Below are 284020 nucleotides of genomic sequence, written 5' to 3'. Positions count from 1 at the left end.
CTTCCAAGGGATCTCAAGTAATGGGAATGATGCCATTGTGTTGGATTATATATGTTTTTCATTATATTACAGATGTAGGATCTTAATTTGTGCCAGTTTGCTACAGCAGGAAAATAATCCTGCAGCAACAGGGAATAAATTGACATTTTTGTAGGGGTTGATACATTTTGCGTAAGGGAAAATCAAGTGACATTTCTAAGTGGAAGTTACAAACTTTAAAAAACCTTTTTAAACCTCAAATACACTACGAGTTTAAAATTTCCTGTTAAGATTTCCAATTTCCAATTAACATCCTACATCTGTGTACTTCTCTGACCATAATGTTTTCTATAATCGTGCTACCAATAGTATAATACTGTAGCCGGTTAGTTTCACACCCTAGAATTCTCCAACCAGGGACTTTTTTTAGAACCAAAGTCACACATTTCCCACTTCAGCGAGTATTGCCTTCACAAAAACCTGAGTGGCCTTCTTTCGTAGAGGACTGTACACATTTCTAGGTTGTATTGTAACCATCACATTTTCCCCCTAAGCCACTGTGCCTGAACCACTTGATACCTGATCAACCCCTGTCAAAATCTTTCAGTTAAGTTTATTTGTATGTTTTTGCAACATTTCAATTCTCTGTCTATATCACTGTAGTGTATATTATGATTTTAGCATGGCGATCCTTTTGTATTGATACTCTTCTTAGTTTTTTTGTTTTTGAAAGAAAATCAAAAATATACGAAATAAAAGATGCGTTGTCTTTTAGTGGTTTTAGTATGCTAAAGTTTGAAGAAGACTTAAGATGAATTCACATCAACTCAAATCTTACTGAATGAGGACATGATAAGAATACCCTAGACCAGTGCATGCCTATAGCCTATAGCACAGGCCCTTTCCAGCTAGCACGTAACGTTCTGAGAACTATATCTTTCTTCGAGGTTGGTGAGAGAGTGGTTGTCCTATGGTTATTTTGAATACAACCTTCCCACAACATTCTGGGAACCATATGTTTCTTCGGTGGAAATTTCAGTTAGAAGTGTTATTATGTCTTAGTGAAACATGTTCTCAGAACGTTATTTAATTACCTTCAAATAACCAATAATTTCCGTTCTCAGAACCACCCTGCAACCAAAAAATGAACATTCCCAGAACAGGCAGAATTTTCACTTACGGTCTCAGAAAATTTTAAAAACGTTCAATTTTGCCGGTCAGGAAACGTATCACTTCGTTCCCAGAACCAATGGGAAACCAAAAACATACGTCCCCACAACATCCAAGGAACCAAATGTGCTAGCTGGGTTAATACCAGACAGATTGCTCAAGAGTGACTTCAAAATTGCATGTCTATCCATGTCCTCAGGATGTCGGGAAATGCCTTTAAAACCGGCTACTAGGGGCAACAGTGAGCACTATTGCCATCAAGTAGGCTTGGGTTTTGCCAATAATCCCATGACTCTGGATCAGAAGGTTGAGTGTTCACTCCATGTTTTTTGGTTTTAGACCTATCCCAAACGTTAACCCTTAACCTTACAAATTTGACATTTGGAGCAACTTCAAAATGTGATGTTTTGAGAAACGCAATGATACTGAGCAGGAGGACTCTGAAGGAGTCAACCCAGAGTGTCAAAGACACTTCGAAATTTGACGTTTGGAGAAACACGGATAAACATCCAATTCTGCAGTGAGACTGTGAGAGCTTGTTGCTTAATACATAGTACAAGTGTGTGTCTAGCCCTGTCTGCTTATTTTATGTCAGACATCACAAACCAAATTCTTATTCCGTTAACAATAAGGTTAAGTATCTCTATCCTCTTGAGCGTGTGTGTCTATACATGAGTGTACTGTATGCGTGAGTCTGTGTGTATGTGCACATGTGTGCCTGTCTGTCTGTTTAGCCAGTTTATTGGATGAACCCTCTTGCCTCGTCCTTATCCTTACCCTTTTGTTCCAGCATGCGAGCTGCTTCTAGTGCGGACACAACTTATATAGCAGGCAGCACACGTACCTATGTGGAGTGTTTGTGCATCCTTCACTGGGTACCGAAGAGGAGACAGAGAGGGGGAGAGGGAGCGAGAGAGGGAGATGGAGAGAAAGGGAAGAGAGAGGAATAAAAGAGAAGAGAAAGGCAGCAAGAGAGGGTTTGTGAATCCGGTGGGTACCAGAGATGAGAGAGACAGAAGGAAAGAGAGAGCGAGAGACATAGAAGTGGGAGAGAGAGAGAGGCTGAATGCACACTCGGCTACATCTGAAATCTAACACAGCCATCCTCCTGTGACCCGTGATCGAGACAAGAGAAAGAGGGGAGGAGAGAGAAAAGGGTAAGAGATGCATAGGGCAAGCATAGGATCCTACTAGAGAGAATAGCGTAAGGCGTACAGACGGACAGAGGAGGAGGAGCAGGAGCAGGCAAGACGTGGAGCCCGCTACTGCCTCACCTGAATGGTAAGTGTGTCCTTCTAATTATATTTGTCTTGCAGTGCAATCAATATGACAGCTAATGAGGGAACGAGTGTGTGTGGATGTAGGATGTTTGTGAATCATAGAACATTTCATGAGAAACAAAACACGCTTAGAGAGAGTATTGAGTCGTCACAATGATACGCATATAATGACGAGATGGTCAAGTCTCATGTCTAACAATGGGATTCGCTGTCCTCAGAGAGGAAGAGGCAGGAGAGACGAAGTGATACCATGTGGGACCATTCTAGCCAATGAGAAGGAAGATAGTGTGAAAAACAGGCACAACGCCATATAAAATAGTTTTTCTAAAAGTTGCCGGTATGCCACGTGTGTGTACTTATATTAGTACATTCGTAACAACCTAAACATCACAAAACTTATATTCAATCAAATAAGCCTCACATAGCAAATAAGCCATTACAGTTTCTGGGGACCAAATTCGACATTCTCTCATTGACCTCCATACAAAAACGACTCGCTTGGTGAGAAATTTCTTTTTTTTTAAACTCCACCTTCTGGAGGAGACCGATTGTGGACTGAGTTACCCTTTTCGCTTCACCTCTTCCTCTCTGGTCCTCACCTTTCAATTCAAACCTTAATCGCATTTCTAATAGTTTCACCTGATTATTATTCTGAAGGTTGCTATGCCAACTTATGCCATCTTATGTAAAATGTGTCCTGCTGCTCAGTGTCTTAGGCTGCATTTACACAGACAACATTTACACAGACAGCCCAACTCTGATCTTTTGGCAGAATATCCGAATGGGGTTGCCTGTTTAAACACAGCCTTAGACACAGGTGTCATCAGGGGCCGCATTTGCTCATTTGTAAGTGATCATCTTTGGGTAGCCATGAAGGTGAGCATGTCAAAAGAATGAGAGAGGAAAATGATATAAATTACTTTTAAAAGTTTGGAACTTTCTATGATTCAAAATGGTAAATTACAGTGCCTTGCAAAAGTATTCATCCTCCTTGGCGTTTTTCCTATATTGTGGCATTACAACCTGTAATTTAAATAGATTTTTATTTGGATTTCATGTAATGGACATACACAAAATAGTCCAAATTGGTGAAGTGAAATGAGAAAAAATAACTAATTTAAAAACGGAAAAGTGGTGCGTAGATGTGTATTCACCCCCTTTGCTATGAAATCCCTAAATAAGATCTGGTGCGACCAATTACCTTCAGAAGTCACATAATTTGTTAAATAAAGTCCACCTGTGTGCAATCTCAGTGTCACATGATCTGTCACATGATCTCAGAACAGATACACCTGTTCTGAAAGGCCCCAGAATCTGCAACACCACTAAGCAAGGGGCACCACCAAGCAAGTGGCATCATGAAGACCAAGGAGCTCTCCAAACAGGTCAGGGACAAAGTTGTGAAGTACAGATCAGTGTTGGGTTATAAAAAATATCTGAAACTTTGAACATCCCATCCATTATTAAAAAAAATTAAGAATATGGCACCACAACAAACCTGCCAAGGGAGGGCCGCACACCAAAACTCACAGACCAGGCAAGGAGGGCATTATTCAGAGAGGCAACAAAGAGACCAAAGATAACCCTGAAGGAGCTGCAAAGCTCCACAGTGGAGATTGGAGTATCTGTCCATAGGACCACTTTAAGCCGTACACTCCACAGAGCTGGGCTTTACGGAAGAGTGGCCAGAAAAAAGCCATTGCTTAAAGAAGATAATAGCCAAACACGTTTGGTGTTCACCAAAAGGCATGTGGGAGACTCCCCAAACATATGGAAGAAGGGATTCTGGTCAAATGAGACAAAAATTCTGCTTTTTGGCCATCAAGGAAAACACTATGTCTGGCGCAAACCCAACACCTCTCATCACTCCGAGAACCCCATCCCCACAGTGAAGCATGGTGGTGGCAGCATCATGCTGTGGAGATGTTTTTCATCGGCAGGTACTGGGAAACTGTTCAGAATTGAAGGAATGATGGATGGCACTAAATACAGGGAAATTCTTGAGGGAAACCTGTTTCAGGCTGCCAGAGATTTGAGACTGGGATGGAGGTTCACCTTCCAGCAGGACAATGCTTTAGCATACTCGAGTGGTTTAAGGGGAAACATTTAAATGTCTTGGAATGGCCTAGTCAAAGCCCAGACCTCAATCCAGTTGAGAGTCTGTGGTATGACTTAAATTTTGCAGTACACCAGCGGAACCCATCCAACTTGAAAGAGCTGGAGCAGTTTTGCCTTGAAGGATGGGCAAAAATCCCAGTGGCTAGATGTGCTAAGCTTATAGAGACATACCCCAAGAGACTTGCAGCTGTAATTGCTGCAAAAGGTGGCTCTACAAAGTATTGACTTTGGGGGGGTGAATAGTTATGCACGCTCAAGTTTTCCGTTTTTTGTCTAATTTCTTGTTTGTTTCACAATAAAAACTATTTTGCATCTTAAAAGTGGTAGGCATGTTGTGTAAATCAAATGATACAAACCCCACAAATAATCCATTTTAATTCCAGGTTGTAAGGCAACAAATTAGGAATAATACTTTCACACGCCACTGTAATAACATTTCTGGTGAATATGTCACAGTTTCCAATACCTGCCAGAATGAAAGTAGGTTAAAGTAATTGTCCCAAGAAATCTCATTTTTAAAAGCTCATTCTGTTAACTCATACCCAAATAAAGTTGCTGATTCGTCCTTTACTTGCAGAAAAAAAGACTGTTTCAAAAAATGCTTGAAATCTGCTTGCAACATGACATTATGTTCTTTGTTTAGAAGCAGTTAGCTAGAACGGTGGCAAACTTAGCTATACCGAACAAAAATATAAATGCAACATGTAAAGTGTCGGTGCCATGTTTCATGAGCTGAACAAAAATAAATAAATGTTTTTTTTCTTATGCACTAAAAGCTTATTTCGCTAAAATTTTTAGCACAAATTTGTTTACATCCCTGTTAGTTAGCATTTCTCCACGTGTAACCACACAAGCCCAGAACCTCCACATCCAGCATCTTCACATGGCTGAGACCAGCCACCTGGACAGCTGATGAAACTGTGGGTTTGCACAATCGAAGAATTTCTGCACAAACTGTCAGAAACTGTCTCTGGGAAGCTTATCTGCGTGCTCGTCGTCCTCACCAGGGTCGTGACCTGACTGCAGTTCAGCGACGTAACCGACTTCAGTGGGAAAATGCTCACCTTTGATGGCCACTGGCATGCTGGAAAAGTGTGCTCTTCACGAATGAATCCCGGTTTCAACTGTACTGGGCAGATGGCAGACGTATGGCGTGGTGTCGGCGAGCGGTTTGCTCATGTCAACGTTGTGAACAGAGTACCCCATGGTGGCAGTGGGGTTATGACATGGGCAGGCATAATTACAACCAATGAACAAAATTGCATTTTATCGATGGCAAATTGAATGCACAGAGATACTGTGATGAGATCCTGAGGCCCATTGTTGTGCCATTCATCTCATGTTTCAGCATGATAATGCAAGGCCCCATGTTGCAAGGATCTGTACACAAATCTTGGAAGCTGAAAATGTCCCAGTTCTTCCATGGCCTGCATACTCACCAGACATGTCACCCATTGAGCATGTTTTGGATGCTCTGGATCGACGTGTACAACAGTGTGTTCCAGTTCCCGCCAATATCCAGCAACTTCGCACAGCCATTGAAGAGGAGTGGTACAACATTCCACAGGCCACAATCAACAGTCTGATCAAGTCCATGCGAAAGAAATGTGTCATTCTGCATGAGGCAGATACTGACTGGTTTTCTGATCCACGCCCCTACCTTTTTTTTTTAGGTATCTGTGACCATCAGATATCTGTATTCCCACTCATGTGATATCTATATATTAGGGCCTAATGAATTTATTTTAATTGACTGATTTCCTTATATGACTCACTAACTCACTCAAATCTTTTTAATTGTTGCATGTTGAGTTTATATTTTTGTTCAGTGTAGCTGGCTAGCCAACAAGAAAGCAAGTCAAGGCAGATCCTCCACACAGCCATCTCGCCATTCCCTTCTATTTCAAATCCTGTGGTTTGTAGCTAGAAGTTGGATGTCAAGATGAAACCTATTTAGCTGTTGATTGCCAAAATAAAGGAAACACTTGAGGAAATGAGGGATACAAAGTATATTGAAAGCAGGTGCTTCCACACAGGTGCGGTTCCTGAGTTAATTTAGAAATTCAAACAAACCATCATGCTTAGGGTCATGTATAAACATGCCCAGTTGCCCATTCTTTTGGATGGCATGGCTAGAAGAGATCTCAGTGACTTTTAAAGAGGGGTCTCACTCACTAGATCTCAATCCAATTGAATACTGAGACAGTGTTTTCCACCACCATCAACAAAACACCAAATTAAATCCCTCCCATAGATTTCCAGACACTTGTCGAATCAATGCAAGGCGCATTGAAGCTGTTCTGGAAAATCGAGTTAATTCATATTGTAATTCATTTTAAAGACCCAGTGCAGTCAAAATTCAGTTTCCCTGTGTTTTGTATCATATTGTACAACAGATGATGATACGAACACTGTAAAAGTCCGATGTTTTTTAACAGTGATATTTCCTGATAGTTGCTCATTGAAAATACAATCTACACAAGACATTCTAATCAGCAGGTTTGCATGGGCAAGAGTTTCGGCTTTTCATTGTGAGATTATCATGCGGTAAATAGACCAATAACAAAGAGATTTCCAAATCTCTCTGCCAATAACAGCTAGTTTCACATTTTCCCCTCCCCACCACTCCCAAACAGTCCTAGCAAAATTCTTGATAGAGACATTTTAGCAAAAAACATTTTATTGGAAATCTATTACTCCATTGTTACCCAGAAATTATTTGATATTGATATAAAAACCGCTGCATTGGGCCTTTAAGTCATATTTCTCAGCTATCTGGAACACGGGACAGCTACTTTAATTGGTCAACAGCGGTCATACTGTATGTGCTGAATTTGTGGTATATCATCCATTATTCAGTGATAATGCCAGGATCAAAAATAAACGACAACGATAAAGCCAGATGCTGTTCGTGAAAATGTCACTGCCCAAGTGCCCATGTTCACTCAGGGCTAGATTCTATCAGATCCGCGCTAGCCGACACCCGCGTAGGGTTGTTTTGGCCATGTCTGAGTTGGAACTAGATTTAGAGCTGTCAAATCCACAAGCAGCTCCTTACGCTAGTTAATCGCGGACACTGCTATTGGATGCAACAAAACCACCGACTTTATACGACAAATCTCATGCAGCCTCATTAGAATTTCATGCAGCTGCGCTACACGTTCAAACACTTAAATGCGTGATGCTCTATTGTTTAAGACAGATAAGACTAATAGGCTATACATCCCCCATCAACTAAACATGAAAACATGCATTAGCCTACACTTTCTATCGCCATTTCAAACTTCTAACGTGGTAGGAATAATAGGGGAGTGTTTTGACACAAGAGCAGCCGCTCACCTATTTGTCTGCTCATACCACAGTTACACCTCCAACCTCACCAAAACATCCACTATGCGGATGAATGCCAATGCGGGTTAACGCTCAATCTGATGGAATCGAAGCCAGTCACAGGCAGGGCTCTAAATTAATATTTTTCATTGGTATCACTGGTGCTCCTAATTTAAAAAAAGTTTGGAGCACTCATAAGAGTTATGAACACCACAGAATATTGAAGTGCCTTTGAACGGGGTATGGTAGTATGTGCCTGTCCAGAACTGCAATTCTGATCGGGGTTTCCACACTCAACAGTTTCCCATGTGCATCAAAAATGGTCCACCACCCAAGGACATCCAGCCAACATGACACAACTGTGGGAAGCATTGGAGTCAACATGGGCCAGCATCCCTGTGGAACGCTTTCGACACCTCAGAGTCCATACTGATGAATTGAGTCTGCTCTGAGGGCAAAAGGGAGTGCAACTCAATATTAGTAATGTTTTGTACACTCAGTGTAGAGCAACACACTTCGGTCAACAGTTGGAATCTGTAACAGAGATGCTGGGAAACGAGAAGCAGGTGTGTTTAGTAATACAAGAAACATGGAACGATACAAATCAAGAGTAGCGTCTAGACATGAAACACAACCAATACTGCCTGGGGAATGGAACTAAGGGAGTGACAGATAATCAGTGAAATGGTGGAGTCCAGGTGTGTCTCATGAGGCGCAGGTGCGTGTAACGATGGTGCCAGTTGTGCGTAATGAAGGTTGTCAGAGCCAATGATTAGTAGACGTGACAGTAACCCCCCCCCCCCCCCCCCACTCCGGCCAGGGGGACGGCCTCGAGGGCAAGGAGCGGGCCGCGAAGGTGGAAATCACGGATGATGTTGGCATCCAGAATGTCCTCCACCGGAACCCAACACCGCTCCTCTGGACTGTGCCCCTCCTAGTCCACCAGGTACTGGAGCCGACCCCCACAACGTCGGGAGTCCTGTAGGGATCTGATGGCATAGGTGGGACCTCCCTCGATGTCCACGGGGTGAGGAGGGGTGTCGTGGGGACAGCCTCAGCCAGGGGACTAGGAACCACTGGCCTGAGAAGGGAGACATGAAAGGAAGGTGAGATACAGTAGTCACTATTGAGTTGTAATCTATTCATCACCTTGTTGACCCTCCGGAGAACCTTGTACTGCCCCACAAACAGGGGGCTCAGTTTCTTGCAGGGCAGGCGGAGTGGGAGGTTCCTGGTAGAGAACCAGACGTGGTCACCAGGATGGAACACGGGAGCCTCCCTGTTGTGGGCATCGCTCCACACTTCTGCGTGTCTTAACCACTCATCCACCGCAGGAGCTTTCGTCGGGCCCGGGGTCCACAGAGCCAGGGCCGGCTGATAACCCAGAACAGACTGGAAGGGAGTCAGCCCGTTGGAGGAGTGACGTAACGAATTCTGGGCATACTCCACCCAGGGAAGGAATCGGGCCCACTTCCCCTGCTGGTCCTGGCAGTGGCTCCTCAGGAACCTTCCCAGCTCCTGGTTCATCCTCTCCACCTGCCCGTTAGACTGAGGCCTATCCCTGGAAGAGAGGCTGACCGTGACCCCGATCAACTCCATGAAGGTTCTCCATACACGTGATGTGAATTGGGGGCCACGCTCGGAGACGAGTCCTCCGGAAGGCCTTAATGCCGGTAGACCTGCTGGAACAGTGCCTCAGTGACCTGAGAGCAGTAGGGAGACCAGAGAGAGGGATAACTACAGGATTTGGAGAATCTAGCCACAACCACCAAAATGGTGGTGAAACCATCAGAGGGGAGATCAGTGACAAAAATCAATGGATAGATGAGACCAGGGATGCTGAGGCACGGGAAGGAGTTTCCCTGCTGGAGCGTGCCGGGGGGGATTTAGTTTGTCACACATAGAACAGGAGTTGACCTAGCGAATAACGTCCTGGGCCAAGGTGGGCCACCAATACTTTTCGGAGAGCTTGAAGAGTACGGGTGATCCCTGGATGACCAGCAACAACAGCTGTGTGCACCCAGGTCAGCAGCCGATCCCTTGTCCCTGTGGGAATGTAGATGCGCTCAGGAGGTCAGGTAGTGGGTGCGTGTTCCCTCTCCAGAGCCTGGTGAATGTCAGGGGCTACGACTCGAGAGGGGATGGGAAGCAGGTCCTCCGGCATTCAGTTGCCCAGGCCGTGATTCTCATCCTCGACTTTGAGATGGTGGGATTATGGTGTCAGAGCCATGGGAGGCCAAGGATGATCTTGTGAGCTGGTGCACTAATGATGAAGGGAATGTTTTCATGATTAATGGACTCCACGGTGAGGGTGAGTGGTGTGGTGGTGTGTGCCGGATCCTAGTGGACAATTATCAAGGGCTGAAACCGGAAACGGAGAGGGGGTATGAGGTGATGTTCAGAGAGGAGGCAAGGGTCTGGTCAATAAAGTTCCCCGCTGCACCAGAATCCACTAGCGCTGTAGAAACAGTACATGAGGGACAGCTAGCTAATGTGAGCGACACTAAAAAGGGTTTGGCAGAAAATGATGAAGATGGGATACTCACACCTGCCCCAGGAGGTGGAAGATCACGAGACCATCCTTCTGCTCTTGTGTATCCCGAGTTGTGACGTACCAGACACTGCTGAAGCTGGTGCCCCCCTTGACCACAATAGGGACAGAGCCCCAGCTGTTTCCGTCTGCGTCGCTCAGCTGCAAGGAGGCGTGTGACCCCTACCTCCATGGGTTCAGGCTCTGATCCAGAGTGGTCACTGAGGGAGGGAGAGAAGCGATGAGGGTATCGACGCTCCTGAAGTAGGTTATCCAGACGGATGGCCATCGCAATGAGTGCATCCAAGGAGAGGTTGTCATCACAACATGCCAGTTCCGTCTGGACCTCCGCTGGCTCATTCCATCCGCTGGATGCTGCTACTGTCCGGAAGGTGAGCGCGTACTCGGCAGCGGTCTGGTCATCCTGCCGTAGTTGGAATAAGTGCTCACCCCCCTCTCTGCCCTCCAGTGGATGATCGAAGATACCTCTGAACAGAGCCAGATGGCCGTAGCCCACTCCAATGCCCGCCCAGCCAGCAGAGAAATAACCGTGGCAAACATGGGAGCTCCCACCATCGAGAGGTCCGTCTGGTGCGTAAAATAGAGGGAGCACTGGAGTAGGAAGCCACAGCATTTAGATGGGGTTCCGTCATTTGTCCGGGAGGTACAAACGGGCATCGCTAACCTGGGCGGGCTGTTGAATGGACTGGTGTCCTGGCTTGCTGGGTTGACTGGTGGTAGAGTATCTTCCGCTAGTTGAAGGTAACACCTCTCGGGTATGTTCGAGACGTTGAAGAACGCAAAGGACCTCCTCCATAGCCGTCCCAGTTGCGCCAGCTGGTCGTGGTGCAGATGAAGTAGATATCCCTTTTCGTCGACCGCCTGGGAGATGTTCTGATTCCCTGCTGCTTCCATTTGTTGAGGCAGTGTTCTGTGACAGAGACGCTCGGGGTCGAGAAGCAGGGGGTGAGTTTAATAATACATGGAACGATACAAACCAAGAGTAGCATCTGGACATGGATCACATAACCAATACTACCTGGGGAATGGGAGTGACAGATATAGGGGAGGTAATCAGTGAAATGGTGGGGTCCAGGTGTGTCTCATGATGAGGCGCAGGTGCGCATAACAATGGTGCTAGGTGTGCGTAATGAACGTTGTCAGAGCCAGTGATTAGTAAACCGGCAACGTCGAACGCCAGAGAGGGGGAGCGGGAGTAGACGTGACAGAATCATAAAAATAGAATGATTATTGGCATGGTTATTGGCTACATTGGCATGTTATTTGTTATTTGGCATGACAACAAATGAAAAAGCCAGGTGGCAGTAATGACAGGGTAGGAACCAAAGTGTTGGTCAATGGTTCCCAGGGGACCCTAATCACAATCGAATAGGTGTTACATTTAAACAAAGATTTTAAAATAGGCTATTTGATTCAGAACATGCCGTTGCACAAACAATGCTGATCTACACCACCACTGGTAGCAACCTGTATTAGATGTAAGGTTTGCTTTGTCCTAGATAATGCATTTAGCTAAATAGCATTTAGCTAGCCAGCCATAATAGCGATTAGCATTATGTTTGGCTCATGTCATATTTTGCAGAGAGAAATACACAGAAATTAATAGTAGCCTATAATAGAGATAATATCTGGATTTATGCTTGCAAGCAACGTGGAAAGCAACATCATTCTTGTTTTGTAAGAATCTGTTGTGCATGAATTGACAGCATGCTGAGAGAATAAACAGCATGGAGGAACTGTGTGCGGTCGTCACTAGTTACCACAGCCACAAAGTCTTAAACCGTGCCTATTTCTACAATTTCTCATCTTAAAATGTCCTTTTGAACCTAAAATGAACCCTAACCTTAACCACAATGCTAACATTATGCCCAACCTTAACCTTAAATTAACACCAAAAAGTGAATTTTTGTTTTCATTATTTTTTTTACGATACAGCCAATTTTGACTTTTGGCTGTGTTAACTAGTGATAACCCGAGGAGAGAGGAGTATGCAATTGAGTAACAATTTTTGAATTAACAATTATTATATAATCTCCCCAGAGCATCAATGTACTCTCATCCACCCAGCATCCAAACCCACAGATCAACAATCTGCCTGGGAGGCTGCAGACAAACTCCCATTGCAATCTCCCCATGTTGTCTGTAATTAGTCTGATCCACATACAGACACACACAGCAGCGTTAGGGGAAATATAAATACACAACAAGGTTATTTCAAAGTAGCGGGAGTGAAAATGCTACAAACACACACATGCGTGAATGCACACCCACGTGCACGTACGCAATCACAAATTCATAAACACACACACTACCAGTGGGAAGGGGCTCAGTAGGACTTCTTCTTCAATAAATAAATCACCAGAAACAGTGAAGAATTAAAGAGACACAGACCGAGCAACACTCTACGCTGCAGCCTAGCAGCATCTGTATCTGCTGTATGGCAGTCATAGAAAAATAATTACCAGTCCAACCATTATGGCATAATTGGCTTGAATGGGAATGTCCCTTCTAGTAATTCTATTTCTATGATGGCAGCCACTTAGATGCTAATATGATAATGTCAAACACAACACAATTAGATGCCTTGTAGCACTTTACACAATGTATCAAATGTCTAATGCATGTGTGGTAATTGCTATTATGTGGCAAATCATGAAGGGAATACTTTTAGATTGCTATTAACTAAGAGGGTAATTATCTTGGGGTGGATAAAAAACTGTCACATATTGTGTTATCGGGCACCAAGTTGAGAAACAAAATCTGAAAATAAGGAGGGACCACATGGACTTGACTAATAAGAAATGCTCATTTTTATTTTCAATTTCAAAACACTTCAATATGGTGTGCCCTACTGACCATGGCCTTGAGGTCTTCGATTAGAACACCTCTTTATAAGTACACGTTTGTCATGCAGCCCTACGCATCATATGATGGTGACTGTATAATATATATACAATATAACCAAGGTATATAACCACAATATAACCAAGGTCACTACTCACTGTTCTTCACTATCCCTACCAAAAAGTATAACACACACACACACACACACACACACACACACACACACACACACACACACACACACACACACACACACACACACACACACACACACACACACACACACACACACACACACACACTTGAAGTCGGAAGTTTACATACACCTTAGCCAAATACATTTAAACTCAGTTTTTCCACAATTCCTGACATTTAATCCTAGTAAAAAATCCCTGTCTTTGGTCAGTTAGGATCACAACTTTATTTTAAGAATGTGAAATGTCAAAATAATAGTAGAGAGAATGATTTATTTCAGCTTTTATTTATTTCTTCACATTCCCAGTGGGTCAGAAGTTTACATACACTCAATTAGTATTTGGTAGCTTTGCCTTTAAATTGTTTAACTTGGGTCAAACATTTCAGGTAGCCTTCCACAAGCTTCCCACAATAAGTTGGGTGAATTATGGCCCATTCCTCCTGACAGAGCTGGTGTATCTGAGTCAGGATTGTAGGCCTCCTTGCTCGCACACGCTTTTTCAGTTCTGCCCACAAATTTTCTATAGGATTGAGGTCAGGGCTTTGTGATGGCCACTCCAATACCTTGACATTGTTGTCCTTAAGCCATTTTGCCACAACTTTGGAAGTATGCTTAGGGTCATTGTCCATTTTTATGGCGGTGTTGGAGTAGTGGCTTCTTCCTTGCTGAGCGGCCTTTCAGGTTATGTCGACATAGGACTCGTTTTACTGTGGATATAGATACTTTTGTACCTGTTTCCTCCAGCATCTTCACAAGGTCCTTTGCTGTTGTTCTGGGATTGATTTGCACTTTTCGCACCAAAGTACGTTCATCTCTAGGAGACAGAACGCATCTCCTTCCTGAGCGGTATGATGGCTGTGTGGTCCCATGGTGTTTATACTTGCGTACTATTGTTTGTACAGATGAATGTGGTACCTTCAGACATTTGGAAATTACTCCCAAGGATGAACCAGACTTGTGGAGGTCTACAAAAAAAAGAGGTCTTGGCTGATTTCTTTTGATTTTCCCATGATGTCAAGCAAGAGGCACTGAGTTTGAAGGTAGGCCTTGAAGTACATCCACAGGTACACCTCTAATTGACTCAAATGATGTAAATTAGCCTATCAGAAGCTTCTAAAGCCATGACATTATTTTCTGGAATTTTCCAAACTGTTTAATTAAGGCACAGTCAACTTAGTGTATGTAAACTTCTGACCCACTGGAATTGAGATACAGTGAAATAATCTGTCTGTAAACAATTGTTGGAAAAATTACTTGTGTCATGCACAAAGTAGATGTCCTAACTGACTTTCCAAAACTAGTGGTTGAAAAACGAGTTTTAATGACTCCAACCTAAGTGTATGTAAACTTCCGACTTCAACTGTATGAATATACATGCACTCACACACACCCATTGACTAATGTATCTTTCAATCCGAGTTTCTAAGTGTAATAAAGCAGCTGTGAGACTGGCCAGGTTAGTGTATCTTAGCAACAGAGGGGCATCAGATTCTCCTAGTCTCCAGCAGACCACTGAAGCCATATGAGCGCGCTCTCTCTCTCTCTCTCTCTCTCTCTCTCTCTCTCTCTCTCTCTCTCTCTCTCTCTCATATCAATTGGAGTTTGTGGTCAGAGGACAGTCGGTCATATTTGCGTCAGTGCAGGTTTTGTACTGGGTGAGGTAATGTCTTATGTCTCCTCTTTCCTCCTTGTAGCTTGACGGTGTCCATACCTCAAGGTGTGACTGACGTCTACTGTCCGTGACTCACCTGGCCACCATCTCAGATCCACCATCCCTTTTCTCTGAACAAGGTCAACCTACACCACAGGTCGACCTTCACAACCACCATCACTTAGAGTCGAACATTACCCAGAAGCCCATCCAGGACTCCATTACCCAGAAATCCCTCCGAAACTACCCAGCAGCAGCATGCAAACCCCGGCCTCCATGGTGATGGGCATCGTGTTCGCCCCTCTGGGCCTGGTGCTGATCTTCATGGCAGCCATCACGCCCCAGTGGAGGGAGGGGCAGACCCAGCTAGTGGGTGTGGCCGGGGCTGAGCCCCACCTCCTCCTGCGCACCGATGGCCTATGGGAGAGCTGCCTACAGGTGGCCCACTCGGAGCTGAAGCAGTGCTGGCCAGTAGAAGGCGCCTACCAGAGCGACCCACAGGTGAGGCTGGCGCAAGGCCTTGTACTCAGCTCCTTGTTCCTGTGTGGTGCCGGCATTGTGCTGGCCAGTGTGGGGGTGAGGTGCTGGACCGACCTGCCTCTGAGAAGCGTGGTGGCGGCGGGAGGCCTGCTAGTGGCGCTGTCAGGCCTGCTGAGTCTAACCGCCCTGGGGGTGTACACACACAACCTGGGAATACTGGGGATGGAGCAGACACCCCCCCACAGACCTCATCATAGGCTGCCACAGCTCACTCTCTACCCGGCCGGGTCGCTCTACTTCGGCTGGGTGGGGGGATGTGTACAGGTGGTTGGGGGGGTGGCGCTACTGCTCAGCTTCAAGATTCGGCCCAGATGTCCCTCCTGTACCTTCTGCTCACAGCTGAAGAACAAGCAGGACACAGAGGTGTATGACGTCAGCTGTTAGTGGAGACTGGGGGAGAGTTACTGTGAGTGAAGATGATAGATTGGATTCACCCTTAACACTACAAAGCCAAGCCGAGCCGAACCGAGCTGTACTGCAATTGCTTGGTATGTTTCCACCATAGTTGCTAGAACAATGCTGGAAAGGACATTGTGAAAAGAAAATATCTAAGCCAACACAGTAAGGTTCAGGTCGACACCAGGGGTAGACTGGGACCAGAAATTGGCACTGGCATTTCTAAAACACTGGCCATTGTTTTCCTCGAGGCCCCCAAACCGGACAATTTTTTCCTTGAAGCCCCCATTATTAGCTAAATAATGATCAATTTGTGCAAAAAAAACAAGCTAGAAAGGGATACTGGTCTAAAAATGTACCCGAAAAGCCAGCTGGCCATTCTGCCCCTGGGTTCAGTGGTGGGAGTCTTTTGTTCGTCTGGCACTAAAGTATAATTGAGGGTGTAATGAAGGATGATGAACTTTAACTTTTGTAAAGGAAGCTGTATGGCACTGTTGTGTTTTACTTGGAGATGCTAACCTTCAAAAAGTATTCATGTTGCCTTTAACTGCAAAAAAGTGTATAACTGTCACAAAGCAATGTTTTGATGTCAGCCTTGCAGGTAGTTGTAGTAGCCTACTACCCATGCCTTTGCCAACTCTTTTCCCTTTGCCTAATACTATTTCTGTTTTTCTCTTTCTTTCCTGATTTTCATTAAGTCATAGTTTCTGTCGGACACAATATTTGAACACACAGTAGACCGTACTACTTCTGTATCAAACTAAATGTATATGATTTAGGGATAATCTTAGATCTAAGGGCATATTTAGGACTTAAGCTTTAGAAGCAATGTTAGTTGTTGACCATTTTTGACAATACCTCAATAAAGAATTAAATCACGAATTGTATAGCATTTTAAGTCAGGCATACATTACAGATGCCAAATCCTATTGATAACTGGGAAGATTTTATCAAGATGTTTATACTGTTTGTAGTGTAGAGATAATATAAGGGGAAAACATAATATTTCGATGTCATTTGGAACTGTATAATAGTTGTCAGTATGTAATGTATTGCTACTATGATTCTACTGTGAATAAAGAGGTTTGTTAACTGTGCAACAAACACTGTCATCGGAGTTTGTAATGATTATTTAGTAAAACTGTAATATTCACAATTCACACTGGCTGAAAAGCCAACAACAACAGTGTCTGTGTGAAGACGGAACTGGCACGCACGCACGCACGCACGCACGCACATATAACAGAATATAATGCACATCATCTCGGAAAGTCAGAACTAAAATCTTGCGTAATTGCATCAGATGCTCGATTAAGTTCTGGGGGCAGACTGCAGACTTGTTAGAACATTTAAGTGGAAGCAGGGCAGTAGCTCCACCCCCTCTCTTTGCAAGGTATGGGCAAGTCTATGGCCCAAATGTCGCCTCCCCTTCTGAAATTCCAAAGCTGCAAACACTTGCGAAATCTTGATTTTTCCAAATGATCGAGAGGGGTCCACCTCATCTCTCAGGCCCCTCATTTCTCAGGCCTCTCTCTATACTGACACCTACTGGAGACCTCATTTCTCAGGCCCCTCACCCTCATCTCCCATGCCCCTCTCCCCTTGTCATCATCCAACATAATTTATAATATTTCAATAATACAAAATATGGTTAAAGTCGTTGTCTCCCAAATATAATGAAATAAACAAGACAATAAAAAAATTGAGATAGTGACACAAACAGCCCTCCACGAACTAAAAGACTTATAAGCATATAAAGCAGGAACTGTAGGATATTATGATTCAGATAGGCAAATCGAAATTAAGTTTAAAAAAAATATGGCTGCTTCTGCGACCCGTAGAACAAGGAAGTAGTCACAAGCCAATAGAAAGAGAAGCATCCAGGAGCTAATTGAAAGAGGGGATTTGTTTTCCCTGGGCAGTTCGTCACTGAGCGCCTGAGAGATGAGGGGGGGGGCTGAGAGATGTGGTCTCCAGTAGGTGGTAGTATACAGAGGGGGCTGAGAGATGAGGTCTCCAGTAGGTGGTAGTATACAGAGGGGGCTGAGAGATGAGGTCTCCAGTAGGTGGTAGTATACAGAGAGGGCTGAGTGTACAGAGTGGGCTGAGAGATGAGGTCTCCAGTAGGTGGTAGTATACAGAGGGGGCTGAGAGATGAGGTCTGCAGCATTGAAATTATTAGTGTTGAAAAACCAGTGCACTCCTGTGGTGGACTTATTGCATCCCACTGAAACAGAATGGGTCATGGGTATTTCATTGAAACTGACTAGTAAACATGTGACAAGACCTTGGAAGAATCTAGCATGTACTTACAATTATAAGCCCTACTTACACTAGGCTACACCTAGATTCCTGGGCCTGTATTCATTAAGCATGCAGTGCAAATCTAGGATCAGTTTACAGTAGACATTTAGACCACAAGGACCTTATCATAGAGCAGCACTCCTACTCTGAGATGCTTTATGTTTACAGGTCCTGCTGTGTAACGGGCCATTTACACTAGGAAGCGCCAATGCACGGTGAAACATCGGAAGCCATTCACTTTCAATGGAAGGAAAGCGAGAGAAGCGGAGTGGGCGGGCCCAGATGCGAGCATGAGCGAGGGAGCTGAACAGGGCGGGACTAAAGTTGGGGAAAAAGGAACTGTATTCAAATCCTCCGCAATATCGCGAGTGACCAATCAAAGCTCACCATAACTTCCAATCCCTACTGGACTGGCTGACAATGGCTGTTGATATGTAGCACTACTTAGCTTGCTTGGTACCCACATGAGGGCGAGGCTAGCATGGCTAGGCGAGTGCCGCTTGTATAGTGTAAATGCTATGTAATCCTCTAAGCACAAGCTGCCTTCAGGGACTAACGATAAAGAAAGCTAATTATAGGCTAACTTTCAACAGGCTGTGAAGTACTGTAGCCTAGTTAATTGAGCCCTATACGGACATCCGGTTTTGAAACCTGCAAAGAGGGTAATTATTAATGAAATATGTTTAAGTGTCTTTAGACACATGGAACGGGTGGGTTTGTAAAGATATGCGCTACCACTTTTGTCTTAATATTTGTGTTCTTGGCCCAGCACAAAGATCCTTTTGCCAATTCAAACAATGAGGAAGAATTGCCAATAAAAACCCAAACACATTGCTCATCAAAATTCATACACACTGGCATTGACATGTACAAGTTTTTGTCGGGGAGGTAACCATCACAGCAGTGGTGTAGTGGTGCCTGGAGAAGTGGGTATACTCTAATTTTGGCAACAATTTTCCAAACGGCCCACCCGGCGAAGGAAAGGCGCCCCATGTTAAACATTCTATAACAAACAGTGACATACACTCTGGATTACCGAAAATTATAAATCCCATATTGGTCTGTCACAGTCAAGCCAACCTAATCTATACTGTGCAAGTTGGCTAATAGTAGGCTATTATTGAAATAGATCAATGAAACTGCCAACTGAGTCCGAAATCCACAGGGTTCTGTTTTTCAAAATTGTTCAGGTTTTCGCTCTCAAAGTTAAACCACATCTGGGAGACCACTTTTGAGGTCTGGGAAAAATCCAATACCTTTACTAGATTTTTTGGGGTAGTTACCCTTTAATTTAACTGTGCAGGCACCTACAGCTGTTGTTTGTGTAGCACACATGAGCATTTACATTAAAAAATATACACTGCTCAAAAAAATAAAGGGAACACTAAAATAACACATCCTAGATCTGAATGAATGAAATATTCTTATTAAATACTTTTTTCTTTACATAGTTGAATGTGCTGACAAAAAAATCACACAAAAATTATCAATGGAAATCAAATTTATCAATCCATGGAGGTCTGGATTTGGAGTCACACTCAAAATTAAAGTGGAAAACCACACTACAGGCTGATCCAACTTTGATGTAATGTCCTTGAAACAAGTCAAAATGAGGCTCAGTAGTGTGTGTGGCCTCCACGTGCCTGTATGACCTCCCTACAACGCCTGGGCATGCTCCTGATGAGGTGGCGGATGGTCTCCTGAGGCATCTCCACCCAGACCTGGACTAAAGCATCCGCCAACTTCTGGACAGTCTGTGGTGCAACGTGGCGTTGGTGGATGGAGCGAGACATGATGTCCCAGATGTGCTCAATTGGATTCAGGTCTGGGGAACGGGCGGGCCAGTCCATAGCATCAATGCCTTCCTCTTGCAGGAACTGCTGACACACTCCAGCCACATGAGGACTAGCAATGTCTTGCATTAGGAGGAACCCAGGGCCAACCGCACCAGCATATGGTCTCACAAGGGGTCTGAGGATCTCATCTCGGTACCTAATGGCAGTCAGGCTACCTCTGGCGAGCACATGGAGGGCTGTGCGGCCCCCCAAAGAAATGCCACCCCACACCATGACTGACCCACCGCCAAACCGGTCATGCTGGAGGATGTTGCAAGCAGCAGAAGGTTCTCCACGGCGTCTCCAGACTCTGTCACGTCTGTCACGTGCTCAGTGTGAACCTGCTTTCATCTGTGAAGAGCACAGGGCGCCAGTGGCGAATTTGCCAATCTTGGTGTTCTCTGGCAAATGCCAAACGTCCTGCACGGTGTTGGGCTGTAAGCACAACCCCCACCTGTGGACGTCGGGCCCTCATACCACCCTCATGGAGTCTGTTTCTGACCGTTTGAGCAGACACATGCACATTTGTGGCCTGCTGGAGGTCATTTTGCAGGGCTCTGGCAGTGCTCCTCCTGCTCAAAGGCGGAGGTAGCGGTCCTGCTGCTGGGTTGTTGCCCTCCTACGGCCTCCTCCACGTCTCCTGATGTACTGGCCTGTCTCCTGGTAGCGCCTCCATGCTCTGGACACTACGCTGACAGACACAGCAAACCTTCTTGCCACAGCTCGCATTGATGTGCCATCCTGGATGAGCTGCACTACCTGAGCCACTTGTGTGGGTTGTAGACTCCGTCTCATGCTACCACTAGAGTGAAAGCACCGCCAGCATTCAAAAGTGACCAAAACATCAGCCAGGAAGCATAGGAACTGAGAAGTGGTCTGTGGTCACCACCTGCATAACCACTCCTTTATTGTCTTGCTAATTGCCTATAATTTCCACCTGTTGTCTATTCAATTTGCACAACAGCATGTGAAATGTATTGTCAATCAGTGTTGCTTCCTAAGTGGACAGTTTGATTTCACAGAAGTGTGATTGACTTGGAGTTACATTGTGTTGTTTAAGTGTTCCCTTTATTTTTTTGAGCAGTGTATATATATTTCGATTTTTCAGCGGGCACCCTCAGCACCCCTACTTCCCGCGGCTATGCACGAGATGGAGTTTGCAAAACAAGTGACCAAAGATTGATGCAAACAATCATGACATCATTCTGCCAGGAAGGCATATGCTACTTTGTAGCTAGTTAATATTTAATTCAGAACGTTTTTGAAAGCCTTTCCATCTACCAGAAGACAGTTAGGTCTATCATTATCATCACTATATTTGTCCTGTTTCTTAGTTGTTTGAAACCTGGATGTTTTACTTCATATTATGAGGCATGTCTTACCTTGCTGCAAAGTAGACTATAGCCAAAATCCCACCATAGAAACACTAAGGCAATTATTTGTAAGACTTCCTCATATGGCTATTCTGTTCTATTGGTTTTCAAATGAACTTTCTTTCATTGTCTTGCAGCCAAATGCATGATCCTAGTCATATTAGCAACCCATAACAGTTGTTGCATCTATTATTTCACCTCTTTCTAAATTTAGAATGGATATTTCCGTCTCTGTCTATGAAACCGCTGAGCATTTTGGCATTTTAGAAACTTTCCTGGGGCCGCGTTTCGGTTTTTGCCCCAACAGCCGATTCTAATAACCAACTCATCATCAAGCTTAGATTATTCGAATCAGCTGTGTAGTGCTAGGGGGAAAACACTAAACATGCCCCCAGGGGGGCACCAGAACAAAGTTGGAAAACCCTGGACTACACCACTGCATGGCAGCGAGTGTCTTGGAGAACTATTTGAGGAGGAAACGTAGGGAACTAAACAATATTCAAACCTGTCAGTGATAAAATCGATCTAACAGCACAGAAATGTATACTGAACAAAAATATACAGTTCATGTAAGGAAATCAGTCAATTTAAATACATTCAATAGGCCCTAATCTATGGATTTCACATGACTGGGCAGGGGCGCAGCCATGGGTGGGCCTGGGTTCGGTCTCCCCCACAAAGGGGCTTTATTACAGACAGAAATACTCCTGTTTCCTCAGCTGTCCGGGTGGCTGGTCTCAGACGATCCCACAGATGAAGAAGCCGTATGTGAAGGTCCTTGCACGTGGTCTGCAGTTGCGAGGCCAGTTGGACGTACTGCCAAATTCTCTAAAACGACGTTGGAGACTTATTGTCCCAGCACAAGGTGCACCTGTGCAATGAACATGTTTAATCAGCTTCTTGATATGCAATTACCGGTCAGGTGGATGGATTATCTTGGCAAAGGATAAAATGCTCACTAACAGGGATGTAAACAAATTTGTGCATAACATTTGAGAGAATTCAGATTTTTGTGTGTATGGAACATTTCTGGGATCTTTTATTTCAGCTCATGAAACAGGGGACCAACACTTTTCATGTTACGTTGATATTCAGTTCAATATATTTACTGATAAATTACATTGTAACATTGTATACAGCAACAACCTATTAACCGCTTGTTTGTTTGAGGTTCATTACCAAAAACAAGTAGGCACCAGTTGATACTAGAGGTAACAATGTTGTTCCCAATTGTGTTGATTTCCAAAGTAATTATCAGAAGGAGCCCTCTTATCATGCAAATTTTAGCTAATACCCTGTATATACAGCCAAGTTACTCATTGTGTATTCATTCCTCATGGTATTACCTTTTCTTTCTTGCTGCATTGTTGGGAAGAGCCCATAAGTAAGCATTCCACTGTTAGTCTACACCTGTGGTTTACAAAGAATGTGACAAATACAAATTTGAGAGTTTTACCACAACCTTGTCAACACTTACCTCATCACTTTTTTCAGCAGTGAATGCAAAACTAAAGTCCCAGACAAATATCAATACAAATTTCATCAATAATTGTAATGTCATTTTATTGACAGTTTCATCATCACATAGGACATCACAACACACACAGCTGGAGCAGACACCCCCCCACAGACCTCATCATAGGCTGCCCCCAGCTTCCTCTGCACCCGGGCCGGGTCGCTCTCCTTGTCTGGGTGGGGGGGGGGGGGGGGGGGTGTACAGGTGCTGGGTGGAACGGCGCTGCTGCTCAGCTTCAAGATTCGGCCCCGAAGTCCCTTCTATACCTCCTGCTCACAGCTGAAGAACAAGCAGGACACAGAGGTGTACGAGTAACTGTGCATGTAGATGGACTGAAGATGGTCTTTGACCCTTTGAAGAACCCTTTTTGGTTACAGGTAGAACTGTTTTTTGAACCCAAAGGGGTTCTACCTGAAACCAAAAAGGGTTCTTTCTCCCTGGAACCAAAATGGGTTCTCCTATGGAGACAGCAAAATAACCCCTTTGGAACCCTTTTGTTCTAAGAGTGTAGGACGATGGCTACTTGAATGACATCATTAAACTTGTGGCAAATTTAAGCGTTCATCATTTGTTCTTTACAGCATTCGCTTGCTCAGTCACCAGTGAGGATCGCTATTGCTCAATCAGAATATATTGAATCAATTTACACTGAGTGTACAAAACATTAGGACATGGACTGATCAGGTGAAAGCTGATCCCTTATTGATGTCATTTGTTAAACACACTTCAGATTAAGGGGAGGAAACAGGGTAAGGAAGGATTTTTAAGCCTCAAGACAATTGAGACATGGATTGTGTATGTGTGCCATTCAGAGGGTGAATGCGCAAAATATTTAAGTGCCTTTGAACAGGGTATGGTAGTAGGCGCCAGGGTTTTCACACCCAACAGTTTCCCAGTGTGTATCAAGAATGGTCCAGCACTCAAAGGACATCCAGCCAACTTGACAACTGTGGGAAGCATGGGAGTCAACACAGGCCAGCTTTCGACACCTTGTAAAGTCCATGCCGAAGAATTGAGGCTGTTCTGAGTGCAAAAAGGGGGTGCAACTCAATAGTAGGAAGGTGTTCCTAATGTTTTGTACCATCAGTGTATTCAAGATGCATTGGACAAACCCAGCTGAAAACAAGCACGTATGCACACACACTTGGGAACACATCTTGGAACAGTCTTCAACGTTAACCTCAGATTAAAATGAATAATTGTCTTTGATCTATAATAACAATTTTCATTACGTGGCAAGATCGGACCTTATTCTGTGCAAAAATACATACAATCTAAGTTTAAAAAACGGCAATACATCTTGTTACATGACATTTAAAATTCTATGTACATAACAGGCATAAAGCACATACCGGTAGATATAATTTACCTGTAAAATCTCCTTTAAAATCTGCAATAATAATGCAATAGTAGAAAACTAAGACAGACCATAATATCCCATGAATACAGTATATATCTATCAATAGTGATACTTGGCAAAATTGTTAGTTTTTTGTTATATGAATACCGAATTCAGGTTTGGATAGACAAAGCCCATCTTTCCTATATCAACAAAAACCAAGCAAAAATCCTGAGGGGCCACACTTTTTACGGAGCACTTTTTACTGACCCAGAAAAACCTCAATAGAACGTATCACAGCTGTAACTAGAGCCATGAGTTTTTCCTGCTTAGGTCATATGGTTGGGAGAAACACCAGGCCCTTATAATAATCACTGATGGAAACTAGAAAAAACCATCATCAGATCAGTCCATTGGTGTCTCATATGTAGAAGTAATTATCTGGGCTAGCTTGACTAGCTACGTCGGCTGTGTTGCTGCTCTGTTGGTCTGCGCTGCTCTCAGCAGTCGATGAGTGTTCCGACTGTGGCTCCACATCCAAGTCACCCACATTCATCACCGGGCTCGACAACAACGGCTCCGCATCGACCAGCATCTCCCCGTCACTGAGGCTCAGTCCACACACACCCCCCGTCTCCACAGCGACCTGCTTCCCGGGCGACGGTTCGGGGGGTGTGTCCTGGTCCTCTTCATGCCCCGCCCTTGCCTTGGCCCGTTGGACAGCCAGTCTCTCGATCACCAGGTGAAGGTCTTCGTTATGTTCTTTCCACTGGCGGTACTTTTGTGACGTCAGACCAGAGTCCTCCAGAACCTTGTTAAGGAGTTGGAGCTCCGCCTCTTTATCCTAGAAGCACATTCAGAACAGATGGTCATTCGCATTTTTTTGGCATCATAATAGTAAATGAAATGTTCATATTAGTACACTATAACTGGGGCCAGGAGTTTTTCGCAGGTGAAGTCACACAGACAGGGCCATTCCTCCTGCTGCTATAACTGTTCCTTTCACAACATTCTAGGTCATGGGGAAAACCACTTGTGGAAAGAGATCTTCTTTCAAAGACAACCCAATTTAGAAATTGCTCAAATTGTATGAAAGAGATTGCGGATATAATACCCATATAGGGCACTTATACAAAAGCGTTCAAATAAGGAGTACACATAAGGAGCAGACATAAGTAGCGATGTAGGTCAAGTCCAGGGGACACTGCTTAGCTGAAGAAGCTCTGAGGGTCGACCCGAACCTTGAGGGTGCTCTGCAGCACGCGGAGTGTGTGGGCCTTCTCGTTAATGACCGGGTTCTTGTTGCGCCGGATGAAGGACTTGCGGAAGTGGTCGTGAGTTGTGAGCTTGTCGCTGCCGATCAGGGACACGCCACCCTCATTCAGCCGATGGAACAGCACTCCCATCTCATCCTCCGGAGCTCCTGGTGGGAGGGGGGATTGGGGGTAGAGAGAGGGGGGGGGGAGAGGGAGAGATGTACAGAGAGAGAGAGAGAGAGAGAGACACACACCTTTTGTCTTTCTTTAATGATACATCCTCATTTCATTAAAACTGCACCACCCCACCCCTCTTTAAAAAACAAACATCCCCCGTGCTGCATACTCACCTTGCCCTCTACCTCACGATACAAAACAAAATCACACATCACTATATCCAAAACCTCACCACTTCCATAACCGTATATCCAACCCATCTTCCCCAGCGATACAGATGGCTTCCCCGACACACTTTTTATCATTTTATAGAACTCATTAAATACTAGTAAAGGGTCTGTTATCCCCCGACCTTTGACCCCGTTCCTCCTTGTTCGCCAAATAGCCAACTTTGCCAGAGCAAACAGAAAATTCAACACACATTTGTCCTTTTCTTTATTCAAACACATGTACCCCATTAGAAACATCCCGACATTGAAATCCACCACCCAACCACTCACACAGACAAACTCCCCCAGGCTCGGAGTGTTAAAGTCCAACAAGTCCTCCATACCCCCTTGCCAGTCCCCAGTCTCTGCCGTCACAAACATTGGTGGCCCCTCCCCCTTTAGCAGCTGCCAGGCCCTCAGCGCCGCAGAGTAAAAATCAGAGAGACCTGCTGTAGTCAGCCTCTCCTGCCGGTCCAACCCTAATCCGCCAGCTGTCCTCAGCAGCGCGCATGGTGGTTCCCTCCAGCCGACATCAGTATGGTACAGAAGTCTCTGTGCCGCCTTTAGTCGGAATGCAGCCACTCTGCTCTCCAGTTCCACCAGTCCCTGTCGTCCTTCGTGGACGGACATGTACAACACTGCCGCCCTCAGCCAGTGATGGCCCAACCAGAGAGAATCCACCAGCTTGCGTTGCAGGTCTGCGGCGGGGGGATTGACGACAGCCAGTTTATGCCACAGGGAGGATGCCGCCAGGTTGTTGATTATCAGCACCCTCCCTCTATATGACACTTGGGACAGGAGCCACCTCCACCTGGCCAGTCTTGACACCACTGCCTGTTGACAGCCCCTCCCAGTTTTTCTTGACCCACCTCTCCGACCCCAGGTACACCCCCAAAATGTTAAAGCCCTTCACAACCCCACACAAAAGAAGTCCAGTCCAATTATCCCCCAGATTTTTTTTATAAAACTCCACTGTGAGTTCATCGACTCCACTGTGAGTCCAGCCGTGCACTGGGGGACAACAACTGGCCTCTGCCAGTTCATGGGACAACAGGGGAATGTCCATTTCATTCCTCTGTGCCAGAGAGAGCTTAGGGAGTTCTGCAAACAAAACCTGAGCACACATACAGGATGACACAGTTCTGCCCTATAGAACTATATAAAACTCCACAGTCCGCTCCCGCATCTCCCACACCACAGAGGTCACCCGCCCATCTGACATCCGCAGACAATGCATACCCTTGGCTTCCCCGCTCTGTCTTTTCAAACCAAAGAAGTAGGAGCTGGGAGCGTCCATCTACTTGAGTATGGAGAAGCTAGCTCTTAACCTCTTGGAAATAGGGGGCGCTGTTTTCACTTTGGGAAAAAATCGTGCCCACATTAAACGGCCTCGTACTCTGTTCTAGATCATACGATATGCATATTATTATTACTATTGGATAGAAAACACTCTGATGTTTCTAAAACTGTTTGAATTATATCTGTGAGTAAAACAGAACTCCTTTGGCAGCAAACTTCCAAACAGGAAGTGAAAATTCTGAAAATGGGGCTCTGTGTAAGGGCTTGCCTATTCAATTGCCTTATATTTATCTGTATGCACTTCATACGCCTTCCACTAGATGTCAACAGGCAGTAGAATGTTGAATGGGGTGTCTAGCTTGATGTGAGACCGAATGAGAGCTTTTGGAGTGACAGGTCCGCCCTATTGGCAGTATTTAGCTGCGCACCAGGGAACACCACATTGTTTTCTGAAATGCATTAGGTATACACGACGAAATGCTCCGTCTTGGACTTTATTGGATAGATATGAGAAAAACATCATAAAGATGGATTTTCAACTGAGTTTGACCAGTTTATTCGACGTTTATTGTGACTTTTGGAATTTTTCGTTCCATGCGCCAAGAGTTGATGGACATGTGCGCGCCACAATGCTAGCCAAAGTTGCTAATTCGACAGAAGAAATGGACATTCTAAAACAAAACAACGATTTATTGAGGAACTAGGTCTCCTTGCACTACATTCTGATGGAAGATCATCAAAGGTAAGAGAATATTTATGATGTTATTTCGTATTTTTGTGGAATATGTTGGCTCCAACACGGCGGAGAATGGCTGGGCGCTGTCTCAGAATATTGCATGCTGTACTTTGTACTAAAGTAATTTTTTAAAATCTAACACAGCGGTTGCATTAAGAACCAGTGTATCTTTCATTTGCTGTACAACATGTATTTTTTAGTAAAGTTTATGATGAGTTTTTTGGTTAGATTACTTGACTGTCCAAAATTTCTCCGGACAATTTGGTGCATTATGGCGCCGTATTCACAATGTAAAACCACGATTTGTAGCTATAAATATGCACATTTTCGAACAAAACATAAATGTATTGTATAACATGATGTTATAAGACTGTCATCTGATGAAGTTGTTCAAAGGTTAGTGATTAATTTTATCTCTATTTGTGGGTTTTGTGAAAGCTATGTTAGCGGTGTAACGGTTTTCTTCCATTGGTGAAGGAGAGGACCAAAATGCAGCGCGGCTAGTGTTCAACATGTTTAATAAACAAAGAGACGATAACGTGAACACTATACAAAATAACAAACGTGAAAACCGAGACAGTCCTATCTGGTGCAGAACACAAAGACAACCACCCACAACCCCCAACACAAAACAAGCCACCTAAATATGATTCCCAATTAGAGACAACACAAAACACCTGCCTCTGATTGAGAACCATATTAGGCCAAACATAGAAACAGACAAACTAGACACACAACATAGAATGCCCACCCAGCTCACGTCCTGACCAACACTAAAACAAGTAAAACACACAAGAACTATGGTCAGAACGTGACAAGCGGTGAATAAATGGCGTTGTGTGTTTGGCTATTGTGGTGAGCTAACATAAATATATGTTGTGTTTTCGCTGTAAAACACTTTTAAAAAATTGGAAATATTGGCTGGATTCACAAGATGTTTATCTTTCATTTGCTGTACAACATGTATTTTTCATAAATGTTTTATGATGAGTATTTATGTATTTCACGTTGCTCTCTGTAATTATTCTGGCTGTTTTGGTGCTATTTGTGACGGTGGCTGCAATGTAAAACCACGATTTATACCTATAAATATGCAAATTTTCGAACAAAACATAAATTTATTGTATAACATGATGTTATAAGACTGTCATCTGATGAAGTTGTTCAAAGGTTAGTGATTAATTTTATCCCTATTTGTGGGTTTTGTGAAAGCTATGTTTGCGGTGAAAACATGGCGTTGTGTGTTTGGCTATTGTGGTGAGCTAACATAAATATATACTGTGTTTTCGCTGTAAAACCTTAACTTTAACCTGGGAAAAAAACTACCCAGGTCCCTACGTAATTCAGCTAAATTAGCCTGAAGGCCTACATTGCCTTGCCCCACCATCTCTACCTCCATCTCACTAATACAACGCTCTAGTTCCCCCCAATACTCTCCTAGCCTCTGAGGATGAGAGAGCTGATTACTGTTGACAGAAAAGCTGAATTTGGACTTTTCCCACATCCCACCATTGACTCAGACTCACTCCTCTTTTCACTGCCGCCCACCGTTCCCGAAAAATCTGGAAACCTAAGCAAAAAGGTGGCATCTTGTAAGAGCTTTACATTAAACTTCCAATAGGATACCTGCCGAGGCCCTGGTGAAATAGACAGCCGAGCCATGGTTATGTGGTGATCCAAAAAACCCACCAGGAGAATGGTAGCGCCCAACAGCCTATTGCTCTGATTCCTGGACATGTAAAAGCGATCTAGTCTGGCTGCACTCACCCTAACCCCAAAGACCTTCACCCATGTATACTGTCTTGTGTTGAGATGTCTAGCTCTCCAAACATCCACTAGGTCAAACTGCTTATTGATGTCCCTTAACACCCCCACTGAGGCTGAAGGAGGCTCCTCCCCATTTCTATCTTTCGTAAATGTTCCAGTCCCCGCCGACCACCAGCATCTCCTCAGGCGCTACCTGCGAGAGTTCCTGTCTAAGATACCCAAACAAACGCCCCCTCTCTCTCCCTGTGTTAGGTACATACACATGAATAAGGACAAAACCCCTTCTGCTTTTACTACAAGCAGTCTACCCCTACACACCTCCATTGGAGGAGCACATTTTAACAGCCAGACCCAGTGCAAAAAGGACTACCACCATTTGTTCCATGGCTCAGTACACTTGCCCCTTTCCACCAGAGCCCCCAATTGATTTAATTCACCACATCACCGTATGTCTCCTGCAGAACCAACACCTGTACTTTTTTTTGTTTTACATATTCACCCAACAGACTCCTCTTTCCCACATCTGTGGTGCCATTTATATTAAGCGAGCCGACCCGAAGAGCCTCCATATGAAGTGGGAGAAAATCCAGGAAAGAGAACGGCCAATAGCAAAGCTCAAAAAGCCCCGATGCCAGAAAAAAACGATTAAATCTCAACAGCATCTAAAGGTAGACCCTTACACACAGTTGTGACCCATTTCCTCAACCTAAAACGTTTCCTGGGTGAGAGGACACCATGCCCCTCATTTTTCATAGCGTGATGTACTGATCTTAGAAACTTTCCCGGATCGCAAAAAAAGCTTCAAGATGAACCTTTTTCCCTTTAGTCTCATTCAGGAACCTTGACAGTTCCTTCACTGTGTACTTTGACCCCTCTGCCTGAATGGCTGTCAACTCCGTACCCATTGAGGATTAGTCTGAAATGAAAGCCTCCTCTTCCTCAGACTCACCTTCCTCCTCCTCATCTCCATCTCCCATCTCGACCACCTGCCCTTTCTCTCTAGTCGGGACCTCCCCCCCAGCACGAGGCAAAGGTTCCTTAGTGCCATCAACCACACCAGGGTCTACACTCCCACCTTTCTTCTCCCCCTTTTTCCTCTTCCGCTTGACACCCTCCTCCACCGCCCCTAGTCGCTTGCACTTCCCCACTATACTCTCCTCATCCACGAGCATAACTTGACTAGGCCCAGTCTCAGCTACACCATCATCCATAACCTGACTAGGCCCAGTCTCAGCTACACCCTCATCCATAACCTGACTAGGCCCAGACTCAGCTACACCACCATCCATAACCTGACTAGGCCCAGACTCAGCTACACCACCATCCATAACCTGACTAGGCCCAGTCTCAGCTATACCACCATCCATAGCATGACTAGACCAAGCCTCAGATACACCACCATCCATAACCTGACTAGGCCCAGTCTCAGCTATACCACCATCCATAGCATGACTAGACCAAGCCTCAGATACACCACCATCCATAACCTGACTAGGCCCAGACTCAGCTACACCACCATCCATAACCTGACTAGGCCCAGTCTCAGCTACACCATCATCCATAACCTGACTAGGCCCAGTCTCAGCTACACCACAATCCATAACCTGACTAGGCCCAGTCTCAGCTACACCACCATCCATAACCTGACTAGGCCCAGACTCAGCTACACCATCATCCATAACCTGACTAGGCCCAGACTCAGCTACACCATCATCCATAACCTGACTAGGCCCAGTCTCAGCTACACCACAATCTATAGCCTGACTAGACCCAGCCTCATCTACAACACACCACAATATGCATCTCAAGGCCCACTACATGTTGACCTCAATTTTCCCCACTGGCGCTTGTACCCTCACCTTGTCTACGGCCTTTATGTGGGCACACAAAGCTCTTATGCCCCCAAATCCCCACACTTAAAGCAACGTAGACTATCTGTGCTGGCAAACCCCGCATAGAGCCCCTCTCCATGCCTCACTTTAAAATTCACATTTAACTGTTGCTAATTTTTTATTCAGAAACATGAACACTTGCCTCCGGAACTAACAACATGCTAAACGGCATCTGCCTGAAAACCTGCCGACAGTACATGAAAACAACTAGCAAACTTACCAAACCCAACTCGGCTCTTTAAGCCGTAATAAACATGATCAGATTCGCAACTACCACCCTAGTCGAAGGAGTGAAATTGGCACCAACACATCCCGTACAAATATTCCACTAGCAATCAGCCTACCCACCAAATGTACTCTTTTCATGAACACAACCACAGCTCTGTTCATTCTGGATGCGGAATGTTTCAATTCAGATCCTACCTGTTCACCGACCGTGAGCAGAACCTCATCCACCTTAACTCCATCCTCAGGAACACACCTGATTCCATGCCGTAACGACCGTGTCTCCGCCGTGCTAGGCCGCGAGGCCATCGCGGCACACCACACCATTCAAAACCCCCAGGAAACTAAAATTCCGTCCTCTTCCTGCCTAACTTTGACAAAACAAAAACAGTGGGTACGCTAAACTAACAGTGCGTTAACCCTCCACCATATTTGATATATATTTTTTTTTAAAGCGATGACCATGGAAAGAATCAAGAAACTAAGTAAGGACAGAGCCCTCCACACCACCTGTCAACTACAAAACACTCCTAGCATTCACTGAGCGAGAGAGAGAGAATATGGTGTTGTTGTAATTCACTTTTGGCATTGTATTTTGTCATGCTTTCGACACCAATACGACTTATTGAGAAGGAGGGGGGGCTGATTAGATATCATGACACAAAGGAGGCAGACAAATAAACACATTATAGAATCCCTGGTGGCACAATTTCAAGACACTGGGGAGAGACAGGCAGACAACAGCCATGATGAAGCTGGCGAAGCCCCCAGAACATTGGGGCCATCTGGCAGAAATTAAAACGTATCCATCAATGGAACCCCCTATAGGCCTATATGACTCACTTATTCCACCTTGTGGTGAAACAGAAGTACTGCGCTCTACCATACAGTACCTGGGCTTCTGCTGCGCCCTGTGGGTGGACCAGGAACATGCATCTTGTCCTTCTTCTCTTTGTCCTTGGCCTTGTCCTTGCCCTTGTCCTTGTCCTTCCTGGACCGAGGCAGTGTGTTGGACAGGGTTTTCTGTTGTCCATCAAACACAACACATTAGATTAGTATGGAACATCACTTGCTTTTTTTTATGAGTGGATGGAGGGAAGGACAGAAAGAGAGGTAGAGAGAGAGAGAGAGAACAAGAGCAGAAACAGAGAACAGGTAAGTGTGGCAGACTAGGGAGAGTTCTGACTTGGACCTCTATTCTACGGCACTACTATAGCCAAGAGTTTTAGTCGGTTAAGAACAAATTGTTATTTTACCGGTACGATGATGGCCTGGCAAGCAACAAGAGACAAGTGCAGCAATAAACAATCAAATTAAAAAAAGAATAGTACAGTGCAGAATAAGGCAGACATCAAAACCCAAAAAGACAGAAACAATGCATGTGTTTGTGTGTGCTTCTCCTCACCGTGTAGATCTTGTTTCTGTGTGGTGAAGGAGAAGACCCCTCATCTTCTGACTCTGTCTCACTGTAACACTCTGTCCACAAAGACACAAATCAACCTTAGCATTATTATTTCCACTTGTCCACACCAGTTGTCCAGACAATTGCGCTTACAACGCCAAGGGGCGTGGGTTCGATTCCCGCTGGGGACACCTTTACGGGAAACAATGTATGCACACACGACTGTTAGTGGTTTTGGATAAAAACTGTCAGCTAAATGGCATACATTATTATGAATATATACGGTGCAGTCGGAAAGTATTCAGACCCCTTGACTATTTCCACATTTTGTTATGTTACTGCCATACTCTAAAATGGATTTGGAAAAAATATAATCGACACACAATACCCCATAATGACAATGCAAAAACAGGTTTTTAGAACATATTTCAAATTTACGTATTAAAAATGAAAAAATTAAATGTCACAGTCTGCAAAGCTGTCAAGGCAAAGGGTGGCTACTTTGAAGAATCTCAAATATAAAATAAATGTAGATTTGTTTAACACTTATTTGGTTACTACATGATTCCATATGTGTTATGTTATAGTGTTGAGGTCTTCACTATTATTCTACAATGTAGAAAATAGTAAAAATAAAGAAAAACCCTTTTGACTGGTACTATGTATATATATTATTTTTGTTTTATCTATGTATTTTTTTTTATATAACAGACAACGATGAGACAACCTATAGGGAGGAGGTCAGAGACCTGGCAGTGTGGTGCCAGAACAACAACCTCTCCCTCAACATTAGCAAGACAAAGGAGCTGATAGTGAACTACAGGGAATTAAGGGCCGAACACACCCCCTTTCACATCAACAGGGCTGTAGTGGAGCGGGTCGAGAGTTCCTTGGTGTCCACATCACCAACAAACTATCATGGTCCAAACACACCAAGAACGTCGTGAAGAGGGCACGACAACACCTTTTCCCCCACAGGAGACTGAAAATATTTGGCATGTGTCCCTAGATCCTCAAACAGTTCTACAGCTGCACCACTGAGAGCATCATGGCCGGTTGCATCACCACCTGGTATGGCAACTGCTCGGCATTCGACCGTAAGGCGCTACAGAGGGTAGTACGTACATCCCAGTACATCACTGGGTCCAAGCTTCCTGCCATCCAGGACCTATATACTAGGCAGTGTCAGAGGACGGCCTAAAGTCATAGACTGTTCTCTCTCTCCTACCGCACGGCAAGCGGTACCAGTTTCACGCTAAGGTCTACACCTGTTATAATCAGCACGTGACAAATAAAATTTGATTTATTATATATATATATATATATATACACACACACACACACACACACACACACACACACACACACACACACACACACACACACACAGTTGAACTCGGAAGTTTACATAAACGAGTTTTAATGACTCCAACCTAAGTGTTTCAACAACTCCACAAATTTCTTGTTAACAAACTATAGTTTTGGCAAGTTGGTTAGGACATCTACTCTGTGCATGACACAAGTACTTTTTCCAACAATTGTTTACAGACAGATTATTTCACTTAAAATGCACTGTATAACAATTCCAGTGGGTCAGAAGTTAACATACGGTAAGTTGACTGTGTCTTTGAACAGCTTGGAAAATTCCAGAAAATGATGTCATGGCTTTAGAAGCTTCTGATTGACTCAAATTACGTCAATTAGCCTATCGGAGGTGTACCTGTGGATGTACTTCAAGGCCGACCTTCATACTCAGTGCCTCTTGCTTGACATCATGGGAAAAGCAAAAGAAATCAGCCAAGACCTCAGATTTTCTTTTTGTAGACCTCTACAAGTCTGGTTCATCATTGGGAGCAATTTCCAAACGCCTGAAGGTACCACGTCCATCTGTACGAACAATAGTACGCAAGTATAATCGCCATGGGACCACGCAGCCGTCATACCACTCAGGAAGGAGCTGCTTTGTCTCCTAGAGATGAACGTACTTTGGTGCGAAAAGTGCATATCAATCCCAGAACAACAGCAAAGGACCTTGTGAAGATGCTGGAGGAAACAGGTACAAAAGTACCAATAGCCACAGTAAAACGAGTCCTATATCGACATAACCTGAAAGGCCGCTCAGCAAGGAAGATGCCACTGCTCCAAAACCGCCATAAAAAAGCCAGACTACGGTTTGCAACTGCACATGGGGACAAAGATCGTACTTTTTGGAGAAATGTCCTCTGATCTGATGAAACAAAAATAAAACTGTTTGGCCATAATGACCATCGTTATGTTTGGAGAAAAAAGGGGGAGGCTTGCAAGCCGAAGAACACCATCGCAACCGTGAAGCATCATGTTGTGGGGGTGCTTTGCTGCAGGAGGGACTGGTGCACCTCACAAAATAGACGGCATCACAAGGAAGGAAAATTATGTGGATATATTGAAGCAACATCTCAAGACATCAGTCAAGAAGTTAAAGCTTGGTCACAAATGGGTCTTCCAAATGGACAATGACCCCAAGCATACTTCCAAAGTTGTGGCAAAATGGCTTAAGGACAACAAAGTCAAGGTAGTGGAGTGGCCATCACAAAGCCCTGACCTCAATCCTATAGAAAATTTGTGGGCAGAACTGAAAAAGCGTTTGCGAGCGAGGCGGCCTACAAACCTGACTCAGTTACACCAGCTCTGTCAGGAGGAATGGGCCAAAATTCACCCAACTTATTGTGGGAAGCTTGTGGAAGGCTACCCGACACGTTTGACCCAAATTAAACAATTTAAAGGCAATGCTACCAAATACTAATTGAGTGTATGTAAACTTCTGACCCACTGGGAATGTGATGAAAGAAATAAAAGCTGAAATAAATCACTCTCAACTATTATTCTGACATTTCACATTCTTAAAATAAAGGTGTGATCCTAACTGACCAAAGACAGGGAATATTTCTAGGATGAAATGTCTGTAACTGTGGAAAAACTGAGTTTAAATGTATTTGGCTTAGGTGTATGTAAACTTCTGACTTCAACTGTATCTAAATCTCTCTTTTTTTTTTTTTTTTTTTAAATACATTTGTTTAGTTACCCAGACACAGATAAGCAAAATCATGCACAATGGAGAATCTCCATTTAAACTAGTCCAGTAGTAGGCTGGGAAACCAGCCTCTAATGTATTTTTTGATTTGGCTACTGTCAGGGACAACTCTAAGATGGAAAATGGTGACAAAATACACATCTTATCATCCAATCAAAATCTCAAGACTTCACGTAAAAGCTTCTCCTACCCTCTTCGCTGTCCGGTGGCCCTTTGTGGAACTTCTTGTGTTTTTGGATGGCTGAAATCAGACAGTTGATCCACCTGCAGAGGAAGAGACAGCATTCACTCCAGGGCTTGTATTCATAAAACTATTAGGAGTACTGATCTAGATGGAAAGGTCAACTGCTTTATTATCTAAATGCTGAGTGTGTGTGGGCGGCAGAGAGAAACAAAATGGTGCAGTTTGAGGCCAAGTGGTGTAGAGTGATGCGGTGCTGGAGATATGGGGGTGTGAGCAGGTGGGTCTAGGCAGGGGTGATGATGTGTATGTTTGAGTGCGTCTGTATGTTGTCGTTTGTACAGTTGAAGTCGGAAGTTTCCATAGACCTTAGCCAAATACATTTGGTACCTTCAGGTGTTTGGAAATTGCTCCCAAGGATGAACCAGACTTTTGGAGGTCTACAATTGTTTTTCTGAGGTCTTGGCTGATTTCCCCATGATGTCAAGCAAAGAGGGACTGAGTTTGAAGGTAGGCCTTGAAATACATCTACAGGTACACCTCCGATTAACTGTAATGATGTCAATTAGCCTATCAGAAGTTTCTAAAGCCATGACATCATTTTCTGGAATTTTCCAAGCTGTTCAAAGACAGTCAACTTACTGTATGTAAACTTCTGACCCACCGGAATTGTGATACAGTGAATTATAAGTGAAATAATCTGCCTGTAAACAATTGTTGGAAAAATTACTTGTGTCATGCAAAGTAGATGTGCTAACCGACTTGCCAAAACTATAGTTTGTTAACAAGAAATGTGTGGAGTGGTTGAAAATTGAGTTTTAATGACTACAACCAAGTGCATGTAAAACTTCCGACTTCAACTGTACGTGGATGTATTGTATTGTAAAAAAAAATGAAGAGGAGCTTTTTAGATCATATTGAATATGAATACACAGACGGGGGGGAAGCTGATCCTAGATCGGCACTCCTACTTTGAGACGCTTTATAAATACGGACCGGGCCATCAAGCAGCTATTAGCACTCATTAGAAACGCGGAGAAAACACTGGAGGGAAGAGTTCCGAAAAAGACCACATGTTGAACGAACGACTGTGAGGCTAAGCAGGCTACTGGGAAAACATCGTTGTTATATATAGTTATGCACTTTGAACTTCCTCCAAGCAACCAACTACCCCACTGTGATCATTTCAGAAAATAAAATTCAGCTTATGCCCACAAGTCTTTATTTTAAACTGGAACAAAAAAAAACGGATGTAATTCTCTGCCTATTTCTGTAGTACTAACAAACCACTAGGTGGCAGTGAAGACTACTGTATATGCTCAGAAGTCAGTACTCATACCTCGCTTTACCTTACCTGCCTGTGATCAAACCATGTGTGGTCTAAGAGATAAAGGCTCTGCTTTAAGCGTGTGTGTGCGTATGTGTGCGCGAGAGAGACAGCACCAGACCGTGGCACAGACAGGGATAACAGCGTAATGTTTCAGAGCAAGACTTAGTGAGTGGGACAGAGGGATTCAATCTATTGTTGATTCTGTCACACAGCAGCGATTACAGGGGAGTGGAAGTGGTATCAAACAACCCATACCATCATAATGTTCCTGTTTGTCCAATAAAACCTAATGTGACGTATAGGACTGTTACGGTGACCGTATTACCACCACACCGGCGGGCACGAGTCATGACAGCAGTCAAATTCCATGTGACCGTTCAGTCATGGTAATTAGGCTTCTCCAAGCTCTGATGGTCATTAGTAGCCTACCAAACTCGCTAACTGCCTGGTACTCAGCACTCCATTGTCCCTCTAATCACTCTGACATCAATGCAAATGTAATCAAAATCATGAGTGCCCATGAGCTAATGTTGCGCAATATTTCTACAGGCTATGCAATTGCATGAGAAAACAAAGTTTAGAATTGGCCTCTATTGAAAATAGGTGGATCCCATCAGCTTTCTACAGGCCAGGCCTACAAAAAAAAAACGTCCTCTCACTGTCAACTGCGTTTATTTTCAGCAAACTTAACATGTGTAAATATTTGTATGAACATAACAAAATTCAACAACTGAGACATAAACTGAACAAGTTCCACAAACATGTGACTAACAGAAATGGAATAATGTGACCCTCAACAAAGGGGGGGGGGTGGGGGTCAAAATCAAAAGTAACAGTCAGTATCTGGTGTGGCCACCAGCTGCATTAAGTACTGCAGTGCATCTCCTCCTCATGCGCTGCACCAGATTTGCCAGTTCTTGCTGTGAGATGTTACCCCACTCTTACAACAAGGCACCTGCAAGTTCCCGGACATTTCTGGGGGGAATGGCCCTAGCCCTCACCCTCCGATCCAACAGGTCCCAGACGTGCTCAATGGGATTGAGATCCGGGCTCTTCGCTGGCCATGGCAGAACACTGACATTCCTGTCTTGCAGGAAATCACGCACAGAACGAGCAGTATGGCTGGTGGCATTGTCATGCTGGAGGGTCATGTCAGGATGAGCCTGCAGGAAGGGTACCACGAGGGAGGAGGAATGCACAGTGTTGAAATTGCCTGCAATGACAACAAGCTCAGTTCAATGATGCTGTGACACACTGCCCCAGACCATGACGGACCCGCCATCTCCAAATCTATCCTGCACCAGAGTACAGGCCTCGGTGTAACGCTCATTCCTTCGACGTTAAATGCGAATCCGACCATCACCCCTGGTGAGACAAAACTGTGACTCGTCAGTGAAGAGCACTTTCAGTGAAGAGCACTCAGTCAAAAAGTGGGTTTGTGGTCATAGGTGGGTTTGTGCCCATAGGCGACGTTGTTGCCAGTGATGTCTTGTTAGGACCTGCCTTACAACAGGCCTACAAGCCCTCAGTCCAGCCTCTCAGCCTATTGCGGACAGTCTGACCACTGACGGAGGGATTGTGCGTTCCTGGCGTAACTCGGGCAGTTGTTGTTGCCATCCTGTACCTGTCCCGCAGGTGTGATGTTTCGGATGTACTGATCCTGTGCAGGTGTTGTTACAAGTGGTCTGCCACTGCGAGGATGATCAGCTGTCCGTCCTGTCTCCCTGTAGCGCTGTCTTAGGCATCTCACAGTATTTCCATTTATTGCCCTGGCCACATCTGCAGTCCTCATGCCTCCTTGCAGCATGCCCAAGGCACATTCACGCAGATGAGCAGGGACCCTGGGCATCTTTCTTTTGGTGTTTTTTAGAGTCAGTAGAAAGGCCTCTTTAGTGTCCTAAGTTTTCATAACTGTGACCTTAATTGCCTACGGTCTGTAAGAGGTTAGTGTCTTAATGACCGTTCCACAGGTGCATGTTCATTAATTGTTTATGGTTCATTGAACAAGCATGGGAAACAGTGTTGAAACCCTTTACAATAAAGATCTGTGAAGTTATTTGGATTTTACAAATTATCTTTGAAAGACAGGGTCCTGAAAAAGGGATGTTTCTTTTTTTGCTGAGTTTATATTTATTTATCAACTTTCCTAATAAGGCTGGGCGATATGGCCAAAATCTCATACCCCGATATAGGTAATTTCATATCCCGATAACATACAGCACATTCTGTAAATTCAATGAATAAATTGTTTATATAAAATGACCACATGTAAAGGCCTATTTCTTATTACATTTTGAATTTTACTCAAATAAAAGGTACTTATTCATATTTGATTATTTCTCCTTTTATTTAGAACCTTTGTGCAAATTTTCAATTAAGCATTTTAACAAAATATAAATGTATGAAATCTTTAAAAGGTAAATAGAAAACACTTCAACTACAGTTGCAAACAAAATAAATATAGGCTTAAAATATAAATATATTTTTGGGTGCTTGCCTGTTTTGCATGTTATTTTGGTATTAATATGTGTCACATATCAATTTGCATAGGGTACCTTGGGTCGAGTGTTAGCACCAACTCAAGAAACCCCCGTTTCTCGACCGTGTAAATTGGGGCCATGTCTTTGCAGATGTAAGTTGTAATGGCAGCTGTTATCTCCTTCCAACTTCGTGATTCTTTGCCATATGGCGTGCCGTGGGCAAAAGCCTCTTGCAACGTCTGAGTCGGGGGTTTGTTTTGAGCACTCGGTTTTACTTTTTTGGGTCTCATCCGTAGACTCCCCGTACTGTTCCACATGATTCTTGCGTAAGTGGAAACTAGATTTGTGGTGTTTGAGCCTGTTGTCGGGACCGGCCTGCGGCATATTTTGCAAAGGGCGGTTTTCTGGTCCGTGTCAGACTTTTCATACCCAAACCACGTCCATGCGGCTGAAGTAGCCCCTATTTTACGTACGAGCTCAGTGTCTCCGTGATCTGTGTCACGTTCTCTCTCCTCCATGTTTGTTTGTGTTGCAAAGAACGCAAAGAGCCGTCCAATTGACGAAACATATTGCCGTAAAGAGTGTGACTTGCGACACAACGAAATAAACGATAGAGCATAATATGAAACAATAGAAAAACGTCTATCGTTACACGATATATATCATCATATCGCCCAGCCCTATTTCCTAATATAAAGCACATTGCTTTGCTTTACAACAGTAGTATAGCCTACCTGGCTGGCATGAAAATTAATAATGGGTAAGCGTCCTCCATTCGCTATTTAAGTACATAGATGACATGTATTTTCTTCCCCATGCCCCTGTACCTAGACAGGTGCATGATAATGGTCCATTCTAAATCAAAACTAATATCACACATACAGTACCAGTCAGAAGTTTGGACACACCTACTCATTCAAGGATTTGTCTTTATTTGTACTATTTTCTACATTATAGAATAATAGTGAAGACATCAAAACTATGAAATAACACATACGGAATCATGTAGTAACCAAAAAAGTGTTAAACAAAATGTTTGGATTCTTCAAAGTAGCCACCCTTTGCCTCGATGACAGCTTTGCACACTCGTGGCATTCTCTCAACCAGCTTCACCTGTATTGCTTTTCCAACAAGCTTGAAGGAGTTCCCACATATGCTGAGTACTTGTTGTGTAAGGGCTATTTCACCAAGGAGAGTGATGGATGACTGCATCAGATGACCTGGCCCCCACAATCACCTGACTTCAACCCAATTGAGATGGTTTGGGATGAGTTGGACCGCGGAGTGAAGGAAAAGCAGCCAACAAGTACTCAGCATATGTGGGAACTCCTTCAAGACTGTTGGAAGGCTCGGGTGTAGCATTTCGCTACACCCGCAATAACATCTGCTGAATATGTGTATGTGAATAATAAAATTATATTTTATTTGAAATAGACAACATTTGCTTCATATCATGTTTCCTTAGAACTGTCTAAAATAAATAATGGATTTAGTTGACTTTTTAAAATGGAGATGTTCCAAAGGTCTGCATCAGTGGCTTGTAGGCTATGCGTGGAAGCCAGGAGATACTAAATGTGTTTATGCTAATTAACAGCCAATTACCGTGTGAAACCTGCAGTTATTTGCTTGACAATCACCGGCTAGCCTTTCTCTTTATCTTTATGGCCTAGTCCCTGATATGTTTGTGCCACGTGACAATGACAGGAATGGAGTTGGAAAGAAAGCACAAACAGATCTGGGACAAGGCTAACGTGACCCATGTCTGATATAATAACCTAAGTAAGAGCCATCACTGACCATGGTTGTAACCTATGTGGCGTACAGCAGGTCAGCCACCAGGGGGAGACTCGTCGAGGCATGGTGACAGACGGAGTATACATCACGAGGCGATGGCTCCCTCTGCTGGACGTGCCAGGTCTCGATGGGCTCTCCGGCCAGGACTAATTGGGACTGATTGTGGTTGGTGAGTAATCAAGGGCTGATTGCTCACCAGCTGGACAGGTCCCATAAAGCTGCCAGAAGAGCAGCACACGGGAGGAGGGACTGGGGGAAGAAAGGTGACTCCCCGTATAGTTGGGGAAGGTTCCAGAGGTAAAAGGAGGGAGTTCCGTTTTTGTTCCCCACAGGATACAGCAAGACCCGGAGCCCAGAAGACGGTATCCCGGAGAGGGTCTCATGGGGGAGACCTTTTCTTTTGGTTTGTTGTTCAACTAAACACCCTTGAAACCGAGCTAATCCTACTCTGTCCGTGTAGGAGTAAACGTTTTGACCAAACCCCCTGGTATGCCACACCTATAAGACTTAACAACCTTGCCTGACCGACCAACCAACATCACCCATTCTTTGCCTAAAAAACGATTGAATTAGAAGACGCCACGCTACATCGTTTCAATGCATTTGAATAATAAGCGTATGCAAATCAAATCCCTGGGACATTTCTATCGTCGTTTCTATGGGGAATCCTCAGTTGTAGGCTTGGAAGGTAGACCGTATATACTGTATACCGGGGTATTTGGAAGTAGCCACGGCATGCTTTTTCAATACCATGAATAGCATTGAAACTATTTCTTTTAAGTTTTAATTTTTTTAATAAATAATGAATATTTGGTGCTACTTTTTAAGTAAATGCCTGCAGTCAACTTGTGCAATACGTTAGGAGATAAAGCATTTCACCGGTCACATTTTTTATTATAAAGCTTACCTGTAGTCCCCAGTCACGTTCACAAGCACACAATTACAAGAGACCGGAGCCTTAAGTCACTCACTGCAGCACGCACCAGGTGATCTAGCTACAGTATGGAATTGACAAGTAAATGTTTGCCAGCTAGATATCTTATACAGTGAGCTCCAAAAGTATTGTGACAGTGACATTTTTGCTCTGTACTCTAGCACTTTGGATTTGAAATGATACAATGATTACGATGTTAAAGTGAAGCTTTAGCCTGTCAGCTTTCATTTTGGGGTATTTTCAACCATATGGTGTGAACCATTTATTGGGACAAATTCACTTATGTTTATTAAAGTAGTAAAAAGTGAAGTATTTGGTCCCATATTCATTGCATGCAATGATTACATCAAGCTTGTGACTCTACAAACTTGTTGGATGCATTTTATGTTTGTTTTGGTTGTGTTTCAGATTATTTTGTGCACAATATTAATGAATGGTAATTAATGTATTGTGTAATTTTGGAGTCACTTTTATTGTAAATAAGAATAGAATATATGTTTCTAAATGCACATTAATGTGGATGCTAGAATAATTACAGATAATCCTCAATGAACCGTGAATAATGTGTGAGAAAGTTACGGACACACAAAAATCATACCCCCCCCCCCCGAAGAATGCTAACCTCCCCTGTTATTGAAATGGTGAGAAGTTAGCATGTCTTCGGGGTATGATATTTGTGCGTCTGTAACACCCGACGTGGATGAAAATACCTTCAAATTAAAGCTGTCAGTCTGTACTTTAACGTCATCGTATCATTTCAAATCCACAGTGCTGGAGTACAGAGCCAAAACAACAAACAAATGTGTCACTGTCCCAATACTTTTAGAGCTCACAGAAATGTCCTAAATGCTCTGCAGTTGTGCATTTGGTTTGCTAACTTAGTAGCTAGTTATCTAGCTAGCTAAGTGGTTAGCTTCTTGCAAAATCAAGCTTCTATTAGTAAGAGCAGAGAATCCCTTCCTGGATCAAGAGCCTTGCTGTCTAATATAAGTTTTGTGCGTGCGGCAAACTGTGAGTAGCATTTTCGAGTTACTTTTATAACTTTATGAGTTGGGAAATAATTTATGTCAGAGACTGTATAAAATGTTTGCATGCGCTCATGAGCATTTAAGCTAGCATTTGCTATGTTTTTTTCCATGTACTTGTTAGCATGGGGGAGGGGGGGGCTGCATCATTCGTGGGCGACGGCGTGTTTACTGTTGCCTTGTTTTTCCTAAAGAATTAATACTCTCGCAAGCAATCGAATACTAGCATCCGTTTCGATATTCGAATTAATCGTGCCCATCCCTAGTGTGTGTGTGTGTGTGTGTGTGTATTAGCACACTGTGTGCGTGTTCATAATCTGTCACACTTACTTGGTCATGTCATTGACGTTCTCGGCGGCGAAGAAGAAAGTCTGGAAGCGCTGGTGGCACATTTGGAAGACACTGGGAGAAGGAGAGCGAGAGGTAGAGAAACAGAGGGAGAGAGCGAGAGAGAGAAAGGAGAGCGACAGAGAGAGCGAGAGAAATTATAATTAAGTTACGGGTCCACAGCCTCAGAGAATCTAGATACTTTTTCTAACCTCTCTGGATTGCAACCAAATCATGATGAGTGTACTATATTACGTATTGGATCGCCCCCTAAAAAATGTTTTACATTACCGTGTTGCTTACCAATAAAATGGTCTGACGGTGATGTGGACATACTCATTATTTTTATTTCAAGATATGAATACCAAGTTCACTACAATACATTTTTATAGAAAATTTGCAAAAATAGACAAGATCTTGCTACCATGGAAAGGAACATACTTGTGGAAAAATCACCCTGATTTAACTCTTTAGTCATATCCCAGTTTACCTATTTGCTTATGGCCTTGCCTACACCTAGCAAAATGTTTTTTCAATTATATGAGCAAAAAAGATTCAATTTTATTTGTAACGGAAAACCAGACAAAATTGAAGGGGCCTATTTATATCATTAATATGAATTTGGAGGGCAGAAATGATTAAATATTAAAACATTAGACCTCTCACTAAAGGCGTCAGTCATACAAAAGTCATACTTAAATCCAAACTGGTTCTCTAGCAAATTAGTAAGAACGTCTCACCCCTTGTTCAAGAATGGTCTTTTCCCTTTATTCAGATTACAACATCTCACTTTCGGTTATTTGAAAATGAAATCATCTCCAAAATATCCCAGTTTTTAAGACAAGACATAAAAAGTTGGTTGTATTTCAGTTTAATTCACCAGAAAAGACAGAACAAATAATACAACAAATATTATGGTTAAACTCAAATATACTAATTGATCAAAATCAAAATAAATAAAAAACATTATTTTGGGAATAATAATAAAATAAAGGTATAATCTTTGTAAATTATATCATAAATAGAACTGGTGGAGTTATTTCACACATGCAGCTAACTATATGGAGCTAACTATATGGAAATGTCTGCTCTACCCAAAATTACAACCAACTAATTGCAGCATCAACACAAAAATCAAGGAAGGGAAGTGGAAGGGGGAAATAGTAAGGAACTTGTCTGTCGGCATTAAAAGACCAAAATCGGTTAAAGAAAATTGTGATAAATAAAAAAGTATACCAGTTTCATTTAAGGACCCCCAAAAAATCGACAGCTGTGTCATATAGATTGCAAAATAGTTGGGATGAGATTTTTGATGTACTGATTCTATGGCACATGGTTTATGAGCCGATACACAAAACAACGTCGGATTCAAAACTTATAATTTTCCAATTTATATTATGATACATAATTCTTGCAACCAATAGAACGGTATATACAGTGCATTCGAAAAGTATTCAGACCCCTTGACTTTTTCCACATTTTGTTATGTTACATCCTTATTCTAAAATGGATTCAATAGTTTTTTCCCTTCATTAATCTACACACAATACCCCATAATGACAAAGTAAAAACAGGTTTAGAATTTTTTGCAAATTTACAAAAAAAGAAAAACAGAAATATCACATTTACATAAGTATTCAGACCCTTTACTCAGTACAGTACTTTGTTGAAGCACCTTTGGCAGTGATTACAGCCTTGAGTTTTCTTGGGTATGACGCTACAAGCTTGGCACACCTGTATTTGGGGAGTTTCTCCCATTCTTCTCTGCAGATTCTCTCAATCTGTCAGGTTGGATGGGGAGCATCGCTGCACAGCTATTTTCAGGTCTCTCGAGAAATGTTAAAATCGGGTTCAAGTCCGGGCTCTGGCTGGGCCACTCAAGGACATAGAGACTTGTCCCGAAGCAATTCCTGCGTTGTCTTGGCTGTCTGCTTAGGGTCATTGTCCTGTTGGAAGGTGAACCTTCGCCACAGTCTGAGTCTGATGCTGCCACTACTATGCTTCACCGTAGGAATGGTGCCAGGTTTCCTCCAGACGTGACGATTGGCATTCAGGCCAAAGAGTTCCATCTTGGTTTCATCAGACCAGAGAATCTTCTTTCACATGGTCTGGGAGAGCTTTAGGTGCCATTTGGCAAACTCCAAGCGGGCTGTCATGTGCCTTTTACTGAGGAGTGTCTTCTGTCTGGCTACTCTACCATAAAGGCCTGATTGGTGTAGTGCTGCAGAGAGGGTTGTTCTTCTGAAAGTTTCTCCCATCTCCACAGAGGAACTCTGGAGCTCTGTCAGCGTGACCATCAGGTTCTGTCTCTGAGCTCTATGGACAATTCCTTCGACCTTTTATCTCTGACATGCACTGTCAACTGTGGGACCTTTTCAAATCATGTCCAATCAATTGAATTTACCATAGGTGGACTACAATCAAGTTGTAGAAACATATCAAGGATGAGCAATGGAAACAGGACACACCTGAGCTCAAATTTCAAGTCTCATAGCAAACGGTCTGAATACTTATGTAAATAAGGTATTTCTGTTTTTTAATACATTTGCAAAAATTTCAAAAAATCTCTTTTCACTTTGTCATTATGGGGTATTGTGTGTAGATTGATGAGGATTAGAATACGGCTGTAACAAAATGTGGAAAAAGAGAAGGGGTCTGACTACTTTCCATATGCACGCTATATGGGAGATACAACCATCCTAGCTCTGCAGATTTTTCTGCGACGAGACAACCATTAGATAATTTGTTTAGGGTTAGGGTTACTGCTGGGTGATTTGAAAAGTTTTAGTCAATTGATCAATAATATAAACATTTTTGCTAAAAGCATTATCTTTAAATTTACTATCTGTAGAAACTACGAGAATAGAAAAAGGTTCAGAACTTTTGTGAAACATCACAGCACATTTGAAAAATATGTGGAAAATAGACATCAAAACTGGATGGTCTTCAGAAATAGATGGGATGGGTTGAGGGTAAGTGAAGGATGGCATAAAAATACATTTTAAAAAGGTAACTATTGTAAAATATATTGTGTCCGTACAATATACATAGTATGTATAACCTGGAAGTAGAAGCCTAAGTACTGTTGTCCATTAGTTTACTCCAATTAGGGGAGGGGTGGTAGGTTTAGGGGAACATAAAGGAAAATATATAAAAAATAAATATGTATAATGCATGTAAATACATGTACAATGTATTTACAAAAAATATAATGGGGGATTGGAAATTATACAGACAATTACATTGATGGAAGCTACAATATATCTGCAATATTAAAGCTGATCTACCCCCCAAAGAAAAATATGAATAAAATAAGTTATGACTACGCTAGCTACCGCTAAGCTAGCTAGCTTACTAGCTACCCCTACAATAAGAGATGGGGGATGTTACTACTTATTCCCACTTTAACAGAATGGTATTAGTAAGAAGGTCTGCTAAATTGATGGTAGATATGGTAGTTGGTAGATATGACATTTCAGTGTTTGCCTCTGACCAACATTTTTAGAGGCCCTACTCTTTGCTGCAGAGACAAAGTGTAGCTGTTTTAAAGCTAATGTGCTGCAATTCTCCAATTTTGCCATGGCTTATGCCATGTTCTTATGCCATGTTCTTATGCTATCTGAGTGACTCAAACATAACAAAATCAATGTGTGCCTCATGACATTTTTGATATTTTAGATTCTCCCGGACTATCTAAGTTTATTTTGGTGATTGTTAGTTTCAAAGATGATCTTTAAAAAAAAAATATGTGGCTCCATTATCTTTACTACATACTTTATATCTGGTTTTAATTGCTTATACACTGAAAAAGTTTTACCATTCAGAAAATTATTTTCAACAAAATAATATTTTTTGGAGTAGCGGCAGCTAAATGAATATAGGGGAAACACTGCACTCTTGGAAACGTATATAGCAGTTCCCTTTTTTGCTGATGTACATTACACTGGGCTTGCATTGCAATCTAATAATATAAGGGTTAAGTCCAAATCTGGTTTAAAATAATATTCAAAATATTTAATTTGCGGCTGTCTGGAGTGTCAGATGGATGGGACTTTCAAATTTAGGATGATTCCATTGCGCCTGATTTCATACACCCAGATGGGACTCCAGTAGGTCAGGTACCATCAAACAGTGAATCCTACATGTTATTTTTATTTAACTAGGCAAGTCAGTTAAGAACAAATTATTATTTACAATGACAGCCTTGGAACAGTGGGTTAACTGCCTGGTTCAGGGGCAGAACGACAGATTTTTACCTCGTCAGCTCGGAGATTCGATCTAGCACCTTTTCGGTTACTGGCCCAACGCTCTAACCACTAGGCTACCTGCCACACCTAAATAACTTGTCTTATCACACTAGACACTCCATCCGACATGAATACTCACTACTTCCTCTTGTGTTCTCCTGCGCCCTCTATGTTGTAGCTGGAGATCTTAACCAGGCCCTCCGCTTTCTCCTCCTGACGATTACAAAGAAAGAAATAGGTTAATCAAACACAACTACTGCAGCCATGATAGCCTGGTTACTCCACAATGAACCCTATGAGTGTTCAGTCCACTTTAACCAGGCTACTGCAATTCCAGTGAGCACAAGATGTTGAAAAAACATATTTTCTAACATATTTTGCGCATGGCAATTTTGATAAGGACTGCCTCCTAAGAGGCAATGCTTATCACAATTACCAGGCATAAAATACATACAGATAATGCCAAATCACATTGCACAGTGTAAACCTGTTGAGCTAGATAAAACAGAACCGTTTGCAACCACAACCAAATGCAATAATACCATCAGTCATAGTGATAAATGCAACTATTTGAGCCATGTTATTATTGGGCCTCCATCACATTATGTGCATAAACCTGCCAATGAGATACAGTGTATAATATGATATAATAGCACATTGTCTATTATCTGCTGTAGCCTGTCCAAGGACTTCAGATGAAAATGAACTTTTATGGCTAACACAAGCACTTTTACTGTACATTGACGTGAGGCGTAGAATGCCGATTCATGTGCATTGTCTCTGTCAACGCAATAAGATGAACGAACTTATACGACTGTGTTCACTTGGGGTATGTTCAGTGAAGTGAAACCTTTCCATAGAAATGTTATGAATAAAGCTGCCACGACTCAACATTTTCTTCATGACAGACAATCCTACCTATTCTACACAATACCATATAATCTACACAATTCTGTATGCACCCTCCTGAACAGTTATCAAGTCCTGGAATATTAAAGCACCTTACATGATTGTGTAGGTTTGTGTATAAGTGTTTTCTTCCCCTGACCCTTTTTGAGGGGGCTCAACTGGGTTAAAACCGGTAACATAGTTCTAACTAATAAAACAGTTAATACATTCAATTAAACAGTTAATAGAACAGTTAATATTTATAACAAATAAAACAAAGGACCTCACCTGCTGACTGGTGTACCAATAGAGAGAGGGGCCCTTGAGGACGAACCAGAAGCGCTGCCACTTCTGGGTCATGAACACACTGCTCTCCTTCCTCTTCTTCCACAGCCAGCCGTCACACTCGGGCCGACTCAGCTCACGGCACGACACACGCCGCCTGCTCATCGCTTTACGCGTGCCTGGGGGGGGGGGGGGGGGGTGTGTGGGGTGGGGTGGGGTTAGATGGGAGAGGGTGTCAAAGTTATGGTAACACAAAGTACCTGCTGCAAAAATAAGTACAGTACATGTAAAGTACTCTAAATAAATAAGGAAAACTGATTTTTAAAACCCAAACTTACCTTTTGTAGACCCCATTTCTTGTTCTTTATCCTCCTAAAATTAAAACAGCAGAGAACTTGTCCTCAATTCAATTCAGTCTAAAAAAACGTAATTGTCTATCCAACTGGTCTTTCCAAAAAGCTCAAATGTAACCCATTAAAACATCACATGTAGAGAGTGACTACAGAAACTAACCTCATCGCCATCATAACCACCACCAAAAAATGGAGTGTGTGTCTCTCTCTCACCATGTGTCCGCCCATCTCAGGACAGGAACTGATGGAACTGATGCTCGCTCTGCCTAGTTCTATTACCCGGGGGGACGGACTTCTGGAGGGTGCAGAGCCCTTTCCGTTCGGCCCGGGGCTGAACCTGGACCCCTCCAAACCCTCGGCTTCTCCTAGGACACACACATGCACACACACACAGGTGAGAACACTTTTTATACAACAACACAGCACAATTATGATCACTACTAACAGCAACAACTAACATTCTGTCCCCAACAGTCTTACTTTAGCTGGAATTTAGTGTCATGTTCAGTAGCAAAAATATTTTGAAACGTTTTCAAAAAGGACAAATTCCTCCCTTTATTGGCTTAATTCTTCAATGTTCTTCCCTGTTTTTCTCTTGTTTTTTTTTACCAACTGGTTTTGGATGCCGAGAGCAACTGAACAGGGCCCTGGTAGGCTATCTACTGAAACATGTTATGGCGATAAGCGGTGTCTTCTGATAACCACTTCAAACTGTACTTATTTCTGATACTTACTTGAACAATAAATAGTGACGCTTGTTCAAATGACAAAAGGAATCAATAAAAGTAACTATTATTACCATTTACTGTAATGCCAGTTCGGCTATTCCTTCTAAAGCATCATATTGGCCTATGTTCTACCAGATCGTCACTGTCTGGCCAAGTTGCAAAGGCGGATGCCCAGGCTAGTTGTTCTACAATTTCTCTTCTGTAAATTGGATATTAAACCTAACCCTAAACGTAACTACACTGCTAATCGTATGCCTAACCTTAAATATAGACCAAAAAGCTACATTTTGTTTTCGTAAATGTTTACAATTTAGCCAACTTTGACCTTTCAGCATCAAGTGGGAACCCTTCTACCATTTATGGTCATGTCTATGGTTCCGACCTGATGACAGGTATGAGATGTCCCCCTGGGATCCCCTGGGACATAAGGTGTATGTCAGGCTGCCGTCCAATCCCCTGTCGCTGGACAGCTCCGACTTCTCCTGGCCCATGGGCTGGATATCCACTGGCCCTTGAACTGCAGCCCTACATACAGGTAGAGGGGTCACACTTTACCACACTCACACTATCCATCCACAACACTATATGTCAGCCCCTGCACACCACACATGGGATGGAGGGGAAGAGGGAGCCCACTTAGTCACACTAACACCAAAGATGGTTTAGAATGAAGATATGTAGAAACGGCTTCTAATAGAAATTCAACATTGCGCATGTAGTTGATGTCATGGCGACTAAGCTCATGCGCAGAAACACATCCTCGGGTGTAATGGTCGAACTGCACATGTGCAGGCCATCGAATCAAAAGGCACTCCTTTCGATATGAAATTGTTCTTGACGAAAATGAAAACGTGTCAGTTTGTCACTTTCACGAGGTTGGCGTAATAACATGTTGAGCTACTTGGCTCGAATCTAGGTTGTGCCTTTAGATTGAGAAAATTAACAACTTAAGAAAGAATGTTTCACTTCTCAAACCCCAATCTGGTCTGCAGTCGGCTTCGCAAGCTTTCCCGGAAGTCATGGGATGTTGGGCCTCTGGGTTTAGAAACTCACACACGCACCGCACCACACGCACACAAAAGAGTGGGAGGGGCCAAAAACTATAGCATTGATATAGAACCCTGAAGCAGGAAATACAAATGCAACACATGATGTTAGGGTATTTTTTCGAGGTGGTGAATATGAACTAATATCAATGCAAGACCATTGTGGAGATTATGAAAGCAACTGACAAACTTTCATTTTAAGGTAAACTTCCCCTTTAATAAAGTGCCATTAAATTTGGATATATAATTTCAACAAAAACTCATCAGTCGTCAGAATTCATCTACACCCCCATAGGAAATCAGTAGCACAGGACACAACATAAATGTATTGCTCTAACGCACCAGGCCTTTGTTGGTTTCCAGTATTCTGTGGGTGGGCAAATATTAAATGGCCAATGACAGTCTATGACACAGTCTATGACACAGTCTATGACACAGTCTATGACACAGTCTATGACACAGTCTATGACACAGTCTATGACACAGTCTATGACACAGTCTATGACACAGTCTATGACACAGTCTATGACAGCCTTAATTGCATTTGCAACATGACCGCAGCCATTGGTCTATTACAGAATCATGCTGCCTGTCGCCGACACGTCAGACAAAAAATATGTTCAAATGGTTGTGTAAAATGGAGTATTTCAGCACCATATATACATACACACAGAAGAAGTACTGAAGCATTCATGTCTGGTGTGTGTGTACTCACCTGAATGACAGGGACCTGACTGAGGTTGCTACTCTCTCAAATAGGGAGTGTTTCTGGTTGCCCTCTTCTTCTTCCTCCTCCTCTTCTTCCTCTTTCTGAAAACCAGCCAGCAGAAAATGTGAACCCCCCCCACCCACTTCAGATGAAGAGATAGGGTGTGAAGTTGTGAACTCTGCTCAGTTCCTTTTAATACGGTGTGTGTGTGCGTGAGCTGAGCCACAGTGCGCCATGTGGACCAAACCCACAGGACAAATGGCAGCTTTTATCATCCACATAAAATCCTAGTCTTCAGCCTCCACTCACACACAAGCAACGCGCCTGCCCCGCCCACCTGAGGATCTGTCTTTTTCAGCCATATATTTCCTGTGTTTGAGGGGTGTAAAATCCACTTCTCATTTACATCTCGCTGGATTAATTGCTTTTATTTTACTCCTGCGACTTTTTCACACTTTACGACCGTGGAAATGTTTGTAATGACCTGTCAAACACACCCCGGTAATGGCTGAAATGGGCTCAATGGAATACACTGTCTTTCCGTTGCATCTATAAGAATGCTAAAGCTTCATCGGGGACTTAGTGCACTGTCGAGACACATCACAAGAAAGATAACTATTTTGATGGGTGTACAGTGTGGATTAGAATTTTTTCAACAATTTAATATAGTTGAAATGTTCATTAATTAGATGCGCTGAAATGAAAGCAACATCCGAAAATGAACTCTCGGATTACAGTGATATTACGTCTGATCTCGCAAACAATGTAAAGTATGTTCCGATAGGTATAATCTAGAGCCAAGCGTGTTGATTTTTAATCCAATGGTATTGTGCTATTGACACATTTGTTAAATTATGCAAGAAAATGTGACAGCACTAATTAATGAGGCAGTCTAGACAGCACAGCTGAGTGCAGGTAGGGTAGAGAGAACAAGTTGTCGGTGGTTACAGCCCTGTTCCACCCCTTTATTTTAATATTCATATATGCAAATACACCATGTGCATTTTATGCAAATTAGGTACATATACCTTTATTTTAACACAATATATTTAAAAAATATATTAAATACCTGATATAGTATGAAAATCTATATAGGAGTGCATTCTAAGATATATATATTTTTTTACATTTGAATACCTGAATTCCATTATTTGTCCATTCCAGTAAATTGTTTTATGTGCTTATAATTATTATTGGATTATAAAAATTCTATGTTTGGAGTATCGCACACACATACACATGCACACAGGCCCTGAGCAAGCGTCAATAAACACGACTGACTGACATGGCTCGCTGTCTCAGTGTTCAGACTACAGCACAGGCTGGCTTTAACACGTTGAGTCATGTCACGAGGGGTGGCGGAGTAGTCAGCTGTGTGTGCATGATAGAAGAGTGTGTATGAGAGGGAAAAAATGTGTGTGTGTGTGTGTGTGCATTTGTCCGTGATTTGTTTTTCTGTATAGACAGAGACAAGACAGTCGGCAGGGTGAGAGCATGAAGGCTTGAAGGTGGGGATAACAAACAGTTAAACCCAAGTGACCAGAGGTTATCCAGAGGGAATCTGCTCTATGAAAGCCTACAGGTCTAAATGGATGTGTTTCCTTGGTTCAGTATGTGCTGGTGCTGGTGGGTGGGTGGGTGTGTGTACATGCCTGAGTGTAAACGTGTGTGTGTGCATCCTCGTGAATGTGTATGTATGTATGTATGTATGTATGTATGTACGCACGCACGCAATGTATGCTTCCCACTGAACTCCAGCAGCCTACCTGTGGCGAGGGGGGCTGTTGGGCTGTCTCTTTGCTTCTCAGTGACACGGGGACCTTCTTGAGGACCAGCGTCACCCCACCGGGGTTCTCCTTCAGTTTCTTCACTAGGTTCTTCCTGCTCCAGCCAACCTGACAATGCAGAGCACCATGGGAGTTGGAGTTCATATACAGTTGTGCTTGGCTAGACCAGACTTGGTTCCAAGTAACACACAAGCACACAAAATACTCACCACAATCTGGTCATTGACTTGGATCACCTCGTCCCCAGCCAGTATCTTCTCACAGAACTCAGCGGGTGACTGAAATACACAAGCCAATAATTAAAACACACAAACTACTATAGATGTATGACAGATGTAACATTATGGCCGGGATTTGACGTCTGACCCTAATTGGTTTAAAAGAGTAATCAAATCAAATATTTTTTGTCACATGCTTCGTAAACAGCAGCGAAATGCTTACTTAGACTTTTAACCTCTGACCCTGAGTGGGCTTGTGTACTAAATCATGCATACTGTACATGCACAAGTGCATGCACTGTGTATGCATTCTAGAGAGAACAGCACATGCACACTGAGTGCTTCAGATAGACTCCAGTAGCAGTAGCCAGGGGAGTCAGTCTATATTCTGATCATGACATCATGGAAAAACACATGTCTATCCAAGGCTGTCCCAGAGAAGAGACCATCCTGTACTAAAGCTTGGTTCCCTCGATCCTTTCCCTGGCAAGCCTTCATCTAACTGGGAGAGTAATAAAATAGCCAAGCCCCCAACCTATTTATTGATTTTATTTAACTAGGCAAGTCAGTTAAGAACAAATTCTTATTTTCAATGACAGCCTAGGAACAGTGGGTTAAACTTCCTTGTTCAGGGGCAGAACGACAGATTTTTCTTTACATTGTCAGCTCGGGGATTCGATCTGGCAACCTTTCGGTTACTAGTCCAACTAGGCTACCTGCCGCACCACCTATCACCTAGGAATGATCAGAATTCTATTTTATATGTGCATTTGTATCATTTAGCAGATGCGCTTATCCAGAGAAACGTACAATTAGCGCATTCAAGTAAGTTCGGAAAAAACAACCGCCTATCACAATCATTGCAGCCATTCCATTCAGGTCTCTGTACATGTACTGTAATAGACACAGCCAAGTCAGGGCGGAGTACATATGTGAACCACCTAAACTGACAGGGAAAAACTCCTGGCCACAAAAAGTGACCTGCTTCAACCAGTCAATATCATCATTAAGCAAGACATTTCACTTCGATATTTCACGAACGACCATTCAAGTTGTCACGCACACGTACGGGGAAATGCTTAACTTGCGAGCCGTTCCACTAATGACCATTAAAGCGGCGTTCTCTTTCACAACACTAAATCCCCAATAATCAACCTAGATAACGTATCGAACGCAGTAGGATTAGTTACAACCACATTGGATCCCAAACGGCACCAGATTCCCTATAGCGGACTACTTTTGACGAGAGCGGTGTGAACAATCCTCCCACTGTAGCAGCTTGTGATAAACATTATGCCTTTATACTGAATAGTGGTATCATTATACTGGCTTACAGCCGATGCCATGAGGTCCATGTATTCTGATGATTCTATCTACCATGGTAATCCACTGATATTTGTGGTTTTAACAGAGTACTTGCACTTGGCAACGGTCCTTCTACAGAATGGCAGACTAATGTTAGCTAGATTAACTAATGGTTATTTAGAAATCTACAGTGCACACAAAGAAACACACACACACACAATGTATAAGGCGGGTACTAAATTACTGACACCCTTGATAAAGATGAGCAAAAATAAATAATTCAAATACTGAGCTATATTGTATGCACCAAGAAAATGGGGGAAATTATATTATACTAATACAATTGCTCAGAGAAAGCGATTTTGTTTAACAGTTAATACTTTTTTCTCAAAAAAGTAGGGGTCAAAACTAATGACACCCCTAAAGATTCCCGTAAATAAATGTTGTCAAAAGTTTAGTATTTGGTCCCATATTCCTAGCACACAATGACTAAATCAAGCTTGTTGGATGTATTTGAAGTTTGTTTTGGTTATGTTTCAGATGATTTTGTCCCCAATAAAAATAATGGTAATGTATTGTGTCATTTTAGAGTACATTTTACTGTAAATAAACTTCTACATTAATGTGGATGCTACCATGATTACAGATACCCCCAAGACATGCTAACCTCATACCATTACCAATTACAGGGGAGGTTAGAATGTCTGCTATTATCTTGGGGGTATCTGTAATCCTGGTAGCATCCACATCAAAACGTAGAAGTGTTTAGAAACATATTCTTATTTCAAATAAAATTGACTCCAAAATGACAATACATTATTTACCAAGTATTTAATATTGGGCAGAAAACATTCTGAAACACAATCAAAATGAACTGCAAATGCATGCAACAAGTTTGTAGTCACAAGCTTGATGTACCGTAGTCATTTTGTGCTACAAATGTGGAACCAAATACTAAACTTATGACCACTTGATTTATAGGAATCTTTGGGTGGTCAACAATTTTGCTAAACAAAATCGCTTTCTCTTAGCAATTGTATTAGCATAAAAGTATATAATTTCCCAATTTTCTTAGCATACAATATAGCTCAGTATTTGAATAATTTTATACAGTCCTTATTGCTCATCTTTTTCAAGGGTATCAGTCATTTCAGACCCGATTGTACACCCTCCCACCCACACAGTACAGCAGACCTTCTAAATGTCAAGGTAATGCAAACCATTAGTCCTATGGGGTTTGTTTAAAGTAAAGTGCATTTATATGACAATGTTTGGTAAGAGCCCATGGCATTGGGCTCTGAAGGACGGGGTTGAGAGGGGGGGAAGAGGAGAATAAAGAGTCTGACCTCTGAGGTGGTGCCGGTGATGTAGTGATTACTGGAGCCAGTGGACGTTATCTCAATGCCCTGGAAGGGAGACAGCATGGTAATGTAAAAAACATTAAAAGAAAGACAGAATGAAAAAAAATGAAGAAAAAAAAACAAGATAGCTAGATAAGGAGAAACTCCCTGTGTTATGTGGCCAGCTAATCTGATGTCAGTACTACAGTTAAATCGCCCATCATCCATCAACCTGCCACAACAACACAATACCTTCTAGTACTGCAGTGCCGATGTCATTCAACGTCTCACACAGCAATCAGACCTCCAATCCTATGTCATTCTACTCTAGCTCTAATGTATGTACAGGTGCACACTGATTCATAGTGATCTGCCTGTATGTCATGTCATGTCTCCCTTGGGGTCCTGTTTGATATTTGCGCAGGTACGCTAAGGGGAGCCGTGTGGATCATGATCATGCACGGCCCAGCCACGATCAACACACATCACATGATTCCTGGGGCTTGCAGACATGCCTCTAATAATGACTTATTGACTGGAGCAGATTTGAAAATAGATCTGAATCTGAAAGGCCACCGCCAGGTCCCTCAGACTCCAGGGTTGTATTCATTAGCGCGTACAACGTAGCAAAACGTTTTGCAATAGAAACGAAGACAAGCGGTTCTTATTGGACATGTTCAGGTAGTCCTTCCCTCTTTCAGTATGTTTTCTTACGTTTAGTGCCTAATGAACATGGCCCAGCTCTTGTTTACTGAAAATGAAGGGAGAGATGATAATGATGGTCAGATGAGACTTGAACAGACCTGGGTATTATTTGGGTCGTTCCACCAAATTAGTAACTTTTGCATAGTGTTTAAGATACGAGTGCGTTGCCCTGTTACGATCAACCCTGTTACTTTATTTGGCACTTACTATCGGATTTGTTTTATTCACCCTCTTGAGATGTGTATGCGTTTGTGCAACAAATGTTAGTGCATCGAATTGCATCAATTCGTTCCTCTAATCCAGGGGTGTCAAACTCATTCCACGGAGGGCCGAGTGTCTGCAGGTTTTTGGTTTTTCCTTTCAATAAAGCCCTAGACAACCAGGTGTGGGGAGTTCCTAACTAATTAGTGATGTTAATTCATCAATCAAGTACAAGGGAGGAGCGAAAACCCGCAGACACTCGGCCCTCCGTGGAATGAGTTTGACACCTGTGCTCTAATCAAACCGAATCGCACCAAATTGTTTAAAACTAAAACGGATCATTCCTGTATCAGATACGTATCAAATCGTCTTGAAAGTGAAAGATGCTGTATTGGGAATTTTCAAACCAATTTCTGTGTTCATGCAAGTGGCTGACTGAACGAATCCTCACTATCAGCAGCTGCAATTTGGCAGTACGCCCAGACCTTGTTTTGAGAGCGAAAGATCTGTTTCAAGGTCTCAGTTTAGAGAGAAGACTCGTGAGGTATTGGTCTGTCACATGTTATGAACCAGTATTGGTCGGTCACATGAATGAAACAAAACGGTAATGATGAATTAATTATGCTAAATCATGCAAATATAACTTGTCTGTGTATAGCCGTATATAAGACAACTGCTGGGACTGCCCCGGCAGAGCTCCTGATAGACGTGTGTACTATGGTGCATTGAGTTGATTGGAACCTCTCTAGCACGCTGACAATAAACAGGATGATTGACTGAGTGTCCCTGTGTAAGAATTTCCACAACAATTTGGCGTCAACAAACAGGATGATTGATTCTGCCTGCTGAGCTTTCCAGTGGGGGTCTGCGAGGAAAACCGGGGGCGCATTTTTTGAAGTCTGAGGGAAATTCCCGCCTGACCAAAAGACGAGACCCGCCCAGAACAGACCCTTACTGTGAGCTGCCCAGGAGGAGACGCATCATCCGCGAACAATTGAGGGACGGCAACTGATTTCAGTAAGTCAATTTATATGAATCTGTATAATATATATTTTAAATCAAGGCCTGTAACGCATAAAAAGGTACACATAGTCTTATAGAGAGAAGACTATTCACTAGTTGTATGAGAAGACTAGAGCAAGGGCGTAACGGTACCATGGAAAGCCCCGCTGAGAGCTGTCTGTAGGCATTTAGAAGACATGTCTTTGTTGTCTGCAGCCACTACAAAATAACAAGGTATTTTTGAATACGGGGTGTTATTTATATGTATAGCAGGTAGCGGCAAGAGAACCGTTGATGATCCATATGGATCACAGCAAGTAATGACAGGAGAGAATCATTGACGATGCACATGGGGTAATGAGGAGATTACCGAGTGTGTTTGGGAATAGTACTAAGTGAAAGTTGTGTGATTGTGAGATATGGAATAAACTGAAATATTGATATTTGGATAACAAGAGCTGATTGAAATTTGGATAATACATGGATTGAAATTTAGCTATTAAGAATTGAGTGATTGAGAGCTGTCAGGGGACTAGCTCCAGTGTGAATATGGAGTGAATGTGAGCTGCGTTTTCCAGTTGTGTGGGAGTTGATCATAACGTTATCTAGGGGTCTGTCCAACACAGCTGTAGGATCTAAAAAGGTAGAGATAACGTCTCAGAAATGTAACATGTAAAATGTCTCTCGTTCGTAACGAGGATAACATGTCTGAGGTTAACATGACTTTAGATTACATGAGGATAACTTGACTCATCAGTGGAGTTATGTATGGAGATATGAAAGAAGATAACTAATTCCGAATATGCTGTTAAATAGAACTAGTGATAAAATATCTAAACCCCTGTATGAATAGAACCCTAGCCTAAAGGAGGAATTTGTGATGTACCACAAAAGTTAACTAGAGTTAAAGTAACATAATATTGAGTATAATAGGTTATTATGATGATCTGAAGAAGAAAGAATAGAAAAATAATATTTTACAACTTGCACATCCACACGTAGACATACGTGTGGATGTGCAAGTTGTAAAATATTATTTTTATAGTGGTGTAAAAAAGTATTGTGAGAAATGTTCAGAGGGGTTCCTTTATGGATCATTTGAGGTATGATAAGGTTAAAGCATTGTGCGGGACTTGATTTACCCCTAATCAACTATAAACGTTTAGAAGATTTCCTCCACCCTGGTAATGCATTTTGAAATAAGCCCATACCCTGTTAAATAGAACCAATGATTTTCTGTATTCACCTACTCAACTGTTTAAAGTGCTAGGTAGAGACTTAGTATGGACAGCATGCCATCTACTGGGAACTGAGACAGTGCTAACCAAGTTAATACATATTGATCCCTCCAAGGCATTACATATGAATCTTAAAATAATAGACATGTAATTAATATTGAAGCAGAAAGTGAATATCCAACATATATTAGTAATAAAATAGACTAACTTTTTGAAGGTATAGTAAAATGAAACAATGCCTTCCAATATGGAGAAAAGTATCATGTTTGTTTTGTTTTGTTTTAAACCTTGCAATAGTGGGAAAAGCAGAATGTTGTTTGAGAGTGCGCCATGTATATACGTAGTAGATTGAGAAGGTCTTCCTATTGGGAAGAAGGGAGTCAAGGTTGAAGTAAACAGATTATGGAGACTAATGAAAGTACCAAAGTGAATGGTAAATGGCTTTCAGATAGCAATCCAATATTTTAGTCATTTGAAGAAGTAAGACAGAGGGATTGAGCATTGCGACTTAAAATTAGAGGCCACTCACTCTTCAAGGCTTGGTCCACTGCTCTCGTGTTTAAGTCATCTGTTGTTTGTGATTTAAGATAAGCTTTTTGCGGAACAGTAAATGGCCTGCTACTCGGGCTCAGAGGCTAAAGATATGCATATTATTAGTAGATTTGGATAGAAAACACTGAAGTTTCTAAAACTGTTTGAATGATGTCTGTGAGTATAACAGAACTCATATGGCAGGCAAAAACCTGAGAAAAAAATCAAAATCCAGATCCAATTAGCCCTCTGACTCCCTGACCTGTAACTCTGCAGTGAGATTGCCAAGATGATCAGGGAGTATAAGCCAATTGGGGGATGGTGGGGGGGGGGGGGGGGGGGGGGGGGGATGGTTTCAGCTGTGTGGTGTTATTCTCTTTTACATTTGTTTTAGGAAGTCTGGATTTCCTGAATCAGATAGTAATAATAATTTGTCATACAGTAAATTAGAAATGCCCTCAACTACTGTTGTTCTGGTCTGTCCTCTCTCGAGTTTATGGCGAAGGTGACCATAGATGGTATTTAGATGCATGGAAGATAATTTGACCAAGAACAATGTGAACCTCAACACACCCTCTAACCGGCTGAAGTAATGGCGACAATGGCATTCAAAATGGTCCTTCACCACTTCTACCGAGCCAGCAACCTGTACACAGCATCCAGTCGAAGCTATCAACTGTCTTTTCTCTCATGCTTTTTCTCTCAGGAGTGCAACATGGGTCCTTGGAGAGAGATCCAGTCCAAACGTCTCTCATGCTGCTGGTGTACTGGTAGGAAAATGGACAAAGACATAATGGACTGTAAAGGATAGTGGCGGCTCAGGTGAGAGACATTATCAAGGGCCATCCACTTTGAACATGTGCCATTAAAAGGACGAACTGAAACCCTTTCTGAAGAAGAACATGAAGAAATGGCAGGAAGGACGAGTGCCCTTGGTCAACAGTGCCCGTAATTGATTTAGGCTTATCCAAAATTGTTTATTTGGGGTATCAGGTTGATTGTGGAGGTCTGCACACTGAAATGTATAGTAATTTAGACTAAGAACGCATTGAGATACCAATCTATCATTACCACAAGTGATGAGAAAAGTTAATGCAAGAAATATAAGATGAATATACTGTATGTCAATGTAAATGCACATTCTGTCAGTATTGGTGTGCCAAGTTGAGGTTCTTAAATGAAAGCAATAGAACCAACGTGAAGCACTAAGGACTGTCATTCTAAATTTGGGTTTGATAATTTATCAATCGTTATAATTATGATTTGGAAAGGTGAGGCTTGGACTAACCATGCCCCAACCTCATTCTTATCAAGGTTGGTGTGAAACTTATAACGTGTTCTCTCTCTTCCCTGTGAAATGTTATTAACATGCTGTAAGGCGATCGGTGCCTCTCTGGCTGATAAGATTTCAGCAGCTATCATGTTTTCTGCTCCTCCAGAGGATGATGAAACTAATGAGCTGCCTACTCTGGATGAGCTCCTATTTCCCCCTGCAGATACGGACGATGAGTAATGATTGAAGGATTTTTTTCATTTTAACAAGTTGAGGGTAAGGTCATCTAAACCCTTAACCTGTTTACATTATGTGGAACACTGAGCTGATAAGCAAGCACCAACCTTTTGAAAGTCTTAGCAGAATTGTTAAACAACTGGGTTTTATATTTTGACTAAGTTGATGTCCCAGGGACAGTTAGTGAAAAAACATGACAATCCAACCCGATTGTGGTAAGAGATATGGAAACAATGGTTAACACAAAGATGTATTCACCTCTGAATCTACAGATCCCTTGAGAATGTAAGTGCATTTGATACTCACTCCCATTAATAGAAATATAACCGTTATTATGATTACAGTATTACCATACTAATTTGATTGTACAACCCAGAATGAAGGGTTTGAAATTATGAATTGTCTGGTTTTTTTGTGTTGAGTTCCCTACCTTGTATAGAATATTTTGATATAGAAGCTAAAATCTAAACTCTTACATTAAAATAAAATGATTATTATCACACAAGTGATAAGAGGACGGAACGTAATGGGAATTTTAATGTTTGTGCTTTTCTTATAACGCATTCCTATGTTCTATTCACGTGCTGTTCAATAAACCAATTTCTGTGTTCATGCATGTGGCTGAATCCTCACTATAAGTACCTGCAATTTGGCAGTACGCCCAGACCTTGTTTTGAGAATGAAAGATATCTCAGTTTGAAGGTCTCAGCTTAGAGAGAAGAAGCCTCGTGAGCTATTGGTTTGTCACATGTTATGAAACAAAATGGTAATGATTAATTAAATATGCTAAATCATGCAAATATAACTTGTCTGTGTATAGCCATATATAAGACAACCTCTGGGACTGCCCCGGCAGAGCTCCTGATTGACATGTGTACTATGGTGCATTGAGTTGGTTGGAACCTCTCCAGCACGCTGACAATAAACAGAATGATTGACTTTGAGTGTCCCTGTGTAAGAAATTCCACAACAATGCACATACCTACTATCTATCTATCTATGGGTAACAGGGTTGGACGTGTTATGCTCAACCCGCTCAGTTTTCCGCCACAAAACACGAGAAAATGACCAAAAAGAGTTCACCTGCTTTAACACTTGATTTGACTATTAGAAGTTAAATGTTTCATTTGAAAAATATATTTAAAAAGGAATAGTTTTCCCCACATTAAAATGAAAGTTTAATTCACGTAACAGGGTTGACCTTGAAATTAGGGACAGGCATTTCATGTGATTATAATCACATGAAATAAATAATAATCTTCAGAAATGACTGGCAAAGCAAAACAATAACGAGGGGCTTACAATGTTGGTGAAAACTTGCCGAAATGTTGGGGTTAAGCGGGTTAAAATCTTCCTAGAAGTCACAGAAGGTGCACAGAGGGACATGTCAAAATGCTGAATTTTTCACTTTAGGAAGTATTTTTTCATGTAGAAAATCTATTTATTGAATTTTCCATGTGGTCTATATTAAAAAGGGCACTTCATTTAAAAAAACTGACATATACAATTCTATATTGGTGTGAAAAGGTACTGATTTGGTGGAACAACCCATATGTTTTTTTTCAGGTGCTTTAGCTGCGCTTAATTGAGCTTGCCTGGCGTGAAGGAACCAATGGAAGTTGCAAAACTGCAGATTTGTCACTCCAGGCAGGCTCAACCAAAAATGAAAAGGACGGGAAAGAATACAGATACTATCTGAACCCAGATCTGGGTGAGAAAGAGACTGTTGGGCAGCTAGAGCAGATCAATCATAGAGCTTCTATATTCGGTGTCTCATGATCAACATTTTTGATTTTTAAAGAAATTCTATATTCATTTTCTATGAGATTCTTCTGACTGTGGATTTAACACAACAGGGTTTTAAAATCACTGCAGTGCAATGTGACATGCACCAGACTGCAGTAAATCCTCTATGCCAGCCAAGTTCTAATACCAATGATCCATTCTAACCAATCACTCTTTGACAGGTCACATCGCACCAACGGTAAACTGACTAGACTTGGGGGAGTATAGGTCCATAATCTTCCTCCAATGGTTAACTAAATGGGGAGAATTAACCGATTTCCACCTTTTCAGTTTACTTGAGCACATGAAACGGGCAAATCGGTAAGATATTGATATTGTTTCTTTACATAACTTGAAATATGTTTTCCTAGGTGCTTGTCCATTGGTTTTCACCATTTTGATGAAAGGTCAACGCTTTAATCCTCATTATAAGTAAGTATAATTTATAAGAATATACATTTCTAACTTAAGCTTTTTTTTTTTTCTTGCAGAGCGGGAAATGAGCCTTCTTCCCCTCATGTAAACTCGAAATATGTCACACTCAGTATGTGTCTTGGGTTGTGCTGTCTCCATGGCAATAACTTTGCACAATGCTATAGCACTACGAAAATGTCAGAGGAAGGAAACTGAAAATGTGAACAGAAAGAGAACCAGGGAATATAAAATAAAAAAAAGTGGGGTGTTGGTGAAACATGACGGAGTGACAATGAAAAACTGAGTCAGAGCGAGAGAAAATGGAACAGCAAAGACAAAAGTGGACACCTACAGTGCCTTCGGAAAGTATTCAGACCCCTTGACTTTTTCCACATTTTGTTACGTTACAGCCTTATTCTAAAAGTGATTAAATCATTTCCCCTCCTCATCAATCTACACACAATACCCCATAACGACAAAGAAAAAACAGTTTAGACATTTTTGCTAAAAAATGAAATATTACATTTACATAAGTATTCAGACCCTATTCTGTACTTTTTGTTGAAGCACCTTTGGCAGCGATTACCGCATTGAGTCTTCTTGGGTATGACGCTACAAGCTTGGCACACCTGTATTTGGGGAGAATCTACCATTCGTCTCGGCAGATCCTCTGAAGCTCTGTCAGGTTGGATGGGGAGTGGTGCTGCACAGCTATTTTCAGGTCTCTCCAGAAATGTTAGATCGGGTTCAAGTCAAGGCTATGCCTGGGCCACTCGAGGACATTCAGAGACTTGTCCCGAAGCCACTCCTGCGTTGTCTTGGCTGTGTGCTTAGGGTCGTTGTCCTGTTGGAAGGTGAACCTTCGCCCCAGTCGGAGGTCCTGAGCAGGTTTTCATCAAGGATTTTGATGTACTTTGCTCTGTTCATCTTTGCCTCGATCCTGACTAGTCTCCCAGTCCCTGCCGCTGAACAACATCCCCACAGCATGATGCTGCCACCACAGGGATGAATGCCAGGTTTCCTCCAGACGTGACGCTTGGCATTAAGGCCAAAGAGTTGGCTTCATCAGACCAGATCATTTTGTTTCTCATGGTCTGAGAGTCTTCAGGTGTCTTTTGGAAAACGGCTTCAGTCTCACCACTCTACCATAAAGGCTTGATTGGTGGAGTGCTGCAGAGATGGTTGTGCTTCTGGAAGGTTCTACCATCTCCACAGAGGAACTCTAGAGTTCTGACAGAGTGACCATCCGGTTCTTGGTCACCTCCCTGACCAAGGCCCTTCTCCCCCAATTGTTCAGTTTGGCCGGGCGGACAGCTCTAGGAAGAATCTTGGTGCTTTGAAACTTCATCCATTTAAGAATTATGGAGGCAAAAAGCCTCCCGGGCGGTGCAGCGGTCTAAGGCACCGCATCGCAGTGCTGCAGCGTCACTAACGCCTAGGGTTCGATGCCAGGCTGTGTTATAACCAGCCATGACCGGGAGTCCCATAGGGTGGTGCACAATTGGCGCAGCGTCATCTGGGTTAGGGAAAGGTTTGGACGGTGGGGCTTTACTTGGCTCATTGCGCTGTAGCGACTCCTTATAGCGGGCCGAGCCGGCAGGCTGACTTCGGTCGTCAGTTGAACGGTGTTTCCTCCGACACATTGGTGCAGCTGGCTTCAGGGTTAAGCGAACATGGCGGGTCATGTTTCGGAGGACGCATGACTCGACCTTCGCCTCTCCCGAGCCCGTTGGGGAGTTGCATCGATGAGACAAGATCGTAATCACAAAATTGGGGAGAAAATATTTAAATATGGAGGCCACTGTGTTCTTGGGGACTTTCAATGCTGCAGAAATATTTTTGGTACCCTTTCCCAGATCTGTGCCTCGACACAATCCTGTCTCGGAGCTCTATGGACAATTCCTTCGACCTCGTGGCTTGGTTTTTGCTCTGACATGCACTGTCAACTGTGGGACCTTTGACAGGTGTGTGCCTTTCCATATAATGTCCAATCAATTGCATTTACCACAGGTGGACTCCAATCAAGTTATGGAAATGTCTCAAGGATGATCAATGGAAACAGGGTGCACCTGAGCTCAATTTAAAGTCTCATAGCAAAGGGACTGGATACTTATGTAAATAAGGTATTTCTGTTTTTAAAAACAAAATGTCACTGTCATTATGGGGTATTGTGTGTAGATTGCTGAGGAAATGTTTTTTAATCCATTTTAGAATAAGGCTGTAATGTAACAAAATGTGGAAAATGTGAAGGGGTCTGAATACTTTCAGAAGGCACTGTATAACACTGGAGGTTGAGTGAGGACTAATTGCATAGAGTGAGTGAGAGTTGGAGGAAAGTGTACAAGAAGTTTGAGGAAATTATCAGAGAGGATGATTAAACAGAAGGGAAATAAGGAGGACAGAGAGTGAGAGAAGTAATAAGTTCGAAATGTAGAGCAGAGAGAGATGGAGACAACATGAGTCATCCCTAAAGGACGACCAGGCTGACCTAAAGGACTTATGTCAGATTAGTAAGATAGAGGTAGAGACAGAAGGTAGAGGCAGGAGGCGCTCAATAGAAGGTGTTCTGATTTTCTCTGTCTCTGAACAACCTGACTAACCAAAAGGTAGAGGGAGACGTGGCAGAGGTAAAGGAAGAAACAGACAGAGCCCAATAACAGTTGATTGGTTAGCCAAAGCCGGTCTCAGATCTGATTGGTTGGTTAACATTTTTGACATTGACAGTGGGCCAGTTACCAGGTGGTCGCCGGGGGAGACAGGCACCAGGTCAACACTCTCCAGCTGGGCAGTGTGGGTAAGGAGCGCCTCTGGACTGCAGTTCAGGATCTCGTCGCACACTGCCTCCAACTGACGACACTGACGGGACAGACAGATGTTGTATATGAAAACTTGTTTCACTTATATTTGATATCGTATATGGGTCTACAATTTGATTAATACAAATCTTATCCAGAGTGACTTACAATTAGTACATTCACCTTACGATAGCTTGATAACAGTCGTTTCAATAAAGTACTTATCAGTAAAGTCAATACTACTTGGATTTTTTTTGTGTGTGTGTGTGGGCGGTGGGGTTCTCCGGGATTTATTTAAGATACTGTTTGAAGAGGTAGGTTTTTAGACATTTCGGAAGGTGGGAAGGGATTCTGCTGTCCTAGCTTCAAGAGGAAGCTGGTTCCACCATTGGGGTGCCAGGACAGAGAAGAGCTTTGACTGGGCTGAGCAGGAGCTGACACCCATAGGGTTTGAGCATAGCCGAGTGCGTGTGTTGCGGTGTAGGGTTTGAGCATAGCCTGAAGGTAGGGAGGAGCAGTTCCCCTTGCTGCTCCATAGGAAAGCACCATAGTCTTGTAGTGGATGTAAGCGGAGGAGCGGGGCGACATGGGAGAATTCGAGAAGGTTGATGACACGAGCCTGGATTAGGACCTGCGCCGCTTCCTGTGTGAGGAAGGGTCATACGCTATGGATGTTGTAGAGCATGAATCACTGCTTTGATTTTTGCAGAGAATGACAGGGTGTTGTCCAGGGTCATGCCAAGTTTCTTTGAACTCTGGGAGGGGGATACCGAGTTGTCAACCGTGATGGAGAGGTCTTACAGCTGGCAGGCCTTACCCGGGAGGAAGAGGAGCTCTGTCTTGTCGAGGTTGAGCTTAAGGTAGTGAGCCGACAACAAAGTCTGCCAGGCACGCAGAGATGCGTGTTGTCAGAAGGGGAGAAGGAGAAAAGTAGTTGAGTGTCATCCGACAGCAATGATAGGAGAGACCTTGCGCAATAAGTGACTTTGTGTATAGATAAACGAGGGCCTAGAACTGAGCCCTGGGGGACACCAGTAGTGAAAGCATGTGGTGCAGGCTCATATCCTCTCCAAGTCATCTGCTCGGAGCGACCTGCCAGGTAGGATGCAATACAAGAGTGTACAGAGCCTGAGACGTCTAGTCTTGAGAAGAGGATGGGATGCTGCTGTGTCAAAAGCAGAGGATACATCTAAAAAAAAAAAAAGCTTGAAATGTAGAGAGATAGAAAGCAGCTTTAGCAGGGCATACAAAGCAAGAGAAGGTAAAGAGGAAGGATGATAGGTACTCAGGAAGTTTAGTTTTCCTCCATTTCCGCTCAGCTGCCCGCAGCCCTATTCTATGAGCTCACAGTGAGTCACTCAGTCACAGAGTAGGAGTGGAGGGCCGAGATGGTCAGGAGCAAAGGGGACAGTGAGAGTCAAAGGATGCGGAAAGGGACAAGAGTAAGGTTGAAGAGGCAGAATTAGGAGACAGGAGAGAAGGATTTAGCAGAAGGAAGAGATGATAGGATAGAAGATGAGAGAGTAATGGGAGAGAGAGAGCGGAGATTGCAATGGTGCATGGCCGTCTGGGTAGGAGCTGAGTTGGTAAGGTTGCTGGAGAGAGGGAAAGTAAAATAAACAAAGTAGTGAGCAGAGACACAGAGGGGGGTTGTAGTGAGATTAGTAGGCAAACAGACTCTAGTAAAGATGAGGTCAAGCACATTGCATGCCTTGTGAGTGGGAGGGGACTGGGAAAAGGAAAAGTAAAAAAAGGTAAGGTGAGGAAAGAAAGATGCAGAAAGAAATTCATCGAAGCCAGGTGTTAGGATGTTGAAGTTACCCAGTACGATGAGTGGTGAGCCATTGTTGGGAAATTAGCTCATCAAGGTGTCAAGCTCATTAAGGAAGAGCAAATGTTGGGTGATAGATGGCAACAATATAAAGCTTGAGTGGACAAGTGACAGTGACAGCATGGAATTCAAATGAGGAGATAGACAGGTTAGAAAGGGGGAAAATATTTAAAAAATCTTGACTTCGGAGAAATTAGTAGCATTGTGCCACCAGCGCGACAATCCAGATGCTCTCGGGCTATTAGGGAACACTTAGTCAGATGACGATAGAGCAGCTGGAGTAACAGTGTTCTTTGGGGTAATCCATGTCTCCTTCAGCGCCAAAAAGTGGAGGGATTTAAGGGCAAAATAGGCTGACATGAACTCAGCCTTCTTGACCGCAGATTGGCAGTTCCAAACGCTGCCTGATACTAGGAATTCCACATGGGTTGTGCGTGCAGGGTAGACTAAATTAGAAGGGTTGACAGCCAAGGGGTGGGGAACATGTGTAAAACCTACAGAAAGAGGAGTGAACAGGGATAGAAAACACACATAGTTGACAAAGCTACAAAAGAGTAAAATGAGAATCTGAAAATAATTAGGTAATATACTCAAGTTAGAGAGTGATGTGCAACCTTCCTCTTTTTCCTTCCTCGAATAACTATGCAGAACAACTCGCCAGAAAAGTCTTTGTTTTGGGTGACGGTCTTAGTTTTGGCGAAGAGACCGCCTCTGACAAGACTGCTGCTGATATGACGAGCTACGCTTACTTATAATATAATTTTCTTTCACCATGTTTCATTCCTATATTTTTATGTATAAAATCAAATGCTTCAAATTCAGTTGCTGTTAACATTATAATTAAAACAATTACAATAAAAATAGTTTTGAGGGGTTGCACTGCACATCTAGTACTATACACACTATATATACCAAAGTATGTGGACACCCCATCAAATTACTGTATTTTACTATTTCAGCCACATCGGTTTCTGGCAGGTGTATGAAATCGAGCACACAGCCATGCAATCTCCATAGACAAACATTGGCAGTAGAATGGCCTTACTGAAGAGCTCAGTGACTTTCAACGTGGCACCGTCATAGGATGCCACCTTTCCAACAAGTCAGTTCATAAAATTCTGCCATGCAAGAGATGACCCGGTCAACTTTAAGTGCTGTTATTGTGAAGTGGAAACGTCTAAGAGCAACAACGGCTGAGCCACGACGTGGTGGGCCACACAAGTTTACAGAACAGGACACCCGAGTGCTGAAGCATGTAAAACATCGTCTTTCCTCAGTTGCAACACTCACTACCGAGTTCCAAACTGCCTCTGGAAGCAACGTCAGCACAAGAACTGCTTGTCGGGAGCTTGATGAAATTGGTTTCCAGGGCCGAGCAGCCGCACACAAGCCTAAGATCACCATGCGCAATGCCAAGCGTTGGCTGGAGTGGTGTAAAGCTCACTGCCATTGGACTCTGGAGCAGTGGAAAAGCGTTTTCTGGAGTGCTGAATCACGCTTCACCATCTGGCAGTCCAAAGGACGAATCTGGGTTTGGCGGATGCCAGGAGAATGCTACTTCCCCAATGCATAGTGCCAACTGTAAAGTTTGGTGGAGGAGGAAAAATTATCTGGGGCTGATTTTAATGGTTAGGGCTTGGCCCCTTAGTTTTAGTGAAGGGAAATCTTAACACAACAGCATACAATGACATTCTAGATGATTCTGTGCTTCCAAATTTGAGGCAACAGTTTGGGGAAGGCTGTTTCCTGTTTCAGCATGACAATTCCCCTCGGCACAAAGCGAGGTCCATAAAGGAATGGTTTGTCGAGATCGATGTAGAAGAACTTGACTGGCCTGCACAGAGGCCTGACCTCAACCCCATCGAACACCTTTGGGATGAATTGGAATGCCAACTGCCGAGCCAGGCCTAATCGCCTAACATCAGTGCCCAACTTCACTAATGCTCATGGCTGAATGAAAGCAAGTCCCCGCAGCAATGTTCCAACATCTAGTGGAAAGCCTTTCCAGAAGAGTGAAAGCTGTTATAGCAGCAAAGGGGGACCAACTCCATATGAATGCCCATGATTTTGGAATGAGATTAAGACGAGCAGGTGTCCACATACTTTTGGTCATGTAGTGTATTTGAGTAGGGAGAGATTTAATCAAAACATCGATACATTGAAGAAACAACAGTTAGAATTCTTTCAATGAACTAATAATTAGGAACAGTTTTTAGAAAAGGCAGTGGCTATGAGTGTACTCACGATGGAGATGATGTCCTTTTCTTTCTCGTAAACTGTTGAATCCTGTCAAAAGAGCACAGTGAAAACAACAAGATCAGGGACAGGCGTAACCCGTACAAATAATATACAAACACCCGCTGAGACCGAAAAACCATTTGCAGAGAGCAGTATAATGTGACAATTGGACGATCTGATGGTTTCATGTCCCACTTTCTCTGATAAAAAAGGCCTGATGCATTCCCAAAGACCAGGAAGTGGACAATCCAAGAGTACTAGAGGCACTACAAAACCCACAAGCCTCTCTGCTAACACTAACTGAGACACATGCCATCCAGGCCACTCACGGTATTTACCTCACTCGTCATTTCATTGACAAACACACCTTTTTAGAGAGGCAGACCAATTGTATTCAAAGTCACTGTTACGCAATGTGGATACCAGGTTATGTCAACATAGAGGAGCGAGTGGGAGGTACATTTTTTCCCTGAGATACAGAGTGTGTGTGTGTGTGTTTAACTGGGTTGCCCTGTGAGGGAGGGTAAATGCTGTGAACTCCTGTAAGCAGTGAATGCTAGGATTAGAGTTAGCGAATTAAAGCTTGTGTGGCGTGAGAGAGAAAGCAAGAGATAAAGGGAGAGAGAAAGAGTTGCTTGAGTTGGATTCATTTACATCAGGTTACCTACATCAGAAGGTAGTCAAATTTCATGACGAGGTCATGAAGAACCACACATCTGGAAAAACATTTATTCATTTCGGATTGTGGCATATAGCTGCATCTACAAAACAAAATCGCCTGGGACATGGACGATCTACATTAGACCGCTTTTGAGCTCTGAACACATCGGTCAAACTTTGGTTTTGGAGCGGAATGTCTCTTTAAAATTAGAAGTGAAAGGCAACACCTTATACCAAATACCTACAATTTGCAATGTATACATGTACCAACCAAGAAAACCCCAACACCCTAGCAATGGGTTAATACCATCGAAGGAGTAGGACTGGACGCATTGTAGCATAGCTCTATGACTGATATTGATTAAACTTCCCCCTAAGAATGCTAATGACAACTTCCTCTATGATACATTTTTCTTCTGTATTTGTGAACCCACAGAACAGGATATGACATCTCTGGGCCTGTGTCCCAATTGGCACCCTAATCCCTACATATCCCTTCATACATAGGAAGTACGGTGCCATTTGGGACGCAAACCCGGGTGAACATCTGCCTGCCCTGAAACTACTCTTAGGTGTGGTGAGAGAAAGCACAAGTGTAAATCTACGCTCACTTCTCAGTGTCACTTCCTCTTTGTGTACTGCATGGATACACGCCAGACCCAAAGCACCACAGCACCCACCACTGTTCATAACAGGCCCCTCCACTTCTCTGTTCAAATTTTCCTCAACATGAGTTCCGCACAAACTGTGGTTGCGTCTTAGCAGAAGAGTGAATATTAAAAGACTCCATTGCTTTTATAATAAATAAAGCCTTCGTGAAACTTGGTCTTCGGCTGTGTGCCGTCTCACACACGTACCGCGCCTTCATTGGAATTTAATGAAAGATTGAGTAGGAACTGTTAGATCCATGGAACAAGTTTCAGAGAAAATATGTGTCTGTGCTCGCAGCAAATCAGACAGTCCCCCCTACTCTAACACAAGGTTAGGCAAAACTACTCAAACATTATTTTCACTTCTCCCATATAGTCATGTCAAATTTATTTATTTTACCAGGTAAGTTGACTGAGAACACTTCCTCATTTAAAGCAACAACTGGGGAATAGTTACAGGGGAGAGGAGGGGGGGGGGGGGGATGAATGAGCCAATTGGAAGCTGGGGATGATTAGGTGGCCATGATGGTATGAGGGAAAGATTTGGAATTTAGCCAGGACACCGGTGCTTCATCTACATGTGTGGTATCGATGTTGTGTGTGCTTCGTAGTTGTCTAGGAAACAGATGTGGTTAGTAAAAAATACTTTTGTTTTTTTTAGGGTATCTGTACTTTTCTTTTTATATTTTTGACAACTTTTACTTCACTACATTCCTAAAGATAATAATGTACTTTTCACTCCGTACATTTTCCCTGACACCCAAAAGTATTTGTTACATTTTGAATGCTCAGCAAGACAGGAAAAATGGTCCAATTCACACACTTATCAAGAGAACATCCCTGGTCCTCTCTACTGCCTCTGATCTGGGGGACTCACTAAACACAAACGCTTTGCTTGTAAATTATGTCTGAGTGTTGGAGTGTTCCCCTGGCTATCTGTAAATGAAAAAACAAGAACATGGTGCCATCTGGTTTGCTTAATATAAGGAATTTGAAATGATTTATTATTTATACTTTTGATACTTAACTATATTTAAAACCAAATACTTTAGAGACTTTTACTCAAGTAGTATTTTACTGGATAACTTTTACTTGAGTCATTGACAATTGGTGGCCTGATGATTCCTTGCTGTCCCCAGTCCACCTGGTCGTGCTGCTACTCCAGTTTCAACTGTTCAGCCTGCGGCTATGGAACCCTGACCTGTTCACCAGACGTGCTACCTTGTCCCGGACCTGCTGATTCCGACTCTCTCTACCGCACCTGCTGTCTCTAACTCTGAATGCTCGGCTATGAAAAGCCAACTGACATTTACTCCTGAGGTGCTGACCTGTTGCACCCTCTAGAACCACTGATTATTTGACCCTGCTGGTCTTCTATGAACATCTTGGCCACGTACTGTTATAATCTCAACCCTTAAAAAAATAAAAAAATCTAAAATCTTTTTCCGAGCCACCATGCTTCTACATCTGCATTGTTTGCCGTTTGTGGTTTTAGGCTGGGTTTCTGTATCACACTGTGACATCAGCTTATGTAAAAAAGGACTTTATAAATACATTTGATTAATTGATTGGAGAAATTGTCTTAAATGCCAACATTTCTCTACATAGCTAAAATGGGGGCCTCTAAAATTTAGCAGGGCCAACGGGCCGACCGCGTCCCCTGCCACGCCCCCTGCCACGTTCACCACCTACAGTGCCTTCAGAAAGTATTCTCACCCCCTGACTTTTCCCACATTTTGTTGTTACAGACTAAATTTTAAATAGATTAAAATGTAGATTTTTTTTGTCACTGGCTTACACACAATACCCCATAATGTCAAACTGGAATGATGTTTTTCGATTCTTTTTATAATTAATACAAAACAAAAAGGCTGAAATGTCTTGAGTCAAAAAGTACTCAATCACTTCGTTGTGGCAACTCTAAGGTCAGAAGTAAAAATGTGCTTAACAAGTCACATAATAAATTGCATGGACTCAATCTGTGTGCAATAATAGTGTTTAACATGATTTTTGAATGACTACCTCATCTCTGTACCCCACACATACAATTATCTGTAAGGTCCCTCAGTCGAGCAGTGAATTTCAAACAGGAAGGTTTTCCAATGCCACACAAAGAAGAGTACCTATTGGTAGCAGACATTGAATATCCCTTTGAACATGGTGAAGTTATTATTTACACTTTGGATGGTGTATCAATACACCCAGTCACTACAAAGATACAGGCGTCCTTCCTAACTCAGTTCCCGGGGATTAAGTATTTCTGGATTTCACCATGATGCCAATGGTGACTTTAAAACAGAGTTGAATGGCTGTGACAGGAGAAAACTAAGGATGGATCAACAACATTGTAGTTACTCCACAATACTAACCTAATTAACAGAGTGAAAAGAAGGAAGCCTGTACATAAATCAAAATATTCCAATAGCATCCTGTTTGCATTAAGGCACTAAAGTAATACTGCAAAAAAAGTGGCAAAGCAATTCACTTTTTGTCCTGAATACAAAGTGTTGTGTTTGGGGCATATCCAATACAACACATTACTGAATACCACTCTCCATATTTTCAAGCATAGTGGTGGCTGCATAATGTTATGGGTGTGCTTGTAATCGTTAAGGACTGGGGAGTTTTTCAGGATAAAAAAAATGAAAAGGAATGGAGCTATGCACAGACGAAATCCTAGAGGAAAACCTGGTTAAGTCTGCTTTCCACCAGACACTGGGAGATTAATTCACCTTTCAGCAGGACAATAACCTAAAACACAAGGCCAAATCTACACTGGAGTTGCTTACCAAGAAAACAGTAAATGTTCCTGAGTAACCCAAGTTACAGTTTTGACTTAAATCTGTACTGAACAAAAATATGAAACGCAACATGGAAGGTGTTGGCCCCATTTTCCATGAGCTGAAATAAAAGATCCCAGAAATATTGCATACACACAAAAAGCTTATTCCTCTGAAATGTTGTGCACAAACTTGTTTACATCCCTGTTAGTGAGCATTTCTCCTTTGCCAAGATAATCCATCCACCTGACAGGTGTGGCATATCAAGAAGCTGATTAAACAGCATGATCATTACACAGGTGCACCTTGTGCTGGGGGTAATAAAAGCCCACTTTAAAATGGGCAGTTTTGTCATACAACACAATGCCACAGATGTCTCAAGTTGAGGGAGTGTGCAATTGGCAGGCGGACTGCAGGAATGTCCAACAGAGCTGTTGCCAGATCGTTTAATGTTAATTTCTCGACCATAACGTCGTTTTAGAGAATTTGGCAGTACATCCAACCGGCCTCACAACCGCAGACCACGTGTAACCACACCAGCCCAGGACGTCCACATCCTAATTTCTTTATTTCAAGTGACTAATTTCCTTCTATGAACTGTAACTCAGTAAAACCTTTAGAATTGTTGCATGTTCTGTTTATATTTTTTGTTCAGTATACATACAAATATATGGCAAGACCTGAAAATGGTTGTCTAGCAATGATCAACAACCAATTTTATAGAGCTTGAAGGATTTTGAAAATAATAAAAATGGGCAAATGTTGCACAATACAGGTGTAGAAAGCTCTTAGAGACTTACCCAGAAAGACTCACAGCTGTAATCACTGTCAATGTTGCTTCTACAAAGTATTGACTCAGGGGTCTGAATACTTACAGCACCAGTCAAAAGTTTGGACACACCTAAGGGTTTTTCTTTATTTTTACTATTTTCTACATTGTAGAATAATAGTGAAGACATCAAAACGATGAAATAACACATATGGAACAATGTACTAACCACAAAAGTGTTAAACAAATCTAAATATATTTTATATTTCAGATTCTTCAAAGTAGCCACCCATTGCCTTGATAACAGCTTTGCACACAAAGAGTACAAATAAAGAAAAACCCTTGAATCAGTAGGTGTCCTAACTTTTGACTGGTACTGTATGAGATTATTCTATTTCATTTTCAATAAATTTGAAAACATAAATTTATAAAAAAAATGGGTATTGTGTGTAGATGGGTAAGACATTTATTTTTTAAATAAATGTTGAATTCAGGCTGTAACACAACACACGTGGAAAAAGTCAAGGGATATGAATACTTTCTGAAGGCACTGTAAGCCCCTTCTTGATCCAGAAAAAAAAAACGGGTATTTGAACCCATGTCTGTTTTCTATGTACCTCTGTTCACTTTGTCACTGTGCCTCTTCGTGTGTATTTTTTCTCTTGACCTTAAATTAGACAGAACGTGTTCCCTGTTAGCAGGGCAGACAGGAACAACCTATTAAAAGACAGAGGGTCATACCTAGGGTGGATCTCATTACACTTCAACACACTAACACCAAACAACCCAGACCTGGGTTCAACAACTATTTGAAATATTTCCAATATATTTAGCGTTTGCTTCAGACTGTCTAAAGTACCAGATGGGTAGGGTTTGCTTTTTTGCGACTATTATATTACTTCCATTGCGCCAGGCAAGCTCAATCAAGCCCAGCTTAAGCATTTTAAATGATTTCAAACCGTATTTGAACCCAGGTCTGCACTGAACCAACCCATGTGAAATATTAGGAGCATATATCTCTTTAAATGATGGTGAAGGGACTACAAAAAGCAAGAGTTCATTTTCTCCTTGCTCTATATTTGATCATTACTTTCGACATTTCCTAACTCAATTACTCCAAATACTAAATACAATAAAACTTCACCTTAATGAACGACAAATGCTAACTTATGATGTAAGGCAAAGGCTCTAGAAAGCTTTGCATTATCGAGAAACAATTAATATTTTAAATTCAAAATGTCTCATTTCCCTTCATTGTATACTGTAGCATGAGTGATCAAAGTGAGGAGTCGTCGTTGACACTGGTGTCGGATTTAGAATCCTTAGGAGTCTATTGACTCATGTACGTCAATCTAAGTAACTTCATAAAAAAATCCCCACTAAAATCCGTCAGTTTAAGGTAGATACACTATATATACACAAAGAAATGTGGACGCTTCAAATTAGTGGATTCGGATATTTCAGCCACACCCGTTGCTGACAGGTATATAAAATCAAGCACCGTGCAATCTCCATAGACAAACATTGGCAGTAGAATGTCCTTACTGAAGAGCTCAGTGACTTTCAACATGGCACCCTCATAGGATGCAACCTTTCAAACAAGTCAGTTAGTAAAATGTCTGCCCTGCTAGAACTTCCCCAGTCAACTGTAAGTGCTGTTATTGTGAAGTGGAAACATCAAGGAGCAACAACGGCTCAGCCGCGAAGTGGTAGGCCACACAAGCTCACAGAACTGGACTGCCATGCGTTGAAGCACGTAGCTGCCTAGATGACAGCTTTGCACACTCTTGGCATTCTCTCCACCAGCTTCACCTGGAATGCTTCCAACAAGCTTGAAGGAGTTCCCACATATGCTGAGCACTTGTTGGCTGCTTTTCCTTCACTCCACGGTCCAACTCATCCCAAAACATCTCAATTAATTGAAATGCATTCCAGGTGACTACCTCATGAAGCTGGTTGAGAGAATGCCAAGAGTGTGCAAAGCAGTCATCAAGGCAAAGGGTGGCTACTTTCAAGAACCTCAAATATAAAATGTATTTTGATTTGTTTAACATTTTTTTGGTTACTACATGATTCCATATATGTTATTTCATAGTTTTGATGTCTTCACTATTACTCTACAATGTAAAACATTTTAAAAAATAAAATAAAAAACCTTGAATGAGTAGGTGTGTCCAAACTTTTGACTGGTACTGTACATATGAGATGAGTAAAGCAGCATGTAAACATTATTAGAGTGACTAGTGTTCCATTATTAAAGTGGACAGTGATTCCATGTCTATGTATATAGGGCAGCAGCCTCTAAGGTGCAGGGTTGAGTAGTCGGGTAGTAGCTGGCTAGTGATGGCAATTTAACAGTCTGATGGCCTTGAGGAAAAACAGCTTCTTTCAGTCTCTCAGTCCCAACTTTGAAGCATCCTATACTGGCGGTCCGTCAGGAAGTAAGACCCAGAGCTCAATGATGAGCTTGGAGGGTACTATGGTGTTATAGTGAATGAACAGCATTCTGACGTAGTTATTCCTCTTGTCCAGATGGGGTAGGGCAGTGTGCAGTGTTATGGCAATTGCATTGTCTGTTAACCTATTGGGGCGGTAAGCAAATTGAAATGGGTCTAGGGTGACAGGTAAGGCGGAGGTGATATGATCCTTGACTGGCCTCTCAAAGCACTTCATGATGACAGAAGAGAGTGCTTCGGGGCGATAGTCATTTAGTTCAGTTCCTTTTGCCTTCTATTGTACAGGAACAATGGTGGCCATCTTGAAGCATGTGGGGACAGCAGACTGGGATAGGAGAGATTGAATATGTCCGTAAACACACCAGCCAGCTGGTCTGCGCATGCTTTTGAGGACACGGCTAGGGATGGTGTCTGGGCCGGCAGCCTTGCGAGGGTTAACATGTTTAAATGTCTTACGGAGGCCACGGAGGAGAGCCCACAGTCCTGTCCGATCGGGTTCAAGTCCGCGCTCTGGCTGGGCCCCTCAAGGACATTCAGAGACTTGTCCCGAAGCCAATCCTGAGTTGTCTTGGTTGTATACTTAGGGTCATTGTCGTGTTGTAAAGTGAACCTTCACCCCAGTCTGAGGTCCTGATCTCTCTGTACCTTGCTCCATTCATCTTTCCCTGGATCCTGACTAGTCTCCCAGTCCCTGCTGCTGAAAAACATCCCCACAGCATGATGTTGCCACCACCATGCTTCACTGTAGGGATGGTGCCTGGTTTCCTCGAGACGTGACGCTTGGCATTCAGGCCGAAGAGTTCAATCTTGGTATCATCAGACCAGAGAATCTTGTTTCTCATGGTCTGAGAGTCCTTTAGGTGCCTTTTGGAAAAATCCAAACGGGCTGTCATGTGCTTTTTACTGAGCCGTGGCTTCCGTCTGGCCACTCTACCATAAAGGCCTGATTGGTGGAGTGCTGCAGAGATGATTGTCCTTCTGGACGGTTCTCCCATCTCCACAGAGGAACTCTAGTCACCTCCCTGACCAAGGCCCTTCTCCCCCGATTGCCAGGCAGACAGCTCTAGGAAGAGTCTTAGTGGTTACAAACATCTTCCATTTAAGAATGATGGAAGCCACTGTGTTCTTGGGGACCTTCAATGCTGCAGACATTTTTTGGTACCCCTTCCCCAGATCTGGGCCTCGACACAATCCTGTCTCAGCACTCTACAGACAATTCCTTTGACCTCATGGCTCGGTTTTTGCTCTGACATGCACTGTCAACTACGGGACCTTACATAGACAGGTTGTGTGCCTTTCCAAATCATGTCCAATCAATTGAATTTACCACAGGTGGACTCCAATCAAGTTGTAGAAACATAAAGGATGATCAATGGAAACAGGATGCACTTGAGCTCAATTTCGAGGGTCTGAATAATTATGTAATTTAAGGTATCCGTTTAAAATTTCTAGAAACCTGTTTTCACTGTCATTATGGGGTATTGCATGTAGATTGATTAAAAAATATATATATAATCAATTTTAGAATAAGGCTGTAACGTAACAAAATGTGGAGGAAGTCATGGGGTCTGAATACTTTCCGAATGCACCGTAGTATGTCGACCAGACCACTAACTAGACCTCCCTGATGTAGAGGGGTCGGGTTGAACGCAGAAGACACATTTCAGTTGAATGCAGTTGTGCAACTGACTAGGTATCCCCCTTTCCCCGTAGTAAGAAGCTCCAAGCTGCATAACATCTTAGAGAAGCCATGCTCAATGTTCTAAAGTACAATAGCCTATATACTGTCAAGCTTCTGTATTATTACTATCGGGCCATTTGGAAACGTATCAGATGTAAAAACTAACAGCTTTGCATTATGTTAGCCATCTCCTTCTCACATACCTCAATACGACTCCTTCAAGCAACTCCTGCTTGATCCTCTTTCCACGTTTAAATTAGCTGAATTCAGAATTTCTGTTCTCTTTCTCTCTCCCCCCCCCCCCACACACACACACACACACACACACACACACACACACACACACACACACACACACACACACACACACACACACACACACACACACACACACACACGCGCGCGCACGCGCGCACTCTGTCCAGTTTGTACCTCTCTCTGTAGCGGACTTTGCTTGCTGTTGCCCTAACCGGTTCCAGTCCGATCTTGTCCTGTACTCTCCAGTCCTACAGAGTTAGAAGAGTACCGAGTGAGCCTGTCCACTGCATTCCTACAGAGCCACTAGTCAGTGGAGCACTATAGGATCACAGCAGCTTACTCCCGGCCCAACAAAATCCTTCAGGGCACCAAAGAAAATACACCCCGTGAGTGGGGAGGGAGGGAGGCGGGCGGACACGCACTTACAGAGAGAGCGATAGAGAGAGAGAGAGCGTGCGCACACACACATAAAACACACACACACACACACACAAAGACACATGAATGCACCACACATGCACAAACCTCTGTTTTCATACATGCCGGAAATGAAAGAGAGTCCATTATTTTCTATGAGGACCCTGAGAGACATGGTTTACATCCCAAATGGCACCCCTATTCCCTACGTAGCAAGGAAACAAGGATGACCCATAGGGCTCTGGTCAAAAGTAGTGCACTATATAGGAATTGGGTGTCTTCTGGGACGACACATGATCTGTCTGGCCCTTGTCACAGATTAACCAGTTCTCTAGAAACAAGCAACGTAATAATCATTGAAAGCATCGTCTCTGAAACAAGGTCACATGAGATTTGACATTTGCGTTTTGTTGCCAAGAGCTAATTTGTTGTACGTAGAGGAGGGGGCTGGGGGGGGGGGGGGGGTGTCCGTGTATTCTGCTGACCTTAGTGCTATCAACTTGATAAATGATGCTTTGAGAGATGGGCAGAGAGGACCAACCCACCTGTGTGGATGTCCTAAGTTATTTTGATTGAGTGTAATAGAAATTCTTATAAACTTCAGACATATACTGTACGCTTTTTCTTTTCCAACGACAAAACCGCCGTACAAAACTGCTGTGAAGGACATCACTCCGTCCTTTCTGTCTTATAACTCTCAGCTACCTTGCCTTGAGACTCGAGTGATTGTACTGACAAATCTGCCTTCTGCAAGCACCCGAGTCTTTTATCCTGTCCCCTAATATCCAGCATCTCTCAATGATACACATATTCCTACTTATGATAGAGGCCTATGACTATAGGTATGACTATAGGTCTATACTAAAAGGTCCTCTGTAGCTCAGTTGGTAGAGTATGGCTCTTGCAACACCAGCATAGTGGGTTTCATTCCCGGTACCACCGGTACCTAGAATGTATGCACGCGTGTACAGTAAGTCGCTTTGGATTTAAGCGTTTGCTAAATTGCCTACATATTTATTATTAGGGGAGAGTGGGGTAAGTAGAGCGATTTCTTTGTACATTTAGCATCCCTCCGTCAAGGGAAATATAATATTCTTTCTAACAATGTCTACAATTGTTAGGTAGCTATAGTCCTACCTAACAATTCCACAACTACTACCTTATACACACACAAGTGTAAAGGGATAAAGAATATGTACATAAAGATATATGAATGAGTGATGGTACAGAACGGCATAGGCAAGATGCAGTAGATGGTATAGAGTACAGTATATACATATGAGATGAGTAATGTAGGGTATATAAACAAAAAGTGGCATAGTTTAAAGTGGCTAGTGATACATGTATTACATAAAGATGGCAAGATGCAGTAGATGATATAGAGTACAGCATATACATATACATATGAGATGAGTAATGTAGGGTATATAAACATAAAGTGGCATAGTTTAAAGTGGCTAGTGATACATGTATTACATAAAGATGGCAAGATGCAGCAGATGATATAGAGTACAGTATATACATATACATTACTCATCTCATATGTATATACTGTACTCTATACCATCTACTGCATCTTGCCTATGCCGTTCTGTACCATCACTCATTCATATATCTTTATGTACATATTCTTTATCCATTTACACTTGTGTGTATAAGGTAGTAGTTGTGGAATTGTTAGGTTAGATTACTTGTTGGTTATTACTGCATTGTCGGAACTAGAAGCACAAGCATTTCGCTACACTCGCATTAACATCTGCTAACCATGTGTATGTGACAAATAAAATTTGATTTGATTACATATATTTGAGCAGGTTGTGCATCCCTGGAAATAATCAGAATTCATGTGATTTTTTTTTAAACATTGCTTTTGTCGGACAAGCTGTCTCTTGGCACAACTTACCCCGGGTATGGGGTAATTAGAGCCGAGGGACAGGGTAAGTTAAGCTGCCTACACATTTCTGTACTGAATGAAATATTCCCATGTCTAATAAACAGTCTTCATTTCCCAAACACAATTCAACACAAATCGCTTTTTTGTCTTTGAATCATTTTAAGCATCTTTTAAACACGGGCTTAACACCTAACCAACACTTTGTACTTTAAAAATGTATTTATGCATTTTGTGTACGGTTTCCTAGAAACAAGGATGGCTCAACTTACCCCTAAGCACACAATAGAAGCGGGCAGTGGTTGCTCACCGGGTCCAAAAACAGGAACCAACCAAACAATGACTTCAGCGTAGAACAATACACCGTCAAAACAATCTGGCGTAATGACGAAGTCTGACAAAGTTTCACTTACTAATTACTTTTAAGTCTCATGTTTGGACAGACTTCAGACAAAAACAACAAGCCAGAATTTGGCTGGACAAAATACCCTTAGAAATCATCAACATCCCTCAAGGGCCTTCATTGTACTAACGCAGAGCCCATCACACACTCACTTCCCACCTTCCTTCCCTTCTGAGGGGTAGTGGGTTCTTACCATAGAAATAGTATGAGTAGACCGTAGATTATATTTCTATGCCGCTTTACTCAGAGAAAGTCCATCATATTCATGATTTGGCGTCAACAACGTGCTAGTATTACCGTTGGAATACAGTGAATGTGCTGAATGAGTGTGCATCGCTGCAACGCTTTTGAGTCCGTTTCAAAGAGCTTTGTATTGATCTGTGAAGAAGAGGTAACGTCTATTGTCATGTCTCTTGTGTTTTGTGCGAACAACTAAAAGAGGACCACAAAAAAAAAGCAAGAGAGCAAACAAAAAGCAAAGCAATTTTCTAACAAGAAAACAAACTTAAAATGATGGAAGACTACGTCTAAATTGACGCAAACTCTGCGCACCACAAACAAGCAGACAAACCAGTTAGCTACTGCAACGCAGTAAAGAAAGAAACAAAGCTACAGGGGTGTAATTACCTACTTTGGCTGGAGACAATCCAGAGTTGCAAATAGGGCTGTAAGTAAGAGCACTACATATAAAACCCTGGGTCCTCTTTCTCTCCCTCTGTCTGTCTGTCTGTCTGTCTGTGTCTCACGACTGCACTGCAGGTCACAGCAGGTGAACTACAGGGATTTACAAGTTGAGTTTCAGTAAACCCTTGAATCAGCTCTCTCCCTCCCCCGTTAGCTAGCTCTCTCTCTCCTCCCCCAGGCACGATCTACGGAAAAATCCAGGGCCGTCTTCCTCACGAGTCACAAGTAACCAGTTTAACCATCCATTAAAAACATTCATCCATCTGCCTCACTCTCACAAAATTTCCCCATCACAAAAATACAAACACAGAATATCAACAACAGCAAACACTCCTTCGGCAGTCAACCTGTGCATCTTCAGGGTGCCTAAACCTAAACTATTCAAAGTATGCTGGAGATAAAGAATGCATGCATGGTCGGCGCTTATACAAGCATTCCACAATAGCAGAGGAGTGAGATTACTGTTGTTGTGCTGTGTTCGGTGGCCGATTAAACTAGCAAACCAAAAAAACACAGTGGTGGTTCCTCTGTGGAAGTTGGCTGCATGTGTTTTAACCCACAAGCAGCTGGCCTGCCTCGTGTACGCTTCCTCTAAAAACAAAAATGTTCTGGTATGTATTGTTTGGTCAAACCAGAATATTTAGGCCACTCATTCAATGTGTACTTTTTCAAAATGTTGTTTATAAGGCCTAGAGTTTTTCCTGGTTAGGTTACTCCTACCTAAAAACAAAGTATTTCTTATTTCATAAAAACAAGTGTTTCTCCTGGTTTCCGTCTGTTTTGTTTGATTCCTATTGGAGCAGTAGACGTACCTTGTGTACTGTGGTCCCCAGCTCTTTACAGTGGGTGATGATGTTCCTACTGGTCGTGTAAGCACTCAGCTGGGCAAACTGGTACCTGGACACAGACAGTGAGCACAAGACGACGGAGATATGTCTCTTTTATGTCTTTTCAACCAAAAACACGTATTTTCAACATAGGGTGGACAAAATGAATGGAGAAAGAGATAAATGAATGAATCTGGAAATCAAAGAAATGGTTCAACTGAATGACGCATTCATGAGGGAGGATAAGCAAATCAGGTACAGTAAAATGATAGGGTTGGAACACAAACCATGGGAAATATCATAGCTACATAACTTTAGGATAGAGGTGGGTAGGAATGAAAGGAAATTGAAAGGAGGCAGAGAGAGAGAGGGGGCTGCAAAGTAAGAGATTAATATCAGCATTCCAAAGACCTCAATTGAGTACCCAACAAGGCGATACGAATACGCTGAGCACTTCCAATATGTGTACACCCAAAGCAAAAAGGCCTAACAACAACTTTAGCCCTCCCAAGTCCCAGCACGAGAAGTAGGATGACTCTCAACGTATCATTATCTCGCGGCCTCTAAAGGCTGTCCAATCCCCTTACCCAAAGGGAGAACCACTGTGCTGTCACCCTAGTAACGGCTGTTACCCAACCCATATCCGTACAAAATCGAAGCCACACTACAAAACGTAGTAGGCAACATGTTGTGCTTCTACGCAAATGTAATACCTTACATGATGGTATGGCATCATAGTGATTGGTTACAGCCTAAGAGCATATATTAACCCTAACCCTTAATATTATACATTGAAGTTATAAACTACTACATACATTACACCCCAAGACTGGGGTGAAACTCAGTCCAGTGCTCAGGCAGCCCAATTCTGATATTTTTTTCCACTAATTGGTGTTTTGACCAATCAGATCAGCTCTTTTGCCAATAATTGGCCAAAATATCAGAATTGGGCTGCCTGTATAAAACACAGCCTAAATCATCACAGAAGTGATATAAAACAGGGTTGTTTAATGTACCTGTTGAGCAGAGAGAAGAGGCCCTTGGCGGAGGTGATGAGCTCCAGCACCACCTGCAGTACGCTAGCCGGCAGCCTGGTGGCAGTCTGCCCGTCGTAGGGGTTCACCCTCCAGCGGACCTGGATGCCCATGGTCAGGGAGTGGACCACAATGCGCAGCTTCTCTGTCAGGCAGCGCAGGCTCTCCCCACCCATACCGTACGTCTGGGGAGGGAGACCGGGAGGGGAACACAGTGTGAGGCTGTTGAGATTGAGACAACCAGGGGCCAAGTTTGCTGGGAGTTCACAGACAGGTGTGTGCCTTTCCAAATCATGTCCAATCAATTGAATTTACCACAGGTGGACACCAGTCAAGTTGTAGAAACTTCTCAAGGATGATCAATGGAAACAAGATGCACCTGAGCTCAATTTCGAGTGTCATCGCAAAGGGTCTGAATACATGTAAATAAGGTGTGTTTTTTATTGTGATTACATTTGCAAAGAATTCAAAAAACCTGTTTTCGCTTTGTAATTATGGGGTACTGTGTGTAGCTTGATATAGATTATTTATTTAATCCATTTTAGAATAGGGCTGTAACGAAACAAAATATGGTAAAAGGGAAGGGGTCTGACTACTTTCCGAATGCACTGCACGCACGCACGCGCTGTTGTGAGGGCAAAAGGGGGTTTGCTTATTTGAGCTGTTCTTGCCATAATATGGACTTGGTCTTTTACAAAATCTTCTGTATACCACCCCTACCTTGTCATGACACAAACTGATTGGCTCAAAAGGAAAGAAATTACACAATTAACAAGGCACACCTGTTAATTGAAATGCATTCCAGGTGACTACCTCATGAAGCTGGTTGAGAGAACGCTTTGCACACTCTTGGCAGTCATCAAGGCAAAGGGCGGCTACTTTGAAGAATATTTTTATTTTAGAATTTGTTTAACACTTTTTTGGTTACTACATGATTCCATATGTTATTTCATAGTTTATGTTTTCACTATTATTCTACAATGTATTTTTTTTTTTTTACACGAATGAGTAGGTACAGTATTATTTCAAACTTTTGTTTAACTATTTTTCTTCAGGATTTTAGGAATTCTCCCACGACCCCATTTTCATATCAGACGCAATAGATAATGTTCGGGAGAGGTGTGTGAGAGAGACCGATTAAGGTAATGAATAACGTTTGTGGCAATCAGCTTTGAAATCAGTATTATTTTGCATTACGGTTTGCATATTATCACAAAGTACCAGTGTAATGAATTGATGATAGCTGTAAGCTAGCAAAAGCTGGAAGCTACCGGCATCTCTTCGCTTTACAGTGTTCTACAAACAGTAATGAACAGTTTAAACATTTCTACATGCCTTGCCGCATTTGTCAAGTGTGTTAACTTCTGTGCAGCATGAGCGAGGAGCTAACATTATGCAGCCCAGACTCCCAACGCAGACTAAAAGTGGAGAGCAAGGAAGCGCGCACAAACACTACATGTTAACATAGTAGCCCTTCATCTCAATATGAGTCCTTTGTAGTTCATAAACTTTACCTCCATTAGGCTAACCATAAGCCATAACAGTATTACAGTAAATACCAGCCAAGAGCTGGTCAGACCTTACCCAGTCACTAAATGCTGGGTCCATTTATTCAGACCACAGGAAAGACCAGGGTCTGTATTCATAATGAGAAGGAATGCTGAACTAGGATGAGTTTGGCCTTTTAGATAATAATGAATAGCGTTACAACGACAGAGGAGACACAATGCTAGATGAGCACTCTTATTCGGAGATGCTTGATACACACAGCCCCTGGGCCTGTGAATCTAGAGTGCTGATCTCGGATCAGTTTTGCCTTTTAGTTAATAATGTACAAGGTCACAGGGGGGACTTGATCCTAGATCAGCACTCCTTCTCGGAGACCACTTCGTGAACTCATGAAGGCCAGAAACCCTGTCAGGTTTCTGTTCTTTCTGCAACAGACTTTTACAAGCGGATAAACAGCTTAGCCGTGACATCGGCGGTTACGCCACTCAAACCCACAGGCCCTGGCACCGTCTGTCAATTAATCCTCCCAGGGGAAACAAAAGCATGCTGGAACTTGGAAGTGGTGCAACAGAGTCCTCTGTTTACATTAGTGTCCTGAGAGTGACTCCCCAGAAAGTATTCGGAGAGAAAAAGCAAGTAATGGAGAAAGGAAGAAGACAGAATGCCAAATTCATTATACCAACATTTGAGGAGCAAGAGAATGAAGGGCATCTTAAAAAGAGAGAGAAGAGGAGGAAGTGAGCGTTTGACAGTGACAACAAACTTTCCCCATACAGTCATTTGCAAGAGAAGTATTAAGCGGTAGCTTCTTTTGTGTTCGGGGAATAATCGCCTTTGATGGCAGGTGAAGCGTGTGTACACAAACACACAGGCTCTCACAGTCTCACGTCAGAATTAGACATTCACGCATGTTTCTCAAACATCACATTTCGAAGTCGTTCCAAACTTCAAATGTCAAAGTACTTAAGGTTAAGTTTAGACATTAACTCTGAATGGTTAAAATAAGGGTTAAGGCTTGGGATAGGCTTCAAACTAAAATATAAAAAAACAACTTTCTATCACTGGATTCGAACATCGAACCGTTGGCACCAGAGGCAGGTGCTTACGCCCATCCTCCATCCCCATACACAACACCATGGCAAAACCGAAAACCTACTTGAAGGTAACAGCGCTTACTGTTGCCCCTAGTGGCCAGCTTCCACATCATCTCCCGACATCCTCAGACATGGACGGACGTTGAATACTGACTTGTATCATGGGTGACCTGGCTGCACATACACATCTCAACACACACACACACACACACACACACACACACACACACACACAGTGCTTGCTTACACACACAGTGCTCACACACACACACACACACAGTGCTCACACACACACACACACACAGTGCTCACACACACACACACACAGTGCTCACACACACACACACAGTGCTCACACACAGTGCTCACACAGTGCTCACACACACACACAGTGCTCACACACACACAGTGCTCACACACACACAGTGCTCACACACACACAGTGCTCACACACACACACACACACACAGTGCTCACACACAGTGCTCACACACAGTGCTCACACTTCACTGCAAGCAAACTGAGAGAATAATGAAAGGATATTAAATCACCAGAGGGAGCATGAACTTAACTCAACTCTCTGATGCAATCTAGAAATAGTTGGTGAATGTCAGCGGAGTACTTGTAAGGTTAAAATAAAACCAGTTGCTTATTTTGTCTGGTACAGGCCCAGAGTTGTGTTTCTGCTGCTGCTACAGCTCTGTTTCTTTTGCCCAAATGAAAATGGTGCCGCACCGCTGTAAATACCCCACTGCATGCCATACGTGGAAGAATGGTGTTCAGTAGGCACGAAGTGTAAGAAAATGGTCCAAAATGGGGGGAGGTACTACCTAAAATTGTCCAATTAAATTGAACATCCATATGAGGCCGTTTGTTAGGTAAAGCCACGGTTGTGTTCATTAAGAGCTTGTTTTCGTTTTCCAGTGTAAAGCGTTCAGCTACGATGTTCCATAATGAATACAACCTATAAGGCTTTACCTAACTAACGGCCTCACATGGATACTTCATGTTCATGATGCGGTTTAGGACCCTTGAAGCAAATACAGTACAGGAGTAGAAAGATGAGCTGTAGAGTGAAGCACTCGGGTGTTGCTCTCCTCCACTCAGCTCAAGGTCTCTCTAGCGCTTCCCATCATATCAAATTTTAATCGTCACATGCTTCATAGACAACAGGTATAGACTAACAGGGAAATGCTTACTTAGGGGTCCTTTTCCAACAATGCAGAGTTAAAGATCAGATTTAAATAGTCGCACAGTGAGTAACGAATAACAATAAAATGGCTATATATAGGGAGTAGAAATTAACAAGGCTACAGTTGAAGTCGGAAGTTTACATACACCTAAGCCAAATACATTTAAACTCAGTTTTTCACAATTCCTGACATTTAATCCTAGTAAAAATTCCCTGTCTTTATTTTAAGAATGTGAAATGTCAGAATAATAGTGGAGAAAATGATTTATTCCAGCTTTTATTTCTTTCATCGCATTCCCAGTGGGTCAGAAGGTTACATACACTCAATTAGTATTTGCTAGCATTGCCTTTAAATTGGTGGTCTGCTTGAAAACATGTAGGTTTACGAGACGCTGCCGCTCTATCCTGCCGATGCAGAGAAAAACCAGTCTAGATTTATTTTAACCGTGTCCTCGTCCAGCCACGACTCTGTAAATCATAGGATATTACAGTTCTTCAGGTCCGTTGATAGGATAGTCTCAAACAGAGTTTGTCTAGTTTGTTCCCCAGTGATTGTACATTTGCCAATAGAACAGAGTGCAGAGGCGGTTTATTCACTCGCCGCCATAGTTTCATCAGGGTTCCCCGCGTCGCCCGCTAAATCGTCGTCTTTTCCTCCTCCGGGTGTTGGGGATTAGGGCCTGTTTCCCAGGTGAGCAGTATGTCAAGGTTAGTGATTTCAACGTACGGAAAAAAAGTAACGATCAGCGCAAAAATGGTCAAGAGCGAGTAAACCGGCCGCTATACATCCCGGCGCCATTCCATATAGCCATACAATGCACACACTGTACCACCAGCCCTAGCCTACTATAGAACCCAAGAAGAATGTATAGTAGTATCCCCTATGGCAAATGGCCTCTCTAGGCTGAATCCTAACTTAAGAAACATCAATGCATGGATGTCAATGGCAGATTGGGAGGGTTCTGGACTTTATTGCCAATCTCCTCCTTCCACAAATAGCCATTACCACCTGGAACGCAGTGGCGCTGTAATGGGAGATTATTTTAGTGCCGGATTAAAATGACATGAAATGCAAAGAATGTCAAAATTATTTGATTATCTCCTGGAATTAGTTTAGATTAAGTTATCAACTCTATGCACATCTCAAGTTAGTCTTGGGCCCTCGATCAATATATAAAAACAATAATATTATACCATTTAGCAGCCGCTTTGACCCAAAGCGACTTAATCACGCATGCATACATTTGATGTTTGGGGTGGTCCTGGGGATCGAAGCCACTGTTGTGGTGTTGCACGCACCATGCTCTACAGTACCAACTAGGCTATAGAGGACCACTATGAGACACCCAGCCCCTAGAGAGCAACAGCCCAGGCCTCACCAGGGAGCAGAGCTTCTCCACGGCCTCGAGGATCAGCTCCTGGTGGCCAATCTTCTGGACGCCCAGACGCTCCAGGTCCTCGGAGGAGAGCTGCAGCAGTTCCAAACCAGTCACCTGCCACTCTGTGAAGGGGCACTGCTGGAGAGGGACATCCAGACCTGGAGAGAGACCACACATGGATAATCATAGCATTTTTCAAGCTTTTATTAACATAAGTGACAAATGTGTACATTTTAGTTTTTGCCCTAGCACTAACACACTTGATTCGACTAATCAACAAATTTTGGTTGGTCCGGACCAAATCTGAACAAGTCTATGTTTCACGAGCTTGGATATCAAAGTAGAGCACATTACAGCTCAGTAGTGTACAGCACAGAACAGTAGAGTGGAGTAAAGTTCCATTTCAGTAAAGTACAGTAGAGTTCAATACATTATACTCAACTCGAGTGTGCTCTACTTTCTGTACTAAACTCTATTCTACTGTACAGCACAGGACTGTACTATACTCGAATCAACTTGTTTAAACTTCACTGTACTCAACTGTGCTTTACTTTGTTTTCTAATGTAGGCCTACTGTACTTTGCTGTCCAAACTTATGAAACAGACATCTATGATTGGTTTCTCAAACAAGGCAAATAATGTGTCAAAAACGAAAAATAAGTGTTTGATATTAGTTGCCAGGGGTCTTTACATCAACATTATTGTTTTGATCCATTTCTAATACACTTTAAGACTTTTTCTGGTTGATGTTTTCTAAGACCCCTTTTCCATCTGTTCGATCAGAAATCAAATGGTTGAAAAATGAATTATATATATGCCTTAGTTTCTCAAAAATATAGACTCTTTGCTTTCATTTGACACCCAAGTTGATATGCTCTGATGAACTTTAAAATGTTGGTGCTCATAGGTCTGTTTACATGGAAATGCCCTAAACTCGTTTATAATATGAGCAAGCAGACCCTCCAATAAAGTGTTACCCATCTCTCTCATCATATATGTCCATATCACAACAGCATTACCGGGGTCATTATCTGTATCCTCATCATCACCGTCAGGGCCAGCCCGGGTCATAAGCGGCCGCTAGGGGCCCTGACGTCCAGGGGGCCCCCATTGATTTTATTAGTCATTCTCACTCAGATATCATATTAACATGGCATATTGCATGACAAAATGTGTACAATTGCAGGAAATTAGCTGTAAAACTGCACATTTTTCTCACCGCCCCATGGAAAAATGAGTAGAATTGCATGAAATCGATTCTAAAATTGCTACATCTTCTTCCCGCCCCATGACAACTTTTTTAGAAGGTCTGCAAACTTGCTTTAAAACTGCAAAAATGTTCTGCGCCCCATGGCAAAATGTGTAGAATTGCAGGAAATTAACTCTCCAAATCAACTTTCCTCTCTGCCGTCAAGAGGGGGGACATTTAAAATGTTTTGCCTGCGAGGTGGGGGCCTCCAAACAACATTTTGCTGAGGGCCACCAAAAGGCTAGGGCCGGAACTGATCACCATTATCGTCATGGCCATCAGCATTGTCATTATTTTCATCACAGAGGAGAGGATGCCTGTTCCACGCATGGTAAAACAGGAACTGTTTACTCCGTCAGTGGCTAATTGGTGTGCTAATGCTAATCAAATGAAAAGACTGTAGGGTCATTAATTTACCATGCAGACAAAGATGTTAAGCCAAAGGCCAAACATGTTTGATATACAAATCACATAACATACACTGGAGGATGAGTTGCTTTCAAATGTCAAAGACTATCTGGAGTGTTTTAAAGATTTCTCTCTGTTCCCTGGTACAACAAAAAGCATATAATCACAATGTTCACATGTTCTACACCAGGGGTCTCGAACAGGTAGATCGCGAGCTACCAGTAGCTTGCAGCCCACCTATGAGCTCACCAATCAATTCTGAAAGTACATACATTTTCTATGTGTTCCATCGAAAACTGTCATTAACATAAAGCTTCCCAGCTACTATCCATTCAAGCCACATTGACAATATCCCACCCCTGGTTAGCGACTATACTATTGGATTAAAAAGCCAAACGTTACACAATATCTGCAAACAAATTTCCAGTTTTATTGCCCGTTTGTCTGTTAAATGCACGCATGTCTATCACTCTGTATGTAGCCAGTTCGCGATACTAATGATAACCGCTCTTGTGGGTAGACAAAGACTTTCCCCAAAAACCTCAATTAAATGTTAACAGTAAAGTACGTTAACCTGACAGATCTATAGCACGATTATTTGCATCAATTAGGTGGCGATTGTTCTGCCATGACATATGCAGCAGTAGGCCCAACATGTTAATCATATATGGAAAAATGCTCTTATGACAAAAAAACATTAGCCTACAAATAAATGAAACTTTGAAGCTGTGTAACTTTACAGGCTTGAACTGTAATAACATAATTGGTGGTAGTTTCTAAGAATGTCAGAAACATTTGAGTAGCCAGTCCGGTTTTCTACTCGCTGCAAATGACAACTCAGCATTTGGTGTAATTTAGACTCGTTTGGCTGCTTTAATAAAACAGCACACTCCAATAGTTATACATAATCAATAACTGATACATGTAGGAAGTTAACTATTGTCGGCCTATTCGCGTTTTGGTCAACTTGTCCTCCTTGTCGACACAGTACAAAACATACGATCACTTTATGAAATGGCCATTATCAACTTCACTTCCTCATTCCAACTACACCGCCCCTTCCAAGCGGATTTGTGTCGGTTTTACTTAAGACTACCTGCGTGCAAACCGAATTAAACGCACCTGGCAAACACAAAAAGCGCCGTTAATAGCCTACCTTTGAGCCAGTCGCTTACTCTCTCCTTGCTCCACGACGTTATAGGCTCCATGCTTGGAGTCCTGGGAACGTTGATTCAGTTATTCCCAATCGAATTCCTCAACGGATTCTACAAGGGATCAGAGGAAGGAACAATTCATCTCGACAACAACGATGATGATGATGGGCACTCCCATTTACAGGTAAATCCCCAGGGAACCAATAGCATGAAGCTGTCTGCCCGTGATTCAGATGCTCATATTTTCTTCACACTCAGTTTGGAGCGGTGGGAGTGGTCGAATTAAATAATATTAGTCTAAAAGAAAAAAAATCCTTCAAACTTTAGACTATAATTTGATGAAGGATTAAACGAAAGCACGGGAACGAGTAGTGAAGGCTGGTCTTTATTTGTCGACTTAATCCTTATTCCTTAATCTTTCCCAAAACAGTGCGTTGCTTTCGGGAATTGGCTTTGTTTGTCAAGAGTGGAGTGAGGAGTTTTTTCTATTTTAGCCTTGGTGCTAAGTGTAATGCAGCAACTCTACTATAACTATACTACTAGCTATTAGGCATGCTCTGTAATATAGTTTACCATTGTTAGGGAGTTGTTTTGTTTAATTATTTATGTACTAACATAGGCTATTTAAGCATTAAGGTACGAGGCGGTGTGGTATATGGTGCCTGGTCACAGCACTTAGCCGTGGTATATTGGTCATATACCACAAACCCCCGAGGTGCCTCATTGCTATTATAAACTGTTTTCCAACGTAATTAGAGCAGTAAAAATAAATGTTTTGTCATAGCCGTGGTATAGGGTCTGATATGCCATGGCTGTCAGCCAATCAGCATTCCGGGCTCGAACCACCCAGTTTATATAATCATGCATAACGTAACTGACACGCTTCAGTTGGGAACATGCACATGATCAACACATCAAAAAATGTACCCATCATATCCAATAATGATAAGTGCGTCTCCTAAATAAATACAACGTCAAATGTAATGAACATTTTCTGTAGAAAATAACTTACTGGTATTATAGACTTTATTATTGGTGCCTGTCAGTTCATAGTTGGACTCAGTTTGAATTGGAATGGTAAGGAAACAGTTGTGAAATGTGTTGGGGAACCATTACAAAACAAGTACTGAATGAACCTCAGAAATCAAAGCTGGATAAAGGCCAAGGCATCAAAGACTTCCCTCTGATATTTGGCACCCCCTGGTGTTTCTTTCAAGTGAGGCATGACGATAGAGGGAGAGAGGTACTAGAGAGAGCCTTCCCCTTTCAAGCCCAATGCCATAACGCCCCTTTGGCATATACAGTAAATGCCAAGGTGTTGTTATATTTGTATTGTATCAAAAAGAGTGGATTAGCATCACACTAATATGTTCACGTTAGGTTACCAATCCATTCATGCTATTTGCCCTCATTGTCTTCCGACGGGTGGTGTCACACCTAGGTGACTATCGTCCCTCAACCGACAGTGCAGAGGGATTTGTCGCACTATTTGATGTAAGACATTGATTTAGCTAATAACATTTCCTTTCATGGCTGCATAGAGGCTACTCAAAGGACAGACTATAGTGATTGCTTCTGCTTGATTTAAGATTGTAACAGAGCACAGACCAGGTCGCCGTGGCCTGCAATGGATTTGGTATTTTATTAGGATCCCCATTAGCTGTTGCAAAAGCAGCAGCTACTCTTCCTGGCGTCTACACAAAACATGAAACATAATACAGAATGACATAATACAGAACATCAATAGACAAGAACAGCTCAAGGACAGAACTACATAAAAAAAAAATTAAAAGGCACACGTAGCCTACATATCAATGCATAGACACAAACTATCTAGGTCAAATAGGGGAGAGACGCTGTGCCGCGATGTGTTGCTTTATCTGTTTTTTGAAACCAGATTTGCTGTTTATTTGAGCAATATGAGATGGAAAGAAGTTCCATGCAATAAGGGTTCTATATAATACTGTACGCTTTCTTGAATTTGTTCTGGATTTGGGGACTGTGAAAAGACCCCTGGTGGCATGTCTGGTGGGATAAGTGTTTGTGTCAGGGCCATGTAAACAATTTGGGATTTTCAACACATTCATGTTTCTTATAAAAATAAGTGATGCAGTCAGTCTCTGCTCAACTCTTAGCCAAGTGAGACTGGCATGCATGGTATTTATATCAGCCCTCTGATTACAATTAAGAGCAAAACGTGCCGCTCTGTTCTGGGCCAGCTTAGGGCTGGGCGATATGGCCAACATATTATATCACGGTATTTAAAAAAAATTGGACGGTATGACGGTATTTGAAGGTATTTTTAGTTGTTGAATAATACAAGTTCTACATGTGCTTTATGAGTAGTGAGTGATCCTAGTGGCAACACATACATTCTAAGTGATGTCTTTCTCCATTCTGATTGTTTTATACCGTTCAATTCAACTTCAACCAAAACACATTTCAGCACTTTTATCATTTCTGCACTTCCTGCACTCAATTGCAGTGGTGGAAAAAGTACCAAATTGTCATACTTGAGTAAAAATAAAGATACGTTAATAGAAAATTACTCAAGTAAAAGTGAGTCACCCAGTAAAATACTACTTGAGTAAAAGTCTAAAAGTATTTGGTTTTAAATATACTTAAGTATCAAAAGTAAATGTAATTGATAAAATGAACTTAAGTATCAAAAGTAAAATAATTTCATGTTTCTTATATTAAGCAAACCAGATGGCACCATTTTTTATTTTTATTTTTTTTAATTTACAGATAGTTAGGGGCACACTCCAACACTTAGACATAATTTACAAACAATGCATTTGTGTTTAGTGAGTCCTCCAGATCAGAGGTAGTAGATGACCAGGGATGTTCTCTTGACAAGTGCGTGTATTGGATTATTTTCCTGTCCTGCTAAGCATTCCAAATGTAATGAGTACTTTTAGGTGTCAGGGAAAATGTATGGAGTAAAAAGTACAGTATTTTCTTTTAGGAATGTTGTTAAAAATAGTATAGTACAGATACCAAAAAAATTACTTAAGTAGTACTTTAAAGTATTTTTACTTAAGTGCTTTACACCTCTGCTCAATTGAGATCATTTCCGCACTGCCACGTTGTCACGTCCTGATCATAGAAAGCTTTTATTTTCTATGGTAGAGTAGGTCAGGGCGTGACTGGGGGGTTGTTCTAGTTTATATTTTCTATGTGGGGTTCTAGGTTCATTTTCTATGTTGGTGATTTGTATGATTCCCAATTAGAGGCAGCTGGTTATCGTTGTCTCTAATTGGGGATCATACTTAAGTAGCATTTTTTCCACCTGTGGGTTATGGGATATTGTTTATGTTTAGTAGCCTGTTAGCACTACATTGTCGTCACGGTTCATTTATTCTTTATTTGTTTTGTCTTTGATAAAGTTTCACTTTATTCTTTATTAAATTATGTGGAACTCAACGTGCGCTGCGCCTTGGTCTGACATTCATTATTACGAACATCGTGACATACTCAGGGCTGCACGATATGGGCAAATCATCTAGGACTTATTTTTAACCAAATGTTGCAATTGCGATTTGACTTGCGAAATAAAGCAAAACTGTTGGAATCATGGAAATAGAATGACTATTCTAATTCTATAGTTAGAATATAATAGTGGGCACTTTGAATACAGTGTTGTTTGAGATGACAACTAATTAAAATGCCAGGGAGGAGTTATTGTGACAGAGTAGGAACTAAATTGTTAAGTGTTTCCTAGGGGACCCTATAATTGCATGTTTTCTCTTAGCTAGTTCATGTAGCTAACATATTCTTGCTTTGCATATTCCTCTTTGATTTAGAAGGTACTGTTGCACAAACAACATGCTGATTTAGATCTACACCATCACTGGTATTATCAGGCTGTATTAGCTAGCTACGTTTGCTCTTACCCAGTACATTTATTAGCTAGCTAGCTATTAGCATTAGCAGCTAACAATTAGCGTCTCACAGGATTTAGGGCAACTTGCAAAGAAAAGACAAACTAGCTGTTTGCTGATGTAAGAAACACAAACTAATAGTGTCATTATAGAACGCTAGTGGATTTATATTAAGAAGCAAAGTGAAAACAGCATTGTTTGTATGGCACCGACAGAGATGGTTGCCTCGCTTCGCGTTCTTAGGAAACTGCAGTATTTTTTTTTTTTTTTATAATTACTTCTTACACTGTTACCCCAGGAAATCTTAAGTCTTATTACATACAGCCGGGAAGAACTATTGGATATAAGAGCAACGTCAACTTACCAACATTACGACCAGGAATACGACTTTACCGAAGCGGGTCCTCTGTTTGGACCACCACCCAGGACAATGGATCGGATCCCAGTAGGCGACCCAAAAAACGGCGCCGCAGACAGAGCGGTCTTCTGGTCAGGCTCCGTAGACGGGCTCACCGCTCCCTAGTATACTACTCGCCAATGTCGTCTCTTGACTACAAGGTAGGCAAAATTCGAGCAAGGGTTGCCTTCCAGAGAGACATCAGAGATTGTAACATTCTCTGCTTCACGGAAACATGGCTCACTCGGGATACGTTATCAGAGTCTGTACAGCCACCCGGTTTCTTCATGCATCGCGCCGACAGAAACAAACGGGGGTGTATGCCTTATGATTAACGAGTCGTGGTGTGATCATAACAACATACAGGAACTCAAGTCCTTTTGTTCACCTGACCTAGAATTCCTTACAGTCAAATGCCGACCGCATTATCTACCAAGAGAACTCTCTTCAATTTATAATCACAGCCGTGTCTTCCCCCCCCCCCCAAGCCAACGCATCGACGGCCCTGAAAGAACTTCATTGGACTATTTAAACTGGAAACCACATATCCTGAGGCTGCATTTATTGTAGCTGGGGATTTTAACAAAGCTAATCAGAAAACAAGGCTCCCTAAATTTTATCAGTATATCGAATGCGTGACCCAGCCTGGTAGCATTCTGGATCATTGCTACTCTAACTTCCGCGACAAAGAAAAAGTCTTCCCTCGCCCTCCTTTAGGCAAATCTGACCACGACTCCATTTTATTGCTCCCAGCCTATAGACAGAAACTAAAATAGGAAACACCCGTGCTCAGGTCTGTTCAACGCTGGTCCAACCAATCTGATTCCACGCTTCAAGATTGCTTCGATCACATGGACTGGGATATGTTTCGGATAGCCTCAGACAACAACATTGAGGTATACGCTGATTCGGTGAGTGAGTTTATTAGCAAGTGCATCGGTGATGTTGTACCCACAGTGACTATTAAAACCTTCCCCAATCAGAAACCGTGGATTGTTGGCAGCATTCGCGCGAAACTGAAACCGCGAACCACTGCTTTTAATCATGGCAAGGCGACCGGAAACATGACCAAATACAAACAGTGTAGCTATTCCCTCCAAGGCAATCAAACAAGCTAAGCATCAGTATAGAGACAAAGTAGAGTCGCAATTCAACGGCTCAGACACGAGAGGTATGTGGCAGGGTTTACAGTCAATCACGGATTACAAAAAGAAAACGAGCCCCGTCGCGGACACCGACGTCTTGCTCCCAGACAAACTAAACAACTTCTTTGCTCGCTTTGAGGACAATACAGTGCCACTGACACGGCCCGCTACCAAAACCTGTGAGCTCTCCTGCACCGCAGCCAATGTGAGTTAAACATTTAAATGTGTTAACCCTTGCCAGGCTGCTGGCCCGAATGGCATTCCTAGCCGCTTCCTCAGAGCATGCGCAGACCAGCTGACTGGTGTGTTTACGGACATATTCAATTAATCCCTATCCCAGTCTGCTGTTCCCACATGCTTCAAGAGGGCCGCATTGTTCCTGTTCCCAAGAAAGCTAAGGTAGCTTTCACGTAGCACTCATTAAGTGCTTTGAGAGACTAGTCAAGGATCATATCACCTCCACCCTACCTGACACCCTAGACCCACTCCAATTTGCTTACCACCCCAATAGGTCCACAGACGACGCAATAGCAATCACACTGCCCTAACCCATCTGGACAAGAGGAATACCTATGTAAGAATGCTGTTCATCGATTACAGCTCAGCATTTAACACCATAGTACCCTCCAAACTCGTCATTAAGCTCGAGACCCTGGGTCTCGACCCCGCCCTGCTGGGTCCTGGACTTTCTAAACAGGCCGCCCCCCAGGTGGTGAGGGTAGGAAACAACATCTCCACCCCGCTGATCCTCAACACTTGGGCCCCACAAGGGTGCGTTCTCAGCCCTCTCTTGTTCTCCCTGTTCACCCATGACTGCGTGGCCATGCACTCCTCCAACTCAATCATCAAGTTTGCAGACGACACTACAGTGGTAGGCTTGATTACCAACAACGACGAGACGGCCTACAGGGAGGAGGTGAGGGCCCTCGGATTGTGGTGTCAGGAAAATAACTTCACACTCAAAGTCAACGAAACAAAGGAGATGATCGTGGACTTCAGGAAACAGCAGAGGGAGCTATCCACATCAACGGGACAGTAGTGGAGAAGGGGGAAAGTTTTAAGTTCCTCGGCGTACACATCACGGACAAACTGAAATGGTCCACCCACACAGACGGCGTGGTGAAGGAGGCGCAACAGCGCCTCTTCAACCTCAGGAGGCTCAAGAAATTTGGCTTGTCACCAAAAGCACTCACAAACTTTTACAGATGCACAATTGAGAGCATCCTGTCGGGCTGTATCCCCGCCTGGTACGGCAACTGCTCCGCCCACAACCGTAAGACTCCAGAGGGTAGTGAGGTCTGCACAACGCATCACCGGCGGCAAACTACCTGCCCTCCAGTGCACCAACACTAGAGGTCGACCGATTAATCGGAATGGCCAATTAGTGCCGATTTCAAGTTTTCATAACATTCGGTAATCGTCATTTTTGGACACCGATTATGGCCGATTAAATTGCACTCCACGAGGAGACTGCGTGGCAGGCTGACTACCTGTTATGCAAGTGCAGCAAGGAGCCAAGGTAAGGTGCTAGCTAGCATTAAACGTATCTTATAAAAAACAATCAATCTTAACATAATCACTAGTTAACTATACATGGTTGATGATATTACTAGTTTATCTAGCTTGTCCTGCGTTGCATATAATCGATGCGGTGCCTGTTAATTTCTCATCGAATCACAGCCTACTTCGCCAAATGGGTGATGATTTAACAAGCGCAGTCGCGAAAAAAGCACTATCGTTGCACCAATGTGTACCTAACCATAAACATCAATGCCTTTCTTAAAATCAATACATAAGTATATATTTCTAAACCTGCATATTTAGTTAATATTGCCTGCTAACATGAATTAACTAGGGAAATTGTGTCACTTCTCTTGCGTTCTGTGCAACAGAGTCAGGGTATATGCAGCAGTATGGGCCACCTGGCTCATTGCGAACTGTGTGAAGACCATTTCTTCCTAACAAAGACAGCCAACTTCGCCAAACGGGGGATGATTTAACAAAAGTGAATTTGCGAAAAAAGCACAATCGTTGCACGACTGTACCTAACCATAAACATCAATGCCTTTCTTAAAATCAATACACAGAAGTATATTTTTCTAAACCTGCATATTTAGTTAAAATAAATTCATGTTAGCAGGCAAACTTAACTAGGCAAATTGTGTCACTTCTCTTGCGTTCATTGCACGCAGAGTCAAGGTATATGCAACAGTTTGGGCCGCCTGGCGAACTAATTTGCCAGAATTGTACATAATTATGACATAACATTGAAGGTTGTGCAATGTAACAGCAATATTTAGACGTATGGATGCCACCCGTTAGATAAAATACGGAACGGTTCCGTATTTCACTGAAAGAATAAACGTCTTGTTTTCGAGATGATAGTTTCCGGATTTGACCATATTAATGACCTAAGGCTCGTATTTCTGTGTGTTATTATATTATAATTAAGTCTATGATTTGATAGCGCAGTCTGCATTCATTCAAACAGCACTTTCTTGCGTTTGCCAGCAGCTCTTCGCAATGCTTCAAGCATTGAGCTGTTTATGACTTCAAGCCTATCAACTCCCAAGATTAGGCTGGTAATACTAAAGTACCTATTAGAACATCCAATAGTCAAAGGTATATGAAATACAAATGGTATAGAGAGAAATAGTCCTATAATAACTACAACCTAAAACTTCTTACCTGGGAATATTGAAGACTCATGTTAAAAGGAACCACCAGCTTTTAAATGTTCTCATGCTCTGAGCAAGGAACTTAAACGTTAGCTTTTTTACATGGCACATAATGCACTTTTACTTTCTTCTCCAACACTTTGTTTTTGCATTATTTAAACCAAATTGAACATGTTTCATTATTTATTTGAGACTAAATTGATTTTATTGATGTATTATATTAAGTTAAAATAAAAGTGTTCATTGTTCATTCAGTATTGTTGTAATTGTCATTATTACAAATATATATATAAAAATCGGCATCGGCTTTTTTTGGTCCTCCAAAAATCGGTATTGGCGTTGAAATATCATAATCGGTCGACCTCTAACCTACACCACCCAATGTCACAGGAAGGCCAAAAAGATCATCAAGGACAACAACCACCATTAAAAAATTAACTAGGTCTTTCCTTGCAGCACTGGACCACACGACTGGACAATAATCAAGATTAGACAAAACTAGAGCCTGCAGAACTTGCTTTTTGGAGTGTGGTGTCAAAAAAGCAAAGCATCTCTTTATTACGGCTAGACCTCTCCCCATCTTTACAACCATTGTATCTATATGTTTTGACCATGACACCTGACAATCTAAGGCAACGCCAAGTAATTTAGTCTCCTCAACTTGTTCAACAGCCACACCATTCATTACCAGATTCAGATGAGGTCTACCACTTAAGGAATGATTTGTACAAAATTCAATGCTCTTAGTTTTAGAGATGTTCAGGACCAGTTTATCACTGGCCACCCATTCCAAAACAGACTGCAACTCTTTGTTAAGGGTTTCAGTGACTTCATTAGCTGTGGTTGCTGATGCGTATATGGTTGAATCATCGGCATACATGGACAGACATGCTTTGTTTAATGCCAGTGGCAGGTCATTGGTAAAAATAGAAGAGAGTAGAGAGCTGCCCTGCGGTACACCACACGTTACATATTTGACATAAGAGAAGCTTCCATTAAAGAAAACCCTCTGAGTTCTATTAGATGGATAGCTCTGAATCCACAATATGGCAGAGGCTGAAAAACCATGGCACATATGTTTTTTCATCAACAGGTTATGGTCAATAATATCAAAGGCTGCACTGAAATCTAACACTACAGATCCCATAATCTTCTTATTATCCATTTCTTTCAACCAATCATCAGTCATTTGTGTTGAGTGGCCTTCTCTATAAGCATGCTGAAAGTCTGTTGTTAATTTGTTTACAGAGAGATGGCATTGTATTTAGTCAAACGCAATTTTTTTCCAACAGTTTGCTAAGAGCTGGCAGCAAGCTTATAGGTCTGCTGTTAGAACCAGTGTGGTGGTTAATTTCTTTTCTATCAAATGAGGAGAGACAAACTTATCACACAAGTCAGAGTTATACTTAAACTAAATCTTTAATCACTTATTAATAAGGGAGCAGGTCAATACAACTCACACATATAAAGTGAATCGATTGAGTGCTCTACGATAATGATGGCTGGTTGACAAATCACGCTCAGATGATTTGTTGAGAGCCCCGAGACAAAAGTAAAGGTATTTTATAGCCAAGATACACCCCTTTCAACCTACATGACGAACAAGGTTAAGATTTGTATGAAAGATACTGTCTGCTGTGAATTATAGGTATCTGCGGTGTCAACAGTTTTCATTGTGTAGAGACTAGTGTCTGGCCCCCCAACTCCATACTGAAGCCATGTCTCCCTGGTACCGTATACAACAGAAACATAAACTCATGCTCTGGAATGCGGTATCCCCAAAGACATCATAGGCCCATCCTCAGTGGAACACACACACAATAGTTACAAGAATCCTATATTCTGTTGCATAAAACAGCCATTTGATGCAATAAAAGTATGAAACCTTAATCTAGCAATTTTCCACAATACCAGTAAAGGCCACTTTACCACTCTTGGGTAGCGGATTTACTTTGGCTTCCCTCCAGGCCTGAGGACAAAGACTTTCCTCTAGGACAAAGACTTTTTTCTCTAGGACAAAGACTGAGGACAAAGACTTTCCTCAGACTAAAAATATGACAGATAGGAGTGGCTATAGAGTCAGCTACCATCCTCAGTAGCTTTCCATCTAAGTTGTTAATGCCAGAAGGTTTGTCATTATTGATCGATAACAATAATTTTCCCACCTCTCCCACACTAACTCACACATATAAAGTGAATCGATTGAGTGCTCTACGATAATGATGGCTGGTTGACAAATGGCTGGTTGACAAATCACAAATTTCACTGAAATTACAAAATTAAAACTTGCAATGCTTTTCTTTCATTATGTTTTTTTATGCATGAATACAATTGCTCACTGTTCGTTGTTGGCATTTCCTGCCTAAGTTTGCCCACTTTGCCAATGAAATAATCATTCAAATAATTGGCAAAATCAAATGGTATTGTGATGAATAAGCTGTCTGATTCAATGAAAGATGGAGTTGAATTTGTCTTTCTGCCCATAATTTTATTTAAATTACTCCAACGTTTTTTCCCCCATTATTCTTCATATCATTGATCTTGGCTTCATAATACAGTTTCTTCTTTTGTTGAGTTTAGTCACATAATTTCTCAATTTGCAGTAAGTAAGCCAGTCAGATGTGCAGACTTATTAGCCACTCCTTTTGCCCCATCTCTTTCAACCATATAGTTTTTCAATTCCGCATCAATCCATGGAGCCTTAACAGTTCTAACAGTCAGTTTCGTAACAGGTGCATGTTCATCAATAATTGGAAGAAGCAATTTCATAAATTCATTAAGTGCAGCGTCTGGATGCTCCTCATTAATCACATCAGACCAACAAATATTTTTAACATCATCCATATAAGAGTCACAGCAAAGTATTTTGTATGATCTCTAATACACTATTTTAGGCCCAGCTGTTGGAATGTGGCTTTCCTGGAATATAGCCTCTATATTGTGATCACTGCATGCAATTTTTTAATTTTTAATTTTACCTTTTATTTAACTAGGCAAGTCAGTTAAAAACAAATTCTTATTTTCAATGACGGCCTAGGAACAGTGGGTTAACTGCCTTGTTCAGGGGCAGAACAACAGATTTTTACCTTGTCAGCTCGGGGATTCGATCTTGCAACCTTTCGGTTATTAGTCCAACTGTCACGACTTCCGCCGAAGTCGGTCCCTCTCCTTGTTCGGGCGGCATTCGGCAGTCGATGTCACCGGCCTTCTAGCCATCGCCGATCCACTTTTCATTTTCCATTTGTTTTGTCTTTGTTTTACACACCTGGTTTCAATTCCCCAATTACATGTTCATTATTTAACCCTCTGTTTTCCCCATGGTCTTTTGTGCGTGATTGTTTTATGTATGTTCGGTCCGTTATTGTGGGCTCGGTATTACGACATGTTATTGGAATATTTGAGTAAAGTTACTTGTGTTACTCATCTTTGCTGTCCTGCGCCTGACTCCTCTGCACCAGCTACACCCAGACCACTACACCATCCCTCTAACCACTAGGCTACCCTGCCGCCAATGGGTACGGATACAGCTTTAGAACAAAGTTCTATAGCATTAGTAAAAAATGTGATCGATTCATGTGGATGATCTTGTTCCTGTAGTGTTTTAAACATCCTGGTAGGTTGATTTAATAACCTGAACCAGAATACAGGTACTGGTTACAGTAAAAAGCTTCCTCTTGAGCGGACAGCTTGATGAAAACTAGTCAATATTCCGGTCCCCAAGAAAGTAGATATGCTATCAGGCATTTCACACACATTATTTAGATTCTGACTTTTAGCACTTGGTGGCCTATAGCAGCACCCCAAAAGAAAAGGCTTCAGATGTGCCAAGTGAACCTGCAACCACAACACTTCAATAATAATTGACATAAGATCATCTCTAAGCATTACAGGGATATGGCTCTGAATATATTCAGCAACACCTCCCCCATAAGCATTTCTGTAATGTTCGTCGTTGGGAGAAAGAGAGGAGGACCAAGGTGCAGCGTGGTAAGTATTCATTATGCCTTTTAATGAAAACGAAACTCGAACAAAACTAATGATAAATGATAATGACACAAAACGAAACAGTCCTGTCTGGTGACATACACAAAGACAGAAAATAAACACAGGTGGAAAAAGGCTACCTAAGTATGATTCTCAATCAGAGACAACTAACGACACCTGCCTCTGATTGAGAATCATACCAGGCCAAACGCAAAAACCAACATAGAAAAACAAACATGGATAACCCACCCAACTCACGCCCTGACCATACTAAAACAAAGAAATAACAAAAAAACTAAGGTCAGAACGTGATAATTTCTGTCTCTTCTATAGATGTTATATCCTTGTATTTGCTACTGATGTATCATCAAAATAATTGTCTAAATGAGTCTCAGAAATGGCTAATATATGAATGTTTTCTGAAGTTAGCAAGTTATTGATTTCATGAACCTTATTTCTAAGGCTACATATATTAATATTGGATATTTTCAGCCCTTTCCTGGGTAGCTTATCATAGATAGACATCATTTTGAAAAGAGCAAACAAAGCAAGAGAAAAAATATATACATTCAGCAGTCCGTTAATCAATTGTTTTGTGTGTGTGTGTGCTGCGTGTTGAAGCTACTGTACCAACCCATAGGCTCGGCTCTCTCATCCCTTCCAGGCTTCTGGGAGGGAGGGTGGACAATGAGCCTGTCATAGCGATGTAAGCAATGTCCCCATGCGCCCTGGCAGCTTTCATGGCTGGGATCAGTTCTTTCCTCTTCTGGCGCACAGCTTCAGGATAGTCCTCGTTGAGGAAGATATATGTTCCTCTCAAGTTCTTGGCTCTTTCCAGAACAGCTACCTTGTCCTTGAACCTCAGGAACTTGACCACTATCGGCCTGGGCCTATCACCTGGGCCGGTGGTGGGTTTTCCAGTCCTGTGGGCTCGCTCCACCTCAATCTTCCTGTGGTCCATCTTCAATTTCTCAGAGATAATTTCCCTCACTTTGTCCTCAGACTCTGTCCATGTCTCGTGGATATTCTGCAATTCCGTCCACAACCATGTTGTTCCGCCTTGATTGTCCCACAAGATTGACAGTCTGATTGATCTTTGTTATCATGGATTCACACACAAAACTGATGTCCTCTCTCAATGACTTACAGATTGCTGTCATCTTGTCGTTCTCCTGTTTCAACTCATCGAGCTCACCCTGGGAGAACTGCAAACTGTTCTTCAGGTCCTGGACCTCTTTGGTCAGGTCGTCCATTCTTTAGAATAGAATCCACGAGTATTTGGACAAAACACTTGAAGCTATTTGTTCGTTTAAAAGATCTTTCACATGTGATAGAGAGACACCACTGTCCTCAACGGTACTCCCGCCGGCTTGGGTCTTTGTCATGGTAGCTAGCAACGTAGGTTACGCTGTTACTCCTCACAGTTCCAGACAGGGCAGGTCACGGGGAAAATTGAAAACAACAACATCTAGACAGCCACAAACCCAGGACAATCTGCGCTCCCAGCCACAATGGCTAACCGCGTCGCGGGCTGCGTTCAAGAAAACCCCGCTAGCTTGATATGCAGCTAGGCTAGCTGCGACGCCAAATAGCTCCTCAGACCCGTCCTGGGTCGGCAGGATCACTGGAAAGAGACAAGCAGTCGCAGCAACCGATGCGAACTGCGTTGCGGGATCCAAACTAAGAAGCTAGCTAGCTACCAAGAACTTTCAAGATGCTCTAGTCTAGTTGGAGCTTTGGTCATTCAGACCTGGGTATTATTTGTCCTTCTGCCCAATTTGCAATACCTATGATGTAAGTCACATATGTCAGAGTCAAGGCCCGCGGGCCACATCCGGCCCGCGAGAAGGTTTTTTACGGCCCCTGGGATGATCTTGATTTATTATTAGAACCGGCCCGCAGACCGCAGCAAGCCGGCAGCCCGCAGATCTTTTACACGCACCAATACTACATTTCCCACAATGCAACGGTGACGCACCGAGCAGTAGGCTGCTTCATTTCAATATTTATTGGCACAGCAGTCGTCAGCATCACAGTAAAATTAACTTTCAGATACCCATCAAAAATGGCAAAACGGAAGGTGGACACTGAGAACCGGGGGTTTCAAACAAGGTGGGAGTCGGAGTATATGTTCACGGAGGTAGCTGGAAAACCTGTGTGTCTTCTGTGTGGAGAAAGTGTGGCGGTACTGAAAGAGTATAATCTGAGACGACATTATGAAACGAAACACGCGGACAAAAACAAGAATATGGACATGGAACAAAGGCTACAAAAGGCTAGATTTTTGCACTTTATTTTATTGTATTTCAATCCAATTATATTTTAAAAATATTTCAGTTGAGTGGATGATAGAAAATTGCTATTATTGTTTTTTTCTTTGAAGTAAATTTAGCCCACTTTTGCTAAAATAGAAAATATAGGCTACTGATGGTGCCTTGAATACCGGTTTCTTTCATTTAATGTTCATGTTATGGGGATTTTTATATAAAGGAAATTTGTCTTTTGTGTCTGTTGAAAATTAAAGATTACTGACAGAGCCATAAGAAAATATTGCTTTATTTATCTGATCATATTGGAATATATTTGTTAGGTTTTCAGTAGGTTCAATTAGGTTCACTAGACTATATGCGTCATTTAAAAAATTTTCAATGAACATTCGAACAGTCCGGCCCTCGGCTTGTAGCTAAATTTTTTATTTGGCCCTCCGTCCATTTGACTTTGACACCCCTGATGTAAGTCATATTTTTGCACACAGAAGGGCAACCTTGTATAACTGTTTTGTTGCGAAAGAATAATGTTGTCCATCATGTTGTTACACAACATATATTGGCCTGGGTTTGTCTGCAACCATCATTGGCACACAGGAGGTTATCATCCGCTTATGATAGATAAATGCATGCAGGCACTATTCATTTACTATTATTGATTTGGAAATGTCATCAGGCACCAGCACAGTTCAGCATCCAATAAAAATTGATTGGCTCATGTAATGCTGCTACAAACCCTCTTCTTTCTGCTAGTACATGTACAATGAGCTCCAAAAGTATTGGGAGAGTGGCACACAAATATCATACCCCCAAGACATGCTAACCTTTCACCATTACAATAACAGGCGAGGTCTGGATTTTTGGGGGGGGGGTTGATATTTGTGCGTCTAACTTTCTCACTCATCATTATTCACGATTCATTCAGGATTGCCTGTAATCATGGTCGCATCCACATGAATTTAAAAGTGTTTAGAAATATATTCTTATTTACAATAAAAGTGACTCCAAAATTACACAATACATTATTTACCATTCATTTCTATTGGGCACAAAATAATCTGAAAGACAAACAAAACAAACAGCAAATGCATCCAACAAAGTTGTAGTCACAAGCTTGATGTAGTCATTGAGTGCTATAAATATGGGTTCTGTGATTTCTAAACAGTTCCCCCGATATGGATGAAAATACCCTCACATGAATGCTGCCAGTTTGCACTTTAACCTCGTAGTCATATCATTTAAAATCCAAAGTACTGGAGTACAGTGGCAAAACAATACTTTTGGAGCTCACTGTACGTCTCAATCCAATTGGACCGCCCATTACCGAGCGTATGACACAACATCAAATCTCAACACGCTGCTTCTGCTGCAAAGCACAGCAAGCGCTACAGTCCAGCCACAGGCCTCAGTGGAAGTTAATGGCAATATTCTCTTGCTGAAAGTCAATGACAGAGAACACCGTCAAAGGAAAAACATTGCTTATCACCATGCTTCCCTCACTCTCTCCACTCTCCCTTTTAATGACATTTCCCAATTCAACATCACTCATTCAATCTCTGCTTCACTATACCTTAATAAACAAATCATTAACTGTATTGGTGTTTACATTCATGGTTTTTAGCATTGATTGGCATCCAGCCATAGGGAATTATTCATAATTAGTGCTCTGCTCCTCTGCCACAGAGTCCATTGGTGGTTGGCTGATTGCACTTTCTTCACCATTGAGCAGCTCATGAATTTTTTTTTTTCTCTGCTGAAACCCTCTTAAATGTAATCTACATAATCCCCAAAAGTAATTATTTATCATGAGAGTGCCATAAACAATAACTAGTAATGCTACTTACTGCAAGACAGATTAAAATCTCACCTTTCTGGTAAAAATAGAGATGCATTTCTGAGATGTAGTCACTTTTGAGGACAAGCTCAAGTACACAGTACAAATATGAAATATTTGATGATGTATTTCCTATTCAACAAAACTATGAATAAGGCTTGAAATTACTTTTTTTTTCTCAATATTTTTTCTCAATACTTATTTTCCACCATAAATTCATTAAAAATCCTACAATGTGATTTTCTGGATTTTTTTTCTCATTTTGTCTGTCATAGTTGAAGTGTACCTATGATGAAAATTACAGGGCTCTCTCATCTTTTTAAGTGGGAGAACTTGCACAATTGGTGGCTGACTAAATACTTTTTTGCCCCACTGTAGATACCAAGAAATGCGTAGGGGCTGACCAATTGGAGCTGGTTATGCTAAAGTCTGCTGCCCCCCTCATTGCTGGCTCAGTAACCTATATCTTAAATCTAACATTGTTATCAGGAAATATTCCTAAAGTATGAAAAACAGCTTATATGCCGCCACTCCATAAGGTCAGGGATAGTGGTGATTTTAGCATGTAAATCTTGGTGGGGTAAACATACATATTTTTATTTATTTATGAATAAATAAATACAAATTATGCATGCCAGCAAAGCCACTACACAACACTACACAATACATTAATTGGACTATAACGGTGACAAACGGTGCCCACAAACTGTTAGGGTCTACATAAAGCTGTCCCAACAGCAGTCCCAACACCTTACCGCTGTTACACCTGGCTATCAGCAGAGCCTTGTCTGGCAGCGAAACAGTTCATTCAGCCTCATTTACTGCCTTTAAAAAAACATAGCTGATATGGCTGACTTGCTTTAACAAATGTGGTTTCTAGTAATAATTAAGATGTGCAAACTATGGCAAAAGGGCAGATAAGAGGCAATCCTTAATTTCGATTAAGACATTAATGAGCGAGCTACACTAGTCTCAACGTCAACAGTGAAGAGGCGACTCCGGGATGCTGGCCTTCTAGGCAGAGTTCCTCTGTCCAGTGTCTGGCAAATAAAAATAAAAGATTAAAAAGAACACAGTCTGAGATATTGCTTTTTCTTTGCAACTCTGCCTAGAAGGCCAGCATCCCGGAGTCACCTCTTCACTGTTAACGTTGAGACTGGTGTTTTGCGGGTACTATTTAATGAAGCTTCCAGTTGAGGACTTGTGAGGCGTCTGTTTCTCAAACTAGACACTTTAATATATGTGTCCTCTTGCTCGGTTGTGCACCGGGGCCTCTCATTCCTATTTTGGTTAGAGCCAGTTTGCGCTGTTCTGTGAAGGGAGTAGTACACAGCGTTGTACGAGATCTTCAGTTTCTTGGCAATTTCTCGCATGGAATAGCCTTCATTTCTCAGAACAAGAATAGACTGACGAGTTTCAGAAGAAACTGCTTTGTTTCTGGCCATTTTGAGCCTGTAATTGAACCCACAAATGCTGATGCTCCAGATACTCAACTAGTGTAAAGGAGTGCGTAACTGGCTGCAGGGAAGTCAGGCGCAGGAGAGCAGAAATGGGTAGCAAACGGAGCCCTTTATTGAGGCGAACAAAAACACGGCACTCAGAAAACTAAACACACACGGGTTACAATAACCGGCGCAAACCAGCCTGGAGTACACATACATTTACACATAACAATTCCACACACAGACATGGGGGGGAAACAGAGGGTTATATGCAAGACGAGTAATGAGGGAATGCAAACCAGGTGTGCGGGAAAACAAGACAAATGGAAAATGGAAGGTGGATCGGCGATGGATAGAAGACCGGTGACGTCGAACGCCGCACGAACAAGAAGAGGGACCGACCTCGGCAGAAGTCGTGACAACTAGTCTAAAGATGGCCAGTTTTATTGCTTATTTAATCAGGACAACAGTTTTCAGCTGTGCTAACATAATTGCAAAAGGGTTTTCTAATGATCAATTAGCCTTTTAAAATGATAACCTTGGATTAGCTAACTCAACGTGCCATTGGACTCACAGGAGTGATGGTTGCTGATAATGTGCCTCTGTACGCCTATGTAAATATTCCATTAAAAATCAGCCGTTTCCAGCTTCAATAGTCATTTACAACATTAACAATGTCTACACTATATTTCTGATCAATTTGATGTTATTTTAATGGACAAAAAATGTGCTTTTCTTTCAAAAACAAGGACATTTCTAAGTGACCCCAAACTTTTGAACGGTAGTGTATAATTTCTCTTCATATGACAAAAATTGTAAAGGATTTGCCAGTAGATTATCGGCATGATTCATGATGATTGCTAGCTAAGATTTTGAAAGTATGATGTTGAGATGATCAGTCCATTCAAAGCTACTTTAGATCTAACTTGATTTGACGTCATTTTATCTGTGGCCAATGACCTTGAGCCCTCTTGGATGGGCACTTCTAATGTAACTCTATGGCAGCACCCAAGGGGCTTGAATTTTCGAGCTCTCCCTGTAGATTTTGCGGTGACGTAGTGTCCCCATGAGTGACAGAGCACTGAGGCAATCATGGCGCAACTAGAGAACATTACCAATCCCAACGTTCCATATTTTCTGCTGGCTGCCCCACCACCACCGAAAGCACTGAGCTAGGCTGAAACACCTGCATTTTGGAGCTGCCTAACTCAAGAAAGCAAAAGAGACCATGTTTGCATGTGGATTTATTAATGCAATTATTATATATTTTTTACATTGTTTGCAAACTGATGTGACACGTATTCATGCCAAAATAACATGCAAAACAGGCACAAATAATAAAATGAAAAATAATATATATACAAAGTACCAGTCAAAAGTTTGGACACCTACTTATTCAAGGGTTTTTCTTTATTTGTCATATTTTCTAATAGTGAAGACATCAAAACTATGAAATAACACATATGGAATCATGTAGTAACCAAAAAAGTGTTAAACAAATCAAAATATATTTTAGATTTGAGATTCTTCAAAGTAGCCACTCTTTGCCTTGATGACAGCTTTGCACACTCTTGGCATTCTCTCAACCAGCAATGGACTGAAATGGACTCACGAGAGAACCTTCTGAAAAGCGTAGACACTAAATGATCAGTAGGCCAGAATTCATCCAGTGATTATTGAAAACTCCCCCTACTTCGCTGCGCATCAGTGGTGATTAAACTTTAAATTTTTCAATGTCAAACATTTACGTTTTACTTTTTTTATAACAGATACCCTCAGTATTGGACTCGCGGTAGCGCCGTAACGCTGGCTAGCGTATTAGCTCGATTTGGGCCTACCCCCACACCAAAGCTAGTTAGCGTTGCTAGCTAACGACTCAGAATAATGACCATACTCACCCCTGGATGTGCCAATTGCCAACAACTGACCCAGAAAATCACTGAATTGGAGGGTAGAGTGTCAATTCTTTATCAGATTAAAGAAGATGAACAGCTAATTGACTCTTTGCTTGAGTCCGCCAAAAACATGGTAAACGAAGCCACTTGCCCATGGATTGTCACCGGGGCCTCGGTAGAGCCTGCAGCTGTGAGACATACTTTGATCCCGCTAGAAGAGCCCTGGCCATTATCTGGAGCTATACTCAAGCACCAGCTCCACTCCCTCTGCTTCACATCAGGAGCCATGGATTACTGTACGGAAACCAAAAAACCTTGGCAGGAAAACGCCAAGGCAAAGTGATGCCTTGGAACTGGGAAACCGATACTGGGTATTGGAAAAGTCTGAGGTTTCTGCTGCTGGCCCCAAAGGAACAAACAACTCTGCCCGGAAGCAAGTGGACCCCTGCCATCTCAACAATTTACAACGAAACAGCCCTACAACTAGCCCCAAACAACTTTCTAGGAGGAAGATCACTCAAGAGAGACACAACTTAAATTTACCAAGCAGCAGTCCCACTGTCCTTATTGTGGGCTCATCCATGATCCAAAATGTTTCTATTAGGAAAGTAGAGACCATCTGTTACCCGGGTTCCCGGATCCAGGACGTTGACTGTATGTTACCGCTACTCATTAGTGAACACCCGACTGCTTCTGCTATCACTGTCCATGTAGGGTCAAATGATATTAAACTACAGCAATCTGAGCGATTTAAGAAGGACTTTAAATCACTGATTCATACTCTACTTAAATCAGGTAAACAATGCATTATTTCAGGTCCACTCCCGTCTCCGCGCTCTACGGATAATAATTTCAGTTGTATACGCCAGCTACACATCTGGCTTAAAGGTTATTGTTGTTCAATAAGCATACAATATGTGTACAATTTTACAGCTTTCCTACATCGACCGAATGTATTTCTCCGGGATGGATTACATCTGAATAGGTATGGTACAAGCATTCTCTCCTCAAACCTGGCTCTCACTATATCCTCATAAAGAGCATTTGAGAACTGACAATATATAGCCATGGTGGTTAATACTCGGAATTGGTCGATTCCCCATTAGACTATACTCATTGCTCCCCCCAGTTTTAAATAGGTCTACAGGTGCTGCTAACATGGATTCAACTGTTGATGGACTTTGTTATTGTTACACTACTGTCAAGGTACCGTGTTGCCACTTCCTCGCACAGGCAGAGGGGTATTGTTAGAAGTAATCTCGTTTCCATCCAACTCAGGCCTGTCAGTAGCTACACGAGGAAGCGTCGCTCATCTAATATTATATTGAATGCTCCATCTGATATGAGCTCTCAACAGTGGCCTTGGAATTATTCATTTGAGTGCTAGAAGCTTGATCCAAAAGTTAGATTTGATTGAAATACTGGTCTCACAATCACATGCTGACAGACATATTGATTATATCTGAATCTTGGCTCCGTGTCTCTGTTCCAGACTCAGATGTTCTGTTAGCTGGGTACAATATCTACAGAGCAGACAGAGTGGGTAGACATGGAGGTATGGCCATATATGTTTAATGCAACCTAGATGTCACTGTGCCCATTTTCAACTTCTGTTCCGAAACAGTATGAATGCTTAGTTCTAAATGTGGTCCTTGGTCATAATGCACTATTAACGATAGCGGGAGTTTATCGCTCACCCTCAGCTACAGTATCAGCTCTATGCAAATTGTTTGAGTTAATGTCTAATTATGCAAACTCTGAATGATTGATTATCGGAGATCTCAATCTGGACTGGCCGATGCCAGCGTCGCTTAAATTAAAAGACATTTGTAGCAAACTAAATCTTACTCAACTAATAACTATACCTACCCGTCCTAATCCAAAAGATACGAAAAAATCTACATTAAATAGACCTTATCTTAACAAATACACCTCACAAATATATAGCTAGTGGGTTATTTGCAAATGATATCAATAACCACTGCCCTATTGCATGTATCAGAGACACTAGGCTAAAAAACCCTGACCCCTATATAATTCTAAAGAGAAACTATAAACACTTCTCAGAGCAAGCCTTTATCCATGACCTTTATTATTCAGAGCCTTTATCCATGACCTTTATTATTCAGAGCCTTTATCCATGACCTTTATTATTCAGAGCCTTTATCCATGACCTTTATTATTCAGAGCCTTTCCCCATGACCTTTATTATTCAGAGCCTTTATCCATGACCTTTATTATTCAGAGCCTTTCCCCATGACCTTTATTATTCAGAGCCTTTATCCATGACCTTTATTATTCAGAGCCTTTATCCATGACCTTTATTATTCAGAGCCTTTATCCATGACCTTTATTATTCAGAGCCTTTCCCCATGACCTTTATTATTCAGAGCCTTTATCCATGACCTTTATTATTCAGAGCCTTTATCCATGACCTTTATTATTCAGAGCCTTTATCCATGACCTTTATTATTCAGAGCCTTTATCCATGACCTTTATTATTCAGAGCCTTTCCCCATGACCTTTATTATTCAAAGCCTTTATCCATGACCTTTATTACTCAGAGCTTTTATCCATAAACTGCATAATGGACCCAGTTTTAGCGTTCTTTCTTTTCATACATTTTTACCTCCACGGCTGATAAACACGCCCCGTTTAAGGCGACTTAGGCTAAAGAAAAATCGAATTAATCCTTGGTTCTCCTCTGATTTGAAAATCATTTTCTTGCAAAAGAATCAAGCATGGGCCTTGGTGAGGAAAACTGGTGAAACAGCTGATTGGCTGTTTTTTAGGCAATTGAGAAATAAATGGACCGAAGGAACAAAAAAGGCAAAATCTAGGTATTTTCTTAGTCCTATGACAGAGTCTGCTGGTGATCCCTCTAAATTCTGGAAAACTGTTAACTCACTTAAATGAGGACACTCCTCGACATCCCTGCCGACGCAAATTACATCAGAATCTGGGATCATCAGGGACCGAACTGAAATTTGTGATGTTTTTAATAAGCACTTTATTTCTGCTGCTTTTCTTTTTGAAAGAAAAAATGGCCAACATGATCCTGACAGGTCTATTGTTTCAGCCCCTCGGCCTTCAGCTGATGTGGAAAACAGTAAGCCGGTTTTTAATTTCCCAAAAGTCACAGAAGATATCTTATCTGCACTGCACTATCTGCTATAGATTCTAAGAAATCGTTAGGCGCTGACAATCTGGATCCATATTTACTCAAGTGTGCGGCACCTATCATTGCTAGTGCAGTGATGCACATCTTCAATCAAGCATTAGTCGAAGGAAAGATTCCTAAAGCTTGGAAAACAGCTTTGTTTTACCACTCCTCAAGGGAGGTGATGGTATTGAATTGGTTAATTATCGACCCATCTCTAAGCTCTCCTGTTTGGCTAAAATTCTAGAGTCATTGGTGAATAGGCAACTACAATCATTTTTAACTGTTAACAATACTCTTTCTGGCAATCAATCTGGCTCCAGACGTAAACACAGTACCACTACGACCACTGTACGTGTTGTAAATTATATTACTAATGCCCCAGATAATAGAAAGTACTGTGCCGCCTTGTTCATAGATTTGTCGAAAGCTTTTGACACTGTAGACCATGCGATACTTTTGGGTAAGCTGTCGTTAATAGGACTGGGATCGGATGCCTGTCGTTAGTCATGAAACCATCTGAAGGATAGAAGTCAGGCTGTTAGAGTCGACGGCATCCAGTTGGAGTTGGTTAAAGGAGTCCCACAAGGTTCTATACTTGGTCCATTACTGTTCACTCTCTACATAAACAATATTGGTGATGAGGTAAGAAAGTGTAAAATTCATCTATATGCTGATGACACTCATGTACTCTATTGCTTCAACGGCTGACCAAGCATTATCACAGCTGGAGACAGATTTTAAGATATTACAAGGGTCTTTTTTTACAGCTGAAACTGATTTTAAATGCAAAGAAAATACATTTTTATGGTCCAAAAACTTGGTTGAAAATACACTTGCACTTACAAGCTTAGATGGCTCTCGAATTAATCAGATCTCTGCATATAAATACTTAGGCATATGGTTGGATGATAAACTGTCTTTTAAAATGCATGTTGATGAACTTTGTAAACGGCTAAATATCAAGCTAGGCTTCCTCTATAGAAACAGGACATGTTTGTCCTCTACAAAAAGAGAAATTGTGCAAGCTACTTTTGTATCTGTTATAGATTATGGGGATATTATCTACATGCACGCTACGGCAGCCACACTTCAATTGCTGGATGCTACTTGCGCACTTAGGTTTATTGCGGGTGCTAGCTACAGAACTCACCACTGTGTTTTATATAAAAATGTGGGTTGGACTTCGCTGTCTATGAGACAAGAACAACATGCTCTCGTGTTTGTCTATAAAGCACTTCTGAATAAACAACCTTCTTATTTATCATCACTCATCAACATTATAATTATAATTCATAAAACCAGGTCTCAAGCATGGATTACACTTGAGGCCCCTGCGATCTCCACAGACTTGGGTATGGCTGCCATTTCCTGTTATGCTCCATGCTTATGGAATAGCCTGCAGACCAAACTTAAACTTGAGACTCTTGTCCCCCTTGCCCATTTTAAACCTTTATTGGAGGATTTTTATTTTTGTATTGCTTGTAACTGCTTCGGGTAATGCAAGTTCTTGTGCTATTAGGGGAATAACCTGTGTGTAAATGTAACAATCTGCTGCTTTTTTTGTGTGTGTGTTATCTGTGATCGTTTTGTTCATCTTGTGTAATTTCTCAATCATTGTACGTGTAAACATGTATACGCAGGGCCCAGCTGTAAAAGAGACCTTGGTCTCAGTCTGTGTTCCTTGTTGAAATAAAAGTATAATAATGAGGGAGTCACCTGGAATGCATTTCAATTGACAGGTGTGCCTTGTTAAAAGTAAAATAGTGGAATTGAGCCAATCAGTGACATGGTAGGGGTGGTATACAGAACATAGCCCTATTTGGTAAAAGACCAAGTCCATATTATGGCAAGAACAGCTCAAATAAGAAAAGAGAAACAGTCCATAATTACTTAAAGACATGAAGGTCAGTCAATCCAGAAATGTCAAGAACTTTGAAAGTTTCTTCAAGTGCAGTCGCAAAAATCATCAAGCGCTATGATGAAACTGGCTCTCATGAGGACCGCAACAGGAAAGGAAGACCCAGAGTTACCTCTGCTTCAGAGGATACGTTCATTAAAGTTAACTGCACCTGAGAAATTGCAGCCCAAATAAATGCTTCACAGAGTTCAAGTAACAAACACATCTCAACATCAACTGTTCAGAGGAGACTGCGTGAATCAGGCCTTCATGGTCAAATTGCTGCAAAGAAACCACTAAAGGACACCAATAACAAGAAGAGACTTGCTTGGGCCAAGAAACACAAGCAATGGACATTAGACCGGTGGAAATCTGTCCTTTGGTCTGATGAGTCCAAATTTGAGATTTTTGGTTCCAACCGCTGTCTTTGTGAGACGCAGAGTAGGTGAATGGATGATCTCTGCATGTGTAGTTCCCACCGTGTAGCATGGAGGAGGTGGTGTGATGGTGTGGGGGTGCTGGTGTCACCACTGATAGTGAGCTTGATAATTATCGTCCCATCTTCAGGATTCCATGTCTTGCTAAGATTCTCAAATCTTTGGTAAATAAGCAACTTCACTCTTTTTTTATTTTTTATTTGAGCATGGTATTTTTTTAATAAAACAATCTGGGTTTAGGCCAGGGCACAGCACTATCACAGCAACCACATTAGTTGTTCATGATATTGCCAATGCTTTAGATGCTAAAATGAATTGTGCTGCCTTGTTTGTGAACCTCTCAAAAGCATTTAATACTGTTGATCATTCTATTTTATTCAACAAGTTGTCCTCGGTAACGTAATTTCCCAAAAATCAGTAATGGAATTTCTGCAATTGAATTTGGCTACAATGGGAAATCACAGTGGTCACAAACCACAGTTGGGTTCACAAGTTTGGACAGCAGAGTACAGTACAGTACAGTAAATAAAAGTAGAGTATAGTACAGTAATGTAGAGTAGAGCACACTATAGTTGAGTACACTAATGTACTGTACTGAACTCTACTGTACTGTACTTTACTGTACTTGACTGTACTGTACAGTTGTGGCCAAAAGTTTTGAGAATGACACAAATATACATTTTCACAAAGTCTGCTGCCTCAGTTTGTATGATGGCAATTTGCATATACTCCAGAATGTTTTGAAGAGTGATCAGATGAATTGCAATTAATTCCAAAGTCCCTCTTTGCCATGCAAGGAACTGAATCCCCAAAAAACATTTCCACTGCATTTCAGCCATGCCACAAAAGGACCAGCTGAAATCATGTCAGTGATTCTCTCGTTAACACAGGTGTGAGTGTTGACGAGGACAAGGCTGGAGATCACTCTGTCATGCTGATTGAGTTCAAATAACAGACTGGAAGCTTCAAAAGGAGGGTGGTGCTTGGAATCATTGTTCTTCCTCTGTCAACCATGGTTACCTGCAAGGAAACACGTGCCGTCATCATTGCTTTGCACAAAAAGGGCTTCACAGGCAAGGACATTGCTGCCAGTAAGATTGCACCTAAATCAACCATTTATCGGATGATCAAGAACTTCAAGGAGAGCGGTTCAATTGTTGTGAAGAAGACTTCAGGGCGCCCAAGAAAGTCCAGCAAGCGCCAGGACCGTCTCCTAAAGTTGATTCAGCTGCGTGATCGGGGCACCACCAGTACAGAGCTTGCTCAGGAATGGCAGCAGGCAGGTGTGAGTGCATCTGCACGCACAGTGAGGCGAAGACTTTTGGAGAATGGCCTGGTGTCAAGAAGGGCAGCAAAGAAGCCACTTCTCTCCAGGAAAACATCAGGGACAGACGGATATTCTGCAAAAGGTACAGGTATTGGACTGCTGAGGACTGGGGTAAAGTCATTTTCTCTGATGAATCCCTTTTCCGATTGTTTGGGGCATCCGGAAAAAAGCTTGTCCGGAGAAGACAAGGTGAGCGCTACCATCAGTCCTGTGTCATGCCAACAGTAAAGCATCCTGAGACCATTCATGTGTGGAGTTGCTTCTCAGCCAAGGGAGTGGGCTCACTCACAATTTTGCCTAAGAACACAGCCATGAATAAAGAATGGTACCAACACATCCTCCGAGAGCAACTTCTCCCAACCATCCAGGAACAGTTTGGTGACGAACAATGCCTTTTCCAGCATGTTGGAGCACCTTGCCATAAGGCAAAAGTGGTAACTAAGTGGCTCGGGGAACAAAACATCGATATTTTGGGTCCATGGCCAGGAAACTCCCCAGACCTTAATCCCATTGAGAACTTGTGGTTCAGAAGTTATTAATTGACAGCATGCCAGGGCGGATTGCAGAGGTCTTGAAAAAGAAGGGTCAACACTGCAAATATTGACTCTTTGCATCAACTTCATGTAATTGTCAATAAAAGCCTTTGACACTTATGAAATGCTTGTAATTATTCCTCAGTGTTCAATAGTAATGTAACAGATTTGAAATGGCTAGCTAGTTAGCGGTGGTGCGCACTAATGGCCTTTCAATCGGTGACGTCACTTGCTCTGAGACCTTGAAGTAGTGGTTCCCCTTGCTCTGCAAGGGCCGTGGCTTTTGTGGAGCGATGGGTAACGATGCTTCGTGGGTGACTGTTGTTGATTTGTGCAGAGGGTCCCTGGTTCGCGCCCGGGTCGGGGCGAGGGGACGGACGTAAAGTTAAACTGTTAAATTGATGCTGTTGACCCGGATCACTGGTTGCTGCGGAAAAGGAGGAGGTCGAAAGGGGGTTGAGTGTAACGGATGTGAAATGGCTAGCTAGTTAGCGGTGGTGCGCGCTAATGGCCTTTCAATCGTTGACGTCACTTGCTCTGAGACCTTGAAGTAGTGGTTCCCCTTGCTCTGCAAGGGTCGCGGCTTTTGTGGAGCGATGGGTAACGATGCTTCGTGGGTGACTGTTGTTGATGTGTGCAGAGGGTCCCTAGTTCGCGCCCGGGTCGGGGCGAGGGGACGGACTAAAGTTAGACTGTTACAGTAACATCTGACAAAAAATATCTAAAGACACTGAAGCAGCACACTTTGTGGAAATTAATATTTGTGTCATTCTCAAAACTTTTGGCCACGGCTATACTGTACTGAACTCTACTGTAATGTATGTACTAAACTATACTGTGCTGTGCTGCACAGAACAATGTATTTTTATTTTACTAGGTAAGTTGACTGAGAACACTTTCTCATTTACAGCAACGACCTTGGGAATAGTTACAGGGGTGAGGATGGGGGATGAATGAGCCAGTTGGAAGCTGGGGATAATGTACTGTACTGAGCTCGCTCTATTGTGCTGTACATTGATGTCCAAACGTGAAACATAGACGTCTATGATTGGTTCAGATTTGGTCCTTCAAATAATACCCAGTGTGTAGAATAATACCCAAGTATGCAAAGGAGGATATTGCATATTTATACCTTTATGTACTTATTTAGGATACATCACTATGAAGAGAATAACGTTCATATCCATAATTATGCATTTCTGTGTAGTACAGATCAGGGACCCATGATGAAATTCGGTTACCGCAATTCCGTTACCAGGTGTAAAAAGAACTTCACTTACTGTAGTTTAATATCCAAAAGTGTTTTGTTTTTTGTCAAAGTCAATGTGTCATGTCGTAGAAGTCACTCCATTCTTTCTGTATACATCATTGAATCTTAATTTGGAGCAGATATTTAACAGAGCTTTTGGAAAATGTGGACACAAAACATTTAGGGAGATTTTAGTGAAATTCTGTTACCAAACTTTGCATCTGAACAGTTCTTCCAGAAAAATTGTCAGTGCAAATTGTTAAAAGTAGTTCTTGTGCATAGAGTTGTATGGTTCGTTAAACTTTGAAATCAATGTTTTTTTTTTGGCATTCATTTTAAGTGAAAATTCCGTTACCATGGAATTGCCCCTCTCCTCCTTTCTCTTGCTATTCTACCCATCACTGTTTCTCTATCCACCATGCTTTTCATCAATGTCAACTCCAATTGAAAATGAAGTTAAATAACAAATGTCAGCTTTTTTCCGGTTACCATTCTATCTAATTTGCAGACCGCTGTTTTTAGACTCAAACCTGCCACTTAGTCTGTCTCAGTACTCAGTCCAGACATCACGCACTAGTCCCCTGTCTCAGAGAATCTGGGCTTAAGGCAGCCACACTCTCTCACACACACACACACACACACACACACACACACACACACACACTCTATCTCAAACACAAACACACACACGCCACCACATACACTCTCTCGCTGTTTCACACACACATACACAGCAACACACACAGGCGCACACACACGCACACAACCCCCGCTCCCTCCTACCAGGGTTTCCCCTGAGTTGCCAAAACTGGCCTTCACCTTGTGATGTCACCACCACTATGCAGAGACAGAAATCCCAACGGGGGGGGAATACAGACCTGAGTTGTGTGAGTAAATGGAACTTAATTCCCTTTTTTTGCAGTTTTCTTTCTATGCGTATTCTGACCTTGAACTTAAGCATGGGGAAGACGTTTGGGGTGGAGATCACAGAAATGGAGGCGAGGCAGAGGTGTCTACAGATACGCTGTATTCTGACCTTGACTTAATTCCGCCACCTTTACACATGAGGGAACTATGAATAAGGTTGAGCTAGCTATTTTCTCCGATAAGAATGACACCATTATTCATGCACTAGAATTTATAATTTGATAAGAGCTATTAGGTAAATGGTTAGTTCTAATCAGTTTGGCGACGGGGATGATGATACTCAAACGCTGAGAAAGGTTGGTGATTGCTTTAGATATTTTATCTTATGATCACTTTTTTTACCTTTATCTTTCGCGTTCATGGAGATGAATGTGAAACCAGTCATATGGAAGCAAACTGAACATTTGATCAAAACATGACAGGTAAATATTTCGGCCTCTCTTCCACAGTGAAGTAGGCTATAAATAGCTGTGCCGTTAATCTGAATTGTAATTGTATGGCCTTCTAAATTTGAGGGGATGGAATTTGGAGACCCAAGCTAAATTTGCTACTGTGGAAAGCCTTGCGCAATGATCATCCGAACCTACTGAGTTGATTTGTGCGCTCTAGAAGGTTTTAATTATATACAGTTGAAGTCGGAAGTTTACATACACCTTAGCCAAATTCCCTCTCTTAGGTCAGTTAGGATCACCACTTTATTTTAAGAATGTGAAATGTCAGAATAATAGTAGAGAGAATGATTAATTTAAGCTTTTATTTCTTTCATCACATTCCCAGTGGGTCAGAAGTTTACATTCACTCAATTAGTATTTGGTAGCATTGCCTTTTAATAGTTTAACTTGGGTCAAATGTTTCGGGTAGCCTTCCACAAGCTTCCCACAGTAAGTTGGGTTAATTTTGGCCCATTCCTCCTGACAGAGCTGGTGTAACTGAGTCAGGATTGTAGGCCTCCTTGCTTGCACACACCTTTTCAGTTCTGCCCAAAGATTTTCTATAGGATTGAGGTCAGGCCTTTGTGATGGCCACTCCAATACCTTGCATTTGTTGTCCTTAAGCCATTTTGCCACAACTTTGGAAGTATGCTTGGGGTCATTGTCCATTTGGAAGACCCATTTGCGACCAAGCTTTAACTTCCTGACTGATGTCTTGAGATGTTGCTTTAATATATCCACATAATTTTCCCCCTCATGATGCCATCTATTTTGTGAAGTGCACCAGTCCCTCCTGCAGCAAAGCACCCCCACAACATGATGCTGCCACCCCCGTGCTTCACAGTTGGGATGGTGTTCTTCTGCTTGCAAGCCTCCCCCTGTCACGTTCCTGACCTATTTTCTGTTGTTTTTGTATTTGTTTAGTATGGTCAGGGCGTGAGTTGGGGTGGGCAGTCTATGTTATTTGTTTCTTGTTTAGGTTCATGGTTAATTAGCCTTATATGGTTCTCAATCAGGGGCAGGTGTTTGACGTTTCCTCTGATTGAGAACCATATTAAGGATATGCTGTTCTCACTGTTTGTTTGTGGGTGATTGTCTTCCTTGTCAGTGTTTGTACCACACGGGACTGTTTCGTTTGTCTAGTCTGTTCCTGTTCGTGCGTTCTTCGTTTTTTGTAAGTTCTCATGTTCAGGTCGGTCTACGTCGTTTTTGTTATTTTGTAATTTATTCAAGTGTACTTCGTGTTTCGTCTTGTCTAAATAAATTCATCATGTATTCATCACCCGCTGCATTTTGGTCCGATCCTTGCTCCTCCTCGTCCGAGGAGGAGAACGACTTAGACGCCCGTTACACCCCCTTTTTCATCCAAACATAAGGATGGTCATTATGGCCAAACAGTTCTAATTTTTGTTTCATCAGACCAGAGGACATTTCTCCAAATAGTACAATCTTTGTCCCCATGTGCAGTTGCAAACCGTAGTCAGGCTTTTTTATGGCGGTTTTGGAGCAGTGGCTTCTTCCTTGCTGTGCGGCCTTTCAGGTTATGTCGATTATAGGACTTGTTTTACTGTGGAAATAGATACTTTTGTACCTGTTTCCTCCAGCATCTTCACGAGATCCTTTGCTGTTGTTCTGGGATTGATTTGCACTTTTCGCACCAAAGAACTCATCTCCTTCCTGAGCGGTATGACGGCTGCGGGATCCCATGGTGTTTATACTTGCGTACTATTGTTTGTACAGATGAACGTGGTACCTTCAGGCGTTTGGAAATTGCTCCCAAGGATGAACCAGACTTTTTTCTGAGGTCTTGGTTGATTTCTTTTGATTTTCCCATGATGTCAAAAAAAGAGGCACTGTTTTAAGGTAGGCCTTGAACTCCCAATTGACTCAAATGATGTCAATTAGCCTATCAGAAGCTTCTAAAGCCATGACATAATTTTCTGGAATTTTCCAAGCTGTTTAAAGGCACAGTCAACTTAGTGTATGTAAACTTCTGACCCACTGGAGTTGTGATACAGTGAATTATAAGTAAAATAATCTGTCTGTAAACAATTGTTGGAAAAATGACTTGTGTCATGCACAAAGTAGATGTCCTAACCGACTTGCCAAAACTATAGTTTGTTAACAAGAAATTTGTGGAGTGGTTGAAAAACGAGTTTTAATGACTCCAACCTAAGTGTATGTAAACCTCCGACTTCAACTGTATATGCCCGGACTTTTCTCTGTTTTTTACAATTTGTATCATGTTTAATATTAGCCACTATTGGTAGCCACCCTCAGAAATACCCACACAAATTTATAACTGTCACTTTAGTGTTGGTTTCTTTCAATTTGTAGCCTACATTTTGCATCCTTCCATTTCATTGTTTGTTGAACTTTCTTTCCTTTGACTTGTCCGTGTGGTTGTTGCTGAGGGTCGGTAGCAATATTGGATAATATTTAATTGCAAGTTGTGCAATAATTTGGGACGTGGAGCTCATTTGAATCATTATGGAACACAGACCAAACCCGGCAGTTTAAACCTGGAGCCTGGCGCACGGCTCACGACGACTGGACTGTTGTCATCACAGTTCTATAATCAGACCAGATTAGGGTAGATTTATAGGACTATTGTTCAACCACTATTGTACACTTTTCTCCCCTTCCAAAATGTAATGGATTGAACAGCTGAATATGGCAACTTTCAGGATGAATTAAACCACTTTATTTATTATTTACCAATATATTTCATGCGTAATGGCTCTCCAAACCTGTTATTTTTATTATGTAGGTTCATAAATACTTTCCTATCCCTAAATAATCTACAATATCAGATCATTTTTTGATCGAACAAAAAGAGACGAATATGCATATTTTTATGGCTTTCTTTCATTGATCCCTAATATTCAGAACCTGTTCTCTCGATATACTGTAGGCTATTCTTGTGAATCTGTCAAGAAAATTCCAAATAAAGGTACACCGTATTTAAAGGGATGGGTTAAGATGTACTGAAACCCCTATTGAATGAAAACTCCATGAGGAAATCTGTTGGCCAACAAGTGGGAAGGTTTTCTTTGTGTGAATCGGCCCCATAGACCCTTATGGCTACCACTGTACACAGATATGCTGCTTTAAAACGAACCATGACCTTCATCGAGCTGTTATACCAAATTGTATAATTAGACAGAATTGAATCGAGAAAATTAATTGCATTTTTTTATTAGGATTAGCTCTGAGATTGAAAGCCATAGTCTCTGCTGGTTCATACTGTAAAGACTGATAGTCCTTCTCTATACATAGAGTAGCATGCAGCATCAAAGAATCAAACCTACTTCTTTTTCGTTACAAAGTGTGCTTCTCAATACACAACCACACTGACACTTTATTTGATTAGATTAGTGGGTGTTAACTGGCATGTTGTCATAGAGCAAGACATGACATTCAGCTTCACATCGCTTTAGGCAGGTGTGTGCGCGTGTGTTGCACTTTGGATGCCAGACCAGGGGGAAATAAAGACGGATACAGTAACCGTTTCAACAGAGTTGTGTAGTGAGGGAAAGGTAGACCACTGAGGGAGTGCCTATGGGATTCCCTTGGCGTCTGTTTCTGCTCTGTATCAATAATCACTGGGACAAATTGGTTCATTCGAGTTTGGGGAAAAAATTGAATGCGACACAGCCTGTGTGATGGATGACACCCCCTAAGTGGCGTTAGTGTGTCCTAATCCGGCTAAGAGCAATTTGTAATGGATCTGTCTTGTTGGAAGAAAAACAATCACCAAAGATGTTGGATAAATGAAGATGTCTTACTTATTGAAAGAAATGGTCACAGTTCCGGTCTACTAACTGTAAGGGGTAGCTCTCCCACAGACACCAATGCGACAGCAGCTGGGTCTGATCCACTTAGTTAATTGACTGTATATGAACCAGAAAAAGGGGGCCAGTGAGATGTCTTGCTACCTTTTCCATCTCTGATGTGCACCCCTTTGGGGTCCCAAGGACCGAGTTTGGGAAACCCTGGAGGGGATTGTCATATTTAGGAGGCCTTGACAAATGATTGAATAATTCGTACCATGCTGTATCAATTGTTGTGATTTTTTTTCTTCCAAAGCTCTCCAACACATCTTGGAGGAAAAAGAGTTGAATATAGTAAAATCCTTTGGAAACTATAGTTCAATGGTTTTGTACATTTAGGCTGCCACTTGAGACATAACAGAACTGTACAATCTGCACTAAATAGGTGTTTGTGGTCAGAGATGCAGGAACATGCCATACAATATACAGCATATTGTAATTTTATTTTAACTAGGCAAGTCGGTTAAGAACAAATTCTTATTTTCAATTACGGCCTAGGGACAGTGAGTTAACGGCCTTGTTCAGGGGCAGAACGACAGATTTTTACCTTGGGGATTCGATCTTGCAACCTTTCGTTTACTAGTCCAACACTCTAACCACTAGGCTACTTGCCGCCCCAATTTGGTGTGATACTTGAGGGTTTCGCTTCCATGGTAGTTATGCTATGAAAGCTTAATATGCAATTAAAGCAGACCGATATCTTGATACAGCACATTCAGTACATGTAATAATTTGTCCTTTGTCCTGTCTTGTATCAGTGTAAAGAACTCAATGCATATACAGCCACATTGCGTAGCAACAGTTGAGCATGAGAATAATTATTTCAGCTCAAGGCTGGTACAACGTTTTATTACATAATGGCTAGTGTGTGTGTGTACGTGCGTGGACATGTTTAATTATACTTGTAAATTCCCCACAAGAATAGTAAACAAACAAAAATGTAACCAACTGGGGATGAAAAAGGCTATTTCTAGAGGGTTTAGGGTTAGGGGTTAAAGGTTAGGTTTATGGTTAGGTTTAGGATTAAGGTTAGGTTTTGGGGTTAACTTTTTGGGCGACCCAACCAAATTCACATAGAAATGTGATTTATAGATCTCTCATTGAAAGCAAGTCTAAGAAGCGATAGATCTGTTCTATGTGCGAAATGTCTATACTTCCTGTTTTATAAGATTTGTTTTTGTGTCTTTTACTTTTGGTTTTGTACACCAGCTTCAAACTGCTGAAAATACAATATTTTTGGTTATGGTAAATATATTCACAGCAGTTTAGATGGTTAAATTATTCTCTACACTATACTTCCTTGTTTTTTCACATAAACTTTAATTAGGCAAGCTAGCATTTTAGGATTTTGAAAGGGAATTCATTGTGTGTACCCACAAGGTTAGTTAAACAAGACTGTGTGCGTGAATGGCTTAAATTGAGAATACATTAATAGTTAAAGTATCCATCCTAATTTTTGTCATACTGTAGATCTAGCCAGCACCTGCCTCTATGGTGGATGCTGTCTTATTGCCAATAGTAATCAAATTCAACCTGGAACAATATCCACTCAGCCCAGTCAATGGAGTAGATGGAGAGGGAAACAAAGCAGAGCACTATTCTCTCCAACCTGCACTCTGTATGAAAACACTTTGTGGCAAATGTTGGTGGTTTCCAAAGAACCCACTGGGCACAGACGTCAAGTCAACATCTATTCCACGTTGGTTCAACGTAATTTCATTGAATTGACGTGGAAACAACATTGATTCAACCAGTGTGCCCAGTGGGAAAAAAAGACCTAAACAAATGCACATAGGCCTATACATTAACACAATGGCCCTCGACTATGCACAGATCAATTGATACACCACACTCAAAGAAATTGTATTGAATTCTTATGTTTAAACGTAAAGTATCAATCTGGTTTCCTTCAAACCCAAATGCAACATGTACCATGTCTTTTTGAAGGGACATTGATAGACAAATTCAATATCTTTAAAGTCATTATATGACGCTATAAATGAGTAAAATTGAGGGGCAACGTTTAGGGTTAGAATTAGGTTTAGGATTAAGGTTAGGTTTTGGGGTTAACTTTTTGGCATGATACCTCTGTGCTCTTCTTCTTGTTCTCTTTCCCTTCTTTTTTTAGCATCATACTGAACAAAATTATCTTCAAAGTCTACCAACATTTTATTTGATTAACGTATACAAGCGCAAATGGTGGGCTTTTGGCGCATTACGTAGGCCTATGCATAATTTGCAGTTCAACCAGCCTCCAGGGGATGGCGAAAATACGGTTGGGCGGGGGCTGGATGAGGGGCTGGATGAAATCCGTCTGGAGTCTGACAATAATTGGTCGAGTTGATACGCTCCATTCTGGAGGATGAACCAGCGGACAGAACGAAGTCCCGCTCCGAGGAATCTCTCAGAAATACAGAGGAAAAGAGAAGCTGTATGCCTATAATATAATAGGCTGCATCGTCGGTTAATTAGGTTACATGGACACAAGAGAAGGCTAATTATTTCGGCGGAGGAATATAATTGCATAGCGATAGCCTATTAAGCGGCTTGGAAGCGCACAGTCGCAGCCAGCACCTCTCTTCTCGTCAAATCTGAACGTAGGCTACCCGTGTAAAGGGGTTCGTTTTTGCTCAAAGCCTCAAATTGTTATTATCAATTGTGTTATCGTGCTTATTGCTGTTGGAATTGCATGTTTCTGAAGAGGTGGTCATTATACGACGTCATTTTGAAGGGATTATATTAGTTTGTAGTCAACGGCTGCGGAGTGCGACTGGATGCACGTCTTGCATCGGGGATTGAAGTGATAGGCTACATCTCAACGGACCGGACTTCAAATTGTGAATAAACAAGACCTTGTCCAGGGCAACGCAACCTCAATCTAAAACCCAATAAATCTGGGCAAAGTCAACTTGTATTTCGGCCGCAGAGGGAGAAACTAAAAACCTGCAGAATGCCTCTTGCACACCTTGCGGAACCCTGGCCCCAAATGGAGCTAGTTACACTGGACTCAGAGGTAAGGACACCATTGAACAGTTTGTTAAAATTACTATTATTTTCATTCCGCGTGCCAAAAATATCCGTCGGCTAAACTTTTCCATTCTGATTATTGTTGCTCGTGTAAATACATTTGCCAAATGAATTCCCAAAATGCAATAGGTTTTTGACAGGCAATGCAAAACCGGTTGTTCTTTAATCTGGTTGTTAAATTGGGGATGGTGTAATTGCTTGCAAAGCCTGTCGCATGCTTCGTAGTATAAACAGTTCGCGCATATATTATGACGACGGTTTGGTGTTAGGCAAGGTTTTTTGTCCTGTGAGTTTGCACACTACATTTTTTGTTGAGACAAGTCGAAGTTCTGTAGTGCCCCGTCGTCGGTGATTGGTCAACAGTACCAGTAGGAGTGGGAACTATGGATGGGACTCTTCAATTAAGTGTTTGTCATTAAACAAGAGATGACTAGTTTATATGCAAAAAAAATAAACACTTGAGAACTACTGCACCAAACATTGCTGAAGACCAAAAACGTCAAATCAAGAAATCTGTAATGTTATCTTCGATTAATTCAGACTTTTGAGGAAGTGTATACTGGCTGTGTTATTGTTATGTCTCAAGAGGGACAAACAGTAATATTGCTGCTTTTCTCTAGTTTCAAGTGAATATATTTTAAGGGCGTATGCGAGGCACGGACGTTCACTAGTGGGCGCCTTTATTGCGTTCGCTCTGGAACCGGTTTGCCTTTCTGGGTGTGAGCCAGGTGCCCCGTTTTGGCCGAGGGCGCAGTCGGCTAAAGGTGGTGAATAGATGTCTCACTCTGGACTTTAATCGTTTAAAAAAATGGGTGGCTCTCCCATAGGCACCAATGCCATAACAGCTGGGTCTCATCTGCTTAGTTTATTGACTGTATATGAACCAGAAAATGTCTCTCTTCCGTCTCTTGAGTCGCTCAAAACGAAATGTGACGTAGGTTAAGCACGTGGAGTAATAGGATTCTGTTTTCACATGCAAAAGTGGTTGCTTTTGATAAAGGCATTATCTGCCTTCCAATGAAAATTTGTTAGAACATTCAAACATATATTTTAGGTAAAATAAATGTTGTACATTTCTAAACAATGCGTAACAGGCTGACCACACAACGCGAGCGTTGCAAAAATAAATTTAGAAATCTTATGTTATTCAATTATTGCACCCACTGCTCGCGCGTGCCAACGAGCGTCTGCGTTGCCAAGGGCTAAAATAGTTATATTTCTGACGCAGATCGCACTGCAAGTCCTGCCTCTCCCATCTCCTCATTGGTTTATAGAAGCAGGTGCCCACGTGCCATCTCCTCATTGGTTATACCCACTTGGGTGACTGAAAGACGAACGAGGTCAGTGGCGGTAATGCACCTAATTTATGAAAGTTGCCAATCGCAATATAAAGTCAAGAGAAGAAAAAGCCTGGAAGGAAGAGAGATGACTAGAAACAATTCGGTTGACTGTTTTATGTGTGGATTAATTGTCAGAGTAGAGGACCTTGTGCATTTCAGGTAAAATAACAACTCAATGTTTATATCCCAGGACAAATTAGCTAGCAACAGCGAGCTAGCTAAATAGGACACATTAGCTAGCAAGTGCTAGCTAGCTAAATTGACATAAATGTTTAATGCTTTTTGACCTGTTCCCAAATTAATATAATTGGTTTAGTTTGTTTTGATATTTTAACCTGGGTGTCATGATCGCGTTTGGTGATGGGGGACATAATACATTTATGCACGATTGCGCACGATGGCGCACGTGCACAGCCGGTTTGGGTCCCGTGTAATGCTGCTTTGTTGACGTCGTGGCCGAGCGGTGCAGATTACTGTTCAACTTGAGACTGCGCTTCTCCCTCATCTCTTTTGCGCATTCACGTCACAGGCCATAGCCCGGCGCACTTAATCGAACTCTTTCAATGTAGCCATGTGAATGATACGTAGCTGAAGTGGGATGTGCTGAGTAGCTTATAATTTTGTGTAACTGATTACAATGTATCATGGATTAGTTTGTGTCCCATTTTAACTTTTAAAAGTGTTCCAACTAGCAGTTTATGGGCGGGTGAGAGTCTGGCCATCTTTCCTCGTTGCATGTCCTGGCTTTTGAGTGCATAGTATTTTCAAATTATTAAAATTTTTACCCCTTTTTCTCAATTTTGTGATATCCAATTAGTTAGTCTTGTCAGCCCATCGCTGCAACTCCCGTATGGACTCGGGAGAGGCGACGGTCGAGAGCCGCGCGTCCTTCGAAACACGACCCTGCCAAGCCACACTGCTTCTTGACACACTGCTCGCTTAAACCGGAAGCCAGTTGCACCAATGTGTCGGAGGAAACACGTCCAACTGGCGACCGTGTCAGCGTGCACTGCGCCTGACCTGCCACAAGGAGTTGCTAGAGCGCAATGGGACAAGGACATCCCGGCCGGGCAAATCCTCCCCTAACCAGGACGACGCTGTGCCAATTGTGCACTGCCTCATGGTTCTCCGTTGCGGCCGGCTGCGACACGACCCGGGATCGAACCTGGATCTGTAGTGACGCCACTGTGCCACTCGGCACCTGAATGTAATTATGTACTATACCACCACAGCATGTCTTCCCTGCACCACGGATCAGGGCAATTTAAATTCGAGTTTTGCTTCTTTACAATTAAATCTCTATTTGCGATGTAAATGGAATGGTCCAGACACTTTTTGCTATTTTACTGGTCTTTGACAAATTTACCCCAACCTGTGATTCACTTAATCCTCTTTGTGCAGTATGGGGACTCGGGCAAAAAACATGATACATTGTGGAAAAACCCCCCACCTAAAATATGTCCTTTTTAGAACTAATTTAAAAAAGCTCTCAGTATAGTGTTGCAGGTATGTTGTACACATGAAATTGTCATTCCGAACTTTATCCGCAGTGTTATATTCTATTTGGTTGCGACTTGAGCGATACCTCTCCATCCAGTCTAACAGCAGAAATAGAGATGTGGTTATGAACATAACAAAATTCTGCTTTAATTAATGCCTCCTCCCAAGGAGGCTTCACCGGCTAGAGATCATTCAGAAAAAGTCTGCTCCCTTGACAAAGCTGAAATGTCTGTTCTGTTTCTCCAACAAAACATGTTTGTATACAGTTCGTTCGAGAGGAGCAGGAATTGTCAATGTGTGTTAATGTAGAGCTAGATGACTAATGCCTTTTGAATGCATCACACTGGGAACTTTCTCATCTTAGCTTGAGGCTGTAAGTCACTACTGTCACAGCACAGCTCTCATTGGCACCTGGCTCCACTCCAACCTTGCACCGACAGACAGACGAGGCAATGGTAGATTGATTGAGATGTAAAGGGAGAGCTCTGCCCCTGACAGACGGTCATGGCTGGGTTTGGAGAGCTGGGGGTTTATTGATTGAACAGTTGTGCTCGGGTTACTTTCCGATGGGACAAGCCAAGGTCAGATTCATGAACAGCTTTATGGCAGAGTTTGTCACGGCACTGACTGTTCAGATTCTACCATTTGGTCCTTTGCTATACTATAGCTGACGACGATGTCAGTTGTTTACTGTTGACAACGGATGTGTACACTATACCACTGCAGTTCTAAATAGTAGGATGTTAAATCTGCAAGCCTATTGTTATGAATGTCTAATCAGAATAGAAACGTGATAATCACAACATACCCTGAATACATCCACTCAGAGTAGCTCCTCTCACCATCAGATAACAGCTGATGAGCTGCTTGTTTCCTGTCAATCAGTGTTTTGAAACCAGAGACTGTGCGACAGCTACTGATTCAGCCCAGGGTTGTCACATAGCGCTTACTGTATGTTACCCCCTCAATTCCTATCTCCCTCCCTTCCTGTCTCTCCATTCCCATCCCTCCGCTCGTCTCCCGTTCCATGTGCCGTCACTGGATCACCACCAGGCTTCTTTAGGTCCCAGTTTGCTCCCTTCTCATCTTTGGAGCAACGCAAAACATGTACTGTATATTTACAGTACAATTTCATCTCAATATGCTGTATCTGTGTTCACACTTTCCCAACAACTTTAATATTTTTTTTTGCTGCGGAGTCATTTAAACACCAGCGCTAGCAACAAGCTCCTCGCATCCACTGCAGTACACAGCTAACATGACATAGGGAAATGCGTAGTTCATTAATGGAAATGGACATTTCATGTACATTGGCTAGGAAACCGAAGATAGTATAACTTTGGTCAAAACTGCTTTCAATTGTGGCAGCCCGGGCTGTCCCATGCCTCTATCAGCCATTTCTGTCATTGGTGGAAAAAGTAAATTTGGACATGTGGCTAAACTAAAACACAACGTCAACCTGCATTTGAAACATGAAATAAATACATCAATATATTACATGTGCGCTAATACCAAACATCTTTATACTTTAGCAATCAAAACTATTTTACAAATTACAGGTGGTCAACTCATTACTAGCCATATGGACTTACACTGAGTATAAAATAAATAAAAAACTTTCCATGATGTAGACTGACCAGGTGAAAGCTAAGCTTTTTGATGTCGCTTGCAAAACAATGTCCAACAGATTGGTTAGTGAAATGCACGCTTGGCCCTCCGATTGGACCAGCAAATAGGCCTACTGGTCTTTAGGTATGTCAAAATTGCTTGAAATTGATAATTTACTTATGAAGCTTGCATTTAGAAATCTCTGTTAAAATAAATTATTACTGTGGCGCAGACTCACCATAGGCACGTTTCTCCACTTGCACTCTCCAAACTCCCGCCAGTGGAGAGCTCTGTTCTTTTGTTGACATGTTTGTCCCTTTCAAATGTTTATATGCAAATGTGGTAAATGCTAGTGTTCGATTATTCGATCTCTGTACCGTATTGCAACACTTAGGCATTTCTGTTTCATGTTTGATACGATACATTTTCATTTCCCATTTCTTACCCTCTGATTGGGCGCGATGTTTATTGTGCACATAAACGTTAGCAACACTCAAGAGGTAGAAGTTCTGTTTATCTAATTCAATGTCTGGTTTCCTTTGTTCGTATTTCCCGGTTATGTTGGAGTTCCGTGTGTCTTTGACATGTCTGTCATTCTGGTTGTGCGTAATCAGAGCGCACCCACCTCGGTGCACATAGAAATATGGTAGCTTTGGTATCAACATGTTGAATAAGAGAGCATTATTGTTCCATGTATGAATGGTGATGAAATATAATCATTACGTCTGATTTTAAGACATGTAACAACGGATGTGGAAATTGCCTTTTACATTGAAGAAAGTTTATTGGTTATAATTACCAATTGGGTAGCCTAATTGTATGGTCCTCAGAGGGGCCAAGTGCTTATATTATGTACCTTTTTGAGCTCCTGTTACAGATTTTGATTTTGTTTCTCAAGGGGAAGCTGTGCAGTCTTGTCCTCTACCTGTATCTGTTCAGATAGGTTCCTTTTGGGCTCTCCAAGTTTGTTTATGAATTATCAACTGATTTAAAACTGTTGCCAAATCGGTAAGGGAATTACTGCAATTGAATTGGCTGCAATGGGAAACCATAGTAGGCTGGGCGATATCATATTAATTTGAATGTATGTTTTTGCACGATATTCCAAATGCCATATCGTTTGTCCGCTGATTCTCATGTCTTTTTGGTCTCGTCTTCTTCGCTCCTTCTGTGCTGTGTGCAACTTCACGTTTTATACCGGAGATCTGTATCTCCCAGAGATGCACATGTCTCCACCCCAACAATGGGAGTCGTTGTCCCGAAGGCGGGAATGCAGGAGACAAGCTTAGGTTCAAAATGAGACCATAGAAACGCATTGGTCTTATTTTGGGCAGATTTTAGCCCTTCGCCTCTTCCTCTGGTTTACAAACACCAAGCCACTCTCCCTGCCACTCACAACAACAATCGATCATAAGGAAACCGAAACACATTGAGACATTTTACCGTAATATCAAATGTTATTGGTCACATACACATGGTTAGCAGATGTTAATGCGAGTGTAGCGAAATGCTTGTGCTTCTAGTTCCGACAGTACAAGTAATCTAACAATTCCACAACAGTTATCTAATACACACAAATCTAAGGAGATGGAATATGTACGCTACCGTCCAAAAGTTTGGGGTCACTTAGAAATGTCCTTGTTTCTGAAAGAAAAGCAAAAAAAATTTTGTTGTCCATTTTAAAATAACATCAAATTGATCAGAAATACATTGTTAATGTTGTAAATGACTACTGTAGTTGGAAACGGCAGATTTTGAATTGTGCTGATTAAATCAAAGCAATAAAATTGGCCTCCTTTAGGCTAGTTGAGTATGTGGAGCATCAGCATATGTGGGTTCGATTACAGGTGTGAATCGCCCATACATTTGAAAAAATGTATATGATTTTTTAGGCCATATCGCCCAGCCCTTGTCACAACCCACAGTTGGGTCCCCTGCTGGTGTCCTTCCTTTCACTGGCATACTGTTATGTTCAGCTCATCATTTTTATTTGTCTTTCTGTTGTCTGATGGTCATAGCAAGGCTGAACCATTTTTGGACAACCTCTCGCTCTCTCTGCCGCTCTCTCTCTCCAGTTAATGTTGCCTCTCCAGGCTCGTTATGACGCCTACCATGACACCTACCCTCTTTCCATTTACTGTAACAAGCATCCTCACCCACTGAACACTGACTTGTACGTTCAAATCTGAACCAATCATAGACATCTGTTTCACAAGTTTGGACAGCACCGTTTTGAACAGTAAAGAAAAGTAACGCACAGTAGAGAACACTAGAGTCCATATAATGTACTGTACTCAGACCCCTAGACCTTTTACAAATTTTGTTAGGTTACAGCCTTATTCTAAAATTGCTTAAATTGTTTTTTCCCCCTCATTACTCTACACACAATACCACAATGATAAAGCAAAAATATTTTTTTTGATTGAATATCCGAAACATATAATATACTTGCAGTGAAGCCGCTCAAAAACTACATCGTACCAGTCATCCAACAGACTCCCATTCAGAGCGACACACAGAAGCATCCAGGTTCAATGCCCGGCTCAAGGGCACGTTGACAGATCTCCCACCAGGCCAAAAAACTCAGTACTTCGTAATTACTGCCAAAGGTGCTTAAACAGTCAGTCTCGAGTCTTTGGTATGACGCTACAAGCTTGGCACACCTGTATTTGGGGATTTTGTCCCATTTTTTTTCTCAGCAGATCCTCTCATGCTCTCAGGTTGGATGGGGAGCGTTGCTGCACAGCTGTTTTTAGGTGTCTCCAGAGACAATAGATCGGGTTCAAGTCCGGACTCTGGCTGGGCCACTCAAGGACATTCATAGACCTGGCTGTGTGCTTAGGGTCATTGTCCTGTTGGAAAGTGAACCTTCGTCCCAGTCTGAGGTCCTGAGCGCTCTGGAGCAGGTTTTCATCAAGGATCTCTCTGTACTATGCCCTGTTAATCTTTGCCTCGATCCTGACTAGTCTCCCAGTCCCTGCTGCTGAAAAACACCCCCACAGCATAATGCTGCCACCACCATGCTTCACGGTAGGGATGGTGCCAGGTTTCCTCCAGGCTTGGCATTCAGGCCAAAGAGTTAAATCTTGGTTTCTTCAGACCAGAGAATTTTGTTTCTCATTTGTCTGAGGGTCTTTAGGTGCCTTTTGGCAAACTCCAAGTGGGCTCTCATGTGCCTTTTTTACTGAGGAGTGTCTTCCGGCTGGACATTCTGCCATAAAGGCCTGATGGGTGGAGTGCTGCAGAGATGGGAGAACCTTCCAGAAGGACAACCATCTCCACAGAGCTCTGTCAGTGACTATCGGGTTCTTGGTCATCTCCTTGACCAACGCCTTTCTCACAGACACCCATACAGTGTGACTCACAGACAGGCAGGCTCACAGACAGGCAGGCTCACAGACCGACAGGCAGGCGTGCGCTCTGATGGGAGCGGGCGGGCACAGGCAGGTGGGCGTGCAGGCGGGCGCATGCGCAGGTAGAAAGGCACGCAGGCGAGGGGGGGGGGCGCACACATGCAGACACAGGCAGGCGCACCCGTAAAGACTAGAGGTCGACCGATTTAATCGGAATAGCCGATTTCAAGTTTTCATAACAATCGGAAATCAGTATTTTTGGACACCAATTTGGCCGATTTTATTAATTTATCAAAATAAAATAAAGTTTACACCTTTATTTAACTAGGCAAGTCAGTTAAGAACACGTTCTTATTTTCAATGACAACCCACCGTTCCTAGGCTAACTGCCTTGTTTAGGGGCAGAACGACAGATTTTTACCTTGTCAGCTCAGGGATTCAATCTTGCAACCTTACGGTTAACTAGTCCAACGCTCTAACCACCTGCCTTACATTGCACTCCACGAGGAGCCTGCCTGTTACGCAAATGCAGTAAGAAGCCAAGTTAAGTTGCTAGCTAGCATTAAACTTATCTTATAAACAATCAATCAATCATAATCCCTAGTTAACTACACATGGGTGATGATATTACTAGTTTATCTAGCGTGTCCTGCGTTGCATATAATCGATGCGGTGCGCATTTGCGAAAAAGGACTGTCGTTGCTCCAACGTGTAACTAACTATAAACATCAATGCCTTTCTTAAAATCAATACACAAGTATATATTTTTAAACCTGCATATTTAGCTAAAAGAAATCCAGGTTAGCCGACAATATTAACCAGGTGAAATTGTGTCACATCCTAGAATCTCATTGTCTAGATAAAATACATTTGGAGTTGAACTGCACTCAGTGTTTTTTAAAAGTCTGATAAAATATTGATCTGCCTTCTGCACTCATAAAACCTCAGGCTGGTTTTGAGAAGCTCATTATTGTGTTTCCTAGACTTGATAGCCTAACAGGTTTTCATGTTACTGTAATCCTACTTCTATCTTGAGCTCCTGATTTGTAGCAGCAGCCACAGCAATAATGTCTCACTCTTGGTCCTTTTGGCTGCCATTACACATGCAGCCCAATTCTGGTCTTTTGCCCAATTATTGGCAAAAGAGCTAATTCGATTTGTCAAAGACCAATTCATGGAATATATCAGAATCGGGCTGCCTGTGTAAACGCAGCCTTTGAGACTGACTCAACAAAACATTTCCATGGCATTTTCATCTATTGTGTAGCCCAACACACCAATCGATCTGTGAGGAGATGACTATCGTGGACAAGTAAAGATCTTTTTCTTCCCTGAGACCAAGGGCAGTGCCTCGGAAAAGCCGTTTTCCATTTCCCCCCTCTTTCTTCCCAACCTCTTTATCACCACTCAAAGCCAATCGATGTCCTGGCTGGCTCTGCTGCCTGCCTGCCGTTTTGTGAGTGTTAAAAGAAAATAACTGTGTTTTGTCGTCAAGGGAAAAGAGTAGGAGAGGAAGTCTGACTTCAGCATCGCCTCGCTATCCATTGTGACATGACCGGGAGGAAGGAGGTGGTGGTGGGGGGGGGGGATCTGTTAGTGCTAGTCCAAACCCCTCTCTGTGTGTTTGACTGTTCTGTTTTATCAACGCAATATACTGTATAGCAAAGTCAATTCTGACTGCTATGGTAAGAGCGAGGTTGTTTAGCTTCAGAAGAAACAGAATCCTCTTTATTTTGTTTTTAGATTGAACTTCTCCAGAGATACTCTTTTAATCACCTGTGGCAGTTGGATCTTGCACAACTCCGTACTGTTGCACCATATATTCTGCTAAGGGCAAAACATTTAGTCAATTACACGTCAACCCCAGCTACCTGAAGTTTTCAAACACGGCTACTATTGTTTATTGGTTATTAGCCTTAATGACAGTGTGATTTCACTAGAAAGTGGCTAGGCTTAAGTAATGGTCTTCAAATGCCCTGATTCTCTTCTCGTCATGACATTTGAAGATTGTCTGCTCTTGTGAAACTACACAGCAATTATCTCATCTGGTGTTTTATCCTCTGGTCCATCCTGTGCATTGTGGGAAATAATGTGCAGACTGATAATACTATGGCTGGTAACACATGGATGTTTCCTTTTTTAAAGGGCTCTTAGCAATGGTTCCGCTAGATGCATTGTTGGACGATAACAGTGGTTGGCCTTTTCAACAGGCGAAACCCACTGGGAAAGTGTGTTTGCAATAGATTATTGGGTTTGTCCACTTAGGAACAAAGTAGCAGTAATGACTATGGATGCTCCAGGTTGCTATTTGTCTCAAACACAGCAACTATCTTGGCACTGAAACTGTGTTTTGTCTTGTTTCTTTTCAGAATGGACAAAGCGTCACGGAGGATGGGGTCACACCTGCTGGGCACAAGGTAAGAGGGGATCTTCTGATCACATCTTGTACTCGCACACACTCTCGCACATGCCCACCAAATAAACTATGCAGTGCTGAAAAGATGAAGTGCGAACTAACGCCTCTCACAAATAATAACCAATCTGCCGATTCAACGAAACCAGTAAAGAAGAGACAACTCTTGAAGACCACTTTGTTTTAGTATTTTGGTCGTTTTATTTGTCTACTTTCCCCACTGGGAAAATGTTTTGCGTGAACATGTGTACGTTGTATGTGGCATTGGAAATCCTAAAAGAGGATCAATTGACAATGTGCTGAAGACTAAGTCAGAATGAGGCTGGGTGGGTTGACAATATTTTGTTGAGGTCTATATAATAGGGGCTCTCAGGGAAATGGAACGTTGCACATTCCATATTCTTTACATGTCAGCCCACTGCTTGATGAATAAACCCTTTTCTACTTTCCTGCACATTTTATTTTCTCACTGAAATGTGATTACTCACTCTGAAGCACACCATTCTTCTCCAGTCCTGTACTAGAGGAAAATGTAGCGCTCTGGTTTCTTTGAGTCGTTCCCCCATTTCTTTTTTCATGCAGAGAACCGAGCATTTCTCTTTCATCTCAGAAGAATATGATGGCACTCGTGATTGAGCTGAACTTCTCAATGTGTTTTTGTGACGTTCAACGGAACTCCTGTGGATTGACGGACGGCAATCTATTGTCCAAATTCTACTGTTTATCGGCGGGAAAACGTGCAGATAATCTGAGCAGTCCTATTACGTACGAAACATGCTGCATGAAATAGTGGATTTAATTGATTGCAAGGAATCTTAATATTGACATTATGAAATTAATTTAGCGTTCTTCTAACAGCATGGATTTCATGGCTGACTATGACAGCCTGCCAAGATGTCATGCACCAGTGGTTTTCAGTCATTGCCAGTTGTATTGTGAAAGTCAGTGCCGTGTGTGCAGTATGCTAATAAGGATGCAGACTCCTCACAAGTCAACTGGCAGCTTCATTAAATAGTACCCGCAAAACACCAGTCTCAACGTCAACAGTGAAGAGGCGACTCCAGGATGCTGGGCTTCCAGGCAGAGTTGCAAAGAAAAAGCCATATCTGACTGGCCAATAAAAATAAAAGATTAAGATGGGCAAAAGAACACAGACACTGGACAGAGGAACTCTGCCTGGAAGGCCAGCATCCCGGAGTTGCCTCTTCACTGTTGACGTTGAGACTGGTGTTTTGCGGGTACTATTTGATGACGCTGCCAGTTGAGGACTTGTCAGACGTCTCTAATGTCAAACTAGACACTCTAATGTACTTGTCCTCTTGCTCAGTTGTGCACCAGGGCCTCCCACTCTTTCTATTCTGGTTAGAGACAGTTTGCGCTGTTCTGTGAAGGGAGTAGTACACAGCGTTGTACGAGATCTTCAGTTTCTTGGCAATATCTCGCATGGAATAGTCTTCATTTCTCAGAACAAGAGTAGACTGATGAATTTCAGAAGAAAGTGCTTTATTTCTGGCCATTTTGAGCCTGTAATCGAACCCACAAATGCTGATGCTCCAGATACTCAACTTGTCTAAAGAAGGCCAGTTTTATTGCTTCTTTAAATCAGGACAACAGTTTTCAGCTGTGCTAACATAATTGCAAAAGGGTTTTCTAATGATCAATTAGCCTTTTAAAATGATAAACTTGGATTAGCTAACACAACGTGCCATTGGAACACAGGAGTGATGGTTGCTGATAATGGGCCTCTGTACACCTATGTAGATATTCCATTAAAAATCTGCCATTTCCAGCTACAATAGGCATTTACAACATTAACAATATCGACAATGTGTTTCTGATCAATTTGATGTTATTTTAATGGACAAAAGTAGCTTTTTTTTCAAAAACAAGGACATTTCTAAGTGACCCCAAACTTTTGAACGGTAGTGTACATTGGTAGATTGGGCAGTCAATAGAATTGAGCGATTTTAATGGAGTATCAATTGACATACAGGTAGAATAGTATTGATGGATATGGCTATTTCCATGCACAAGGACCCATGAGCACCAATGTGAAGTTCATAGGTAGGTATATGTCAAATTTGGTGTCAAATGAAAGCTTATTTTATGTTTCGAGAAATCAAGGCATATATAGAATAAGCAAAGGCTTTCGTTTCTGATCGAACAGATGGAAATGGGTCTTAAAAGGTGTTAGAAATACATAAACACAGTAATGTTGAAGTAAAGACCCCTGCCAACTAACATCAACACTTTTATATTTGGAGAAATGATTTGCCTTGTGTAAGTTCAAGAAACATTTCCCTGTGTCGTGAAATTCCGTTATTGGAAACCCAATGACCCCTTTTTCCACATTTTGTTGCGTCACAGCCTTATTCTAAAATGCATTAAATAAATGTTCCTCATCAATCTGCACACAATACCCCGTAATGACAAAGCAACAACAGGTTTTTAGATATATTTGAAAATGTATTAAAAATTAAAAACCTTATTTACATATGTGTTCAGAGCTCCGATGCATCCTGTTTCCATTGATCAACCTTGATGCTTCTGCAACGTGATTGAAAGCCACCTGTGGTAAATTCAATCGATTTGACATGTTTGGAAAGGCACACACCTGTCTATATAAGGTCCCACAGTTGACAGTGCATGTCGGCGCAAAAACCAAGCCATAATGTCGAAGGAATTCTCCGTAAGAGCTCCGAGACAGGATTGTGTCGATGCACAGATCTGGGGAAAGCTACCAAAAAATGTCTGCAGCATTGAAGGTCCCCAAGAACACAGTGGTGTTCCATCATTCTTAAATGGAAGACGTTTGGAACCACCAAGACTCTTCCTAGAGCTGTCTGCCTGGCCAAACTGAGCAATCGGGGGAGAAGGTCCTTGGTCAGGGATTTGACCAAGACCCGATGGTCACTCTGACAGAGCTCCTCTGTGGCGATGGGAATACCTTCCAGAAGGACAACCATCTCTGCAGCACTGCACCAATCAGGCTTGGAGTTTGCCAAAAGGTACCTAAAGACTGTCAGACCATGAGAAACAAGATTCTCTGGTCTGATGAAACCGAGATTGAACTCTTTGGCCTGAAGGCCAAGCGTCACATCTGGAGGAAGTCTGGCACCATCCCTACGGTGAAGCATGGTGCTGGCAGCATCATGCTGTGGGGATGTTTTTCAGGGACTGGGAGACTAGTCAGGATCGAAGGAAAGATGAACGGAGCAAAGTACAGAGATCCTTGATGAAAACCTGCTCCAGAGGACTCAGACTTGGGGTGAAGGTTCACCTTCCAACAGGACAGTGACCCTACGCACACAGCCAAGACAATGCAGGAGTGGTTTCGGGACAAGTCTCTGAATGTCCTTGAGTGACCCAGCCAGTGCCCTGACTTGAACCCGATCGAACATCTCTGGAGAGACCTGAAAATAACTGTAGCAACGCTCTCCATCCAACCTGATAGTTTGAGAGGATCTGCGGAGAAGAAAGGGTGAAACTCCCCAAATACAGGTGTGCCAAGCTTGTAGCGTCATACCCAAGATGACTTGAGGCTGTAATTGCTGCGAATCGTGCTTCAACAAAGTACAGAGTAAAGGGTCTGACTACTTATGTAAATGTAATATAAAAAAAAAAATGTCATTGTGGTATTGTGTGTAGATTGATGAGGAGAAAAAAAACAATTTAATAAAGTTTAGGATAAGGCTGTAAAGTAACAAAATGTGGCAAAGGTCAAGGGGTCTGAATACTTTCCGAATGCACAGTATAGTATGTGGACTCGCCTTCAGCTATTTTGGCCACACCCGTTGTTGTCAGTAGAATGGCCTTACTGAAGAGTTCATTGAGTTTCAATGTGGCACTGTCATAGGATGCCACCTTTCCAACAAGTCAGTTCTACGAATTTCTGCCCTGCTAGAGCTGCCCTGGTCAACTGTACGTGCTGTTATTGTGATGTGGATATGTCTAGGAGCAGCAACGCCTCACCAGCGAAGTGGTAAGCCACACGAACTCTCAGAATGGGACAGCATAGTGCTCAAGCTCGCACCACAAAAAAATAAAATATCCTCAGTTGCAACACTCACTACCGAGTTCCAAACTGCCTCTGGAAGCCACGTCAGCACAATAACTGTTTGTCGGGAGCTTCATGAAATGGGTTTCCGTGGCCGAGCAGCCACATACAAGCTTAAGATCACCATGCACAATGCCGTGCGTCGGCTGGAGTGGTTTAAAGCTCGCCGCCATTGGACTCTGGAGCAGTGAAAATGCGTTCTTTGGAGTGATGAATCACGCTTCACTATCTGGCAGTCCGACGGACAAATCTTGGTTTGGCGGATGCTAGGATAATTTATTTTTCAAATAACTTTTTTTAATAAACTCAAGTCGGTTAAGAACAAATTCTAATTTACAATGATGGCCTACCCCGGCCAAACCCGGACGATGCTGGGCCAATTGTGTGCCGCTCTATGGAACTCCCAATCACGGCCGGATGTGATACAGCCTGGAGAATGCTACCTGCCCCGATGCGTAGTGCCAACTGAAGTTTGGTGGTTGAGGAATAGTGGTCTGGGGCTGTTTTCCATGGTACGGGCTTGGCGCTACAGCATACAATGACGCTACAGCATACCTTATAGGTGACTGTGTTCTTCCAACTTTGTGGCAACTGTTCGAGGAAGGCCCTTTCCTGTTTTAGCATGACAACGCCCCCGTGCACAAAGTGAGGTCCACACGGAAATGGTTTGTTGAACGGTGTGGAAGATCTTGACTGGCCTGCACAGAGCCTTGACCTCAACCCCATCGAACACCTTTGGGATGAATTGGAACGCTGACTGCAAGCCAGGCCTAATCAGCCAGCATCAGTGCCCAACCTCCGTAATGCTCTTGTGGCTGAATGGTAGCAGGTCCCTGCAGCAATGTTCCACAACATCTAGTGGAATGCCTTCCCAGAAGAGTGGAGGCTGTTATAGAAGCAAAGGGGGGACCAACACCATATTAATGCCCATGATTTTGGATTGAGATGTTCGACAGGATGTATCCCCATCCTTTTGGTCATGTAGTGTATCTTGAAGAGGGAGGATAATGAAAGTTCAGAAGTAACAAGTAGGTAGACCTACCAATTAGTTCGTGTTTTTACTGAGATCTATTTGGTTTGAATTAAGTGATTTTAAAACTCAATTCTGTTACCATATTTAACAATTTCAGAAAAAACGAACTATTACTGAAGTTGAATGAACTACAATGGGAAATAGTAGTCGCAAACCACAGTTGGGTCACCTCCTACAGTCCTCCCTTCCACCTCCATACTGTTATGTTTAGCCCATTACAGTTTTCATACTCTTTTATCTGGTGGTCAAAGCAAGTGTTAAAACATTCTGGACAACCCCTCCCTCCCTCCCTTTCTCTCTCTTTCCAGTTAATGTCACCTCTCCTGGCTCTTACTGACATCTACCCATGAGCCCCCTCGCTTTCCATTTACTGTAACCAGCATCCTACCCTCTGTGCGCAGACTGATCCCGGACCTCCGTGGACGTTCAAAAGTAGTGGGAATTTGGTCAGTCTGCACTGGCCTCGATTTTAACCGTCCACAGACATAATTATTTGGTACGGTCCGGACCAGCTTTAATTGCAAGGTCCACAGATGTTGATTTGACTGGCCTTGATTTGGCCCAAACATAGACGTCTATGATTGGTTCAGATTTGGTCTAGACCGAACCAGATCTGAACCAATCTTTGACGTCTATGTGCAGAGCACAGGTGAGTTAAGTATACTGTACTGAACTCTACTGTAGTGAACTATATTCTATTGTACTTTACTAAGCACTACTGTGCTGTCCAAACCTGCGAAACATAGACGTCTATGATTGGCCAGGACCGGACTAAATCTGAACCTATCAAATTTGGTCTTGTTTCGGGGCAGAGCTCATTAAAATAATAGCCAGTTTGTAGAATAATACCCAAGTTTGCGAAGGAGGATATTGTCTATTCATACCTTTTTTTGTTTACTAATTTAGGATACGTCACCATGAAGAGTAATATCCATCATTATGCCTTTCTTTTTAGTACAGATCAGGGACCCATGATGAAATTCTGTTACTGCAATTCTGTAAATGGTTGTAAATCCAATTCACTTAGTGTAGTTCAATAACCAAAAAAGAGGGGGCTCCATATTAAGGTTGACTCTCTACGGCAGGATGAAAATGACTACATCGACCATGATACTTTGCTAGTTACGGCATCTTTCACTATGATCCTTCGTGAATTTTTTTTTGTTGTTGGTCCCATTCAGATCCATTCAGAAATATGGCACACTTTAATGTCTGGTCTCAGCACAATTCCGTTACCATGGAATTGCCCATATCAAGACACATGGATGAAAAATCCAATCTTGATGTCGGGGACAGATAATCATCCAGACTAACGGCACCATCCTGTAACGGGAGCGTGGGCGAGATCAATGGGAAACCTGTTAGAATGAACCAGTCCGATAATGCATCCCGTTAAGCATACCTGGCTCCCTCTTGCCTGGCCCTCCCCAGGGACAACATAGGGAATAAATAGCTCTAGATCCAGGAATCCCAGGCAGCTATACTTTTTACAATACTGAGCCAAGCTTAGCTCTACTGGGCTGGCCTGGTTACGCACCCACCATAGTTGCTAGAACCATGCCCTCAAAAGACAATATGAAAAGAAATGATCCAAGACAGCCCAGTATTGTTGCGGTTGGCCCTAGTGCGAATTAGGCTCGAGAAAGGAAGACTGAGTAATTATCCCTAGGCCTAGAGTAGTGGTAAGTGAAAGGTCTATAATGACTCGTCTACACTCTTTCACACCATCACACTTAGCCACGCCGTCCCATTTTCATAACTAATTGGCCCTCCGTTGTCTCTCCCACGCCTCCCCAGCCTGTTATTGGAACAAAGGGCACACAGGAAAGCTGGGCTTAAGCTTGATTCCTGTTGGTGGCCTACACTATGGTAAGGAGTCGTTGGTGGCATGTTAACATGGATATAGAGCTCTTTGATGGCTGGAAGTGAAATGCATGGAAACAGGCAAAGCTACCATTTTAGGTGTTAGTTTTGTCATTTAACAGACACAATTATCCATGTGAGGACATGACAGAATCAAGAGACTATGTCCAAAATGGATCAAGAGAGAACCGAGCACCGAGCCCTGAGGGACACCAGTAATGAGACCACATGTTGCAGACGGGGAACCTCTCCACCACCTGGTAGGAGAGTCCTGCCAAGTCGAGCAGTAATCCAAGAGAGTGCAGACCCTGAGATGCCCAGCCATAAGAGGTTGGTGAGGAGGATATGTTTCTCATGGTGTCAAAGGCAGTGGACAGTAGAGATGCATTGTTCTAAAATAACTCCTCTCTAGATTTGTGCTGCCTCGCGCCCATGTTGCCAATTTGTTGGTTGGCTAATGATGGGCATATAACTTAGGGCACAATTAGAGCAAGGGTTCTTTACTGACCATATATTGTGACCAGGAAAAACTCCTGGTCTGGACAATGGGTCAGGAAAAACTCCTGGTCTGGACAATGGGTCAGGAAAAACTCCTGGCCTAGTCCTTTCCTCTCTATGCGAATTGCGCCGAAGAAGCTTTGGAAGGATTTAAAATGTCTCTCTCCTGTAACTTAAAGATTTAAGGAGCTTTTATTCTAGTGCAATAGAGGCAATTAAGACATGGCATCTGATGGGAGATTGGGAAATGAGCAGTCTATGAGGTCTGGGCTACTCAAGTGAAAAGCCCTATCTGAGCAGCAAATTATATTACCTAGCAATTTTCTCTGTAGCAGGACTGAAGGGGTGTGAAATAAGCTTGAGTCATGTATTTTTGTGCATGAAGAGACAGCGTTCTGTTATGACAATGGCTTAGAAGTGTTGATTGTGTAATTTGATGTAAAGTTGGCATATCGAGCGATATTTACTACAGATTAAAAAAAAGCTTTAAAAAAAAAAAATAATAACAATTTCGTGTTTGTAAAAATATATATTTTTTTTACAATGAAGTGTGATTGCAACAATATGTAATGGCAACAATATCATTCTTTTGAGAAAATAAATCTTAACACAGCTGCACCGTGTGTTTAGCTGCAGGGTTGGTCTGTTGCTTGGTACAGCTGGCTGGCTTTGTTTTCATGGTATTCAATAAAAGACGGTGCCAATGACAACCCAGGCTGTGCTGAAATGGGCTCATAATTGAATTATTCAGGATTTTATTTGATATAGTTGTTTAGCAGACACTGTTATCCAGAGCGACTTACAGGAGCAATTGGGGTTAAGTTCCCTGCTCAAGGGCACATCAACATATTTTTAATCTAGTTGGCTCAGGGATTCAAACCAGGGACCTTCCTGTAAAACGCGCACACACACACACACTTGTGTATTACTATACTTTTTGGCGACCAACAATTGATTCCCATTTAAAATCCTATTTTCCCTAAACACTAACTTTAACGCCTAGTTCTAACCCTAAACATAACCCTAAGCCTAAAATATCCTTTTTCATTTTTTAGGACCAGCCAAACGTCCTCACTTGGCTCTGTGGCTTACTATATTTTGAAGACTTCTGGTCTTCACAAGTATAGTAAAACGAAAACACACACGCCCTCTGAGAGTCGAGAGGAAATACTTCTGTGACAAGGCAGTTTTAAATATGTCACCATGTCTGGCTGGTGCTATAAAGGTGGTCCTAAGGTGCTATAAAGAACTGTCGTCTTGTGGGTTCAAAATGAACCCATCGACTGGAATGTGTTTGGGATTAGGTATTGCTAGATTAAAAAAACATTTATTTATTTTTACTTCTAGGGCCAGTTTCCCGGACACAGATTAATCCTAGTCCTGAACTACAAAGCACCAGTGTGCATGCTTTTTAAAATTCAGCACTAAACTTAATCTGTGTCAAGGTGACCCGTGGGGTTTCCCCTAAGATTTGTCTCACTACTAAAGTTTCTATCTCACCTCTAAGGTTTCTGTCTCGGGTTATCTTTACAGTGGATGAACCCGAGAGAACAGGAAATCTCTTTTGTATCGATGCGGTTGTATTAATATTTGATCAGGTCTGTAAGGGGTCAAGAAGATGGGAAAAGTTTCTTTCTCAATTGAATAATGCAATGTAGCTGATATTGTGGCTCAGGAACACGGGCATCCTGTTCTATTGTCGAAGGAAAACGAACAACGGGCTGTACTTTACTTCAAGGCTGTTCAACTCGTATAAGACACAAGTTGTTATAGGCGAATTGCTTACCACCTTGTTGGTAGAATCTAAGGACAAATATACAAAGCAGTTTATTTTTATTTGTTTAACCTTTATTTAACTAGGCAAGTCAGTTAAGAACAAATTCTTATTTACAATGACGGCCTACACCGGCCATATCCTAACCAGGACGACGCTGGGCCAATTGTGCGCCACCGTATGGGGTCTCTTATGACCAAAAATAACTTCTAGACATCAGGACTGCGATTACTCACCACGGACTAGCAGAATCCTCTTTTTCCTTTCACGACTCTGACGAGCCCGACGCGGAGGATACACTGCTTCCTCGGGAACAGGCCCCGATCCCCGTGATCTGCGTTAAGAGGCGGAGAAAGAGGGGGCGAAGGTCGGGCTGCCTTCTGAGAATTCGTAGGAGATCGAACAAACTCCCACTTCCCTCCATTCTGCTAGCAAACGTGCAATCTTTGGACAATAGAATCGACAAGTTACGCGGAAGATTAAACTACCAACGAGACATTATAAACTAACATCTTATGCTTCACGGAGTCGTGGCTGAATGACGACAACATCAACATACAGCTGGCTGGTTATACGATGTACTGGCAGGATAGAACAGCAGCATCTGGTAAGACAAGGGGCGGCGGTGCACGATATCTAAGTAAGTCTCGAGCAATTGCTCGCCTGAGGATCTCATGATAAGCTGTAGACCACACTACCTACAGAGAGAGTTTTCATCTGTATTCTTTGTAGCTGTTTACATACCACCACAGTCAGAGGCTGGCACTAAGACAGCATTTAATGGGCTGTATTCCGCCATAGGCAAACAAGAAAACGCTCACCCAAAGGTGGGTGAGGCTCCTAGTAGCCGGGGACTTTAATGCAAGGAAACTTAAATCCGTTTTACTACATTTCTAGCAGCATGTTAAATGTGCAAGCAGAGGAAAAATAACTCTGGACCAGCTATACTCCACACACAGAGACTCATACAAAGCTCTCCCTAGCCCTCCATTTGGCAAATCTGACCATAATTCTATCCTCCTGATTCCTGCTTACAAGCAAAAATTAAAGCAGGAAGCATCAGTGACTATATCAATACAAAAGTGGTCAGATGAAGCAGATGCTAAACTCCAGGACTGTTTTGCTAGCACAGACTGGAATATGTTCCAGGATTCCTCCGATGGCATTGAGGAGTACACCATCAGTCATTGGCTTCGTCAATAAGTGCATTGATGACGTCGTCCCCACAATGACTGTATGTGTATACCCCAACCAGAAGCCATGGATTACAGGCAGCATCCACACTGAGCTAAAGGCTAGAGCTGCCGCTTTCAAGGAGCGGGACTCTAACCTGGAAGCTTATAAGAAATCCTGCTATGCCCTCCGACGAATCAAACAGGCAAAACGTCAATACAGGGCTAAGATCAAATCGTACTACACCGGCTCTGATGCTCGTCGGATGTGGCAGGGCTTGCAAACCATTTAGACTACAAAGGGAAGCACAGCCGAGAACTGCCCAATGACACGAGCCTACCAGACAAGCTAAACTACTTCTATGCTCGCTTCGAGGCAAATAACACTGAAAAGTGCATGAGAGCACCAGCTCTTCCGGAAGACTGTGTGATCACGCTCTCCGCAGCCAATGTGAGTAAGACCTTTTAAATAGGTCAACATTCACAAGGCCACAGGGCCAGACAGATTACCAGGTCGTGTACTGCGAGCATGCCCTGACCAACTGGCAAGTGTCTTCACTGACATTTTCAACCTCTCCCTGTCCGAGGCTGTAGTACCAACATGTTTTAAGCAGACCACCATAGTCCCTGTGCCCAAGAACACTAAGGTAACCTGCCTAAATGACTAACGACACGTAGCACTCATGTCTGTAGCCATGAAGTGCCTTGAAAGGCTGGTCATGGCTCACATCAACAACATTATCCCAGAAACCCTAGACCCACTTCAATTTGCATACCGCCGCAACAGATCCACAGATGATGCAATCTCCATTGCACTTCACACTGCCCTTTCCCACCTGGACAAAAGAAACGCCTACAATACCGTTCAAAAGTTTGGGGTCACTAAGAAAATTATTTATTTTTGGTCCATTTTAAAAGAACATCAAATTGATCAGAAATACAGTGTAGACATTGTTATTGTTGTAAATTACTATTGTAGCTGGAAAGGCTGATTTTATTTATGGAATATCTACAGAGGCCCATTATCAGCAACCGTCACTCCTGTGTTCCAATGGCACGTTGTGTTAGCTAATCCAAGTTTATCATTTTAAAAAGCGAATTGAACATTTAGAAAACCTTTTTGCAATTATGTTAGCACAGCTGAAAACTGTTGATGCTGATTTAAAGAAGCAATACAACTGGCCGCCTTTAGACCAGTTGAGTATCTGGAGCATCAGCATTTGTGGGTTCGTTTACAGGCTCAAAATGGCTAGGAACAAAGAACTTTCTTCTGAAACTCATCAGTCTATTCTTGTTCTGAGAAATGAAGACTATTCCATACGAGAAATTGCCAAGAAACAGAAGATCTCGTACAATGCTGTGTACTACTCCCTTCACAGAACAGTGCAAACTGGCTCTTACCAGAATAGAAAGAGTGGAAGGCCCCGGTGCACAACTGAGCAAGAGGACAAGTACATTAGAGTTTCTAGTTTGACATTAGAGACGTCTGACAAGTCCTCAACTGGCAGCGTCATCAAATAGTACCTGAAAAACACCAGTCTCAATGTCAACAGTGAAGAGGTGACTCCAGGATGCTGGCCTTCTAGGCAGAGTTGGAAAGAAAAAGCCATATCTGACTGGCCAATAAAAATAAAAGATTAAGATGGGCAAAAGAACACAGACACTGGACAGAGGAACTCTGCCTAGAAGGCCAGCATCCCGGAGTCGCCTCTTCACTGTTGACATTGAGACTGTTGTGGACTACAGGAAAAAGAGGACCGAGCACGCCCCCATTCTCATCAACGGGGCTTCAGTGGAGCAGGTTGAGAGCTTCAAGTTCCTTGGTGTCCATATCTCCAACAAACTAACATGGTCCAAGCACACCAAGACAGTCGTGAAGAGGGCACGACAAAACCTATTACACCACAGGAGACTGAAAATATTTGGCATGGGTCCTCAGATCTTCAAAATGTTCTACAGCTGCACCATCATCGAGAGCATCCTGACTGGTTGCATCACTGCCTGGTATGGCAACTGCTCAGCCTCCGACCGCAAGGCACTACAGAGGGTAGTGTGAACGGCCCAGTACATCACTGGTGCCAAGCTTCCTGCCATCCAGGACCTCTATACCAGGCGGTGTCAGAGGAAGGCCTTAAAAATGGTCAAAGACTCCAGCAACCCTAGTCATAGACTGTTCTCTCTGCTACCGCACGGCAAGCGGTACCAGAGCGCCAAGTCTAGGTCCTTGAGGCTTCTAAACAGCTTCTACCCTGAAGCCATAAGACTCCTGAACATCTAGTCAAATGGCTACCCAGACTATTTGCAGTGCCCTCACCCCCTCTTTACACCACTGCTACTCTCTGTTGTCATCTATGCATAGTCACTTTAATACCTCTACCTACATGTACATACTACCTCAACTAACCGGTGCCCCCGCACATTGACTCTGTATCAATACCCCCCTGTATATAGTCTCGCTATTGTTATTTCACTGCTGCTCTTTAATTACTTGTTACTTTTCTCTTATCTGTTTGTTTTTTTAAAACTGCATTGTTGGTTAGGGGCTCGTAAGCAAGCATTGTAAGGTTGTATTCGGCGCATGTGACGAATAAAATTTGATTTGATACAGCCCGGGATCAAACCAGGGTCTGTAGTGATGCCTCTAGCACAGCGATACAGTGCCTTAGACCGCTGCGCCACTCGGGAGCCCTTAGTTGCTTAGTAAGAGGTGGGGGAAAATCCCCACCAACGTGTTTTGTCTGTGTGTGTGGGTGCATGTGCGTCTCTGACTTTCAGTCATAGCTTTCAGGCGTGGAGGGGGCTTTGGCGTGGTAATGATTTTTCCATTGGTGACAATTAGATTAGTGAAGTTCCTAATGTTGTGTAATGGGCTTTTTAGTTTCGATTGGCTCTGCTAGCCGGACCCTGGCTGTGTTTTTAAGGCTTGACTGCCTGCTGCAGTTTAGTGAGAGCCGGGCCTTTTTGATATCACTTTCCTCCAGTCAAGTGAGAGCCCTTTGAGGTCACACAGCATTTAGAAATGCATGTGGGCCGGGGCGCAGTGCCATACATTTTTTTCAGCAGCCTGCAGGCCCATTTTGTGGTAATTTGTCAGCAGAGTCAACGGGGGCCTCTGGAGTGCCTGCCTCTCCACATTGGGATTAGAGTATACAAAACCGAGCAGGTTGTGATCCCACGTTCCACAGAGTTTCCACTGAATTGTCTCCATCAGGATTAGCTTCGCGTCTGTGTGTCCTCGTGTCTGTGTGTGTCTTCCTGGCATGTATGAAAGTCTTTACAATTTGAAGGCTCCGGAAAGCACTCCCCATATGGGTGTTTTTGCATTGAGACATTCTGTTGGTGATTTTAAATATTTACAAGTATGATGGGTTGATTGTGTGTGTAGGTGGGGGATTGGAGATTATATGATTTTCTCACTGACTTTTGGGTCTCCTGTGGGGGCCATGTGGTTGGATGTTAACTCTGGGAATAATCCAGGCCTGCATTCATAATGTTAGTCCCCAGTTAGCAGCCCATTGTGTCACTAAATCAAATCAAATTTTTCGCATGCGCAGAATACAACAGGTGTAGACTTGACTGTGAAACGCTTACTTAAGAGCCCTTTCCTGACAATGCAGAGTTAAAAAGTAAGAAAAATTTGCTAAATTAAAAAAGGAAATAGTAACACAATAACGAAGCCATATACTATATACAAAGAGTACCGGTAATATGCAGGGGGATGAGGTATTTGAGGTAATATGTACATGTAGGTAGGGGTAAAAGTGACTAGGCAATCAGAATAAATAATGAACAGAGTAACAGCAGCGTATGTGAAAGTGTGTGGGTGGCGTCAATATGCATGTGTTTTGAGTGTCAGTGTAGTATGTGTGAGTTGAGTCCAGTGAGTCAATGCAGATAGTCTGTGTAGCCATTTGATTAACTGTTCAGCAGTCTTATGGCTTGCGGGTAGAAGCTGTTCAGGAGCCTTTTGGTCCCAGACTTGGCACTGCGGTACCGCTTGCACTGCGGTAGCAGAGAGAACAGTCTATGACTTTGTGGCGCTGAAGGGAATAACAGCTGGTTTACGAGCTGTTTTTTTTTCTTTTTCCCCTTTGATCTGAACTGCTTCTGTACATAATGTTTCTGCCAACGTTTCCTATGAACGAAAAGCGCCTCTGGACATCAGAACAGCGATCGCTAACCTCGATTTGGATGAGGATTTCTACTTTGAGTCGGTGGCGAAAGACATGGAGGCTGTCGTGTGGGATGCCTGACAAGACTACATGGGCGAGTGGATAAACCGGAGCTACCCTCCGTTCTATTATCGAACGTGTAATCACTGGAGAATAAACTGGACGAGCTCCGTTCGAGACCATCCTATCAATGTGATCTGAGGAACTGTAATATCCTACGCTTCTCAGAGTCGTGGTTGAACAAGGACGTGGATATTATACACTACCGTTCAAAAGTTTGGTGTCATTTAGAAATGTCCTTGTTTTTGGAAGAAAAGCACATTCTTTTGTCCTTTAAAATAACACAACATTTATCAGAAATAGTGTGGACATTGTTAATGTTGTCAATTACTTTTGTTGCATGGAAATGGCCCAACATTTTTTTTTTATATGGAATATCTACATGGGCGTACAGAGGCCCATTTATCAGCAACCATCACTCCTGTCTTCCAATGGCATGTTGTGTTAGCCTTTTAAAATGATTAACTTGGATTAGCTAATTGATCATTAGAAAACCCTTTTGCAATTAAACTCAGCTAAAAAGGAAACGACCTCTCACTGTCAACTGTGTTTATTTTCAGCAAACTTAACGTGTAAATATTTGTATGAACATAAGATTCAACAACTGAGACATAAACTGAACAAGTTCCACAAACATGTGACTAACAGAAATTGAATAATGTGACCCTGAACAAAGGGGGGGAGGGGGTCAAAATCAAAAGACACAGTCAGTATCTGGTGTGGCCACCAGCTGCATTAAGTACTGCAGTGCATCTCCTCCTCATGCGCTGCACCAGATTTGCCAGTTCTTGCTGTGAGATGTTACCCCATTCTTCCACCAAGGCACCTGCAAGTTCCCGGACATTTCTGGGGGGAATGGCCCTAGCCCTCCGATCCAACAGGTCCCAGACGTGCTCAATGGGATTGAGATCTGGGCTCTTCGCTGGCCATGGCAGAACACTGACATTCCTGTCTTGCAGGAAATCACGCACAGAACGAGCAGTATGGCTGGTGGCATTGTCATGCTGGAGGGTCATGTCAGGATGAGCCTGCAGGAAGGGTACCACATGAAGGAGGAGGATGTCTTCCCTGTAACGCACAGCGTTGCGATTGCCTGCAATGACAACAAGCTCAGTCCGATGATGCTGTGACACACCGCCCCCAGACCATGACGGACCCTCCACCTTCAAATCGATCCCGCTCCAGAGTACAGGCCTTGGTGTAATGCTCATTCCTTCGACGTTAAACGGAACTCCGACCATCACCCCCGGTGAGACAAAACCGCAACTCGTCAGTGAAGAGCACTTTTTGCCAGTCCTGTCTGGTCCAGCGACGGTGGGTTTGTGCCCATAGGCGACGTTGTTGCCAGTGATGTCTTGTTGGGACCTGCCTTACAACAGGCCTACAAGCCCTCAGTCCAGCCTCTCAGCCTATTGCGGACAGTCTGAGCACTGATGGAGGGATTGTGCATTCCTGGTGTAACTCGGGGAGTTGTTGTTGCCATCCTGTACCTGTCCCGCCGGTGTGATGTTCGGATGTACCGATCCTGTGCAGGTGTTGTTACACGTGGTCTGCCACTGCGAGGACGATCAGCTGTCCGTCCTGTCTCCCTGTAGCGCTGTCTTAGGCGTCTCACAGTACGGACATTGCCATTTATTGCCCTGGCCACATCTGCAGTCCTCAGGCCTCCTTGCAGCATGCCTAAAGCACATTTACGCAGATGAGCAGGGACCCCGGGCATCTTTCTTTTGGTGTTTTTCCAGAGTCAGTGGAAAGGTCTCTTTTAGTGTCCTAAGTTTTCATAACTGTGACCTTAATTGCCTACCGTCTGTAAGCTGTTTGTGTCTTAACGACCTTTCCGTAGGTGCATGTTCATGAATTGTTTATGGTTCATTGAACAAGCATGGGAAACAAGCAAGGGGAAACCCTTGAAAATGAAGATCTGTGAAGTTATTTGGATTTTTATGAATTATCTTTGAAAGACAGGGTCCTGAAAAAGGGACGTTGCTTTTTTTCTGAGTTTGTTAGAACAGCTGAAAACTGTAGTGCTGGTTTTAAAGAAGCAATAAAACTGGCTTTTGAGTAGTTGAGTATCTGGAGCATCAGCATTTGTGAGTTCGATTACAGGCTCAAAATAGCCAGAAACAATCAAATTTATTTATACAGTGAAGAGGCAACTCTGGGATGCTGGCCTTCTAGGCAGAGTTCCTCTGTCCGGTGTCTGTGTTCTTTTGCCCTTTAAAAAAAAAAATATTTTTATTTTTATTGGCCAGTCTGAGATATGGCTTTTTCTTTGCAACTCTGCCTAGAAAGCCAGCATCCTGGAGTCGCATCTTCACTGTTGACGTTGAGACTGGCGTTTTGCAGGCACTATTTAATGTAGCTGCCAGTTGAGGACTTGAGGCGTCTGTTTCTCAAACTAGACACTCTAATGTACTTGTCCTCTTGCTCAGTTGTGCACCGGGGCCTCCCACTCCTCTTTCTATTCTGCTACGGGGCGGACCTTTCTTAACCCCGACCATCAGTGAAAACCCAGCAGTGAAGAAAAAACGCGCACTATTAAATAGAACACAATGTGTATCTAAGGAAAACCGTCCAACGCATGCGCAACACAGAATATTTCTCTGGAGAAGAACAGCATACGTCTCTCCTCTCTTCCCTCAATCTTCCTCCATCACATCTCTCTCTCTAATCGGATGGTAAATCCCTGCATTTTGCACAGTGTCTGTTTTGTCTAGCGTGTTTTGTGTATGTTTTGCATTGGCTGCCTGATTTTTAGCTCAGTCTTTTCCCCTGGGCAGCAACTGGCTTGAGTGCCATTTTGAAAGCTGGACCTGTAAATTGCACCAGGATTTCACCTCACTCTTTTCAATGGAAACGAAACCTCCCAAACATCTGCTTCTTGATGTTTAATCAATAGTTTCTCCTCCAATTAATTGTACTTTGTTACATTTTGGTCTCAAGTGGAAGTCCAACCTCTTGGTTTGACTCTCACATATTCAAAGTCTTCTCATGTGTCCAACCTTTTGGTGCTCCCCTAATACACGTGTAACTAAGGGACAGTAGAGGACATTAAGGCCACTGTAGTTTATCAACAAAGCACATCTGTCCCTATGAAACCCCTTGCACTCTATAGGAAAGCAACCAGTAACTGCTCAAGTCTTAAGGGACTGCAGTGCCTTGATCGGTCAAGACAAGCACTCCCTGCTGCTTTAACCTTGTAGAATAGAATTTAATTGAATTGAATCGACCCTCCGTGGGAACATTTTATTGTCACAGAGGCTCAAAAGCATTACACACATGTGCACGCCGCTTATAGTGAGTGCTGTTCTAGTGAGTGCTGTTCTAGTGATCAACTTAAGGTGATCAAATTGGCCTGCGCTGATATGATTACTATGTGGAGAGTGCACTGCACTATGCTTTAGACATTGAAACATAGTGGGTTTTTCTCTCCCCTGGTCACGTGGCGTGTCTGATGTCATGCGGCGTAACTGTGAGCCAAAGCTATGTGGCCCACGAGTCGTCGTCGGCCAACCTCAGGGGGAGAGCGAGGGAGGGATAGACATTTTCTGGTCTAGGATCAGCTGGGGATGCACAGCCTCTCCAGCTAGGCTGTCCTCTATGGTTATGCTGTCTCCAAGATCTCCACTACGGCTGCTTCAGGAGGCGTCTGTGGAGTGTCTATGTGGGTGTATTTTTTTGTGTGTCACTATGAGTAACTTGCTGCTCTTCTCCAGGATCTACGACTCCTGCTTTGCACTGAGAGCAACACTGTATTTGAGAAAGCGTGCATGAGTGTGTGTTTTTTAAAAAGCTTTTTAGGTTCAGCGAACCTTTGCCTGATGGTTACGATAGCTAGAGGGCAGTTAGAAGAGTGAGAAATGTAGAATCTCTGCTCTCACCCCCTGCTGAGCTCCCTCAGCCTAAATGGTCTTGCCAGAGGTGCTGTTTATGTTTAACGTTCTGCTCTGTTCATATCAACTCTGTTCTGTTAGTTGGCAGATTTCACCAAGTATTTGCACCCCTTTCAGCGATGTTTAGCTAGTCAAGTTGGCGATGGACCGGAAATCTGCCTTGCCACCATGTGCTGCGGTCAAAAGCTATTCCTCTGAGGCCTGGGTTGTATTCATTATGGCACACCGTAGCAACCTATTTGGCAAAAGAAATAAAACAAATTCTATTATTTGTCAAGTCCAGGTAGTCCCTCCCTGATTCAGCCCGTTTTCTTTTGTTTGGTTCCTAGTGAATACGAACCCAGATTAGGTGTGAATGCGCCTTTGGGAACACGCCTTTGGGCGCAAGAGCAGAGCCAAACACTTCCGTTCCTTCATAGTTGAGGGGAGTGGTGGGGGTACAGAATGGGATTCTCTCCAAAAAAGAGATTGAGGAGTGAAACCAGAATGAGATTGCTGGGCGCTCCCCATCTTGGTGTCATCTTTAGCTGTGAACACACACACTTTATCATGCAGATGTTTTCACGGCAGTTTAGAGTGGAGGTCAGGATAGTGATTGTGTGACATTGCGTATCTAGATTGGAATTCCAAGGAATATCCTTGTGGAATTCTAGGAAGTTGAATCAGCCTTGAGGGCCATGTCAGGACAAATAAATCATTCCACAGAATATTTTGCCCTGAAACTGAAATACCACATGACAAATTCGACCTTTCCTAATTTTAGCTTTAGCTCTGTTACTGCTCACTGTTTTTCAGAATATTTGACTAGGTTTCTTTTGGCTGTGCTCGCATGCTCTAGTATAAACACTAGGCTTGAACGTAGCCTATGGACAGCTGGGAATTGGGGCAGCTTGGCTGACCTTCTGACCTATCTTCCTCAGTTTTCAAACAACACACTAAACTGATGTAAAATACCAGCATTCCAGTTGGAGAGTCAATCCATTAAATAGGCCTGCACTGTCGGTACGCATGGCCTTGGCTGGAATGCTGGTATTTCACATCAGTTTGGATTTAGGGCTGTTAGGGTGACCATATTACCGCCAAACCGGCGATCACGAGTCATGATGGCAGTCAAATTCCATCTGACCGTTTAGTCACGGTAATTAGGCTTCTCAGCTTCGCAGCTCTTATGCTGCTGATGGTCATTAGTAGCCAACTGCCTGGTGCTAACTGCCTGGTACTCCGCACTCTATTGTCTCTCTAATCCTTCTGACATCGATGCAAATGTAATCGAAACTGTAATCAAACGCTTCATGAGGGCTCACGTTGCACAACATTTCTATAGGCTATACAGTTGAATGAGAAAACAAAGTGATGGCATCTACTAAAAAGAGGATCCCATCAGCTTTCTATAGGCTAGGCCTGCTATATTTATTTCTCAACCGTCCTAATATTAAGCACGTTGCTTCTCTTTACAACAGGAGTATAGCCTACCTGGCTGGCATGAAAATGAACCACAGGAAAAGCGTCCTCCATTTGCTATTTAAGTGCACAGTTTTTCTTTCGCTGCCCCTTTTTCGAGACAAATTTCATACATATATATTTTATTTAGACTTTAAGAGATGAAATCAATAATAGTGGGATGGGTGACAGTATTAACCTATTCCTTGTGAAGGATTATATTATTACTTGTGAATGATGCCCAGCTCAAGGCAAACGGTGTATGCTTTTTATTGTGACTGTTTCAAATCATAGTTGCACACCTCATGTAGCCTAGACCAAAGGCCTATATGTTTTGATAAGGTTTGTGTGCGTTTGAAGTTTGGGGAAGATAATTTTCACCTTAAAAATGCACCTTTTTTAATAAAAGCATTACATGCATAATTGCATTTTGTGGTCACTTTTGAGAATGGTGTTTTCCTGCTAATGGAACATTTGCGCTTATAGCCTTCTGCCGTGTGCGCATTGCTGCCCTTAAAATGTGAAGAAATAACCTAATAGTTTATCAACATTTTAAGCTAAAGGTTCTCATGTTGCATCAGGCTCATTGCTTAAAACTCGTGGTTGTATTAATTTGGGATCTATCACATCCCACACCTGTCCCGGACTATGTTTGGAATATGTATTTCTTGCATAGAATAGGTCAACGTTTGTACTATGGGGAATAGTAGATTGACATAGCCGAGTGCTTTTGCTGTTCGTTAGGTCTACTGATCAAGTAAATGTGGACAGTTCATCCAATATCTTCGATATGCACCTCGGAATTGGATAAGGACGTGCGCAGTTGCGTCCCCGATGTGTCTGTAGCATGTAGCCTGTGAGAAAGATGCGATCACGGCAGCCCAAGGGCACAATGGCCACTGGACGCAAAAGGCATGGATTTTTTGTGCGGGGATAACGGCCACACGAAGGGGATGCAGCGGGGAAATTCGAGGCATTATCAAGTGCTTGTCAAATTGTGAAAGAGAGACTGAAGTGTGTACATCCTGCGCAAAAAACAAAGCGGAGCTAATGCCTTTCATGCAACTTTTTTCAAATCAAAGTCGATCATGCAGCCTTAGAATGTATATTAAAAAATCTAAACATATAGCCCAACATTTGAATCACAACTAAAGTTGCATAAATAACTCTTTAAATCTCAACACTTCCTGTTGGATTTTTTCTCAGGTTTTTGCCTGCCATACGAGTTCTGTTATACTCACAGACATCATTCAAACAGTTTCAGAAACTTCAGAGTGTTTTCTATCCAAATCTACTAATAATATGCGTATTTTAGCTTTTATGGCTTTGTAGCAGGCCGTTTACTCTGGACATGCTTTTCATCCGGGTGTGAAAATACTGCCCCCTACCCCAAAAGTTAATTAATTAGATTAATATTATGGTGTTTCTATTCTGAGAAAACGAAACCCTCAGGGTTTCCGTTAGGATGGAATGGAAAATATTGCGCTGTACAACGTGATGGTCGGGAGTAAGCTACAGCATAAGACGATTGGAGGATTCTAAATTAATATCTAACGGGCATAACATTTAAACACCGTAATTGTAGAGTAACCAATACTAATTTTGCCTATGGTAGGCCTACAGTTTATATTTTATTAAATAACGTGACTCTTTGCCAATAATTACATTTAGAGGATTGTAAGATTCTAAATTAATATCTAAGGGGCATTTTCTGTTTGGATCTGTGAGAATATCTAAGGGCCTTTTATATAATTCTAAATGAATTAATAATAATAATAATTTTGTTTAAAGTAACAATATTTTTGAAAATTCGTTTTCATTTAACCTAGAGTGAGCGAGAGGCAAATCTTGAACATGGGGTGAGACATTCTCACTAATTTGTAAATTAAGCCAGCTTGTTATTTAGAACTATTTATTTCTGGAGAAACCAAACTTCATTATTTAGCAGACATCACTTGCTTATATTCAGTCAACACCATATATCTTAAGAATATCATGGAATAGAATTTAACATTTATGATTCTCCGTGCTTGTCTCAGATCAGTGCGAAACGGTGCTTAAATAGACGTCCACAGCGGGAAGGCTACATATAACGATATTTTGGAGATTATTTTGTTTTCAAGAAAACGACAATGAGTGATTTTTATTTTTTATTTTTTTATTTTTCTTAATTTTTTTTAAGAAGAAAAAAAAAAATCTGAATAAAGGCAAAAATATAGCCCTGCTAATAGCCATAATGGCGCTATACAATGTGACAGTGTGGTTGAAAGAGTATTTTCCAGTAAGCAACAATTAGTTTGCCTTCATTAGACAACTTTGATCCAATATTTCTGTAATTCAGTGATATTTATTCCCATAGTAATTCGTTATGGATCCATAACTAAATCAACATCTGCATTTTGAAAGAGTAGTTTTATCATTATTTTATTAACGAAAGCATAACGATGCTGATGAAATACAGTACTGTACAGTAATGCTTTTACATTTGGATAATAAAGCGTTTTGAAGATGTAAGCCTCCTGCATTTGTTTGTTTATTAGGCTATTGTGCAATCTGACAAGTAAACATAGCCTACAATATATACTGTAGTAAACATGGGAAAGTGCCTAATTCCTTACATAAGGGAGAGCAGGCCATGTCCAGACTTTCTCGGTGACCTCAAGTACCTTCATTAATGGCTGTACTAGAGAATGCGGGCACGCGGGACACGGGGTTCAATTCCCCGACGGGGAGAAAGGAGTAGGCTGTCCTTGTAAATAAGAATTTGTTCTTAACTGATATGTATTATTTCATAGTTGTGATGTCTTCACTATTATTGTACAATGTAGAAAATAGTAAAAACAAAGAAATCCTGGAATGAGTAGGTGTCTAAACTTTTTTGATTGTTACTTGCTTAGTTCATTTGATTAATATTATGGTGTTTAACAAGAAAATGAAAAAACCCTCTGGGTTTCCGTTAGGCTGGAACGGAAAATATGGCGCTGTACAACGTGACGGTCGACTACTGGTCTATTTAGCTAAAGAATCCCCGTGTTGTGTGGGCAGGGCACGCGGGTACCGGGGTTCAATTCCCAGACGGGGAGGAAGGAGTAGGCTGTCCTTGTAAATAAGAATTTGTTCTTAACTGACTTGCCTAGTTAAATAAAGGTTACACTAAGAGAATAATATTTCTACACCCTAATTTTCTAATTCTAGTCTAACCAATACCCAAACGGAGATACAGTGGGGGAAAAAATCTCATTGATTTATCAAGACCAGTCCAAATGCTTGTCTCAGAGCAGCGCGAAACGGTGCTAAAATAGTTGAAGTCTATTGCTTCTAACTTCAATATGCTCTTTAAATAAATAAGATCTACACCACTTTTAACAGTACATTACTCAACACTAGTGAGACTCATGTCGCCTACGGTAGGCCTACAGTATATTGAAAAATATGACTTGACTCTCTACCAATAATTACATATAGAGGATATTTCTGTAGTTCAGTGATATTTATTCCCACAGTAATTGTAATGGATCCATAACTAAATAAAATCGGCACATTGAAAGAGTATTTGTATCATTATTTTATTAATGAAAGCATAATGCCATTATTAGTTACGTTGTTTTGGTTTGAATGTGCAGACTGGCACTTACAACAGAGCAGCGGGAACGTTTCCCTAGTCAGCACCATTTAGTGCAATGTCCCTTAAATATTTTGGAGATTTCGTTTTCAAATAACATAAAATGAGCAAGGAAAAAGGCCATTCTTGAGCATGGGGTGAGACATTGTTACTAAATTGTAAATAAAGCCAGTTTGTTATTTAGAATTATTTATTTCTGAGGAAAAACCCACAGTCATCTCATGGGTCTCCCAGTCGAGGTCGGCACGGGTATTGAACCAGCATCTGTAGTAACACAGCTTGCTCTGCCATGCAGTGTCTTAGACCATTGCGCCACTCAGACACTGTAAAACGTGACTGGTCGGGAGTGGCCTACAGTACTACAGTAAGAGGAAAATATTCCTAATAAAATAAGAAAAACCTTAGTGTAACAAGTTTTAGTAAGTAACACTGAAGTCGTGCACAATAATCAGTTTCTATTTAGGTTTATGTCGCCCATTCATTGTCAGAGACACAGTAGGACCCAAAAGCATAATCACTGCTCTAACTCTCTCTTGCGCTGGTCTGGAGCAATGAAGTGGTGACGCAGTGTACCGTACTAAACCACAAATTACCTCTAAGTCCTGCGGTAAGCTCTCAACTTTTAACTTCTTATGGCTTGGGGCAGTATTGAGTAGCTTGGATGAATAAGGTGCCCAGAGTAAACTGCCCGCTACTCAGGTCCAGAAGCTAAGATATGCATATTATTAGTAGATTTGGATAGAAAACATTCTGAAGTTTCTAAAACTGTTTGAATGATGTCTGTGAGTATAACAGAACTTGTATGGCAGGCAAAAACCTGGAAGTGGGAAATCTGAGGTTTGTAGGCTTTTAAGTCTTTGCCAATCCAATATACAGTGGAAATGGGGTCATTTTGCACTTCCTAAGGCTTCCACTAGATGTCAAGTCTTTAGAACCTTGTTTCAGGCTTCTGCTGTGAAGGGGGAGAGAATAATAGCTGATTGACTAAGAGGTCTGGCAGAATGCCATGAGCTCAATCAGGCGCGCACCGTGAGCGGTAGCTGCATTGATTCTATACATCGTTTGACATGTTTCTACGAACTGTAATGCAACTTTTTGACTTTGTCTGGCCTGCGCCTCGTGAATTTGGATTTGTGACCTAAACGCGTGAACAAAAAGGAGGTATTTGGACATAAATGATGGACTTTATCAAACAAAACAAACATTTATTGAGTAGCAGGCAGTTTAATTTGGGCACGATTTTCATCCAAAATTCCCAATGCTGCTCCCTACCCTAGTGAAGTTAAAACGGTGTATAATACTTGTATGTTTGAGGAATTTTAATTATGAGATTTCTGTTGTTTGAATTTGGCGCCCTGCACTTTCACTGGCTGTTGTCATATCGGTCCCTTTAACGGGATTTCAGCCGTAAGAAGTTAAAGGAGGAACCACTGTAGCTAGCTAGCACAAAGTTTGACATTCTTTTTCCACGCAGTCAGACAGAATTAGACTTTGGTCTGCTCTCTGAACCCAGTGATGGCCTGGAAGGAGCCAACACTGTGAGTAGGCATGGGTGATGTTTACAATGCTAATACACATATTAGTCAAACATGATGTTGTATGGTCACTGCTTCTCATTTATGGCCTGGTTTTAGTGCCTTACAATCACATTGTTGAGACGCATTGTAGGTCAGAAGTTCAATTTCATCCAAAATAAAAAATATTTAATATAATTGCCTGCTATATCTCAGATGGCACACTAAAAAGGTTAAACTAATGATGATGCTCCACTCATTTAAATTAACATTGCATTTGCATCATAGTCTTTTAATCCAACGAATTGAATTATGTCACTGATCACACACTATTTTTCACTGCGTCTGTGTGTGCACATGCTTTGATACAGGGCTTGCTGTGTACCATATTTTACGATATAGCGGTATTGATGCATGGACTGGTTTGGGTTTTTACTTGACCTTCTATAACGGTATTTAAATGTGATACATATTTAAATGTTTGGTTTGTTAAATGTGATATGCCATGTGTAGCATCCCACTTGTTTAATAGTTTACTCCGCTACTTGAGTTCTCTCTCTCGCTCTTGAGCTCTCTCTCTCTCGATCTCCCCCCCACATACCGTTTTCCACACAGACCTTGTTCTGCCCCGTCACTCAAGAAGCACATTTTGTTGTTCCTCAACCAGGGGACGCTTGCGTTCAGGTCTCTCTCAAATATATTAGCTACATGAAGTTGCTAAGAGAACATTCCATGTAGCCAAAGATTATAGGGTTTGTCATGCCAAATAATGTCCCCCAGACAGTGTCCCCGCCTGCATCACAATGGGATTCGATAAACTATTCACACCATTGATATAGCAAAGGATGTTATGACCAAATATGTCAAATTTTTGCAATTTACAGCCTAAATTAAGTTATTTTCATCCCCGCTATTTTAGCTTTTATTTTACCTTTATTTAACTAGGCAAGTCAGTTAATAACAAATTCTTATTTTTCCATCCTTATGGCAGCAAATGCAGCAAACTCTTAATGTGACTGTGTTCCCAATACTCCTTAGGTTTGCCAGTCTGCTAGCCAGACAGACTGGCAAACCAAAATTGAGGGGCGCGATCAGTCTTGTGATAAGCCTCTGGCTGTTCTTTATTCAGGAGAGCTGTGAGTTGACTGTTAGTCCTATTCACAGAGCGTTGTCTCAAAACAGATGGGGTCGAGTGTTTGCAACAGGGCCATTAGGGATGGATGCACCGCCACAGGCTTTAATACTCACACATGCGTCAGAGCAGAATAGTACATGAGGGTCTGTCTTGAGTAAATGTGTGTGTGTGTGTGTGTGTGTGTGTGTGTGTGTGTGTGTACAGTAGTGCCTGAATGGAGTCTGTGTGTATTTGTGCGAGAGCGCTCTGCCTGCCTCAGCTAAGCAGATGACTCACAGATAATGTGTGATAGGATAACCCTTCTCCACTCGGCTTGGTCTGTGTCTCCTGGAGCTTTGGTCTCCTAAATGTTTAATATCTCAAACTGGAGTCTATTACAGAGGAAGAGCCCCAGCAGTCAACACACTGCAACATCTCAACCCATGAACTAGACCTCTCTCTATCACTGCTTTTATCATTCATCCTATATTCATATGACCCCAATCACCCCATTACCTCATGAATAACCTCATCTCACTCCTTCTCTCATCCCTCTCTCCTCCCATTTATAAACAGGTGCTAAGCCCCTCTACAGGCTTGTCTCAGCAGGCATCGCATTACATAGCATTTCATTTCCTGTGATTAACCGAGCTTGCTGCCAGGACCAAGAGGGCCGAGGCTTTGGGGTTCCCGCTCACGCTGCACTTTAAAAGCATGCACACAGACGCACATTTTAGAAAGGGGAAGCGGAAGGAGCTAAAGAGAGCGGGCCTAGGTGGCCAGTGTTCCCGGAATATCAGAACATTCCTAAAGCTAGTGAGGGGATGTTCCGTTAAGGACAGACTAAGGGTGTTAGAGACCTCTGCCTAAGTCTGGGATAAACCTGAGATCGGGTTGGCTGAGATTGGACATAAGAACCTGAATATGCTTATCAGTGGTTGTCTCTGTCGTGTGAGTGAGTTGCGTGCATGCATCTGTGCTTACTCAGCAGAACAGATTTATATTCTTCAAGCTGGGTCATGACGTTCCCTCAATGTCGTCATTGCAACAGCTATGCACTCTTGGCTGACGTTCACCCATTACTTGAGTTATGCTCCATAAACTCCTCGTGCAGTGTTTCATTTTGAAGAGCCGCAAAGCGGATGTAAATGTTCTTTGCTCAGATCGTGAACTTTTTGCCTTGGTCTGACATGCTCTGGGCTGTGCACTCTGACCTTATGTGGTTGAAAATGGCTTTTCATTGTAGTTCTATCCATCCGATGTGAGGTACTGTATATTCAGTCTGAGACTGCCATGGTATAAATATTTTCTATTTATTTGTTACTCCTTTTTCTCCCCATTTTCGTGGTATACAATTGTCTCATCGCTGCAACTCCCATGCGGACTCGGGAGAGGCGTCCTCTGAAACACAACCCAACCAAGCCACACTGCTTCTTGACACAATTCCCACTTAACCCAGAAGCCAGCCGCACCAATGTGTCGGAGGAAACACCGTACACCTGGCAACGGTGTCAGCGTGCACTGCACCCGGCCCGCCACAGGAGTCGCTGGTGTGCGATGGGACAAGGACATCCCTGCCGGCCAAACCCTCCCCTAACTCGGGTGATGCTGGGCCAATTGTGCGCCACGCCATGGGTCTCCCGGTCGCGGCCGGCTGCGACAGAGCCTGGACTTGAACCCAGAATCTATAGTGGCACAGCTAGCACTGCGATGCAGTGCCTTAGACCACTGCGCCACTCGGGAGGCTCGGTATAAGTATTTTCTGCAATCAAGCGGCGTTGTACAAAACAAGTTAGTGATTTTGGATCGTCTTTAACCAATCAGAGTTTTAAAGCCAATGACTATTTCCGAAACCACATGCTTTATCCACGTGTACAGGCTCTAACCAACCCATTTGTTTCTGGGACCAATATGAATTAGGGCCGGGATGATACCAGTATCGTGGTAAGGAAACAAAACACGAAGCGGATGAACTTCTTTAGGAAAACAGCCCTAATGTTGGAAACAAACAGTATGTTGTCATCCAGAGGCGCATTTATTTATTTTCCAAGCTATAGCACACAGCAATTTACATACAGCGGGTTTTTAAAGGACCAAAGAGTTGCTTTGTGTGTTTATTTTTACCATGGATAGAAAAAATGGTGGTACTGGTATCGTCATAGCCCTAGATTGAATGTGTTTGCATTCAAGTCGTCGTCGGGGAGGAGATCAAATCCAGACTCGAGGACGCGAAACGTTAGTGGGTGTGGCGTTTGGCCCGGAGCGATGTGGCCGAGTAGCCAGGCAAAAGTCTCTGCCCTTGTCGCAGAGAACTCCTTGAGCTGAGATGTTCACCTCAGCGACAATGCTAGCGCCTTCTCGTCGAGGACAATTGTCCTCCTCCTTCCACCACTAAATAACTCCTTCATTATCTGCCCTTCGTAAAGACATTGTGATGAATTACACAGCCAGGCTGGAACAGGGGAGGAAGAGATGTAGAGAGTGGGCGGACAAAGAGAGGAGGAGGGAAAGTGGTAGACTGGAATGTGAGAGGTAACTAAAAAGGGCTAGCGCAAGGGCATCGTCAAGCACCGGTGCCTTTTCTCATTTGTTGTACGTCCACTGCGGCCTGACGGATGGCGCTTGGCAAGAGCGCTGAGTTAGATTGATAACATGGTCCTGATATGATTAATAGCCTGCAGCACGCTGCTGCAGGACGAAACAATGGCCTTTTAGTGACGTAGCAACAGCGGTGTTGCATTCCTGTGTCACGACACAAGGTTTCCCTCTGCAGTGGGGGTGGGGAGGTATCACAGACTGTTCCACAGCTGTAGGATGACATCCTGTAACCAATGGTGATAATGATACTTAGAAATTTGACCAATGGCCTTCAGTGACGCAACTGGTCATTCCTGAGTCACGACATGAGATTTCCACCTCTGCAGCGAGGCTGCTGTAGTATCAGACTGGCCATGAATGGAAAGGAGATATGGCAATGACATGATACTTTATCGTCTGCTTGCACAGAAATTTGCCTTGCATCATATGCTCCTATAGCACAAGGACAACAAAGTTAATGCATGATGTAACTAATAAAGGACAACTTGGCAGGTGGATGAGTTATAATAACAGGTGTGGGCCTATTCAGTCTGTGACCTCTCAATGATTCTAAAGGATATGAGACCAGGAAGGGAAGGTCTTTTGGACTGTTTGGACAGTGGACACATCCAGTGTTCGTGAAGTTACTTTGCTACAGTAACTGCTAATGCTAGCCACTGTAGCCACTAATTTGAGTGTCATGTTATATCAAAATAAATGAGCATTGTTTAAACAACTGTCTAGTCTAGCAACAGATGATGTTGAAAGCGATATACACATGGGGAAGTAATCATGAGTATAATATTATCTCATGGGCGTGCATTCTAGTCACCTTTTTCCATTTGAGTCCAGTGCCACAGGAGATGGTATCATTCTGTGTGCACGATCGTTGCCTTTACGGAAACACTCGACACGAGTCAGGTATGTGCGAGACAATTAGCTGAAAGCGATTTTGCTTTTCAAAACCGTGTTTATTTGACAGCTCCTCATCACTGTAAAAATGTTAATGTCAAGATTTCTCTTCAAATGTCCGACATTTGCTTGGGTAGCAAGTCCGACATTTACTTGTGTAGCCATGGCTGTATGTACAGGCAAGGCATACAGGGAGGGATTGACGGTGGGAGAGAGTGCTAGGTTTATGGACAGTTACTGCGAAAGCCTGAATTAAGTAGAGAGAAATTCAGTTTTATTTATTTATTTTTTTACTAGGCAAGTCAGTTAACAAATTCTTATTTTCAATGACGGCCTAGGAACAGTGGGTTTAACTGCCTTGTTGAGGGGCAGAACGAGAGATTTTTACCAGCTCAGGTGGTCTTGCTACCTTTCGGTTACTCGTCCAACGCTCTAACCACTAGGATACCTGCCGCCCCGAGTTTGTCTGGACTTTATATGAATTAAGAGCCAATAAAAGGATGTGGCCATAAACTGAGAACGTAGCTTTTTTTCCAAGAAACGTAACAGGAGTTGACAGGCAAATTAAATTATCAGAGCAAAGATTGATACAGAAAAAAACGAAAACACAACTGTTCTGTTCTGAAACCAAATGCAGGGTTATTTAGCACCAAATTTAGCACCAAAATGCAGGGTTATTTAGCACCAAATTTAGCACCAAAAAGCAGGGTCATTTAGCACCAAATTGAAGAAAACGGACTGAAACAAGAAGGGACTACCTGAACGTGTCCAATAAACACAAAACAGCTTTTTGCCTATTGTTCCCTAATGAACACAACCCATGTGGTCAAACTGTTTATGGTTTTCCATGTCTAGCTAACCACTGTATAGGGCTCTCACAGCAGCCATTGTGACACAACAAGCTCATTGTCTCCAGTGTATTCACTGCCAACATCATTCATAATATTTAGCCATTCTAAATGATCAAGAGTCCCTCAGGAGGAAAGAGTGCCGATGGGCCAATTAACCTGTGCCACAGGTGAGGAGCTGAATCCCTAAACAAAAGCATATTAACCAAACCAATAGGCCTGTATTCAGACGCGAACACACATACATGCAGGCAGGTGCAATGTGCAAACAAATTAAATTGTTGCAGGTAAGCACACGAGCGGGCATGCGCACGCCCTAATCCCACGTCTCTCTCACACACGGTGGCTTTTGTAATTTTTGGGGGGTGTTTACGCCCGCTTTTCGGATCTCCAAGATGAAATGCAGTATTAGGAGAGTTTATGGAGCATAACTCAGGTAATGTGTGAACGTCAGCCAAGCGCCGTTGCGGGAACTCAATTACGACAATAAGGGAACCTCATGTCCCAGCCTGCCCTGAGGAATATAAATCTCTTCTGCCGAGTAAGCACACGCGTGCACCACACACAGGGCTCTTTCAGGGTTTATAGGTGCCGTCTACTCCTTTTTCCAACTAGTGCATTAGCGAATGTATTTTCCTCATCCACTAGTTCTATGAGAATATTCACTGCATACTGAGGAATTGAAGTGGAGTGCTCAATCTGGAGACTTCAGCAGGGTCGAGAGGAATTTAAATTGGCCGCAGCAAATCGCATACATTTTTACTAGGAAGTTGACATTTTGTCAAGGGTTCACGTAATCCATCAAAAAAATGTATTCTTGCGACCTACTGTATCTTGAATGTCTTTGATGCTCAGCAGGGACACACAGTGTCTAAAAATTTTAATATTCTACAAAGGGAAAAGGCACTGTTTAAGCCTTACATGCTCTCCTGAGCCATCAATGTGTGTGTACAGAGATGTATTCGTGTGTGAACACTCAAACTGTGGACTGAAATATAGAGCATCAACCACAAAGTGACTGTGCACTTACACTCATTTGCAGCCATGATGGCTATGCACTACCACCACTGTGGACATCAAGAGCAGCGCAATTCCCTTTTATGTTTTAACTGTGGATGTTATCCCACAGTGAAGCTCATCAGGATTCATAGGACTTCAAACCCCCAGGAAGTCAGCAGGGGAAGGCATTAATGACTGCACCACCACAACTGCCAGGGCTACCACTGGGGACTGCGATATTCCAAATAAATGCACCCTTCTGTCCTCCCTTCCTTGAGGGATCTGTAAGTGAGTGGACAGGTGAAGACATCCTTACAACTCCCTTGCTTTCATCAATCTTACCATGTTAGATCAGTGGCTTTACTCAAGGAAATAATGAAAGAAAGGTGACTTTTTAAAGTATTCAGACTGGGCCAGAGACTGACTCGATGCAATGAATGAATAATACTGTATGAGTCGTCAGGCAACATCGACTTGGCTTTGAAAATAGTTTGCTAGCAGAGACACATTATACTTTTTTTCCCTTTTAGCTAGGCCAAGTGAACCCCTTTAAAAACCTTGACAATGCAGTGTAAGCCTTGACGATACAATGGCTTACAGAATGTGGAGAATTGCATTGCTGATGGAAGAACCAGATTGAACTAGAATGCTGATAAAATAACTATAATTTTTCTTGGGTGGCTCCTGTTATGGCAAAAACCTTTGCTCTTGAGCTTTTCCCTCTGGCAGTCTTTAAACATACACTTGTCACGGAAAATATGTCTGCACTTTAGTCTAAAGTAGGGTTGAATGGCGGGAACCCAGTTGCCGAGCTATACCGGGATTTACCGCCCTAAACCGATCCCTTTGTTAGGGATAAATAACTGAGAAACCCGGTAAAATATAATTAAATTATTTATATGAACAGCATGGTGTGAAATTGAACTGTTAAATTATATGCAATGTCTAAATCTGGCTTTTCTACGGGATTTGCATGATGAATCAACTCTCAGGGTGGGCACAGACAGCCCATCTCAGTATGGAGCGCAGTTCACAATAGGCTGAGGGGCTGGACTGGTGTCTTGTAGGCCTATTGTAAGGCAGGTCCTCGCCAGACATCACCGGCAACAATGTCGCCTATGGGCACAAACCCACCGTTGCTGGACCAGACAGGACTGGCAAGAAGTGCTCTTCACTGACGAGTCGCGGTTTTGTCTCACCAGGGGTGATGGTCGGATTTGCGTTTATCGTCGAAGGAATGAGCGTTATACCGAGGCCTGTACTCTGGAGCGGGATCAATTTGGAGGTGGAGGGTCCGTCATGGTCTGGGGCGGTGTGTCACAGCATCATCAGACTGAGCTTGTTGTCATTGCAGGCAATCTCAACGCTGTGCGTTACAGGGAAGACATCCTCCTCCCTCATGTGGTACCCTTCCTGCAGGCTCATCCTGACATGACCCCCCAGCATGACAATGCCACCAGCCATACTGCTCGTTCGGTGCGTGATTTCCTGCAAGACAGGAATGTCAGTGTTCTGCCATGGCCAGCGAAGAGCCCGGATCTCAATCCCATTGAGCACGTCTGGGAACTGTTGGATCGGAGGGTGAGGGATAGGGACATGCAGGTGCAGGTGCCTTGGTGGAAGAGTGGGGTAACATCTCACAGCAAGAACAGGCAAATCTGGTGCAGTCCATGAGGAGGAGATGCACTGCAGAACTTAACCTCTAACGAGTCACAAACCCGGATCCGGGATCCCCCCCATCAAAAAAGCTCACTAGCATAGCCTAGCCTAAAGCCACAGGGATATCATATAATAAAATGTTCATGAAATCACAAGTCCAAGACACCAAATGAAAGATACACATCTTGTGAATCCAGCCATCATTTCTGATTTTTAAAATGTTTTACAGGGAAGACACATGTATTTCTATTAGCTAACCACCATAGCAAAAGACAACTTTTTTTTCCCACCATTTTTTTCCTGCATAGGTAGCTATCACAAATTCGACCAAATAAAGATATAAATAGTCACTAACCAAGAAACAACTTCATCAGATGACAGTCTGATAACATATTTATTGTATAGCATATGTTTTGTTAGAAAAATGTGCATATTTCAGGTATAAATCATAGTTTTACATTGCAGCCACCATCACAAAATCTCACCAAAGCAGCTAGAATAACTACAGAGAGCAACGTGAATTACCTAAATACTCATCATAAAACATTTATGAAAAATACACAGCGTACAGCAAATGAAAGACCAACATCTTGTGAATCCAGCCAATATTTCAGATTTTTTTAAGTGTTTTACAGCGAAAACACAATATAGCATTATATTAGCTTACTACAATAGCCAACCACACAGCAGCATTGATTCATGCACGTTAGCGATAGCGAATAAACCAGCAAAAGATATTACATTTTTCACTAACCTTCTCAAAACTTCATCAGATGACAGTCCTATAACATCATATTACACAATACATATATGGTTTGTTCGAAAATGTGCATATTTAGCGGCACATCGTGGTTATACAATGAGAATAGTAGCCAAACTGCAAACAAAATGTCGTGAGAAATCTTGGGAGAGGCACCTAATCTAATCAATAACTAATCATAAACTTGACTAAAAAATACAGGTTGGACAGCAAATGAAAGATACATTAGTTCTTAATGCAACCGCTGTTAGATTTTTAAAATTAACGTTACTACGACATACACCGTGCGTTAAAGCGAGACCGCACCGAAATGAATGGCGGAATAGTAGTTTTACATTTTTCAACAGAACAACGAATTAACATCATAATTAGTTCTTACTTTTTGATGAGCTTCCATCAGAATCTTGGGCAAGTTGTCCTTTGTCCAGAAGAATCGTTGCTCGGTTGTAGATTGTCGCCTTCAACTTTGGAATTAGCAGTAAACATTAGCCATGTGGCGAAGACGTGCCCAACTCACTATAACGCAGCACTAAGAAAATTCCGAAAATCGCAATATACTGATATAAACTGATATAACTCGGTTTAAAATAACTACATTATGATGTTTTTAAAACCTATATCGAATAAAATCAGAGCCGGATATATCTAAGGCCTATAACGAGAGCTTTTCAGAATGCCATCCTGAGGTCTGTCTTGCGCCATGACGAACGTTGAAAAGAGTGCACCCCACGTTCCAAGACCCTTTATATGGCCTCAGATCTGCCTAGCAACTCCATTCCAATTCTCACTGCTTGCTGACATCTAGGGGAAGGCGTATGCAGTGCATGTCGACCAATAGAATACATGCAAATTAATAAACTGACCCTGGAACAGACTGCCTGATTTCAGATTTCTCACTTCTTGACAGGAAGTTTGCTCCAACTTGAGTTCTGTTTTACTCACAGATATAATTCAAACGGTTTTAGAAACTAGAGTGTTTTCTATCCAATAGTAATAATAATATGCATATTGTACGAGCAAGAATTGAGTATGAGGCAGTTTAATTTGGGAACGAATTTTTACAAAGTGAAAACAGCGCCCCCATATTGACAAGAAGTTAATGCAGCTGGTGGCCACACCAGATACCGGAGGTGGGACCAAGTCATTGTTTATGTTTTAAGTCACAAGTAAGTCTCAAGTCTTAGCACTCAAGTCCCAAGTCAAGACAGGCAAGTCTCAAATCCTAAACTTTGAGTTTCGATTCCTAAACAAGTCATAATGTGCTCTTCACCAAATGTAATACTATTTCATATTTTTAACAAGAGTAATAGTTAGTATATTACATTTACGCAAATCATGAATGCTTTTAAAAATATATATATTTATTACTTTCCAAATAAATGTTATATTTCCATGGAAATACATGGGTAGCCATGAGAAAGACCCGCCCCCCCCCCAATAACGATCGACTATCGCTATGGGGTGCAATCGGGCGACGTAGGCTTGTACACAATCACCCAACCTTAACACACACACACACCCTCTCTGTTTGTGGTTACAGTAGGCTAACGTATGTCAATGGTTTTAGGAACAGCAGTAACATCAGGCAGGATTTAGGCTACCAACTGCCTAGCCAGTTGTAGCTCAATCTTGGGTGCAATGATCACGTTCTCGCGCTGACTGACTATGTGGAGGCTCATCGATGTTACGTTAACCTACATGCTACACTAGCAAAGTTATAAATTATATAGCTGTCGGCTATATTAGCTACGACTTACCGTTCTTTGTGCAGCTTCAAATGTCGAACAAAGTTGGAAGTTGTTGCGCCTCCGTCTGTCATTTTCGTTTTGCAAGTTGCAATCATTTTTTTGTTGTTGATACAGCGTAGTCTTTATATCCGAAAATAATCATTTTGGGTATCATCTTTCCAAGGGCTCCATCTGAATTCACCCGCCGATGTTCTTCTGCACTGCCACGCGCAACTTTTTCTCAGCTGGCACAATTTGATTGACTGCTGTCCGATTCAAACTGTAATCCGTTAAATGAAGAGTTGATGTGCTGCACACTTTTTTAAATAGCATCATTTTAAATATTTGCGCTTGGGGAGGGTATCAAGTCAGTTCGTGTCAAAAGGTTCAGGAGTCATTGGTGAAAGTCGAGTTGTAAAGTCATCGTATTTGTGACTCGAGTCCAAGTCATGTGACTCGAGTCCACACCTCTGCAGTAATACTGTAATACTGACTGTTACTTTTGATTTTGACCCACCCCCCCTTTGTTCAGTGACACATTATTCCATTTCTGTTAGTCACATGTCTGTGGAACTTGTTCAGTTTGTCTCAGTTGTTGAATCTTGTTATGTTCATACAAATATTTACACGTGTTCAGTTTGCTGAAAATAAACGCAATTGACAGTGAAAGGACGTTTATTTTTTTGCTGAGTTTATAAATATATATATTTATAATCAATAGCCCTATATATAAATGTACGAGTCTACCTCATTTTCAAGCAATACATTCATTGCAGTATTAGCCTTATATTTAGCTAATTAAGGATGGGTTATTCATAATAAGCTTTTAACTTATAGCCTCTCGCTTGCGCAATACGCAAACACATGTGCTCCGCTGGCGCCTCCTTAAAAAATGCTCCTTAAGTCTTGGACTCCCATGCAGGAAAAGCTAGACTATAATAGCTTGCTGGGCATTTATTTTTTTGAGCATTTCTTATACCAATAGACTATTTGAAGAGGGACGCAAGCTCTTTTTTGTTGTTGCTGAAAGTGAAATACATCAGTCAATAGAACTCACGGGTAGTTTGAAAGAACAGCGAACGCGCGATGGCGATAGGCTAGCAGTTATTTATTCATTCAGACCCATAGCCGTTCAATTTTCGGGAAGAGAAGTGAAAGCCTTCTGTGTCTAATTTCTAGTTCTATAGTATTCAAGGATGGTATTAGAATGAGGAAGATAAGGACAACGTAACATATTTCCTTTCACGTTTGAAAGCGAGGAAGGAATGAAGCAACAATAGAGAGCAAAAGAGGACGTAGGCTAATTAACATTAGGGGATACAGTGCCTTCGGAAAGTATTCAGACCCCTAGTCGTTATCCACATTTTGTTAGGTTACAGCCTTATTCTAAAATTGATTAAATTGTTTTTTTCCCTTATTAATCTTCACACAATACCCCATAATGACAAAGCAAAAACAGGTTTTGCATATATTCATATCTTTTACTCAGTACTTTGTTGAAGTACCTTTGGCAGCGATTACAGCCTTGAGTCTTCTTGAGTATGACGCTACAAGCATGGCACACCTGTATTAGCGGAGTTTCTCCCATTTTTCTCTGCAGGTTCTCAATCTGTCAGGTTGGATGGGGAGCGTTACTGCACAGCTTTTTCAGGTCTCCAGAGATGTTAGAACAGGTTCAAGTCGAGGCTCTGGCTGGGCCACTCAAGGACATTCAGAGACTTGTCCCGAAGCCAATCCTGCATTGTCTTGGCTGTGTGCTTAGGGTTGTTGTCCTGTTGGAAGGTGAACCTTTGCCCCAGTCTGAGGTCGTGAGTGCTCTGGAACAGGTTTTCATCAAGGATCTCTCTGTACTTTGCTCTGTTAATTTTTGCCTCAAACCTGACAAGTCTCCCAGTCCCTGACGCTGAAAAACATCCCCACAGCATGATGCTGCTGTAATGCTTCACCGTAGGGATGGTGTCAGGTTTCCTCCAGATGTGACGCTTGGCATTCAGTCCAAAGAGTTCAATCTCGGTTTCATCAGACCAGAGAATCTTGTTTCTCATGGTCTGAGAGTCTTTAGGTGCCTTTTGGCAAACTCCAAGTGGGTTGTCGTGCCTTTTACTGAGGAGAGGTTCTGTCTGGCCACTCTACCATAAAGGCCTGATTTGATGGAGTGCTGCAGAGATAGTTGTCTTTCTGGAAGGTTCTCCCATCTTCACAGAGGAACTCTAGAGCTCGGTCAGTGTGACCATCGAAATGTATTTAAAAAAAAAATTTAGCAAACGTTTCGAAAAACCTGTTTTCACTTTGTCATTGCTGAGGATTTAAAAAAAAATGTAATCCATTTTAGAATTGGGCTGTAACTAACAAAGTAGGAAAAAGTCAAGGGGTCTGAATACTTTGTAGGCACTATGTTATGAAAAGTATTAATGAATCAGCATACAAATTATACAAATGGGTCCTATTGTATTTCAAAATTAAAATCAAATTCGCTAGCCTATACTTGTAACTTTTTTATTATTTATTACAAAAACACAAGGAAGGGGTAACATTAAAGTATTAGAACATGAAGGACAAACAATACAGCATCACGACACTATCAAACATGTATCAGTCTTTCCGCAACAGAGCCATCCTTGTGTGAGGGTGCGTGTGCATGATAGTGATATAAAATATGTCATTGTTTCCATTTTCATGATCACAATCTGGTGAAACCCGATTTTCCCCCCCCCCCCCCCCCCCCCCCCACAGTTCCCCAATAGCGGTCCTTCAACTATTCGAGATCCCTACCACAGTCCGCCCCCCCCTCCCCCCGGAATTGAAAAAAAAATACATTCCCCCCCCACCATCAACCAAGAGAATGAACTAAAGAGAAAAAAGGTAAAGACAGAAAACGGCAAACAACAATGCAAAAAAAGATATATACATTTTAAACTAAGGATATAAAAGACAACTGAAATCATAACAGCAATGCCTACTTTATATGTGTGTGCATGTCTGGCACTATTACATGTATGTGTGTGATCTTGTATGTGTTTATTTGAATGAGAGTGTGTATATGCATGTGCACAAACACCTGCACGGCATCAGCCTCAGGCAAACCGGCATTAGTTGTAAAAACACTGCCACTTAGTGTCATTCAAATGTACTTTTATTATGTTTTATTATGACTTTTTCCCCCTTTATCTTTTGACCATCATTCTCTCTCTCACACAGCAACTCCACTCCCACTTGTCTCCAATTACACATACCAACCCTCAGCTTCCCTCAGCCCATCCCATATATCTCTGCTGGCCACCCACTTCGTGTTTCTACGCAACACATATCTTTCAACTATGCTATGATGTTTTAACGTACAATTTCAATCTATCTAATCGAATCGAATCTACAGATTGCGTGTTCGAAGATAAATACTTTTACTAAGAGTATTAGTCATTGACTGACCCGGTCTCCAGATCTCCTAACAGTACTATTTCAAGGGTCAATTTTATATCAATGCTATGCATTTTCAGCCATTCCTGAACCTGAGACCAGAAACAGGCTACCTGAGGGCAATACCAAAATAAATGGTCTATTGATTCTGTATCCTCACAACAAAATCTGCAGAGCTTCGATGATTTTATACCCCAAATATTCAACATTTTGTTGGTGGCAAGAATTCTATATAATAATTTTAGCTGAAAAGCACGAAGTCTTGAATCTTGCGTTGTTTTATATATCAACTCATACACCCTGTACCATGGAATCGGTACATCAAAAATCTCTTCAACTATTTTGCAATCTGTATGGCCCAGTTGTCAACATCCTGGTCCTCAAATGAAACTGGTATACTTTCCTATTTATGCTTTTTTTATTGCTCTGCCAGTTTTGATCCTTTATATTGGGCAGACAGACCAGTTCCCTACCTCCTCCCGCTGCCACCTGCCTCCTCCATTTTTGGGTAATGCTGTAATCAACTGGTTGTACTCGTGGATTGAGCAGACCTTCCCGTACAGTTCTGATAACTCCATGAAGGACATAACTCTACCATTACAATATAATTTAATAACAAAATAGCCTTTTCAAACATCTTTCCCTTAAATACAGGTATTTTATCAATGAGCACATTTGAGTTCAGCCATAATATTTGTTGTAATATTTGTTCTATCTTTTCAGGGGGATGAAATTGTAGCCAGCTCTGCAATGCTTGTTTGAAAAAGAGAGATACTTTGAAAAAAAGTATCATTTTCAATTAATCGAAAATGAGACATGTCAATCTGCATAAGATTGACATGCAGAGGCCATTTTTAAACAAGGCCATTTTTAAACAATGGATGAGCTTTTCTTATTAATCTACTTGAGAACCATTTAGGGTTCAAATAAAAAATTTAAATGAGTGAAGCTTTTAGAGAGGTTTAGTGCTTTTATATTTCATAATCTCAACCCACCCTATTCATTATATAGATAGGCTTGTTTTATCTTGTCTGGTTTAGTGTCCCAGATGACGCTAAATATTTTTTGCTCATATGATTTGAAAAACAAATCATCAGGAGTAGGCAGCGCCATAAGAAAGTGAGTAAACTGAGATATGACTAAGGAGTTAATCAGGGCAATTTTTCCATAAATAGACAGGTATTTACCTCTCCATGGTTGCAGGATCTTGTCTATTTTTTTACAAGTTTTCTATTGAAATTCATTGTGGAGAGCTTATTATATCTTTTGTGATATAAATACAGAGTATGTCTACTTCACCATCAGCCCATTTTATAGATAAGCTGCAAGGTAAAGGATCCAATATGTAATATTGTACACTTATCATAATTAGGTTTTAGTCAGAAAAGTTGTCTAGATCTTCAATGAGACATTGCAAGGATCTAGCTTGCGGACTTAATATAAAACTTGAGTCATCGGCATACATGGACACCTTTGTTTTTAAGCCTTGGATTTCTAATCCTCTAATGTTGTTATTGGATCTGATTTTAATAGCTAGCATTTCGATGGCCATAACGAATAGATATGGTGACAGCGGACACTCTTGTTTAACTCCTCTTGACAATTCAAAACTCTCTGAGAAGTAGCCGTTATTTACTATTTTACACCTGGAGTTGCTATACATTATTTTTACCCATTTTATAAGAGAATTACCGAAATTGAAAAATCCAGGCATTTATAAATAAAATCCAGTCTTACTTTATCAAATGCCTTTTCAAAATCTGCTATAAATACCATTCCTGGCTTCTTATATGTTTCATGATGTTCTATTATTTCTAGTAGTTGTCGTATATTATCTCCAATTTATCGTCCATGTAAAAAAAACCTGTCTGATCAGGCTGAACAATACCTGTTAAAACCCTTTTAATTCTGAGTGCTATGCATTTTGCTAGTATTTTTGCATCACAACATTGAAGTGTAAGGGGCCTTTTTTAGATAGACTAGGCCTTTATATTTGCCATCTGGGTATTGTTTTAATAATAGAGAAATCAGACCTTCCTGCTGAGTACCTGACAGACTACCATTTCTATAGGAGTATTTAAAACAATCTAACAATGGAGCTTTCAATATATCAAAAAATACTTGATATACCTCTACCGGTATGCCATCAAGCCCTGGGGATTTTCCAGACTGAAAGGATTTAATAGCCTCAAAGTTCTTCCTCTGTAATTTGGCCTTCGCACTGATCTTTCTGTACATTTGTTAATTTTCCATTTTATATTATTTGGAAAGAATTCCTTACCGTAAGCTACGTTCAATGGGAGAGGATGAGACGGGAAAAAAAACATCTGCATAAAATAATTAGCTACCTCTTTTAAAATATAATTCGGAGAATCATAGATGACTCCGTCTTCAGTAACGAGTTTCTGCAAATTATTTTTGTTAGAGTTCCTGTATTGGAGATTCAGGAAGAATTTTGTGCATTTTTCTCCATATTCCATCCAGTTTGCTTTATTTTTGTAATAGATTACATTAGATCGTTCTTGAATAAGTTCCTCAAGTTATTTTACTTATTTTGTATCTCTGTAGTATCGTTTTTATTGCTATCTACCTGTACTATTAATTCATGGATTTCCCTTGTTAGTCTTGTCTCTTTAGCCAGAAACTGCTTTTTATTATTGATGAATATTGAATTGAATGACCCCTGAAGGTACATTTAAAGGTATCCCAAACAAAAAGGGCATTTGCTGAACCTATATTATACTGGACAAATTCAGTTATATATTTTTTGGCTTAGTTAAAAAATAATTTGTCCTCCAGTAAACTTTGATTACATTTAAGAGTGCCAATTAGATGATGATCCGATCGCATTCTTTCTCCTATTAAAACTTTTTAAACCTTTGATGCAAGAGAGAAAGAGACAAAGTAGTCAAGACGACTAGCTTGATTAAGTCTCCTCCATGTATATCTCACTAGGTCGGGGTTTTTTAGTCTCCAAATATCCACTATTTCTAATGTGTCCATAATATTTGTGATTTCCTTAAGGGCACGATGATGATAATTTGTAGAGTGATTACCTTTACGGTCCATTGAGCACTGTGTTATAGTCTCCTACCATAATGATGAGATCATTTGTTGACTAAGTTCAATAAATTGGTATAAATGTTTTCAAAGAAGTGTGGATCATCCTGATTTGGACCATATAGATTAATGAGACAAATCTCTTTTTCATCCACTTTCATATTCAAAAGGATCCACTTTCCTTGTGAATCATTCCTGATTATTTGCACATTCAGATCTACATTTTTGTTAAATAATATCATCATACCCTTTGAGTTCCTTTGTCCATGACAGAAAATTATTTCACCACCCCATTCCTTTTTCCACGCAACTTCATCTAAGGATGTAGAGTGAGTTTCCTGTAAACAGTATATGTTATATTCCTTTTCTTTTAGCCATGTAAAGACTGATCTTCATTTTTTATAATTTGCCAAACCTTTACAATTATTACTAGCTATACTTATTTCACCCCTTACCATAACTAGATACTATTCTCAGGCTAAATTGACCATAATTAGTGCTTGTAAAGTTACTGCCATCAGAGGTATTATGACGGTCAAAACTAGAGCTTTCAAATGTCTGATATTTAGAATTCAGGAAATAGGTTCTAGCAGTATTTGTTTTATTCCCTTGCCTGTTTGTCTGTGAGCCAATGCCACAGATATTAGAAAATTAAGACAAATTATGTGTGTAAAAAATCTGAGTAGGTTGACTGTGTGATGTCCAAATAAATAATAACTCTGCCAATTTGCATGTATGAGTGTCTGTGTGTGTAACATGTAGTGCGTATAGCCTTAATATTCATAATTGTAATCCATATCGTATCACCATCATAGTTGCATCATCATTACCTTTAACATAATTGAAAAACACATCCCAGCATTTCCATAGCAATTGACGTTTCACCTGATCATGAAAGAGACTTTGCATAACTCTAGAGACGGCTTCACTACAGTACAAATGTATTCCGTATAATATGTTTTTATAAACCAATGCCAAACAGGCTGATCAAGGCAGTGTCATCAGCGAACTTAACGAGGTGTCTGTCAGTATGGGAACTAGTACAACTATTAGTGTACAAGATGTACAGGAGTGGGGACAAAACACATCCCTGAGGAGAGCCTATGTTGGTATTGCGTATATCCGACACGTGGGGACCTATTTTGACTCGCTGTGGCTCAGAAAGTCCAACAGCCACAAAACCAGCCCCCCATCTAAGGAGATGTCCCGAATGAGTCTCTGTGCCAGAATGTAAGGCTGGATTGTGTTGAAGGCAGAAGAAAAGTCAACAAACAGAACCCTGACATGGGATTTGGCACCCTCTAGATGTCTGTAGACCATGTTAAGGAAGGTAAGAATGGCATCATCATCATCATGTTATCAGTATTCAGTAGGCTACGTCTGCATTCAGCGGATGTGAGAAGTAGCATTAGGTTTGATGCTTAAACAAGCCTGATGTTTTCTGTTGTGTACAGTGACTTCAGAAAGTATTCATACCCCGCGATTTATTCCACATTGTTGTGAAGGCATTTTTATCTTGCTCATCTACACACAATAATCCATAATGACAAAGTGAAAACATGTTTTTAGAAATGTTTGCAAATGTCTTAAATTCAGAAATATCAGATTTACGTAAGTATTCACCCCTGCGTCGTTTTCTTGGCAGTGACTACGACTGAGTCTTTCTGGGTCTCTAAGATTTTTCCACACCTAGATTGTGCAACATTTGCCTATTATTATTATTTTCTAAATTCATCAAGCTCTGTCAAAATGGTTGTTGATCATTGCTAGACAACAATTTTCAGTTCTTGCCATAGATTGTCAAGCTGATTTTAAGTCAACTGTAAATCGGCCACTCAGGAACATTCACTGTCTTCTTGGTAAGCAACTCCTTGTGTTTTTGGTTATTGTCCTGCTGAAATGTGAATTAATCTCCCATTGTCTGGTGGAAAGCAGACTTAACCAGGTTTTTCTCTAGGATTTTGCCTGTGCTAAGCTCCATTTTAACTTGAAAAACTCCCCAGTCCTTAATGATTACAAACATATCCACAACATGATGCAGCCACCACTATGCTTGAAAATATGGAGATTGATACTCAGTAATGTGTTGTCTTGGATTTGCCCCAAACACAACACTTTGTATTCAGGACAAAAAGTTAATTGCTTTGACACATTTTCTGCAGTATTACTTTAGTGCCTTGTTGCAAAAAGGATCCATGTTTTGGAATATTTGTATTCTGTACAGGCTTCCTTTACACTCTGTCAATTATGTTAGTATTGTGGAGTAACTACAATGCTGTTGATCCATCCTCAGTATTCTCCTATCACAGCAATTAAACTCTAACTGTTTAAAAGTCACCATTGGCCTCATGGTGAAATCCCTGAGCGGTTTCCTTCCTCTTCGGCAACTGCGTTAGGAAGGACATCTTTGTAGTGACTGGGTGTATTGATACACCATCCAATAGGTGATTTTTGCGAGGCAATTGAAAACCTCCCTGGTCTTTGTGGTTGACTCTGTGTTTGAAATTCACTGCTCGACTTAGGGACCTTACAGATAATTATATGGGTGGGGTACAGAGATGCGGTAGTCATTCAAAAAATAATGTTTAACACTATTGCGCACACAGTGAGTCCATGAAACTTATGTGACTTGTTAAGCACATTTTTACTTTAGGCTTGCCATAACAAAGGGGTGAATATACTTTCAGCTTTTCATTTCTTATACATTTTTAAGCATTTCAACAAACATAATTCCACTTTGACATTATAAGGTATTGTGTGGAGGCCAGTGACAAATCTAAATGTAATCAGTTTTAATTTCAGGCTGCAACACTGTGGAAAAAGTCAAGGTGTGTGAATACTTTCTGAAGGCACTGTATATGAGGTTAGATGGAGATATCAGCTGGTTCCATCATCTCAGTAATTCAAACCACCCATAGGCTTCACCCACTCTCTCTCCACTCTCCATCCATCTGCTGCCGAGTGATGGTTGTCATGGTTACAGAGTCTATTTCTCAGCACCACAGTACCCTTTTTAAGTGTTTTTATTATTTTTGACAGAACTGCTGGAAATGTAGAGGGGGAGACCGATAGTGGAGCCATAGACAGAGGGTGGCAGAGACGGGTCTATAACCCCCGTCGCCAGGGGGCATATGTTTGCCGGAGTCGGGGGCTTAGATAGCTACACTTGCGCTGCAAGGTAAAGGCGCTTTCTCACACACTCGTGCGCACACAAACCAGGGGGCATACATGCAAGATCACACCGACAGACATGGAAGCTCTGCTTCTAGCTCCTAAGCAACTTGGCATTTTTTTTTTTTTGTTATTTGTTACATTATTAGCCCAAAATATTTTTGGTGTTATTATATACAGCTGGAAATAACTTTTGGATATCAGAGCGGCAGTAACTCACCAGCATTACGACCAGGGATCCTTTGTTCGTACCCCCCAGGGCAACTGAACTTATTCCATAGGCTTCTCCAAGACGCCGCCAGTGTAGAAGAGGTATTCGTAGTGGACTTCTAGTCCAACTCAGGAGGCGTGCACACCGTCCACCGCTTCCGAGTATATTACTTGAGAATGTTTCGCCTCTGTCTACTTTATTGTCCAATCTCAGGGCGAGGATATCCTTCCAGAGATATCAGGGACTGTAACATACTCTGTTTCACGAAATCATGACTCTCTCCGGATATACTGTCCCCGTCCATACAGCCAGCTGGGTTCTCAGGACATCGCGCAGACAGGAATAAAGAACTCTCTGGAAAGAAGGAAGGCGGTGGAGTATGTTTCATGATTAACTACTCATGGTGTTTTTGTGATAACATACAGAAACTCAAATCCTTTTGTTCACCCGACTTAGAATACCTCACAATCAAATGCCGACCGTATAACCATCCCAAGAGAATTCTCTTCTGTTGTAGTCACAGCCGTGTGTATTCCCCCTCAAGCCGATACCAAGACGGCCCTAAAGGAACTACACTTGACAAACTGGAAACCACATATCCTGAAGCCACATTTTATTGTAGCTGGTGATTTTAACAGAACTTCATTTTCCTCAAATTTGCTTTATCAACACATTGACTGTAGTACTTGCGCTGCTAAAACACTTGATCACTGCTACTCGGCCGGGGTGGCTACAAGGCCATTTCCTGCCCTCCCTTCGGGCAAATCAGATCACGACTCCATTTTGATCCTCCCTTCCTATAGGCAGAAACTCACAGGAAGTACCCGTGCTAAGGTCTATTCAACGCTGATCTGACCAATCGGAATCCATGCTTCAAGATTTGTTTTGATTACGCGGACTGGGATGTGTTCCCGCTAGCCTTCTAAAATAACATTGATATATACACGGACATGGTGACTGAGTTTGTCAGGAAGTGTATAGGCGATGTTGTTCCCACTGTGACTATTAAAACCTACCCAAACCAGAAACCGTAGATAGACGGGAGCATTCACGCAAAACTGAAAGTGCGAACCACCGCATTTAACCATGGCAAGGTGACGGGGAATATTGTCAAATACAAACTGGAGTTATTCCCTCCGTAAGGCAATCAAACAGGCAAAATGTCAGTACAGAGTCGAAGTGGAGTCGCAATTCAACGGCTAAGACACGATGTATGTGGCAGGGTCTACTGACAATCACGGATTACAAAGGGAAAACCAGCCATGTTGCGGACACCGACATCTTGCTCCCGGACAAGCTAAACACTTTCTTCGCCCGCTTTGAGGGTAACACAGTGCCACCGACGCGGCCCGCTCCAAAGGACTGTGTGCTCTCGATCTCCGTGGCCGACGTGAGTAAAACATTTTAAGCATGTTAAAACTTGCAAGGCTGCCGGCCCAGACGACATCCCAAGCAGCGTACTCAGCATACGCAGACCAGCGGGCTGGAGTGTTTACGGACATATTCAATCTCTCCCTATGCCAGTCGGCTGTCCCCAATTGCTTCAAGAAGTCCACCATTGTTCCTGTACCCAAGGTAAGCAATGATAACTGAACTCCATGACTATCGCCCTGTAGCAGTCTTGTCATCATGAAGTGTTTTGAGGCTTGTTAAGGATCATATCACCTCTACCTTACCTGACACCCTAGACCCACATCAATTTGCGTACCGCCCAATAGATCAACAGACGATGCAATCGCCATCGCACTGCACACTGCCCTATCCCATCTGGACTATCCCATCCCTCAGCCTTCAATACCATAGTACCCTCCAAGCTCATAATTAACACAAACAGTGTGGTGAAGAAGGCGCAACAGTGGCTCTTCAACCTCAGGAGCCTGAAGAAATCCGGCTTTGCCCCGAAGACCCTCAAACTTTTACAGATGCATAATTGAGAGCGGCAACTCCATTGCCCGCAACCACAGGGCTCTCCAGAGGGTGGTGCACTCTGCCCAACGCATCACTGGGGGCAAACTGCCTGCCCTCCAGGACATCTACAGCACCCGATGTCACAGGAAGGCCAAAAAGATCATCAAGGACATCAACCACCTGAGCCACGGTACCATCCAGAAGGCGAGGTCAGTACAGGGGCATCAAAGCTGGGACAGAGAGACAGACACAGCTTCTATCTCAAGGTCATCAGACTGTTAAATAGCCATCACTAGCCTGCTACCACCCGGTTACTCAACCCTGCACCTTAGAGGCTGCTGCCCTATATACATAGACATGGAATCCCTGGCCACTTTAATAATGGAACACTAGTCACTTTAATGTTTACATACTGCTTTACTCATTTCGTATGTGTATATACTGTATCTTAGTCAATGCCGCTCCGACATTGCTCGTCCTAGCATTTCTATATTTCTTAATTCCATTCTTTTACATTTAGATTTGTCTATTGTTGTGTGTTAGATACTACTGCACTGTTGGAGCTAGGAACACAAGCATTTCGCTACACCCGCAATAACATCTGCTAAATATGTGTATGTGACCAATAAAATGTGATTTGATTTGAAACACAGAAACACAGCCGTCCTGCCCCTCTCTCCTACAATACCCATTAACATAAATCCTCCCCTAGTCTGTTTCATAGGGCTTTCCTACTTCATTCATATATCACCGTCATTTAGTCACACACACGCTGTAATGATGTAGCGCTGCCCAGCCAAAGGAGGCTAATTATAACACTTGTCACTATTTGAGATACACTTCCTCATATCAACACCAACCAACGCATCCAACGTTTTACTACTGTAGTCTGTCGTGACAAAGTAACTGACTGTAACCTTCTCTGTTACAAAGAGAAATGTTCTGAGAGCCAGCAGTTGCCATAGTTTCTTTCTGAAGAGATACAGGCCAGAATCTTTCCTTTGATTTTTTTTTTCTTTTCTCCCATTGAGGTCTTCCATACATCATCTATTTGGGGGCATTTACTCTCTGCAGTCTCTGGCTGCGTCTGAAATTGCATTATGTTCCCTAATATAGTGCACTACTTTTAGGCTTGCCCCATAGAGCTCTGGTCAAAAGTAGTGTGCATTATGTAGGGAATAGGGTGCCATTTCAGACTTCCTCCTCTGTTAGATGTTTCCCTCTGATCCCTAGTATCATGTGATGTATATTGTATTTTTTTCTGAGAGTGACCTCTTTCACACCACTGAGCCCAACCTAGCTGATCTGTACAGTTCTGTTGGTTGGTGGAACAGGAGAGGACAATATATCTGAGCATTTCATACTGCGGTGCAGACCAGAACCAAGCTGCTGGCTCATTTCTTTTCACATTGTTCTTTTCAGCACGCACGATTGAAGCAACTCTGGTGTAACAGAGGCCAGCTCAGTACAGCTTGATTTTGTTTTGGTTCGGCTCAGTAGTGTGAAAAGCTTCAAGTGTCTCTTGGCTTCTCTGGGCATCAGGTGGTGGTCTGTGTGCATGGCCTTGAGCTGAAGGCAATGTGCAGCTCGCTCTGAGTGACAGACAACCTGGTTTAGGCCGGAGCCTGGAGACCATGGTCACAATGCCCACTTCTATTTTAGCTCCTACAGTGTGGTCTGGCTCAGCTGGCCTCTGTTTCAAGTCTTCACATTTGGTTATGTTGTGGCTGCTTTTTTTAACGGAGGCCGACTGCATTTGAAATCAGACTTGGCCGAAGCTTTCTTCCCTTCAGCTATCGTCCTCTAGTCTATGCCGTCCTCAGCCAATTCCGATTTTCCCATGTTGTGTACATGCTGGTGTGTGTTTTCTTTCAACTGTCATAGATTTATACGCCAGGGCGTGCCCAAGAGCACACTACACTGACCTTTGACCCAGGTTGCTGTGGCAGCAGCACTATCGTAGGCAGAGAAGCACTAACTAAGGCTAGACACTTTATCTACAACCAACTGTAGTATCCATAATGGGTCTTTATTGGGTCAATGTACAGATCAGTCACTGGGCGGTTCCACGCTAGCGGGAGCACAAATGTTTTTGGTATCTCAGATTTGTTCTGTCAGTTCTCACATGGAAACTTCACAGAGAGGAAGGATGTTTGACATGCTTTTTACATTTTGTATCACAAACCGTTTATTGAGAAATTCCTGAGTGGCCATTTTAGGCCCTTTTTTAGACTCTACATGATACCGACAACATGTTGACGTCATTATACTCCTTATAGTGTGCTCTAACATATGGAGTATGTCTAGATTCATATACATTTTTCCGATACATTTATACAACATTAAAAGAAATATCAAAAATGAACCTTGTTTTATTTTAAGACGTTGTTTGAAACAAAATAATCTACAATACGTATAATTTACAGGATGGGCTCTCTGCAAAGTCTGAATTTCTGATCAATTTCATGAACACCACCAACACAGTGTATGGTAAATGGATTCAAAGGGAACTCCATCTGCTGGTGAATTGCTGAATATGCAATCCTAAAGGAGGGCTGTGATTGGTTAATGACCCATGTCAATTTACGTGTATAAAATGGGTCATATAATTAAGAGCCCACTCTTGAAATGTGATGTAATTGTAGAGTATAATGTTCTGAACAATATCTATAAAAAATAAGCTACATCGAAAAGGGTAGTTGAGATTCATATTTATGTTGAATAAATTTAAAGTACAAATGTGTTTCAGAATCTAGACTTACTCCACACTATAAGGAGTATAATGACACCAAGATGTTTATATCATGTACAATTCACGGATCAATAAGGTCTTAGAGGAGGCAGGTATATGTCTAAAAATTGCCTAAAATGGCCACTTTTCCCAAAAAATGTTGTGATACAAATGTAAAAAGCATGTCAAACATCCTTCCTCCCCATGAGGTTTCTATGTGAGAATTTCCAGAACAATTTGATATACAAAAAATCCACTCCCACTAGTGGGAAATCGCTCACTTTGTCTATATATACTGAACAAAAATATAAACGCAACATGTAAAGTGTTAGTCCCATGTTTCATACACACAAAAAGTGTATTTCTCTAAAATGTTGTGGACAAATTTGTTTACATCATGTTAGTGAGCATTTCTCCTTTGCCAAGATAATCCATCCACCTGATCCATCCACCATCCAGGTGTGACATATCAAGAAGCTGATTAAACAGCATGATCATTGCGCAGGTGCACCTTGTGCTGGGGACAATAAAGGGCTACTCTAAAATGTGCTGTTTTGTCACGCAACACTGCCACAGATGTCTCAAGTTTTGGGGGAGCATGCAATTGGCATGCTGACTGCAGGAATGTCCACCAGAACTGTTGCCAGGTAATTTAATGTTCATTTCTCGACCATAAGCTGCCTCCAACATCGTTTTTGAGTATTTGGCAGTACATTCAACCGGCCTCACAACTGCAGACCACGTGTAACCACACAAGCCCAGGACCCCCACATCCGGCTTCTTCACCTGCGGGATCGTCTGAGACCAGCCACCCAGACAGCTGATGAAACTGAGTTTGCACAACCGAAGAATTTCTGCACAAACTGACAGAAACCGTCTCAGGGAAGCTCATCTGTGTGCTTGTTGTCCTCACCAGGGTCTTGTCCTGACTGCAGTTCGGCATTATAACCGACTTCAGTGGGAAAATGCACACCTTCAATGACCACTGACATCCTGGATAAGTGTGCTCTTCATGGATGAATCCCGGTTTCAACCATTTCGAGGAGATTGCACCATGTGGGCGAGCGGTTTGCTGATGTCAACGTTTGAACAGAGTGCCCCATGGTGGCAGTGGGGTTATGGTATGGGCAGGCATAAGCTACGGACAATAAACACAATTTGGATTTTATCAATGGCAATTTGAATGCACAGAGATACCGTGACGAGATCCTGAGGCCCATTGTTGTGCCATTCATCCGCCGCCATTACCTCATGTTACCGCATGATAATGCACGGCCCCATGTCGCAAGGATCTCTACACAATTCCTGGAAGCTGAAAATGTCCCAGTTTTTCCATGGCCTGCATACTCACCAGACATGTCACCCATTGAGCATGTTTGGGATGCATTGGATCGACGTGTACAACAGCGTGTTCCAGTTCCCGCCAATATCCAGCAACTTCGCATAGCCATTGAAGAGGAGTGGGACAACATTCCACAGGCCACAATCAACAGCCTGATCAACTCTATGCGAAGGAGATGTCGCGCTGCATGAGGCAAGTGGTGGTCACACCAGATACCGACTAGAATCACCTTTGGCAGTGATTGCAGTCTTTCTGTGTAAGTTTAAGCGCTTTCTACACCTGGATTGTGCAACATTTGCCCAGTAATATTTTATATATTTTTCATGCTCTGTCAAATTGGTTGATCATTGCTAGGCAACCATTGTCAAGTCTTGCCTTAGATTTTCAAGCAGATTTAAGTCAAAACCGAAACTCGGCCACAGGAACATTCACTGTCTTCGTGGTAAGCAACTACAGCGTAGATATGTTCTTGTGTTTTAGGTTGTGTGTCCTGCTGAAAGGTGAATTAATCTCCCAGTGTCTGGTGGAAAGCAGACTGAACCAGGTTTTCCTCTAGGATTTTCCCTGGGCTTAGCTCAATTCTGTTTATTTTTTATCCTGAAAAACTCCCCAGTCCTTAACGATTACAAGCATACCCATAACATGATGCAGCCACCACCATGCTTGAAAATAGGAGAGTGGTACTCAGTAATGTGTTGTGTTTGAGGCAAATCCAATACAACACTTTGTATTCACGACAAAAAGTGAATTGCTTTGTCACATTATTTGCAGTATTACTTTAGTGCCTTGTTGCAAAAAGGATGCATGTTTTGGAATATTTGTATTCTGTACAGGCTTCCTTTACACTCTGTCAATTATGTTAGTATTGTGGAGTAACTACAATGCTGTTGATCCATCCTCAGTATTCTCCTATCACAGCAATTAAACTCTAACTGTTTAAAAGTCACCATTGGCCTCATGGTGAAATCCCTGAGCGGTTTCCTTCCTCTTCGGCAACTGCGTTAGGAAGGACATCTTTGTAGTGACTGGGTGTATTGATACACCATCCAATAGGTGATTTTTGCGAGGCAATTGAAAACCTCCCTGGTCTTTGTGGTTGACTCTGTGTTTGAAATTCACTGCTCGACTTAGGGACCTTACAGATAATTATATGGGTGGGGTACAGAGATGCGGTAGTCATTCAAAAAATAATGTTTAACACTATTGCGCACACAGTGAGTCCATGAAACTTATGTGACTTGTTAAGCACATTTTTACTTTAGGCTTGCCATAACAAAGGGGTGAATATACTTTCAGCTTTTCATTTCTTATACATTTTTAAGCATTTCAACAAACATAATTCCACTTTGACATTATAAGGTATTGTGTGGAGGCCAGTGACAAATCTAAATGTAATCAGTTTTAATTTCAGGCTGCAACACTGTGGAAAAAGTCAAGGTGTGTGAATACTTTCTGAAGGCACTGTATATGAGGTTAGATGGAGATATCAGCTGGTTCCATCATCTCAGTAATTCAAACCACCCATAGGCTTCACCCACTCTCTCTCCACTCTCCATCCATCTGCTGCCGAGTGATGGTTGTCATGGTTACAGAGTCTATTTCTCAGCACCACAGTACCCTTTTTAAGTGTTTTTATTATTTTTGACAGAACTGCTGGAAATGTAGAGGGGGAGACCGATAGTGGAGCCATAGACAGAGGGTGGCAGAGACGGGTCTATAACCCCCGTCGCCAGGGGGCATATGTTTGCCGGAGTCGGGGGCTTAGATAGCTACACTTGCGCTGCAAGGTAAAGGCGCTTTCTCACACACTCGTGCGCACACAAACCAGGGGGCATACATGCAAGATCACACCGACAGACATGGAAGCTCTGCTTCTAGCTCCTAAGCAACTTGGCATTTTTTTTTTTTTGTTATTTGTTACATTATTAGCCCAAAATATTTTTGGTGTTATTATATACAGCTGGAAATAACTTTTGGATATCAGAGCGGCAGTAACTCACCAGCATTACGACCAGGGATCCTTTGTTCGTACCCCCCAGGGCAACTGAACTTATTCCATAGGCTTCTCCAAGACGCCGCCAGTGTAGAAGAGGTATTCGTAGTGGACTTCTAGTCCAACTCAGGAGGCGTGCACACCGTCCACCGCTTCCGAGTATATTACTTGAGAATGTTTCGCCTCTGTCTACTTTATTGTCCAATCTCAGGGCGAGGATATCCTTCCAGAGATATCAGGGACTGTAACATACTCTGTTTCACGAAATCATGACTCTCTCCGGATATACTGTCCCCGTCCATACAGCCAGCTGGGTTCTCAGGACATCGCGCAGACAGGAATAAAGAACTCTCTGGAAAGAAGGAAGGCGGTGGAGTATGTTTCATGATTAACTACTCATGGTGTTTTTGTGATAACATACAGAAACTCAAATCCTTTTGTTCACCCGACTTAGAATACCTCACAATCAAATGCCGACCGTATAACCATCCCAAGAGAATTCTCTTCTGTTGTAGTCACAGCCGTGTGTATTCCCCCTCAAGCCGATACCAAGACGGCCCTAAAGGAACTACACTTGACAAACTGGAAACCACATATCCTGAAGCCACATTTTATTGTAGCTGGTGATTTTAACAGAACTTCATTTTCCTCAAATTTGCTTTATCAACACATTGACTGTAGTACTTGCGCTGCTAAAACACTTGATCACTGCTACTCGGCCGGGGTGGCTACAAGGCCATTTCCTGCCCTCCCTTCGGGCAAATCAGATCACGACTCCATTTTGATCCTCCCTTCCTATAGGCAGAAACTCACAGGAAGTACCCGTGCTAAGGTCTATTCAACGCTGATCTGACCAATCGGAATCCATGCTTCAAGATTTGTTTTGATTACGCGGACTGGGATGTGTTCCCGCTAGCCTTCTAAAATAACATTGATATATACACGGACATGGTGACTGAGTTTGTCAGGAAGTGTATAGGCGATGTTGTTCCCACTGTGACTATTAAAACCTACCCAAACCAGAAACCGTAGATAGACGGGAGCATTCACGCAAAACTGAAAGTGCGAACCACCGCATTTAACCATGGCAAGGTGACGGGGAATATTGTCAAATACAAACTGGAGTTATTCCCTCCGTAAGGCAATCAAACAGGCAAAATGTCAGTACAGAGTCGAAGTGGAGTCGCAATTCAACGGCTAAGACACGATGTATGTGGCAGGGTCTACTGACAATCACGGATTACAAAGGGAAAACCAGCCATGTTGCGGACACCGACATCTTGCTCCCGGACAAGCTAAACACTTTCTTCGCCCGCTTTGAGGGTAACACAGTGCCACCGACGCGGCCCGCTCCAAAGGACTGTGTGCTCTCGATCTCCGTGGCCGACGTGAGTAAAACATTTTAAGCATGTTAAAACTTGCAAGGCTGCCGGCCCAGACGACATCCCAAGCAGCGTACTCAGCATACGCAGACCAGCGGGCTGGAGTGTTTACGGACATATTCAATCTCTCCCTATGCCAGTCGGCTGTCCCCAATTGCTTCAAGAAGTCCACCATTGTTCCTGTACCCAAGGTAAGCAATGATAACTGAACTCCATGACTATCGCCCTGTAGCAGTCTTGTCATCATGAAGTGTTTTGAGGCTTGTTAAGGATCATATCACCTCTACCTTACCTGACACCCTAGACCCACATCAATTTGCGTACCGCCCAATAGATCAACAGACGATGCAATCGCCATCGCACTGCACACTGCCCTATCCCATCTGGACTATCCCATCCCTCAGCCTTCAATACCATAGTACCCTCCAAGCTCATAATTAACACAAACAGTGTGGTGAAGAAGGCGCAACAGTGGCTCTTCAACCTCAGGAGCCTGAAGAAATCCGGCTTTGCCCCGAAGACCCTCAAACTTTTACAGATGCATAATTGAGAGCGGCAACTCCATTGCCCGCAACCACAGGGCTCTCCAGAGGGTGGTGCACTCTGCCCAACGCATCACTGGGGGCAAACTGCCTGCCCTCCAGGACATCTACAGCACCCGATGTCACAGGAAGGCCAAAAAGATCATCAAGGACATCAACCACCTGAGCCACGGTACCATCCAGAAGGCGAGGTCAGTACAGGGGCATCAAAGCTGGGACAGAGAGACAGACACAGCTTCTATCTCAAGGTCATCAGACTGTTAAATAGCCATCACTAGCCTGCTACCACCCGGTTACTCAACCCTGCACCTTAGAGGCTGCTGCCCTATATACATAGACATGGAATCCCTGGCCACTTTAATAATGGAACACTAGTCACTTTAATGTTTACATACTGCTTTACTCATTTCGTATGTGTATATACTGTATCTTAGTCAATGCCGCTCCGACATTGCTCGTCCTAGCATTTCTATATTTCTTAATTCCATTCTTTTACATTTAGATTTGTCTATTGTTGTGTGTTAGATACTACTGCACTGTTGGAGCTAGGAACACAAGCATTTCGCTACACCCGCAATAACATCTGCTAAATATGTGTATGTGACCAATAAAATGTGATTTGATTTGAAACACAGAAACACAGCCGTCCTGCCCCTCTCTCCTACAATACCCATTAACATAAATCCTCCCCTAGTCTGTTTCATAGGGCTTTCCTACTTCATTCATATATCACCGTCATTTAGTCACACACACGCTGTAATGATGTAGCGCTGCCCAGCCAAAGGAGGCTAATTATAACACTTGTCACTATTTGAGATACACTTCCTCATATCAACACCAACCAACGCATCCAACGTTTTACTACTGTAGTCTGTCGTGACAAAGTAACTGACTGTAACCTTCTCTGTTACAAAGAGAAATGTTCTGAGAGCCAGCAGTTGCCATAGTTTCTTTCTGAAGAGATACAGGCCAGAATCTTTCCTTTGATTTTTTTTTTCTTTTCTCCCATTGAGGTCTTCCATACATCATCTATTTGGGGGCATTTACTCTCTGCAGTCTCTGGCTGCGTCTGAAATTGCATTATGTTCCCTAATATAGTGCACTACTTTTAGGCTTGCCCCATAGAGCTCTGGTCAAAAGTAGTGTGCATTATGTAGGGAATAGGGTGCCATTTCAGACTTCCTCCTCTGTTAGATGTTTCCCTCTGATCCCTAGTATCATGTGATGTATATTGTATTTTTTTCTGAGAGTGACCTCTTTCACACCACTGAGCCCAACCTAGCTGATCTGTACAGTTCTGTTGGTTGGTGGAACAGGAGAGGACAATATATCTGAGCATTTCATACTGCGGTGCAGACCAGAACCAAGCTGCTGGCTCATTTCTTTTCACATTGTTCTTTTCAGCACGCACGATTGAAGCAACTCTGGTGTAACAGAGGCCAGCTCAGTACAGCTTGATTTTGTTTTGGTTCGGCTCAGTAGTGTGAAAAGCTTCAAGTGTCTCTTGGCTTCTCTGGGCATCAGGTGGTGGTCTGTGTGCATGGCCTTGAGCTGAAGGCAATGTGCAGCTCGCTCTGAGTGACAGACAACCTGGTTTAGGCCGGAGCCTGGAGACCATGGTCACAATGCCCACTTCTATTTTAGCTCCTACAGTGTGGTCTGGCTCAGCTGGCCTCTGTTTCAAGTCTTCACATTTGGTTATGTTGTGGCTGCTTTTTTTAACGGAGGCCGACTGCATTTGAAATCAGACTTGGCCGAAGCTTTCTTCCCTTCAGCTATCGTCCTCTAGTCTATGCCGTCCTCAGCCAATTCCGATTTTCCCATGTTGTGTACATGCTGGTGTGTGTTTTCTTTCAACTGTCATAGATTTATACGCCAGGGCGTGCCCAAGAGCACACTACACTGACCTTTGACCCAGGTTGCTGTGGCAGCAGCACTATCGTAGGCAGAGAAGCACTAACTAAGGCTAGACACTTTATCTACAACCAACTGTAGTATCCATAATGGGTCTTTATTGGGTCAATGTACAGATCAGTCACTGGGCGGTTCCACGCTAGCGGGAGCACAAATGTTTTTGGTATCTCAGATTTGTTCTGTCAGTTCTCACATGGAAACTTCACAGAGAGGAAGGATGTTTGACATGCTTTTTACATTTTGTATCACAAACCGTTTATTGAGAAATTCCTGAGTGGCCATTTTAGGCCCTTTTTTAGACTCTACATGATACCGACAACATGTTGACGTCATTATACTCCTTATAGTGTGCTCTAACATATGGAGTATGTCTAGATTCATATACATTTTTCCGATACATTTATACAACATTAAAAGAAATATCAAAAATGAACCTTGTTTTATTTTAAGACGTTGTTTGAAACAAAATAATCTACAATACGTATAATTTACAGGATGGGCTCTCTGCAAAGTCTGAATTTCTGATCAATTTCATGAACACCACCAACACAGTGTATGGTAAATGGATTCAAAGGGAACTCCATCTGCTGGTGAATTGCTGAATATGCAATCCTAAAGGAGGGCTGTGATTGGTTAATGACCCATGTCAATTTACGTGTATAAAATGGGTCATATAATTAAGAGCCCACTCTTGAAATGTGATGTAATTGTAGAGTATAATGTTCTGAACAATATCTATAAAAAATAAGCTACATCGAAAAGGGTAGTTGAGATTCATATTTATGTTGAATAAATTTAAAGTACAAATGTGTTTCAGAATCTAGACTTACTCCACACTATAAGGAGTATAATGACACCAAGATGTTTATATCATGTACAATTCACGGATCATAAGGTCTTAGAGGAGGCAGGTATATGTCTAAAAATTGCCTAAAATGGCCACTTTTCCCAAAAAATGTTGTGATACAAATGTAAAAAGCATGTCAAACATCCTTCCTCCCCATGAGGTTTCTATGTGAGAATTTCCAGAACAATTTGATATACAAAAAATCCACTCCCACTAGTGGGAAATCGCTCACTTTGTCTATATATACTGAACAAAAATATAAACGCAACATGTAAAGTGTTAGTCCCATGTTTCATACACACAAAAAGTGTATTTCTCTAAAATGTTGTGGACAAATTTGTTTACATCATGTTAGTGAGCATTTCTCCTTTGCCAAGATAATCCATCCACCTGATCCATCCACCATCCAGGTGTGACATATCAAGAAGCTGATTAAACAGCATGATCATTGCGCAGGTGCACCTTGTGCTGGGGACAATAAAGGGCTACTCTAAAATGTGCTGTTTTGTCACGCAACACTGCCACAGATGTCTCAAGTTTTGGGGGAGCATGCAATTGGCATGCTGACTGCAGGAATGTCCACCAGAACTGTTGCCAGGTAATTTAATGTTCATTTCTCGACCATAAGCTGCCTCCAACATCGTTTTTGAGTATTTGGCAGTACATTCAACCGGCCTCACAACTGCAGACCACGTGTAACCACACAAGCCCAGGACCCCCACATCCGGCTTCTTCACCTGCGGGATCGTCTGAGACCAGCCACCCAGACAGCTGATGAAACTGAGTTTGCACAACCGAAGAATTTCTGCACAAACTGACAGAAACCGTCTCAGGGAAGCTCATCTGTGTGCTTGTTGTCCTCACCAGGGTCTTGTCCTGACTGCAGTTCGGCATTATAACCGACTTCAGTGGGAAAATGCACACCTTCAATGACCACTGACATCCTGGATAAGTGTGCTCTTCATGGATGAATCCCGGTTTCAACCATTTCGAGGAGATTGCACCATGTGGGCGAGCGGTTTGCTGATGTCAACGTTTGAACAGAGTGCCCCATGGTGGCAGTGGGGTTATGGTATGGGCAGGCATAAGCTACGGACAATAAACACAATTTGGATTTTATCAATGGCAATTTGAATGCACAGAGATACCGTGACGAGATCCTGAGGCCCATTGTTGTGCCATTCATCCGCCGCCATTACCTCATGTTACCGCATGATAATGCACGGCCCCATGTCGCAAGGATCTCTACACAATTCCTGGAAGCTGAAAATGTCCCAGTTTTTCCATGGCCTGCATACTCACCAGACATGTCACCCATTGAGCATGTTTGGGATGCATTGGATCGACGTGTACAACAGCGTGTTCCAGTTCCCGCCAATATCCAGCAACTTCGCATAGCCATTGAAGAGGAGTGGGACAACATTCCACAGGCCACAATCAACAGCCTGATCAACTCTATGCGAAGGAGATGTCGCGCTGCATGAGGCAAGTGGTGGTCACACCAGATACCGACTAGAATCACCTTTGGCAGTGATTGCAGTCTTTCTGTGTAAGTTTAAGCGCTTTCTACACCTGGATTGTGCAACATTTGCCCAGTAATATTTTATATATTTTTCATGCTCTGTCAAATTGGTTGATCATTGCTAGGCAACCATTGTCAAGTCTTGCCTTAGATTTTCAAGCAGATTTAAGTCAAAACCGAAACTCGGCCACAGGAACATTCACTGTCTTCGTGGTAAGCAACTACAGCGTAGATATGTTCTTGTGTTTTAGGTTGTGTGTCCTGCTGAAAGGTGAATTAATCTCCCAGTGTCTGGTGGAAAGCAGACTGAACCAGGTTTTCCTCTAGGATTTTCCCTGGGCTTAGCTCAATTCTGTTTATTTTTTATCCTGAAAAACTCCCCAGTCCTTAACGATTACAAGCATACCCATAACATGATGCAGCCACCACCATGCTTGAAAATAGGAGAGTGGTACTCAGTAATGTGTTGTGTTTGAGGCAAATCCAATACAACACTTTGTATTCACGACAAAAAGTGAATTGCTTTGTCACATTATTTGCAGTATTACTTTAGTGCCTTGTTGCAAAAAGGATGCATGTTTTGGAATATTTGTATTCTGTACAGGCTTCCTTTACACTCTGTCAATTATGTTAGTATTGTGGAGTAACTACAATGCTGTTGATCCATCCTCAGTATTCTCCTATCACAGCAATTAAACTCTAACTGTTTAAAAGTCACCATTGGCCTCATGGTGAAATCCCTGAGCGGTTTCCTTCCTCTTCGGCAACTGCGTTAGGAAGGACATCTTTGTAGTGACTGGGTGTATTGATACACCATCCAATAGGTGATTTTTGCGAGGCAATTGAAAACCTCCCTGGTCTTTGTGGTTGACTCTGTGTTTGAAATTCACTGCTCGACTTAGGGACCTTACAGATAATTATATGGGTGGGGTACAGAGATGCGGTAGTCATTCAAAAAATAATGTTTAACACTATTGCGCACACAGTGAGTCCATGAAACTTATGTGACTTGTTAAGCACATTTTTACTTTAGGCTTGCCATAACAAAGGGGTGAATATACTTTCAGCTTTTCATTTCTTATACATTTTTAAGCATTTCAACAAACATAATTCCACTTTGACATTATAAGGTATTGTGTGGAGGCCAGTGACAAATCTAAATGTAATCAGTTTTAATTTCAGGCTGCAACACTGTGGAAAAAGTCAAGGTGTGTGAATACTTTCTGAAGGCACTGTATATGAGGTTAGATGGAGATATCAGCTGGTTCCATCATCTCAGTAATTCAAACCACCCATAGGCTTCACCCACTCTCTCTCCACTCTCCATCCATCTGCTGCCGAGTGATGGTTGTCATGGTTACAGAGTCTATTTCTCAGCACCACAGTACCCTTTTTAAGTGTTTTTATTATTTTTGACAGAACTGCTGGAAATGTAGAGGGGGAGACCGATAGTGGAGCCATAGACAGAGGGTGGCAGAGACGGGTCTATAACCCCCGTCGCCAGGGGGCATATGTTTGCCGGAGTCGGGGGCTTAGATAGCTACACTTGCGCTGCAAGGTAAAGGCGCTTTCTCACACACTCGTGCGCACACAAACCAGGGGGCATACATGCAAGATCACACCGACAGACATGGAAGCTCTGCTTCTAGCTCCTAAGCAACTTGGCATTTTTTTTTTTTTGTTATTTGTTACATTATTAGCCCAAAATATTTTTGGTGTTATTATATACAGCTGGAAATAACTTTTGGATATCAGAGCGGCAGTAACTCACCAGCATTACGACCAGGGATCCTTTGTTCGTACCCCCCAGGGCAACTGAACTTATTCCATAGGCTTCTCCAAGACGCCGCCAGTGTAGAAGAGGTATTCGTAGTGGACTTCTAGTCCAACTCAGGAGGCGTGCACACCGTCCACCGCTTCCGAGTATATTACTTGAGAATGTTTCGCCTCTGTCTACTTTATTGTCCAATCTCAGGGCGAGGATATCCTTCCAGAGATATCAGGGACTGTAACATACTCTGTTTCACGAAATCATGACTCTCTCCGGATATACTGTCCCCGTCCATACAGCCAGCTGGGTTCTCAGGACATCGCGCAGACAGGAATAAAGAACTCTCTGGAAAGAAGGAAGGCGGTGGAGTATGTTTCATGATTAACTACTCATGGTGTTTTTGTGATAACATACAGAAACTCAAATCCTTTTGTTCACCCGACTTAGAATACCTCACAATCAAATGCCGACCGTATAACCATCCCAAGAGAATTCTCTTCTGTTGTAGTCACAGCCGTGTGTATTCCCCCTCAAGCCGATACCAAGACGGCCCTAAAGGAACTACACTTGACAAACTGGAAACCACATATCCTGAAGCCACATTTTATTGTAGCTGGTGATTTTAACAGAACTTCATTTTCCTCAAATTTGCTTTATCAACACATTGACTGTAGTACTTGCGCTGCTAAAACACTTGATCACTGCTACTCGGCCGGGGTGGCTACAAGGCCATTTCCTGCCCTCCCTTCGGGCAAATCAGATCACGACTCCATTTTGATCCTCCCTTCCTATAGGCAGAAACTCACAGGAAGTACCCGTGCTAAGGTCTATTCAACGCTGATCTGACCAATCGGAATCCATGCTTCAAGATTTGTTTTGATTACGCGGACTGGGATGTGTTCCCGCTAGCCTTCTAAAATAACATTGATATATACACGGACATGGTGACTGAGTTTGTCAGGAAGTGTATAGGCGATGTTGTTCCCACTGTGACTATTAAAACCTACCCAAACCAGAAACCGTAGATAGACGGGAGCATTCACGCAAAACTGAAAGTGCGAACCACCGCATTTAACCATGGCAAGGTGACGGGGAATATTGTCAAATACAAACTGGAGTTATTCCCTCCGTAAGGCAATCAAACAGGCAAAATGTCAGTACAGAGTCGAAGTGGAGTCGCAATTCAACGGCTAAGACACGATGTATGTGGCAGGGTCTACTGACAATCACGGATTACAAAGGGAAAACCAGCCATGTTGCGGACACCGACATCTTGCTCCCGGACAAGCTAAACACTTTCTTCGCCCGCTTTGAGGGTAACACAGTGCCACCGACGCGGCCCGCTCCAAAGGACTGTGTGCTCTCGATCTCCGTGGCCGACGTGAGTAAAACATTTTAAGCATGTTAAAACTTGCAAGGCTGCCGGCCCAGACGACATCCCAAGCAGCGTACTCAGCATACGCAGACCAGCGGGCTGGAGTGTTTACGGACATATTCAATCTCTCCCTATGCCAGTCGGCTGTCCCCAATTGCTTCAAGAAGTCCACCATTGTTCCTGTACCCAAGGTAAGCAATGATAACTGAACTCCATGACTATCGCCCTGTAGCAGTCTTGTCATCATGAAGTGTTTTGAGGCTTGTTAAGGATCATATCACCTCTACCTTACCTGACACCCTAGACCCACATCAATTTGCGTACCGCCCAATAGATCAACAGACGATGCAATCGCCATCGCACTGCACACTGCCCTATCCCATCTGGACTATCCCATCCCTCAGCCTTCAATACCATAGTACCCTCCAAGCTCATAATTAACACAAACAGTGTGGTGAAGAAGGCGCAACAGTGGCTCTTCAACCTCAGGAGCCTGAAGAAATCCGGCTTTGCCCCGAAGACCCTCAAACTTTTACAGATGCATAATTGAGAGCGGCAACTCCATTGCCCGCAACCACAGGGCTCTCCAGAGGGTGGTGCACTCTGCCCAACGCATCACTGGGGGCAAACTGCCTGCCCTCCAGGACATCTACAGCACCCGATGTCACAGGAAGGCCAAAAAGATCATCAAGGACATCAACCACCTGAGCCACGGTACCATCCAGAAGGCGAGGTCAGTACAGGGGCATCAAAGCTGGGACAGAGAGACAGACACAGCTTCTATCTCAAGGTCATCAGACTGTTAAATAGCCATCACTAGCCTGCTACCACCCGGTTACTCAACCCTGCACCTTAGAGGCTGCTGCCCTATATACATAGACATGGAATCCCTGGCCACTTTAATAATGGAACACTAGTCACTTTAATGTTTACATACTGCTTTACTCATTTCGTATGTGTATATACTGTATCTTAGTCAATGCCGCTCCGACATTGCTCGTCCTAGCATTTCTATATTTCTTAATTCCATTCTTTTACATTTAGATTTGTCTATTGTTGTGTGTTAGATACTACTGCACTGTTGGAGCTAGGAACACAAGCATTTCGCTACACCCGCAATAACATCTGCTAAATATGTGTATGTGACCAATAAAATGTGATTTGATTTGAAACACAGAAACACAGCCGTCCTGCCCCTCTCTCCTACAATACCCATTAACATAAATCCTCCCCTAGTCTGTTTCATAGGGCTTTCCTACTTCATTCATATATCACCGTCATTTAGTCACACACACGCTGTAATGATGTAGCGCTGCCCAGCCAAAGGAGGCTAATTATAACACTTGTCACTATTTGAGATACACTTCCTCATATCAACACCAACCAACGCATCCAACGTTTTACTACTGTAGTCTGTCGTGACAAAGTAACTGACTGTAACCTTCTCTGTTACAAAGAGAAATGTTCTGAGAGCCAGCAGTTGCCATAGTTTCTTTCTGAAGAGATACAGGCCAGAATCTTTCCTTTGATTTTTTTTTTCTTTTCTCCCATTGAGGTCTTCCATACATCATCTATTTGGGGGCATTTACTCTCTGCAGTCTCTGGCTGCGTCTGAAATTGCATTATGTTCCCTAATATAGTGCACTACTTTTAGGCTTGCCCCATAGAGCTCTGGTCAAAAGTAGTGTGCATTATGTAGGGAATAGGGTGCCATTTCAGACTTCCTCCTCTGTTAGATGTTTCCCTCTGATCCCTAGTATCATGTGATGTATATTGTATTTTTTTCTGAGAGTGACCTCTTTCACACCACTGAGCCCAACCTAGCTGATCTGTACAGTTCTGTTGGTTGGTGGAACAGGAGAGGACAATATATCTGAGCATTTCATACTGCGGTGCAGACCAGAACCAAGCTGCTGGCTCATTTCTTTTCACATTGTTCTTTTCAGCACGCACGATTGAAGCAACTCTGGTGTAACAGAGGCCAGCTCAGTACAGCTTGATTTTGTTTTGGTTCGGCTCAGTAGTGTGAAAAGCTTCAAGTGTCTCTTGGCTTCTCTGGGCATCAGGTGGTGGTCTGTGTGCATGGCCTTGAGCTGAAGGCAATGTGCAGCTCGCTCTGAGTGACAGACAACCTGGTTTAGGCCGGAGCCTGGAGACCATGGTCACAATGCCCACTTCTATTTTAGCTCCTACAGTGTGGTCTGGCTCAGCTGGCCTCTGTTTCAAGTCTTCACATTTGGTTATGTTGTGGCTGCTTTTTTTAACGGAGGCCGACTGCATTTGAAATCAGACTTGGCCGAAGCTTTCTTCCCTTCAGCTATCGTCCTCTAGTCTATGCCGTCCTCAGCCAATTCCGATTTTCCCATGTTGTGTACATGCTGGTGTGTGTTTTCTTTCAACTGTCATAGATTTATACGCCAGGGCGTGCCCAAGAGCACACTACACTGACCTTTGACCCAGGTTGCTGTGGCAGCAGCACTATCGTAGGCAGAGAAGCACTAACTAAGGCTAGACACTTTATCTACAACCAACTGTAGTATCCATAATGGGTCTTTATTGGGTCAATGTACAGATCAGTCACTGGGCGGTTCCACGCTAGCGGGAGCACAAATGTTTTTGGTATCTCAGATTTGTTCTGTCAGTTCTCACATGGAAACTTCACAGAGAGGAAGGATGTTTGACATGCTTTTTACATTTTGTATCACAAACCGTTTATTGAGAAATTCCTGAGTGGCCATTTTAGGCCCTTTTTTAGACTCTACATGATACCGACAACATGTTGACGTCATTATACTCCTTATAGTGTGCTCTAACATATGGAGTATGTCTAGATTCATATACATTTTTCCGATACATTTATACAACATTAAAAGAAATATCAAAAATGAACCTTGTTTTATTTTAAGACGTTGTTTGAAACAAAATAATCTACAATACGTATAATTTACAGGATGGGCTCTCTGCAAAGTCTGAATTTCTGATCAATTTCATGAACACCACCAACACAGTGTATGGTAAATGGATTCAAAGGGAACTCCATCTGCTGGTGAATTGCTGAATATGCAATCCTAAAGGAGGGCTGTGATTGGTTAATGACCCATGTCAATTTACGTGTATAAAATGGGTCATATAATTAAGAGCCCACTCTTGAAATGTGATGTAATTGTAGAGTATAATGTTCTGAACAATATCTATAAAAAATAAGCTACATCGAAAAGGGTAGTTGAGATTCATATTTATGTTGAATAAATTTAAAGTACAAATGTGTTTCAGAATCTAGACTTACTCCACACTATAAGGAGTATAATGACACCAAGATGTTTATATCATGTACAATTCACGGATCATAAGGTCTTAGAGGAGGCAGGTATATGTCTAAAAATTGCCTAAAATGGCCACTTTTCCCAAAAAATGTTGTGATACAAATGTAAAAAGCATGTCAAACATCCTTCCTCCCCATGAGGTTTCTATGTGAGAATTTCCAGAACAATTTGATATACAAAAAATCCACTCCCACTAGTGGGAAATCGCTCACTTTGTCTATATATACTGAACAAAAATATAAACGCAACATGTAAAGTGTTAGTCCCATGTTTCATACACACAAAAAGTGTATTTCTCTAAAATGTTGTGGACAAATTTGTTTACATCATGTTAGTGAGCATTTCTCCTTTGCCAAGATAATCCATCCACCTGATCCATCCACCATCCAGGTGTGACATATCAAGAAGCTGATTAAACAGCATGATCATTGCGCAGGTGCACCTTGTGCTGGGGACAATAAAGGGCTACTCTAAAATGTGCTGTTTTGTCACGCAACACTGCCACAGATGTCTCAAGTTTTGGGGGAGCATGCAATTGGCATGCTGACTGCAGGAATGTCCACCAGAACTGTTGCCAGGTAATTTAATGTTCATTTCTCGACCATAAGCTGCCTCCAACATCGTTTTTGAGTATTTGGCAGTACATTCAACCGGCCTCACAACTGCAGACCACGTGTAACCACACAAGCCCAGGACCCCCACATCCGGCTTCTTCACCTGCGGGATCGTCTGAGACCAGCCACCCAGACAGCTGATGAAACTGAGTTTGCACAACCGAAGAATTTCTGCACAAACTGACAGAAACCGTCTCAGGGAAGCTCATCTGTGTGCTTGTTGTCCTCACCAGGGTCTTGTCCTGACTGCAGTTCGGCATTATAACCGACTTCAGTGGGAAAATGCACACCTTCAATGACCACTGACATCCTGGATAAGTGTGCTCTTCATGGATGAATCCCGGTTTCAACCATTTCGAGGAGATTGCACCATGTGGGCGAGCGGTTTGCTGATGTCAACGTTTGAACAGAGTGCCCCATGGTGGCAGTGGGGTTATGGTATGGGCAGGCATAAGCTACGGACAATAAACACAATTTGGATTTTATCAATGGCAATTTGAATGCACAGAGATACCGTGACGAGATCCTGAGGCCCATTGTTGTGCCATTCATCCGCCGCCATTACCTCATGTTACCGCATGATAATGCACGGCCCCATGTCGCAAGGATCTCTACACAATTCCTGGAAGCTGAAAATGTCCCAGTTTTTCCATGGCCTGCATACTCACCAGACATGTCACCCATTGAGCATGTTTGGGATGCATTGGATCGACGTGTACAACAGCGTGTTCCAGTTCCCGCCAATATCCAGCAACTTCGCATAGCCATTGAAGAGGAGTGGGACAACATTCCACAGGCCACAATCAACAGCCTGATCAACTCTATGCGAAGGAGATGTCGCGCTGCATGAGGCAAGTGGTGGTCACACCAGATACCGACTAGAATCACCTTTGGCAGTGATTGCAGTCTTTCTGTGTAAGTTTAAGCGCTTTCTACACCTGGATTGTGCAACATTTGCCCAGTAATATTTTATATATTTTTCATGCTCTGTCAAATTGGTTGATCATTGCTAGGCAACCATTGTCAAGTCTTGCCTTAGATTTTCAAGCAGATTTAAGTCAAAACCGAAACTCGGCCACAGGAACATTCACTGTCTTCGTGGTAAGCAACTACAGCGTAGATATGTTCTTGTGTTTTAGGTTGTGTGTCCTGCTGAAAGGTGAATTAATCTCCCAGTGTCTGGTGGAAAGCAGACTGAACCAGGTTTTCCTCTAGGATTTTCCCTGGGCTTAGCTCAATTCTGTTTATTTTTTATCCTGAAAAACTCCCCAGTCCTTAACGATTACAAGCATACCCATAACATGATGCAGCCACCACCATGCTTGAAAATAGGAGAGTGGTACTCAGTAATGTGTTGTGTTTGAGGCAAATCCAATACAACACTTTGTATTCACGACAAAAAGTGAATTGCTTTGTCACATTATTTGCAGTATTACTTTTGTGCCCAGTTGCGAACAGGATGCATGTTTTGGAATATTTTTTATTCTGTACAGGCTTCCTTTTCACTCTGTTAATTAGGTTAGTATTGTGGTGAAACTACAATGCTGATCCATCTTCAGTTTTCCCCTTACAGCCATTAAACTTTAACTGTTTTAAAGTCACCATTGGCCTCATGATGAAATCCATGTGCAATTTCCTTCCTCTCCGGCGACTGAGTTGGGAAGGACGCCTGTATCTTTGTAGTGACGGCGTGTATTGATACACCATCCAAAGTGTAATTAATAACTTTACCATGCTCAAAGGGATATTCAAAGTCTGCTTTAAAAAATATATATATAATATCTACCAATAGGTGCGAGGCATTGGCAAACTTCCCTGGTTTTTGTGGTTGAATCTGTGTTTGAAATTCACTGCTCGTCTGAGGGACCTTACAGATAGTATGTGCTGGGTACAGAGATGAGGTAGTCATTCGAAAATCATGTTAAACGCTATTATTGCACACACTGAGTCCATGCAATTTATTATGTGACTCACTTGTTAAGCACATTTTTATTCCTGAACTTATTTAAGCTTGCCATAAGGTTGAATACTTATTGACTCAAGACCTTTAATATTTATTTTTCTATTCATTTGTAAAACATGTGAAAAACGTAATTCCAGTTTGACATTATGGGGTATTGTGTGTAGGCCAGTGACATCTCAATTGAATCCATTTTAACTTGAGCCAGGAACACATTTTTTTTTTTCTTAAAGTAAAGGACTGTGAATCATTTCTGAATGCACTGTAACTTCGCACTAATCTGGGAGGTGTAAGGCACCAGGTAGAGGGTTGTACTGGACTGTATATGGAGGCGGGGCCAGGTGGGGATTTGGAGAGTGGGGAGGAGAGGCACGGTATTAGGGGAGTAGGGATTTGACTCTGGTATAAAGCAGCTGGTCTGGAATCTTTCAGACAGTGGAGATGTGAAATAGTGTTTCTTGGATAGGTGTGTGTGTGTGTGTGAGACTTGGGCTATGGGAGGGGAAATTGTGTGTATGCGTAAACTGTGCATATGATGTGGCTGAGGGACATGTGTGATGAGAATAGCAGGCTGCTGTTTGTATGCATATTCCATAGTAGTCCTTGTGCTCTGCATAATACAACATTTCTGCAGCATTCAGCCCCTAGCTTTGTGATAATCTCATTGTTTACATTACTGACATCCTCCTCTCCTATCGACCTGTCCTATCCTGCCACTCCAGACATTACACCCTCCTAATGCCCCCTCTTAACCATCCCTTCCTCTGGTCTAATGTTACAGCTCTATTCCTGCTACCGCTGCTACTATTATTAATGTCACCGATGCTACTACTTCCGCTAACGCTAATAGCCTACTACTAGCCAAATCAGCATTTCCTGTAACCTAAGGAGCTAACGTTAATGGCTAGTAGCTGAATTGCTGCTTTTTGAAAGTTTTTGCGTTGTCACCATTTGAAATGAACCTACTAGCAGTTAGCCCTAGCTAACTGAAGCTACTGTTGCTAGCATTAGCATAGCATTGCTCTGTTGTCATTTTATGGTGGGTACAACTGACATTTGTGTGCGTCTTCCTCTGCTGGCGGCTGATTGTGTGAGGACAGATGCTGTGGGATATGAACTCCCACGATGGGCATTAACCACGCGAGTGCCAAACTCTGAGGTCACAGTGCAACCGCATAGCTCTGAGTATCGTCTCTTCTTGTTTTAATCACAGACACACTTTCTGCAAAGCCCCTATATTTTCATCTATCTATTGTTGTCTCCATAACCCTATCAGTCTGTTGCTTTTGTCTGTCTCTCTGTGTTGGCCACTATAATCAAATATGTTCCAGTTCTGTCTATGGGATAAACAAGACTTGGAAAGTTCGAGATGGTGGAAACCACTAGGTATTAGTGTGGTAAATAACTTGACAATAAAGGTTATACAGTAGTAGTGCTGTTATTCCATGGAGGTGTAGTGGGTGGTTGAAGTGTGCCAGTTTTTTCCTCAGTTATTAAAAGAGTGTTTATATTATGTTCGGGACTGAAGACTCTTCTTCCTGTACGCCTACTGTAGGCACTCTCGCCTCAGCCAAAACCTCCCCCCTCTACGAGTTTACCTCTCTCTTTCATCCTTCCCACCATTGCTCACATCTCCACAGTTAGCCTTTGTTCAATACACCTGTAACAGCAGACCATTTTAACTCGGGACCTGACGATGCCTCACCCAGCACCACCAATGGATTTCATTCAAATCTGTGCTAAACACACAGGTGATGTCAGAGCCTCTCCCTCTCTATTTTCTCTGCTACTTTACACCCCTGTCAATCATGTCTCTCACTGCTGGGCCTGGCAGGAGGTAGAGATGATGGAAACAAAGACGGGGGAAAAAGGGAAAGAAACACCGAACCGAACCCCTCTGCTTGAACAGTGCTCCACTCTCTCCTGAAGAGCGGGAGGGAGGGAGGGCGGTAGAGAGGGCGGAAGATTGGAAGGAAGAGAACAGGAGGGAGAACGAAGGGAGGGAACAAAAAAGAGCGACTGAGTGGGAGACTGAGTCCCCTGTTCATCGTTCGTCACCTGAGTGATGGGGCCGGGGGGCTCTGGCCTGCCTACACAGCCCAGGCTATCCAGGAATGCTACTGTACACACATACATACAACCACCAGGGCTCTACAGTGCTACCATTTTGGGGACATACAGTATGCTCCACCTTCCCTTCCTAAATATTTTTCTATGCTACCTGGATTTTTTATTTGTGAGCACCAGTGCCCCTCGGAAAATCACCCAGATAATTGTTCTAGTGATTACTTTGCTGTACAGCAGCCTCTGAATGCCATAGGGAATACATTGAGTGCAGATATTCGTGCTATAGGATTCAGATATAGCCTACACTAGGCCTATCTCAATCTTAAATATCTGTTTTTCTATTGCCACTTAACCCTTTATGTTGTAATTGCTGGCAATTCTTACCATTTAATACCTCAAATATTTGTCATTGTGCATTCAGTACTACCGAACGGTGTTCAACGTTTAATTAAACCGAATAGGTACTGTACTGAATGACTTGTTGATTATGGTTGCCCAGAGGGTGATTGTCTATGGTGTGCTGCATCAGGATTCTGTTATCACCTAAACTCTTATGTGGTCGAGCAACTTCCTCCAAATTGTTAAGAACTAATGGGCCCACCTCTGTGTCCATTTGTAGTAGCTAGCTGAACCAAGTTTTCGATGCATGCCTCCACACGGAAGGAGAGTCATCGTTTTCAGCAGCGTTAGCCAGCACTGCCAAATGTCTGGCTACCGCTCGCCTGATTGCAGCCATACTACTTGCCAGGAGAACTGGGTTACTGTAAGCTACCTACCGGTTCTAAATCCCTCAAGTGTGTGATATTGATCTAATAATGGTGTGTAAGGAAAAAACCCACAGACATTTTAGGTACACCCCCCCATTATCATATTGGAGGGAAAAAATACAGAAATAAACTAAATATATACAGTACCAGGCAAAAGTTTGGACACACCTACTCATTCAAGGGTTTTGCTTTATTTTCACTATTTTCTGCATTCTAGAATAATAGTGAAGACATCAAAACTATGGAATCATGCAGTAACCAAAAAAGTGTTAAACAAATCAAAATATACTTTATATTTTACATTCTTCAAAGTAGCTACCCTTTGCCTTGATGACAGCTTTGCACACTTGGCATTCTCTCAACCAGCTTCATGAGGTAGTCATCTGGAATGCTTTAACAACAGTCTTGAAGGAGTTCCCACATATGCAGAGCACTTGTTGGCTGCTTTTCCTTCACTCTGCAGTCCAACTCATCCCAAACCATCTCAATTAGGTTGAGGTCGTGTGATTGTTGAGGCCAGGTCATCTGATGCAGCACGCCATCACTCTCCTTATTGGTCAAATAGCCCTTACACAGCCTGGAGGTGTTTGTTAGGTCATTGTCATGTTGAAAAACAATTGATAGTCCCACTAAGTGCTAACCAGATGGGATGGTGTATCACTGTAGAATGCTTTGGTAGCCATGCGGGTTAAGTGTGCCTTGAATTCTAAATAAATCACTGACAGTGTCACCAGCAAAGCACCATCACACCCACTTCATGCTTCACGATTGGAGCAACATGCGGAGATCATCCGTTCACCTACTCTGCGTCTCACAAGACACGGCAGTTGGAACCAAAAATCTCAAATTTGGACTCATCAGACCAAAGGACAGATTTCCACCTGTCTAATATCCATTGCGTGTTTCTTGGCCCAAGCAAGTCTCTTCTTCTTATTGGTGTCCTTTAGTAGTGGTTTCTTTGCAGCAATTTGACCATGAAGGCCTGATTCACGCAGTCTCCTCTGAACAGTTGATGTGGATGTGTTTGTTACTTGTACTCTGAAGCATTTATTCGGGCTGCAATCTGAGGGGCAGTTAACTGCCGATTTCTGAGGCTAATAACTAATGAACTTATCCTCTGCAGCAGAGGTAACTCTGGGTCTTCCTTTCCTGTGGCGGTCCTCGTGAGAGACAGCTTTATCAGCCCTTGATGGTTTTTGCAACTGCACTTTTCGGATTGGATGACCTTCATGTTTTAAAGAAAATATGGACTGTTTCTCTTTGCTTATTTGAGCTGTTCTTGCCATAATATGGACTTGGTCGTTTACCAAATAGGGCTATCTTCTGTATACCACCCCCACCTTGTCACAACACAACTGGCTCAAACTCATTAAGAAGGAAAGAAATTCTACAAATGCACTTTTAACAAGGCACACCTGTTAATTGAAATGCATTCCAGGTGACTACCTCATGATGCTGGTTGAGAGAATGCCAAGAGTGTGCAAAGCTGTCATCAAGGCAAAGGGTGGCTACTTTGAAGTATCTAAAATATATTTTGATTGGAAAATAAATGAGTAGGTGTGTCAAAGTTTGACTGCTACTGTAAATGAATGTGTGAATAATTAAATACCACATTTTAAACGTAGATATGTGGAGGAAAATGTATGAATTTGCCTGCTCATTTATTTATTTGTGTTTTCATTTATCTATTTGTGTGCATTTATTTATTTGTAATTATGGCAGTTTTGGTCCTCCAGACACATGTGCTCCTTGTAAAAAATGTCAGCACAGAGCACTGCACACCACCTCTGTAGTGATGCTACACTCATCTCGGGTGTTTTGAACCCAAACGATGAAATCACGAGGCCACACACCTTAAGGTAAAGTAGGCTTACTGTGTGTGTGTGTGTGTGTGTGTGTGTGTGTGGGCGGGAATCAGGATCAGTTTGATTCATTTTCAACATTACTGAGTCAACTGGGTTGTAAGCACTGAATTGCGTGTGTTCGCAAGTTTTACTGCTCTCGTCTGAACCAAACGAAGTGAACTCAGCGTTTCCGAGGGGTGAGGGAGTTCGTCTTGATGTGGTAACGACTGTGATTTTGGCATTTTAATTCAGTAGCAGTCCCATGCATTTAGTGCTGTATAATCACAGAATTATCACACAGGCATCAGAAGCTGCTATTTGTTCAACTGTGAAAGCATTACTTTGAAGTATGTGTATGGTATAATTTACTCTGTTGCGTGTGCTTGCATACACATGTGTATCAATGTCAGGAAGTATTACACTGAACAAAAAGAGAAACGTAAAATGTTGGTCCCATGTTTCATGAGCTGAAATAAAAGATCCCAGAAATGTCACATACGCACAAAAAGCTTATTTCTCTCAAATTTTGTGCACAAATTTGTTTACATCCCTGTTAGTGAGCATTTCTCCTTTGCCAAGATAACCCATCCACCTGATAGGTGTGGCATATCAAGAAGCTCATTAAACAGCATACTCATTACACAGGTGCACCTTGTGCTGGGGACAAAAGGCCACTTTGAAATGTGCAGTTATGTCTCAACACAATGCCACTGATGTCTCAAGTTTTGAGGGAGCGTGCAATTGGCATGCTGACTGCATGTATGGCGTCCTGTGGGCGAGCAGCTTCCTGATGTCAACGTTGTGAACAGTGCCCCATGGTGGCGTTGGGGTTATGGTATGAACAGGCATAAGCTACGGACAACGAACATAATTGCATTTTATTGATGGCAATTTGAATGCACAGAGATACGTTGACGAGATCCTGAAGCCCATTGTTGTGCCATTCATCCGCCGCCATCACCTCGTTTCAGCATGATATTGCACGGCCCCATGTCGCAAGGATCTGTACACAATTCCCAAAAGCTGAAAATATCCCAGTTCTTCCATGGCCCGCATACTCACCAGACATGTTTGGGATGCTCTGGATCGACGTGTACTACAGAGTGTTCCAGGTCCCGCCACAATCCAGCAACTTCGCACAGCCATTGAGGAGTGGGACAACATTCCACAGGCCGCATGGCTGGAGTTTGGCTGTTATCTCTCTCCCCCCCCCCCCCCCCCCCCCCCCCCCCCCACCTGGGCTGGGCTCCAGTGTTTGTTTAGACTATTAGGTCCAGAGTGTACGCTGTGTGTGTGTGAGGCTCTACAGATGTTACACACTCCAGAGGCCAGAAAAAAAGGAGAAGGGGAGAGAGAGAGAAAAGAGGCATTGCACAGAGAAAGGGGAGACAAAGGCCAGTGTCTATCAGACAATCTGGCACCCGGCCCAAGTGAACCGTCTCATCCTCCCTTCTCTTCTCCTCCACTAGACTCCTTTGTCTCTCTCGTCCCTCTCTTCTTCTCTACCAGGCTGCTTTTTGTATCCTCCCAAATCTTCTCTCTGTTTTTGTGATCTTCTCTCCTTTACCTGGCCAGGGCCTGTATCCACAAAGCCTCTTGAGACGGAGAGCTGGGATCAGATCCCCCCCCCCCTGTCCATGTCATTTGATTCATTATGGTCTAAAAGGCCAAACAGAACCTGGATCATCACTACTACTCTGAGAGGCTTTGTGGATACGGGCCCTGGTGTCTTTTAAACAGCTTCTCATCTGACACAGCCTCACTCACCGAGATCTCACTTTTCCCTTTCACTGTCTCGCACTCTCTCCCTATCACTTTTCCTCCCTTGTGTGATCTCTGCCCTTGGCTCTGTCCTCTCTCTCTTGCTCGCTCTCTCTCTCTCTCTCTCTCTCTCTCTCGTATCACTCCATCTCTCATTGCCCCACCACACTGAAGTAGTTATGTCATAGATATATATGATACTCAGGAAGGGGACTTTGTTGAGCTGGAACAGTAGGACAGAGAATAGACCTACACTGCCCTCGTGTGGTCACTACTGCGCAATACATCAATCGGTCGACATTGATTCACAAATGGTTTCTTTGCTGCTTTGGGACTCGGACAAATGCTATGCCACTACCTTTCAAGCGAATCGTTTCACTACCGCTAAACAGTGATACTTTCACTGTGGTTTTGATGTGAAAGTGTTTTATTACTGAATGTGGAAGTGATTTTGAAGGGTGTAGTGTCTGTTAAAAACACATTAAAGGGCCACATCAGAGGAATTGCCGCACCTATTTCGAGTAATTCCTGTCCTAGAGCAGAAATTCTTGTTTGGGTTCCACCTTGAAGACTGACGCAGGCTGCTAATACAGTGCATTTGGAAAGTATTCAGAACCCTTCACTTAAAAAATTTTTTTTTTTTTTTTTTTTTATATAAATAAGGCTGTTCCATTTGTTTTTTTTACCCTCATCAATCTACACACAATACCCCATGATGACAAAGCAAAAACAGGTTTTTAGAATTTTGGGCAAATTTACATATGCATTCAGACCCTTTACTCTACTTTGAAGCATCTTTGGCAGCGATTACAGCCTCGAGTCTTTTTGGGTATGACGCTACAAGCTTGGCACACCTGTATTTGGGGAGTTTCTCCCATTCCTCTCTGCAGATTCTCTCAAGACAGGTTGGATGGGGAGCGTCGCTGCACAGCAATTTTCAGGTCTCTCCAGAGATGTCTGGGCTCTGGCTGGGCCGCTAAAGGATATTCAGAGACTTGTCCCAAAGTCACTCCTGCGTTGTCTTGACTGTGTGCTCAGGGTCATTGTCCTGTTGGAAGACGAACCTTCACCCCAGTCTGAGGTCCTGAGCGCTCTGGTGCAAGTTTTCATGAAGGATCTCTCTGTATTTTGCTCTAGTCATCTTTCCCTCGATCCTGACTAGTCTCCCAGTCTCTGCCACTGAAAATTATCCCCACAGCATGATGTGGCCACCGCCATGCTTCACCGTAGGGATGGTATTGGCCAAGTAATGAGCGTTGCCTGGTTTCCTCCAGACCTGAAGCTTGGCATTCAGGCCAAAGAGTTCAATCTTGGTTTCATCAGACCCGAGAATCTTGTTTCTCATGGTCTGAGTCCTTTAGGTGCCTTTTGGCAAACTCCAAGCGGGCTGTCATGTGCCTTTTACTGAGGAGTGGTTACCATCTGGCCACTCTACCATAAAGGCCTGATTGGTGAAGTGCTGCAGAGATTGTTGTCCTTCTGGAAGGTTCTCCCATCTCCAAAGAGGATCGATCTCTGGAGCTCTGTCAGAGTGACCGTTGTGGTGGAATATTCTATTCAAGTGAGAGAGACTTGGTCATTTCTTCAAACAATCGTCTTTATTCAATAGCGATTTAATTATTGCAATTATGACACAACAGTCTTGACTGTTGGGCCGAGAGCCTACCCTTTAAAGACCATGCTGTTCCTTATATACCCGATACCAAGACTTCTCAGTCATAGCTGGTTCAACCCCTCCCATATAGATTGGAGGCGCCATAATTGGGGGCACCATTCATCCTGTGGTCACATGCTTCTGGTGTTGTCTCCCAGATGCCAGGATAATCAGGAATACTGAGGCCTTTGTTCTGTTCCCCCAGGCTATCTCTCTCGGTGACACCCACCACATCTGATCTATGGAATGCCAGCTGTAGGTTTTTTTTTTATCACCAAGCCATCACTTAATCAGTTGCCAGCCCAAGCTCCATAAAGACGTCTCTCAGTTAACTCAGAAAAGAAGAGCGAGAGTCCTAATAACCTCACTCTATTAAATATAACAATCATTTGGTGCATAAATATAACATAATCTTGTAATCCTGCTAACACACCATCGGGTTATTGGTCACCTCCCTGACCAAGGCCCTTCTCCCCCGATTGCTCAGTTTGGCTGGGCGGCCAGCTCTATGAAGAGTCTTGGTGGTTCCAAACTTCTTGCATTTTAAGAATGATGGAGGCCACTGTGTTCTTTGGGACCATCAATGTTGCAGAATTTTTTTTGTACCCTTCCCCAGATCTGTGCCTTGACACAATCCTGTCTCGGAGCTCTACGGACAATTCCTTCAACCTCATGGCTTGGTTTTTGCTCTGACATGCACTGTCAACTGTGGGACCTTTATATAGACAGGCGTGTACATTTCCAAATCATGCCCAATCAATTGAATTTACCACAGGTGGACTCCAAGTTGTGGAAACATCAAAGATGGTCAATGGAAACAGGATGCACCTGAGCTAAATTTCGAGTCTCATAGCAAAGGGTCTGAATACTTATGTAAATAAGGAAAAGTGAAGGGGTCTGAATACTTTCCGAATGCACTACATATTCAGGAATTGGGGGTGGGAATGTGTTGATTTCCACGTGTAGCAGACAAATAACAACAAATAGGGCACTGACTGACAGCTGTCAGTGTAAGTAGCTAGCATGCTAACCTTAGCCAGCTAATGGAAGTTATTAGCACCATTTCAGTTAAGTGGCATACTGTAAGTCAGGTGAAAATAATAATTCCAGAAAAAGAGTATCAGCCTACCTGTTATGAGTCTCAGCGGTGCCAATATGGGCTGTTGACATGCTGAGGGTTGACGTTTTTTCTGACTCTTGCCGTTTGAAAATTCAAGTGAAACTATTGGATTCCAGACTTCATTAATATTTGGACATGCACACGGACATGATCAAATCGCTATATTTTTTGTTCTCTCTTATTTCAGCACGCTAGCTAGCTATATATCACAATGCTTTATCTAAATTGTGGTCGCTAATCCGCCGTAGAAAGAATATAAACTCCGGTAATATGGATAGCCTAACTATTGAACTGTTTGGAGCTTGTATTGAAGCAGTTTTGTTTTGCATGGCCCGGTTCCCCCGAGTGGGTGGAGATTTCTCTTTAGGATCAATGGAATGGTGGAAAAATGTGCAAATACTCTACACCTGGGGCACCAGGCCATGCAAAAATGAATTTGCATAACTTTAGTAGTCAAAACCATTCATCTTGGGGCGATGGGGGAAGCGGGGTTCTAAAAATCAATTATATCGTGCAATTTTACCATTTCTAAAAAGGTCTTTTTTTTTTATGTAGACTAGTTCAAAAATAAGTGCAATTTGACAAATTATCTAATGGCTTACGAAAATTTGCTGGTAAAGGGGAAGTGCAAAAACATTAGTTTGCACCCCCTATTTTAATTTGCTCCATGAGAAGTGTAGGGTCATCACAGCCACAAAGTCATAAACCCTGTTAATTTTAACCTTTTCCTTCTTAAAATCTGATTTTAAACCAAACTCAACTTCACCTTAAATTAAGACCAAAAAGCAAATTTTTGTTTTCATGAATTTGATATAGCCACTTTTGACCCAAAGGCCACAGAGAAAAGCTGTTTGGCTCTTAGATGACTCGCGAATTGGAGGAACTTTGCATCAGATGTTTCTAATTAATAAATCTGAAGTCACAAATTCAGATTTAACCCTTCAACCCTAAAATCTATTAGACTTTGAATAAGAATTGATTTACATTGTTGCGAAACATCCTGGGTAGGCTCTGGCCATCTTTCAGCTCAAAAAAGTGGATTTCTACTGGTGTGGGTGTTTTTAAGTGAATTTGTACCAGACTCATTTAGGACTCACACACCTATTGAGTTGTATTCTTACCTCTTCTTGTCATTGTATTTCAACCAATTCCATCTCACACTAATTCAAGGTAATGTAAGCCGCCAGAGATTCTGTATTCAGAAAGAAATGCTTAGCTTCACGCAACTTCAGGTCTTAATGGAAGGCAAATTAAATTTCAGCACCAAAATATTTCATCCAGCCTGTCGACATGCAAGTCATTTCCTCTCCTTCCTTTCTTTGCTGATTCGTTGCAGAAGCAAACAGAGTTTAGTGCAATGGATCATGACCTTTCAGTACAGATATTGAATGAGAAGTAACCAAAACGGGGCACACTGACTTGTTCAGTGATACAACAACACTATGCACATGCATGTTTCTCTTGTTCACTTATAGTGCTGAGCACTTAACCAAAATGTCGGTTTTTCGACAACTCATTTACCAATGTCGGTTCAATTATTTGAATTCCATTTCATTCAGTTTTTTTTCTGTGGGCTCGATGTGCAATTTCTGTAGAGATAAATCAGATCAAGCCTGAACTGTGCGATACAGTAAGGAGTTGTAGTTTTCAACAGGCCAATATTCAACATAGTTTGGTGCAGAAAACATAGTAATGGACTACAATGACCACACTCCATTGCGCGTCCGCTGAAACTTGTCCGGTCTGTGTAGAGCAGACACGGAGACTTACCATGCAGAGCCTTTCAATCTGACGTCTACAGTGGCCGTGCAGCGTTTACTGCGATGAGGCCTCCACTCGTAGTGTTTCAGTGCTAATCTCTATAGCCATCCATCTTAATTACAAGCCACAGGCTAAATGAAAAGACAAGACCTTACCTCTTCTTGAGATTTTGGAGTCCGTTTCCCAGTGCTTGACATAGGAGCTCAGCCAAGATAGCATGACGTAAAAAGACTGCACCTTTGCCAAGATAATCCAGCCACCTGACAGGTGTGGCATATCAAGAACCTGATTAAACAGCATGATCATCACACAGGTGCACCTTGTGCTGGGGGAAATCAAAGGCCTCTCTAAAATGTGCAGTTTTGTCACACAACACAATGCCACAGATGTCAAGTTGAGGGAGTGTGCAATTGCAGGCTGACTGCAGGAATGTCCACCAGACCTGTTGCCAGAGAATTGAATGTTAATTTCTCTATCATAATAATCGTTTCAGAGAATTTGGCCGGACGTTCAGCCTGCCTCAACCGCAGACCACGTGTAACCACGGCAGCCCCGAACCTTCGCATGAATCTTGGTTTCAACTGTACTGGGCAGATGACAGACCACATGTGGGCGAGCGGTTTTCTGATATCAACGTTGTGATCAAGAGTGCCACATGGTGGGGTTATGGTATGGGCAGGCATAAGCTACGGATAATGAACACAATTGCATGTTATTGATGGCAACTTGAATGCATAGAGATACCGTGACGAGATCCTGAGGCCCATTGTTGTCCCATTCATCCGCCGCCATCACCTCATGTTTCCGCATGATAATGCACGGCCCCATGTCGCAAGGATCTCTACACAATTCCTGGAAGCTGAAAATGTCCCAGTTCTTCCATGGCCTGCATACTCACCAGACATGTCACCCATTGAGCATGTTTGGGATGCTCTGGATCGACGTGTTCGACAGCGTTTTTCCAGCTCTCGCCGATATCCAGCAACTTCGCATGGTGGTCACACCAGATGCTGACTGGTTTTCAGTCAATATCAGATTTTACAATACATCAATCATGACAGATTTGACAAATATCCACTTTGTTAGATCAGATTTGATGAATGTGTGCCAATCATCTAGCGTCCTTCTATCCCCCACGGTCTGCATTCCATTGACCTCTCTACCGCCCCGATCTCTTTCCAGGAGTTCAAACTCATTTTTGTGTCTTTTGAAATCCCTACACATCATAAAGATGTTTTATTTGTGACTTGTTCTGATAGCCTTTCGTCAAAGTTCTGCAAGTGAGTTTGTGTTTATACAGGGTGTACCGCCCCCCCCACCTACGTCGACCAATCATGTTAATGCGGAGCTATACGGAGCCCTCCGCGTTGTTAAAAAAAAATTGCGAGGCTCACGGCATCACACTCTCCCTACAGAGCCTTTGGTCAGCATTTCCCGATCAAGCATAAATTGGCGTAACGAGAAGAAAGCACACATGATCGAAAGGGATAGAAAGCAGTTGATCTGATTGATAGTTGGTATGCATTATTTACTTGAAAGAACTACTAAAATAGTGATTTTGTCAGACAGCATAGGCAGCAGCTCTATAGAGATGAGATGTTGGTTTGGAATGAAATAATAAAGCCATCGAGTAAAATACAATTTTTATTCAAGTAATGTGAATAAATGATTGTTAGTAAGTGATAAGCAGTACTTTTATTGTTTTATTCAGTGTTACAGCATTCAACCCACATATTGCATAGTGCATTTAATGTCAAGAAAATAATCGAAAACTGTGATATCCTTTTTTTATAATCTAACCGGACCGACCTTAAAAAGCACAAATCGTGGGGTGGCGCACAATTGGCCCAGCGTCGTCCGGGTTAGGGGAGGGTTTGGCCGGCATGGATGTTTTTGACCCATCTCGCGCTAGCAATGCACGCTGACACGGTCGCTAGGTGTACGGTGTTTCCTCCGACACATTGGTGCAGCTGGCTTCCGGGTTAAGCGGGCATTGTGTCAAGAAGCAGTGCGGCTCGGCTGGGTTGTGTTTCGGAGGACACATGGCTCTCGACCTTCGCCTCTCCCGAGTCTGTATGGGAGTTGCAGCAATGGGACAAGACTGTAACTACCAATTGGATACCACTTTTTATTTTAAAGCGCTATTCGCTCAGCACTTTTAACTTACAAAAAAAGTGGGTGATATCTTGCTTCTCCTGCAGATATTCAGTGTTTCCGCCCTGGCTGAACTTGTGGGGCTGACTTTATTATCTCAATTATTTTGTACAGGGAACAGACAAAAACTCTGAGTAAAGATCATAGAGTGCCAATAAATGGCACTGAGTTCTAAGATACAATTATGTGGTAAAGGTCCTCAATCAGTTAGTACATGTCTGTTGTCCCTGCCTGCTGCTTAGCAACACAGCACAGCAACAGTGACTCTAAAGAATCCATCCCTTCCTCTTTTTCACCATGGCTTTCTCAAGTCGAGGCCGGTATGGTCCAACACGATGTAGGAAGAAGTGTCTGCAGAGCTCTGCAGTGCTATTTGATAAGTGGTTTGTGGCTACTTTTATACGTGTGTGTGCATGCGTGCTTATTACATGGTATGTGTTTGTCTCTTTCTGGTCATGACTGAGTTTAGTTTGCTGTGGCTTCCATAGGAAGTCACTTTGTTTCCTCCTCAGATTATCTGCAATAAATCAGTCTTCTACCGGGGTGACATGCTCTTTGCATTTCCCCATTTTACATGTGTGTGTGTGTAAGATTAGCTTATTGCCCCATTCTGAGTGTCTCACAGTACGTGTCGAAGTCCTAGACAGTGTGACATGGGAAACTCCGGTTGACAAGATGTGGAGGCACATATTTCGCACCAAACAGGGTTTTCGTGTGCCCCTGGCAAGTATCACACCGTGTGTGTGTGTGTATTGCTTGGCTGTGTGTATTGCTTGGCTGTGTGTATTGCTTGGCTGTGCGTATTGCTTGGCTGTGTGTATTGCTTGGCTGTGTGTGTGTGGTGTATTTTAGGAGCTAAAAAGGGGGTTTCAGTGACCTGAGAGGTAGGCGTAGGAAACGCATCTGGCAGTAGCCTCTGACCTTGACCGAACGACGTATTCTTCCTGACTGTCACAGTGGAAAGGCAAAGGCCAGAGTACAGTCATAAATAGACTCTCCTAGAACCTCTGACTTCAAATAAGTTGACATTTTGTTATTCATCACTTGTGTCTGAGACTTTCTAGAATACATGAACATGATGACTGAGGAACTATAAATGCTATCATTGTCGCTAAATGTTTTAGTAGTTATACCATTCTAGAGTCACTGGTTTGATATCTTGTTTTTTGGGGGTGAGGTACCCAGCACCACTTTGAGCCGATTTGTCTTGTCTCTGGGGAATTTTACTCGTTCCATCTCTCAACAAAGAACTTGAATTACTTCTAGTCAGCACAGTGTGCAAAAGCCTATTGAGTGTTCTGTCAGGTGAAATGAACTAATTTACAACTTGGCTTAGGAAATGGGTTGTAGCCTTCTCGGGAAGAGCAAGAGACTGTGAAACAATTGTCTATATTCGCTGTTGGCTTTGTGTGTATGTATCTATTTTGTGTGTGTTAACGGAGAAAGTGGGTGGACAGGACGCACACTCACTGCCCCTCCACTGTGTCCATGTGTGTGTCACTTATTTATAGAGCCCACAACTCCTAGCCTAAAATAATGCCTTTATTGGTGGCTAACCCAATGTCATGTGGTAACATCATACAAAAACATATCTTGTTTTTCTCCTTCCATCGCCTCGACAACCAACCTTTGCTGTAAACGCTGCATGTGACGAGTCCTATATGGGTCACGTCAATTCCGAGCCCAACCCGACCCACCCGCATAGAACTGTTTCGAGAGCCGATCCGTAACACGACAAATAACATCAATTTATTTCATGTTTTTTATGACTCCAGAGTAGTAGGCTATTATTCTCCTCCCTGTTAATTTGTCTGCATGTCTTTTCAACATTTGGATAGAAGGAAACTATTCCGTGAATTAAGGGTGATATGGCTATCTTATTAACACAATGAGATGCGGCACATTGAAAGCCTATAGCCGACCAAATAAAACAAGACCTTTACATTCAGTATTGTTTAGATAATCAAATAGTTTACTTGAAACTTTTCAATTAAACTATTCCAAGAGTCGCATATAGGCTGCAAAAAATGTATTTATTTAGTAGGCTCTACTCAAACGTTTACCAGTCACCTGTTTAAAATTGATATGGCCTGCCTTTGGTCTAAATGAACGAAAGCCTGAATTAACATAGTAACGAACCGTTCCACTCGCCAGCCGATTTCTTTGCGGGTCAACTGTGCGGAACCACGGATATCTGACCCGATGCAACACTCTGTGACATACAAACCTGAAATCCTTTTCCCTGTGACACCTTCCAATCAGGACCGGTCCCGTATTACCTGGGTAGAGAAGGACTTTGCCAATTTTAATGCCAAGGTAAGATTATTCCTCATTCATTGGCTTTAGCTCACTGCCAAGTCAGTACACTCTATTCCTCTATTGCTTTGCTGGGCTAAATCAATACTGTCAACAATGCTAGCATTTTCCGCGACTAAATTACTGTCCGTCTGACTCAAATGACCGGAGAGCTATTGCATTTCGCTCGGTAGTCCATCCGCCTCGGTGTGGCTGTCTGAGAAGAGAATGTATTTCTTTAGAAGATTTGGCACCTTGCTCGCATCTTGGCTCTAGAAATGCACTCTTCAACATCAGTTTAAAATCCCTGTGGATTTTCTAAGGCTATCATCACATAGCTGTGTGTACTTGATAGCTACCAACACAAATGGCTAGCTAGAACAAAGTGTTAAGATAAAAAATGAACTAAAAAGATTTCAAAGCAATACAAATAAAAGTTGTCCCGTAGGCATCTACAGAGGGAGCTAAGAGCTGTGTTGTCGGTCATTTCCCAGCAGCATCAGTAAAACGGCAGATACCTCAAGCTTTATTGACTCTCCATTTAAAGTGTCTCTTAGTCCAGGACTAGGCTCTGTGTGTGGGGAAACCTGCCCAAAATGAGTTGTCTTTATCACCTCGCGAGCTGATTTATTACTGTTATGAAGACAGTTGATCTGCATTACAGTAGCAGTGAAACACTAAGATGTCTTGATCGGGTTATAGTATCTAATATGCAGTCTTAGGAGCCTGCAAAAGAAAGTGACTTAGCAAGTAGATGGAGACTGAGTGAAAGTGTTCTGTGAAGCTAAGAGGAAGTGTGTATTGACTCATATAGACACACAGTGACAGTGTGTTTTGTAGGGATGTGGAAGGCCCTCTTCTCACACAAAGACAGGGGTAGAGACGAGGATGGCAGGAAAGAGGCTGTAAGGGATGCCTGTCATCAGGCTGTAAAAGTGTCCCGGTCTCCGCTCTCTCACTTTTTTCCCCCTGTCTCTCTTGCTGTCTGGGTCATGGTGTTGGCAGTTAGGGAGGCGACACCTCGTCACTCTACCCGCTCTGTGACCATAGCCAAAGGGAAACGGGGGCAGAGCGGCGCATGATGGGACGGGAGGGGCCGCTGACCTGTCAGTTCCAGCAGGAAGGAGGAGATTTATCATCTGTGACATCGACTTCAGAGAGGAGGGCTGAGGATGAACTGTCTCTCTCTCGCTCTCTCTCTCTCTCATTCACACACTAGTTGTGTGGTTTCTGCATACAGGTCTCAGAGCAGACTCTTTGTTCCTTCCTGCCTCTCTCTCGCTCTCTCTCTCTCTCTGTGTTCAGCAGTAGTCAGAGCTCTGTGCTTTCAGAGGACAGGACACACAGAACTAACAGAGTTTGCTTACATACAGAGAGTACAACTTTCACCCCATCTTACATTGCAGTCTACCAGTCTGGTATGAGAGTGGGGACTCTGTCCAGAGGTAGGGAGGTTGGGACTGGGATGGGGTCTAGGCTGGCAAGGCGATGTTGAGATGGAAAAGGACAGGAGGAAGTTTAAAGTGAGCCGCTTGCTGACCCTCTACCTCTTCAGGAAGCACCATAACAAGGCTTTGGCCAGCATCAGCGCACCACAGACACAGATTGGCCATGGCACCTCTACAGAGAAAGAGACAGGCTATGAGACAGACGCCTTCCATGCAGACAGTCTCAACAGGACCCAGTGGAAGGTAATGTGGTCTTCACACTGGGGAGAATGGTCATGCAATTAAGTGAATTTTCGACTTAAGATGAAGGCTTCGCCCCATACAGAATTAGATCTTCGCTTATTGTCATATGATTGTGTGTGGACTATGGCGCAGGAAATGTGCAAAAGGTGTGTGTGTTAGTCAGGATGTGTTGTCAGTGTTTCTTCTATATTAATTTAGCAGCGGCGGGGTGGTGCTTTTTTTTTTACAAAATAATTTTTGGGATGGTGAATGACAAACAATATAAAGTATGTAGAAAGGTTAATGGAGCTACTCAGCATAAAAAGTAAATGTCTTCTCACTGTCAACTGCGTTTATTTTCAGCAAACTTAACATGTGTAAATATTTGTATGAACATAAGATTCAACAACTGAGACATAAACTGAACAAGTTCCACAAACATGTGACTAACATAAATTGAATAATGTGACCCTGAACAAAGGGGGGGGGGGTCAAAAGTAACAGTCAGTATCTGGTGTGGCCACCAGTTGCATTAAGTACTGCAGTGCATCTCCTCCTCATGGACTGTACCAGATTTGCCAGTTCTTGCTGTGAGATGTTACCCCACTCTTCCACCAAGGCACCTGCAAGTTCCCGGACATTTCTGGGGGGAATGGCCCTAGCCCTCACCCTCCGATCCAACAGGTCCCAGACGTGCTCAATGGGATTGAGATCCGGGCTCTTCGCTGGCCATGGCAGAACACTGACATTCCTGTCTTGCAGGAAATCACGCACAGAACGAGCAGTATGTCTGGTGGTCATGTCAGGATGAGCCTGCAGGAAGGGTACCACATGAGGGAGGAGGATGTCTTCCCTGTAACGCACAGCGTTGAGAATGCCTGCAATGACAACAAGCTCAGTCTGATGATGCTGAGACACACCGCCCTAGACCATAACGGACCCTCCACCTCCAAATCAATCCCGCTCCAGAGTACTGGAGTTCTTGCCAGTCCTGTCTGGTCCAGCGACGGTGGGTTTGTGCCCATAGGCGACATTGTTGCCGGTGATGTCTGGTGAGGACCTGCCTTACAACAGGCCTACAAGCCCTCAGTCCAGCCTCTCTCAGCCTATTGCGGACAGTCTGAGCACTGATGGGAGGGATTGTGCGTTCCTGGTGTAACTCGGGGAGTTGTTGTTGCCATCCTGTACCTGTCCCGCAGGTGTGATGTTCGGATGTACCGATCCTGTACAGGTGTTACACGTGGTCTGCCACTGCGAGGACGATCAGCTGTCCGTTTTATCTCCCTGTCTGGCTGTCTTAGGCGTCTCACAGTACGGACATTGCCATTTATTGCCCTGGCCACATCTGCAGTCCTCATGCCTCCTTGCAGCATGCCTAAAGCACATTTACGCAGATGAGCAGGGACCCCGGGCATCTTTCTTTTGGTGAAGTTATTTGGATTATTACGAATTCTTTGAAAGACCGGGTCCTGAAAAAGGGACGTTTCTTTTTTTTGCTGAGTTTATGACGAAATGTGTAGAATTGCAGGAAATTAGCTTTAAAGTAACTGCCCAGTGAAAATCTCACTTTTAAATGTTAATTGCGGGTGTTTATCATTGTTACCTTCACAGGTGTTCATTGTTACCTTCACAGGTGTTCGCCATGCTAACTGCTTCACAGTATGTTTGGTTATTTGCAACCTAAACAAAGATAAATATTGATAGTAGGAAAATGGAACAATATTAACGTATGGTACATTATTTTATATTTATTGCAATAAACCATGCTAGCGTTATGAGACGTTATATACAGTGGGTTTGTGAGGGTTTTTACTTTAAAGAGATTAACTTGACACAAGTTAGGCCTCCCGAGTGGCACAGCAGTCTATTGCAGTGCTAGAGGTGTCACTATAGACCCTGGTTCGTTCCCAGGCTGTCTCACAACCGGCCGTGTACGGGAGTCCTATTTGGCGGCGCACAATTGGCCCAGCGTCGTCCGGGTTAGGGGAGGGTTTGGCAGGGGGTGTAAGCCATCATTGTAAATAAGTATTTGTTCTTAAATGACTTGCCTCGTTAAATAAAGGTTACATGAAAAAATAGGTGTTATTGTTGTCAGTTTAAGTGGTTTAGCAGTGTTTGGTCAGAAGTGTTAGCAGTGGTGGAAATATTTAACCAATTGTCATAGTTCAGGTATCTTTACCTCAACAGAAAATGACTCAAGTAAAAGTGAGTCACCCAGTAAAATACTACTTGAGTAAAAGTCTAAAAGTATTTGGTTTTAAATATACTTAAGTATCAAAAGTAAATGTAATTGCTAAAATATATACTTAAGTATCAAAAGTACACATCTCTTCAAATTCCTTTATATAAAGCAAACCAGGTGGCACCATTTTTTTTTTTTTTTTAAATGTATGGATAGCCAGAGGCATGCTCCAACAGACATAATTTACAAAGCATGTGTTTAGTGAGTTTGCCAGATCAGAGGCAGTGGGGATGACCAGGGATGTTTTCTTGACGAGTGTGTGAATTAGACAATTTTCCTTTCCTGCTAAGCATTCAAAATGTAACGAGTACTTTTGGGTGTCAGGGAAAATGTATGGAGTAAAAAGTACAGAATTGTATTTAGGAATGTAGTGAAGTAAAAGTTGTCAAACATATAAATCGTAAAGTACAGATACCCCAAAAAACAACTTAAGTACTGTCAAGTGTTTTTACTTAAGTACTTTACACCACTGAGTGTTAGTGTCTAGTGTTAGAGTTCCACCCTCAGTAGTAGGACTTCTGTCCACTCAAGGTGGTCTTGGTTGGTTCACTTCACATGGTTACTACCCTGCCATGCTTTAATTCTGCATACGGTCCCGTAAGGGGCCTGGGGTTGGTTAATTTTCTTGAGTAATGTCTAACTCTAAGCAAACGTGGGTATAAAGTACTGTATGAAGGCAATGTATTTGCTCAAGGACACAGACTGCAGATGCAGTTCAACAAAACAAAAGTTGGTCTGTGTGTACTCGGGTTGGGTGGTATCCAGATTCTCATACCGTTTCTGAACCATACTGGGGGTATACGGTATTAGCGGAAGTGCACACAAGGGGCACTAATGGGAAGAAAAAAAAGTCTCTGCTGTAACCAAGACACTTGATCTTGACTTCTATGTACTATATAAACGATATATCGCCCAAGCCTATTGTGTGAATGTTCCGTTGTAATTGCGGTACGATACAGCTATTTAAGATGTTTTGGGTAAGGTTGAAGTAGGCCTCAGCTCAAAAGCAGCCTCTTTGCTACAACGCTGGTGTTAAAATCTAACTATTTCAAGCTGTGGCTATGGTTACCATTCTCAATGTCATTGACAGTGCTATCAGTTTGTTTCCAGTGAGACTCATAACACAAACGTACATTGGGGTTGTGAACTTCCCGTGGTTAATTTTCACAGGGTTTTCTGTCTACTCTCGTTTCCTCTCTCCATCAGTCTGCGCCCAGATGTTTTCTTCAGTAGTTGAGAACGTTGAACTCGTCTTAGGATGAACCCTGCGTGTGTTACTGCTCTGTATCCTTCGAAGGATACACACTAGCATTGGATAGCACTGTTGCACCAAGCCATTTCCTCTCTCTCAACTACGCTCTCTCGCTTTCTACGCTCTCTTGGCTACACCTATTGTTTTCAACCCTCTTCCTCTTTTCGGTTGGCTTCTCTGTATCGTCGCTCGAATGTACACACACTTTAATCAGGACACACCCTTGTGTGAGAGAAGCGTGACCTCCCGGCAACTTTCTAAATATTCTTCATCTTTATGTGCTAAAACGTCTGCTAGTTTCCTCACTGGTCCATTTGGAGAGATCCAAGAGAGACCGCTTTGTACTAAAGGACAGGCGGCCCGATGTTCAAATCGGTGTATTCAACCTCAAAATACACAGTCACTTGAAAACACGCGCATTGTATCATGGTTAAGATCAGACGGGTTGAAATGTTTTCGCATTGTGTAGATTATAATCGAGCTCGGAAAGGTTCCCTCCGCCCACTATGCTGCGAGTATCATGGATAATGGACGTTCTCCCCCTCTGTCTCTCTCTCTCTAGGAGGATGACATCATCAAGGAGATTAACATCACCCACGTGGTCAAGGAAGGTTCGGAGAAGGCCGACGCTCGCCAGTTTGAGCTGCTCAAAGTGCTGGGCCAGGGCTCCTTCGGCAAGGTAAGACGTCACCCCTCTAAGGTAGCACATGGCCTTCGATCAAATACCCCCCCATGACAGATCTGAGACCTGGTTCACATTGCAATATACACATATACACAATATACACAAGTATACCTTTTGTTTTGAACGGTCATCTCATGTCTCGTGTTTTGAACGGAACAACTCATGTTGCTGATGACAGCACTTGACCGTTGAAAGCTTAGCACTACAGTCAAAATACTTAATAATTTGCCTCTAAATAAGCGTGGCAAAAAAAACGGTTTCCTAGGAAACAGTTTCCAAAATGCAGTGTTCAATCTCCCCAAAGTATTGCTTCTTATAGTGTTTGTGGACAGATCAAAAAAAGCGTATGCACCATAATTAAGAGGTTTTAAAGCCTGTAGGATGCAAGAATCCATTTACATTTTGTATGGTCATTGGTATGGTTTGAGATTGTTCAGGCGTGCTCTGGTGCCACTATGTTAGTAATCCACACCTGGATTAGCCTGAGACGCACACAAACATGTAACCGATGTGAAAAATGACTAGCTAGTTAGCGGTGCGTGCTAGTGGGGTTCAATCGGTGACGTCACTCGCTCGGAGACCTTGAAATGGTTGTTTCCCTTGCGGAGTTTTTGTGGCGCGATGGGTAACGATGCTTCTTGTGTGACAGTAGACGATGTGTTCAGAGGGTCTTTGGTTTGAGCCCAGGTTGGGGTAAGAAGAGGGACGGAAGCAACACTGTTAGACACAGACACACACACCTGTCATTCAGCTCACTGCTTCACCCACTCCTCTAGCATTGTGGCACAGGAGGTGGTCTAGATGAACTTTATTTAAACCACGTTAAACACATTATTGACAAATCCATTCAATGTTCATTGTAATTAGTTCAGTTAGTATGTACAGGACCAGTCAAAAGTTTGGACACACCTACTCATTCAAGGGTTTATCTTTATTTTTACTATTTTCTACATTATAGAATAATAGTGAAGACATCAAAACTATGAAATAACACATATGGATTCATGTAGTAACCAAAAAAGTGTTAAACGAATCAAAATGTATTTTATATTCTTCAAAGTACCCACCCTTGGCCTTGATAACAGCTTTGCACACTCTTGGCATTCTCTCAACCAACTTCACCTGGAATGCTTTTCCAACAGTCTTGAAGGAGTTCCCACATAAGCTGAGCACTTGTTGGCTGCTTTTCCTTCACTCTGCAGTCCAACTCATCCCAAACCATCTCAATTGGGGCGGCAGGTAGCGTAGTGGTTAGAGCGTTGGACTTGTAACTGGAAGGTCGAATCCCCCTAGCTGACAAAGTAAAAAATATGTCGTTTTGCCCCTGAACAAGGCAGTTAACCCATTGTTCCTAGGCCGTCATTGAAAATAAGAATTTGTTCTTAACCTCTAATTCCTCCCAATCCCGGATCCGGGAGCACCCCCACCAGTAAAAAAGCTGACTAGCATAGCCTAGCATAGCGTCACAAGTAAATACTAGCATCTAAATATCATTAAATCACAAGTCCAAGACACCAGATGAAAGATACACATCTTGTGAATCCAGCCATCATTTCTGATTTTTAAAATGTTTTACAGGGAAGACACTATGTAAATCTATTAGCTAACCACGTTAGCAAAAGACACCACTTTTTTTACTCCACCATTTTTTTCCTGCATAGGTAGCTATCACAAATTCGACCAAATGAAGATATAAATAGCCACTAACCAAGAAACAACTTCATCAGATGACAGTCTGATAACATATTTATTGTATAGCATATGTTTTGTTAGAAAAATGTGCATATTTCAGGTATAAATCATAGTTTACCATTGCAGCCACCATCACAACTCTCACCAAAGCGACTAGAATAACTACAGAGAGCAACGTGAATTACCTAAATACTCATCATAAAACATTTCTGAAAAATACACAGCGTACAGCAAATGAAAGACAAAGATCTTGTGAATCCAGCCAATATTTCAGATTTTTTAAAGTGTTTTACAGCGAAAACACAATATAGCATTATATTAGCTTACCACAATAGCAAACCACACAACAGCATTGATTCAAGCCAAAAATAGCGATAACGTATAACCCAGCAAAATATATTAATTTTTTCACTAACCTTCTCAAACTTCTTCAGATGACAGTCCTATAACATCATATTACACAATGCATATAGAGTTTGTTCGAAAATGTGCATATTTAGCGGCACAAATCGTGGTTATACAATGAGAAAAGTAGCCAAGCTGCCAACAAAATGTCGGGAGAAATCTTGGGAGATGCACCTATTCTAATCGATAACTAATCATAAACTTGACTAAAAAATACAGGTTGGACAGCAAATGAAAGATACATTAGTTCTTAATGCAATCGCTGTGTTACATTTTTAAAATTAACGTTACTACGACATACAGCGTGCGTTAAAGCGAGACCGCACGGAAATTAATGGCGGATTATGCATTTTACATTTTTCAACAGAACAACGAATTAACAGCATAAATAGTTCTTACTTTTTGATGTGCTTCCATCAGAATCTTGGGAAAGTTGTCCTTTGTCCAAAAGAATCGTTGCTCGGTTGTAGAATGTAGTCTTCAACGTTGCAATTAGCAGTAAACATTAGCCATGTGGGCCAGACATCCCCAACTCCCTAGAACGCAACACTAATAAATATCCGAAAATCGCAATATACTGACAAACTGATATAACTCGGTTTAAAATAACAACATTATGATGTCTTTAACAGCTATATCGAATAAAAACAGAGCCGGATATATCTAAGAGCTATAACCGGAACTTTCTAGTACGACATGCCAAGGTCCTTCTTGCGTCAGAGCGAAGTGAACAAATACCGGACCCTTCGTTCCCAAGCCATTTATAACCTCTCAGATCTGCCTAGAGACTCCATTTCAAATCTCACTATTCGCTGACATCCAGGGGAAGGCGTATGCAGTGCATCTCAACCAATAGAAGACAGGCAAATTAATAAACTGACCTGGGAACAGCTTGCAGAATTCTGCATTCTCACATCCACATAGGAAAAAGGCTCCAACTCGAGTTCTGTTTTACTCACAGATATAATTCAAACGGTTTTAGAAACTAGAGTGTTTTCTATCCAATAGTAATAATAATATGCATATTGTACGAGCAAGAATTGAGTACGAGGCAGTTTAATTTGGGAACGAAATTATTACAAAGTGCAAACAGCACTATTGAGAAGAATTAACTGACTTGCCTAGTTAAATAAAGGTAAAATAAATAAATTGGGTTGAGGTTGGGTGATTGTGGAGGCCAGGTCATCTGATGCAGCACTCCATCACTCTCCTTATTGGTCAAATAGCCCTTACACAGCCTGGAGGTGTGTTGGTTCATTGTCCTGTTGAAAAACAAATGATAGTCCCACTAATCGCACACCAGATGGGATGGCGTATCGCTGCAGAATGCTGTGGTAGCCATGCTGGTTAAGTGTGCCTTGAATTCTAAATAAATCACAGACAGTGTCACCAGCAAAGCACCATCACACCACCTCCTCCATGCTTCACGGTGGGAACCACACATGAGAAGATCATCTGTTCACCAACTCTGTGTCATACAAAGACATGGCTGTTGGAACCAAAAATCTCAAATTTGGACTTATCAGACCAAAGGACAGATTTCCACCGGTCTAATGTCCATTACTCATGTTTCTTGGCCCAAGCAAGTTTCTTCTTCTTATTGGTGTCCTTTAGTAGTGGTTTCTTTGCAGCAATTTGACCATGAAGGCCTGATTCACGCAGTCTCCTCTGAACAGTTGATGTTGAGATGTGTCTGTTACTTGAACTCTGTAGCATTTATTTGGGCTGAAATTTCTGCGCCTGGTAACTCTAATCAACTTATCCTCTGCAGCAGAGGTAACTCTAGGTCTTCCTTTCCTGTGGTGGTCCTCATGGGAACCAGTTTCATCATAGCGCTTGATGGTTTTTGCGACTGCACTTGAAGAAACTTTCAAAGTTCTTAATTTCCCTCATTGACTGACCTTCATGTCTTAAAGTAACAATGGACTGTCGTTTCTCTTTGCTTATTTGAGCTGTTCTTACCATAATAGGGCCATCTTCTGTATACCACCCTACCATGTCACAATACAACTGATTGGCTCAAACGCATTAAAAAGGAATAGAAATTCCACAAAATAACTTTTAACAAGGCACACCTGTTAATTTAAATGTATCGCATGTGTCTACCTCATGAAGCTGGTTGAGAGAATGCCAAGAGTGTGCAAAGCTGTCAAGGCAAAGGATGGCAACTTTGAAGAATCTCAAATATAAAATATATTTTGATTTGTTTAACACTTTTTTTGGTTACTACATGATTCCATATGTGTTATTTCTTAGTTTTGACGTCTTCACTATTATTCTACAATGTAGAAAACAGTCAAAATAAAGAAAAACCCTTGAATGAGTAGGTGTCCAAACTTTTGACTGGTACTGTATAATAGATGTTTACCTAGCAGTTTATGGAACATTGTCTATCATTTTATGGTATTTGCATGTCATTTGCAGTTCAAGAAAATCCCCATGGAAAATCAAAGACCAAAGTATTTTGTTTATTGAGAAGGAGTTCTACCAATGAACATTCCCCTTGTCAGTCCCATAGGTTTGTAGCCTAATGCACTGGATTGACCATAGAAATACCTATATATACATTCAATATGGCTGCCGGTCCCTCCGGGACAGAGCATAGACTTGAGTTGGAATGTCCCTTCTAGTTCTTCATTTTCTATGGGATTGAGAGTTGGATGTTGTCTTGTGTTGCCTGCAGGTTTTCTTGGTGCGGAAGGTAACGCCTCCCGACAACAACGAGCTGTACGCCATGAAGGTCCTGAGAAAGGCCACCCTCAAAGGTACACACACACGTTTGTTTTTACTATCCTTGATTCCCATTAAAAATCCTGTTTTCCCTAACCCCTAAAGCTAACCCTTAACCCCAAACCCCTAAACCTAACCCTAAAATTGCTGTTTTCCTTGTGGGGACCGGTAAAATGTCCCCACCACTTCGAATGTTCTTTTTATTTTACTATCCTTGTGAGGACTTCTGGTTAGAATGGCGTCGGAGGAGATGGCTGATGTTTTATGGGCTCCTAACCAATTGTGCTATTGTGTTTTTTTTGCGTTATTTGTAACTTATTTTGTACATAATGTTTCTGCCACTGTCTCTTATGACCGAAAGGAGCTTCTGGATATCAGAACAGCGATTTAATAACCTCGTACTGGACGAAGATTTTTTCTTTAACGTGTCGGACGCAAAGGATTTACTTCACACACCGGATAAGGCCCAAATCCCTGTCATTCGCATGAAGAAGACAGAGATATAGGGGACGTAGGTCGGGGTGCCTTGTAAGGAACCGACGGCAAGTGGGTAATCCGTCTCTACCATCCGTCCTATTAGCCAACGTGATTGGATAATAAACTGGATGAGCTCCGTTCAAGACTGTCCTACCAACAGGACATTAATAACTGTAATATCTTGTGTTTCACCAAGTCGTGGCTGAACGACGACATGGATAAAATACAGCTGGTGGGGTTTTTCCATACATCGGCAAGATAGAACAGCTGCCTCCGGTAAGACAATGGGTGGCGGTCTGTGTCTATTTGTCAATAACAGCTGGTGCACGAAATCAAATATTAAGTAAGTCTCGCCTGAGGTAGAGTATCTCATAAAATAATAATTTAACCTTTATTTATAGGCAAGTCAGTTAAGAACAAATTCTTATTTACAATGACGGTCTACCGGGAAACAGTGGGCAGAACGACATATTTTTACCTCGTCAGCTCAGGGATTCGATTCCGCAACCTTTCGGTTACTGGCACAATGCTCTAACCACTAGGCTTCCTGCCGCCCCAAAGTAGATGTCAGAAGTGGGATTTAACAAGAAAGTTTTCGGAGCTGTCTATTTACCACCACAAACCGATACTGGCACTAAGACTGCACTCAACGAGCTGTATAAGGCCATTAGCAAACAAGAAAAATGCTCATTCAGAGGCGACACTCCTAGTGGCCGGGAACTTTAATGCAGGGAAACTGAAATCCATTTTACCTCATTTCTACCTGCATGTTACATGTGCAACCAGAGGGGGAAAAAAACTCTAGACCACCTTTAATACACCCACAGAGACGCGTACAAAGCTCTCCCTCGCCATCTATTTGGCAAATCTGACAATAACTCTATGTTCCTGATTCCTGCTTACAAGCAAAAACTAAAGCAGGAAGTAGCAGTGATTCGCTCAAGTCTGTAATACCAACATGTTTCAAGCAGACGACCATAGTCCCTGTGCCCAAAGAACACCAAGAAAACCTGCCTAAATGACTACCGACCCGTGCAGTCATATCTATAGCCATGAAGTGCATTGAAAGGCTGGTCATGGCTCACATCAACACCATTATCCCAGAAACCCTAGACCCACTCCAATTTGCATACCGCCCCAACAGATCCACAGATAATGCTATCTCTATTGCACTCCACACTGCCCTTTCCCAGGAACACCTATGTGAGAATGATTTTCATTGAATACAGCTCAGCGTTCAACACCATAGTGCCCTCAAAGCTCATCACTATGCTAAGGACCCTGGGATTAAAACAGCTCCCTCTGCAACTGGATACTGGACTTCCTGACGGGCCACCCCCAGGTGGTAAGGGTAGGTAACAACACATCTGCCACGCTGATCCTCAACACAGCGGCCCCTCAGGGATGTGTGCTCAGTCCCCTCGTACTCCGTTCACTCATGACTGCACGACTCCAACACAGAGGTGGAAAAAGTACTCAATTTTCATACTTGAGTACAAGTAAAGATACCTTAGTTAGACTTAGATGGAACAATTTCCTTTTTTATTACTTTTTTTGACAGCCATGGGCACACTCCAACACTCAGACATCATTTACAAAATAAGCATTTATGTTTAGTGAGTCCACCAGATCAGAGGCAGTAGGGATGACCCGGGACGTTCTCTTGATATGTGTGTGAATTTGACCTTTTTCCTGTACTGCTAAGCATTTAAATTGTAACTAGTACTTTTGGGTGTCAGGGGAAAATGTCTGGAGTAAAAAGTACATAATTTTCTTTAGGAATGTAGTGAAGTTAAAGTAGTAAAAAATATAAAAGTAAAGTACAGATACCCCAAAAAACGACTTAAGTAGTACTTTAAAGTATTTTTACTTAAGTACTTTACACCACTGCTCCAACGCCATCATTAAGTTTGCCGATGACACAACAGTGGTAGGCCTGATCACCGACAGTGATGAGACAGCCTATAGGGAGGAGGTCAGAGACCTGACCGTGTGGTGCAAGGACAACAACCTCTCCCTCAACGTGATCAAGACAAAGGAGATGATTGTGGACTACAGGAAAAGGAGGACCGAGCACGCCCCCATTCTCATCCACAGGGCTGTAGTGGAGGAGTTTGAGAGCTTCAAGTTCCTTGGTGTCCACATCAACAAACGAACATGGTCCAAGCACAACAAGACAGTCGTGAAGAGGGCACAACAAAAACTATTCCCCCTCAGGAGAGTGAAAAGATTTGGCATGGGTCCTCAGATTCTCAAAAGGTTCTACAGCTGCACCATCATCGAGAGCATCCTGACTGGTTGCATCACTGCCTGCTATGGCAACTGCTCGGCCTCCGACCGTAAGGCACTACTGAAGGTAGTGCGTGCGGCCCAGTACGTCACTGGGGCCAAGCTTCCTGCCATCCAGGACCTCTATACCAGGCAGTGTCAGAGGAAGGCCCTACAAATTGTCAGACTCCAGCCACCCTAGTCATAGACTGTTCTCTCTGCTTCCGCACGGCAAGCGGTACCGGAGCGCTTCTAAACAAGAGCCTTCTAAACATCATCTACCGCCAAGCCATAAGACTCCTGAACAGCTAATCAAATGGCTACCCAGACTATTTGCATTACCCACCCCACCCCCCCCTCTTTTACGCTGCTGCTACTCTGTTATCTATGCATAGTCACTGTAATAACTCTACATGTACACATTACCTCAATTATCTCGACTAACCGGTCATACTTTAGCCCAATTTGGTAAAATACCAAGTCTATAAGGGCTGAGGGAAGCTGAGGGTTGGGATGTGGAATTGGAGACAAGTGGAAGTGGAGTTGCTGGGCGAGGGACAGAATGACGATTAAAGTAAAACAAATTGGGTCAACCTTTTTTTAAATTATTTGTAAGGTCTGCACATTGACTGTACCGGTACCCCCTGTATATAGCCTCGCTATTGTAATTTTAGTGCTGCTCTTGAATTATTTGTTACTATTATTATTATTATTATTATTATTATTATTTATTTTTTTCTTAACTGCCTTGTTGGTTAAGGGCATGTAAGTAAGCATTTGACATGTACAGTACCAGTCAAAAGTTTGGACACCTACTCATTCCAGGGTTTTCTATATTTTTACTATTTCCTACATTGTAGATTAATAGTGAAGACATCAAAACTTTGAAATAACACACACAGAATCATGTAGTAACCAAAAGTGTTTGACAAATCAAAATGTATTTCATATTTTAGATTCTTCAAAGTAGCCACCCTTTGCCTTGATGACAGTTTTTATTTTGTTTTTATTTATTTTTTCTTCCTTTTTTCCCTTCAGTTTATTTTAGTAAATACTTTCTTTACACTTATTTTTCTCAACTGCGTTGTTGGTTAAGGGCTCTGTATGTAAACATTTCACCTGTTGTATTTGACGCACGTGACTTAACATTTGATTTGTTTTTTCTCCTATCACGGGAAACGACACAGGCTACACATTCACGGGATTGAAAACATGTTGTGAACTCACTGAGGCCTCCCACATCAAACGGACCCTGCTTTGGCGCAAACACGAGTGGTTGTGTTCTTAGCGAGGGCTCGTTCTCACCTCTTTCATTTGCAGACGTGTCGTTTTGCACTTGCTACTCCACGTGTCCGTTTGCTTTACACTTTGCCCCCACTGTTTGTTTTGATCTTGTTTCAAGGCTTTGAGAGTGAGAAGAAATCAACCATTTTTCAGTTGGTGTGTAGCTGTTGTGTGCTGTGGTCTGCTGCTGTGGGATCTACTCTACACTAGACGTCAACACCCTGACAGTTTCATAGATTAGCGTTCCAATGTAATTGTGTGGTGAAAATTGGTCAAACTTTGGTTTCACATGGCACTCGACAAAGGATATTTTCATTATTTCTGTTTGTTAGATGAATTGATTGAACCATTTTATGGCCTTCAGACAAGCATTGATTATTTGGTGTTTTGTATTGAATATATCCCATTAAAATACCAATGGTGGCCTGTTGGCGTTGATTCAGGTCATGTCTCAGCCTTAGGCCCCCGGTTCCAAACCCATCTGTTACTGAGCCAAGGCTATAGTAAGGTTTTGAGCTAACCTCATGACAGCGCTGACACGGTGTGCCCCTCACCTCCCACAGTGAGAGACCGGGTGAGGACCAAGATGGAGAGAGACATCCTGGCAGATGTCAACCACCCCTTTGTGGTCAAACTCCACTATGGTGAGTAACAACCAGAGATAGGTTCAAAAAGTGAAGTATATGAGAAAGAAAAGCAGGTCTGGTGATAACGCCATGACACCCTACAGCTATTAACATCGCTCGGTGTCAGCGCTCATCAAGGGCAGTCATTTCATTGAAGGGTAACAACTTTGGGTGTTCTAGGTTTGTCAGAAAAATGGATTTTTAGCACTACTCCTAACCACATGTTTGTGTGTGTGTGCATCCAGCATTTCAGACGGAGGGAAAGCTCTATCTGATCCTGGACTTTCTGAGAGGAGGCGATCTCTTCACCAGGCTGTCGAAAGAGGTGTGTTCTTAGTCTTATTCCTGATGGACATTTTATGTCTCGTTCTCTCTAATCATAATCCTGTCTGGACTCATATACGTTTTTTTTCTCTCTCGCTCTCTCTCCTCTGTCTCTCTCGCTCTCTCTCCTCTCTCTCTCGCTCTCTCTCCTCTCTCTCTCGCTCTCTCTCCTCTGTCTCTCTCTCTCCTCTGTCTCTCTCTCTCCTCTGTCTCTCTCGCTCTCTCTCCTCTGTCTCTCTCGCTCTCTCTCCTCTGTCTCTCTCGCTCTCTCTCCTCTGTCTCTCTCGCTCTCTCTCCTCTGTCTCTCTCCTCTGTCTCTCTCCTCTGTCTCTCTCGCTCTCTCTCCTCTGTCTCTCTCGCTCTCTCTCCTCTGTCTCTCTCGCTCTCTCTCCTCTGTCTCTCTCGCTCTCTCTCCTCTGTCTCTCTCGCTCTCTCTCCTCTGTCTCTCTCTCTCCTCTGTCTATCTCTCTCCTCTGTCTATCTCTCCTCTGTCTATCTCTCCTCTGTCTATCTCTCCTCTGTCTATCTCTCCTCTGTCTATCTCTCCTCTGTCTATCTCTCCTCTGTCTATCTCTCCTCTGTCTCTCTCTCCTCTGTCTCTCTCTCCTCTGTCTCTCTCTCCTCTGTCTCTCTCTCCTCTGTCTCTCTCTCCTCTGTCTCTCTCTCCTCTGTCTCTCTCTCCTCTGTCTCTCTCGCTCTCTCTCCTCTGTCTCTCTCGCTCTCTCTCCTCTGTCTCTCTCGCTCTCTCTCCTCTGTCTCTCTCGCTCTCTCTCCTCTGTCTCTCTCGCTCTCTCTCCTCTGTCTCTCTCGCTCTCTCTCCTCTGTCTCTCTCGCTCTCTCTCCTCTGTCTCTCTCGCTCTCTCTCCTCTGTCTCTCTCGCTCTCTCTCCTCTGTCTCTCTCGCTCTCTCTCCTCTGTCTCTCTCGCTCCCTCTCCTCTGTCTCTCTCGCTCCCTCTCCTCTGTCTCTCTCGCTCCCTCTCCTCTGTCTCTCTCGCTCCCTCTCCTCTGTCTCTCTCGCTCCCTCTCCTCTGTCTCTCTCGCTCCCTCTCCTCTGTCTCTCTCGCTCCCTCTCCTCTGTCTCTCTCGCTCCCTCTCCTCTGTCTCTCTCGCTCCCTCTCCTCTGTCTCTCTCGCTCCCTCTCCTCTGTCTCTCTCGCTCCCTCTCCTCTGTCTCTCTCGCTCCCTCTCCTCTGTCGCTCCCCCTCTCTCCTCTGTCGCGCTCCCTCTCTCCTCTGTCGCGCTCCCTCTCTCCTCTGTCGCGCTCCCTCTCTCCTCTGTCGCGCTCCCTCTCTCCTCTGTCGCGCTCCCTCTCTCCTCTGTCGCGCTCCCTCTCTCCTCTGTCGCGCTCCCTCTCTCCTCTGTCGCGCTCCCTCTCTCCTCTGTCGCGCTCCCTCTCTCCTCTGTCGCGCTCCCTCTCTCCTCTGTCGCGCTCCCTCTCTCCTCTGTCGCGCTCCCTCTCTCCTCTGTCGCGCTCCCTCTCTCCTCTGTCGCGCTCCCTCTCTGTCGCGCTCCCTCTCTCCTCTGTCGCGCTCTCTCTCTCCTCTGTCGCGCTCTCTCCCTCTCTCTCTGTCTGTGTGTTGTATCGTTTCCAGGTGATGTTCACAGAGGAGGATGTGAAGTTCTACCTAGCAGAGTTGGCCCTGGGCCTGGACCACCTGCATGGCCTGGGCATCATCTACAGAGACCTCAAACCTGAGAAGTAGGTGGAGCCTCAGCGAAGGGCAGCTAGTCCTGGCTAGCTTAGCGTAGCAGCATCACACATCCTAGCATTGCCTTCCTAATATAATAATAAATGCCATTTAGCAGACGATTTTTATCCAAAGCGACTTAACCATATGTGTGCAAACTGAGCATATATTTTACGTATGGGTAGACCCAGTATCATTGTGATGAAAGTGCCATGCTCTACCAACTGAGCTAGAGAGGACGACTTCCTGAGACCTGGGGTGTATTCACTAGGAACCAAACGGAAGCAAATAGAACTAATTCAATTTGTCCAGTAGAAACTCTTGTTTTCATAGCAAAACACAACCGATTGCAACTGTTTGGACTAAAGATTACGCCCCTTATATGCTATGCTATTGTAGCCCCGACCCACAAATGTCTGGGTTTTGGAGTTCTTTTCTATAATGAGAGGGAAATTGCGATGCAGAGTGCATCTCTGTTGTCTCTTATAGACGTCGCTATATCCATTTATATAGAAACCAGGAAATGTCACTGCAGTGTAATTTAGCCCCATAGTGATAACATGAATGAACCCCCATCAGAACTGAGAGGACTGAATGCACAACAAGAGCGATCATCACATCTGGTCTTGAGCAATGGGATCTTAACATGACATATGAGAGGATGAGAAAGCTAGTATGCACAGACAGATTAGACACGTTTTATCTCTTGTGGCATATACAATTCTGATACACTGTGAATTCACTGAGAGGGGACATGTTGCTTTGGCCAGCACATTAAAAAAATATTGTGAAGATGTGCTACTAAATGCTTTTTGTTTTGTCTACAGAGTGTTTTTTGAACTCTAAGTATTCTAGACTCTTAATGCCAGGTTATTTGTACCAGTCTGTGGTTGTGACAAAAACATTCTGTCTACCTCTATCCCAATATGATAGTCCTACACACCTCACACTAACACCTCTTCTCATTATATTTTCTAGCATTCTACTGGACGAAGAAGGCCATATCAAACTCACAGGTACCCCCCCCCCCCCCCCACACACACACACACACACACACACACTTCCCACCTCCTGTTGACCTTCCTCCATTAGTCAGTGAGTCGCCAAAGCCTTATCTGTCCACGTGTAGATAACTTCTCCGTGTGTGAGCCTATATATCATTACCTAGAGGTTAATTATGTTTCTCCTGCATCTTATCAACCCAATAATCGCTCTCTCCTCTGTCGGCTGTTTACCTTTTGGGAGTTCACGCACGTACACAAGCATCAACGGTGACCTTGAATATATGTCACGGTGCGATGTATTAACTTCACACGGGGAATATGAATTATGAGGCCTTTGAATACCCGCACGAGTCATGGAGGTATCAGGAAGTGTTACAGAAAGTTTCCCCTGATAATGGCCCGATATAATCCCCCACTATATAGGGAATAGGGTGCCATTGCGGACGCACCCTGGGCCCTAGTTGTAGGCTATAGACTAGTTATAGGTCAGGTCATATGGTCAGGAACAACTCCTGGCCATATCCATAAAGCATAGTGCAAATCATGTACTCTATTCCTGTACAGGTGTAGGATCCTAATTTGATCATCCTGCACAACAGGAAACGCACACTTGTAGTGTATTGAAGGTTTCTAAAGTTAGCGATTTCCACTTTAAAATTTGACTTGATTTACTCCAAATTAAAATGTATCGTCCCTTCCAAAAATGTTGATTCATTAAAATCAACACAATAATTCACATTTACTGTTGCTGCAGGATTATTTTCCTGCTGTGATTAAAACTGGTCAAATTAAGATCCTACACCTGTATGCCTGCCTGTCCACTGTGTATTCATGATGTGTGTTTATAATAGTACCGGTAGTTGAATAGTGACTGACTTGTGGTGTTTACACCCCAGATTTTGGCCTGTGTAAAGAGGCCGTTGACCATGAGAAGAAAGCCTACTCCTTCTGCGGTACGGTGGAGTACATGGCACCAGAGGTGGTGAACAGGCAGGGCCACATCCACAGTGCAGACTGGTGGTCGTTTGGGGTACTGATGGTGAGTCATCGTATCTAATTTCAAATCGAATGTTATTCGTCACATGCACATACATATACAACAGGTGTAGTAGACCTTACAGTGAAATGCTTACTTACAAGCCCCTAGCCAACAAAGCAGTTTTAAAAGTACGAATAAGAAATGAAAGTAACAAGTAGTTAAAGAGCAGCAGTAAAATAACAATAGCGAGACTATATACAGGGGGTACCGGTACAGAGTCAATGTACCAGTATCGACCGGTTAGTCGAGGTGATTTGTATATGTTGGTAGAGTTATTAAAGTGAAGATGCATAGATATAACAGAGTAGCAGCAGCGTAAAAGAGGGGGGGATACAAATAGTCTGGGTAGGCATTTGATTAGATGTTCAGGAGTCTTATTTTTATTTCACCTTTATTTAACCGGGTAGACCAGTTGAGAACAAGTTCTCATTTACAACTGCGACCTGGCCAAGATAAAGCAAAGCAGTGCGACAAAAACAACACAGTTACACATGGAATAAACAAACGTGCAGTCAATAACACAATAGAAAATTCCAAAGGCACTCGCACATCTGAGCAATCCTTTTGCAGGTGCATGGTAACAGTTGGACAAGATGAGGGGGAAAAGGAAACCGCACACTGCTCTTGATTGTATCACTGATCTTCAATAAGCTTCCAGTTGAAGTCGGAAGTTTACATACACTTAGGTTGGAGTCATTAACTCGATTTTCAACCACTCCACAAATTTCTTGTTAAATAACTTTGGTTTGGCAAGTCGGTTAGGACATCTACTTTGTGCATGACACAAGTAGTCTTTCCAACAATTGTTTACAGACAGATTTTTTCACGTATAATTCACTGTATCACAATTCCAGTGGGTCAGAAGTTTACATACACTAAGTTGACTGTGCCTTTAAACAGCTTGGAAAATTCCACAAAATGATGTCATGGCTTTAGAAGCTTCTGATAGGCTAATTGACATCATTTGAGTAAGACTCCAGCTTCAGTGATTTTTGCTATTCGTTCCAGTCATTGGCAGCAGAGAACTGGAAGGAAAGGCAGCCAAAGGAGGTGTTGGCTTTGGGGATGACCAGTGAAATATACCTGCTGGAGCGCGTGCTACGGGTGGGTGTTGCTATGGTGACCAGTGAGCTGAGATAAGGCGGGCTTTACTTAGCAAAGACTTATAGATGACCTGGAGCCAGTGGGTTTGGCGACGAATATGTAGTGAAGGCCAGCCAACGAGAGCATAGAGGTTGCAGTGGTGGGTAGTATATGGGGCTTTGGTGACAAAATCGATGTCACTGTGATAGACTGCATCCAATTTGCAAATTACATCACCGAAGTCAAGGATCGGTAACATAATCAGTTTTACGAGGGTATGTTTGGCAGCATGAGTGAAGGAGGCTTTGTTGCGAAGTAGGAAGCCGATTCAAGATTTAGTTTTGGATTGGAGATGCTTAATGTGAGTCTAGAAGGAGAGTTTACAGTCTAACCAGACACCTAGGTATTTGTAGTTGTCCACATATTCTAAGTCAGGAACCGTCCAGCGTAGTGATGCTGGACGGGCGGGCAGGTGTGGGGAGCGATCGGTTGAAGAGCATGCATTTAGTTTTACTTGCATTTAAGAGCAGTTGGAGGCCACGGAAGGAGAGTTGTATGGCATTGAAGCTCGTCTGGAGGTTTGTTAGCACAGTGTCCAAATATGGGCCAGATATATACAGAATGGTGTCGTCTGCGTAGAGGTGGATCAGAGAATCACCAGCAGCATGAGCGACATCATTGATAAATACAGAGAAAAGAGGCGGCCCGAGGATTGAACCCTGTGGCACCCCCATAGAGACTGCCAGAGGTCCAGACAACAGGCCCTCCGATTTGACATACTGAACTCTATCTGAGAAGTAGTTGGTGAACCAGGCGAGGCAGTCATTTGAGAAGCCACGGCTGTTGAGTCTGTCGATAAGAATGGGTTGTGACAGTCGAAAGCCTTGGCCAGGTCGATGAAGATGGCTGCACAGTACTGTCTTTTTTCGATGGCGGTTATGATATTGTTTAGGACCTTGAGCGTGGCTGCGATGCACCTATGACCAGCTCTGAAACCAGATTGCATGGTGGAGAAGGTATGGTGGGATTCGAAATGGTCTGTGATCTGTTTGTTAACTTGGCTTTCGAAGATTTTAGAAAGGCAGGGCAGGATGGATATAGATCTATAACAGTTTAGGTCTAGAGTGTCTCCCCCTTTGAAGAGGGGGATGACCGCGGCAGCTTTCCAATCTTTGGGGATCTCAGACGATACGAAAGAGAATAGGCTAGTAATAGGGGTTGCAACAATTTTGGTGGATAATTTTAGAGAGGGTCCAGATTGTCTAACCCAGCTGATTTGTAGGGATCTAGATTTTGCAGCTCTTGCAGAACATCATCTGTCTGAATTTGGGTGGAGAAGCGTGGGGGGCTTGGGAAAGTTGCTGCAGGGGGTGCTGAGATGTTGGCCGGAGTAGGTGTAGCCAGGAGGAAAGCATGGCCAGCCGTAGAGAAATGCTTATTTAAATTATCGATTATCGTAGATTTATCGGTGGTGACTGTGTTTCCTATCCTTAGGATAGGTGCTCTTATTCTCCATTGACTTTACGGTGTCCCAAAACTTTTTGGAATTAGTGCTTCAGGATGCAAATTTCTGTTTGAAAAAGTTAGCCTTTGCTTTCCTAACTGACTGAGTGTATTGGTTCCTGACTATTGCGGGAGCTATTCGATGCAAATGCAAAACGCCGCAGGATGTTTTTGTGCTGGTCAAGGGCAGTCAAGTCTGGAGTGAACCAAGGACTATATCTGTTCTTAGTTCTACATTTAAGATGGTCAGGAAAGCACTTTTTAAAGAGCAACCAGGCATCCTCTACTGACGAGATGAGGTCAATATCCTTCCAGGATACCTGGGCCAGGTTGATTAGAAAGGCCTGCTCGCTGAAGTGTTTTAGAGAGCGTTTGACAGTGATGAGAGGTGAAGGTTTGACCGCAGACCCATTACACCCGCAGGCAATGAGGCAGTGATCGCTGAGATCCTGGTTGAAGACAGCAGAGGTGTATTTGGAGGCCAAGTTGGTCAAGATGATATCTAAGAGTGTGCCGTTGGTTACGGATTTAGGGTTGTACCTGGTAGTTTCCTTGATAATTTGTGTGCGATTGAGGGCATCTAGCTTAGATTGCAGGACGGCCGGGGTGTTAAGCATGTCCCGGTTTAGGTCACCTAACAGTACGAACTCTGAAGATAGATGGGGGGGGGGCGATCAATTCACGTATGGTGTCCAGGGCACTGCTGGGGGCTGAAGGGGGTCTATAATAAGCAGCAACGGTGACAGACTTGTTTCTGTAAAGATGGATTTTTAAAAGTAGAAGCTTGAATTGTTTGGGCACAGACCTGGATAGTATTATGGCTTGGGGGTAGAAGCTGTTTAGAAGCCTCTTGGACCTAGACTTGGCGCTCCGGTACCGCGCGCCGTGCGGTAGCAGAGAGAACTATGACTAGGGTGGCTGGAGTCTTTGACTATTTTTATGGCCTTCCTCTGACACCGCCTGGTATAGAGGTCCTGGATGGCAGGAAGCTTGGCCCCAGTGATGTACTGGGCCGTGCGCACTACCCTCTGTAAGGCCTTGCGGTCGGAGGCCGAGCAGTTGCCATACCAGGCAGTGATGCAACCAGTCAGGATACTCTCGATGGTGCAGCTTTAGAACCTTTTTGAGGATCTGAGGACCCATGCCAAATCTTTTCACTCTCCTGAGGGGGAATAGTTTTTGTTGTGCCCTCTTCACGACTGTCTTGTTGTGCTTGGACCATGTTCGTTTGTTGATGTGGACACCAAGGAACTTGAAGCTCTCAATCTCCTCCACTACAGCCCTGTGGATGAGAATGGGGGCGTGCTCGGCCCTCCTTTTCCTGTAGTCCACAACCATCTCCTTTGTCTTGATCACGTTGAGGGAGAGGTTGTCCTGGCACCACACGACGTAGTCTCTTGGGTCATATTCATTAGTCCACAACATAGTAAAACGCTTTGCAAATGAAAATGATCATTAGCTGTTCAGGTAGTTCCTGTTTGTCTGTTTTCTTCCATTTGAACACAATCCTTGTAATGCAGACAATCAAACAAACATGAATATGATGTGTGTGTTTGCGTCAGAGCCCTAGAATAGAATTGAATGTCAAAGGCATGGGGGTTTTAAAAATATGGTGGTTGTATTTGTTTCACAGTTTGAGATGCTGACTGGATCGCTACCGTTCCAAGGAAAGGACCGCAAAGAGACCATGAACCTGATCCTCAAGTAAGTAGACACAATCACAGGCTAGTGTCTGTATGCAGTTAACCCACTCTTCCCCGGACGCCGATGACGTGGATGTCGATTAAGGCAGCCCCCCCTTACCTCTTTGATTCAGAGGGGTTGAGTTAAATGAGGAAGACACATTTCAGTTGAGTGCATTGTTGTACAACTGACTAGGTATCCCCCTTTCCCTATTCCTTAATTATCAGGGCCCGTATCCACTAAGCGTCTGAGTCGGAGTGCTGATCTAGAATCTGTCCATATAATCTTATTCATTATGATCTAAAATACAAATCCAGCCTAGGTCAGCACTCCTACTCTGAGACACTTTGTGGATATGGGCCCAGAGCTCTACTACACTAAACAAAAATATAAACGCAACATGTAAAGTGTTGGTTGTGTGAGCTGAAATAAAAAATCCCAGAAATGTTACGTACGCACAAGAAGTGTATTTCTCTCAAAATGTTTGCACGACTTTGTTTACATCCATGTTACTGAGCATTTCTCCTTTGCCAGGATAATCCATCCACCTGACGGGTGTGGCATTTCAAGAAGCTGATTAAACAGCATGATCATTACACAGGTGCCCCTTCTGCTGGGGACAATACAAGGCCACTAAAACGTGCAGTTTTGTCAAACAACACAATGCCACAGATGTCTCAAGTTTTGATGGAGTGTGCAATTGGCATGCTGACTGCAGGAATTTCCACCAGAGCTCTTGCCAGAGATTGAAATTTGAAATTGTTGCAGACTGCATTTATATTTTTGTTCAGTATATTTATTTAGCCTGGTTGAACCAGACTGAAAGCTGCGTTCAGGAAAACAATGGTGAACGTTCCGCAGCGTTGAATCTGGATAAACAAGTCTACTATTTATTAGCCTTTTGGATATAACAATGTCTCCCCCTGCAGGGCAAGATTGGGAATGCCCCAGTTCCTGAGTTCAGAGGCCCAAAGTCTCCTCAGAGCTCTGTTCAAGAGGAACCCCACCAACAGACTGGGTGAGTAGTCCGTAACTATACAGTATGTACTTACCCACTAGCTAATGACAGTGGTTGTTCCACTAGTAGAGTAATTACTTTGGTATAATAAGGCCTATTTTATGTTAAGCATAGAGCTTTTGCATAGGTTGTATGCAGTAATCCATACAAACGGTGTGATTGGTTGGACAGGGTCGGGGGCGGACGGTGCAGAGGAGATCAAACGCCACACTTTCTTCTCCACCATAGACTGGAATGTGAGTGGCACCTCTTCTGACACCTTGTACTACATTTCTATCAGGGAATCAGATTATCATTCAATGAGCATTTTAAAATAAGCCATGTTCTTAAATAATTCCCAAGTCACCATTGCTTTAGCAAGGGGTGAAAGTAAACCGGTCAGCTACGGAGTACCGGCAAAATAAATAGTGGGGGTACGCTGTACCGATAAAACATGAGTCAATCACAATAATTTCCACAAAAATGGCAAGAAAACTGTAGGCTATTACACCATTTATTATTACCGCCTGTCAGTTCAATGAGAAATTAGCAAATGGAGTTGAAACGGGTGGTATACGCTCCAAAATGCGGTGTGGTTCGACGTGAACGCTGAATGAATTTTGCAAAGGCAGAGATGACTCACCAAGACGTGCACGAGCAGCAAGACGCATCAATCAGGCCACAAGAATAAGCCTATTATGACAATTGCCGAATGTCATTACACGTTTTGGTGTTTTGCAACCGATGTCTCTTTCTATTCTGTACATGGCAGGTGCACAGTGCACTGTTTGGATGTTGGGATTAGTTTAGAGTGGAGGAACAGGCACAGGGAGCCTACTTTTTGAAGTGATTTGTTTGACAATCAGATGAAAAGCATCATGACTGGTTGGGTTTATACCACATTAGGTAATGCTGTAAATTTTTACAGTTAAAAGGGACATTTATCCTATTAGGCCCATAAAATAGCTTGTGCACACAAAGGTCTCGTACCAGTTAGAAATGAAGTCTACAGGACTTTCACCCTTGGTTTTAACCCCTTCAGAAACTATTTTAACCCTTTCAGAAACTGTTCCGGCGAGAAATCCATCCCCCGTTCAAACCGGCGGTGGCCCGACCGGACGACACCTTCTACTTTGACTCAGAGTTCACCTCCCGCACACCCAAAGGTAAGAGGTTAAAGTTGACAAGAGTAACTTGTCCTAGCATGACAACAGGTCTGACTGAATCAGACCACACTCTATCATATCAATGATAATGAAATATGAAAGCTGTAGCAATCCTAAAATGGTTGCTGTTTGTATGTTGCTTACATCGCCTTGGAGCAAGGCAGTCTATCGTGAAGTGTGTATGTGTGCGCCTGTGTATATGACCTTGTGCTCTCTCGCTGACCTCTCCCCAGACTCCCCAGGCGTTCCACCCAGTGCCGGAGCTCACCAGCTCTTCCGGGGCTTCAGCTTTGTCGCCCCGGCCATGCTGGAGGAGGAGGGATCATTGGAGCCTGCCAAGCCTGCACCACACCCAGTGGTTCAGGTCAGCTGTCAGTCACAGATGGGACAAAGCCACTCAGCTCCTCCCATATCTCCTATAAGAATAATAGAAGGTTACATATATTCCCACAAGGGACCATTTTGTTTCAAACCAAATACAAGAAAGAATCCAGAGAGCTCTCCCACACACAGCCAGGTTTTGGGGCCAGTTTACAGGTTCAGATAGTTTTTTAGTCCAGTGTAAGGCTCTATGTCAACAGAGTTTTTCTGTTGGGCAAGCTTTTCAAATCAAATTTTATTTGTCACATGCGCCGAGTACAACAGGTGTAGATCTTACCCGTGAAATGCTTACTTACAAGCCCTTAACCAACAAAACAGTTTAAAAAAAATAGTTAATAAAATATTCACTAAATAAACTAAAGTTTAAAAAAAATAGTTAATAAAATATTCACTAAATAAACTAAAGTTAAAAAAAATCTAGTCTGTCCAACCTTTCTGAATTCTTAAATCTTTTAGCTAAGCTTTTAGGATTGTGTAATTATGTGTAAATATCAAACATATATGTTTATTTTGAATAATGTGTATATAAACTATGTAAATACAAATTATTTGATTTATGTAAATTTCATGAATACTGTATATGTCTATTTTGAGTTTATAAATCAAAAAGTAACAAGAAATGTACATAACAATAACGAGACTATATACAGGGGGTACTGAGTCAATGTGTGGGGGTACAGGTCAGTTGAGGTCATTTGTAAAGTGACTATGCATAGATAATAAACAGCGAGTAGTAGCAGTGTAATAAAAGGGGGGTGGGGGGGTCAATGTAAATAGTGCAGGTGGCCATTAGATTAGTTTAGTTGTATGGCTTGGGGGTAGAAGCTTTTTAGAAGCCTCTTGAACCTAGACTTGGCACTCCGGTATGGCTTGCCGTTCGGTAGCAGAGAGAACAGTCTATGACTTGTGTGGCTGGAGTCTTTGACAATTTTTCGGGCATTTCTCTGACACAGCCTAGATTATAGGTCCTGGATGTCAGGAAGCTTGGCCCCAGTGACATACTGGGCCATACGCACTACCCTCTGTAGCGCTTTACGGTCAGATGCCGAGCAGTTGCCATACCAGGCGGTGATGCAACCGGTCAGGATGCTCTCGATGGTGCAGCTGTAGAACTTTTTGAGGATCTGCGGACCAATGCCATATCTTTTCAGTCTCTTGAGGGGGAATAGGTTTTGTCGTGCCCTCTTCCCGACTGTCTTGGTGTGTTTGGACTATGATAGTTTGTTGTTGATGTGGACACCAAGAAACTTGAAACTCTCGACCCTTGCCACTTCAGTCCCGTTGATGTTAATGGGGGTCTGTTCGGCCCTCCTTTTCCTGTAGTCCACGATCAGCTCCTTTGTCTTGCTCACATTGAGAGAGGTTGCCAGGTCTCTGACCTCCTCCCTATAGGCTGTCTCATCGTTGTTGTTGATCAGTCCCCTCCTGTACTCCCTGTTCACCCATGACTGTTGTGTCACAGCAAACTTAATTTTGGTGTTGGAGTTGTGCTTGGCCACGCAGTCATGGGTGAACAGGGAGTACAGGAGGGGCCTAGGGATTCTGGCATGATGGTGTTGATGTGAGTCATGAACAGCCTTTCAAAGTACTTCATGGCTACTGACGTGAGTGCTACGGGGCAGTAATCATTTAGGCAGGTTACCTTCGCTTTCTTGGGTACAGGGATTATGGTGGTCTGTTTGAAACATGTTGGTATTACAGACTCGGCCATAGAGAGTTTGAAAAGTCAGTGAAAACACTTGCCAGTTGGTCCGTGCATGCTTTGAGTACACGTCCTGGTAATCTGTCTGGCTCCGCGGCTTGTTAACCTATTTAAAGGTCTTGCTCACATCGGCCATCGGCTACGGAGAGCGTGATCACACAGTCATCCGGAACCACTGGTGCTCTCATGCATGCGTTGGTGTTGCTTGCCTATAAGCGAGCGTAAAAGGCATTTAGCTCGTCTGGTAGGCTCGTGTTGGGTTTCCCTTAGTAGTCTAATAGTTTTCACATCCGACGATCGTCAGAGCCGGTGTAGTAGGATTCATTCTTAGTCCTGTATTGATGCTTTACCTGTTTGATGGTTCGTCGGAGGGCATAGCAGGATTTCTTATATTCAACCAGATTAGTGTCCCGCTCCTTGAAAGCGGCATGCTCTAGCCTTTAGCTCAGTGCGGAAGTTGCCTGTAATCCATGGCTTCTGGTTGGGAAATGTACGTACGGTCACTTTGGGGACGGCGAAGTCGATGCACTTATTGATCAAGCCGATGACTGAGGTGGTATACTCCTCAATCATACATGATTCCATATGTGTTATTTCATAGTTTTGATGTCTTCACTACTATTCTACAATGTAAAAATAAAGAAAAACCCTGGAATGAGTAGGTATTCAAATGTGTTCAGGAATAATCCAATTAACCTAAATAGCATCGTAACAGTAATCAAAATGCAATCTATACGCATGTACACTGGAAGAATTTAGACAAGATATACTAAGAATGATATGTACAGCAGTAGATATTACATTGAGCTATGTCAAGTGTATATATATATATGTGTGTGTGTGTGTGTGTATGTATATGTGTGTATATATATATATAATAGCGTTGTTTGCACTACAATCTGTTCAGTCATACCTTGCCACCGTGATATATAGGCCTAAAGGCCGAGACAAGAAGACACAGTGGCAGTAATAAATACAACCACACCTTTGTTTCATCACAAAACCCGAGAGCAACCTCTATCCAGTGTAGTCCACAAAGCATATTGCATGTAACAAACAGTTACATGACCTACAGGTCAAGCAAGTTAAAGTTTTCAACGTTTTCGGACTGCTAAACAACTATTGATGTAGAACCACGGAGAGTTTTACTGCAAGTTGCAAAGAAAACAGGAGCTGCCACCACTATTCCAACCAGCACCATTTCAACTTTAAGATTTCATCATCATCAATGCTTAGTCAACTAAAAGATACCAAAAATGATTTAGTCCAATCAACATAAGATAAATAGTGAGCTCCAAAGTATTGGAACAGCGACACATTTTTTTGTTTTTTTGGCTCTGTACTCCAGCAGTTTGGATTTGAAATGATACAATGACTATGAAGTTAAAGTGCAGACTGTCAGCTTTAATTTGAGGGTATTTTCATCCATATCTTGTGCGCCAGGACCATTCACAGTTGCGCTCACTCAGTTTAGCTCAACGCTGATTGGCTACTATTTTATAAAAAAATGTATCAAGGGAGGCCATATGCTTGATGGCATTCAATGCTGCGGGCGGCAACAATATCATACTCGTTTTGACCAGACAGCATTAGATAGATGGGCTGCACATACTGAGATAGAGGGGTGCTGTTTCGCTCGTTCTGATGCTTTTTGAGATACAAACTGAAGGAAAATTATGAAACAGATAGACGAGAGATACATTTTTTTTTTTTTTTTTCATTTTTGGGGCAAGCCTGGCTTCCCTTGGCATCCATGAATACACGCCACTGAAACAGTAAAACTAAATACAAAGAAGAAATATTAGAATGAGTTATGTCTGGAATGCAGTATTTACAGTAAATACTCAGTGTGAAATGGGAAGTGTCCAGTGGTTCAATGTCTCTATGACATGGGACAACAGCGTTGGGTGCGTGTGTTTGTGAGTATGAGGTGTGTGTGTGTGCATCACCTGGTAGATGGCTAGTGATGGCTGTTCAACAGTCTGATGCCTGGTAATAGAAGCTGGGTTTTTTTCTCTCAGTCTTGGTACTGCGTTGTCTCTGTCTGCCAGACGCTAGCCGAGTGAACAGTCCGTAGTTCAGTTGACTGAGGTCCTTAATGGAATGGGGTGTGGCTGTGTGGACGAATATTTAAAAAATAATAAACACATTGATTGTTGTGTTTGTAAAGCAGTTGTAGCCTTGCTACGCCATCAGACGTCTTTTGTCCTCATCTTGTCGTGTCCCGTGTATAAATCGTGTATATATTTTTATATATTTTTTCTTAGCATATATTTTTTTCTTAACCTCAACATACTCTCCTACAATCCGCCTCACCCAATGTGGTATGAATCTGCTATTTTCTTCACTTTTGAACCAAAACCCCCAACAGAAGCTAGCCAGCTAACTAGCTACTAGCTAATAGTCATCTAGCCACTGCTAGCGGTCATCAGCTACCTTTTAGCCTGGACAACTCTCGCCAGTCTGCACAGCGCGACTCAAACCAGAGCAAATCGGACATATTTTTCTCCATATCTCCGGATTCCTACCGCAAGCTCTGAACCTTTTCACCTGGATCCTCGCAGCTAGCTAGGTGCTATCCGCGTGGCCAAGAACCAACTAGCCTGGAGCTAGCCTTTGCTAGGCCTATCTCCCGGCTAGCCGAAGAGGTCCATCAGCCACTCCTTGGGCTACAATACCTATTTTACCAATTGGCCTGGACCCCCACCTACCCATCATGACTGGACTACTGACGTAATTCGCCCGAGGTTTTTTTTTCAACTGGCTCCTCTGTCGCGACGTCCCCTGAATGCCCATCTGCTAGCCGTGGCACGCTAGCTGTCTAGAGCATATCTGACTGTTAGCTTAAGAGGCCCATCGGACAATTTCTTAGCCCCCTATACCTATTTTGCCAAATGGCCTGGACCCTTTTACCACACGGAGCCCTGATGATCCACGACGACTGGTCTGCCGACGTAACGAGGGAGCTATAACTGACTTCTTCTGTCGCGACGTCCCTCTAAGGCCCTTCTGCTAGCTTGCTAGCCCCAGCCCGCTAGCTGCCTGAATTGCCGTGTCTCCGGCCCGCCGAGCCACTCACTGGACCCCTATGATCACTCGGCTAAGCATGCCTCTCCCTAATGTCAATATGCCTTGTCCATTGCTGTTTTGGTTAGTAATTATTGCCTTATTTCACTGTAGAGCCTCTAGCCCTGCTCAGTACGCCTTAGTTAACCCTTTAGTTCCACCTTCCACACATGCGGTGACTGCACCTGGTTTAAATGTTTCTAGAGACAATATCTCTCTCATCGTCACTTAATACCTAGGTTTACCTCAACTCTATTCACATCCTACTGTCTCCTGTCTTATTATCCAGGTCTGTGCCCAAACAATTTGAGCTTCTACTTTTAAAAATCCACCTTTCCAGAAAGAAGTCTACCACCGTTGCCGCTTGCTATAGACCCCCTTCAGCCCCCAGCTGTGCACTGGACACAATATGTGAATGAATTGCCCCCCATCGATCTTCAGAGCTCGTGCTGTTAGGTGACCTAACCTGGGACATGCTTAAGACACCGGCCATCCTATAATCTAAGCTTGATGCCCTCAATCTCGCACAAATGATCAATGAACCTACCAGGTACAACCCCAAACCTGTAAACACGGGCACCCTCATAGATATCATCCTAACCAAACTGCCCTCCAAATACTCCTCTGCTGTCTTCAACCAGGATCTCAGCGATCACTGCCTCATTGCCTGCGTCCGTAATGGGTCTGCGGTCAAACGACCACCCCTCATCACTGTCAAACGCTCCCTAAAACACTTCAGCGAGCAGGCCTTTCTAATCGACCTGGCCCGGGTGTCCTGGAACGATATTGACCTCATTCCGTCAGTAGAGGATGCCTGGTTATTCTTTAAAAGTGCTTTCCTCACCATCTTAAATAAGCATGCCCCATTCTCAAAATGTAGAACCAGGAACAGATATAGCCCTTGGTTCACTCCAGACCTGACCAGCACAAAACATGCTGTGGCGTACTGCATTAGCATCAAATAGCACCCGCAATATGCAACTTTTCAGGGAAGTTAGGAACCAATATACACAGGCAGTTAGGAAAGCAAAGGCTAGCTTTTTCAAACAGAAATTTGCATCCTGTAGCACAAACTCCCAAAAGTTCTGGGACGCTGTAAAGTCCATGGAGAACAAGAGCACCCCCTCCCAGCTGCCCACTGCAATGAGGCTAGGAAACACTGTCACCACCGATAAATCCGCGATAATTGAGAATTTCAATAAGCATTTTTCTATGGCTGGCCATGCTTTCCACCTGGCTACCCCTACCCCGGTCAACAGCCCTGCGCCCCCCCACAGCAACTTGCCCAAGCCTCCCCGTTTCTCCTTCACCCAAATCCAGATAGCTGATGTTCTGAAAGAGCTGCAAAATCTGGACCCCTACAAATCAACAGGGCTAGACAATCTGGACCCTCTCTTTCTAAAATTATACGCCGAAATTGTTACAACCCCTATTACTAGCCTGTTCAACCTCTTTCGTATCGTCTGAGATCCCCAAAGATTGGAAAGGTGCCGCGGTCATCCCTCTCTTCAAAGGGGGAGACACTCTAGACCCAAACTGCTACAGACCTATATCTATCCCTCCCTGCCTTTCTAAGGTCTTCGAAAGCCAAGTTAAACAGATCACCGACCATTTCGAATCCCACTGTACCTTCTCCGCTATGCAATCTGGTTTCCGAGCTGGTCATGGGTGCACCTCAGCCACGCTCAAGGTCCTAAACGATATCATAACCGCCATCGATAAGAGACAATACTGTGCAGCTGTATTCATCGACCTGGCCAAGGCTTTCGACTGTCAATCACCACATTCTTATCGGCAAACTCAACAGCCTTGGTTTCTCAAATGACTGCCTTGCCTGGTTCACCAACTACTTCTCAGATAGTGTTCAGTGTATCAAATCGGAGGGCCTGTTGTCCGGACCTCTGGCAGTCTCTATGGGGGTGCCACAGGGTTCAATCCTCGGTCGCCTCTTTTCTCTGTATTTATCAATGATGTCGCTCTTGCTGCTGGTGATTCTCTGATCCACCTCTACACAGACGACACCATTCTGTATACTTCTGGCCCTTCTTTTGGACACTGTTAACAACCCTCCAGACGAGTTTCAATGCCATACAACTCTCCTTCCGTGGCCTCCAACTGCTCTTAAATGCAAGTAAAACTGAATGCATGCTCTTCAACCGATCGCTGCCCACACCTGCCCACCCGTCCAGCATCACTACTCTGGATGGTTCTGACTTAGAATATGTGGACAACTACAAATACCTAGGTGTCTAGTTAGACTGTAAACTCTCCTTCTAGACTCACATTAAGCATCTCCAATCCAAAATTAAATCTAGAATCAGCTTCCTATTTCGCAACAAAGCATCCTTCACTCATGCTGCCAAACATACCCTCGTAAAACTGACTATCCTACCGATCCTTGACTTCGGCGATGTAATTTACAAAATAGCCTCCCAACACTCTACTCAGCAAATTGGATGCAGTCTATCACAGTGCCACCCGTTTTGTCACCAAAGCCCCATATACTACCCACCACTGCGACCTGTATGCTCTCGTTGGCTGGCCCTCGCTTCATATTCGTCGCCAAACCCACTGGCTCCAGGTCATCTATACGTCTTTGCTAGGTAAAGCCCGCCTTATCTCAGCTCACTGGTCACCAGCAGCACCCACCCGTAGCACGCGCTCCAGCAGGTGTATTTCACTGGTCACCCCCAAAGCCAATTCCTACTTTGGCCGCCTTTCCTTCCAGTTCTCTGCTGCCAATGACTGGAACGAACTGCAAAAATCACTGAAGCTGGAGACTCATATCTCCCTCACTAGCTTTAAGCACCAGCTGTCAGAGCAGCTCACAGATCACTGCACCTGTACATAGCTCATCTGTAAATAGCCCATCCAACTACCTCATCCCCATACTGTTATTTATTTTGCTCCTTTGCACCCCAGTATCTCTACTTGCACACTCATCTTCTGCACATCTATCACTCCAGTGTTTAATTACTATATTGTAATTATTTCGCCAATATGGCCTATTTATTGCCTTACCTCCCTTATCCTACCTCATTTGCAACACTGTATATAGACTTTTGCTATTGTATTATTGACTGTAAGTTTGTTTATTCCATGTGTAACTCTGTTGTTTGTGTCGCACTGCTTTGCTTTATCTTGGCCAGGTCGCAGTTGTAAATGAGAACTTGTTCTCAACTAGCCTACCTGTTTAAATAAAGGTGAAATAAAAGAATATATAAAAAAATAAACTGTGTGTGTGAGATGCTGTAACCGATACAGTAGCACTCATTTCCCTATGTTTTCTGTTTGCTGCAGCAACTCCATGGGAAGAACCTGTTGTTCAGCGATGGCTACGTGCTGAAGGAAGACATCGGCATGGGCTCCTTCTCTGTCTGCAAGCGCTGCGTCCACAAAGCCACCAACACCGAGTACGCCGCCAAGGTCAGAACACGCACAGACACACACACACACACACTTCTCTGTCTGCAAGACCCGCGTCCCCAAAGCCACCAACACAGAGTACCCCGCCAAGGTACCAAAACATACCAGCCTCCCTCTCTCTGGGTGTATATCCTGAAATATCAAGCAAATCACTCTCCCCAGTCCCACACGTTTTATTCGTCCATCTTGTTGGGTGCTGAATCATTGTGAATACAGTAATTGGACATAACTCTCTAAAATATACATTTTGAACAATTTATGTTGAGTAAGTTATTCAGATCTGTCTTTTTGAAGAGTGCTGTTCTAATCCTTTCATATCTCTTGTCTCGCACCGTCTCAATCACAATGGTTTCATAATGGGGCGTTTATAATGGCGCCTGTTGTATTATTGTGCTCTACCAGGTGATTGACAAGACCATGACGGACCCCTCAGAGGAGATCGAGATCCTGCTGCGATACGGCCAGCACCCCAACATCATCACCCTGAAGGATGTGAGTGTACACTGACACACACACACACACACACACACACACACACACACGATCATCACCCTGAAGGATGTGAGCACACACACAATCATCACCCGGAAGGAAGTGAGTACACGCACACACACCAGCACAGACTGAATCATCCTTCATGTGTTCCTTCCATCCGTCAGGTGTATGACAATGGGAAGCAGGTGTATCTGGTGACAGAGCTGATGCGAGGCGGGGAGCTGCTGGACCGGATCCTCAAACAGAAGTTCTTCTCAGAGCGCGAGGCCAGCTCCGTGCTCCACACCATCACCAAGACTGTCGAATACCTCCACGCACAGGGGGTGAGACAACGCTCTACACACATACTGTAACATACTGCTGAATATGGGCTTGAATGAACTTTGTCTTAACAAGAGTTTCTAGATATTCCTTTATCCTTTTTCCTATGTTGTAATATTCTTACTTTAAACAAATATTTATGTCACAGTATTAACTCGAGGCAAATAATGTACAACCAACATCGTATCTCCAAAAAGTCCATTAGAAGTCAAATGTTGAAGTAACAGTTGAAGATTTATTTTTGTGTTAACATTTGACCCTTACTAAGTTGTCTTTCAATCCTCTCTCCTTCTCCCGCTTCACCTCTACCTCTCCTCCCCCTCCGTTCCTCATTTCTCCACCTCCCTTCTCTCCAGGTGGTCCACAGGGACCTGAAGCCCAGTAACATCCTGTATGTAGATGAGTTGGGGAACCCCGAGTCAATCAGGATCTGTGACTTTGGTTTCGCCAAGCAGCTAAGAGCTGACAACGGCCTGCTCATGACCCCCTGCTATACTGCTAACTTCGTAGCCCCGGAGGTAAGGCCCGGGACTGTGTGTGTGAGGACGATTATGATTAATACCTGTATACCACACATTAGGAACACCTTCCTAATATTGAGTTGCACCCCCCTTTTGCCCTCAGAACAGCCTCAATTAGTCGGGGCATCGATGCTGGCATTGTTCACTCCAATGCTTCCCACAGTTGTCGATTTGGCTGGATGTCCTTTGGGTGGTGGACTATTCTTGATATACACAGGAAACTGTTGTGTGAAAAACCCAGCAGTGTTGTAGTTCTTGACACAAACCAGTGCGCCTGGCTGTGGCGGTCATGACATTTTGTCAGCCGGTTATTGTCATGCAAACATCTGCCGGTCTCACGGTAATTTACCGTTAATGAACGTAAACACCTTTAGCGTCTCCAGGCCTCCACGCATACAAGCCGCTGGTGCATCTACATTTTTAAAAAGTATAATAAATCAATTGAACATACAATAAATCCATTATTTATTTTAGTCAGGTCTAAAGAGACATTAAGAAAGTGTATTTTATTCGAAGAGCTTAGGAGTCGGCCAACTGTATGTTATCAGGCTGTAAGGCTTGTTATTTTAGCAGACGAGATATGCCATTATTTTACATTATATGATTTTCTATTAAGAAGAATATAATTGAACAAAATAGAAAGGATATTTTTCCCATTTCGGAGTGAGAATGCACATATGAAGTGGCTATGTTGAGCGTAAGAGTAATAATTTGAAACGGGTCCTATAGCCTACGCTAGATTTAGAGTTGCTTGGCAACTTTAGTTGTGAATGATACAAACCATAGAAATCAAAAGATACACTATATATACAAAAGTATGTGGACACCCCTTCAAATTAGTGAATTTGGCTATTTCAGCCATACCAGTTGCTGACAGGTGTATAAAAATGGATCACACAGCCATGCAATTTCCATAGACAAACATTGGCAGTAGAATGGCCTTACTGAAGAGGTCAGTGACTTTCAATGTGGGACTGTCATAGGATGCCACCTTTCCAACAAGTCAGTTCGTCAAATTTCTGCCATGCTAGAGCTGCCCCGGTCAACTGTAAGTGCTGTTACTGGGAAGTGGAAATGTCTAGGAGCAGCAATGGCTCAGTTGCGAAGTGGTAGGCCACACAAACTCACAGAACGGGACAGCCCCTCTGAATGACACACATACACAATCCATGCCTCAATTGTCTCCAGGCTTAAAACTCCTCCTTTAACCTGTCTCCTCCCCTTCATCTACACTGATTGAAGTGGATTTAACAATTGACATCAATAAGGGATCATAGCTTTCACCTGGTCAGTCTGTCCTGGAAAGAGCAGGTGTTCTTAATGTTTTGTATGCTCAGTGTAGCGTCCTTGTCAAATTCTAGAGCGTATAGCCTTTGGGCGTATAGCTTTACCCCGGTGATGCACGATAGCCAACATTGTGACTTATTGCTCTATCTGTGTGTTCCAGGTGTTGAAGCGTCAGGGCTATGACGAGGGCTGTGATGTTTGGAGTCTGGGTGTCTTGCTGTACACCATGCTGGCTGGGTGAGGAACACACACACACTACATACCACTCATACATCTGTGCACTATATTCCACTCCGTAGGGCATCTACATCCAACAAAATGTAATCGTGTCACTCGCGTGCATACACACTCTCTCATATGACTTGTCCCATGTGCTCCCTCCCTCCCCCTTCAGCTTCACTCCATTTGCCAACGGGCCCGAGGACACTCCAGATGAGATCCTGAGCAGGATAGGAAGCGGTCACTTCACCCTGACCGGAGGCAACTGGGACGCCGTGTCGGACGCAGCCAAGGTACAGTAGGACTGACTGGGAGACTTGAAGTGAAACAATAGTGGTTTAGTTTGGATTTCAAGGATAGAGGTGTACAGTATATAATGACACAAACCCATCAATCCGGCCTCCCGAGTGGTGCAGCGCTTGAGGCGTCACTACCTACCCAGGTTTGATCCCAGACTGTGTCATAATTGGCCGTGACCGGGAGACCCATAAGGCGTTGCACAATTGGCCCAGCGTCGTCCTGGTTAGACGAGCGTTTGGCCTTCAGGGATTTCCTTGTCCCATCGCGCGGTAGTGGCGTGCCGGGCGCCTGCTAGCCGACTTTGGTCGCAAGCTGGATGGTGTTTTCTCCGACACATTGGTGCGGCTGGCTTCCGGAATAGCGAGCAGTGTTTCAAGAAGCAGTGCGGCTTGGCAGGGTCGTGTTTCGGAGGATGCATGGCTCACGACCTTCGCCTCTCCCGAGTCCGTAGGGGATTTGCAGCGATTGGACAAGACTGTAACTACCAATTGGATCACGAAATTGGGGAGAAAAAGGGGTAAAAGTACAACAACATCAAACTATTAATTTCTTCCTTCCTGCTGTGTGTTCTTTCTCTATAGGACCTGGTGTCTAAGATGCTCCACGTGGACCCCCACCAGCGGCTGACGGCCATGCAGGTCCTCAAGCACCCCTGGATCGTCCAGAGGGACAAGCTATCCAACAGCCAGCTGCAGCACCAGGACGCCAAGCTGGTCAAGGTACTGGATTGATACTATAATGTACACTATGCTGTGCCCACTGGGAAATCCAGGGTTGGGAGTCAACTCCGTTCTTGTTCACATGGTGAATTTCTATTTCTATTGGACACAGCTGACAATGCCATTACAGTCCCGAAAAGTATATTCCGGAATAAAGCAATGTGACCAAACTTTTTATTTTAAAGGTATATTTTATGCTTTATTGGATAGAGGAGAGACAATGGGAAAGATGGATAGAGAGTGTGCTAAAGTGGTCGTGGGCCAGATTCGAACCCATGCTGCAGCGGTATATGTGATCCGGAGGCAGCGGTTTAGTCCGTTAGGTCACCCTAGGCCATAGGTCACCCTAATTTTGTAGTGCCTGCAGCGCTTTATTTGGAAATCGGGAGGTGACGGAACAAAAAGTGGGCACGAGGGGGTCGTGACCTGGGAAGCTCTGAGGTACCGGAACACAAGAGAAGAAAAAAATAACCTTTATGATACAGCATTGCATGCATGTCATGGCATTTGCGTGGTGACATTGAGTAGAATAGATGCACTTACAGAATTTGCACACATGGGTCAAAAATATATTGTAGCCTTTTATAAAAACATTTCATGTCATTTTACTTAACTGGAAACTTTAGTGAAATATTTTTTAATACCACACAAATTATCGAAATGACAGGCTACTTTGACACTGAAATACAAAACAGCCTTGTCTTGAATGCAACAAATAGCGGAGACAAAATATTGTACAATATGAGGAGGAAATTATAGTCCTAATCAAGTTCAAGTGTCACTCACCAGTGATGCTGTTCGCTCAATAGGCCTACAGTTGAAGTCGGAAGTTTACATACACTTAGGTTGGAGTCATTGACCCGTTTTTCAACCACTCCACAAATTTCTTGTTCACAAACTATAGTTTTGGCAAGTCGGTTAGGACATCTACTTTGTGCATGACACAAGTCATTTTTCCAACAATAGTTTACAGACAGATTATTTCACTTATAACTCACTGTATCACAATTCCTGTGGGTCAGAAGTTTATTAAGTTGACTGTGCCTTTAAACAGCTTGGAAAATTCCAGAAAACGATGTCATGGCTTCTGATTGGCTAATTGACATCATTTGAGTCAATTGGAGGTGTGCCTGTGGATGTATTTCAAGGCTACCTTCAAACTCAGTGCCTCTTTGCTTGACATCATGGGAAAATCAAAAGAAATCAGCCAAGACCTCAGAAAAAAAATAGTAGACCTCCACAAGTCTGGTTCATCCTTGGGAGCAACTTCCAAACGCCCGAAGGTACCACGTTCATCTGTACAAACAATAGTACGCAAGTATAAACACAATGGGACCACTCAGCCGTCATACCGCTCAGGAAGGAGACGCGTTCTGTCTCCTAGAGATGAACGTACGTTGGTGCAAAAAGTGCAAATCAATCCCAGAACAACCACAAAGGACCTTGTGAAGATGCTGGAGGAAACAGGTACAAAAGTATCTATATCCACAGTAAAACGAGTCCTATAATCGACATAACCTGAAAGGCCGCTCAGCAAGGAAGAAGCCACTGCTCCAAAACCGGCATAAAAAAAAGTCAGACTACGGTTTGCAACTGCACATGGGGACAAAGATCATACAAAGCCCTGCCTTCAATCCTATAGAAAATTTGTGGGCAGAACTGAAAAAGCATGTGCGATCAAGGAGGCCTACAAACCTGACTGTTACACCAGCTCTGTCAGGAGGACTGGGCCAAAATTCACCCAACTTATTGTGGGAAGCTTGTGGAAGGCTACCCGAAACCTTTGATCCAAGTAAAACAATTTAAAGGCAATGTTACCAAATACTAATTGACCGTATGTAAATTTCTGACCCACTGGGAATGTGATGAAATAAATAATTCTCTCTGCTATTATTCTGACATTTCACATTCTTAAAATAGTAGTGATCCTAACTGACCTAAGACGGGGAATTTTTACTAGGATTAAATGTCAGGAATTGTTAAACTGAGTTTAAATGTATTTGGCAAAGGTGTATGTAAACTTCCGACTTCAACTGTATTTGGGAATTTATAAAATATGTTGGGAGCCTACAAACATACACGTCTAATTTTCAGCAGGAGCCATTTGCTTTCCAACCCGTGCTTTTCCCACAATTGTATTCAAAATATTGCAAAAGGCCTGTTTTGGCAGCTGTTCAGACGGCCACAACTCAACAATCAGTTGATTGATAGCCTATTTGCAGCGTGTTACCAACTGTAGGCTATGCCTTGTGATTGGGCTACATTATACAATCCACAGCTATTTATTTCTAGCAATGTCTATCAGAGCAGAGAGTGGGAGAGGGATCATAGAAATGTAATTTCATTCTAGTTCAATGAGATCTACAGGCGCTTTTCTCTCTCACCAAACCAACGGCCACGCATTGGTCTCTAGACTTCAATGTTGCACAAACCTAATCCCTGGCCTGGCCCAACCGTAATCATTTCTCAGAATATCAGGCGCGGGCTGGAAATACGTTTTCACTTGACATTTGGGATCATTAAAGAGGAGGCATCTTAATACACTCTAATTGCTTTTATTCAAATTGCCTTCTCTTTCAAGTTAAAGCTGCAATATGTAACTTTTTGGGAGACCTGACCAAATTCACACAGAAATGTGAGTTATAGATTTGTCATTCTCATTTAAAGCGAGACATATTCTATGTGGGCTATTTCTATGCTTCCCAATATTAAATTTAGTTTTTTGTGTCTTTATTTTCAGTTTTGAACACCAACTTCAAACAGCTAAAAATACATTTCACATCGGTTTAGATGGCAAAATGATTCTCTACGCTGTACTAGAATTTTAGAAGCCAGGAAATGGCAGAGCGATTTCTGCATAGTGCACCTAAATTATCTTTCATGTCACAAGTTGTACCGGATCCGGTCAAATAGGTTCCGGAATGCAACTGTCTTAGAGGTGCCAGATCCTGTGTGTGAATGCAACTGGACCTTCTTATGGCTGCAATCCCGTCACCGGGATCGATATGACAGCAGCCAGTGACAGTGCAGGGCGCCAAATTCAAAAAACAGAAATCTCATAATTAAAATTCCTCAGACATTCATGTGTCTTATATCATTTTAAAGGTAATCTTGTTGTTAATCCCACCAAAGTGTCCGATTTCAAATAGGCTTTTCAGCGAAAGCACTACAAACGATTATGTTAGGTCACCACAAAACCACAATAAGCACAGCCATTTTTCAAGTGAAATATAGCAGTCACAAAAACCAGAAATAGAGATAAAATGAATCACTAACCTTTGATTATCTTCATCAGATGACACTCATAGGACTTCATGTTCCACAATACATGCATGTTTTGTTTGATAAAGTTCATATTTATAAAATAATCTGAGTTTACATTGGCGCGTTAGATTCACTAGTTGCAAAAACATCAAGTGATTTTGCATAGCCACATCTTTTCAACAGAAATACTCATCATAAATGTAGATGATAATACAAGTTATACACATGGAATTATAGATATACCTCTCCTTAATGCAACCGCTGTGTCAATTCTTAAAAAAACTTTACAGAAGAATAAACCATGCAATAATCTGAGACGGAGCTCAGAACAATAGCCAAATTAGCTGCCATGTTGGACTCAACAGAAACCAGAAAATACATGATAAATGTTTCCTTACCTTTGATGAACTTCATCAGAATGCAGTCCTAGGAATCCCAGGTCCACAATAAATGCTTGATTTGTTCGATAATGTCCGTTATTTGTCCAATTAGCTACTTTCGAATTGTTTACCAAACGCCCTAACCAAAGTCTCAAAGCGCGTCCACTATAACGTGACGAAATGTCCAAAAGTTCCGTTACAGTCAGTAGAAACATGTCAAACGATATACTGAATCAATCTTTAGAATGTTGTTAACATACATCTTGAATAACGTTCCAACCGGAGAATTACATCGACTTCAATTGACCGATGGAACGGAGCTCACTCACGTGAACGCGCCAGTTCAATGCGTGGGCACCTCATGGAAGTGATTACTAATTCCTGTCTCCTTCGGCCCCCCTTCACATTAGTCATCAGACGAAGTTCTATTGACTGTTGACATCTAGTGGAAGCCGTAGGAAGTGAAAACCCATCCATATCTCTCTGTATTTTCAATGAGAGCTTGGTTGAAAATCTGGCACCCCCAGAAAATATCCAAACAGGAAGTGGAACTTCTCAGGTTTTTGCCTGCCATATGAGTTCTGTTATACTCACAGACATAATTCAAACAGTTTTAGAAACTTCAGAGTGTGTTCTATCCAATACTAATAATAATATGCATATATTAGCAACTATGATATAGGAGCAGGCCGTTTACTCTGGGCACCTCTGTGCACCTTTCATCCAAGCTACTCAATACTGCCCCTTCAGCCATAAGAAGTTACAGATGCCAGATCCTGTGTGTGAATGCAACTGTAACTGTTTGTCCTCCAAACTGATATCTTGACATTGCACTACCTCTTCTCTTCTGACAGGGGGCGATGGCGGCCACCTACTCGGCCTTGAAGAGCTCCCAGCCCACGCCGGAGCTGAAGCCCATCGAGTCTTCGTTCCTGGCCCAGCGACGTGTCAAGAAGCTCCCCTCCACCTCTCTGTAGAACCATGTAGACCCCCAGACTCTAGCTAGAACACCCCCAGTCAGTCAGTACAGCAGTAAGTCACGGGACTGAAGAGACAACCTCAGTTTAACCAGCCAAGGACCACTGACTGTACTCTGCTGTAGTCACCTCCCCCTGCCGGTGATATCAGTCGTCTCAGTTTCCTCCTCGATAGGTGTGGTCACTGGCTGTCAATCACACCTGGACTAGTGACAGGACATGACTGGGGATAAGGAGGCAGTGGGGTAGCGGCAGGTTTTGACTAATGTGTTCGCAGTATATTTTGGATAAGAGTTGTGTGCGAGCCTTGAGTTTGCGAGACAACCTGCTACCACAGAGGACGTGGATGACCGCTGTTGATGTTTTGGTAGTGTTTCTGTTCTGCTGTCGTTTTGATTGGCTCTCCGCTCAGCATCACTGTGATTGGCTGCGGCTCAGCTCTCTGCACGTCCGTCTTTCTGTATGTCTGTTTGGTGTGTCGTTCTCGCTCCAGTTGATTAGCTTTACGTAGTAGTAGGCTACTGCCAAATTGATTTGTTTCTTGTTTTTCCCATTGGGAAAGCTTGAAGGGACTATGGCACAAAATGAGATCAGTTCATTGCTATCATTCTCCTATTTTGTAATGACCATTAAAATTAAAAAATATTTTGCCATAAATGAGACTATACCAGAAGTAGCAATTCTGGGTAATGTAGTCGCCGCTAATGTTTTTTTCCCAAGCTGAGTGTCTCACTGTCCATTTGCATGACTTACAGTGAGTCCAGTCCTAGGGAAAGTTGCAGGAAGTTGTTTGCATGGTATGGTCCAGTGTGGCGTCATGTCGCTTTGTCCTTCTCTTATCTACACTTTTCTTGGTGACCTTGCCGATTCTGAGAAAGAAAAGAAAATAAGATTGGAGATATGTCCAAATATTTTTATTGTAAAAAAATTAAAAATGAATAAGAGTATCTGTAATGCCCTAAACAAGTTGGCATGTTGAAATCTATATTCCGTTTTTTCCCCATTTGTGTTTTCTTCTTGGATATGCATATTTTGAATGCTTGTCTGTCTTGTGTTCACTTTTGTTGTTGCCTGTTATGTTTTGTTGTTCGGTCCAAAGAAAGTGGTGATTACATTTTGTAAAAGGTATGTCGAGCGCACGCTGTTGGAGCGTCCACGATGGACTCTTTCCCACAATCCTCCTCTGTTTCAATGTTAAGTATGGTGAGATTGATTGTCGAAACGATTGTACTGAGCACTCAAATGCACTCTCTTAAAGTCACTGTAAAGCATTGGTTTTCATCTTCTACTCAAACAATATTGTTTGGGCTTTTCTGATTTGAAATTGCCTGTCTGCTGGTTTTAATCAGGCCTTATAAGTGAATGGCCACAGGTTATTTTTTGTCTCCTGTTCAGTTTGACTCTACTACAAGGGTAAAGGTCTTTAAACACTATTGTGCCAACCTGAACCAAGCTGCGCCGGCTCTGCTATTTTAACCAGGCCAGCTCAGTACAGCTTGGTTTGGCTCGGCAGTGTGAAAAGTCCTGGACTTCCATCAAGTAAATAATCATAATAACTTCTGGACAAAATGATCATTGTATTATTTGCTGTATTGGAATAGTACACATTTGTGGCTAAGTTTAAGTAGCTTGTAAGGTAACTTGACCTACAGCATACTTTAGATCCCGTAAGCTTCTTTAGGCTTGACCCTTGACTTTTAGATATCTGAAGCATATCTGTCGAAAGGAGGTTTATGGGTCGGGATGGGGTACAGGGGGTATTTCTGCCATTGCAGCAGTGGGGATTCGGGCCTATAGGGTGTTAAAATGAGATTCCTTTCTATTAAAAAAAGTATCTGCGCTGATCAGACTGCTTTGTCTCTTATTGTCTGCATGTATGCGTACATTAATAATAATATAATACAAATAACAGGGTTGCACTCAATTCAGGAATTGAACATGTTCTTTTATTAGTCTGTCAGTGTCTATATTTTCATACACTTTATGGACCACCTTTAAGTGTAGTGAGTGTTCCTTTAAAACACCTAGGGAACAGTGTGTTACGCAAGCAGAAAAACACCGCATCTCACTGCTTGTCTGCAGCACATGTAGGGGGTACACTTTCATGTACTTCCCAAATGTCCTCCAATGCACTGACTAGCTCCTGTGATGGACCTCTGCTGCAGGCACACACATGCACTCTTAGGCAGCTTTTAACATAGTAACACTTTCCTTTTCTATAACACATTTGTGTACTTGACCACACGCTCCCTGAAACAGACTACCATCCGCTCATTAAAATACGCAAACTCTTACTCGCATACAGTACCTCCACATACTTGCCTAATTCCTACCTCTTTCACAATGGCCAACAAACCCTACAATATTCTGTTCAACATCAAATAGAAAAGCTAATTCATTCTAAACACAATGCTATTTTTCAGAGAAGTTAACTGACTTTTAGCATGCGTATAGAGAAGGGTACTCATATTGTACTTCACGGACTCATGATTGGTTCATATAAATGGATAATATGATAGTTGGAGCTGTATTGTTGAACATTAATTGTTATTGAAAAAAACGAACTTGCTATATGGCTTTATATCACATGGTTGGAGAATTATTTATCCTATAAAACCCAGAGAGTGTTCTTCAATGGAAGCTACTCTAACATACGGTGCATTCAGACCCCTCGACTTTTTCCACATTTCGTTACGTTACTGCCTCAGCAATCTACACACAATACCCTATAATGACAAAGGTTTTTAGAAAAACATGTAATTAAGGTATTTCTAAGTATTCAGACTGTTTGCTATGAGACTCGACATTGAGCTCAGGTGCATCCTATTTCCATTGATCATCCTTAATGTTTCTAAAACTTGATTGGAGTCCACCTGTGGTAAACTCAATTGATTGGACATGATTTGGAAAGGCACACACCTGTCTATATAAGGTCCCACAGTTGACAGTGCATGTCAGAGCAAAAACCAAGCCATGAGGTCGAAATAATTGTCCGTAGAGCTCCGAGACAGGATTGTGTCGAGGCACAGATCTGGGAAAGAGTACCAAAACATTTCTGCAGCATTGAAGGTCCCCAAGAATACAGTGTTCTCTATCATTCTTAAATGGAAGAAGTTTGGAACCACCAAGACTCTTCCTAGAGTTGGCCTCCCAGCCAAACTGAACAATCGGGGAAGAAGGGCCTTGGTCAGGGAGGTGACCATTAACCCGATAATCACTGACAGAGCTCTAGAGTTCCTCTGTGGAGATGATTGTCCTTCTGAAATGTTCTCCCATCTCTGCAGCACTCCACCAATCAGGCCTTTATGGTAGAGTGGCCAAACAGAAGCCACTCCTCAGTAAAAGGCACGACAGCCCGCTTGGAGTTTGCCAAAAGGCACCCTAAAGACTCAGATCATGAGAAACAAGATTTTCTGGTCTGATGAAACCGAGATTGAACTCTTTGGCCTGAATGCCAAGCGTCACGTCTGGCGGGAACCTGGCACCAATCTTACGGTGAAGCATGGTGGTGGCAACATCATACTGTGGGGGTGTTTTTCAGGGGCAGGGACTGGGAGACTAGTCAGGATCGATGCAAAGATGAATGTAGCAAAGTACAGAGATCCTTGATGAAAACCGTCTCCAGAGCACTGAGGACCTCAGACTGGGGCGAAGGTTCATCTTCCAACAGGACAACAACCCTAAGCACACAGCTAAGACAACGCAGGAGTGGCTTCGGGACAAGTCTCTGAATGTCCTTGAGTGGCCCAGCCAGAGCACGGACTTGAACCCGATCGAACGTCTGGAGAGACCTGAAAATAGCTGTGCAGCAACGTGACAGAGCTTGAGAGGATCTGCAGAGAAGAAAGGGAGAAAATCTCAAAATACAGGTGTGCCAAGCTTGTAGCGTCATACCTAAGAAGACTCGAGGCTGTAATTGTTGACAAAGTTGCTTCAACAAAGTACGGAGTAAAGGGTCTGAATACTTATGTAAATATAATATTTTATAAATTTGCAAAAAAAATAAATGGGGTATCGTGTGTAGATTGAGGAAAAACAACATTTTAATCAATTTTAGAATAAGGCTGTGTAAACTAACAAAATGTGGAAAAAGTGAAGGGGTCTGAATAATTTCCGAAGGCGCTATCTACAGTGCGGTGTCCCTCAGGGCAGTTGCCTTGGGCCGTTACTCTTCTCTATTTTTACAAATGATTTGCGTCTGGTCTTACACAAAGCTAGAATGACTATGTATGCGGATGATTCCAAACTCTACATGTCAGCACCCGAAGCAAGTGAGCTCACTGACATTTTTAATAAGGAGTTAGTATCAGAATGGGTGATTTAATAATAAACTCATCTTAAATACATCTAAAACTAAAAGCATTGTATTTGGTTCTAAACATTCTCTAAGACTTAAACCTCAGCTGGAGTTGGACATAAAGGATGTGACCATTGAGGAATGGATGGTCAAGTCACATTGGCAAAGTTGTGAAGACGGGGAGGGGGAATGTCTGATTTTTGACACAAATCAACTGTACTAGTTCAGGCTCTGTTCTTGTCCCATCTTGATTACTGTCCGGTAATGTGGTCAAATGCGTCAAAGAAAGACCTAGCAAAGCTGCAGCTGGCTTAAAACAGAGCAGCACACCTTGCCCTTAAATGAACGTAACTAACAAACATGCATGCCAGTCTTTCCTGGTTGAGAGTTGACGAGACATTAACTGCTTCTCTTCGAGTTATGATAAATATTACTGTGATGATAAATTCCAGATTATCTGCATAATCAAATAACATTCAGCTCAGACACCCATATATACCCCATAAGACATGCCACCAGAGGCCTCTGTCTCCAACTCTCTCAAATTCACGGCAACGCAGAATTTTATACAGAGCCATGATCGTATGGAACTCCCTTCCATCTCCAAATCCTCAAGCAAACAGAAAAATGACCTTTTTTTAAGAAAATGATTATACAACTCATGGAATGGTGGGGACTGTGAGGGGACACGCACACAATTTATGTTGTATTGTTTGTATATCATTGTATTTTAAGTGTGTGTGTGATTGTCCTTGTCCATTAGTCTATCAGTGTTTTGTTACTTGTTTGTGTTTTTGTGTGGCTACTGCTTCTGCAAAACCAGTAAATAAGCAAATAAACAAACACTCTCTCTTCCTCTGTTCGTCTTTCTCTCTCTCACTCACATACCAGGGGGCTCTGTGCTCTTACCTTGACGTCCGTGTACAGGCAATTCACACTGCAGTAAATTAACCCTGTCCAACCGCACCCATACTAACACAGACTTTTCTAGGTTCCCGGTATTAATTACAGCATTGTACACGCATCTTTCCATCTGGCGCTCATTACATTACCCTGGTCTCCTCCATCTGAAAGCATCTAGTCAAAAGTAGTGCACTATATAGGGAATATGGTGCCATTTGGGACAAACCCTGGAAGATGCTGCATTGCCTCATTTCATCTGCGGTTGTAATGGCGGGCAGGTCTGTTCATTAGGGCAAACCATAGCGACACGGTTTAAATAGAAACAAGCATTTCTTATTGGGCCAGTATAGATAGTACTTCCCTGTTTCACTCCATTTCTTAACATTTTCTTCCGTTTGTGCCTACTGGACACAAGTCTGTTTGATTTAGAGGTAGCACTAGATAGAAGCAGGAGCGTCAATGTGTCAGTCGTAAAAACGCAGAGTGAAGGCTGCCTCTGACTCTTCCTCTGTCTCTGCGTGGGCGGCAGACCTTGGAGATGCTCTGATTAAAAAGAGGCAGAGCGTGTTAACCTCTCACTCCAAAACAGTGGAGTTGAACCTATGAGCGCAAGACTGTCTTTTTGGTTGAAAATATGTATTTTCAACATGTTGTGTTCACTGGGATATTTGATAATAGTGTGAACATCGACTGAACAACCTGATGTAATGGGTGTTTTATGCAGTTGGTTTTTACCCTTACGAAAAAAGATTGCAGTCAGAGTGCAGTATAACTGCAGTTCACTGTAGTATAACTGTAGTTAGAAGACAGTATAACTGCAGTATGCTGCAAATACTGCGTCCAAAATACCACAATCGACTGCAGTTACTGCACGTTTAAAACTGCAATCTTTTTTTTGTAAGGGTAGTTCTCATTATGGCTGATGTGAGCTCAATTCTGATTGTGCCTCTGGAAAGATTTTGTTAGAGCTGTGGTACTGCGCGCACGAGCACAAAAAAACTGAAGATTGACTATTCTCTTTCAGCGGGTATCTCAGTTTACAGCTCCTCTACAGCCCAGCCCACTAAAGTAAAAGTAGACCATATTCTCTCAAACTATGCTATGCCTATGAGCAGAAGACGTTGACAAGACTTATTTTTGGTTGCACCCTGCAAATGAGTCCCCTGTCCCTACCTTACCCGTGGCTCTCTCCCCCCCAATCCCCAGTCAGACCTCATGATGATGTAATTGACCCTTCGCTAAGCCCCGCCCCCCTTGGGTACTGTTGCAAGCTTGGACAACATTTTCACGGGAAGCCCAATTCCCCCATTCTAACCACTGGTGAAATCCCCTCACAATGATCTCAAACTGTGTTTTTAATACTCAATGAAATTAAACACACACTACCCCTTACTAATCAGGAGACTCTCGGGTATGTTGTGGTGGACTGTCATTACGATTGCTTTATGTGAACCTGGTGAAATGAAGGTTGTAGCCACTGGATGGCTCTGATTGCGCTGTCACCATGCAGCCAAAGTTACTAACCACTTTAAGAGCTAACTAGTGTTCTCTCAAATTATAATTTGGGATTTGAAAAATAATCCAAGACTCTGCATTTCAGGAATCGCAGTAGCAAGTTCTCTTGGTGCACTGTTAAATTATTGAGCCATTTAAAAAATGGGGATGAAAACTCTGTTTTCATAATGGCTTTCATGTGTTTCAAACGTGAGCTTGTCCGAGATGTTGGACTCGACGACAGTTGCTATCCATTGGAACACTGCGATTGGTTGCCCAAAATTCTGTGCAAGGGTCAATTCCCTTTATCCAGCAACTGACAAATCACTCCCTCCCCCTAGCACAAACACAACAGAGGCAGAGGAGATTAATTAATCTGGGACAGAGGGTCTGTGTACGCACAGGGAGGGAATGATGGAGGGAGGAAAGGGTATATGGAGGGATGGGTAGTTTCATAAGGGATTGAGGACAGGCTTTCTGTGTTTTAGTGGGGCGAAGGGAGGGAGGGGGAGAGATGATATCTGAGATGGGAGAGAAACCCTGTAATTATGTAATGCATCCTGAATTATCATATCAAGAGCCTTGTTTTGCGTGTGTGTGAGAGCGTGCGCCAGTCTTTCATAACAGGACAGGGTTTGCATTACGTATCCCTGGCTTACTTGGCTCACAAGTCACGGATGGACACAGTTGTTAGTAGCAGTGTGTCTGTGTATGCGTGCTTTTGAACTCTTGGCAACCTGTCCGTGGGTTATATGAGGAACCCTTCTTGGAACTATGTTGTGCGACCAAACAGTGGCAGCATCCCAAACAGTAAACTAGCTACAGCACGCCAAGGTTGGGGTAAGGAAAATTGGAATTGACCCCAACCCTGCAGCATGCACACTGGAAAACCCCACCAATCTCTTGCACTCTCTCATATATACGTATAGTACCAGTCAAAAGTTTGTGGAAGCCAGGTAATCTGATACATCACTCTTCTTCTTGGTCAAATAGCCCTTACACAGCCTGGAGGTGTGTTGGGTCATTGTCCTGTTGAAAAACAAATTATAGTCCCACTAAGCGCAAAACAGATGGGATGGCGTATTGCTGCAGAATGCTGTGGTGGTTAAGCGTGCCTTGAATTCTAGATAAATCACACAGTGTCACCAGCAAAGCACCCCCACACCATCACACCTCCTCCTCCATGCTTCACATTAGGAAATACGCATGCGGAGATCATCCATTCACCTACTCTGCGTCTCGTCTCACAAAGACATGGCGGTTGGAACCAAAATCTCAAATGTGTACTCATCAGACCAAAGGACAGATTTCCAATGGTCTAATGTCCATTGCTTGTGTTTCTTGGCCTAAGCAAGTTTCTTACCAAATAGAGCTGTGTTCTGTATACCACCCCTACCTTGTCACAACACAACTGATTGGCTCAAACGCATTAAGAAGGAAAGAAATTCCACAAATTAACTTTTAACAAGGCACACCTGTTAATTGAGATGCATTCCAGGTGACTACCTCATGAAGCTGGTTGGGAGAATGCCAAGAGTGTGCAAAGTTGTCAAGGCAAAGGGTTGGCTACTTAGAAGAATCTCAAATAAAAAATATATTTGTATAACACTTTTTAGGTTACTACATGATTCCATATGTGTTATTTCATAGTTTTGATGTCTTCACTATTATTATTATACAATCTAGAAAATATAAAAATAAAGAAAAACACTGGAATGAGTAGGTGTGTCCAAACATATATAAATGAGAGAGAGAGAGAGAAAATAGTTCAACCTTGGGTTAGAGCAGCTGGCTCGATCAGCTAGCTAGCAGGGGAATAGACCAAACAGATGGTACAGGGGTGTCTGATCATTTCAGGTGTGTGTGTGTGGAGGGGGGGGGGGGGACAAATTACCATTGGATAAGGGTCTGAGACGCACTGAGTGAAGTTTGTCATCTTGGAAGAGCTAGTTTAAAAAAAAAAAAAAAAAAAAAATTCAGCGACAGGCGGTGAATGATAGGACGGGGGAGGAGGAATAGTGGGAAAGAGCGATAAATCAGTTCGGGAAGGTGAGGGAGAGAGAAACTCAAATGTGAACGACACCCCACCCTTCTCCACTTGCCATCTGATGCTGAGACTGTGTTGCTATGGGCAACGAGCCGAGCGGGATAGAGGATGGATTGAGGGAAGGAGGGAGGGCGGAGAGGAGAGGAGAGACCGACTCATACAACATACACACTAAGCCAACCACAGACAGGAGAGGAGCTAGGATAGAATCGCTGAATGTGTTATCCCTCTCTTCCTTTTCCTGTTGAAGTAGGCTAAGAGCACCGGAGATAGCAACACAAAGGACATCGAGGGGGCAGAGCCAGCAGAGGGGCAAGCAGCCAATCGGCATTCAACATGAAGCAAGCAACCAATGAGGGGCGAGTGGACTCCTCCCCATGAAACGCTTTACTGAGCTCCGATCTCTTATTAATGAATGAAGATGCTCTGAGGCAGCACGCCACTCACTGTGCTCCCACAGAATACTAGAATCAACAACAGCAGCACAGACTGACGCACGCACCCAGCCGTGAAGAAAAACCTTAGACAAGCGCCTACCATGGACGACATGGATTCCCACCTTCACCCTGAGGCCTCAGCACCCCCTCTCGCCGTCCCTTCCCTCCCTTTCTCAGCCATGTCCCCTTCCCCCCTCGGCACGCTGGCCCTCCCTCTTCCATCGCCCGCCACACGACGCTCCATCTCCATGGGCGACTTCCGGCGGGTGACGATGGCCTTGTACGGCTCGGAGCCCCCCTCGACAGCCACCACGGCCCCCTCCTCCAAGATGGTGACCCCCAGCTCCAGCATGGAGTTTGAGGCAGCCCGCCGGCGCCTGCTGGAGATGGAGGAGCGCCAGCGTGTCATCCAGGAGATGGAGCGGCGCCTGGAGGAGCTCCGGGAGGTCTTCGTGCGCTCGGAGCAGGAGGCAGTGGAGCATGGCGAGGTGGTTACCCGCATCGCCTGCGCTGCCCAGCAGGGGGAGATGTACACGGCTGAGAACAGCCAGCGGTTCAAGAAGGGCCTGCGCTTCAAGAAGCACCGGCCCACGATCGTTTTCTCATCCATGCTAGGACTCCGCACGTGCCTGCCCTGGCCCGTCAAGCTCAAATGACCCCCATCAACTACAGACCACCACCTCTTCAGACCATTACCCCTTATTGATGTACAATCCCCGCTTGAGCTCTTGTTTGTTCCTGGAGGCGGGCCCTCTATGGACTAAAAACCGCCTACTAAACATCTGAGTTAGTTTGGCAGCCATTGGACTCACATGGTACATCTGTGAACCCAAAAGGTTATTGTACAAATGCAAAGATGTCATTGCTTGATGTGGTTGGTAGATTCTTATTTTCTGTGCTTTATGTGTTGGAAGAAGGGAAAAGATTCAAGGTGCAAGTCTCTGAAGAGGCTACGAGAGGGAGCAGGCATTGGACTGTGAGGTAACATGGAAACGATTCATTTTCTCTGTGCCTCTTATGATATGCAGAGAGAGAAGAGGGTTATATAACAAAGCGGGGCTTATGGGATGGGGGGGAGCGTTGAACAATCTCCCTTTCCAACCTACTGAATTGAGAAAAGGGGAGCGAAGGGCAGTTGAGGATCGACAGAGAAAGGGGAGTCAGAAAGCGTGGGTGGTAGAGGGTCATGCTCAAGAAGGGAAACGTGCCTTGGCATTCCCCAGCAAACTCACTATATCTCTCAGCCCAGTAATCTTTTGAGCTTTGAAAGCCAAGTCCCCAGTGGAGTAATCGTCGGCTCTCTCGGGGCGAGAGAGAAAGTAGTTCCTTCTCAGATGCTTCCACCTGTGGCCTCTTCTAGCTCTCTCTCTCTCCTTAAAACCTTCCAGAATGTATTCAACAAACATTGTGTCCTCGGAGACTGAGGATTCAAGAACAACTTGCTTTTCTGCTGCATTTATTTCAGTCGGACCTGAGCGATGGACAATGGCGCTGATGCAAAACTATGTTATTTTGATAACGGTAGAGCTGGGCTCTCAATGCTTTCGAGGTTGACGGAATGTTTTAGGGTTGCAATAGCCATGCCATGGCCAGAGAGACAAGCAAAGGTAGGATATATACACCAAGGTTACAGACTAGCTGAGCCAGGGGGTGGATGTTTGTGCTGACGTCTAATGTTTCTAGCTCTCTGTGTTGTTGTCATGGCAAACGGATGGCCGAGTCAGTTCTGTGAAAGATGGAGGGTTCAAAGAGGCAGCCAGAGAGGAGACAAATATAGCAATTTAACGTTATTGACGTAATCGCATTGGTACCCATTGCAATTAATGCCCCTTTTCATAGGAAAAAAACTGAGGATGGTTCAAGGATGGGTTTGTGTGACAGTGTCTTTGAAGGTACATGTAGTAATCTTTTTGAAAGTGTTAGATGTTTCTCGTGCACGGCACTTTATCTGTGTTCCATGTAGGTGACCTGGTTCTACAGTGATAGGCCTAGAACAGAACACACTCGCATGATTATTTGTCCTATTTCTTCTCCTTCCTCTCCTCGTTCCATTCGTCTTAGGTAACCATTTCCCCACCCCTTTGCTTTAGCGGCAGTGTGTGTGCGTCAAAAGCACAGCCAATTCACTAGGGGGATCTATTTATGGCAATCGTAGGTTATGGCAGACAGACAATCTCTGTGCTACATAAATTGGAAGTGTGTGTGTGTGCAGATGAGTGCAGTATCTACGACAGCTTCTGCTCTCCAGGTATTGTTGAAACTGATGCTACAGAGCAAATATTACATCAAATTCAAGGAGTACTGATGTTGGGGTAAGGTAAAGTTGTAGCTGATACTGTTTCAATGCTCAGTCATTTGATGTATGACATGTTGGCTGGAAACAGGAAATGGTGAGGACCCTTTTAGCTAACCATATTTCATAAGAACTAACCTGTCATAGGTGGGCAGAGAAAACACTTCAAGGTAATTGGCTTCTTCACAGCACGGTAATTGTTTCCCATTATCTTTCTGTTCAAAAGCTCCATCAAGGTTCTTAGTAGGCAAGAAGGGAAGTGTTTCTGGTACAATTCGATAGGCTAGTTTAAATTGTTAAGACATTTGGCAACAAACTATTGCTCTTGTTGGAGCATAAATTGTTGACGTTTTAAATCAATGTCTTGTTTTGGTGGTATTAGGATTTCTGCTGCTTCCAGGTTGCTGTTTAATGTTAGAATAGCTTGGGATTGCTTGAGCAGCCTGGTCTCAGTGCCAGACGAAACATACTTTATGTATTTCTGAGCACCTCCAAGACGTACACTAAATGACCAAAAGTATGTGGACACCTGCTCGTCAAACATCTCATTCCAAAATCATGGGCATTAATATGGAGTTGGTCCTACGTTTGCTGCTACAACAGCCTCCACTCTTCTGGGAAGGCTTTCCACTAGATGTTGAACATTGCTGGGGGGACTTGCTTCCATTCAGCCACAAGAGCATTAGTGAGGTTGGCCACTGATGTTGGGCGATTAGGCCAGGCTCGCAGTCGGCGTTACCAATTCATCCCAAAGGCGCTCAAGGGGGTTGAGGTCAGGGTTCTGTGCAGGCCAGTCAAGTTCTTCCACACCGCTCTCGACAAACCATTTCTGTATGGGCCTCGCTTTGTGCACGGGGGCATTGTCATGCTGAAACAGGCATTGTCATGCTTCCACAACCTGTTGCCACAAAGTTGGAAGCACAGAATCATCTATTCTTTGTATGCTGTAGTGTTAAGATTTCCCTTCACTGGGACTAAGGGGCCTAGTCCGAACCAAGAAAAACAGCCCCAGGCCTTTATTCCCCCTCCACCAAACTTTACAGTTGGCACTATGCATTAGGGCAGGTAGCATTCTCCTTGATTCCGTCAAACCCAGATTTGTCTGTCAGACTGCCAGATGGTAAAGCGTGATTCCTCAATCCAGAGAACGCGTTTCCACTGCTCCAGAGTCCAATGGCGTCGAGCTTTACACCACTCCAGCCGATGCTTGGCATTGCGCATGGTGATCTTAGGCTTGTGTGCGGGCTGCTCGGCCATGGAAACTCATTTCATGAAGCTCCTGACGAACACTTATTGTGCTGACTTGCTTCCAGAGACAGTTTTGAACTCGGTAGTGAGTGACAGCCGATTTTTACACGCAACAGTGGTCCTGTTCTGTAAGCATATGGCCTACCACATCACAATAACAGCACAGTTGACTGGGGCAGCTCTAGCAGGGCAGAAATTTGATGAACTGACTTGTTGGAAAGGCGACATCCTATGACGACGAGCTTAAGTACGGGCCATTCTCCTGCCAATGTTTGTCTATGGAGATTGCATGGTTGTGTGCTCGAATTTATACACCTGTCAGCAACGGGTGTCTGAAATAGCCAAATCCACTAACTTCAAGGGGTGTCCACATACTTTTGTATATATAGTGTATTGCACCTACTATTGGTTTAGTTACTTTATACAGAAACAAAGAAAGGAGGTTGGTCAGGGAGGATGGGTAGGCGTAATCCGCGACCGTCTAAGAATCCAAAGGTTGCGTGTTCGAGTCTGGTCGGTGACAACTGTAGCATTTTAGCTCAATCTAAACTTAACCCAATTCACCTAACCTGGTATGTCAATTCACCTAGCCTTTTGTCGTTTTAGTTCCCCTAACCTTTTACATAAATGATCCACCAACGTTAGTTCTCCCAGTAATTCTCCTTTCTTGTTATGGTGACCCAAAAAGCAATCTGGTCTCAGAAAAAGATGTGTAATAAGTTACGTCATCCAGTTCGTATTCTAATGCACAACTGGGTAAGACGTATGAAACTATATTTCTCTCAATTCTTATATTGTACGACCGTTCTTCCATTCATAATGTAACCTAAAAGAACATAAATGGAGTATTAGGGACATCTTGCATAGGTACATTTTCTATCATGTCTTCAGATGAGTCGATCTAGTGCACGAAATATGATCAAACCTCGCCATTGTAGTTTACAGGACACAATACCTCACTTTCAGGTTATATAGGTTGAATTGACATGTGATGCCCATAGGATACTTGCTTAGCCTATTGGTCCTTTCTGTCCTCCTCACAGCGTTGGTGATATATGTGACTGAATGGGTGGGCGTATAACACGAACGTCTAGCAACCCAAAGATTGTGTGGTTGAATCTCATCACGGGCAACTTTAGCATTTTAGCTAATTAGCAACTTTGCAACTACTTACTACTTTTTAGCTACTTTGCAACTACGTAGCATGTAAGCTAACCCTTTCCCTAACCCTAACCCCAACTCTTTAACCTAAATCCTAACCCTAAGCCTAACCCCTAAAATAGCTAACGTTAGCCACCTAGCTAACATTAGCCACAACAAATTGGAATTCGTAAAATATGAGTTTAGCAAATTCCTAATAATATTGTACGAATTGCAATTCGTAACATACCACAAAAATTGTAATTCGTAACATCATACAAAATGGATGATGGACATCCGGGACATTCCAATTAGTATGATGTTACATTTCGTATGGTATGTTTTAATTTCTGGATTTACATTTGCTATGTTACGTCTACCCCTGAGTCCAGGTTGAGGCAAAGTGCACAGGTGATGGTGATTGGAAAGTATTTATCGCTTTATTTACGAATATTTATTAGTCTGTTGATTACAAGGGCTATTTAGCTTTTTTTTAAGCTAGGGTGTTGAATTACAACAGACAATGAACCGATGGAGCAGTCTATATGCATTCTCTACTTTTTATGGTCGACCTACGCATAGGACATATTTGCTTAGTTCGTGAATCATAGTCCATAGCATAGGCGTACATCTTGATATATTAGGGTCAGTTACTGCCTGCCTGCTTATGTATCTATCATACCAAACAGAGACGAGCAAAATACCTATTATAGTAGGTTGCATATATTGTGTTTTATGTACATATTAGGCTATTACATTATACTGAATATACTGGAACCCTAAAAATGGTTCTTCATAAATGCCTTATGCAATGTATGTGTGTATATAATAGTGTGATGATGAATTCATGACCATTGTTCTATCGATGACAACCTCAAGCAGATCAGTCTTCAGCTTGGATCACTTTAAACCTAATGCCCTCTTTTTGGCATAGCACCTTTTTTTTGCTATGAAAAACAACGTTTCCCAAAGAGCTCTGGGCCCACTTGCAGAATGAATGTAATGTTAAAATACTTTTCTCACTAAATATTGTTCCCTTCACCTGTTTATGCCTGTGGTTGAAAATAACCTTCTCTGTCTGAGTATCTTCTCACTAAACTTTTTCAAAACAATCTTCCTTCAGGATTATCAAAATGTTCTTCCCTCGTCTCTTGTTGCAACCTCGTCTTGCTTCACAAGTGAGTTGCAGGGACAAACAACTTGATGACAAAAGACTTGGAGACCTGAAGACTTGTGCAAGCTTCCGAGCAAATGTCTAAGCTTTAGCTCAGTGGATTAATGGCACGGCCTGAGTTCCAACCCTGGACCTTCTAAGCCAACCAAAATTGTCCTAACTTGTTTAAGATAATTATACAATATCAGGCTTTTATGGACAGAGTACTGAAATCAACCACAGGTCCAAAACAAGCTTCCAACAATGTAGAATTCTTTATATGAATGTACTTCTCTACTGTGTTTAATAATTCATTTGTGATGTTAAAGTGTTTTGTTCTGTTAAAATAAGCGAAATGTATTCTTTTTTTTTCAAAATGTATTTTTTTTTCCTAACAGGGTTTAATCTGTTTAATTACAATTATATAGATCGATATCCTTTACTATTAAATTACCATGTTGACCTTGAAAATAAGTTTAGGTATATTTGAAGCTCTACTGATAAAATGTGTTCTCTCCTTGCGTTGATTTGAAATAATGCAACGTGCTCGTTGCTTTGTATAAGGGTTTTGCATTACGTAACGGGATTCATGAATTTTGCTCATGTGAAAAATTGCTTGTATTTACATCAAATTTGACATGAATTCCCTAGCGCAGAGCTAACATTTTGACATTGTTCAGGATGTTTTGTATGTACTCTGTTCTGACGGAGAGAATGGGACTTGCATACAGCTGGTTTGAAGAGAAAAAATATCAATTGAGGCCGAGTCTGAAATGTGGTAGAATATGGTACTTTTTCCTGGAGACAGTGTGAGAATGCTTATTGCTTACCCATGCACACATTCCACATGTCCTCTTCTGCTGGGAATAGCCACAGTAACGGTTATAGAAATGATCAAGTTTAAGTCAGCTTTTACATTATGTTGGGAATGTGTCGAACGCCAGGGCGCATTTCTCTCTCTCATTCTCTCTGGAGAAGTGACGCAGTTGTCCTGTCATGACTGGGAAAGAGAGTGGGTGGTCATGCAAGTCACATCGGCGCAGCAGAGCAGTGAAGCCTGCTCAGCGTAATTGTAACGGCTCTTGATGTAATGAGACACTGCAACTAGCAGAGAGGAATGGTAATTGATAACATGAGACACCACCATATGCCAGAACACCGCTGGGACCATCAGCAGAATGTGAGGTGTAATAAG

General features: G+C 42.8%; 4 protein-coding genes across 6 annotated transcripts; 3 read left to right on the top strand and 1 right to left on the bottom strand.

Annotated features, from left to right (window-relative positions):
• The first annotated feature begins 15377 nt into the window (after positions 1–15377).
• Positions 15378–16043, top strand: cldn23l (claudin 23-like). The gene has a single exon (XM_038967365.1). It carries the CDS (start codon positions 15378–15380, stop codon positions 16041–16043), a length of 666 nt encoding a protein of 221 aa, XP_038823293.1.
• Positions 16044–23106: 7063 nt separating this feature from the next.
• On the bottom strand, positions 23107–94419 carry LOC120023514 (CNK3/IPCEF1 fusion protein-like). The gene is made up of 21 exons (XM_038967539.1): positions 94180–94419; positions 91367–91524; positions 86175–86377; positions 85144–85228; positions 71689–71730; positions 67555–67674; positions 57439–57498; positions 54779–54847; positions 54549–54677; positions 52789–52883; positions 51410–51552; positions 50513–50664; positions 50285–50318; positions 49950–50125; positions 48913–48986; positions 44530–44601; positions 36646–36719; positions 33389–33459; positions 32877–33006; positions 25664–25845; positions 23107–25266 (listed from the first exon to the last, which is right to left on the bottom strand). The coding sequence occupies exons 1-21, from the start codon at positions 94229–94231 to the stop codon at positions 24844–24846; spliced, it is 2544 nt and encodes an 847-aa protein (XP_038823467.1). The 5' UTR covers positions 94232–94419; the 3' UTR covers positions 23107–24843.
• Positions 94420–129884: 35465 nt separating this feature from the next.
• LOC120023564 (ribosomal protein S6 kinase alpha-1) lies at positions 129885–269630 on the top strand. Of its 3 annotated transcripts, XM_038967596.1 has the most exons (22): positions 129885–130513; positions 140698–140745; positions 230665–230781; positions 235568–235649; positions 240207–240287; positions 240515–240594; positions 242185–242291; positions 243259–243296; positions 244181–244323; positions 248543–248613; positions 249522–249610; positions 249782–249846; positions 250653–250755; positions 250989–251119; positions 259205–259330; positions 259733–259822; positions 259990–260148; positions 260503–260664; positions 262115–262191; positions 262349–262466; positions 263055–263192; positions 267691–269630. In XM_038967596.1, the coding sequence occupies exons 1-22, from the start codon at positions 130451–130453 to the stop codon at positions 267811–267813; spliced, it is 2211 nt and encodes a 736-aa protein (XP_038823524.1). In that variant the 5' UTR covers positions 129885–130450; the 3' UTR covers positions 267814–269630. The 3 variants fall into 3 exon arrangements, with proteins under 3 accessions (XP_038823524.1, XP_038823522.1, XP_038823525.1); XM_038967594.1 differs by lacking the exons at positions 129885–130513; positions 140698–140745 and adding an exon at positions 226421–226629; XM_038967597.1 differs by lacking the exons at positions 129885–130513; positions 140698–140745; positions 230665–230781; positions 235568–235649 and adding an exon at positions 239804–239893 and having other exon boundaries at positions 267691–269629.
• Positions 269631–277092: 7462 nt separating this feature from the next.
• On the top strand, positions 277093–277647 carry LOC120023354 (TMF-regulated nuclear protein 1-like). The gene has a single exon (XM_038967364.1). The coding sequence runs from the start codon at positions 277093–277095 to the stop codon at positions 277645–277647; it is 555 nt and encodes a 184-aa protein (XP_038823292.1).
• The last annotated feature ends 6373 nt before the right edge of the window (positions 277648–284020 follow it).

The sequence above is a fragment of the Salvelinus namaycush genome, chromosome 28, assembly GCF_016432855.1.
Source record: "Salvelinus namaycush isolate Seneca chromosome 28, SaNama_1.0, whole genome shotgun sequence".
NCBI classification, from domain to species: Eukaryota; Metazoa; Chordata; class Actinopteri; order Salmoniformes; family Salmonidae; genus Salvelinus; species Salvelinus namaycush.
The sequence above is the reverse complement of the archived record's forward strand: the minus strand, read 5'-3'. Positions and strand labels throughout refer to the sequence as shown.

Excerpts from the sequence above, each read along its gene's own strand:
- cldn23l (XM_038967365.1), top strand. The coding sequence starts at position 15,378 with ATGCAAACCCCGGCCTCCATGGTGATGGGCATCGTGTTCGCCCCTCTG.
- LOC120023514 (XM_038967539.1), bottom strand. The coding sequence starts at position 94,231 with ATGGAGCCTATAACGTCGTGGAGCAAGGAGAGAGTAAGCGACTGGCTC. Across the intron at positions 54,848-57,438 it reads TCACCGGCACCACCTCAGAG|TCACCCGCTGAGTTCTGTGA; the intron begins GTCAGACTCTTT and ends TGTGTATTTCAG. Across the intron at positions 25,846-32,876 it reads AGGGCGCAGCAGAAGCCCAG|GAGCTCCGGAGGATGAGATG; the intron begins GTACTGTATGGT and ends CCCTCCCACCAG.
- LOC120023564 (XM_038967594.1), top strand. The coding sequence starts at position 226,435 with ATGGAAAAGGACAGGAGGAAGTTTAAAGTGAGCCGCTTGCTGACCCTC. Across the intron at positions 240,288-240,514 it reads TGTGGTCAAACTCCACTATG|CATTTCAGACGGAGGGAAAG; the intron begins GTGAGTAACAAC and ends GTGTGCATCCAG. Across the intron at positions 249,611-249,781 it reads GAACCCCACCAACAGACTGG|GGTCGGGGGCGGACGGTGCA; the intron begins GTGAGTAGTCCG and ends TTGGTTGGACAG.
- LOC120023354 (XM_038967364.1), top strand. The coding sequence starts at position 277,093 with ATGGACGACATGGATTCCCACCTTCACCCTGAGGCCTCAGCACCCCCT.